This window comes from Nerophis ophidion, linkage group LG17 (genome assembly GCF_033978795.1).
Source record: "Nerophis ophidion isolate RoL-2023_Sa linkage group LG17, RoL_Noph_v1.0, whole genome shotgun sequence".
NCBI classification, from domain to species: domain Eukaryota; kingdom Metazoa; phylum Chordata; class Actinopteri; order Syngnathiformes; family Syngnathidae; genus Nerophis; species Nerophis ophidion.
This window is the reverse complement of record NC_084627.1, coordinates 33,980,839-34,220,583: the sequence shown is the minus strand read 5'-3', so window position 1 is coordinate 34,220,583 and position 239,745 is coordinate 33,980,839. Positions and strand designations below refer to the sequence as shown.

The 239,745-nt window shown below is 40.6% G+C and overlaps 4 protein-coding genes across 6 annotated transcripts; 1 reads left to right on the top strand and 3 right to left on the bottom strand.

The window, feature by feature from the left end:
• Window positions 1-10,656: 10,656 nt before the first annotated feature.
• On the bottom strand, window positions 10,657-33,628 carry skp2 (S-phase kinase-associated protein 2, E3 ubiquitin protein ligase). Its single transcript, XM_061876789.1, has 10 exons — window positions 32,471-33,628; window positions 31,746-31,975; window positions 31,552-31,663; window positions 28,046-28,189; window positions 23,489-23,623; window positions 18,395-18,493; window positions 18,185-18,312; window positions 14,550-14,601; window positions 11,405-11,512; window positions 10,657-11,345 (listed from the first exon to the last, which is right to left on the bottom strand). The coding sequence occupies exons 2-10, from the start codon at window positions 31,972-31,974 to the stop codon at window positions 11,129-11,131; spliced, it is 1,224 nt and encodes a 407-aa protein (XP_061732773.1). The 5' UTR covers window position 31,975; window positions 32,471-33,628; the 3' UTR covers window positions 10,657-11,128.
• A 3,665-nt stretch (window positions 33,629-37,293) lies between these two features.
• On the bottom strand, window positions 37,294-95,482 carry fpgs (folylpolyglutamate synthase). 2 transcript variants are annotated; one of them, XM_061876787.1, is made up of 15 exons: window positions 95,280-95,480; window positions 81,546-81,674; window positions 81,353-81,406; window positions 77,993-78,057; window positions 75,822-75,936; window positions 66,963-67,040; window positions 61,070-61,131; window positions 60,388-60,490; window positions 58,135-58,212; window positions 56,408-56,555; window positions 56,252-56,335; window positions 49,922-50,072; window positions 47,468-47,543; window positions 43,308-43,374; window positions 37,294-41,366 (listed from the first exon to the last, which is right to left on the bottom strand). In XM_061876787.1, exons 1-15 carry the CDS (start codon window positions 95,445-95,447, stop codon window positions 40,993-40,995), a joined length of 1,752 nt encoding a protein of 583 aa, XP_061732771.1. In that variant the 5' UTR covers window positions 95,448-95,480; the 3' UTR covers window positions 37,294-40,992. The 2 variants fall into 2 exon arrangements, with proteins under 2 accessions (XP_061732771.1, XP_061732772.1); XM_061876788.1 differs by lacking the exon at window positions 81,546-81,674 and having other exon boundaries at window positions 95,280-95,482.
• A 4,444-nt stretch (window positions 95,483-99,926) lies between these two features.
• Window positions 99,927-119,799, top strand: cdk9 (cyclin-dependent kinase 9 (CDC2-related kinase)). The gene is made up of 8 exons (XM_061876786.1): window positions 99,927-100,219; window positions 100,344-100,457; window positions 107,148-107,229; window positions 109,587-109,677; window positions 111,481-111,647; window positions 112,696-112,867; window positions 112,990-113,138; window positions 118,776-119,799. Exons 1-8 carry the CDS (start codon window positions 100,077-100,079, stop codon window positions 119,139-119,141), a joined length of 1,284 nt encoding a protein of 427 aa, XP_061732770.1. The 5' UTR covers window positions 99,927-100,076; the 3' UTR covers window positions 119,142-119,799.
• An 86,501-nt stretch (window positions 119,800-206,300) lies between these two features.
• On the bottom strand, window positions 206,301-236,491 carry lmo4a (LIM domain only 4a). Of its 2 annotated transcripts, XM_061876785.1 has the most exons (6): window positions 236,313-236,491; window positions 234,329-234,488; window positions 218,039-218,285; window positions 211,996-212,092; window positions 211,742-211,900; window positions 206,301-206,879 (listed from the first exon to the last, which is right to left on the bottom strand). In XM_061876785.1, the coding sequence occupies exons 3-6, from the start codon at window positions 218,278-218,280 to the stop codon at window positions 206,871-206,873; spliced, it is 507 nt and encodes a 168-aa protein (XP_061732769.1). In that variant the 5' UTR covers window positions 218,281-218,285; window positions 234,329-234,488; window positions 236,313-236,491; the 3' UTR covers window positions 206,301-206,870. The 2 variants fall into 2 exon arrangements, with proteins under 2 accessions (XP_061732769.1, XP_061732768.1); XM_061876784.1 differs by lacking the exon at window positions 234,329-234,488 and having other exon boundaries at window positions 236,313-236,488.
• Between the last annotated feature and the right edge of the window lie 3,254 nt (window positions 236,492-239,745).

The window sequence follows — 239,745 nt, the reverse complement described above, 5'->3', positions numbered from 1 at the left end:
TGCCAAGGCGGGCAGCACGCCAAGGCCGGGACTAGGTGAAAATTTGCCAATGATACTTGAACTTTCTTTATAAATAATATTTTTATTTAAATGAAGCATTTTTCTTCTCTCTTGACAGCAGTGATGATGCTAGGACTTTTCAAAATGGGGTCCCTGGCACCCCATTTTGAAAATTTACATCATGGACTCCTTGATGGGGCCCATCAAGTCATAAAAATGGGGTCCCACGGTAAATTTTTGGGGTCCCACTTTTTTGTAAGCTTTTTGAAAACAAATGATAAAAGTATACATTGTCCTGTTATATCTCACATTATATATTGTGTTTTGGAAAAAGTTTTTCATAAACGTTACTTAATTCATTAAAATAAATTATGTAAAAAGAAGACAAATGTGTATACATATGTAAATGTATTCATTTATAAACATTCATTCACTTTCTTCTTTCCTTCATGGATCTAAACTTTACCGCTGCTGGTAGTTTTTTCTATGTTTTTATTAAATAAGTTGTAGGTGTATTTATTTCAGTATAAAAGTGTTTTGCTATTGGGTCATGAAATGATGATAATGCTGTGCCAGGGCATAAATACATTTTATGTTTAACGTGTAAATCTCTGGAGTCTGCATCAACTTCAGATCAATTCCTCATTTCAAAATGTTTAGTTTTTTATGTTGTTTTTTTGTTTGTTTGGTTTCTGCCCTTTTTTGTCAAACAAAACTACTGTATTTCGTTGACTTGCCGCAGGGCATATAGTATGTGCCCGCCTTGAATTACTGCCGGGTCAAACTCGCTTCCCAAAATAATCAGCGCATGCTTAGTATTACCGACTGGTCAAACTCGTGACACATCCCCTGTCATCATTTTCAAAATGGAGAAGGCTGATTTCGATACCGGTAATTTGAAATCGCATAAAGGGAAGAAGATTAAGAGCTATTCAGTAGGATTCAAGGTCCAAGCTTACATCACACTCAAATGTTTACTGCATACCTTTGGTAAGTGCCGGAGTGAGAAGAGGTTTTAAAATAATTAGTGCATGCTTACTTTTACGGCATGCCTTTGGTAAGCGCAGGATTGAGAAGAGGTTTTAAATTAATTAGCGCCCGGGCGGCAATTCAAGGAAATACGTTATGTTTTTTTTTATAGCAAACACTTTCTTTTTTTTTTATATTCCAAGATGGCGGCGCCCGGACGGGCTGCGCTCTCGAGGAGCTCCTGCTAAAGATGGAACATTTGGCAGAAATACCGGACAATTCCACAAACTTTATGGCTGGCTCACATCGTGGTCACTCCGTGATCACGTACGACCGCCAGACACTTCTGGATGTGGACACATCGGGCCGTTTTGGACCGATAGACACTTGCGTGCTAGACTTGCTAACTAGCATGGGAATACATCGGCGGCTACATCCAGCGGCCTGTGAAGCAGGGGAGTCTAGTAGCAGCGGGGGCCGTCTACGGAGCAGACGCCAACGGTGTGATCGGAAACGCGGATGCCGAGCGGGGCTAAAAACAAAGCAGAAGGCTAATCCCCACAGAACACCACTTTCCTCCATCCCGAAGACGGATTTAGATGGAAAATGCGAGACTACTGGTCTGGGTAAGGAGTCTGTTAAATTAGAACAAGTTTTTTCTGCTCTGAGTGTTTCAGAGTTGGACATGTGTTTTACTGAGGTGGCTAACTATGATGCGTGCAGTTTATCAAAGCAACAAACAAACAATCGGAAAATCCCCGTTACTGAGGTGGCTAACCATGATGCGTGCAGTTTATCAAAGCAACAATCAAACAATCGGAAAATTCCTGTCGTATCAATTCCTAGATATGGTCGTAACTATACTAAATGCACTGGGCATAATAAACACAACATTATTAATATTGCTACTACGGATAATTTGATCAAAAACTCCCTAAAACAGCCCACTACCTATAATATAGGTTTTTTAAACATAAGATCATTGTCTCCTAAAACGTTGTTAGTTAATGATATTATCAGAGACAACAATCTTAACGTCATCGGTCTCAGCGAAACCTGGCTTAAACCAAACGACTTTTTTGCGCTAAATGAGGCATGTCCTCCTAACTTTACACATGCGCATATTGCCCGTCCGCTTAAAAGGGGTGGGGGGGTCGCACTAATATACAACGAAAACTTTAACCTTAGTCCTAACATAAATAATAAATATAAATCGTTTGAGGTGCTTACTATGAGGTCTGTCACACCGCTGCCTCTACACCTGGCTGTTATCTACCGCCCCCCAGGGCCCTATTCGGACTTTATTAATGAATTCTCAGAGTTCGTTGCTGATCTAGTGACACACGCCGATAATATAATCATAATGGGGGACTTTAATATCCATATGAATACCCCATCGGACCCACCGTGCGTAGCGCTCCAGACTGTAATTGATAGCTGTGGTCTCACACAAATAATAAATGAACCCACGCATCGCAACGGTAATACGATAGACCTAGTGCTTGTCAGGGGCATCACCGTTTCCAAAGTTACGATACTCCCGTATACTAAAGTATTGTCTGATCATTACCTTATAAAATTCGAGGTTCAGACGCATGTTCGTCAAACTAATAATAATAATAACATTAATACAGCCACAACGACAACTCTTGCTGACCTACTGCCCTCGGTAATGGCACCATTCCCAAAGTATGTGGGCTCTATTGATAACCTCACTAACAACTTTAACGACGCCCTGCGCGAAACCATTGATAACATAGCACCGCTAAAGTTAAAAAAGGCTCCAAAAAAGCGCACCCCGTGATTTACAGAAGAAACTAGAGCTCAGAAATTATTATGTAGAAAGCTGGAACGCAAATGGCGCACGACTAAACTTGAGGTGCACCATCAAGCATGGAGTGATGGTTTAATAACTTATAAACGCATGCTTACCTTAGCTAAAGCTAAATATTACTCAAATCTCATCCACCGTAATAAAAACGATCCTAAATTTTTGTTTAGTACGGTAGCATCGCTAACCCAACAAGGGACTCCTTCCAGTAGCTCAACCCACTCAGCTGATGACTTTATGCAATTCTTTAGTAAGAAAATTGAAGTCATTAGAAAGGAGATTAAAGACAATGCGTCCCAGCTACAACGGGGTTCTATTAACACTGACACGATTGTATATACGGCGGATACTGCCCTCCAAAATACTTTCTCTCGTTTTGAGGAAATAACATTAGAGGAATTGTTACAACGTGTAAATGGAATAAAACAGACAACATGTTTACTTGACCCTCTTCCTGGGAAACTGATCAAGGAGCTCTTTGTATTATTAGGTCCATCAGTGCTAAATATTATAAACTTATCACTCTCCTCAGGCACTGTTCCCCTAGCATTCAAAAAAGCGGTTATTCATCCTCTTCTTAAAAGACCTAACCTCGATCCTGACCTCATGGTAAATTACCGACCGGTGTCTCACCTTCCCTTTATTTCAAAAATCCTTGAAAAAATTGTTGCGGAGCAGTTAAATGAACACTTAGCGTCTAACAATCTATGTGAAACCTTTCAATCCGGTTTCAGGGCAAATCACTCCACGGAGACAGCCCTCGCAAAAATGACTAATGATCTATTGCTAACGATGGATTCTGATGCGTCATCTATGTTGCTGCTCCTCGATCTTAGCGCTGCTTTCGATACCGTCGATCATAATATTTTATTAGAACGTATCAAAACACGAATTGGTATGTCAGACTTAGCCCTGTCTTGGTTTAACTCTTATCTTACTGATAGGATGCAGTGTGTCTCCCATAACAATATGACCTCGGACTACGTTAAGGTAACGTGTGGAGTTCCCCAGGGTTCGGTCCTTGGCCCTGCACTCTTCAGCATCTACATGCTGCCGCTAGGTGACATCATACGCAAATACGGTATTAGCTTTCACTGTTATGCTGATGACACCCAACTCTACATGCCCCTAAAGCTGACCAACACGCCGGATTGTAGTCAGCTGGAGGCGTGTCTTAATGAAATTAAACAATGGATGTCCGCTAACTTTTTGCAACTCAACGCCAAAAAAACGGAAATGCTGATTATCGGTCCTGCTAGACACCGAACTCTATTTAATAATACAACTCTAACATTTGACAACCAAACAATTAAACAAGGCGACACGGTAAAGAATCTGGGTGTTATCTTCGACCCAACTCTCTCCTTTGAGGCACACATTAAAAGCGTTACTAAAACGGCCTTCTTTCATCTCCGTAATATCGCTAAAATTCGCTCCATTCTGTCCACTAAAGACGCTGAGATCATTATCCATGCGTTTGTTACGTCTCGCCTCGACTACTGTAACGTATTATTTTCGGGTCTCCCCATGTCTAGCATTAAAAGATTACAGTTGGTACAAAATGCGGCTGCTAGACTTTTGACAAGAACAAGAAAGTTTGATCACATTACGCCTGTACTGGCTCACCTGCACTGGCTTCCTGTGCACTTAAGATGTGACTTTAAGGTTTTACTACTTACGTATAAAATACTACACGGTCTAGCTCCATCTTATCTTGCCGATTGTATTGTACCATATGTCCCGGAGAGAAATCTGCGTTCAAAGGACTCCGGCTTATTAGTGATTCCCAAAGCCCAAAAAAAGTCTGCGGGCTATAGAGCATTTTCCGTTCGGGCTCCAGTACTCTGGAATACCCTCCCGGTAACAGTTCGCGATGCCACCTCAGTAGAAACATTTAAGTCTCACCTTAAAACTCATTTGTATACTCTAGCCTTTAAATAGACTCCCTTTTTAGACCAGTTGATCTGCCGTTTCTTTTCTTTTTCTTCTATGTCCCACTCTCCCGTGTGGAGGGGGTCCGGTCCGATCCGGTGGCCATGTACTGCTCGCCTGTGTATCGGCTGGGGACATCTCTGCGCTGCTGGTCCGCCTACGCTTGGGATGGTTTCCTGCTGGCTCCGCTGTGAACGGGACTCTCGCTGCTGTGTCTTGGAGACTGGACTCTCGCGACTGTGTTGGATCCATTGTGGATTGAACTTTCACAGTATCATGTTAGATCCGCTCGACATCCATTGCTTTCCTCCTCTCTAAGGTTCTCATAGTCATCATTGTCACCGACGTCCCACTGGGTCATTATTGTCACCAATGTCCCACCGGGTGTGAGTTTTCCTACCGAGGATGTCGTGGTGGTTTGTGCAGCCCTTTGAGACACTAGTGATTTAGGGCTATATAAGTAAACATTGATTGATTGATTGATTGAAACACACAAAATATGCAAAATCTTCCACCAACAATATTTCTCAAAGTGGAATATTCAATGTGACGTAATCGGGGTTGAGGTGGGGGGTAGGCGGTAGCGGGGGGTGTATATTGTAGCAGCCCGGAAGAGTTAGTGCTGCAAGGGGTTCTGAGTATTTGTTCTGTTGTGTTTATGTTGTGTTACGGTGCGGATGTTCTCCCGAAATGTGTTTGTCATTCTTGTTTGGTGTGGGTTCACAGTGTGGCGCATATTTGTAACAGTGTTAAAGTTCTTTATAAGGCCACCCTCAGTGTGACTTGTATGGCTGTTGACCAAGTATGGCTTGATTGTAAATCTACCTACTACCCCGCTCTCTCTGTCTCTGCCCCTCTCTCACGAATGTTACTGCGCGCCTACACCTTCACAATTTGTTTTGTATTTAACCCCTCTTAAACCTGTACATACATTGAAAATACACGCAACCTTGACACAAAACGCCAGACATTTGAGGCATATAAGAAACCCCGCCCGGACACCCCGGACAGTCCCGCAAAAGAGGACGTATGGTCAGATACAAAAAAGAGGACGTATGGTCAGATACAAAAAAGACAAAGCAAGATCAGCAACAATAAATAGCATTAATGGATTCATCTGCTTTGGAACTTTATTAGACGTCTTGGCTTGTTTGTCAGCTGTCTGCCAAGCTGTATAACCTCAACACGGATCTACTATACACTATGGACCTACTCAGTGGCCTAGTGGTTAGAGTATCCGCCCTGAGATCGGTAGGTTGGGAGTTCAAACCCCGGCCGAGTCATACCAAAGACCATAAAAAAAAAATGGGACCCATTGCCTCCCTGCTTGGCACTCAGCATCAAGGGTTGGAATTGGGGGTTAAATCCCCATAAATGATTCCCGGGCGTGGCACCGCTGCTGCCCACTGCCCCCCTCACTTCCCAGGGGGTGATCAAAGGGATGGGTCAAATGCAGACGACAAATTTCAATCATTGGTACTTTACTACTTTAACACATATAGTGAGGGCAGAACTCACGTAATCTGCAATCTCAAGGCATTGAATCTGCATGATAATTTCTCATCAAATTGAAGAAGTAAGTTTGCCAAACATGTAAAAATATATTATGAACTAAATTAAAGCCATTACGCAAATACGCTGTAATATGGGTGCGCGCGCCCACACTTTCTGTTTGTTGCATGTAATCTTGACGCTTTTTTTTGCCACTCAGCAGAGCAAGGATTGTGACGTAACGATAATTTGTAGCAAAATAAAATTCAGTTTGCATGGATGAAAAAGCAAGCTATTACAGACTAACCAAAAACACATAACTCCGACAAACTCCACCCCACATCAGTCTATGACGACAATGCAATATGAAGTATAAATGATAAAACATGGAATATCAACAGTATGTGAAAATTCGATTCCAACCTTGTTTACTTCCCTGACAACCTCAAATTTTGTAAAGTAAGCCAAATTGCACCAAACATGGGGAAGTGTTGATAAAATGTTTTGCCTAACACCCATTATGCACTGTATTGGATTCATATAGGTGTCATTTTAAATTAAAGGCCTACTGAAATGAGATTTTCTTATTTAAACGGGGATAGCAGGTCCATTCTATGTGTCATACTTGATCATTTCGCAATACTGCCATATTTTTGCTGAAACGATTTAGTACAGAACATCGACGATAAAGTTCGCTAACAGAAAAGCCCTGCCTTTACCGGAAGTCGCAGACGATGACGTCACCCGTTGAGGGCTCCTCACATCCTCACATTGTTTAAATGGGAGCCTCCAACAAAAAGAGCTATTTGGACCGAGAAAACGACAATTTCCCCATTAATTTGAGCGAGGATGAAAGATTTGTGTTTGAGGATATTGATAGCGACGGACTAGAAAAAATTTAATAAATAAATAAATCAAGTTTAAAAAAAAAATGCGATTGCATTGGGACGGATTCAGATGTTTTTAGACACATTTACTAGGATAATTCTGGGAAATCCCTTATATTTCTATTGTGTTGCTAGTGTCTTAGTGAGTTTAATAGTACCTGATAGCCGGAAGGGTGTGTCCACGGGTGTCTTGAGGCCAGTGTCTGATGGAAGTCGACGGCAGCTTTATGGACGGCACAAGCTCAGCTGATCTACGGTAAGTGGCGACTTTTTACCACAATTTTCTCACCGAAAACCGCTGGTTGACATTTGGTCAGGAACCATGTTCGCTTGACCGCTCTGATCCATAGTAAAGTTTCACCTCCGGGAATTTTAAACAAGGAATCACCGTGTGTTTGTGTGGCTAAAGGCTATAGCTTCCCAACTCCATCTTTCTACTTTGACTTCTCCATTATTAATTGAACAAATTGCAAAAGATTCAGCAACACAGATGTCCAGAATACTGTGTAATTATGCCGTTAAAGCAGACGACTTTTAGCTGTGTGTGTGCGCAGCGCTCATATTTCCTAACAGTCCGTAATGTCATGCGAACACGTCAGCATTCCGCAAAGTTTTCAACAAGAAACTCCCGGGAAATTTAAATTTGCAATTTAGTAAACTAAAAAGGCCGTATTGGCATGTGTTGCAATGTTAATATTTCATCATTGATATATAAACTATCAGACTGCGTGGTGGGTTTCAGTAGGCCTTTAAATATACATGTTTTATAATGTCTACGGCAGTGGTCCTCAACCGTTTTGTAGCTGCGGATTGGTCAACACTTGATAATTTGTCCCGCGGCCCGGCGGGGGGGATTTTTTATTTTTTGGGGGGTTGTGCACTAATTGCAAGTGTATCTTGTTTTTTTATGTTGATTTAATAAAAAATAAATAAATAAATAAAATAAAAAGATGTTTATAAAAAATTATTCTGCGGCCCGGTACCAATCGAGCCGCTGCCCGGTGGTTGGGGACCACTGGTCCACAGCATTCAATGAGCAGATGTGTTACGTGTGTTGACTTTGTTAGTTATAGTTCATTTACACGGCGGGGACGGTGTGGCACATTCGGGAGAGTGGCCGTGCCAGCAACCTGAGGGATCACGGTTCGATTCCCACCTACTACCAATCTTGTCACGTCCGTTGTGTCCTTGAGTAACACTTCACCCTTGCTCCTCATTGGTCCTTGCATGGCAGCTCCCGCCATCAGTGTGTGAATGTGGAAATAGTGTCAAAGCGCTTTAAGTACCTTAACAGTAGAAAAGCACTATACAAGTATTACCCATTTACCATTTACACCATGAGTGGTGAAAGTTGGTTGGATTGGGTCATATATATAGATGCTGTGCTCAGATCTCTTTCAAAAAGGAAGTTGTGGTTGTTGACCATCGGTTCTGTTGTTGCCATCTGGAGGGTTATTAAATCACTCCATGGGTCATTCTTCTTGTTGACCTTGGAATGTCTTACGGTCCGCATTTCTTGTACACCTGCAACGCTGTTGCATTTACCCACTTTTTACCTTTTTAAATGGTGAGTTTCAACCATTGGAATTAGTCCCTCCTCTTCGACAACATAGCCCTTTGAAGGGGTCGAGTGTCCACTGTTTTAAGTGTGCAAGTGTAGGTTGGTAAACTTCACTCCCTGATGGTCTATGGTTGACTTTTGGGGCTTTCCCACACTGCAAAAGGTCAGTGTTCAAAAACAAGAAAAACAAAAAAACAAAAATGTGGGGTATTTTATTTGAACTAAGCAAAATTATCTGCCAATTTAACAAGAAAATTTGGCTTTTCAAGACATTCCAAAAGTCAAATTAGCTAACCTCAATGAACCCCAAAAATACCTTAAAATAAGTAAATTCTCACTAGTAACAAGTGCACTTTTCTTGGTTTGAAAAACAAAAGAGACCTTTATGCTCAATATGTTGAAAAATATTGTTAAATTAAATAAATACTTACTAAGGCCTTTAAATTCCCTGAAGAACATAGACCATTGATGAAAGTCCTCCATCCCCTTCGGTCTTGTGCCCTCTGCTGTAGTTGTTGCCATGACAGCCCTTGCGCCTTCATCTCCTGCTCAGTGGTTCTTCTCCAGGTGGCTCTAGTCTAGGCCTTCCTCTCTTCCTCTTGCCTTGCGGGTTCCATGTTAGAGCATGTTTCGTGATTGAGCTATTGTGTCTACGCAGAGTGTGACCAATCCAGTTACATTTTCTCCTACTGATGTGTTTCTATTGTTTTTTGTCTAGTGTGGTCCCTCAGGTTGGCATTGGAGATGTTAAGCCAGTAGATACCTTGGATGCGACGGAGGCAGCGGTTGAAGAATGTCTGTATTTTGTTGAGTGTGTTGACGGTGATCTTCCAGGTTTTGGAACTGTAGATTAAGGTGGATTTGACGTTTGAGTTGAAGATTTGCAGTTTTGTCATGAGTGATATGTTTTTTGCTTTTTAGATTTTATTTAAGATAGTGAATTCGGTCTTTTCTTTTCTAATTCTGGCACTGACATCGTCCTCCGTTCCTCCGTCCACAGCAATAATGCTTCCTAGGTATGTAAAGGTGGCAACCTCGTCGATAAATGAAGTTAATGCCAGTGCCATTATCTTGACATAATGATATGTGCTCGGCTTTACATTTCTTGAAACCAGCAAACTTAAACTAAAAGCTAATTTATTGTTCTTAATGGAAATGCAACAAGGAAACTATAAATCCTAGCCGCTCAGGCAAATCATATGGTCTAAAAAAAGGCAATTTTCCATCGATAACATGAAATCATCACGCCAAGTGTGTGCTCTTTCAGTCAATTAGTGCGCATATATAGAGCCTGACCCCTGGCCAAAATGTTTTCAATTGTAATTATGAGGAATTTATCTGAATGTGCATGAACTATTTCTGTTCAAAATGATTTGAAATGTCAAATGTTTAAATATCAACTGTCAGTTTACTAACTGTATTACTATTTGAGTACATATGTTCTATTGTTCCATTCAAAATAAAACAGCAAAGTCAATTTGGCTGTCATCTGTTTAAATTATGAGACACAATTGTGTCAAAATCATGATTTTTTTTTTCATGCTTGAAATAAGAAATGATTACTTTAAAAAAGTAGTTTTATACTTGTGAATGTTGATGACACAGCCTTGCAAAAGTTGATATTCTAGTTTCAAGCATTTTTTTTACTCAATTTAGGTCATCAAATCTCAGTAACAAGCTGTAATATCTTACTGAGATCATTTAGGACCAAAACCCTTAAAACAAGTAAAACACTACCATAAAATCTGCTTAGTGAGAAGAATTATCTTATCAGACAGAAAATAGGCAAATATCACCCTTATTTGAGATATTTCATCTTACTTCGATTTCAGTTTTTGCAGTGCAGACCCATGCCTGGAAGTTCAAAACTTGTGCAAGTTCCCTGACAGCACAGCATTAAAGAGATATAATTCTAGTTCAAGAGTTCATATAAACAGACGCCTCAGGTTCAGGATTGGTAAAAAAAAAAAAAAGACTGCACACGGTTGTAATGCTCAGTAGTTTACTCGATTGACAAAAGTTGAACCACAAAACAGGACTTGTGTACAAAATCTTGGTTCTAGCATGATAACCACGAGAGAAGTGAACTTGCAGAGATCAAGCTGGTTCTTACCGCACGCTTAGCTGCAATCATTTATTGTAGAAAAATAAAGTCGGGTGAAAACAATCTGGAATGACAAGTTTAGGCCAGGATAAAGCTCCATATCAAAAATATAAACTTTGTCAACACCGATTAAAACATCAGGTTAAAAATCGTCATCTCTTTCCCGTACCAAACACTGCTTGAGTGGAAACATCCCCGGTAGACTCATGAACTGACGTGATAAAAAAAACCTAAACATTCAAGTTAAGTATTTTTAAAAAACAGCTTTCGCTCGATCATAAACACTCAACACTAAATTGACATTTTCTGCTTTGACAGCCTCACTTATTTTTTGGCGTACAATTTAAAATCTCTCATTTAAACCTCAGTCGACTCCTACGGCTCCACATGCCGTGGGCGCCGCCGGCCCCGTCGGAGACGCTTGCGGGCGTGGGTCGGGCGACGGCGGAGAAAGGCCACGAGTTGAGGCAAACGCCAGGGTTTTCCTTCCTCAGCGAGGGCAGGTGGCTGTCGTTCAGCAGGCCGAAGACATCCAGGTAATGCAGCGCTGGGAAGGTTTTCCTGAGGTTGCTGCAAACGAAGTGCGTGTTAGCGTTGTTGAACGAGTGCGACGGGATGCCGGCGCTTACGTGAGGGCGGCGATGTGAATGTGGTAGCAGCGGCTCAAGGACAGGTGCGTCAGGTGGTCCAGCTCCGAGAGGACGGGGAAGCAGTCGGCCATCAGCTGAGTGCTGTCACTGGAACACAGGGAGAACTTTCAGGAACCTTCTAAAATCATCAATACTGACGGTAGCCACGTGTGCAACAATGGCGGACAATCTTGGTGAAAATTCTTTCAGATGCTTTATTGTTAAAACTTTACTGTCGTCGTAGACTTCCTGCGAGAGCTTCGGGGTCTCTGCAGGTTTAAGAACATTTAAGATTGTAAGGCAGTGGTGTCAAAGTCTAGGCCCACAGGGCCGGATAGGATAGGACTTTGCTGTCATAACCTACTCAGTGGCCTCGTGGTTAGAGTGTCCGCCCTGAGATCTGTAGGTTGGGAGTTTAAACCCCGGCTGAGTCATCCAAAGACCATAAAAATGGGACCCATTACCTCCCTGCTTGGAAGTCAGCATCAAGGGCCTGAGATCGGTAGGTTGGGAGTTCAAACCCCGGCCGAGTCATACCAAAGACTATAAAAATGGGACCCATTACCTCCCTGCTTGGCAGTCAGCATCAAGGGTTAGAGGGGGTTAAATCACCACAAATGATTCCCGGGCGCGGCACCGCTGCTGTCCACTGCTCCCCTCACCTCCCAGGGGGTGAACAAGGGGATGGGTCAAATGCAGAGGACAAATTTCGTGTGTGACAATCATTGGCACTTTAACTTTAACAAGTACAACAAAACTATGTTTTCAGCACAAACCCGTTCAAGATTAGACAAACAAGTAGTGTACAGGGTTACAGAACAGGAACGCTGATGGGTCGGCACGTTGCGCTCCGTAAAAGATGGGAAAAAGGTAAAACGCTGGGGAAGAAGATGAGTAACCATCTATCACCCCAAAGGGGAATCAAGCGGTGGTGAAGGCGTAGGGTGGGGGAGTGTGTACAGTATATTACCTACTCAGTGGCCTAGTGGTTAGAGTGTCTGCCCTGAGATCGGTAGGTAATGAGTTCAAACCCTGGCCGAGTCATACTAAAGACTAGAAAAAAGGGGCCCATTACCTCCCTACTAGGCACTCAGCATCAAGGGTTGGAATTGGAGGTTAAATCACCAAAAATTATTCCTGGGCGCAACACCGCTGCTGCCCACTGCTCCCCTCACCTCCAAGGGGGGTAACAGGAGGATGGGTCGAATGCAGAGGACAAATTTCACCACACCTAGTGTGTGTGACAATCATTGGTACTTTAGCTTTTAACTTTATAGGCCCATTGTCTTGGGTTGATGTAGTTTTCATGTAGTGTCCATAGGCCTGGTGCCGTTCAGTATGCAAGCAAAAGTTTGTCTCCAAGTGTTGTTGGGGAGGGAGGGAGGTCAAAAACGTCCACCATTGAGGTGTCCTCAGAGGATGTTTTCAGAACGGCCTGCTCCTGTTGTTGCAGTGTCAAGGCCATTCGAGGGAGTCAGATCATAGATTAGGATTTTTGTTTTCCCGCGAGCAGACATTACAATGACTTGTCTGTTCTATTTGTCCAGGTTGGCTCTCATATCCTATTTTTCCCTTTCAAAGAGTTTTTCCATGATGTCATCCACCTTGTGATTCAGTTCAGAACTCGCCCCAGTCTGTGATCCCACAGCCCAGCCCAAATCTTCCATTGCGATGAACAGACTTTGGACTCCTTGAGTGGCTGCCATCGTCTTACGAATTTGAGGATAAACCAAAGCAATGCCCAGCATAATCAGCAGGTGCCCCGCGATCTCGGTTCCAAATAGGTAGATGTCTTCCACATCCTCGATGGAAAGGACTGAGAGGCACATGATTCTCCATTTATCCCAGGAATCTCACGTACGCCGCAGCAATGGTTCCATCAGGGCAGCCAGGCTCCCCAGAACCTCTTTTCCTCGTCGAAAAGATTTTGTCAATTAAGTCTAGAGATCAGCTGATCATTTCCATGACTGATGTTTAGATTTGGAGGACAGCGCAAAGAAAGAGGCTTCAAAAAGTGTAGACAAGACAAAACAAAGAGAGCAAGCAAGGAGAAGAAGGTAACGGAAAAAATGTGACCGCCCTCACCAGAGGCAAGACAGAAAGATCCGGGCCGAGAATTAATTATCTACGGCTCTCGGAATGAAGTGAAGTGAATTATATTTGTATAGCGCTTTTCTCTAGTGACTCAAAGTACTTTACATAGTGAAACCCAATATCTACGTTATATTTTAAACCAGTGTGGGTGGCACTGGGAGCAGGTGGGTGAAGTGTCATGACCAAGGTCACAATGACAGTGACTAGGATGGTGGAAGCGGGGGTCGAACCTGGAACCCTCAAGTTGCTGGCACGGCCACTCCACCAACCGAGCCACGCCGCCCATGATATTTGATTAGTACTAGAACCGGCCCGCACCAATACTCCATCAGTGTTGGCAATAGGAATTTTCAAAATGGGGTCCCGGGAACCCCATCAAGTCATAAAAATGGGGTCCCACAGTAAATTTTTGGGGTCCCACTTTTTTGCAACCGTTTTGAAAATAAATGTTTTCAATATCATATCAATTCTAGTAGAAGTACAGAGCAGTTGCATCCCCCAGTCATACTTGCCAACATTCCCGATTTCCCCGGGAGACTCCCAAATTTCAGTGGCCCTCCCAAAAATCTCCCGGGGCAACCATTCTTTCGAATTCGTCCCGATTTCCACCCAGACAGCAATATAGGGGGCGTGCCTTAAAGGCACTGCGTTTGCGTGCCGGCCTAAATCACATAATATCTACGGCTTTTCACACATACAAGTGAATGCAAGGCATACTTGGTCAAGAGCCATACAGGTCACACTGAGGGTGGCCGTATAAACAACTTTACCACTGTTACAAATATGCGCCACACTGTGAACCCACACCAAACAAGAATGACAAACACATTTCGGGAGAACATCAGCACCTTAACACAACATAAACACAACAGAACAAATACCCAGAACCCCTTGCAGCACTAACTCTTCCGGGACGCTGCAATACACCGTCAAAGTTAACGCAATGACACGTTAACTATAAATTTCGATAATGGCAATCATTTTTTTATTGAAGAATTATCTTCACTGAGAAAAAAGTGACTGAAATGCTTGATTGTGAAGAGTAACGTACCTGAGATCGAGAGTGAGAATGCCAGGACATCTTGAAACCAACACCTTCAGATCTAGAAATACAAAGCAAGAATTTCGGTCAAGTGCATTAAAGTGCTGCTGGATATCAATGGCAACACAAAACGATGGCTCAGAAGAGCTTGCAAACTTTAACATGACCATGAAAAGCAGAACTGTCAGACTGTTAAAGCCTCACAAGGGAGAAGATACAATACTGCTCTACTTTTAATCTGACTGCCTTACAAAAACATTTGACTTTTTGGGTCTACGACCACACTTTGCAGCTGCCTCGGTTAGCAGATATTTGTGGTACCTGTCCCATAAGACAATGTCAACAATAGATACACACACACACACACACACACACACATACACACATACACACATACACACATGGGCAAAAAAAGTATTTAGTCAGCCACCAATTGTGCAAGTTCTCCCACTTAAAATGATGACAGAGGTCTGTAATTTTCATCATAGGTACACTTCAACTGTGAGACAGAATGTGAAAAAAATATCCAGGAATTCACATTGTAGGAATTTTTAAAAAATTACTTGTAAATTATGGTGGAAAATAAGTATTTGGTCAACCATTCAAAGCTCTCACTGATGGAAGGAGGTTTTGGCTTAAAATCTCACGATACATGGCCCCATTCATTCTTTCCTTAACACGGATTAATCGTCTTGTCCCCTTCGCAGAAAAACAGCCCCATAGCATGATGTTTCCACCCCCATGCTTCACAGTAGGTTTGGTGTTCTTGGGATGCAACTCAGTATTCTTCTTCGTCCAAACACGACGACTTGAGTTTGCGTTAAAAAGTTCTATTTTGGTTTCATCTGACCACATGACATTCTCCCAATCCTCTGCTGTATCATCCATGTATCCATTTTGGTATAAACTCACTAATTCCACGAGAGATTTGATTCGGTACACGCCGTCCGTGTGCTATATATAGGCACTTAAACATGCAAAATGTTTACTTGGCTTGTTAGTGTGTGCTGATTTTACAAATGTACACTTCACTGCACATGTAGAACCATGTTGCTGAACATGTTATAATTGTATGAGTGTTGGGTTTCAGCAGCACAGGCATGCATTCGCTCTTTAATAATGTTCCCAGCGCTCTGTGTGTACATGCAAGCTGGTTTTAAAAAATAATGTAGGTGTCATTGTACATCTAAAGCAAGCCTGGGCAATTATTTTGACTCGGGGGGTCAAATTTAGAGAAAAAAATGTGTCTGGAGGCCGATATATATATATTTTTATGAACACTAATACAAAACCACACAATAATGTCTGATTGAATGCTTAAAACGTTATGACAGACCGCCTTAAAAAACATAATGGAATTTTACATTTTTCTATGAAGGATAAAACACTGAATATTGACAGAATATGAACTTCACACCCCCTTTTGATCGACACATTTTACAATTAAGTGAAACGTAACAAAAATGCAACAAAAAGTGAAATATGAACGCAAAGGGTACAAAATAAACCCACCTACAATCTGATACATCACAAAGCTTTAGAACTTTGTTGTGAAAATCTCCTTCCGCGTCTGTGGAAACGCTCCCTAACCACACTGCTTGGTGCCTTTTCTGAGCTGCTGTGGCCTACATTACCAAAGTAACTAATTAGATGACTATAGTAACTAATTAGATGACCATAGTAACTGGTATATCATCCATAAGGGCAGATTCCAACCATTGAAATACTTTGTATAGTTCGAGACTTATGGTCGTTCGAAAACATGACTGCTCAACATAATGACAGCTACACTTTCCATCTTAAAGGTCTAAAAAAAATATTTGGGAATGTCCAGTGGGCCAGATTGAAAAGCTCAACGGGCCGCATGTGGCCCCCGGGGCTTAATTTGCCCAGGTCTGGTCTGAAGAATATCAAAATAAACACAATAGGAGGTGTAATGCCACAAAGTCAGATATTGCTGCTTTTTTCAGGCATCTGATTGGACAAAATGTGCATGACAGCAGGTGGCTATTTGGAGGAAACTAGAATATAAAACATGGTTTCAGTTTTTTACCTCCCATGTGTTCATTCATAGTTTTGATGCCTCCAGGGACAATCTACAACAGGGGTCACCAACGCGGTGCCCGCGGGCACCAGGTAGCCTGTAAGGACCAGATGAGTCGCCCGCTGGCCTGTTCTAAAAATAGCTGAAATAGCAGCACTTACCAGTGAGCTGCCTCGATTTTTTAAAATTGTAGTTATTTACTAGCAAGCTGGTCTCGCTTTGCTCGACATTTTTCATTCTAAGAGAGACAAAACTCAAATAGAATTTGAAAATCCAAGAAAATATTTGAAAGACTTGGTCTTCACTTGTTTATCCATCCATTTTCTACCGCTTATTCCCTTTTGGGGTCACGGGGGGTGCTGGCGCCTATCTCAGCTACAATCGGGCGGAAGGCGGGGTACACCCTGGACGAGTCGCCACCTCATCGCAGGGCCAACACAGATAGACAGACAACATTCACACTCACATTCACACACTAGGGCCAATTTAGTGTTGCCAATCAACCTATCCCCAGGTGCATGTCTTTGGAAGTGGGAGGAAGCCGGAGTACCTGGAGGGAACCCACGCATTCACGGGGAGGACATGCAAACTCCACACAATAAATTAATTTATTTTTTTACTTTGCTTCTTCTAACTTTCAGAAAGACAATTTTGGAGAAAAAAATACAACCTTAAAAATGATTTTAGGATTTTTAAACACATATCTTTTAAATTCCTTCCTCTTCTTTTCGACAAATTTAAATCAATGTTCAAGTAAATGTATTTTTTTTTATTGTAAAGAATAATAAATACATTTGTATTAAATTCTTCATTTTAGCTTCTGTTTTTTCGACGAAGAATATTTGTGAAATATTTCTTCAAATTTATTATGATTAAAATTAAAAAAAAATATTTGTCTTTGTTAGAATTATAGCTTTGTCCAATTTGTTTATTCTAACAAAGTGCAGATTTGATTTTAACCTATTCAAAACATTTCATCAAAATTTTTAAATTAATCTTAATCAGGAAAAATTACTAATTAGGATCCATTAATTTTTTTTTTTTTTTCAAAAAGATTCGAATTAGCTAGTTTTTATCTTTTTTTTTGGTTGAATTTTTAATTTTAAAAGAGTCTAAATATATTTATAAAAATATTTATCTGTTTTTATGTATATTTATTGTGAGAAATCAATAAGATGATCAGTGTTTCCACTAAGATAAATATCATTAATTATTAATAATAACATAGAGTTAAAGGTAAATTGAGCAAATTAGCTATTTCTGGCAATTCATTTAAGTGTGTATCAAACTGGTAGCCCTTCGCATTAATCAGTACCCAAGAAGTAGCTCTTGGTTTCAAAAAGGTTGGTGACCCCTGATCTACAATGTAAATAGTCATGAAAATAAAGAAAACACATTGAATGAGGAGAAGGTGTGTCCAAAGTTTTAGCCTGTACTGTACATATATACTGTATATACACATAGATAAGTATAGTTACTTTACGGCCACCTGGCCAATTTTTTAAGCCCAATGTGGCCCCCGAGTCAATAAGTCTGGACATCTCTGGTATAAACCAACATTGAGGCAGAAGACCCCAGCCCGCTCCCTCCCCTCACTCACCGTCAAGCGTGAGGCTGTCCCTGTATCCGCTGAGGTTGAGCTGTGTCACACTGGGGGTCACATGATTGACGACACTCTTCACATGATTATTGTCAAAACTGCACCATGATATGTTGAGTTGCTCTATTCTGCACAAGGGAGAGACAAAGTGTGATGCAGATGGAAAACAAGTGGTTGTGGTGAAAGAAAAGGACTTGCATGAAGGCAGACCTTGAGCAGGACTGTAGCATGTGAGCCAGTGGGTTGGCAGAGAAGTCAGAGCATCCACTGAGGTTGAGCTGCAGAAGGCGTGGATTCTTGGCCAGATCGCTGCAAGAGAAGCTGAAGTGTCAACATCCAACTATTCCAAAACATTTACTCAGTCCCTGACGATTCCAGCACCCACAAACTTGGAAATTGCTTCTACAGAGAAAGTATTTCTTGCACTTTTTTTTTTTGTTAACGACGCTCTAAAAATGCCATCACCCTCAGCTTCACCTAATGGCACAACAGTGATAGCACAAAATTGTTTTTTTGCATGCTCCACAGATTGTGATTTAAGAAGCTATTTTAGTGACCTAATGAAAACGTATTTAATGTTTGTCAGGCTTGGAGGGGGCGGTGTTTGGTGGTCTGGGGGGGGGGGTTAGTGCTGGGTGGTTAGTGCTGCAAGGTGTTGTGGGTATTTGTTCTGTTCTGTTATGGTGCAGATGTTCTCCTAAAATGTGTTTGTCATTCTTGTTTGGTGTGGGTTCACAGTTTGGCGCATATTTGTAACAGTGTTCAACTTGTTTATCCGGCCACTCTCAGTGTGACCTGTATGGCTGTTGACCAAGTATGCATTGCATTCACTTAAGTGTGTGTAAAAGTCGCATGTTTGAATGGAGAATAAGCGGACGTGATGACAGGTTGTAGAGGACGCTAAAGGCAGTGTCTTTAAGGCACGCCCACAATATTGTTGTCCGGGCGGAAATCAGGAGAATGGTTGCCCCGGGAGATTTTCGGGAGGGGCACTGAAATTCGGGAGTTGCAAGTTGATGCAGTGTGCAACGTCAACCTGGACAAAACAAGGTGGTAGTTTTGCAGATTGTTTCCAGCAAGTAAAAAGTCAAAGCATTGGTATTTCAGGTCAGGATGAGTGGGATAAATCTTCACAACTCCAAACACTGCCAGACAAAAATTACTCACAGCTTCTGCACCGGCACAAATCCATTCTGTCAGACAATGTGTGAAGGTATTAAAATTATATTTTTAAAAGTATTTGCACAACTGGGAGACTGATGACCAGCCAGAACACCCCGATTGAATAAGGAAAATGTCTACATTTCAATTGATACAGTAAACATTCCCGGTATTTGGGAATCGATACCGGTACTAAAAGATACCAATTTTTGTTACTTTTGTGTGTGTTAATAAATAAGAATCTTTAAAAATGAAGTGATTATGATAACTGTGCTGTTTGGTTGTTATATCTAGTTTTCTTTGTACACTTCTGAATCTAATTTGCTAGTATCAGATACTTTGCATGCACTTGCAATTTCAAGACATTAGTTGGCAGTAGTTTAAAGACTATGGCAAAGGCAACCATAGCTCAAGTTATGAACTTGTTTTTAGAGTTCATTTGGTTCCAAACATGGTGCCCTGAAAGAAACAATTTTAAGCGCTTCAATGATAATTTTGAATAGTGCAAGTTTACAATAGCCGTTACGATCTACTGAATTAAGAAGTGTCTTGCAAGACTTTCATCTGAAAATGGGGTGTGGTTTGTTTTACTCTTTTAATGAGTGTTTATTTGTGTTTGACTATTTATTATTCGTTTTACTGAGATTCAAAGATGGTCTTTTTGTCAAACTTTTGTCTCTTAAATTAAATTTTTTCTGACCGATGTAATATATATGTATATATATATATATATATATAATGTGTGTGGAGAGGCGGAGCCGACGGGCCGATGACGGGGCAGGGCACGCTGGAGCCCTGCCCAAGATGGCGGCAAGGAGGCAGAAAATGCAGCTAAGCGGGGAGGCGGGGCGTGCTGGGAGCGACGCCGCCGCAATCTAATTCAGGTGCGTGGCTCACACACCGGGAAACGATTAACATTTCTCCTTACGCTGCATAAAAGGGGAGAAGGAGGAGCGATCGAGGCAGAAGGAATTGGAGAATCTGAGTACCGAGAGCAACAGAGAGCGAGCCGAAGACAGCGACGACGTGCCCGGCTGAAAGAGAGCGAGGAGCGAGCAGGAGAGAAGGAGCTGAAAAGCGACCCGACCGCAGACAAGCTTGTGTTATTGAAAGAAAAAACAACAGTCAAACCTGCTAAGCAATGTCCTTACTGATTGGTCCATGGAACCCGCATATATATTTATAGTGTCATTTGGTCTGTTAGTTGTGGTACTCCAACAGAACTCTGTTATACACCAAATCAGTCATACACCAACCCGTCTAAGAAGTCCAAACTGAACCCATTGGCACATGATCACATTTGACATTACAAAAATGTAAAAGGGCAACTTTAATTGGACTAAAATAGTCTGTACAGCATCATTTTTCTTTTAACAATCTTGGCGATGTAGCAGACCATTAAAGAGGAATTGCACATTTTTGGGGGTGGGGAATTTGGCCGTATTGCCTAAAAATCATTACAAAAAACATGACGGGTGTATTTTTTTAATGCATTAAAACTCGTAAAGAAATGTAAATAAAAGTCTGCTTACAGCAGAACCAATGAGAGGTCCTGTATTCCACCCATGAAACCCATTAAACAACCATCCAAAAAGTGCAGACTAGGGCTGGGCGATATATCGCAGGTTTGTCTCAGTGTGATATAGAAAACGACTATATCGTGATATTCGAGTATACGTTCTCACGCAGTTGCTTTTAGCTGCGGGCATTACACTAAAGGCTCTTCTCACTCTTTCTTGTCTCCCCTCACAGAGACATAAAACAAGCGCACCTTCTTACATACGTCACATACGTATACGCCCTCGCGGAGCAGAGAGGTGCAGCATGGGTAAAGTTGGCTGTGGTACGAATGGTAATACGAGAGAGAGAAGGTGTGAATCTGGTAAAAAATGAAGGAATGATTCATTCCGAAGAAAAACAGCAGGGGGTCCATCTTCTGGCGGTCGTTTGGCTTCAAGCGGGAATGTGTCAAACAGACAACTGTAATATGTCAAGTGTGGGGCAAAAGCGTTGCTACAAAAAGTAACATTACTGCTAATATGTAGCATCATTTGAAAAGTCACCCACTAGAGAATGAAGAGTGTTTGAAACCCTGCATGTCAACATCTCTGTTCGGTGCCACACCAACAAAATGCAGAGGCAACCATTTCCACACCAACACCGTACGAAAAAAATAGTCAAGAGAAAGAGATAACGTCTTAAGGAACTTACCACATAGCGAAGGACATACACTATTTGATTTGCTATTTGCAGCTCATTTTTATTTGATAGTTACTGAAATATCTTGTGTGACATCATGCACAAAAATGTTATTTGTTTTAAACTATTGTAGTGGCGTTCTGTACAAAAAGTGCACTTTAATTTAGTGTTGTTTTGATAAGTCATCTTAGTGACATCATTCACAAAAGTGCACACATAGCTTGTTTTAAAATGTCTCTGACAATCTTGCACTTTGCACTTGTTTTGAAATGACATAAATGTTTGTGCCACTGCTTAATAACTGTTTAATAAATACAGTTTTGCTAAATTTATTTAGTTGTGATTTCCGTCTGTGCACGAAAGTTTAAAATGAGCATATATTAATGCAGTATGAACAAGAATGTTTTGATTTAGACACATAAAATCATCATATCAAAGAGATATTACAAAAAGGCCATGTTGCCCAGCTCTAGCCCAGACAATACTCCATTTATGTTTTGTGAATGAATATTAACTAAGTATTAATGATATTGGTATAAGCGCTAATGGCCCTGCGATGAGGTGGTGGCTTGTCCAGGGTGTACGCCGCCTTCCGTCCGATTGTAGCTGAGATAGGCACCAGCGCCCCCCGCGACCCCAAAGGGAATAAGCGGTAGAAATGGATGGATGGGTATAAGCGCTAATGCACACAAACTATTTATAACGGCGCCGTGATCACAAGCTTGTGTGCCTATGTTGATAATGCTGACTGATCAGCTGCTTTCTTGGCTACCTGCTCGTGGAAGTTTTTTGAAGATCCTAAATCATGCCTCTCACCTGGATAGTAGAAGGATGAGGATGGAATCTGACTACTTGGTACACTTTGATAGCCAACGTTAACCTGCAAATGGCAAAAACACCCGACAGGAAAAGACAATTGGTTCCACCTCCCTTCGCCAGTATGAGTAATTTTTCATCTAAACGGGAATAGAACAAGATTCTTTGACGGGAGACATTATACAATAAGTGATGTTTTATCATGTTTGTTGGCTCTCATAAGTCGCTCCTGGGTATAAGTCGCACCCCCGGCCAAACTGTGAAAAAAACTGCGACTTATTGTCCGAAAAATACGGTACTTACAGCATGTATAAACAACCTGAATGGTAGTGTTTGGATGTTTTTTAAGGGCTTTATAGGCAGAATAGAGCAACTCCCGGTAGCTCAATTGTAAGCTGACTTTTGATCGCATTTATTTGGTATTTAGAGTGCATTAAAAAAAAAAAAGAAAAACATTACATTAGTATTGTGAATTATAGGCAAAATTACAAACAAGTGCAGTGTCCCTTTAAGGAAGCAATCTGACATGTTTTGTTACGACACAAACAGTAAGTGCATTGATTTAGTAAACCAACTTCCAAGCGAGGAGTTCTGTTAATGATATAGAGACACAAGTTTGCGTCTTTATTGTGGATTAATTGTAATTGTAAATAAGTTGTTCCATTTTTATTCAAATATGATTGTTTGCTTATGCATTGTGTTAGACAAGCTGAAGAGAAACAAAACTTGGAGTTAGATTGAACTTAGGTTGACCTGCCAACCGCATAGAGGAGTTTGCAGATGAGATCTTTTTATATTTGCATGTGTTATGTTCTCACCACAGGTGTTATATCTCCCTCCTCCCTTAGTACAGCTGTGTGTGTGTGTGTGTGTATGTAATGCAGGGCCTTCCGAATGAATTAAAAGGCGAGGAGAGTGGGGGAAAGGTTTCAGAGTGAGTTGGAGCCTGTAACTGACAACACTTTCTCCAGGTCACTCTCCTTGTATGAGAAAAGAAATCACTGGTTTCTCTTCTATTCTGTTTCTGTGTCTATATAATGTCTCATGGTATTTGATCCTGACATCTATGTCATTAACAGAACTCCCCCGCCAGTGGCGTTGGTGGGCTCAGAGAACCTCTGAACTAACCTGATGATGGTGTCAGAGAGTTGCAGACCTTCCAGACTCAGACACTCCAACAGATGACAGCGACTGAGGAGGCTCTCCAGGGTTGAGGTAGAGACAATGCAGCTGGATAGGTCCAGTTCAGCTAACTGCAGTGTGCTATCAGGACAAAAATAAACAGATTCATGTTTGAAAAATGTCAAAGTTTATAATACAGGAGATTTACAAAACAAAAACTAAACAAGAGGGCAAATGAAAATATAAGAAAACCCTGCAGTTTTGGGTCGTGTGAATTGTATAACCAGAGTAACGCTACATTTACTTAAGTAAATTTTTGAATAAATTGCACTTTGCAGAGTACAAACCCCGTTTCAATATGAGTTGAGAAATTGTGTTGAATGTAAAAATAAACGGAATACAATGATTTGCAAAACCTTTACAACCCATATTCAGTTGAATGCACTACAAAGACAAGTTATGAGTTTGATGTTCAAACTCATAAACTTTATTTTTTTTGCAAATAATAATTAACTTAGAATTTCTTGGCTGCAACACGTGCCAAAGTAGTTGGGAAAGGGCATGTTCACCACTGTTACATCACCTTTTCTTTTAAAAACACTCAATAAACGTTTTGGAAACTGAGGAAACTAATTCTTGAAGCTTTGAAAGTGGAATACTTTCCCATTCTTGTTTTATGTAGAGCTTCAGTCTTTCAACAGTCCGGGGTCTCCGCTGTCGTATTTTACGCTTCATAATGTGCCACACATTTTCAATGGGAGACAGGTCTGGACTGCAGGCGGGCCAGGAAAGTACCCACACTCTTTTACTACGAAACCACGCTGTTGCAACACGTGGCTTGGCATTGTCTTGCTGAAATAAGCAGGGGCGTCCATGAAAATGTTGATTGGATGACAACATATGTAGCTCCAAAACCTGTATGGACCTTTCAGCATTAATGGTGCCTTCACAGATGTGTAAGTTACCCATGCCTTGGGCACTAATACCCCCCCATACCATCACAGATGCTGCCTTTTGAACTTTGCGCCTATAACAATCCGGATGGTTATTTTCCTCTTTTTTCTGGAGGAAACCACGTCCACAGTTTCCAAATATAATTTGAAACGTGGACTCGTCAGACCACAGATCACTTTTCCACTTTGCATCAGTTCATCATAGATGATCTCGGGCCCAGCGAAGCCGGCTGTGTTTCTGGGCATTGTTGATAAATGGGTTTTGCTTTGCATAGTAGAGTTTTAACTTGCCCTTACAGATGTAGCAACCAACTGTAGTTACTAACAGTGGTTTTATGAAGTGTTCCTGAGCCCATGTGGTGATATCCTTTACACACTGTCAGTTTTGATGCAGTACCGCCTGAGGAATCAAAGGTCCGTAATGTCATCGCTTACGTGCAGTGATTTCTCCAGATTCTCTGAACATTTTGATGATTTTACGGGCCGTAAATGGTAAAATCCCGATATTCTTGCAATAGCTCGTTGAGAAATGTTGTTCTAAAACTGTTCGACAATTTGTTTACAAATTGGTGACCCTCGCCCCATCCTTGTTTGTGAATTACTTAGCATTTCATGGAAGCTGCTTTTATACCCAATCATGGCACCCACCTGTTCCCAATTAGCCTGCACACCTGTGGGATGTTCCAAATAAGTGTTTGATGAGTATTTCTCAACTTTATCAGTATTTATTGCCACATTTCCCAACTTCTTTGTCACGTGTTGCTGGCATCAAATTATAAAGTTAATGATTATTTGCAAAAAAAAAAATGTTTATCAGTTTGAACATCAAATATGTTGTATTTGTAACATATTCAACTGAATATGGGTTGAAAATGATTTGCAAATCATTGTATTCCGTTTATATTTACATCTAACACAATTTCCCAACTCATATGGAAACGGGGTTTGTAGTTTTAATGCAAAATACTTGTCACTTTTACTGAAGTATTTTTGTGAAGAAGAAACGCTACTTGCATTCGTTACATTGAGTTTCATTACTATCGTTACACATTTATTTACATCATATTGATAATCTTTTGACATGGTCATTTGGCTCGTGTCACATGATGCAGTTTCATCAATCTAACGTAAGCAGCAGTGTAATGTCACTGCATTTATCTAATCAAATGGAGACTTGCATACAGCATTATTTGCAGGAAAACAAGAACAAGCCGGTGGTGGGAGGGATTGACAATGCTCACACCAACAAGCACAAAGTACAGATAAATAAGTCAGTATTTTAAAATATATATGATAAAATATAAACTGACTTGTTTAATAGGTGTCAGAATGTTTTCAAAGAAGACACTTTAATTACATAAGACACCAGCACATCCTGACTGGTGGACATAACCGGTGGACGTAAGTTTAACATACATTTTGACACTGGAACTTTTTTTTGTATACACAATGAAATGAATACAACGTAAAATAAATGTTTTGTTACTAAACAAAAATAAATAGCACACAACATCAAGACAGCATTGGTTTTGATGATTACAATCATCCACATCATTATCATTCTTAATTTGTGATGTAAGTAAACATCCAAAAACAACAAATTGGACACCATCGACTAGTAAACCAGCATTTAAAGGCCTACTGAAATGAGATTTTCTTATTTTAATGGGGATAGCAGGTCCATTCTATGTGTCATACTTGATCATTTTGCGATATTGCCATATTTTTGCTGAAAGGATTTAGTAGAGAACATCGACGATAAAGTTCGCAACTTTTGGTCGCTAATAAAAAAGCCTTGCCTTTACCGGAAGTATGTGCGTGTGACATCACCGGTGTGAGGGCTCCTCACATCCTCACATTGTTTATAATGTGAGACAACAGCAGTAAGAGCAATTCGGACCGAGAAAGCGACAATTTCCCCATTAATTTGAGGGAGGATGAAAGATTCGTGGATGAGGATATTTATGGTGAAGGACTAGAAAAAATAAAATAAAATAAAAAGCGACGGCTCCGGGCGGCGGCAGTGTGAGCGTTTCAGATGTAATTAGACACATTTACTAGGATAATTCTGGAAGATCCCTTATCTGCTTATTGCTTTAATAGTGTTTTAGTGAGATTGTAAAGACATACCTCGAGGTCGGATGTCTTAGAGAGAAGCCGAGGAGCCAAGCTCACAGCTGCCTTTTTTGACAGCTACTGCAGGAGGACGCATAATCCACTGATGTCTCCGGTAAGATATATATCACAATTTTCCCATCCAAAAACATGCTGGTTGACGTAGAGAAACATGTTCGCTTGACCGCTCTGTTAAAGCTTCACAACAAACAAAGAAACACCGGCTGTGTCCCGGTGCTAAAGACAGCTGCAATACACCGCTTTCCACCAACAGCATGGTTCTTTATAGTCTCTATTATTAATTGAACAAATTGCAAAAGACTCAACAACACAGATGTCCAAATTACTGAGTAATTATGCGATGAAAAGAGACGACTTTTAGCCGTAAGTGGTGCTGAGCTAGTATGTCCACTCCAACCAATAACGTCACAAACACGTCATTATTCCGCAACGTTTTCAACAAGAAACTCCGTGGGAAATTCAAAATTGTAATTTAGTAAACGAAACCGGCCGTATTGGCATGTGTTGCAATGTTAATATTCCATCATTGATATATAAACTATTTAACTGCGTGGTCGGTAGTAGTGGGTTTCAGTAGGCCTTTAAAAATAATTAACTGTGTAGTTTGGATTAACATGAAATAGTCAGACAGTTCCCCAAAATAGACACCTTTTTTATACGCCTCGGACGATAATAACCACAAATGTCATTAAAACAATACCAATAATACCAAATAACAGTGCAACGTTGTGGTTATCTGTAAGATCTGGAGCTTGACAGTTACTTATCCAATCCCCTTTCTTTATATAGTACTATTAACAACAAAACGGTTTTGACGGCAGGTGCTGCGCGAGAGTGTTGAAATAAAAAAGTGTTTCTCGCCTCCCTTTCAGTCGTTTTTTTCTTCACACAGAGCTCGTAGCAGCCAGCGTCATCTCACAAGATCTTCAGGTGCCGTAAATGTCAATTCAGTGACGTCATAGTGAAGATTAATGATCGCCAATTTTATGCATATGGAAATATATTCAGTTATAAACATTCATTCACTTTCTTTTTTCCTTCATGGATCTAAACTTTACCGCTGCCTGTATTTTTTTCCCTATATTTTTATTATAATATTCTCAGAATGTGTTTGTTCTATTTTTGGCCAAAGTAAGACAAAGAAAGCAACCTGACGCTGTCTTTAGTTTTAATGCCATGCCATGATTTTAATAGTGCACAGATTTTCCTCCATGCGCCCCCTGCGCTAAAATGAGTTCAATACCCCTGCTCTAAAGCAACAATACTTTTACTTGAGTACAATTTTTGACTACTCAACCCACCTGTGTGTATAACTTAGTGTGAGGCCGTGAATGTGCACCGGCTGTACAAATCACCATGACTGGTGGTAAGGAAAAGGTGAGGAGCAGTCTGCATGTGTGCTTGTAAGAAAGGATGGCTGCATGTTGAGAAGTTTGTGGATGTGGTTTTGGCAGTAACCTGCGCCAACACTCACCATGTGTCCGTTACGTGCAGGTTGTCTATAAAAGAGCGAGGGCAGCGTAGCCTTCGCACGCCTGTCTTCAGCACCTGCTGCAGAGCCAGACCCATGTTGGTCTTCCCCTCCAGGTCGACACTTTGCCACAGGGACTCATCAAACCTGGGAGAGACCAGCACCATTAACACATATGTCAAACCTGTCAACATTAGCATTTTAAAATATAGGATAAAACGGGCAAAATGGTACAAAACCCAAAACCAGTGAAGTTGGCACGTTGTGTAAATCGTAAATAAAAACAGAATACAATGATTTGCAAATCCTTTTCAACTTATTTTCAATTTAATAGACTGCAAAGACAAGATACTTAACATTCGGACTGGAAAATGTTTTTTTCTTGCAAATATTAGCTCATTTGTAATTTGATGCCTGCAACATGTTTTAAAAAACACTGAGAAAAATTGAGGAATGCTCATCAAACACTTATGTGGAACATCCCACAGTTGAACAGGCTAATTGGGAACAGGTGGGTGCCATGATTGGGTATAAGAGCAGCTTCCATGAAATGCTCAGTCATTCACAAACAAGGATGGGGCGAGGGTCCCCACGTTGTGAACAAATGCGTGAGCAAATTGTCAAACAGCTTAAGAACAAAATTTCTGAATGACCTATTGCAAGGAATTTAGGGATTTCACCATCTACGGTCCGTAATATCAACAAAAGGTTCAGAGAATCTGGAATAATCACTGCAAGGCTGAAAAACAACATTGAATGCCCGTGACCTTCGATCCCTCAGGCGGTACTGCATCAAAAACCGACAGTGTGTAAAGGATATCACCACATGAGCTCAGGAACACTTCAGAAATCTACTGTCGGTAACTACAGTTTGTCTCTACATCTGTAAGTGCAAGTTAAAACTCTGCATGTCAACATCTCCATTCTGTGCCACACCATCAAAATGCCAAGGCAAACATTTCCAGATCAACACCGTATGAAAAAAATAGTCAACAAAAGGAGATAACGTTTGCAGTAACTTACCACATAGCGAAGGACATACACGGTTCGATTTCCTATTATGCAGCTCATTTTTATTTGACAGGTATTGAAATATCTTGTGTGACATCATGCACAAAAGTGCACGTTATTTGTTTTAAACTATTGTAGTGGCATTCTTTACAAAAAGTGCACTTTAATTTAGAGTCTTTTTGATATGTCATCTTAGTGACATCATGCACAAAAGTGCACTTTGTTTGTTTTAAACTATTGGAGTGGCATTCTGTACAAAAAGTGCACTTTAATTTAGTGTTGTTTTGATATGTCATCTTAGTGACATCATGCACAAAAGTGCACTAATAACTTGTTTTAAAATGTCTGACAATCTTGCACTTTCTGTTTTGGAAATGACATCCACTGCTTAATAACTGTTTAATAAATACAGTTTTGCTAAATTGACTTAGTTGTGATTTCCTTCTCTGCATGAAAGTTTAAAAGTAGCATATATTAATGCAGTATGAAGAAGAATGTTTTAATGTAGACACATAGAATCATCATACTGCTGTGATTATATGCATCAAGTGTTCATTCAAGGCTAAGGCAAAATATGGAGATATATATCGTGTATCGCGATATGGCCTAAAAATATCAAGATATTTAAAAAAAAAGGCCATATCACCGAGCCGTATACTTATCTATATTAACAAATGTGCTGTTACTGCAATATTGTTCAATTAAGGACACTTATGTATTTCTAGCTACTGTGCTATAGTGTGCTTGGCTGCAGAGTAGCTGTTAGTTCCTAATAGCCTATAACCTACCATGTATCGCGATATGGCCTAAATATATTGAGATATTTAAAAAAAAGGCCATACACCCAGCCCTAGAAGAAAGGCAAAATAAAAACATTTTGCAGGGAAAAGAATAACATTGGTATTAGAAAATGCTGTACGTTATGAGCTTGAAGAAACGTTTTTTCACATTTCAAAATGTTTAATGAGCCTAATGCAGGGCAGCACAGTAGTAGAGGGGTTTGTGCGTCTGCCTCACAATACGAAGGTCCTGAGTAGTCCCGGGCTCGGGATCTTTCTGTGTGGCTTGTATATATGCATTTTCATGAAAAGAACAAAAAGAAATGATGATGATTATGAAATAATTTGAACAAATACAATAATGTAGTTAAAATATATGTTAAAACATTTACATTTGTCGTTATTGGGTGTTATATTATATATTATATATATATTATATATATTATATTATATAATATATATTAAATTAATTACATTTTTATATTATTATTCATATTTTTATAATTGGGGCAGCACGGTAAAGGAGGGGTTAGTGCATCTGCCTCACAATACGAAGGTCCTGAGTAGTCCTGGGTTCAATCCCGGGCGCGGGATCTTTCTGTGTGGAGTTTGCATGTCCTCCCCATGAATGCGTGGGTTCCCTCCGGGTTCTCCGGCTTCCTCCCACCTCCAAAGACATGCACCTGGGGATAGGTTGATTGGCAATACTAAATGTTCCCTAGTGCAGTGGTTCTCAAATGGGGGTACACGTACCCCTGGGGGTACTTGAAGGTATGCCAAGGGGTATGTGAGATTTTTTTTTAAATATTCTTAAAATAGCAACAATTCAAAAATCCTTTATAAATATATTTATTGAAAAATACTTCAACAAAATATGAATGGAAGTTCATAAACTGTGAAAAGAAATGCATCAATGAAATATTTGGTGTTGACAGCAAGATTTTTTTGTGGACATGTTCCATAAATATTGATGTTAAAGATTTCTTTTTTTGTGAATAAATGTTTAGAATTAAGTTGATGAATCCAGATGGATCTCTATTACAATCCCTAAAGAGGTCACTTTAAGTTGATGATTACTTCTATGTGTAGAAATATGTATTTATAATTGAATCACTTGTTTATTTTTAACAAGTTTTTAGTTATTTTTGTATCTTTTTTTCCAAAGAGTTGAAGAAAGACTACTACAAATGAGCAATATTTTGCACTGTTATACAACTTAATAAATCAGAAACTGATGATATAGTGCTGTATTTTACATCTTTATCTCTTTTTTTCAACCAAAAATGCTTTGCTCTGATTAGGGGGTACTTGAATTAAAAAAAAATTCACTGAAAAAAGGTTGAGAACCTCTGCCCTAGTGTGTGAATTTGAGTGTGAATGTTGTCTGTCTATCTGTGTTGGCCCTGTGATGAGGTGGCGACTTGTCCAGGTTGTACCCTGCCTTCCGCCCGATTGTAGCTGAGATAGGCGCCAGCGCCCCCCCGCAACCCCGAAAGGGAATAAGCGGTAGAAAATGGATGGATGTTGTCTGTCTATCTGTGTTGGCACTGTGATGAGGTGGCGACTTGTCCAGGTTGTACTCTGCCTTCCGCCCGATTATAGCTGAGATAGGTTCCAGCGCCCTCCGCCACCCCAAAGGGAATAAGCGGTAGAAAATGGATGGATGGATGTAGCCTAATGCATTGACACACCATAAAAAAAAAAAGAGACAATACTAACGCTAAGCGATGCCATCGTTTGCAGATGACCGCTGTCCTGAGGAGGTCGCGCAGCGGGAGGAAGAGGAGGATCCTGAGAATCAACTCCTCCGGAAGGTTGTTCCATGAAATCCCTGCAGGAAGACATTCTGAATGAAACCCCTGCTAGTTCATTGCAGCTGCGACTGACTGAAGCATCATCCGCTCCTCACATACCTGACAAAGATTCTTTCCTCTTTCTTGACCGCCGGGAGATGACAAAGTGATTGCAGTCGTTCTCTTTGCCTTTACACATGGAGCGTGGCGGTTTGAGTCCCGGTGACCACTGTTGGATGAACTCCGTTGGGGTGCACTCAGTCTCCTCAGTCTCACTCCACTTCCGTTTGTCCCCTTTGGACAGCATGGAACCCTGGACGTCGAGGAAGCAGACATCCTGCAATGGCATACTGCATGCAAAACAAGCATTTTGTGTTGAATTGGTAGAGATGTGCAGCACAGTCGGTGGTTGAAGTGTTGTTTTAACTGAGGAACTATACTGCTGTGGCCGAGTTGGGAGTTCATCCTTGTTCGATCTGCCCGCCATATTAGATCGACCGCGCAAAACTACAAACAGTTTATTTCGTACATTCACTTTCTTAGGAGTTGTATTTTAATACACTTTTAGGTCTTCACATGAGCAAGCAAACGTTTAAGACAAAATAGACATTAATGGATCGCTTCGATATATGCTACATTTCACGGCGAAATGCACCACAATAACATTACAGAATTGATTGATTGAAACTTTTATTAGTAGATTACACAGTTCAGTACATATTCCGTACAATTGACCACTAAATGGTAACACCCGAATACGTTTTCAACTTGTTTAAGTCGGGGTCCACGTTAATCAGTTCAATTTTCTATTCGTTTTAGTAGAAAACAACATTTTTAAAACATACCTGTCTTTTGGATTAAACTCTTTTTCCAGAACAAGATGTCTTATGGGGAGCAGATTGCACGAACTGGAGGTGACTTTCGCCACAATAGCGCTCCAACCAGACTTTTTTTTATTTTTTTTAAATACACCGCCAGTGGTATGGCGCCGAATGCCATGACGTCACCGAGGTAGAGCTGATTCTTCGGCGTCATTCGTTGGATTCGTTCGCGCATGCGCATTTGACTCGGGATTTACCCCGGAAGTTAATTTATATACTGTAGGTCAGTGTTTTTCAACCACTGTGCCGCAGCACACTAGTGTGAGATTGTCTAATTTCACCTTCCATCCATCCATTTTCTACCCTCATTCGTTGGATTCGTCCGCGCATGCGCATTTGACTCGGGATTTAACCCGGATGTTAATTTATATACTGTAGGTCAGTGTTTTTCAACCACTTGAGGGTTGCAGGTTCGATTCCCGCTTCCGCCATCATAGTCACTGCCGTTGTGTCCTTGGGCAAGACACTTTACCCACCTGCTCCCAGTGCCACCCACACTGGTTTAAATGTAACTTAGATATTGGATTTCACTATGTAAAGCGCTTTGAGTCACTAGAGAAAAGCGCTATATAAATATAACTCACTTCACTTCACTATGAGAAACCTTGAAGAGGACCGCATATGTGGGCAACCCCCCCCCCGGGGACCGAAAGCAATGGATGTCGAGCGGGTCTAACATGATACTGTGACAGTTCCAACACAGTAGCAAGAGTCCCGTCCATAGTGAAGCCAACAGGAAACCATCCCAAGCGGAGGCGGATCAGCAGCGCAGAGATGTCCCCAACCGATACACAGGCGAGCGGTCCATCCTGGGTCCCGACTCTGGACGAGCGGTCCATCCTGGGTCCCGACTCTGGACAGCCAGTACTTCATCCATGGCCACAAGGGAGAGTGGGACAGAGGAGGAAAAAAAAAAGAAACGGCAGATCAACTGGTCTAAAAAGGGAGTCTATTTAAAGGCTAGAGTATACAAATGAGTTTTCACCCTTCGCGTTCATATTTCACTGTTTGTTGCATTTTTGTTGCGTTTCACTTGATTGTAAAATATGTCAATGGAAAGGGGTGTGACGTTCATATTTTGTCAATATTCAGTGTTTTATCATTCATAGACAATTTTAAGATTCCATCCATCCATCCATTTTCTACCGCTTATTCCCTTTCGGGGTCGCGGGGGGCGCTGGCGCCTATCTCAGCTACAATCGGGCGGAAGGCGGGGTACACCCTGGACAAGTCGCCACCTCATTGCAGGGTCAACACAGATAGACAGACAACATTCACACTCACATTCACACACTAGGGCCAATCTAGTGTTGCCAATCAACCTATCCCCAGGTGCATGTCTTTGGAGGTGGGAGGAAGCCGGAGTACCCGGAGGGAACCCACGCATTCACGGGGAGAACATGCAAACTCCACACAAAGATCCCGAGCCTGGATTTGAACCCAGGACTGCAGGACCTTCGTATTGTGAGGCAGACGCACTAACCCCTCTGCCACCGTGAAGATTCCATTATGTTTTTTAAAGCAGTCTGTCCTAACATTTTTTAGCATTCAATCAGACATTATTGTGAGGTTTTGTATTAGTGTTCCCAAAAATTAGATATACCGGCTCCCAGACACATTTTTTTCTCTCAATGTGGCCCCGCCAAGTTAAAATAATTGCCCAGGCGTGCTGTAGGTATTTTGTTTTGTGTATGTTGAACTGTTTGTTGTCTTCCATGAAATATAAATCAAGTTTAACCATTAGGGAGCTAAATTAGAATTGGTTGTAAATCCCTCAAATCAAATCAACTTAATTTATAAAGCACATTTAAAATTTACCTGAGGGGTAGCCAAAGTGCTGTACAATGGACAGGTTAAAAGATAATACGAGGACCGAGCCAACAACACAACACAACACAAACAGAACATGATAAAAAAAAACATAAAAACAGGTTCACAGCAGGTGTATAATGGGGCGCCATTGCAGGATGGATATCAGATATCCTGATGTAGCCTGATTCAACACAGTATTTTCCAAATAGTCAATATTACCACGAACTCTGAATCTCATTGCTAGATCTGATTCTCATTCACAATATTCCCCTCTTGCGGTGTTTGAAAATGACATAAGTCCATTGAGTCGTCGCAACTTAATATACAAATACCCAGACCACACTACCATGAATTGATTAACGTGGATTAAGTTGAAAAATGTATTGGGGTGTTACCATTTAGTGGTCAATTGTACGGAATATGTACTGTACTGTGCAATCTACTAATTAAAGTCCAAATAAAAAAAAATAAAAAAAACACAATCAGAAATGATGAGATGGCGACTTTTTCCAGGGGTGTTCCCCGCCTTCCGCCCGATTGTAGCTGAAATAGGCACCAGCGCCCCCTGTGACCCCAAAAGGGAATAAGCGGTAGGAAATGGATGGATGGATGGAATCAGAAAACGCAACACAAAACAATTTCTATTATAATCCTGATGAATTTGACTGACAGAAAGAAAAATGAATAGGGATATGAATTTTACAATAATGAAATAATTGACAATCGTATTAAATAAGAATCAGAATTCAAATGCAAGTCAATTTTTTGGGGCAATAAATTATTGAAGACTGCCTGGAGCAACTTTCATTATGGTTTACAAAAATACTAAACAGTCACATCCATTTCAGTCTGTATTATTGCACGCTTTTGCACAATTCAAATTATTAAATTTCATTTTCTGCGATGAGGTGGCGACTTGTCCAGGGTGTACCCTGCCTTACACCCTGGATTGTAGCTAAGATAGGCTCCAGCGCCCCCCCCCCCCAAAGGAAATAAGCGGTAGAAAATGGATGGATGGAAGTTTTATTTTGCACATGTGTTTCTCTGATCATGAGAAACAACATTTTCTGGTCAGATTGATTGATACTTTTATTAGTAGATTGCACAGTACAGTACATATTCTGTACAATTGACCACTAAAGGGTAAAAGTTGGGGTCCACGTTAATCAATTTATGGATGAGACAGTTTGAACTCTTTGGCGTGAATGCCAGGCGTCATGTTTGAGGACAGCAGGCACCACTCACCACCAGGCCAATAACATCCCTACAGTGAAGTATAGCCGTGGTAGCATCATGCTGTGGGGTTGTCTGTCAGGGGTAAACTGGGAGACTAATAAGATGTGAATGCAACAATTTACAGCGACAGACTGGATGAAAACCTGCACCAGAGCGCTCTTAAACTCAGACTGAGGCGACGGTTCATCTTTCATCAAGACAAACATCTTATGCACACCGCTAAGATATAAAAGCAATGGCTTCAGGACAACTTTATAAATGTCCTCTAGTGGCCCCAGCCAAAGTCCAGACTTCAATCCCATTGAACATCTCTGGGGGGATCTGAATATGGGTGTGCATCGAAACTGCCCAAAGATGGGTGGGCCAAGCTTGTGGCACCATATTCTAAAATACTTTAGGCTGTAATTGCTGTCCAAGGTATATTAACAAGAGTATTGAGCAAAGGCTTTGAAAAATTATGTGTATGTGTTTTTTTTTCCCTTTTTTACATTTGCAAAACAGTTCTAAGAAAATCCCAAAACTTTCAAATGGTTATGGGGTATTGTGTGTAGAATTTTGAGGACAGAAATGATTTTGATCCTTATTTTATAATAAGGATGCAACATAAAAGGGGGGGGAACCAATTTTCCCTCCAATTTTTCATGTGTGAGCAAACGGCAAAACTCCTTGTGGCGCACGTGAGCGACGGAAGACGTGCACACGGTTATGCGCTTATCTTTTTATTCGATTTTGTGCGCGGCCTAGATTTGCCGTGCGCAGAGGACGCGTGAGCAGTGTGCAATTGCACAGGCGCGTACTTTAGAGCAGTGGTCCCCAACCTTTTTGTATCCGGGGAACGGTCAACGCTTAATAATTTGTCCCGCGGCCCGGGAGAGGGGGAACCTTTTTTATTTGTCATGAAAAAGGGACGTTTTTTTGGGGTTGGTGCACTAATTGTAAGTGTATATTGTGTGTTTTATGTTGATTTAATAAAAACTAAACGTTTTTTTTTTTTTTTTTAAATAAAATCGAATTAAAAAATTGTTATGCGGCCCAGTGGTTGGGGACCACTGCTTTAGTGGGAACGTTGGGGGAAACGGCTTTTAATCAAATGCAGATATTTCATCATTTAAAATGGATTTTAAACAGACAAAACCTCCAAAAACATGCACCTGGGGATAGGTTGATTGGCAACAGTAAATGGGCCCTTGTGTGTGAATGTTGTCTATTTGTGTTGGCCCTGTGATGAGGTGGCAACTTGTCCAGGGTGTACCCCAACTACCGCTTAAATGAAGCTGAGATAGGCTCCAGCACCCCCGGAAGGGACCAGCGGTTGGAAATGAATGGATGGATGGATGGAAAACAAAATACCTGCTTTTTCCCCAAACTCTAAATAAAATACTGTAATGCTCATCACACAATACAAATATCTTGGTATTTTAGTTGAGAAATTATCTTTAATACCCCCCCAATTTGAAAATAGGTTTATAGATTAAAACTCAAATTAAGCTTTAATTTCTGTATTAAATCATTTTTTCCTTGAAGAGGGTAAAATAAAAATATAATTTTTTCCCCCATATTTATCAAATATTTCCAGCTTTCAAATGCTATTCAATGCTAAAACTAATTTGTTACTTTTAGCCTTTGTTAAGCTATTTTCAGCTTCAAACCTATTACAAAAATGAAATAAAAGTTTTACACATTTCACTGGGTTGAATATGTGCATTATCAGATTTAGTTGAAAGAATACATTTGACAAATACAAGAAATGGAACACTTTTATTTAACAACAATTTCTTTACTTGTTTGGTAAGACTTCAAATTCACCCAACCACCAGCATGGAGATAAAAGGTGATGACAAAAACATAGGATGAATGTATTTTAGGTAGTTTTATTTTAGTGTTTAACTTGTAGTGACAATATGCCATTACAGGGGGCAGGTTGAACAAGCAGACATGTACTCAGAAGAAAATGGTTACTCATATTATTGACCGCAGGCTTATACATTTCTGATGTCTTTGAGAAAAATGCCTCAAATAATATTGGCTCGTCCATATTACCATGTCACATTACTCGTGGCTGCACAAGCTCAAGCCTGAAGTTCATGTATTATGTTTGACGTAAACCCTGCTTCAATGAATTTGGCTGAGACAAAAGCAACGCTTTCCACTCTCTTTCCTTAAAAATATATATATATATTTTGACTTGGTATTAAGACATTATGGATCAAAACTCACTTCCAAAAACCTTAAAACTCAGTTCTTTATGTGACATACACAAATGTGATTAGAGGGGGAATGGGAAAATAATTAATAGGAAAAGGTTTATTTGATGTCATTGTAGAGGTACCGTATTTTTCAGACTATAAGTCGCAGTTTTTTTTTCATAGTTTGGCCGGGGGTGCAACTTATACTCAGGAGCGACTTGTGTGAAATTATTAACACATTACCGTAAAATATCAAATATTATTCAGCTCATTCCCATAAGAGACTAGACGTATAAGATTTATTGATTAGGAGTGACAGATTGTTTGGTAAACGTATAGCATGTTCTATATGTTATAGTTATTTGAATGACTCTTATCATAATATGTTACGTTAACATACCAGGCACCTTCTTAGTTGGTCATTTATGAGTCATATAACATACACTTATTCAGCCTGTTATTCACTATTATTTATTTATTTTAAATTGCTTTTCAAATGTCTATTCTTGTGGTTTGATTTAATGCATTAAATTTCCCCCCAAAATGCGACTTATACTCCAGTGCGACTTATATGTTTTTTTCCTTCTTTATTATGCATTTTCGGCAGGTACGACTTACACTCCGGAGCGACTTATAGTCCAAAAAATGCGGTATATTAGAACATTTAAATGACAATGTCCCCTCCTAAACATTTGAAGGGGTAACGGACTTACATGAGCTACTTAAGTGAGAACTTCTGTGACATTCATGCATCATTAAAAACTTCCACCTGCAACCATATTGTGTATTACACTCTTATTCTTTAACTGACTTGAGTGGATGTAGAAGTGGATATAAGTTGTGTATTTACAGATACTGTACATATACTGTATTCATGTACGGTGGAACTGGATTTTTCCTATGCCCTGCATTTTATTTAAATGTTTTTCCCATTCTAATTTTCCCCGTTTATCCTCACCATCTCAATTATTGTTCGACTAAACTAGTCTGTTTACCTGCACATAATTCTGTAGAATGGAGTGCCCCCACAAAAAAAATAACCCACCACAAGGGTAAATAAAGTTGTGACAGCACTTGGACAAAGAGTGAAAAATACTATTGAAATGTTAAAAAAAAAAAAAACTTCTAGAAAAGTACGACCGTGTGGTTCCTCCCTCTTTGCTAACAAGAGTCTTCAATTAAGGTAAACGTGACGTTAAAAATATTCATCTATACATCTCATGCATCATTTATTGGTATTCAATTATTTGTCTACATGTAAACTATAAATAATTATTCATAAAAAAAAATTGTGTTCATATTTTTGAGTATTCAGAACAAATTCATTTGATTTATATTGGTTATGGGAAAAATTGCTTCAGTTTTTGTACAATATGGTTTACAAAAAAAACGAGATACCACTGCATGTTTGTATCTATGTATACATTTGTCTAAACCAGACCTGGGCAAATTAAGGCCCGGGGGCCACATGCGGCCCATTGAGCTTTTCAATTTGGCCCGCCGGACATTCCCAAATAATTTTTTTAAATCTTTAAGATGGAGAGTGTAGCTGCCATTATGATGTGCAGTGATCTTTTCTAACAACCGTAAGTCTTCAACTATACAGGCATTTGAATGGTTGGAATCTGCACTTAAGGATGATATACTAGTTACTATGGTAATCTAATTAGTTACCATGGTCATCTAATCAGTTACTATGGTAATGTAAGTCACAGCAGCTCAGACGTGGCATCAAGCAGTGTGGTTGGGGAGCGTTTCCACAGAAGCGGAAGGAGATTCTCACAAAGTTCTAAAGTTTAGTGATATTTCAGATTGTAGGTGGGTTTATTTTGTACTCTTTCTGTTCATATTTCACCGTTTGTTGCATTTTTGTTGCGTTTCACTTGATTGTAAAACGTGTCGATCGAAAGGGGGTGTGACCTTCATATTTTGTCAATATTCAGTGTTTTATCCTTCATAGAATTTTTTTTAATTCCATCATGTTTTTTAAGGTGGTCTGTCATAACATTTTTAGCAGTCAATCAGACATTATTGTGAGGTTTTGTATTAGTGTTTATAAAAATAGATATACCGGCCCTGAGACACATTTTTTTCTCTAAATGTGGCCCCCAAGTCAAAATAATTGCTCAGGCCTGATCTAAACAGACACACAAATATATCTTTTGGAATGGGTGGGTGATGTACAAAAATATTATAATTTAAAACGGAATATACACCCACTGTAAACACACTTTTGACTTCAAGTGGGATGACATGGCACTCCAGTGTTTAAGGCTTCGCGTGAGGCTAGACCGGTGATAAAGCTGCCTTAGATCTAACACCAAAGTACCTGGAGACAGTTTCTCTCCAACATAAATAGATCCCTGCATATTCGCAATTTAGCATTTTTAATGGCGGAAAAATATATTTTTGCCAAGATAAATCTCATTTCTGTGGTTTTAGAAAGCAACCTCCGCAAATATCAGTGATCTACTCTCTAGCTTACACAAAGAGCACGCCCCAATGTTTAGCAACAATTTTTATATAGTACCGCATATCTTCTCAAGGGACTAGAAATGAAACTTAAGACATTCTTTAGAGTAGACAGTGTACAGCTTGTGTACAATACAGCTTAACTATCCACCTAACACAGCAATTATTGTTTAATAACTGGTAACACGCGAGTCTCGCTGCCAGTCAAGCATGATTGCTGACGAAACTGGTGAGCCCACCATGACACCATGAATGAGAGAAAGTGGATTTCAGTATCAAACTATGCCACTCTAATTACTTCCGTGGCTAAATGGATTAAAGGCAGTGCTGGACAGCAATGGTGCTCACAAAATATTGGTTGTGTTTCAAATGGTGTATGTACACTAATTAATTTCTGTGCAAATTTTGTCTCAAATTGGTTACCGTCGTTGACGATCGCATGTTTAACTGCTTCCTCTCCTTTTAATTGGTGAACTGCTACTACTCAAGTTATTCCCTCCCCTTCTGCCATGTAGCCAAGATAACGACTATGGAGAGGTTTCACACACACTTTTGTACAGTCATCTGTGTGTTAAGTACGTTAAATCTTTACTACTTTACAAGGTATACACAGACTACCCTGAAGTTATAACACAGTTTCACTCCCTTGAGAAGATATACTAAAAACAGCTGCTGAACTGTGAAGGGGGCACTCATCCATGTGATTCTGTCCCACTGCCCAGAACAATAGCGGCCATAAATATAACAGCTCCATGCTAATTCTAACAGGAATTCCAGTTCCTAGGCGGATTGAGGAACAAGATGTTTTAGTGCACCTCCTACCAGATGCAGGCTACCAGTGATAAGTATGTGAATCTGGGCTGCATTGCAGAGTGGAGCAGCTTTGGCATTCACACTGGGTTTCAACGGGAACACTTTCTTGGAAGGGTCCGCCAGCACAGGGTCTCTACCCTGTGTGATCCAGTGGAGGGCGCTGAGGATACAGGGGAACACCAGCGTGTCCGCTTTCTTGTCGGGGGCCAAAGACAAGCTGTCCTCAATCAGAAGCGGGTTGCTGTCTGTGTCCCCCGTTCTGTTGTGCAAGCGCCAGCTCCTCTCGTTGTCCAAGCAGCGGGTTAACATATGTTCCACCGACACATTGAAGTTCAGTTGGTCTGAGAAGCAACAGCAGCACAGATGAGTGATGGATACACTAACTGTCAAATGTAAAATACCACACAGAAAATGGGAAATCAGCGCCATTGCTTTCTGTATAGATTAGAGAGCCCCGAAAATATCGGACTGCAGATATTATCGGCCAATAAATGCTTTATAAAATGTAATAACGGAAATTATCAGTATTCGTTTGAAAAAGTAAAATTTATGACTTTTTAAAACACTGCTGTGTACACGGACATAGGGAGATGTATGAAAAGCGCTTCATAAATAAACAATGCAACACAAAGGCTTTTTGAAGACTTAAAAACAGGCCACTGGTATACGCAGCTCACCCACTGCAATCTGTGGGGGACCCACTTTTATGTTAAGAAACAGATAAAATATGTCAATGTGAAATTCTACTCCAAACATATTCCTAGCCTATTCCTGCTCTGTTACTGATAGGAATATAGTGGCATATTTCCCCAAATTTTCTCTTTGTACCTGGTGGCGTGCGGCATTAGTGTTGGGCTGATAAACAACCGCGTTGTGGAAGAGTGGGTGGTGACACAAAAACTGCATTTTCTTAACACTAATGAAAAAAAATGCTAATGGACTCATGTCAAACATGTTTCTTGAGAAATACCTGGAATATAAAAATATTACAACTATTCGTCTTAAATAAACCAGTTATTGAAAAAACGCATTGATTTTAATCATTTCCCCTGTTCAATATGCAGAGGATATGATAACTGAAATATGCCATCCTGGGAGTGCGGCTGTTCGGATCATGGATTCATGCTGCCTATTCCAATCATCCACAAGAGAGATCGGCTGATACCAATACTGATCACATGTCTAGATTGTAATTTTTTTAACTCATCTATAGTGAATGCTGTAGGCAGTTTAACAATATCAGCACAATATTTTAACTACTTCCTTAATCTCTTTTAATCAAATCAAATTGCTTAGCAAAACTAAACGATTCCTAATCAAAAACTATTAATTACTTTTTAAAATAAGTTTGGCCTTTAAAGTCCTCCTGTGTCCAGGGAATTATTCTCTGAAATTGCAAATATTCACAAAAACTATTTAAAAAAAAAAAAAAAAAAAAAAAAAACCAAACAATAGAGCTGTGGTTCTTAACCTGGGTTCGATCGAACCCTAGGGGTTCGGTGAGTCGGCCTTAGGGGTTGGGCGGAGGTCAAAACATCCGACTAATCGTGTAAATAAAAACTTCTCCTTATCAGCGTATTACGGATACGGCAACAGCAGAAGTCACACTGATTTGCAGGTGTGTAATTCGTTGTGAGTTTATGCACTGTGTTGGTTTTGTTGTTCGAACAAGGTGACGTTCATGTACAGTTCATTTTGTGCACCAGTAAAAAAAACATGGTAACACTTTAGTATGGGGAACACATTCACCATTAATTAGTTGCTTATTAATATACAAATTAGTAACATATTGACTCTTAACTAGTCATCAAGTACTTATTAATGTCTTATTCTCGGCATGGCCTTATAACCCTAACCCTCTAACCCTGACCCTAACCAAATAACTTTAAATTAAGTCTCTGTTACTTAGAATATGTTCCCCATACTAAAGTGTTACCAAAAACATAACTTGTATACCTGTCCTGAATTGGAAAAAAAAAAAAAAAAAATTCACTAAAGAAGGATTCGGTGAATGCGCATATGAAACTAATAGGGTTCGGTACCTCCGACAAGGTTAAGAACCACTGCGATAGAGACAACGAAAATTTACATTTACATTTATACTACCAACCAAAGTGACCATTTCATGTATTTTCGAGTAAGCAATACATTTAGTATGAACTAACACAACTCTAGCAGAAAATGTCCAAAGAAAGTGGTGCAAACTGATTAATGGCAGACGACCAAAAATAAATAAATGTTTGGGAAACACTGACATAAATATATGGACTAAGTGAGCTCACCTGCATTACAGGAAGTGATGGTCTCAGTGATGTTAGGGCAGAAGACAGCAAAATCAAAATGGCAAGGCTGAAACAGAAACCAAACTATTAAACTCAGTTAAACTGCTTTGGAAAAGCATGGAGGGCTACAACTTATTTGTGTGTGGCTGGGTCATGGAAATTGGTATAAAAAGTCTCCTGGTAAAATATTACATAGGTTTTGCTCGGGTAAGGTTGCGTTTCATGATTTAATTTCACGTCTACTGATGTTTGTTGCTGTTGCACGCGCCGTTTACGAGTAGTGTGTTTTTCCCCATCAAAATATAACGACAGATGCAGTGTTCGAATTTACGACCGCCCTTGTCACTGCCATAATGCCCTAAACAATTTACCAGCATCAGCGGGAAGAAAATGTCGTGACCGCTCTTGACTTTTTACTTGTTAATGGATTAGGGATGTAACGGTTAACGGTATGAAGAAATTTTGCGATAAAATTCTTGACGGTTAGTAATACTGTCTAATTTTTCATCTATTAATGCATTTTAGACAACCCGAAGACAGGCGCATGCACACAAGCGTCGTTTGGATTGATTATCATGGCGGACAAACTACATAGACTTTGCTCTGGAGATTTCCCCTCGTAGTAAACGGAGCCAAGCGCTTGGTTTAATGTCATTTTCCCCCGCTTCTTGGCGTGCGCTCAAGAGCGCACTGCTGTGTTTAGATGGTGACAAGTGTGGACAAGATTGTCCCCAAACTAAAAGTATACAGCGAAGTACAAAACTATTTGATGTTGCTTTTATTTTCTCAATACAGCGTCCATCAGCTGTAGTGACAGAGTTAATGACATGAGGAAACATGCAGCAGGCAACGTGTCGAGAACAATGTCACAACTTATTTATAAAGTCTCTTTTTTTTTTTACTTGGATTCTCCCTCCCTTATTTAACTGCAAACTGTATCAATGTTTAAATAACACAGTGGTTCTTAACCTTGTTGGAGGTATCGAACCCCACTAGTTTCATATACGCATTCACCGAACCCTTCTTTAGTGAAAAATCAAATGTTTTTTTCAAATTCATGACAAAATTATATGTTTTTGGTAACACTTTACTATGGGGAACATATTCTAAGTAACAAAGACTTAATTTACAGGTATTTGGACACTATGAGAAAAGATATTAAGTAACAAAGACTCAATTTAGAGTTATTAGGACAGTAGGGGAACTCATTTTAAGGAACAAAGACTCAATTTACAGTTATTTGGACACTAGGAGAAAATATTCTAAGTAAAAAAGACTTAATTTTGAATTATTTGGACACTAGGAGAACGTATTCTAAGTAATAAAGACTTAATTTAGAGTTATTAGGACACTAGGGGAACATATTCTTAGTAATAAAGACTTAATTTTGAGTTATTTGGCTAGGGTTAGGCTTATAATAAGGCCATGCAGAATAAGGCATTAATAAGCACTTAAACATGACTAGTTAAGATCCAATATGTTACTAATTTGCATGTTAATAAGCAACTAATTAATGCTGAATATGTTCCCTATGAACATCACCTTGTTCAAACAACAAAACCAACAGTGAATAAACTCACAACAAATTACACACCTGCAAATCAGTCAGCCGGATCCGTAAAACGCAGATAGGGAGAAGTTTGTATTTACACAATGACTTGGGTGTGTTTGGACCTCGGCCGAACCCCTGAGGCCGACTCACCGAACCCACTCAGGTTAAGAACCACTAAAATAACATCAATACTGGCTAAAATATTGTCATCTCATCAAACTGAACGCAGACTGTGAAGATTGTGTATTCGATGTGAGAGGTATCATTCCTCTTTTTGTTGGCCAAACTGTTGTATTGAACCACTATCTAGGAGGCGTTGGAGAAGAACAAAGCTTATTTATTAGAGTTAATCTTTATTAGCCAAACTGCTTTGTTTTATATAGATAACAAAAAGTAAACACCGAAACTTTGTTTTTTCATGTCACAAAATATTACTTCAAAAACCGCACCGTGTAAATAAAAACTTCTCTCTATCGGCGTATTACGGATACGGCAACAGCAGAAGTCACACTGATTTGCAGGTGTGTAATTTGTTGTAAGTTTATGCACTGTGTTGGTTTTGTTGTTTGAACAAGGTGACATTCATGTACAGTTCATTTTGTGCACCAGTAAAAAAAACATGGTAACACTTTAGTATGGGGAACATATTCACCATTAATTAGTTCCTTATTAACATACAATTTAGTAACATATTGGCTCTTAACTACTCATCAAGTACTGATTAATGTCTTATTCTCGGCATGGGCTTATAACCCTAACCCTGACCCTAACCAAATAACTTTAAATTAAGTCTCTGTTACTCAGAAAATGTTCCCCATACTAAAGTGTTACCGAAAACATAACTTCCATACTTGTCTTGAATTTGAAAAAATAAAAATGTTTCACTAAAGAAGGGTTCGGTGAATGCGCATATGAAACTGGTGGGGTTCGATACCTCTGACAAGGTTAAGAACCACCGCGATAGAGACAATGAAAATGCAAATCTAATCATTCTCGATTATTACTTACGTGTCGCAAACTGACTGTGACAATGCGGACACAACAGTTGCAGTTGTATTATCTTCTCTCTAATCATATCTTTTTGTTAGTAGCTGCTTACAATCTGCTGCAATGTGGTTCAAGCTACACTTTTTAAACTTTATGAAGCACTTATTTCTTCTGTTGTATCTAGCTAGTTCGGCTATTAGCATGCCTGTGCCTGATTGCTCTGGTGTGTAACATGTTTAGCCTCATCCTAATACTTGATAATAATACTTAAGATATTAAGAAATGCAATTTATTTGTGGTAATTAAGGTGATTATGAGGCAAGCGGTTCCACACTGTATATGGAGATAAACAAATAGCTACTAGAATGTCAGCTAGGGGACTAAAAATAAATACAATATTAGCCACAGACAATGAAAATCCAATCAGAAGGGTGGGGGTGTGCAGTCAAACCCTAAGGTTCCTGGGGAACACCAAAACTTTGTTTTTTCATGTCACAAAATAGTACTTCAAAAACCATTCATGTGACAACATTTTATAACAGTTTTATTGTCTATAGTTAATTCCTATACAACATATTTCTGCTCAAAATCTTAATGGATCCGTACAGATACAGCATCTACATGTACATTACTTTAAAAAAAAATACCTCCCTCTATCCAAATGTAGATAGAGATAAAGACATCATGTAATGACAAAAAGCTGACAAGTTGAAATAATTAAAGAACAAAAAAAAACAAATTCTGGTCTTCAGATGTATGGATGTTTATCTACAGCCTTTCTTTCAGACATTACTGGACAACAGCTTGCCCTCCATAGTTCCATGCCCAGGCCATGCAGATCTACTGGACTCCCCCTTTTTGGATCTACCCCATCGTCTCGAGACGGAAGGTTGCCGACAACGATAGCAAATTACATGATGGTATTACCATGACACCCCAACACTGCTTTACCTACCAATCAGAAATCATAATTTCAATATCGATAACAATAATCCTAATCTCATACATGAACAATATTTTTATCTACATTGACAAAAAGTACAGTTCCATCTTATGACCATCAGGTGCCATATTTCAAAACACAAGTTTGATTGATTGATTGAAACTTTTATTAGTAGATTGCACAGTTCAGTACATATTCCGTACAATTGACCACTAAATGGTAACACCCGAATAAGTTTTCTAACTTGTTTAAGTCGGGGTCCACGTAAATCAATAAAAACATGCACACACGTCATGAATTGATTTACATGGACCCCGACTTAAAAAGGTTGAAAAACTTATTCGGGTGTTATCATTTAGTGGTCAATTGTACGGAATATGTACTTTACTGTGCAATCTATTAATAAAAGTTTAAATCAATCAATCAATCGAAAAACGCACACATATACGCATGCATATTATATATATATATATATATATATATATATATATATATATATTATATATTCCTGCATTTTTTTTAATTTGAGAATTCTATTTACTAGTTAACTAACTGTCAGCCTGTTGTTGTCTAAGTTTCTTTTGAAAAATCAATAAAGTTCAAAAGGTATCTATACCATTGTATCCCAAACTCATTAATTGTGCTGACTGTGGAAAAATTCTGTGACAGTCTACTCACCATCAGAAGTTTCAGCATGGCTGCGCAGTCTCTCTCTCCTGTAGCGTTAAAGAGCAAGATTCTGGCTACAGGTCCACTACAACACAACACAACATAATACTTCTTTCAAACAAATATCAGGATAGTACAGAAACCAGTGAAACAATGGACGCCCGGATGCCTGTATATAGGGCATGTAAGATTCATCGGCATGGCTTAACCAGAGAATTTTTTGGAAACTGCACTTTTTTGGGAGTTGTGCCTATCATTAACAATCCTTAAATAAGACTAATATTTAGAATGCTTAAAAAAAATGTTTTTTTTTATGCATTCTAAATATTAAACAAATGCGATCAAAAGTCTGCTTACAACAGGGCCTATGGAAGTCGCTCTATTCTGCCAACAAAAGCCCTTAAAAAACATCCGGATACTTCCATCAAGATTTATATACATGCTGTAAGTATATATGTAATGTTGTAACAGGTACATTTGAATAACATTTTTTATATTTACGTATTTTGCTTTTTAAGCATATGTGGCGCGTTAATTAAAATAACACGTCGCTTTTTTCCCCTCAGTATATCACTGATTACTACTCACTGTGGACTTCATGAGAGCTTATATTTCCTAATAAAACATCCCTTACTGCACAAGGTCTGCTGTCATTAGGATGCCGACTGCTATGATGCTCATGTTCGAACATTTAGAAGAAAAGGGAAGTGTAACCAAGCGTCTTTTCGTGTCATTCACGTCTAAATTTGCGTTCAAAGTGTATCAACTTGTCAGATTATATTTTTGTTCTTATAAATCATGCCTCTCACCTGCAGGCGAGGCGTGATTTATGATCTACTATAAAGTTTGATGAGCAAAGTCGGCGAGGAAACAGCTTATCACTCGATGTCAATATAGGCACACGCTAGTGATCACTACGCTGCTATAAAGAATTTGTCTGCATTAGCGCGTATGATTAAAATATCACTAATAAATGGTTAATATTCAAGTCAAGAACTTTGTTATTGGGTTTTATGGGCGGAATAGAGTACCTTCATTGGCACAGCTGTAGGCAGACTTATTTAAGAGTTAAAATGAATTTTAAAAATGCATCCGTCGTCATGTCTTTCATAATGATTGTGAATGATTCAATCCCAAAAAAGTTCCCCTTTATGAAACCCAAAACGATGAAACCTAATAAAATTGATTCACTACAACCAATGATATGGTTTAATAGTTTAATACCATTAATTCATTCTGGCTAATTAGTTAATGGTGGGGATTTGCAATGGGTCAAAACAGATCCAGCAGTCTTGTTTCTCAAAAGCATTACTTGACATCAATTGGACAAGAAAAAGAAATGTGTCTCTTACTGAGCCTAAAGTCTAGTTTTCAGGTGAACGGTTAAGTTAACCTAAAACTGGCACTGTAACTGTTGTTTCAAAAGGGGGCAAAGTTTAAATATTAAAGCTAATTAAAATTTAGAATTTTAAAAAAAGTCTTAAATGTGTCCAAGTTTTGTCATTCACTACCAAAAAAAAAAAAAAAACTACAAAAAAAAACAACTTTGCTCTTGACCCTTTCTGAGCCAGAAAGCAAAGCTCTCGATTTAACAGTAGTGCTTCTTCTCTACTCTGACCTTTGGTCTTGAGCTTTGGGTAGAGACCAAATGCCAAATGCCTCTGGGGCAGACCTAGGGATTATGTCTTCACATCTGGACCGGGAAGGACTATCCCCCAGTGGAATTAGAGAAGGGGAAAGGTAAGCCTGTGCTTCTCTGCAAAGACTGCTACTGCCGTTGTGACCCAGACACTGATCAGCAAATGAAAATGAATGGATATATGGATGGGTGACCTCAGAAGACTTTTGAACAACCAATAAAATTAGACCCTTGATGGGCAATATTTATTCAAATATGAAGTGATATCTGACCACATTTACCAAAATACCCCATCCGTCCACCCATCCATTTTCTAATGCGGATACTGTTTTGCAATGAGTTGGACCCTATCCCAGCTGACTTGGAGCAAAACGCAAAATAGCCACAAACAAATTTTTGTTTTTTTTTAATGACCAGAAAACACTTTTTAAATTTACTTTCAACAAAGTTTGGATTGTCAATGGCAATTCTGCGACATTAGGCTCGTTCCACAGAACAAATGAAATGGTTTAAAATCTCCTCAAACAAATCTGGTCTTAGAGGACAGAGTCAGATATGTTTGATCATGTGAATGCCAACTGCTGTACTTGATGACGACAACTGAAAACCAATCAAATCCCACCTTATGTAAGTAGTTGGCAGAATACCTGTGCCAACATATCCAAGTCCAAACCGGAGTGAGTGTCAAAAATATACATTAAGATGTAAAAAATGCTCCGAAGCAAGTACAATTGAAATGACATTTAAAAAGTAAAATAAATTAAATGCATTTTACAAAGTAATTATTTGAGTGTCAATGTTGTGTGCATGTCACCAATAGTCACCATGAATTCCTTTCATGCTCTGCTGCAGTCTCTCGGAACCAGTCCACACAAGCTTGCATACTGCGCATGGTGTGAGCACCATCCAAAAAGTATGTGACTTCTCCATGTTTAATTGTTTGATTCCTTCCAGGCCATTCAGTGTTGGCAAGTCCTAACACCAAAAGTAAAAAATATAAATTACATCCAGTGGGTGTTGTCACACTCGTCCTGCGTTGTATTAAAGAATACAAGAAAAATAAGTATTTGAAAGACTGCTGGTTTTGAATGTCAACACCCTTACAATAGACACAAATAGTCCAGAGAGAAAGATTGTAAAACAAATACAGATTGAATAAAAGGTTATGAATAAATGTGTATTTGATTGAGCACTTGGCGTAGAAAGACTTGTTAAGCACAGCGGCCAGAAATTTATTGTAGTTGCTCAGCAAGGTTGCACACATAGATAGATAGCTAGATAGAGAGATAGTACTTTTATTCCTCAGGATATTTGTTATAAAAACCAGGTGTTAATTATCAATTGTGTAGTCTATTCCAGTGTTGCGCAGGTCTACAATCTAGTCCCCAAGGTGTTTAGAAAGCTCTTTGGTCTTACCCATGGTGGTTGTGGAGGGGTTTAAATTGAAGTGACTGTTTCTGCGACTGGTGTTTTTTTAAATTGACATAAGATGTTGAGATTAAGAGCACAGTCTTCTCTCAGTTTTAAGTAGTGTACCACAGTCTACAAGCCACTATTTTCCCCCCAGATGTTGAACCCTGCGCTTTATTCAACAATGAGACGAATTTTATGGATTTTTTTTCGTGTTGACAAGCTTCACATATTTAACTTTGTCACATCAGACCAATGAAATTGAGGGTTGCGGTGGACCAATGATAATGTTAACATTAAATCAAATCCATTGTGCACTCACCCATATCTTGAGGAAGATGCAATGGAATGCTCATGACCCGCTAAAAGTGACAGACCTGGTCATCGAAAAAGGAAACACCCGCAACATAAAACGAAAAATCCCCAAACAAAAGTTTGGACCGCCGCATGCAGAAGAAGAAGGCACAAGCCCAGAGGAGAGACACCGCAAAATGAAAGTCTCGCCGTGGGATGGAGCAACCCCAAGTCCTCTTATCTCAAACATGGAAGAACGCGGCACCAGCGCGCAGGAGGAAGAAGAATAGGACGACGACAAGGACAGCGCTTGCCGATTGGCTGCAAGTTTGTTTGAGGCTCGGTGCTTTAACGGTTAAATGTGTACACAAGCGCCTTTCTAAACCGTTATGTTTCAATGTGCAGACCTGTTCAGTGGCCTTCTGCTTAGAGTGTCCGCCCTGAGATCGTAGGTTGTGAGTTCAAACCCCGGCCGAGTCATACCAAAGACTATAAAAATGGGACCCATTACCTCCCTGGTTTGGCACTCTACATCAAGGGTTTGAACTGGAGGTTAAATCACCAAAAATGGTTACCGGGCACGGCCACCGCTGCTGCTCACTGCTCCCCTCACCTCCCAGGGGGTGAACAAGGGTGATAGGTCAAATGCAGAGAATAATTTCGCCACACTTACTGTGTGTTTGTGACAATCATTGGTACTTTAACTAACTTTAATAGACGTGTGCGCTTAATACATGCACAAAATACAATTGTCCAAAAATTAGGTGGGTGCATCTTAAAACAGGTGTGCTATATGGCCTGGAAATGATTGTATTTACTTTTTTAACTTAAACAGAAAGTGGTTTGGTGCCACTATTTGCAGAAAACCAAAGGGCTGCTGCCAAAAAATCCATTAAATGGCTGTCACATGTCAATTCACGCAATATTTTCAAACAGAAAGACACTTTGACAAGAAGTGATTACCTTCTTTAGGAACTATACTGTTTACCATTTGCCTTTGTTTCTTTAAGTTGGGGTACTTGAATCTTGTGTCATCAGACAGAATTCAGACAGCAAATCTCACCTCCACTGTGCACACCCCTCACAGTCTCGTCTTTAGAAGTGCACAAAATCTTGCACGAGAGCCGTACGTGCACACATAGGTTTTTACAGTCTGATGTTGCATCGTAGGATCCCCTAGTACGTATTTTGTTGCAGAAAATAAATGACCATCACACACACAAAGTTAATCCAAGACTGGTCCGCAATGCCCTCCATCTTGAATATGCCGGACTAATATTCATTCAAGTTTTGGCTTTTCTTTGGTTTTTTAGACATACAGCGTCTTTCTTTTCTTCCTCGGATTTCTTCTTTTGTTTTGTTTTTTAGCAGTATATGCTGTAACAGCAATTGCAGGTAGGGTGGGTGTTTTACTGCAAACAAGTTTGCACCTTGCACACGCTTCACTATATAGCGCGTCAGCCAATGAGAAGGCTCCTAAAAAGGTTTATTTTTTATTTGATCAAAAACGAGTAGTTTGAAATGACACTGCATACACTGCATCTTACTCTGCAAAATTCTAATTTGAATAATGTTCTTTGAAAATTATTCCATAAAAATGACAGCCTATACCTGATCTAAAAACAATTTAATTGAAAACATTTTCTCGTAAGGAATATTTCTGTCTTGAATAAAATACTCCTGTAAATGAAATGTAGTATCGTGCAATGTATGCAAATTAATCTACAAAAACATTGAAAAGACTATAGATTCAGTAAGTCAAATAGATAAACGCAGGCTTTTTCATTCACACATGTTGGAGATGTGCAGAGCAACTCCTTTAGTAGTCGTCCTCCACTGTGCTTCTTTCTCATCATACAGTTCAGAAAAAGTAATTTATAATTACTTGTTACTTTACCAAAAAAGTAATTGACTTATTAATAGACTTATTATTTAATTAATATATTGGCCCTGCGATGAGGTAGCAACTTGTCCAAGGTATACACCGCCTTTCGCCCGATTGTAGCAGAGATAGGCACAAGCGCCCCCCGCGACCCCAAAATGGGAATAAGCAGTAGAAAAACGGATGGATGGATGGATTTAATTAATATAATTACTAGGGAAAGAAAATTGTGGTAGTTAAAAAATAAATAAAGAAAATCAAATATCTGGTTTATGCAGTTGAGACGTTTTATATGAGAGCAATGTGTGTGCCTTTAAAAGGCGGTGCTTGAAGCTAAGTGACGTGTGACGTCAGCGCCCAGACGTTAGCTCATTTGTGTTTGTTATCTAAGCAATGGCAGTTTGTCAGCAGTTAAAGCAGCTCTGTTGAATGTTTTCACTGGATAGTGTTACTGCTGGTTAATAACATTAAATGTGCTTTAATGGCTGTCAGATTTTCTTTTCCACAAATGGGGTATTGTTTGGATTGCAAGCTGAAGCCTGTCACTTTAATTGACTTGTTTCCTCGTTGTTAGTAGTGTGTATGTGTTGTGTATTGTTGCCTCTTTCTATTTGATATCAAGTTAATTGTCATGTGAAGTGCTGGTTATTGCTTTCATTGGTTAAAAGAGTATTTCCTGCATTGAGTTAGCTGCACTTCTGACGCTGACATGTTAACATAAAACCACATCAAACGTAGCGTGCTACATTACACTAGAACAATTATCATCATACATACTTTGTGTAAATGATTCCGCCAAAATAAGTAGTTTTTTAGCCGCAGTTTGTTTGTTGTTATGGTCTTGTCGTGAAGAATATAATTTCCTGTTCTTGTCTGTAGGCTTTGGTTTCAGATGCATTAATAGGTTTGTTTTGCTGCTGCCTTTTTCAAACAAAGTTTGCAGCATGCAATCATCTGAGCCACGCCTGTTGGCGCAAAAACCAAAGGACTGACAACTCCTTTCTTTCCTTTGGAACGCCTTGCTTTCGTTAGCATTAGCAATATTTTGCTAAGTGTGCTGCCAAGGAAATAAGGTGGCCGGCAATCTAATCTGCAGCTAATCTGCAAAAGAGCAACATGTACACATACCATACAGTTAATGACATGGATTGGCTGCGTATGAACCGAATCAGTTAGTTTGTGTGTGGTTTTGGAGTTGTCTGACTGTTTTTGTAGCCGCAAACGCAACACCAAATGAGCCACCAGTGTGTGTCTTTTGGCGCAAATGAAGAAAGCGTGGAAACTGCCAATACTAAATATAATTTGTTTGTGTGATTCCAGCAGAAAGTAACCCATTTAGCTAGATAGTAGTTTTGTCTCTGATGTTTTGGTAACAACAACAGTAATCAGTTTTGCTCGTTAAAATAATTATTGAAGCGGACCAGTGCCACCTTTATCCTTTTAAAAGCTGCTGTCAATCTGTTGTGACCACTTGTTGAAAATGATCTAATAAATTGTTTTGTGTTTAAAGTTTCGGTTAGATTTTGGATTTAGATTTCGTGCAGTGCATTGTTTTTCCATGTGGGGAGGACATGAGAGCAGTGCGCAATTGCACACCTTAGAGGCAACAACACATGGTCCATCTATGGGGGTCAGAATAAATATACAGTGTTACTTCAACTTTAAGAGTATTTTGAGATACGAGCCATCCTTCAAATTTTTGTTATGCTTTTAGTTGCGAGCGTACTTTGAGTTAAGAGCATTTTTACAGTCGGTTGAGGTACTTTAGAGTGTCAAAGTGTTGTGCTGTTTGAGCAATAAAGAGTTAATATATCATTACATATTGTTTGATTCATTTGACCAGGAAACTAACAAGGTTTCATTGGACAGTTGATCTGCATGTTTTAGGGCCTCACAGAGATCACCATCTTGCACTCCGATAGTCAGAACTAATAACGTTAGAGCAAAGGAGACAACCAAATCAGAGAAACAAACTATTAAAAATATTTTACCTGTTAGCAGCCTACCAGAATAAATTAACCAGACTGTAGAATTGTCAGTTCCTATCACAAGAAGCTGCAGCAAGCCTCTTTGGCATTCTGTCACGCACATCCAAATAATGAACATTTATCCATAAAAAGCTTCAGATTGTGTTTAACATTTCAATTTATTCTGTCTAAGCCTGACTCAACAAACTGGATGGTTGAATAGCGTTGGTACACAGATACACACATTGCTTGTTTACCACTGACTTTCCCGGTCATTCTCTCAAAGACGTACCAGATGACTCAAGAGAAACACCCAAACACCTCTCTGAAAACAAGTCGGTCCAGCAGCACTAGACGAAGAATCAGCCAAAGGAGAAACCACACGGTCTCTAGGGTAAATGCTGTACAATACTATTACATAGAACTACTGTAATTGTATGTAGTAGCTGTATTAATTTTCAAACAGCATTTCATACCTAAAAATTATTTTTTCTTTTCAAAAAAGGTATGTTACATGTGTTGTGGGAGAGCCGGGCACGGAATAAATAGATTTTTTTAGGTTGTCTTAGAATAGTCAACTATTGGATTTGACAATGAACCTTGAAGGCAAGCCGTCAAGACATTTAACCTTTTCAGTCCTCTGGAGGAGAGTTAAAAAACAGAGGCCTCAAACACCCTCTCAACACAGTGGTTGTTTTGAAAGGACATGCCTAAATGGGGGACGGGATGCATTGCCGCCAGACAGGAGTCAGACACATAGCATGCCGTCTGTGGAAAGTTGAAGCGTGCCAACTGCCCAAGTGAGACTCGCTGAAAAACTGGACAAGGTGTGTGCTTTGACCAGTTCACTCAGTTAGGTAGCCTCCCTTACTGCTCCTCTCTGGCAACCGCAATAATCCTTCGGTTGGTTCACGCACGGAAGTCTTGTAACGACATATAGTTCCTCGTTATAATCAAATTTGATAGTCAGGCCAATCCAAGGACCTTGCTAAACTATTCAATCTATACTGTGTTCATCACAGTGTTTTTCTTTAAGGTGGAAAGTGTCTCTAATAAGAGTAGTTTATATGTGGGGTTCCCCATTAGCTGTGCTCTTGCTAGCATACAACAAATGTTAAATGTTTTGACAAAATCCAAACAAATTAGACTATGAGAATCCTTAGTCGAAAAAAGTCCTTCACATTTCTAACCTTATGAACTGTTCATATCTGTGTAAGGGGGCAAATTTAGAAAATACTTATTTTCCCCACAGTATATAAGCACGAACAAGATAAAACATATACATAACTGAATACAGTACTCAAAATGTTGAACTTTAGTTACAGAGAAACAAAGTAATAAAAAGTTGCTGGCGAGATCAGGGGTGGCCACACTTTCAGCAGGCGAGCTACTTTTCAAATGACCAAGTCGAGAGACACACACACACACACACACACACACACACACACACACACACAAAAATCAGTGAAGATTTATCTTTTTTTTTTTTTTTATGCCTGCCTGGCAATTGACTGATACACCTCCGTGTTTGACTGGTAGCTCTCGATCTAAATAATGGCCACCCCTGGGCTCAATCAACACTGGTGTATAATAAAATGTACCTTTCTTCATGTTGGGTGAAGGTGTAAAGGGAGGTGCTTCAGATATAGTTGTCGTCTTAAGTCTGGTGGACAAATACTTTTCTTCTGTAAAGAAACAGTGCGCAAAATGTTTTCTTTCTTACCAGGTATGTAAAAAAACATTCATAAATGCATTACCTGGTAGACATCTCCTTTGTAACCAAGTGTGACTCAACTGTAGGGCAAGAGAGGCATTGGTACGCTGGTGTTGCCCTGCCAAGCCCAGACTCAGAGGTCCACAGTTTGCCTGGTACTGCTCAAAGTCTGGACACACCCAGAGGGGACACTACAAACAAAGGGTCAGGTGAAGTTACAGTGAAACCGTAAAGTACTCACAGTGCTTCACTTTTGCCACATTTTATTATGTTAAAGCCTCATTCCAAAAATAGATTACATTCATTTTCAGCATTAGAAAAACAATACCCTGTAATGACAATGTGAAATAGTGGTTTATGGTTTTATTTTATATTTTTTTAGAAATAAATAAAATAAAAATAAAATGTGCATTAGTATTCATAGCTTTTGCATGAAGCTCAAATGTAAGCTCAGGAGCATTCAGTTTTAACTAAACATCCTTGAGATGTTCCTTTGGCTTAATTGAACCCCACCTGTGGTAAATTGAGTTGGTGAAACATGATTTGGAGAGGCACACACCTGTCTATAAAAAGCTCCCACACATAACAGTGTATGGCAGAGCAAAAACCAAGAATGAATTCGAGAGAATTGTCTGTAGAGCCGCGAGACCGGATTTTCTTAAGGAACAAATCCGGGGAAGGGCACAGAAAAATATCTGCTGCCTTTAAAAAGGTCTCAATGGAAGAAGACATTTGGAACCACCAGGACTCTTCATAGGGCTGGCCGTCTAAACTGAGCGATCGAGGGAGAAGGGCCCTAGTCAGGGAGGTGACGCAGAACCCGATGGTCAGAGCTACAGCATTCCTGTGTGAGAATCTTACAGAAGGACAACCATCTCCGCAGCAATCCAACAATCAGTCCTGTATGGTAGAGTGGCCAGACGGAAGCCCTTCACACATAAAAGGTTGCTAAACTGTGCGGACACTTTCAGACCATGAAAAACAAAATGATGTAATCTGATGAGACAAAGACTGAGCTTGATGTTTGGAGAAAAGCAGGGACCGCTCATCACTAGGCAAAGACCGTCCCTACAGTGAAGCATGGTGGTGGCAGCATCATGCCGTGGGGATGTTTTTCATTAGCAGGAACTTGAAGACTAGTCAGGATAGAGGGAATGATGGATGCAGCAAGGTACAGAGCACCCTGGATGAAAACCTACTCCAATGCACTCTAAGTGCAACTGAAGCGACAATCTTTCAGCAGGAAAACCACCCTAAGCGCACAGCCAAGATATCAAACAAATGGCATCAGAACAACTCTATAAATGTCCTAAAGTGGTGCAGTCAGAGTCCAGACTTGAATCCAATTGAACATCTCTGGAGATATCTGAAAATGGCTGCGCACCAAAGCTTCCTATAGAACATGATGGAGCTTGAGAGATGCTGCAAAGAAGAATGGGTGCTGCTTAAAGATAGGTGTGCTAAGCTTGTGGCATCATATTCAAAAATACTTAAGGCTGTAATTGTTGCCACAGGTGCATCTACAAAGTATTGAGCAAAGGCTGTGAATACTCATGTACATGCATTTTTTTTTCAATATAATGTGCAAACATCTCTAAAAATATCTGTCACATCGTCATTATGGCGTATTGGGTGTAAAATCCAGAGGACACAAATGAATATCTTCTATTTTGGAACAAGGTTGTAAGATAACAAAATGTGGAACAAGAAGCACTGTATTTACAAAAAGGTAACTAAAACTCAATCATTGTTTGGTTGGTCTAAACTTACGCAGATTTCTTTGGCCCTGCTCCTTAGCACAGACATTGCCTCTTCTGGCTGTTTGACTGTGAAAGCAGGGACTCCTGGCTATAAAGCAAGCATTGGGGAATCAGCATGTTACTTGGCAGAAGAGAATTGGAAAAACAATCTCATTCTGTTAACTACTTTTTAAAACGACGTGCTGAGTAATGTCACATTTGATACCAGGCAGAGTTCATTGTGCCCATTTTCTAATGAACAACTAGGTACAAATGGCTCCCCTCCCACAGACAACAGGAGCTAACAATGCCAGGGGCCTAAATTACAGTATTAACTGTGTTTACGCACAAATGTGTGTGTAGTGGGTATGTGAGAACATTCCCACGCAAAGTATGAAATTGGAAAAACTTTTACCCTGCATTCCAACAACAAAACTCCAAATTGAAATGGCCAAGTCAAGTGCAAACGGTGGCACTTTAATTTATTAACCTGACAAAGTATGCCACATTATTTTGGCTTGATGTGGTCTTCACAAATTCTGCAGTTTGATTACCCTGCCTCTAATATCACTGCAATTTAAATAAGAGGAAAGTCTGCCTGTTAACTAGCTTATTGAGAAATTTAAGACAGAACTAGGTGTAGGAAACTCGGTCAATATTTCTAAGTTTATGTATTCATGATTTTTTTTATTTTTCATGTCTATTTGGCAAACTGTGCCATTGACTCATTGATCTGCAGTAAAAGTAATGGTTGCAATATTTTTATGTTTGTTATTTGATCCTTTAAATAATTTATGGATTAGGCTGTGCTTTGGTTTTGCAGCACATAACCTTCTAAATCGATAATTTGATTCGACCTGCACTTACAGTAAACACTGAACATGTCTTTAGTCTGTTACAAAATATATATGTACGAAATGGTTTTTTTCTTTTCCCGTGTTAACTTGTAAATTGGACAGACTAAACTTGAACTGTGAACAAGATGTCTCAAAAGGCAATTTTGAAATAAGGAATTGTAAGTAAAAGTGTACTTGTCCTGCAAAATTTCATTACTGCAAATTGCATTAAGGTATTGTTTCTTGAAGTACAAAAAAACAGTACATTTCTAAGATATTTCTCTCAGACCCTTGTTTTAGTAGCATAATCAGACAGGATATATAACACATAGCGATTTCATCGTGAAGGCTGGAATGTGCTTTTATTTTTTCTAGCACACTTGACAGTTCTGTGTTAGTGTGCAGGGAGACGAAGAAGTAAACAGTAGGATCTCCTGAGGTACAGCTTTCTTCATAGTGAGCTTGCACCACAATGACAGTTATTTTACAAAACGCTGTTAAAAATATAGTAAATAAAGTTTCAGTCAGATGTTGACGTTGTATGACTAATGCTGAGCACCTAAAAGACCTGCTTGAAGACAATGAGTGTGGGGATATATCTTTGCCAACCAAAGTTGATAAGGCCTCTTATTACTGTATTTTCATTGTCCACAGAGAATAAGGTGGTAGCTAGTAAACTCCTTAGGTTTTGTTTTGCTCCGGAGAGCTTTTTAAAGTCAATATAAGATTACATTAGCATAGTGTGAGGTGCCACTGCTAGACCAACAAGACTCTCCAGTGGTGGGAGGCGGGGAATCAATATAATCAGTATTGCAAAATGTAAATGATATCGATCAAGTTATTATTATTTTTTTACCAAGTCGAGTGGAATGGCTTAGTCAAGTTGGCAAGCACGATTTTGAGAAAAATATAATTGCGAATTTTCTGGCAAAAACCGCAATTGATTTGCGGTCATTTTGGTATTATAAATTTGAACGCAAAAACTGCTAACTTGATGAGTGAAGGAAGTCATGTAACATTAAGGCTGTCAAACAAATATTTTAAGCTGCCACACATTGTAGCAATATTCAATAATAGATCAATTGCATTGATCATGTCTTTTTAAAATATAGGTTTATAATTATTGTGTGCAGACAGAAGTGTTTGAGTAAGAGATGTGTCTTATCTGCTGACAGCCTTTTTTAGACACCAGGAAGCTATGACAGCTCTGTTGAAGGCTGAAGTGTCAGCAGGTGAGAGACATCTCTTCCTCAAAAACCTTTGTCTGCGTACAAGTATGCTGTACCAAAATGCAATCTACGTCCAAGGATGTTTGGGTGTCTGTAAATAGTGCCTTATTCTGGATTATTGAAAGTCTGCTCTGTGAATGTGTTGTGCTTTATGATGTGGTGAAAATCTAACAAATAGACAAGGACATACCATGTCATGTGTGTGATCCCAATACTGACCTTAAAGATGCCACCTTTTTGCCAGGCAATCTTTTCCAAGGTGTCTCCAAGAATCTGAGTGTGGTCTATTCCTAGAGATGAGATACCACATACCCAAGGTCTCCTGCAGAGGTGGAGAATCAGTACCGTATTGACCCAAATATAAGAACATCATTTTTCTGTGATTGAATATATTCCAAACGTCTAACAAATGTATACAAAACAAAATTTGACATGGTTTTATTTTTGTAAACTTTGTTTAGTTTTTATTCGGGCGTGTGCACACACACACAATATAATGCAACAAGAAAAATATACTAACACTAATAACAGATTTGTCTTTGAGATATGCGCATACAACACCCCCAAGTCCCCGCCGCCATATACAGATTGCCAATATGAGGGGAAACACTGTTGGGGATAATGTTAATTTTTTTCTTCTATATAACACCAGATCACACAGATAATTTTCGTGCAGAAGAAGTCTTTACACTTTGTCCTTTGCTCTAAGAAACTAAATCATTCAGAAGCAACAAAGCTATGGTAACTGTCTTGTATTCAAATTGAAAAAATACGGAAAGTATTATAGTAAACAGTAATTGCGACGTGTCATAATTGCAATGCATCAAAAAAAATGGCCAACTGTCAAGTCCAAAATATGATCTCTAAATACTGTAACTTTTTATTTGAGTGAAAACGCTACCTTACAACGTTGGTGCAGTCATACGCTCCGCCAATCCCAACTTCAATTACAGCCAAATCCACCTGAATAAAATAACACAATTTAACATCCCCAAGCATTGGAGGGCAATACCTCAAATCCTCCCCAAATTAATCATCTCAATAGCTTGGGTATTCTAGTGCAGTCAAACCTTGGCTTTCACACGCCCGCTTTTCATGATTTGTGTTTTGCCGCAAATGTGATTTTGCAGTGCATTGTGGGGGATGTGTAGACATACTTGTTGGATTAAGGCTTTGTTTGCAATGCAAAGCGCAAGAAACAAACTGGAATAAAATGGATCGTACAATATAAAAAAAAAACAAGGACTGTATTGAGACAAACTGTACCCTAATCCAAAAGGATCACTACCTGAAAAATAAATACAAAAAATGGTGAGATTGAACGTCTGATGGACGGGAAATTTGAAACGAGAAAAAGTGTCACTAAACGTGTCTACATTATGGCAAGGGAATCAGTTTTAATACCAGGTGAAGAATTTCAGAATGCAAAGCCTGTTAAGGGATAGTCCTTTGTTCAAATTGTGCATAATCTATGGCTTTAATCCCTTATGTTTCCAAGATGCGTGAGGTTCCCCGGCCTTGTTTCATAAGCAGGGTTCCCCTGAATTTTTTTTCCGACTTTGAAATACTTTGAACACTGTGCTACCCTCTGTGAAAATACTTTTGTTTGCTTCCCCACAATTAAAAAGTACAGACAACGTGCTTTTTTCCAAAGAACTGTAAGCCGTTTGTGGCCCGCAGCTAGCGTGCCTAACGTATAACCCAACTAAATGCTAGGTGTGTTACTGAATAAAATAGGCCTTGATTCAAACTTACCAGTCTGAAAATGTCATGAACACCAACACGTACCAGGTGATGATGGCATGTAAAGTCATGTCTGTTAGTCTCACGGCTGCTAACAGACTATTTGCCGTCTCTTGATTAGCTTCATAACCAGACTTCCTGCAGCTTTGCTTTCACACTGGAATTGAGAAGAATCTCACAAAATCCTTTGGTTTCCTAATGTGATCATTACCACAATTGTGGCTGTTAATGATACTGCACATTCACGCAATGTTTTGAACTTGTTCAAGAAAAAAACTTAGGCAGAGTCAAGCATTCACTTATGTAAATAAGCGATTCAGAGTCCAGCAAGACCCGCAATGCATTTCCTAGTCACACTTTCAAGACCTATACTGTCTTGGTTATTGTACAGTCCATCCGGAATGTATTCACACCACTTCACTTTTACCACATTTTGTTAAGTTACAGCCATTACAAGTATGTAATGTCTTAATGGGGAAAGACGTTAATGTCTCATTTTCATTTTAGTATTTAAGCTTGTGAGCTGGCGTCAGTCCGTAAGTTTATCAAAGTGTAGTTAATCAGTTTTTAAAAATGTTTTTATTTAAAAAACAGTAATACTAACCATAGGGCGTTTTACCAGACATCATTAATATCATATATTGTTACATCCCTACTCAATATAGTGAGTTACTAAACATGACACAGACCACCAACAAAGGTTTTGAAAAGTCTATTATCTCTCCTCAAGCTCCACTAACCACTCTCACCTCTCCACCAAGAAGTCTTCAATAAAAAGGTAAAAGTTATGTTAGAAGTAAATGTTTTAATTTTATCATTCAATTATATGTATTTAACTTTTTTCTGTATGTAAAACTACAAATATATACTATAAAATGTGTTTTGGCGCCCGGACGGGCTGCGACACTGCGGAGCTCTTGCTAAAGATGGAACATTTGACGGAAATGCCGGACAGTTCTGCAGACTTCATGGCTGGCTCGCATCGTGGTCACTCCGTGATCACGTACGACCGCCAGACACTTCTGGATATGGACATATCGGGCCGTTTTGGACTGATAGACGCGTGCTTGTTCGACGTGCTAACTAGCATGGGAATACTTCGGCGGCTACATCCAGCGGCCTGTGAAGCAGGGGAGTATAGTAGCAGCGGGGGCCGTCTACGGAGCAGACGCCAGCGGTGTGATCGGAAACGGGGATGCCGAGCGGGGCTAAAAACAAAGCAGAAAGCTAATCCCCACAGAACACCACTTCCCTCCATCCTGCAGCCGGATTTAAATAAAGGATGCGAGACTACTGGTCTGGGTAAGGAGTCAGTTAAATTAGAACAAGTTTTTTCTGCTTTGAGTGTTTCAGAGTTGGACATGTGTTTTACCGAGGTGGCTAACTATGATGCGTGCAGTTTATCAAAGCAACAAACAAACAATCGGAAAATCCCCGTTACTGAGGTGGCTAACCATGATGCGTGCAGTTTATCAAAGCAACAATCAAACAATCGGAAAATTCCCGTCGTATCAATTCCTAGATATGGTCGTAATTATACTAAATGCACTGGGCATAATAAACACAACATTATTAATATTGCTACTACGGATAATTTGATCAAAAATTCCCTAAAACAGCCGACTACCTATAATATAGGTTTTTTAAACATAAGATCATTGTCTCCCAAAACGTTGTTAGTTAATGATATTATCAGAGACAATAATCTTAACGTCATCGGTCTCAGCGAAACCTGGCTTACACCAAACGACTTTTTTGCGCTAAATGAGGCAGGTCCTCCTAACTTTACACATGCGCATATTGCCCGTCCGCTTAAAAGGGGTGGGGGGGTCGCACTAATATACAACGAAAACTTTAACCTTAGTCCTAACATAAATAATAAATATAAATCGTTTGAGGTGCTTACTATGAAGTCTGTCACACCGCTCCCTCTACACCTGGCTGTTATCTACCGCCCCCCAGGGCCCTATTCGGACTTTATCAATGAATTCTCAGAGTTCGTTGCTGATCTAGTGACACACGCCGATAATATAATCATAATGGGGGACTTTAATATCCATATGAATACCCCATCGGACCCACCGTGCGTAGCGCTCCAGACTATAATTGATAGCTGTGGTCTCACACAAATAACAAATGAACCCACGCATCGCAACGGTAATACGATAGACCTAGTGCTTGTCAGGGGTATCACCGTTTCCAAAGTTACGATACTCCCGTATACTAAAGTATTGTCCGATCATTACCTTATAAAATTCGAGGTTCAGACGCATGTTCGTCAAACTAATAATAATAATAACTGCTATAGCAACCGCCACATTAATACGGCCACAACGACAACTCTTGCTGACCTACTGCCCTCGGTAATGGCACCATTCCCAAAGTATGTGGGCTCTATTGATAACCTCACTAACAACTTTAACGACGCCCTGTGCGAAACCATTGATAACATAGCACCGCTAAAGTTAAAAAAGGCTCCAAAAAAGCGCACCCCGTGGTTTACAGAAGAAACTAGAGCTCAGAAATTATTATGCAGAAAGCTGGAACGCAAATGGCGCAAGACTAAACTTGAGGTGCACCATCAAGCATGGAGTGATGGTTTAATAACTTATAAACGCATGCTTACCTTAGCTAAAGCTAAATATTACTCAAATCTCATCCACCGTAATAAAAACGATCCTAAATTTTTGTTTAGTACGGTAGCATCGCTAACCCAACAAGGGACTCCTTCCAGTAGCTCCACCCACTCCGCTGATGACTTTATGCAATTCTTTAGTAAGAAAATTGAAGTCATTAGAAAGGAGATTAAAGACAATGCGTCCCAGCTACAACGGGGTTCTATTAACACTGACACGATTGTATATACGGCGGATACTGCCCTCCAAAATAGTTTCTCTCGTTTTGAGGAAATAACATTAGAGGAATTGTTACAACGTGTAAATGGAATAAAACAAACAACATGTTTACTTGACCCTCTTCCTTGGAAACTGATCAAGGAGCTCTTTGTATTATTAGGTCCAGCAGTGCTAAATATTATAAACTTATCACTTTCCTCGGGCACTGTTCCCCTAGCATTCAAAAAAGCAGTTATTCATCCTCTTCTTAAAAGACCTAACCTCGATCCTGACCTCATGGTAAACTACCGACCGGTGTCTCACCTTCCTTTTATTTCAAAAATCCTCGAAAAAATTGTTGAGGAGCAGTTAAATGAACACTTAGCGTCTAACAATCTATGTGAAACCTTTCAATCCGGTTTCAGGGCAAATCACTCCACGGAGACAGCCCTCGCAAAAATGACTAATGATCTATTGCTAACGATGGATTCTGATGCGTCATCTATGTTGCTGCTCCTCGATCTTAGCGCTGCTTTCGATACTGTCGATCATAATATTTTATTAGAACGTATCAAAACACGAATTGGTATGTCAGACTTAGCCCTGTCTTGGTTTAACTCTTATCTTACTGATAGGATGCAGTGTGTCTCCCATAACAATGTGACCTCGGACTACGTTAAGGTAACGTGTGGAGTTCCCCAGGGTTCGGTCCTTGGCCCTGCACTCTTCAGCATCTACATGCTGCCGCTAGGTGACATCATACGCAAATACGGTGTTAGCTTTCACTGTTATGCTGATGACACCCAACTCTACATGCCCCTAAAGCTCACCAACATGCCGGATTGTAGTCAGCTGGAGGCGTGTCTTAATGAAATTAAACAATGGATGTCCGCTAACTTTTTGCAACTCAACGCCAAAAAAACGGAAATGCTGATTATCGGTCCTGCTAGACACCAAACTCTATTTAATAATACAACTCTAACATTTGACAACCAAACAATTAAACAAGGCGACACGGTAAAGAATCTGGGTATTATCTTCGACCCAACTCTCTCCTTTGAGGCACACATTAAAAGCGTTACTAAAACGGCCTTCTTTCATCTCCGCAATATCGCTAAAATTCGCTCCATTCTGTCCACTAAAGACGCTGAGATCATTATCCATGCGTTTGTTACGTCTCGCCTCGACTACTGTAACGTATTATTTTCGGGTCTCCCCATGTCTAGCATTAAAAGATTACAGTTGGTACAAAATGCGGCTGCTAGACTTTTGACAAGAACAAGAAAGTTTGATCACATTACGCCTGTACTGGCTCACCTGCACTGGCTTCCTGTGCACTTAAGATGTGACTTTAAGGTTTTACTACTTACGTATAAAATACTACACGGTCTAGCTCCATCCTATCTTGCCGATTGTATTGTACCATATGTCCCGGCAAGAAATCTGCGTTCAAAGGACTCCGGCTTATTAGTGATTCCCAAAGCCCAAAAAAAGTCTGCGGGCTGTAGAGCTTTTTCATTTCGGGCTCCAGTACTCTGGAATGCCCTCCCGGTAACAGTTCGAGATGCCACCTCAGTAGAAGCATTTAAGTCTCACCTTAAAACTCATTTGTATACTCTAGCCTTTAAATAGACTCCCTTTTTAGACCAGTTGATCTGCCGTTTCTTTTCTTTTTCCTCTATGTCCCACTCTCCTTTGTGGAGGGGGTCCGGTCCGATCCGGTGGCCATGTACTGCTCGCCTGTGTATCGGCTGGGGACATCTCTGCGCTGCTGATCCGCCTCCGCTTGGGATGGTTTCCTGCTGGCTCCGCTGTGAACGGGACTCTCGCTGCTGTGTTGGATCCGCTTTGGACTGGACTCTCGCGACTGTGCGCCGATGTCCCACTGGGTGTGAGTTTTCCTTGCCCTTATGTGGGCCTACCGAGGATGTCGTAGTGGTTTGTGCAGCCCTTTGAGACACTAGTGATTTAGGGCTATATAAGTAAACATTGATTGATTGATTGATTTGTGGGTGTCTGGGAGAAGATCATTTGGATTGGAAAAATAGCCTCAGTTTTTGCACAATTTGGTTTTTATCTGACAAATTATGAACGAAAACCAAAGTTTGACTGTATAACCTAGTGCAGAATACTTTCAAGAACAGGAGTATTATGATGACAGGCACTGTGAACCAACCACTAACTTAAAAGCATTGGTGTCCTACATTGACTGCCTACCTTCTCCTGAAGGAAGACATGGAAGGCTAAGATGGTGAGGAAACGAAAGTATGCAGGCATTGTCCCATCATTGGCTTCCTAAAAGTTGAAAAGGAAATTATTTTGCATTCAATAAATTGCATTCTCATGAGTGTCTTAAATAATTATACATAATCAACTCATTTTATAATAAATAATTACCAAAATTTAATGTAGTTACAATATTCACTTGCTTTTGAATTGATTGTAAATTCAGGGTTTCCCACACATGCATTTATTTATGGCGGCCCCCCACGAAAGAATTACGGCCGCCACAAATAATATAAATATTTTTTTTTTTTTCCGGCTTTTGACTCGCTCGACCGCTCATAAAAGCAATGGGACTCTGTCTGTGAATGGAACTTGTAGTTACATATTATATAAATATTATATAAACATGTATATAAATATGTACATAAAGTGTTGTAATTATATTTTCCAACTCCGCGTTCTTCTTGGTCATCGTCCCCGCTGCCTCAAGCACCCCCCCGCACGACCACACCACCACAAATAGATGCCTGACCTGTGGGAAACAATGAAATTACATTTATTTAAAAAGAATATATTAAAAATGTTCAATAATTGACTTAAGAGGGACCATTTGGTAATATATTATTTGTTAGTTTTGCTTTTAAAGAAGTTATCCACTTAATTGCGTATTAACCAGTTTTATGATCCAGTGTTGTGCTCAAGCACTTGTACTGTATGTACTACTTAGAGGACCCCTGCTAGAACCCATTGTCCTTTTTCTGTTATTAGGGGTGTAATTGTATGGCGTTACATTTGTGTTAATGTTGAGGTTGCACAGGCAGATTTGGAGGACAAAACAATTTTTTGCAAGCACAAACATATTTTGAAAATAAATTTAACTCAGGCAAAACATAGAGCAAATACAAAATGTATTTTGTGCACAATAAAAGTGTTTGCTTGTTTCCTATTATCAATATTAACGCTCACAATTTGGGCTGTCAGCAGTCAGAAGGCTGCGCTCTGTGGCGCCTCCTCTCTTCCGTTGTCTTAACCTCACCCTTTTGCTCATTCAACTTGTTTTTCTGCACTTGCTTAGATTTCTGCTCTGCGCTTGCGCAAGTTTAGACACACAGTGTTATTTATATTTTTGTAAAAATGGCAACCAATCAGAGAACTGGATAATGTACTTTGATTGGCTGCTTGGTCTCAAATGAGATTGCTCTGAAAAACGATTTTCCACATGGCAATGCTGCCTGTATGAAATGTATGTAGGTATAGCTTTATTTATTTATAACAACTAAAAGCAGACATGTAAAGCTGAGGTGACAGTAGTGACACGTTAAAATAAGACCTCAACCATCAGAATTTCGCTCCTTTTTGCCCTGAGAGAGAGACCTTCATATTCAACCATTGCAGACAGCTTTGTGCAGGGATCTTTTTTCAACATTTAGAAGTAAAAGCCGTACATCTTTTTCTTTGGATTTTTACACCTAAATAGCATGATTCATGTCTTATGTGTCTTCATAATGTGTGAGTAATAGTTGATCTTTTGGAACTATATTTACAACTTAAATCATATTAGTTGTTCTCAAACGCTATTTACATTTTTATTTCACTGGAAAATGTTAACATTTATATGTTTAAACAATTGCTATGATTTTGTGTTTAGGACAATCAAGGAGGAAATTGACTCTCGACAAATTACACGACAACAGAGCAAAAAGAAATGCAACTATTCCAAAAAAGGGGAACATATTCAGTTATTACAATGAAATCCCCTTAGTATTTACACGTACAGTTCAAAGTACAAACCTTTCAACAGGATTTAAAAAATATATCAACTGCTTTATAATAGAGCCATATTTAAACATTAAAAAAAAGGTCTGGTCTTTTTCAGAATAAATTTATATTTTCTATTATTTAAAAAAAATGTATTAATCCATTTTCTATCTGTTTGTGCCTCTCAGGGGGTGGCTGAAAACTATCCCAGCTGCACTGATGCGGAAGGCAAGGTTCACCATGGACAAGTCGCCACCTCATCACAGGGCCAACACAGACAACCTTTACACGTTAGGGACAATTTTGTGTGTTTAAAATAAGATCTACGTAGTACTATGCAATGTTACTGTATGGATTCCAACAAGAAAGACCACAAAGACTTCTGTTTGGAACATCATCTGGATTGTGTCCATTTTGAGGTTACACATATATCCAACTACCTCAAGTGAGTTTGCTAAACTGATTGTTGTATTAACTATTACAATTTCATCAAAAAAACGAGCTAGTCAAGCAATCATCATATAATATTTCTCCATAAACTAATCAATAAGTATTTGCTTTATAAAGACAATCATGGTACCTCGATCCAGTTAATAAAAATTAATGCATAAATAATGCTAAATTTAATGCATTGCATGTAGATATCCGAACAACCTTATTGCTGAAATAGCTGTATTAGGTATTACAATTGTATCGAAAAACAAACTAATCAAGCAATCGTCATATAATATTTCTCCATAAACTACTCAATAACTATTTGCTTTATAAAGACAATCACGGTACCTCGATCCAGTTAAAAAAAAATGAACTAATGCATAAATAATACAAAATGTAACGCATAACATGTAGATATCCAAAAACCCTCTTATTGTTGAAATTCACTGCATATTTAAAGCAGATTTTAAAAATAAAGTTGATCCGGGTGCTCTACAAATTACGTTAAAGTAGAAAGTAGTCCACCAAGTTCAAAAATTTAAGATTTCTCTATGAGCAGGAGATAAATCTACCGACAGCATACACAAGATAAAATATACAACTTTAATTCAAACCTATATTTAATATTTTGTTAGGTTTCTTTCTCTTCTTTTATTCACTGCAAGCCGGAGGATGTCAACACTTTACACAACCAGGAAGTGTTGCAAATTGCGAAGGCTCGTCCATCACGAATAAAATCGCTCCAGTTGCAACTGGAGGACATAGTTGCTGAAAAAATATTTTTCAAGTGAGTTTAATTTTTTTTTTTTTTTTTTTTAAATAGGTTTGTGCTTGCAAAAAATATTTTCTGGATTCAAATACTGTGTTTGCGACCTCAACATTAAGACACAGGTACAAAACATTTGGGTTTGGCCCTGAGGCATACCGATTTCCCACACTCACGTTATGAGTCAACTCAACAAAAATGCAGTAAACAAATACAGTTCAGCCCAGCCTTCGGCAAACGGGAGTCATTAGACATAAAAAAAAAAAAAAAAAACATTTCTAAAAACAGATTGGATTGTATGTCTGGTTTAGTGATGAATCATTTTGCAACATAACCACATTACATAGCAACAAACATCTGTTTTTTGACGGTCTGTGGAATTGTGGTTTCCACACGCCCCCACTTTTTGTAAAATTCAGACTGACCATGTATATATAGTCCAAAACTTTGTGCATATTTCACTCATATCATTTCATGTAATGGAGTGCACAAAAAAAAAAATAATCCCACACATTGGTGACTCAATCGCTGCGCTTTTCTCTGGACCATTTTGATTGAGAAAGTGGGACAATGTACAAACCCTGTTTCCATATGAGTTGGGAAATGGTGTTAGATGTAAATATAAACAGAATACAATGATTTGCAAATCCTTTTCAACCCATATTCAGTGGAATGCACTACGACAAGATATTTGATGTTAAAACTCAAGCTTTATTTTTTTTGCAAATAATAATTAACTTAGAATTCCATGGCTGCAACACGTGCCAAAGTAGTTGGGAAAGGGCATGTTCACTACTGTGTTACATCACCTTTTCTTTTAACAACAGTCAATAAACGTTTGGGAACTGAGGAAACTAATTGTTGAAGCTTTAAAAGTGGATTTCTTTCCAATTCTTGTTTTATGTAAAGCTTCATTCGTTCAACAGTCCGGAGTCTCCGCTGTCATATTTTACACTTCATAATGCGCCACACATTTTCGATGGGAGACAGGTCTGGACTGCAGGGGGGCCAGGAAAGTACCCGCACTCTTTTACTACAAAACCACGCTGCTGTAACACATGGCTTGGCATGGTTTTGCTGAAATAAGCAGGGGCGTCCCATGATAACGTTGCTTGGATGACAAAATATGTTGCACCAAAACCTGTATGGAGCATTCAGCATTAAATGGTGCCTTCACAGATGTGTAAGTTACCCATGCCTTGGGCACTAATACACTTCCATACCATCACAGATGCTGGCTTTTGAACTTTGCGCCTATAACAATCCAGATGGTTATTTTCCTCTTTGTTCCGGAGGACACCACATCCACAGTTTCCAAATATAATTTGAAATGTGGACTCGTCAGACCACAGAACAATTTTCCACTTTGCATCAGTCCATCTTGGATGAGCTCGGGCCCAGTTAAGCCAGCGGCGTTCCTGGGTGTTGTTGATAAATGGGTTTTGCTTAGCAGAGTTTTAACTTGCACTTACAGATGTAGCGACAACTGTAGTTACTGACAATTGTTTTATGAAGTGTTCCTGAGCCCATTAGGTGATATCCTTTACACACTGATGTCAGTTTTTGATGCACTACCGCCTGAGGGATCAAAAATCTGTAATATCATTGCTTACGTACAGTGATTTCTCCATATTCTCTGAACCTTTTGATGATTTTACGGTCCGTAGATGGTAAAATCCCTAAATTCCTTGCAATAGCTCGTTGAGAAGTGTTGTTCTAAAACTGTTAAACAATTTGCTTACAAATTGGTGACCCTTACCCCATCCCTGTTTGTGAATTACTTAGCATTTCATGGAAGCTGCTTTTATACCCAATCATGGCACCCACCGGTTCCCAATTAACCTGCACACCTGTGGGATGTTCCAAATAAGTGTTTGATGAGCATTTCTAAACTTTATCAGTATTTATTGCCATCTTTCCCAACTTCTTTGTCATGTGTTGCTGGCATCAAATTCTAAAGGTAATGATTTAAACAAAAAAAATGTTTATCAGTTTGAACATTAAATATGTTGTCTTTGTAGCCTATTCAACTGAATATGGGTTGAAAATGATTTGCAAATCATAGCATTCCGCTTATATTTACATCTAACACAATTTCCCAACTCAAAAGGAAACAGGGTTTGTATATTAAAAGATTAACTCCTCCCTCCTCTCTGCCACCTTGGCCAATTAGTTTCTTCAATAACAGGTAAAATTGATGGTAATTGTTAATGTATTAATTTAATTTCTTGTTTTTTGCAAGAAAACCGTAATCATAAATGTGTTGTGTTATTGAGTCTCTGAACGGATTACCAGTAATTGGAATTGCATTATTTTTCATTGAGGAAAATGTCAGTTTTTCTAACATTTGTATATTGTCGGACCTTTTACAATGGATTACTAACCCATTCTGAGGAAACACAGAATGGTGTTGACAGTGACAAAGAAGCATCTTACTTTTAAAGTCACGAGACATGCATTAGGTTTGCCATTTTGAAGGTTTCACAATGCAAAACATGGAACTTTGCTGAAGGAAATAGTTTGATTTTACAGGCAATGAATACACTTAATGAGAGTAATGTGACCTAACAGAATGGTCACATGCAAGTCATTTTGTACCAGACATGAGTTCACTCAAAACAACACTTACAAGGGGAACTGCCCTTTTCTGGGGGGGATTTTGCCTTTCATTTACAAACCCTATGAGAAATAAGAACACTTTTTATTTTTATTTTAATAATCTGCAACTTTCTGTGTGTAGTAATGCTACTATTGGGAGCAATCCATTCTGCCTCTAAAGCAATATTAAAATACATTAAAAAAAACAAAACAATAGTACTTGAATTAAGTTCCCTAACTTGTATAATAAGCAAACTGTAGCCACATTGTTATTGTAAGAGCAAACAATGAGGAACTATTTGTGTAGCTTCGCCTTGCAATAGCATGCTACACCATTAGCTATAACCTTCCCCTCTTGGCTTCCATCTGCTCCAACCTTTCACCCTCTCTTTGTGCTGACTAAACTTCTATAACCAGCAGTTCATCCTACATATATTCAACTTTAAAAAGATAAGGTTGTGAACCACTATGTTCAAAAGTAGTCATCTTCGTCGTCTATTACAAAGTCTGCCATGCTGAGAAAATGTGTTTGATGTTGAAAGTCGACACACAATTGTTGCCAAAAGTCAAACCACTGAAATACCGTATTTTTCGGATTATAAATCGCTCCGGAGTATACGTCGCACCGGCCGAAAATGCATAATAAAGAAGGAAAAAAACAAATAAACGTCGCACTGGAGTATAAGTTACATTTTTGGGGAAAATTTGATAAAATCCAACACCAAGAATAGACATTTGAAAGGCAATTTAAAATAAATAAAGAATAGAGAACAACAAGCTGAATAAGTGTACGTTATATGACGCATAAATAACCAACTGAGAACGTGCCTTGTATGTTAACGTAACATATTATGGTAGGAGTCGTTCAAATAACTATAACATATAGAACATGCTATACGTTTACCAAACAATCCGTCACTCCTAATTGATAAATCCGATGAAATCTTCTTCCTCGATGTCGCTTTAAAACAACTCTGCCAACTCCAAAGGTATGCGCCGCTTCCTCTTGTCGTTTTCTGCAGCATATTTCACTACGTCCACCTTGTAATCTGCAGTACATGATCTCCTTTTTGGGGCCATTTTAGTTCAGCCCTTCTCAGTTTTTATAAGTTACCACCAACAATGAAATTATCCATTTTAATAGCTACGGCAGTAGCATATAGAATATGGCAGTTAGCATTCTATGACCCACAATGTACCTCTGCCATGGCCCTCCCCCGCCAAATTCTTATTGGTTGATGTGTGTGACGATTGCTGACATTTTCTTCCTGTCTTCCGCGAATGAGATAAATAATATTTGTTGATATTTTACGGTAACGTGATAATTTCACACATAAGTCGTTCCGAGGTATATTACGCACCCCCGGCCAAACTGAAAAAAACTGCAAATCATAGTCCAAAAAATACAGTAAATGCACCCAGGAAATAAGTTCTGGTAATGCTTAAAATAACCAAAATACAGTAAATATTGTACATTGTACATATTGTTATGAACGGTACTACGTATATGCATATGCACATACACATATATACATACTAGGGTTGTCTTGATTCCAAATCATTTGGTACCAGCACCAAAATGTTGGATCATTTTCAAATTAAGGGGAACTAAAAAAAATGTCAATATTGGATTTATTTTAACAGTCAATCTTACAATACAATAAACATGTTTTTATTGCACTCAAAGAACAATTTTAGAAGGTTAAAATATAAATTAAAGGGCACTAAACACATTCGACTTTTGTTGTTGAACTCCAACAAGTGACAATTTTCCGTATTAAATATAGTCTGCCATTAACAAGAATTAGGTTAAATTATAATGAAGTTTTATTTACATTATATTAAATGCTTCATGGTTTTATGGTTGCCACTCCCTGTCTGTGCTTTAAAAAAATACAATTATTAGTAAGTACTAAAAACAAACTATGGATACATATTTTCACAGATAAGCCATGCAGCAGGTCAAACACACATTTGTTAAATATAAAACACAAACTGTAGCAACTTGTTACAAAATACAGTCATTTCACTTGCATTAGTTGACTGCTAATTGGCCAGTTTAAACTCGGCTAATATTTGGCATCAAGCCAAGCAGCTGTGTACGCGTCTACATATCTACATGTGCACAGCATGAGAGTATTGTGGGTGTTTAAGAGAATGGCAACGTGTTGTCTGAGTGACGTCAGTGAGTGAGTGGGCGAGCAAAGAGAGACAGAGGTAGCGCTGCACTGCGCGGTATAAGGATGGACAAGTCCGATCGTGTCCTGCAAAACTAACAATAAAAGCAGCCAGATCACAAATCGGCAGCCTTCGTCAATCTGACCTGAAAGGAGAGCTTAGCAGACCCATTGACAGGTAAAGTGAAGTGTGTTAACCCCGAAGAAAACATCCACCCTGAAGGGAACGTCTGCCCTGTGCTCCTTGACGACAATTTGCACTGGAGCAGAACAGGTGCAACAACTACGTCATTACCTGTCGCTCTATAAACTCCTTGTGCAGATCTGAATGCTTATTTAAATGTCACGTGACTTTAAACTTGACAACTCGTTGGCTGGTTCTGAAACAGGCAAAATTGTTTTAGTCTTAATTTACCTGAAGTGAGTCTTGCTTTTTGAAGCAATACATTTTCTTTTACACTGAAGTTTTTAATACATTGAATGTTTATACAATGAATTTTAAAACACACATTTCGCTGACAAATTTTATTTTAAATGAAATGTCGGCATACTTTGGTGTGAAAAAAATGTGTTCTCAAAATTCAGTGTCAAAAAAAGCTTTCATAATAAAAGGCACAATTTAATCTCCATAGCTTTTGTCTTACATATACAACAACTCACCACAACTTTGACTTATCACCCGCACAACGTAATAATATCCATCAATAATTTAAACTTTACGATAATGATTAATCATTGATGAATAATGTCAGAGGTGACAATTGAAAAATAGGTTTATGTATATTCATATTGTTCCTCTTATATAGCTAAGTGAGCAAACCAACATAAGAAACAATTCTCCGTATTCATTTAACATTATGTTGGTATAATACTTATCGACTTTTTGATACAGCTCCAATAAGAGTCATATGATAATGTTGAGAGAGGAAACATGTGTTGGAGGTAATTATGCATGTGTAATTATTTGATTTGGCCTACTGAAAATATGATTATCATACATTTATTTAATAAAATAAAAAGGAATAACATGCATCTTTCAGGTGTTTAATTAGTTATGTTCAAGTAAAACATGCATGCGTATGACAGCGTGCTCTTGCCTCTTGTTACAAAACCCACCTTTGTTTCATCGAGGCGTCCGTAAACCTGCCAGAAGTATTTTGTAAAGAGATCTTTCCCAATAGGTTGTCCGTTGATTCGAATCCTCTCCCTTACTTCGACCAAATGTGGTGAACTATAAAAAAAGAACATAAAAAAAACAAAAACATAACTACAAACATAACTAAACCACATGACCAAAAAATCATCCCAACAAAAACTCTAAAAATGGTGATTAATAAGGCATTATAAATACCATGGTATTTTGGTTTCAAAGTCTACAATACAAGACGCTGCTTCCCATTATGTAAAGGTTGAGAGACACCAAACAGTATTATATTATTTTACACACTGAATGTTTTCATTGTTACTTTAAAGTCATCAACTAAGTTACATCCATCCATTTTCTACCGCTTGTCCCTTTCGAGGTTACGGGGGGGTGCTGGAGCCTATCTCAGCTGGATTCGGGAGGAAGGCTGCGTACACCCTGGACAATTCGCCACCTCATCGCAGGGCCAACACAAAGAGACAACATTCACACTCACATTAGGGCCAATTTTACCACTGCCAATCGACCTAGTTATTCTTTTAAATATGTGCTTAAAACAGTAGATGTTCCTGCGCAATTATTTTCACTTAGAAATACTTGTTTGTAGTAAAGAAATATGATTAGAACATTTTAGCATTACATTTGTGTTCAATTACAGTAAATGTGTTTATCCTAATAATTTTATGAACACTATAGCATTTTCACCAAGCTTCTTCTTTTTTGACATAAACTGCAATAGTATCGCACCACAGCCTTAACACCGTGATATCGTATCGTAAGAGTTTGATACCGTTGCTTCCCAAGTGATTAACCATTTGTATTTGGTTAAGGGAAGTATTTAATCCCTGACCAACCAACAAGTAATCTGACGCCAAGTGTCCATGAAACACAAATGAGACCTTTTGAAAATGTTGTCTTTTGGACTCCTAATTTCAAGTGTATTTAATTCAAACTACAAGCTATCACACAAACAAACATGTTAGGCATGAGCATAAAAATTAAGGATGCACAATATTTTTCCCCAGGAGGATACAGTTATTGATACATTTTTGATATATATTATTTTTTTTAATATAGATTAATCTGTAGTTAGTGCAAAAATTTCTTGCCGACTGGCTTTTGGGGCAGCTTATTTGGCAGCGCAGGCATCTTTTTAGGCTTTTTAAAACACCCTTGTAGTGTTTCGAGCGTTTGAGGTAGCTGATAAGGTTTGATGTGTTAAAAATTATGTTTTTTCTTTCCCTCCTTGCGGATTGTTTTATAGATCATTTGGCGATATCTTCCTCTGAAACAGTGAAAAAGTCCCCCATGATTGACCACGTCTGTTAACACTAAACTCAAGAGAAGTTTACAATAGGCTGTTTACAGCATCTGCGATGAGGTGGAAACTTGTCCAGGGTGTACCCCGCCTTCCGCCCAATTGTAGCTGAGATAGGCACCAGCGCCCCCCACAACCCCAAAGGGAATAAGTGGGAGAAAAATGGATGGATGTTTACTGCATTAGGGGAAAAAGGAGCGCTTGATTTGCTGACCCTACACACCTATAGCACAGTACGGATAATCTTTTTTTATTATAGCTTTTCTTTGGTATTGCTTATTTTTATCAAACTTATCGGTATGACATAATTTCTCATTTTAAAGAGATAATTATCTAAACATCCATCCATCCATTTTCTACCACTCGTCCCTTTTGGGTCATGAGGGTGGTGGAGCCTATTTCATGAGTTAAGCAATTGTTGGTTAGGAATTCTGTCAATAGCGTAAGCAACTGATATGGAAGTTCAGAACATTGGGAGATGTTCCCCATTTTATCCAAACTACTCATTTTAAACTACTATTAAATTGATCAATAAACTTCCATAAAGAAAACATATATTCAGTATTTTTTGGTTGAGTTGACATTTTGTAAATGTTGCTAAATAGTTCTTATCAAAACTACATAGTTATCAATTATTAATTCTTATCAAATAAAAAAAAAAAGCTACTTTCTCAGCAGTATGAACATCCATCCATCGATTTCCTACCGCTTGTCCCTTTTGGGGTCGCTGGCACCTATCTCAGCTGCCTTCGGGCGGAAGGCAGGGTAAACCGCCTCATCGCAAGAACATATCTATGAATATTTCCTCAAACATTGAATGTTTACCTGTAAAATCCTGTCCGGAAGCCGTAAGATCTTAAAATCTGTTCAGTAAATGCACATGTTGAGCCCTGAAAGATGAAAAAAAAAAAATAATTACCATGTTTATACATCTTTCCGTCTCCTTAAAGGGGAACATTATCACCAGACCTATGTAAACTTCAATATATATATCAGGGGTAGGGAACCTATGGCTCGAGAGCCAGATATGGCTCTTTTGATGACTGAATCTGGCTCTCAGATAAATCTTAGCGGACATTGCTTATTACGGTAAGTAATGAATAATTCCTCTGGTAATCACAGTGTCAAAAATAACGTTCAAAATCTAAAACATTCTCATGCATTTTAATCCATCCATCCGGTTTCTACCACACCTGTTCAAAAAGTCGCATTAATGGTAAGAAGTTTTTTATTTATTGTTGGCTAGCTTCAGAATAACAATGTTATTAAAAAGAATAAGAGACTTCTTATACTCTAAAAATGTTGGTCTTACTTAAAAATGCACGCATTTAGTTGTATTCAGTCTTGAAAAAAAATATGTCTCTCATGGAAATACTTTTAAAAATATTTCGCTTGTATGGCTCTCTCAGCCAAAAAGGTTCCCGACCCCTGATATACATTGATGTTGCAGAAAAAAGACCATATATTTTTTTAACCGATTTCCGAACTCTAAATGGGTTAATTTTGGCCAATTAAATGTCTTTCTGTTTAGCCCTCTTGAAGCGATGACGTCAGTACGTGACGTTGCCTAGGTAAGAAAGCTGCCATTTTCATTTTCTCAAACACTGAGTCGCAGCTCTGTTATTTTCCGTTTTTTCGACTATTTTTTGGAACCTTGGAGACATCATGCCTCGTCGGTGTGTTGTCGGAGGGTGTAACAACACGAACAGGGAGGGATTCAAGTTGCACCACTGGCCCGAAGATGCGAAAGTGGCAAGAAATCTGCCGCTAGACCCCCATTGAATGTGCTGGAGTGTCTGCACATTTTACTGGCGAAGACAGACATGGCACAGAGAAGTATGGATAACCTGCAGATGCATTTGCAACGATAAAGTCAACGAAATCACAAAGGTGAGTTTTGTTGATGTTGTTGACTTATGTGCTAATCAGACATATTTGGCCGCGGCGTGACTGCCAGCTAATCGATGCTAACATGCTATTTAGGCTATAGCTGTAGGTACATTTGAAACTATATTACGTTTCCTTCCACCCACATTTCTTGCGAAACAAACACTTACCAATCGACGGATTTAAGTTGCTCCAGCGTCACAAGATGCGAATGTCCTGATCGTTTGGTCGGCACATTTTACCGGTGATGCTAAGGCAGCTATTCGGCCATGCTACGGCTATGAATAGCGTCAATTGCTATTCGCTCAATAGCTTCAGTTTCTTCTTCAATTCTTTCATACTCCAACCATCCGTTTCAATACATGCATAATCTGTTGAATCGCTTAAGCCGCTGAAATCCAAGTCTGAATCCGAGCTTATGTCGCTATATCTTGCTGTGCTATTCGCCATTGTTTGTTTACATTGGCAACACTGTATGACGTCACAGGAAAATGAACAGTGGCTTCGAGAGAGCGAAAATAAGACACTTTAAAGCTTTGAGGGATATTCCAGGCCCGGTAAAATTTTGAAAAAAACTTCAAAAAATACAACACGCCACTGGGAACTGATTTTTATTGTTTTTAACCCTTTTGAAATTGTGATAATGTTCCCCTTTAAAGCAGTGGTCTCAAACATGCGGCCCGCGAGACGTTGTTTTGCGGCCCGCGCTTACATATGAAGATTTCATGTATTTGCGGCCCGCGAGTTTGATATGAACAGAACTTGACAGCGTCAATTTACCCATTAATCTCGATTTTCACGAGAGTCCCCATAGAATCAAGTCCAGTTTTTACACAATCACACTATTCATGGAGTGCTGTAACGGTACTTGTCTTGACAACCTCTGTATACTGTACAGGAAGTGTGCAAGCCTAATTGTTTGTTACCTTTGTCTTAGCAGTACACATGTGTGATGTTGCAAGACATATTTGGTCAACAGCTACACAAATTACACTGAGGGTGGCCGTAAAAAAAACTAACACTGTTACAAATATGTGCCAGACCGTTAACCCACACCAAACAAAAATGACAAACACATTTCAGGAGAACATCCGCACTGTAATACAACAAACTCAACAGAACAAATACCCACAATTCCATACACTATACACACACCCACGCTACCACCCATCTAACACCCCACCCTTTCTACTTGCGTCGGTTGAGGTGGTGTATGTAGCCCGGGAGAGATGGGGCTGCAAGGTCTTCTGGGTATTTGTTCTTTTGTGTTTAAGTTGTGTTAGGGTGCGTAAATTCTCCCAAAATATGTTGGTCATTCTTGTTTGATGTCGGTTCACAGTGTGGCGCATATTTGTAACAGTATTAAAGTTGTTTATACGGCCACTCTCAGTGTGGCCTGTATGGCTGTTGAACAAGTAAGTTTTGCGGCCGCATACGTTGGTCTGTACAAGACTCATACAACATGTTACAGAGCCGGCACGTCGATTGCGAAAGCGTGCGCGATGACATGTAGTAGAGCAGTAGTCCTCTAGAAGGGGGTGCGCTAAGAAAGGTTTACAATTAAGTTGTATTACAGTGCGAATCCCGTAAGAGGGCACTTTAAGTTGATGATTACTTCTATGTGTAGAAATCTTTATTTATAAATGAATCACTTCTTCTGTTGTTTATTTTTCAACAAGTTTTTTTTGTTATTTTTGTATCTTTTTTCCCCAGATAGTTCAAGAGAGACCACTACAAATTAGCAATATAGTTATACAATTTCATAAATTAGAAACTGATGACATAGTGCTGTATTTTACTTCTTTATCTCTTTTTTTCAACCAAAAATGCTTTGTTCTGATTAGGGGGTACTTGAATTAAAAAAATGTTCACAGTGAAAAAAGGGTTGAGAACCACTGTTGTAGAGGACGTTAAAGGCAGTGCAGTCACGGCAGCCCTTAATAATGTCGGCCGGTTGAAAATTGGGAAAAATTCGGGAGAATGGTTGCACTAGTAGATTGTTGGGAGGTGCACTGAAATTCAGGAGTCTCACGGAAAAATCGTGAGGGTTGGCAAGTATGTTGCTAGGGCGGGGAAGCCATTCATAGAAGGTGAATTCATTAAAAAGTGCATGTTAGATTTTTTAAGACATATTTTCTTGCGGCCCAGCCTCACCCAGTTTCTGCATCCAGTGGCCCCCAGGTAAATTGAGTTTGAGATCCCTGCCTTAAAGCCTGTTTTATACAATATAGATCTGTCTAGACACAGATTATACATGCACACAAAGACACACATGCAGGTTGAGTAGGGTCAGCTCACCTTGCCCTTTGTTCCTGTCACATGAATGATATTTAGGTGGTCTAGTTCCTTCACCTTTAAAAACAAAAAACAAACAAGATAAGCAATTAGGCAATAACTTGTAACTACTGAACCAATAACAATAGTGTTTTTGCAATCATTATGGCATCAGAATGTGCCCCTTTGCCCTACATGAGCGCAATTATGCACTCACTGTGAGGCCAGCCCGTTCCAGGAAACCTTTCATGGCCTGGAGCTGCAACTCAGGGTGGTTTCGCACCCGCCGTACCTCGTCCAGAGCACTGGCATTGGTCTGAAGTGTGTTAAGAGTGCAAACGGCATCCTACAACAAAAGTGGTAAACTATTAAGAACACCTATTATTCAAGGACCTCAGTTTCGTTGTACAAGAATCCTGAGGCCTTTCTGCTTAGAATAATATAATGGTGGGTACACCACTGACTTTGTGGCGGACATTCATAATGCCATCCATTTTCTACCGCTGGAGCCTATCCCAGCTGCACTTGGGCAGAATCCAGGGAACACCCTGGACAAGGTGCCACTAGGGATGATGTTTGAAAAGAAATTATCGAATTCGAGCCTATTATCGAATCCTCTTATCGAACCGATTCCTTATCGATTCTCTTATCGAGTCCAGATAGGTTGTTGTACATGGATTAAAAAACAATATTTGGTTTAACAAAAGGTCACTTTAATTTTTATATATATATATATATATATATATATATATATATATATATATATATATATATATATATATATATATAAAAAAATTCTCATAAATATTGACTGTTACCCCCCTAAAAAAATAAAATAAATAAATATTGACTGTTGTTACCCAAAGTATATTAAGTGGTATTTTTCAGAAAAACAAATATATACAGTAACACAAAAACAACCTGTCTCTGTGATCACTATAAGTGTATAAATAATAATATAGTGTTAAATAAAATCAGTCCCTTGGGCACAAAACTGAAAATAATTCAGCTCTCCAAAAAGTGCACTTCTGCTACTATTTGACATAACTTTGTTATGGTGCTTTGACATTTTTGCACTTTATTTCTTTATTGAAAGAAAATTCTATGAAGAGAAAAGTTGTTTGCAAATGTGGTTACAATGCTAAAATATGAAAGTTAAAGCTAAAAAAAGAAATACACTTTATTGAGTTAAAAATATTTCTTTATGAGCTAGGGAATATAACGACTATACTACCCAGCATGCAAGGGGAGTGACGAACATGCGCGGTAGCCCCGAAAAGTGTTGTTGGATGTCGTCACTCGGCAGTAAACGTCAAGAACTCAGCAAACACCCCTCGTCTGCATTATTTATAATTAGACTGAAAACACATATAGTGTGATTTTGCTTTGTTTACAAGAAAAGAAAAACAAAAAGTTAAAAAAGGGGGATATGTTGTATTTATATATGTATGTGCTGCGGTTGCTTTAAGAACGTTGCGACAGCTGCCGTAAAAGAGGTGCGTTGCTAACCTGGTTGCTATGTTTCCCGTTGGTCATAAAAGTGTTGGTCATGTGTTTGTACCCTGCTCAAATCTCTCAGTAAAGTTATTCATTGGATTATGTCTTTTGTTTTGAACTTTATTACACCTTGGAGCGCTTTTTCCCGTCTGTTGTTTTCCTGCTTTCGCTATCTGCGCCTAATGACTGAGCTACGAGACGTCCTTTCTTGTGATGTCTCACGGAGCATTTCTGGTCGGGACGGGTTCGAATAAAGAACCAACTCTTTATTTACTATAGTGGTCTTGATAACAGGTACCGGTTAGCCAAAAGGGGTTCGAGTCCGAGGACTCTGTTCTTTTCTTATCGAACAACCGGGAAAACCGGTTTCGAGTATCATCCCTAGGTGCCACCTCATTGTAGAGCCAACACAGACATTCACACTCACACACTAGAGCCAATTTAGTGTTTCCAAACAAACTATCCCCAGGTGCATATCTTTGGAAGTAGCAGGAAGGCCGAGTACTCAGAGGGAACACACGCAGTCACAGGTAGAACATGCAAACTACACACAGAAAGACCCCTAGCCCGGGGACTCAAACCCAGCACATTTTTATTTTTATTGTGATGCAGAAGCACTGACAATGCACTAACGTGCTACCCAGACATTGATAGTGTTTTTTTCAAAACACTAATAATTCTAGTGAAAGATGTGTGATTTTTCATACATATGTCTGTTTTCCATAGATTTATCTATTTGTGTTCATTTATTTCTGCTCTATTTACATACAGGTCCAGTCAAAGTGTGCCTCGCACAATAATCTGGCCCCAGCTTGCCCGTGAACCAATTTAGGGTGATTCCATCCTAATGTCTGTTGTGCTGTCAGAAGTCTTTTCTTTATATTTTAATTAGACATGTAACGGTTAATTTATTAAAATTGAATAAATTGTTCAGAAAAAGTTTTGATTTATGTTCAGTTACTACAAATTATATTTTAATGAGTATCCATCCATTAATTTTCTATTGCTTATTCCCTTCGGGGTTGCGGGGGGCGCTGGTGCCTATCTCAGCTACAATAAGGCGGAAGGCAGGGTACACCCTGGACAAGTCGCCACCTCATCGCAGATTTTAATGAGCATACTTAATAAATATCGATAAAAAACAGACTGCATTGAGTGCACATGAGCATGGTGGTGTGTGAGTGCCTTGATCTGTGTGGTAATTTGTAAATTAGCATAGTTTAGATTTCATTTGACCAACAGGTTATGTAAGCAATATTAACAGGGACCCAAATTGTCAGGAGGATTATTGCAACCGAACTAAGTTTTATTACTCGGCCACTAACATTAGAATTTTTAAATATTGGCTGCAATATGAAGCATTTGATCCCACTTTGTTACAGCTGTTTATGGAAGCTAACCCAACTAAACCAGTATGTTTTAGGGCTTTGGTTAACTTCCATCCACTCTTCTACTTACGCTTTTACAAAAAATCCAATTGTAAAAACCTCAATTAGAATTTCGGTTCAGTACAAGCACTATTTTGGCTTTCATAGTATTTCTAGTCTTGCACCAATCACTGCTAATCATGCATTCCCTCCTTCTCCTGTCAAGTCTGGGGATCAACATTAAAGATTTGTACATTAACAACAATTGTGCCCCTTTCCAGCTACTTTGTGATAGATTTTCACTCCCTAATCAACACTTTTTAGATAGCTACAGATCCGCAGTTTTGTTCATGATACTTTTCCCAGGTTTCCAAACTTACCGACTAAGACAGTTTGATGCTTTGTTTGACACCACTTCCGATTTTAAAAGCATCAATTACAATTTTATCTATGCCCCAAGTCTCTGAATTCAATTAAGTATCATTGTGAGGGTGACTTAGGAGTGACCCTACCTGAGAGCTGGACACAGATTTTAAGTAGAATTCCTTGGGCTTTTATTTGTGCTCAACAGTCTTTTTCAATGCATTGTACCTTTTAGACCAAGGTTCAGCTGGCTAAAATGTATGAAGGAATATTGTTATGTGATTGGTGTAAACAGTCTCCAGCTAACTTAATATGTTTTGTCTCTGGCCCATCCCTGTGCAGTTATTAGACTGATATGTTTAATACTTTGGCAATTGGCAAAAGCAGACTATTTGGGGTAGCCCCTCCGTCGTCTTCTCTTAGTAAATCAAAAAAGAACTTGGTAGCATTTACTACTTTGTTGGCGAGACAGCTGATTGTGCCAAGTATGAAGGCTGCGACGCCTTTCTGCCACATCCAGTATTTGAAATATTCTGGAGACAAGTGGTAGGAAATGGATGGATGGATGTACAGTATTTCCTTGAATTTGAGAAAAGGCTGACACTGAATGGTTGTTTTGTGAAGTTTCAGGGACTATGGGGTCCTAAAATGTTTAAAAAAAAAAAAGGAGTACTTGCAAAGTTAACCCCGCTTGAAAAGTATTTGAAAGGTAAATAATTAAAGTGTTTTTCATATGCGTTTGAGTATTGCTGCACCGTGTTGGGGAAATTCAGGAGTGCAGTTGTCTGTGGCTTCATGTCAATATTGGCCTGTACTTATTTGACTAATGTATGTAGGGAGGATGTTCGAAAAACGGTTCTCCTGATTGTTCGATAAGAAAAGAACCGATTTCATGGATTCGAATTCCTTTTTGAGAAACGGTTCACGTTATCGAAGCCACTGTGGTAAAGAAAAAGATTTGGTTCTTTATTCGAATCCCTGGGAATGAATCCTGTGGCACAGGAACTGTTTAATGAATACAGTTTTGGTAACTTGACTTAGTTGTGATTTCCCTCTCTGCATGAAAGTTTAAAATGAGCTTATATTAATGCAGTATGAACAAGAATGTTTTAATGTAGACACATAGAATCCTCATACTGCTGTGATTTTATGTATCAAGTGTTAATTGAAGGCTAAGGCAAAATATCGAGATATATATCGTGTATCGTGACATGGCAAAATTTACAAATCAGTCCATTCATTTCTTCCCCCATCTCATACGGATCTTTATCGCCAATATCCTTCGATTACTGTACATAACTGGCTTTGCAAACCCCATCTAACGTCTGTCTGCAGGAAACTTTCACGTCCTCTTTCAAATTTCCCGAAGTCGACGACATTGTCGAAGCAAAAGTGCGAAAAATATTTAGAAAAACTGCTGCAGTTATAAAGTTATGACACACAAGATAACGGCTGTTGTGAGGATTACCCATAATCCTTCGCCAACAGGAACTCATGTATACTTATGCATTAGTAAAATACTTCTGGAAAGAAAACATTTTCATTTTACATTGCATGCAAATTAATAAGAAATTCAAACATTGAGCTTAATGAAGTGCAAACTGCTGTAGATATGAATGTACACCCTTAGGTTGTACGGTATACCGGTATTCGTATAGTACTTACAAACAGACAATGTGTGTAAACAGAAAAGGGAGAACAACACATCCATCCATCCATTTTTTACCGCTTATTCCCAACACATTTTGGCTTGAAAACTAACCATAAAAGTGAAGTTATAACACTGAAACACCCACTGGAGGAGGTGCTTTAAAACATGGCTAGCAAGCTAGCGGTTAAAGTCCAACCACTGTGCAGTGTTTTAGCTACTTCTAAATCACTAATCCTCGCCTCCATGGTGACAAAAAAAGTATGTTTCTTACAACTATTATCCCTGCAGGACGAGCAATAGCTAAACATGCTTCACTACACACCATAGCTCACCGACATCAAAATGTAAACAAACACTATTGGTGGATCTACATCTGACATCTACTGTCGGTACTACTATGATTACGTCGATATTTTTTGTCATCACAACATCTTTCGGGTTTTTTTAAAATGCATTTTAGGTTTATAAACTCAGAAAACATATCCCTGGACACATGACTTTGAACACGACCATTGTATGATCCTGTAACGAATCGGTGTCTGATTTAAACCCAAATGTGTGGTACCATCCAAAACTAACGTAAAGCATCCAAACAGAAGAATAAGTGATTATTACATTTTAATTTAATTATTAAGAGAGAAAGTAAGCAACACTGATGCATTAGGAGCAAAACCCAGTGTTGGTGCGCATACCGCTTTTAGAAAGTCATGTGACTGATCATGAGCTGTTTCGGTCACGTGACCGATACGCGAACTGTGTCTAACTGACGCCTGCTTGCCAAACTGTGTTTATAAGGAAGCGCATCTGTCAATGAGATGCTGTCGCCAACAGAATCGGTGCACTTCTGTTGTTGGTCATTTGTAATTTATCTTCGTCGGAGATCATGGAGCAGCCTCAGGCAAAAAGAAATATTTCCACCGTGAAAGAATAACTAAGAAGAGAAATTGTCTAAAATGTAATATGTTAGAAAAACTGTTTATTTCGAATAAAAATGTGTACAAAAAAAATAAAAATTCCCAGTCCACAAGCATCCTCATTCACAACATATTCTCTAAGATTTCCATGTTGATATATGTTCACATGAATTATTGACTGTATCTAAAAAAGATAAAAATCTATTTTTATTTAAATGAAGATATGAAATAATCCTAAATGAAATACAATGACTTGGCTTATATTATTGTATATACTAGGTCAGGGGTCGGCAACCCGCGGCACTGGAGTCGCATGCCGCTCTTTAGCGCCGCCCTAGTGGCTTTCTGTAGCTTTTTCAAAACTATATGAAAAATGGAAATGATGAGGGGAGAAAAACATTTATTTTGGTTTTAATATGGTTTCGGCAGGAGGACAAACATGACACAACCCTCCCTAATTGCTAAAAAGCACACTGTTTATATTAAATATGCTTCACTGATTTGAGTATTTAGCGAGCGCCGTTTTGTCCTACTAATTTTGGCGGTCCTTGAACTCACCGAAGTTTGTTTACATGTATAACTTTGTCCGACTTTCTAAGACGTGTTTTACGCCACTTCTTTTTCTGTCTCATTTTGTCCACCAAACTTATAACGCTGTGCATGAATGCACAAAGGTGAGTTTTGTTGATGTTATTGACTTGTGTGGAGTGCTAGTCAGACATATTTGGTCACTGCATGACTGCAAGCTAATCGATGCTAACATGCTATTTACGCTAGCTATATGTACATATTGCATCATTATGCCTCATTTGTTGGTATATTTGAGCTCATTTAGTTTCCTTTAAGTCCTCTTATTTCAATTTATGTCTCATGATACACTATCTGCATGTAATATGGCTTTTAATTTTTTGTGGCTCCAGACGGATTTGTTTTTGTATTTTTGGTCCAATATGGCTCTTTCAACATTTTGAGTTGCCGACCCTTGTACTAGGTCATTAATCAGTGTCAGTTGAGTCGGTCCATTGGTTGCATTTAGGGATTTTTAATGTCCAGCTGATGTCAGTATTTAGTGACACAGTATTAATACAGTTTAGCAATGTGTCATAACGCTTCATGACGCCTCATCAACCCATCCCTAGTAAGCAGATATTAACAGTAAATGAACAAATAGATAAATACTTTATTTTCTACCACTTCCATCCATCCATTTTCTACTGCTTGTCTCTCACTTGCCCTTAATAATTTTGACAAAATAATAGAGTGGAAAATGACCCAATATGTTACTTCATACGTCAGTTGACGTATGCAGTTAGGAGCCTTTGTTTGTTTACTTACTACTAAAAGACAAGTTATCTAATATGTTCACCATTTTATTTCAGGACAAACTTGCAATAATAAACATATGTTTAATGTACCCTAAGAATTTTTGTTCAAATAAAGGCAATGCAATTTTATGTGGTCCCCTGCATTTATAAAAAGTATCAAAATAATTTTAGTACAGGTAACAAAATATAGGTATCGTTAAAACAATAGAACGCCCCCATTTTTAAACACTTGCCTTAGTTTTATAGGAATATAACAAAAGCCAATAAAAAAAACGAACAAGAGGCCACGAATGGCCCGTGGGCCACACTTTGGTCACGACTGGTGGAACCGAATCTAAGTTTTGCCACAACATACGATGGAGGACTCGGCGAGTCTCAACGTTTGATTGATTGAAACGTCTTTTTTTTCTTTTCTTAGTTTATTTGGAACATGAGCACATTTACAACACAATACATTAGTCAATTCATATCCCCTCACATCACGTCATGTCCGAAAAGGAGTAGGAAGAAGCAAAGCTTATTTAATCCTACCCCCTTCCACGTCAGAGCGTCCACAAATATATACATTCATTTACTGACTCTTTTTACAGCAAAAGAGTAAAATGACTTCCGTGAATGAGTAATACAATAGTTCTGTAACATGTAATTAATTCAGTCATTACCATCATACTGAGATGAAGAATATGTTATTTTCAATAAGGTTGAAAGTGTTTCTCATAATTTTTCTTCTTTGTACTTTGTAAGCACTATTAATTTGAACAGCCTCTTAAACTGGATCATATCAGTACAATGTTTAACTTCTTTACTTAATCCATTCCATAATTTAACTCCACATACTAATATGCTAAAGGTTTTAAAGGCCTACTGAAACCCACTACTACCGACCACGCAGTCTGATAGTTTATATATCAATGATGAAATCTTAACATTGCAACACATGCCAATACGGCCGGTTTAGATTACTAAATTGCAATTTTATATTTCCTGCGAAGTTTCCTGTTGAAAACGTTGCGGAATGATGACGCGTGCTTGTGACGTTTGCCCTTGTGTCCTACTGCAGCAGCTGTCAAAAAGGCAGCTGCGACTTCCTTGGCTCCTCTATGGCTTCCATCAGAGACACTGGCGGTCACCAAACCCCTCCGACTTTCAGGTATGACTTAATAATCTCACTAAAACACTAGTAACACAATAATCAGATAAGGGATTTTCCAGAATTATCCTATGTCTAATAACATCTGAATCGCTCTCACTGCCCTCGCCTTTTTTTTGTTCTCCCCCAAGTGCTTCACTCTAACTTTCCTCATCCACAAATCTTTGTTCCTCGCTCAAATTAAATGGGGAAATCAGCGCTTTCTCGGTCCGAATAGCTCTTGCTTCTGTAGGCTATGATTATAAACAATGTGAGGAGCCCTACAACCAGTGACGTCACGCGCACATCGTCTGCTACTTCCGGTAAAGGTAAGGCTTTTTTTATTAGCGACCAAAAGTTATCGTCGATGATCTCTACTAAATTCTTTCAGCAAAAATATGGCAATATCGCGAAATTATCAAGTATGACACATAGAATGGACTTGCCATCCACGTTTAAATAAGAAAATCTCATTTCAGTAGGCTTTTAATATTTTTGACTCAATAAATAAAGGTTTTGTATGTTCTCTATATCCAACATTATGTATCATTCTAATTTATCTTTTTTGTAACTTTTATTAGTAGATTGCACAGTTCAGTTCATATTCCGTAAAATTGACCACTAAATGGTAACAACCGAATAAGTTTTTCAACCAGTTTAAGTCGGGGTCCACGTTAATCAATTCATGGCGTCTGTCATACTTAAGACATAGGGAACTTTGCCAAGGAAAACATTAAAATGTGGCCATTTCTTAAAGGCCTACTGAAACCCTTTACTACCAACCACGCAGTCTGATAGTTTATAAATCAATGATGAAATATTAACATTGCAATACATGCCAATACGGCCTTTTTAGTTTACTAAATTGCAATTTTAAAATTTCCCGCGGGTTTCTTGTTGAAAACGTCGCGGAATGATGACACGTAACGTCACGGACTGTTTGGAAATATTAGCACTGCACCACTAGCAGTTAAAAGTCGTCTGCTTTAATCGCATAATTACACAGTATTTTGGACGTCTGTGTAGCTGAATCTTTTGCAATTTGTTCATTTATAATGAAGACTATAGAGAACAATGCTGTTGGTGGGAAGCAGTGGATTGCAGCTGTCTTTAGCATCGAGACACAGCCGGTGTTTCTTTGTTTGTTGTGAAGCAGAGCGGTCAAGCGAACATGTTTTCTCTACGTCAACCAGCATGTTTTTGGATGGGGAAATTGTGATATATATCTTACCGGAGACATCAATCAACCAGCATGTTTTTGGATGGGGAAATTGTGATATATATCTTACCGGAGACATCAGTGGATTATTTGTCATCCTGCAGCAGCTGTCAAAAAAGGCAGCTGTGAGCTTGGCTCCACAGCTTCTCTCTGAGACACTGCGTGTTCACCGCAGCCATCCGACCTCGAGGTATGTCTTATCAATCTTTAAAATCTCACTAAAACACTATTAAAACAATAAGCAGATAAGGGATCTTCCAGAATTATCCTACTAAATGTGCCTAATTACATCTGAAACGCTCACACTGCCAATGCCCGGGGCCGTCACGTTTTCTTCTTCTAGTTTTCACTATCAATACCCTAATTCACAAATCTTTCATCCTCGCTCAAATTAATGGGGATATTGTCGCTTTCTCGGTCCGAATTGCTCTAACTACTGGTGGCTCCCATTATAAACAATGTGAATATGTGTGGAGACCTGCAACCAGTGACGTCACGCGCACATATTTCCGATAAAGGCAAGGATTTTTTATTAGCGACCGAAAGTTGCAAACTTTATCGTCGATGTTCTCTACTAAATCCAATCAGCAAAAATGTGGCATTACCGCAAAATGATCAAGTATGACACATAGAATGGACCTGCTATCCCCGTTTAAAAAAGAAAATCTCATTTCAGTAGGGCTATAATATTTTTGACTCAATAAATAAAGGGTTTGTATGTTCTCTATATCCAACATTATGTATTATTCTAATTGATTTTTTTTTGTAACTTTTATTAGTAGATTACACAGTACAGACAAAATGAACTCAGATTTCCCTCGCCCGGACGCGGGTCACCGGGGCCCCGCTCTGGAGCCAGGCCCGGAGTTGGGGTACGATGGCGAGCGCCTGGTGCCGGGCCTGTCCCCATGGGGCCCGGCCGGGCACAGCCCGAAGCGGCAACGTGGGTCATCCCTCCAATGGGCTCACCACTCATAGGAGGGGCCATAGAGGTCGGGTGCATTGTGAGCTGGGCGGCAGCCGAAGGCAGGGCACTTGGCGGTCCGATCCTCGGCTACAGAAGCTAGCTCTTGGGACATGGAACGTCACCTCACTGGGGGGGAAGGAGCCTGAGCTAGTCCGCGAGGTAGAGAAGTTCCGGCTGGATATAGTCGGACTCACCTCGACGCACAGCAAGGGCTCTGGAACCAGTTCTCTCGAGAGGGACTGGACCCTCTTCCACTCTGGCGTTGCCGGCAGTGAGAGGCGACGGGCTGGGGTGGCAATTCTCATTGCCCCCTGGCTCAAAGCCTGCACGTTTGAGTTCAACCCAGTGGACGAGAGGGTAGCTTCCCTTCGCCTTCGGGTGGGGGGACGGGTCCTGACTGTTGTTTGTGCTTACGCACCAAAACAGCAGTTCAGAATACCCACCCTTTTTGGGCACACTCGAGGGAGTACTGGAAAGTGCTCCCCCAGGTGATTCCCTTGTCCTACTGGGGGACTTCAACGCTCATGTTGGCAACGACAGTGAAACCTGGAGAGGCGTGATTGGGAAGAATGGTCACCCGGATCTAAACCCGAGTGGTGTTTTGTTATTGGACTTTTGTGCTCGTCACGGATTGTCCATAACAAACACCATGTTCAAACATAAGGGTGTCCATATGTGCACTTGGCACCAGGACACCCTAGGCCGCAGTTCAATGATCGACTTTGTAGTTGTGTCATCGGATTTGCGGCCTTATGTTTTGGACACTCGGGTGAAGAGAGGGGCGGAGCTTTCTACCGATCACCACCTGGTGGTGAGTTGGCTGCGATGGTGGGGGAGGATGCCGGACAGACCTGGCAGGCCCAAACGCATTGTGAGGGTCTGCTGGGAACGTCTGGCAGAGGCTCCTGTCAGAGAGAGTTTCAATTCACACCTCCGGGAGAACTTTGAACATGTCACGAGGGAGGTGCGGGACATTGAGTCCGAGTGGACCATGTTCCGAACCTCTATTGTCGAGGCGGCTGATTGGAGCTGTGGCCGCAAGGTTGTTGGTGCCTGTCGTGGCGGTAATCCCAGAACCCGTTGGTGGACACCAGCAGTGAGGGATGCCGTCAAGCTGAAGAAGGAGTCCTATCGGGTTCTTTTGGCTCATAGGACTCCGGAGGCAGTGGACGGGTACCGACGGGCCAAGCGGTGTGCAGCTTTAGCGGTCGCGGAGGCAAAAACTCGGACATGGGAAGAGTTCGGGGAAGCCATGGAAAACGACTTCCGGACGGCTTCGAAGCGATTCTGGACCACCATACGCCGCCTCAGGAAGGGGAAGCAGTGCACTATCAACACCGTGTATGGTGCGGATGGTGTTCTGCTGACTTCGACTGTGGATGTTGTGGATCGGTGGAGGGAATACTTCGAAGACCTCCTCAATCCCACCAACACGTCTTCCTTTGAGGAAGCGGTGCCTGGGGAAGCTGCAGTGGACTCTCCTATTTCTGGGGCTGAGGTCGCTGAGGTAGTTAAAAAGCTCCTTGGCGGCAAGGCCCCGGGGGTGGATGAGATCCGCCCGGAGTTCCTTAAGGCTCTGGATGCTGTGGGGCTGTCTTGGTTGACAAGACTCTGCAGCATCGCGTGGACATCGGGGGTGGTACCTCTGGATTGGCAGACCGGGGTGGTGGTCCCTCTCTTTAAGAAGGGGGACCGGAGGGTGTGTTCCAACTATCGTGGGATCACACTCCTCAGCCTTCCCGGTAAGGTTTATTCAGGTGTACTGGAGAGGAGGCTTCGCCGGATAGTCGAACCTCGGATTCAGGAGGAACAGTGTGGTTTTCGTCCTGGTCGTGGAACTGTGGACCAGCTCTATACTCTCGGCAGGGTTCTTGAGGGTGCATGGGAGTTTGCCCAACCAGTCTACATGTGCTTTGTGGACTTGGAGAAGGCATTCGACCGTGTCCCTCGGGGAGTCCTGTGGGGAGTGCTCAGAGAGTATGGGGTACCGGACTGTCTTATTGTGGCAGTCCGCTCCCTGTACGATCAGTGTCAGAGCTTGGTCCGCATTGCTGGCAGTAAGTCGGACACGTTTCCAGTGAGGGTTGGACTCCGCCAAGGCTGTCCTTTGTCACCGATTCTGTTCATAACTTTTATGGACAGAATTTCTAGGCGCAGCCAAGGCGTTGAGGGGATCCGGTTTGGTGGCCACGGGATTAGGTCTCTGCTTTTTGCAGATGATGTAGTCCTGATGGCTTCATCTGACCGGGATCTTCAGCTCTCACTGGATCGGTTCGCAGCCGAGTGTGAAGCGACCGGAATGAGAATCAGCACCTCCAAGTCCGAGTCCATGGTTCTCGCCCGGAAAAGGGTGGAGTGCCATCTCCGGGTTGGGGAGGAGACCCTGCCCCAAGTGGAGGAGTTCAAGTACCTAGGAGTCTTGTTCACGAGTGGGGGAAGAGTGGATCGTGAGATCGACAGGCGATCGGTGCGGCGTCTTCAGTAATGCGGACGTTGTATCGATCCGTTGTGGTGAAGAAGGAGCTGAGCCGGAAGGCAAAGCTCTCAATTTACCGGTCGATCTACGTTCCCATCCTCACCTATGGTCATGAGCTTTGGGTCATGACCGAAAGGATAAGATCACGGGTACAAGCGACCGAAATGAGTTTCCTCCGCCGGGTGGCGGGGCTCTCCCTTAGAGATAGGGTGAGAAGCTCTGCCATCCGGGAGGAACTCAAAGTAAAGCCGCTGCTCCTTCACATCGAGAGGAGCCAGATGAGGTGGTTCGGGCATCTGGTCAGGATGCCACCCGAACGCCTCCCTAGGGAGGTGTTTAGGGCACGTCCAGCTGGTAGGAGGCCACGGGGAAGACCCAGGACACGTTGGGAAGACTGTGTCTCCCGGCTGGCCTGGGAACGCCTCGGGATCCCCCGGGAAGAGCTAGACGAAGTGGCTGGAGATAGGGAAGTCTGGGCTTCCCTGCTTAGGCTGCTGCCCCCGCGACCCGACCTCGGATAAGCGGAAGATGATGGATAGATGGATGGATACACAGTACAGTACATATTCCGTACAATTGACCACTAAATGGTAACACCCGAATAAGTTTTTCAACTTGTTAAAGTCGGGGTCTACGTTAATCAATTCATGGCGTCTGTCATACTTAAGACATGGGGAACTTTGCCAAGGATAATAACAGTAAAATGTGGCCATTACTTAACGTGGGGCATATTGGGAATGATAAAAAGCAGACCACGTGTTATGCTACTAGCTATCTACTTGCAATTGAACGTTAAGTAACTATCGTTACGCCCCGGCAGTGACTTCCTGCATAGTCGTATTTCTAGAATAACCCATGAAGCTGCGCTGACAACGCCGACAAACGCCCACTCTTCTTCATCATTTCCCGTCAACCACGTTGAAGTCCAGCAGAACATGTTTCTAGAAGCCGCCGTTACTACGTGTCTTCTTCTTTGACTAGCTAGCTCGCTAGCGAGCGTGAGCAGCGTACAGTTGGCCGGTATGGAAATAAAAAATGCTCACCTGGTACTCCATCCCCGGTATGTGAGGAGCTGCCTCGGTGCTATAGTGCTGGACGGAAAGGCCCACTCGGCTGCAAGACCAAACCCGCTTTCCGAGCCGCGCTGCGAGCACGGAGCCCGGCTGCCACAAGCGCGACATGCACACCATCATCCCGCGCCGACCTGTCATAGGAAGTTGCAACCAAATATGGTGACACCGGCAGGAAGCCGCAACCAAATATGGTGACACCGGCAGGAAGCCGCAACCAAATATGGTGTTTATGTCGTCCCTGCAAATTTTTTTTAAACTCTTAAGAAAAATGAAATACAAAATCATTATTTCGTGTAATTTGGCTTGTCATAAAAGCATGGATTTAGGTTTCATGTTTAATTACTTAAATGCCTACTGAAATTAGATTTTCTTATTTAAACGAGGATAGCAGGTCCATTCTATGTGTCATACTTGATCATTTTGCGATGTTGCCATATTTTTGCTGAAAGGATTTAGTAGAGAACATCCACGATAACTTTTGGTCGCTAATAAAAAAAGCCTTACCTTACCTTTTCCGGTAATAACTGACTTTTTAACCACAATTTTCTAACCGAAACCTGCTGGTTGACATTCGGTAGGGATCCATGTTGGCTTGGCCGCGCTCTGATCCATAGTAAAGTTTCACCTCCAGGAATTTTAAACAAGGAATCACCATGTGTTTGTGTGGCTAAAGGCTAAAGCATCCCAACTCCATCTTTCTACTGTGACTCCTCCAATATTAATTGAACAAATTGCAAAAGATTCAGCAACACAGATGTCCAAAATACTGTATAATTATGCCGTTAAAGCAGACGACATTTAGCTGTGTGTGCGTGCAGCGCTCATACTTCCTAACAGCCCGTGACGTCTTGTGTACACGTCATCATTACACGACTTTTTCAACAAGAAACTCCCAGGAAATTTTAAATTGCAATTTAGTAAACTAAAAAGGCCGTATTGGCATGTGTTGCAATGTTAATATTTCATCATTGATATATAAACTATCAGACTGCGTGGTCGGTAGTAGTGGGTTTCAGTAGGCCTTTAAATACTACAAGTGACCTTTCATTTTTAAACACAATTGAACTTACACGATCCCTGCATGAGTCGCACACAAAAGTGCATACGGTATATTTCAAAATGATAAAAATATGAATAATAATATAAAAACGTAATTAATTTAATATCAATAATATAACATCCAATAAAGAAAAATGTAACTGTTCTAATATATATTTTAACTATATTATTGTATTTGTTCAAATTATTTAATAATCATCATTGATTGATTGATTGATTGATTGATTGATTGATTGATTGATTGATACTTTTATTAGTAGATTACACCGTTCAGTACATATTCCGTACAATTGACCCTGCCGGTAACAGTTCGAGATGCTATCTCAGTAGAAGCATTTAAGTCTCACCTTAAAACTCATTTGTATACTCTAGCCTTTAAATAGATCTCCTTTTTAGACCAGTTGATCTGCCACTTCTTCTTTTTTTCTCCTCTGTCCCCCCCTCCCTTGTGGAGGGGGTCCGGTCTGATGGCCATGGATGAAGTACTGGCTGTCCAGAGTTGTGACCCAGGATGGACCGCTCGTCGGGACCAAGGATGGACCGCTCGCCTGTGTATCGGTTGGGGGGGGTTGCCCACATATGTGGTACTCTCCAAGGTTCTCATAGTCATCATTGTCACCGACGTCCCATTGGGTGTGAGTTCTCCTGAATTTTCCTTGCCCTTATGTGGGTTCTTCCGAGGATGTCGTAGTGGTTTGTGCAGCCCTTTGACACACTTGTGATTTATCCATCCAACCATTTTCTGCCCCTTATTCCCTTTTTGGGGACACGGGGGGCGCTGGTGCCTATCTCAGCTACAATCGGGCGGAAGGCGGGGTAAGCCCTGGACAAGTCGCCACCTCATCACAGCACCCTTGATTTAGGGCTATATAAATAGACATTGATTGATTGATTGATTGATTGATTGATAAATGTTAACACCCGAATAAGTTTTTCAAATGGTTTAAGTCGGGGTCCACGTTAATTAATTCATGGTACAAATATATACTACCAGCATAATACAGTCATCACACAGGTTAATCATCATAGTATATACATTGAATTATTTACATTATTTAGAATCCGGGGGGTGGGATGAGGAGCTTTGGTTGATATCAGTACTTCAGTCATCAACAATTGCATCAACAGAGAAATGGACATTGAAACAGTGTAGGTCTTATTTAGTAGGATATGTACAGCCAGCAGAGAACATAGTGAGTTCAGATAGCATAAGAGCAAGTAAATACATAAGAAGTACATTTGATTATTTACATTAGGTTATTTATAATTTGGGGAGATGGGATGTGAATGGAGGAGGGTATTAGTAAAGGGTTGAAGTTGCCCGGAGGTGTTGTTTTAGAGTGGTTTTGAAGTGGTTTTTTTCATGAAAATGCATATATACAAGCCACGTACAGTTCACACTTTCATAGTTTTTTATTTTGTTTGTTTCTTATACATTTCCAGGATCAGAAAGGAGCAGATGGAAGAATATTTTTTTATATTTATCTGCCCGTTGATAATAAACACATTAATAATATATTTCAAATGTATTATACAATTCAGTTGTCAGTAATTATTTTTTACATTAGATCATATGTTTACTATATCAACAAATCAGAATATTGTAAGACTAAATTATACTGTAACGCACCTTTACCACCACTGTATGTACTATATTTAAGGCATGGTCCTGTCAAATCCAAACCATCCATCCATCCATCCATTTTTTACCGCTTGTCCCCTTTGGGGTCACGGGGGGTGCTGGTGCCTATCTCAGCTACAATCGGGCAGAAGGCGGCGTACACCCCGGACAGGTCGCTACCTCATCGCAGTGCCAACACAGATAGACAGACTACATTCACACTCACATTCACAATCAACCTATCCCCAGGTGCATGTCTTTGGAAGTGGGAGGAAGTCGGAGTACCCGGAGGGAACCCACGCAGTCACAGGGAGAACATGTAAACTCCGCACAGAAAGATCCCGAACCCGGGATTGAACCCAGGACTACTCAGGAACTTCGTATTGTGAGGCAGATGCACTAACCCCTCTTCCACCGTGCTGCCCCAATCCTAAAAATATGAATAATAATATAAAAACGTAATTATTTCAATATAATAATATAACATCCAATAAAGACAAATGTAACTGTTTTAATATATATTTTGACTATATTATTGTATTTGTTCAAATTATTTAATAATCATCATCATCATCATCATTTCTTTTTATTCCTTTCATGAAAATGCATTTATAGAAGCCACGTACAGTTCACACTTTCATTGGTTTTTTGTTTGTTTCTTATACATTTCCATGATTAGAAGGGAGCTGATGGAATAATATTTTCTGATATTTATCTGCCCTTTAATAATAAAAACATTATTAATATATTTCAAATGTATTATGTAAGTTGGTTGTCAGTAATTATTTTTTCACATTAGATCATCATCCATCCATCCATTTCTACCGCTTGTCCCTTTTGGGGTAGCGGTGGGTCGCTGGAGTGGGTTGTACTTCTATAGCGCTTTTCTACCCCTTTTTAAGGAGCCTAAAGCGCTTTGACGGTATTTCCACATTCACCCATTCACACACTGATGGCAGAGCTGCCATAAGGCGCTAACCAAGGCCCATCAGGAGCAAGGGTGAAGTGTCTTGCCCAAGGACACAATGGACGTGACTAGGATGGTAGAAGGTGGGGATTGAACCGGTAACCCTCAGATTGCTGGCACAGCGACTCTACCAACTTCGCCATGCCGCCCTCCTACACCCTGGACAAGTCGCCACCTCATCACAGACATTAGATCATATGTGTACTATATCAACAAATCCTAATATTATATAATATAACCATGAATTCATTAACGTGGACCCCGACTTAAACAAGCTGAAAATATTTATTCGGGTGTTACCATTTAGTGGTCAATTGTACGGAATATGTACTCTACTGTGCAATCTACTAATACAAGTTTCAATAAATCAAAAAAAATAAGAGTAAATTATACTGTAACACACCTTTACCACCACCATCCATCCATCTTCTTCCGCTTATCCAAGGTTGGGTCGCGGGAGCAGCAGCCTAAGCAGGGAAGCCCAGTCTTTCCTCTCCCGAGCCGCTTCGTCCAGCTCTTCCTGGGGGACCCCGAGGCGTTCCCAGGCCAGCTAGGAGACATAGTCTTACCAACGTGTCCTGGGTCTTCCCTACTAGTATAGGTCATCGTCATCACCCAATAGATCAGTAATGATGTGCCACAGATACTTAGTTTTATCACACACACTCAGCACCTGTCCTGACAGATAGAATTAATTAAGGAAAAGAAAGATCCTTGTCTTCTCTTGTTCTACATATCATGATGACACTCTTCTTTGCATTATATTTCACATCATATTTCAAACCATAATCTGTACATATATTCAATTAGGCGACATTCACATTAATTAAAGATGACCATAAGCAATATTTATTAAAACATATTTACAATGCGACATTCCCGCGTGGTGGTATTCCTCCGAGTTACCAGGGGGCGCATTCTGTTTTAGACACTTGATTTGATGCCTTCACGTACCTACTTTTAGTCAGTTATTATAGTTTCGGGTATTTCATGAGGCGGTAGACGGGTTAAAGTAATCACGCCAATGTTGTGTTGGTATATATTGATTATTACATTTAACATAATCGTTTTGGTTTAAATTACTACTTGTAGCAACAACATTATTCGATGGACCGCTTAGATGACAACCGCCGTTAAAATACAAGAATACTTGTGGTTTTTAAAATTCCTGGTAATCCTAAACGTATCCTGGGTCCTGCGTGTTGGAGTCGACACAGCAAAGATGCAGCGAGAAAAAACAAATAACTCAGGCGGGGCTGAAAAGTAACTATACGTTGTTTTGTACATTTTACTTATAATTGCATTTTATTTATTCACTATAAACCTTTTGGGCTTGTTCTGCGAGTGTATTGTTACCCAAATAACGAGTAAAATGTCTTCTCTTCAGGCCTGACCGGGAGGCTGCCATCATGTCCAAGTACTACGATGGAGTTGAATTTCCTTTTTGCGACGAATTCTCCAAATATGAAAAACTGGCAAAAATAGGACAAGGAACGTTTGGGTAAGTAAATTAACTCGTGTAAATATTTTATATTTAAAAATTTCGTGTGCGCCAGAACTGACAACAATGTGTTGTGTTCGTGTGACTCACACTGCTAACTGCTAACTAGATGGAAACAAATAGCGGTTAGCTTTGTCCACATCTGGAGAATTAAACAATAATACATTATTAATATTTTTTTATCAGGTATGAAATATATTTATTTATTAAATATTAACCATAGGGCTGGGCGATATTGGCTTTTAATAATATCGCGATATTTCTCTGCCATATTGCGATATACGCTATATATAACGATATTTTGGGGCTTCACGGTGGCAGAGGGGTTAGTGCGTCTGCCTCACAATACGAAGGTCCTGCAGTCCTGGGCTCAAATCCAGGTTCGGGATCTTTCTGTGTGGAGTTTGCATGTTCTCCCCGTGAATGCGTGGGGTCCCTCCGGGTACTCCGGCCTCCTCCCACTTACAAACACATGCACCTGGGGATAGGTTGATTGGCAACACTAAAATTGGCCCTAGTGTGTGAATGTGAGTGTGAATGTTGTCTGTCTATCTGTGTTGGTCCTGCGATGAGGTGGCGACTTGTCCAGGGTGTACCCTGCCTTCCGGCCGATTGTAGCTGTGATAGGCGCCAGCGCCCCCCGCCACCCCATAAAAGGGAATAAGCGGTAGAAAATGGATGGATGGATGGATAACGATATTTTGCCTTGGCCTTGAATGAACACTTGATGCATATAATCACAGCAGTATGATGATTCTATGTGTCTTCATTAAAACATTCTTCTTCATACTGCATTAATATATGCTACTTTTAAACTTTCATGCAGAGAGGGAAATCAGAACTAAGTCAATTGACCAAACCTGTATTCATTAAATACTCTTCATTCTCTAACGGGTGACTTTTTAAATGAAAGAACAAATTAATAGTGTTGCTACTTTTTTTTAGTAACACTTTTGCTGCATACCTTGCATTGATTGATTGATACTTTAATTAGTAGATTGCACTGTACAGTACATATTCCGTACAATTGACCACTAAATGGTAACACCAGAATACATTTTTCAACTTGTTTAAGTCGGGCTCCACGTTAATCAATTCATGGTACAAATATATTCTATCAGCATAATACAGTCATCACACAGGTTAATCATCAGAGTATATACTTTGAACAGCATATTGCTGTTGTCTGCCGAATATCTTCCCACTTGAAGCCAAACCACTGCCAGATGATGGACCCCCTGCTCTTTATGTTGGGCATTTGTTGTTCTTCCTCCATTTGTGATCAGTTTCACACAATCTCTCTCTTGTATTGTCACAAGCTCCGCTCTGCTCGACTTGCCTAAGCTAACTTTAGCCATGCTGCTACCTCTCTGATCGGCGAGAACTATGACGCTAGACTCGCGAGAGTATGTGACGTATGTAAGAAGGCGGGCTTGTTTTCTGTATCTGTCAGAATGAGAGATGAGGAGCACTGAGAAACGCCTGTTGTGTAATGCACGCAGCTTAATGCCATGCTAACGTTAGCTCTCGGCGAGAGCGTGTGGCGCTACATGCGTGACTGTATGTGACGTATGTAAGAAGGCAGGCTTGTTTTACGTCTCTGTGAGAAGGGAAGACGAGAAGGAGTGAGACACGCCAGTAATGTAATGCACGCAGCTTAAAGCAACAGTGTGAGAACATATAATCGAATATTACGATATAGTCATTTTCTATATCGCACAGAGACAAACCTGCGATATATCGTATATATCGATATATCGCCCAGCCCTAATTAGCCACTTAGAAAACAATATACACATTGGTTTGTCTAGCTCGTACTTGGAGGGGGGTAATACTACAATTTTGGATCAATCCTAGGTCCAGTATTGCCGATAACGAGTATTTTTTTTAGTAATGTGGTACTTGAGTCTAGACCTAAACTAAAATACCGTCCACTTCATCGTATTTGATTGTTGTTGTTTTTTTTTTATATTCCACTGTTGTACCAACTCATATATCACTAAAAGCTACCAAAATATACTCACAAAGACTGCCACGATGCAAGCTGAGCATAGAGACTAATACCATCCATCCATTTTCTACCGCTTATTCCCTTTGGGGTCACTATCTCAGCTACAATCAGGCGGAAGGCGGTGTACACCCTGGACAAGTCGCCACCTCATTTTCTATAATGTGTTCAAGGGGCTTGCGATATGGCCTTTTATTAATATCTCTATTTTTAGGCCATGTCATGATACACCATATATATCTCGATATTTTGCCTTTGCTTTGAATAAACACTTGATGCATATAATCACAGCAGTATGATAATTCTATGTGTCTACATTAAAACATTATTTTTCATTTTGAATTAATATATGCTCATTTTAAACTATAATGCAGAGAAAGAAATCACAACTAAGTCAATTGACCAAAACTGTATTTATAAAACATTTATTAAGCAGTCGCACAAACATTCATGACATTTCAAAACAGAAAGCGCAAGATTGTCAGACATTTTAAAACAAGCTATTAATGCACTTTGGTGCATGATGTTACTCAGATGATATATCAAAACAACACTGGATTAAAGTGCATTTTTTACAGAATGCCACTACAATATTTTAAAACAAATAAAGTGCACTTTAGTGCATGATGTCACACAAGATATTTAAAAAACTTTAAAATAAAAATTAGCCTTATAGTAGGAATTTAAATAGTGTATGTCCTTCGCTATGTGGTAGGTTCCTGCGGACGCTATGTCTTTCTACTGTTGACTATTTTTTGTTGATGTGGAAATGTAAGACGTCAGGCAGAATTGGGTCAGTGCTGGTTGATTCGGCATTTTGTTGGGAGATGTTGACATGCACAGTTTTAAGCACTCTTCACTCTCTAGCGGGTGACTTTTCAAATGATGCTTCAAATTAGTAGTGCTGCTACTTCTTCTAGTAACGCTTTTGCCGCATACTTGACATAATGCGGTTGTATGTTCAACAAGTTTACAAGTTTACAAGTTTATTCACAATACCATATAGCAATTACAATAATGGTGGATGTCATCATTTAAAGATGTTGGTACGTGAAAGGGTCCCCCAAATAAGATAGAAGAAGCTTTTAACAGGGGGTCCAAAGGACAATATATACATGGAAAGATTAAACATGGTAGCAAGCACAACAACAAAAAACAAAAATAAAACAACAACGCTATTTGATAAACACAAGATAATAGTACAATAGCAGGCATACACATACATACATACATACATTCATTCAACCATGCAAAACCCAACAGTAGTCTACCCCACATGAGGCATTAAAGATAGGTGGTTAATAGGTAAGTTTTCAGTTTCTTTTTGAAGTTGGAGAATGGATACAGCATATTGAGGCTCTCATTAAGCTGGTTCCAAATCTTTGGTCCCCTGCATACGACACTGCGAGCGGTACAAGCCAGTAAACGATGTTTACCTGTTATCAGATCTAAGTTACGAGTGTTGTGGGCATGCTGGGGATGGTAGATAGGAAACCAAGCTACAGAGCCTAAGATTCAGCCTGTAAATGACTTGATAGGTTAAACAAGCATTTTGATAAATATTGAACTCTGTCAGACAGTCTTAAGAGATGATATTTATGAAATAGATGACGAGTGGGGGCATTAAACTTGGACCATGACAGGGCCCGTATAATTTTCTTTTGCATGGATTCTAATTTGTGAAGGTAGGTAGGAAAGGTGTTACACCAGATGATATTACAGTAGTTTAGATGTGGTTCAAAGAGAGTTTTGTATAAGGTAATTAGAGCATAAAGAGGAAGATAATGACGAAGGTGAAAGAACAGGCCAACATCTTCCCGCTTAAAGCCAAACCGCCGCCAGACGATGGACCCGCTGCTGTTTTTCTTGGGAATTATTTATTCCTCCATTTGTTACCAGATTCGTATTTCCCTCTCTTGTAATACCACTCGCACAGCTCCGCTTACACCACCTGCCACAGCTAACTTTACCCATGCCGCTACCTCTCTGCTCCGCGAGGGCGTATGACGTTGCATTCGCAACATTATGTGATGTATGTAAGAAGGTGTGCTTTTTATGTCTCAGTGAGGAGAGACAAGAAAGAGTGAGAAAAGCCTGAAGTGTAAAACCCGCACCTAAAAGCAACTGCGTGAGAACATATACTCGAATAGTCATGATACAGATATTTTCTATATCGCACAGAGACAAATCCGCGATATATCAAGTATATTCGATATATCGCTCAGCCCTAATGTGTTCATACTTTCTATATGCTCTTTGGTGTCATTTTAATGCTGGTGTCTCTGGTCTAGCAATATATATTTAAATGAACCGATCCACACCACTTAAAGGGAACTGCACTTTATTTGGAATTTTGCCTATGGTTTACAATCATTATGAACGACATGACGACGGATGTATTTTTCTTTAATGCATTCTAAATATTGAATAAATGTGATCAAAAGTCCGCTTACAAGGAGCATATGGACGCCGCTCTATGCTGCCTATAAAGCTCTTAAAAACATTCAAACACCTCCATTAAGGTTTTATATACATGAAGTAAGTATATATGTAATGTAGTAACAGGCACATTTATAATAAAAATTAATATTTCTGTATTTTGCAAATTTTGTGCATTGCGGCACATTAATAAAAAAAAAATGCAGCACAAATAATCACTGATTATTACTTATAGACGGTAAGAGAGCCAACAAACATAGGAAAACATCACTTACTGTATAAGGTTTGCTGTCATTAGGATGCCGACTGCTAGGATGTTTATATAGTGCCATGTAGATGAAGAATGACTCCTAATCCTTGGTGGTAGCGGGGGTGTATATTGTAGCGTCCCAGAAGAGTTAGTGCTGCAAGGGGTTCTGGGTAATTGTTCTGTTGTGTTACGGTGCAGATGTTCTCCCGAAATGTGTTTGTCATTCTTGTTTGGTGTGGGTTCACAGTGTGGTGCATATTTATAACAGTCTTTAAAGTTGTTTATACGGCTACCCTCAGTGTGACCTGTATGGCTGTTGATCAAGTATGCGTTGCATTCACTTGTGTGTGTTTAAAAGCCGCATATATCATGTGACTGGGCCGGCACGCTGTTAGTATGGATGAAAAGCAGACGTGACAACAGATTGTAGAGGACGCTAAAGGCAGTGCCTTTCAAGGCATGACCCCAATGTTGTTGTTTGGTTGGAAATCGGGAGAAAATCAGGGGAATGTTTGCACCGGGAGATTTTTGGGAGGGGAACTGAAATTTGGGAGTCTCCCGGAAAAATCTGGAGGGTTGGCAAATTTGGGTGTGTGTTGCTGTAGAGGACATTTGGTATTGCACATACGCCAGTCTCAACGCGGGATACAACCCGGGAGCAGATATCATCCAATAAAAACATAGCAACAATTGTCATGAAGAGGACATTTTATTTGCTTCACAATTTAAAAGAACAGAACATTTTGAAGTGTGTCGATTGTAGAAAAAAAACAGATTTATTTAAAAAGGTAGCTCAGGAAAATGTAAAATCCTACTTAATTTGGACTCCCAAACAAAATACGAATATGATGAAAGATAGATGAAGCAGGTTTATTAAACACAAATAGTAAAGCGTACACAAACCTCATGCTGTATTTGTGCACTCCCAACTGACTGGCAATAACTCGACGTGTTCTCCACAACCTGCAAGATAGTCCAGAACAATAGCAAACTTAATCTGAAAGAGAATCAGTCTTTTTCTTCGGGTTTAAAACTCCTTCCATCAGTCGACAAAGCCTTATGAATGAACTCTTAAGACATAAAAAGTTTTGCTTCCATGATTCCTCGTCCAAAAAAACTATTTTCTTTGCTTCTGACCTGCGTCCGTCCTGATACATGGTTGGTAGTAGCATCATGTTAGTAGCACAATACAAGATACTTTCTTGATGCTGTCTGCTATTTAACATCAACATAGCCATAACAGACGTAAAATGGTAAATGGCTGTACTTGTATAGCGCTTTTCTACCCATTTTCAAGGAGCCTAAAGCGCTTTGACAGTATTTCCACATTCACCCATTCACACACACATCCACACACTGATGGCGGGAGCTGCCATGCAAGGCGCTAACCAGGGCCCATCAGGAGCAACGGTGAAGTGTCTTGCTCAAGGACACAACGGACGGTGAAGGTAGAAGGTGGGGATTGAACCAGTAACCCTCAGATTGCTGGCACGGTCACTCTCCCAGCTTCGCCATGCCGTCCCACGTAATAAGTGTAATCTGTGCCAGTATTAAAGCGGAGATCAATTAAAACGATTTGTAAGGCTCACCAGATGGCGAGTGTGGCGTCATCGGGCAACCGGAAAATACATTAATTTACCTTTTCCCATCTTTTAAGGGCCTTGTGGCGACCCATCAGCGTTCCTGTTGTCTAACCCTGTACACTGTTTGTTTGTCTAATATTGAACGGGTTTGTGATGAAAACAAAGGTTCGTTGTACTTGTGCAATGACAATAGATAGATAGTACTTTATTAAAGAATAAAGACCTATCCTATCCTAGTTCAATTCGTTTTTTAGGGAAATACAATGTAAATGGAATTAATTACTTTTTTAAAGTAATTTTTATAACAATTTTCATAAATATGTGACACTACGGTATGATGGCAGTGCCTCGCAATGGCCCCCACCTCAGTTTTGTGAATGTGTATTCATATATTCTCTTGTCTTTCATAGGGAAGTGTTCAAAGCCAAACACAGACAAACTGGAAAGAAGGTTGCCCTGAAGAAGGTTTTAATGGAAAATGAAAAAGAAGGGGTAAGATGTTTGAGTTTGAGTTTATTTCGAACATGCAAGCATACAACATCCAGATTCTCTTTTCAACATGTTCGTGTCAACGAGTGCTTTCTCTCTTTGTTTGTTTTATCGTCGGTTGTAGTGCAAAAGCAATCTGAACCTAATCCAATCCAGTTTGTCATTACACACACCACGGCTATTGTGTGAAGAGTTTGACATGTTCAGTATATGATTAGCCAGTTCTGTTATAGCAGTATCATCTTCGTTTTCAAGAGTCCCACTTCATACCCAGAGTCGAGCAAACTCTGCCATGAATGTCCGCAGTCAATCAGATCTTCTGAATTTGAGCACACTGACGCTTTGTGTCGTTTACATTTTTATGTCACTGATTATGAAATAAAGGAGCTCTGTAAAGCAGAAAAATAAAGAGGCGGTGGTACGTATGCCCACTTAATGCCAGAGACATGGAAGTGTAGTATGCCGTGCTGGAAAAGGAGATGATATATCTTAAAAAAAATGTCATCAGAAAAATGCAATGGTCTAGTTCGGCGCCTAGCCCCACTATTTTTGCACTCTAGAATCCCCCGTCAGCGCTGCACGAGGACGACAGTGTTGATGTGAAAAATGCATGCCTGCGTTGTGTGACACCAGGGCATGGAGCACAGTCTGTGCGTTAGGAATGGGAATTAATATGATTTTTCCGATTCCACTTTTGAGTCTACTTAACGATTCGGTTCTTTATTGATTCCCTTATCGATTCTTATTTGGCAAAAAAGAGAACAAAAGGGTGTATTAGCATCATGTTGTTTATTTTATTACCTTGCAAAGCCAACAGTGAGATCTTAAGAGGTACATAGTACAGACAAATAAATATAACAAATATTTTTCTGTAGAATTTAACAAAATAAAAAACATTTTTGGAAATTACTTAAAGTAACATTTAGTAACATTTTAAAAACTTTTAAGGATCATTGTCATCTCCCGAGACTAAAAAACACAATATCAGTGCAGTGATCCAATGTGTTGTGACCTCTAGTGGAGAAGTTGATAAACTGGTGGAGTTTTGGGATATTTTTCCAGAGGTCACAGTGATTAAAATCCTCTGAAATAATAAAAACAGCATCAGGGTATAAGTTCTAATGTCCAGAGATCATGTTAAGCTGTTCTTTGAGTGCCTTGACTCGTTCGTATCGTCAATAGAATACACTGCAGTTCCTTGGGTATATAAGATGGTCTGCACTTTATGGTAATAAACTCCACGTGTTCACAACTGCGATATTACCTTGTTGTTAGTCCTCCCATTTTTTTTGGACCAAAATCGCTGTCCCTCCCCCGCGGGTCTTTCCGCAGTGCGCAGACTTGAGGTCGGCTCTGAAGAGCGTGTAGCATGCCAGTGTTATATCTTCATTGGGAGTCCTTTCTCCGAGCCACAGCACATAGCCTCTGCGTAGCCATCATACTGAGAAGGTTGTCCACTTTATTTCCAAGCGACTGGACGTTGGCAAAATATTTGCTAACCTGGTGTCAGAGTCTTTGCTCAGCGCCTCCTGCCTGCAACGCCTCCGTGTCGGTCTCGGGGCGCCAAGCAAATCCCTGGCTGCAGCCCAGCCCTGTGTAGTTCCGGCCTGAAGATGTAGTTCCAGAAAGGAATCGAACAGTTTGGTATTAAAATGTCCTTTGTGACTCATCTGACTAAGCAGTATCAGTGTAGCCCGATCGTACTTGACGTTACCCCTAACTTACCAGACATAAATGAAAGAAAACAATAACAGGAATACTAGAAAAAACCTGACTCGAAGAAAAAAGAAAAAAATCTCTACAAAATTGCATTTGGAAGTAAATCGTTTATTTTTTTTAGCAAATTTTATTTATGTAAGCAAATAACCTGTGATTAATCATGATTTATCATTTAAGAGTGATTTTAAATAATCGCAGCCCTATTAGAAATACAAATGATCTTTCTTCTGTTTCTTGTTTTTGTGTTTTTTTATGTCACGAGCACAACTATGTTTTTAGACGGAGGGGGCGACTCGAGTCGCACATAAAACACATAATTATTACACATCAGAAATTATCATCTTGCCTTGTATTCCTACTTAAACAAGGTGAAGTGACAAACATTACCCCCTATTGTTTGTGAGTTAGACAGCATTTTGCCAAATACCAAATTCAAGCAATGGCATGTAAACAAAAATTTCTATAAGTGTGGAGAGACCCAACTATTTTAACTCTGAAATGCAACTGTTTGAGTGCATGTAAACATATTGAGTGTGAGTGCAGAAGGGGGCTAGAGGAAGTCAATCCCAACAATGATCTTGAATGCAAAATATTCTATTTTGGGCGTTTACTTAACAATTTTGCTCTCTTTGCTTTTACAGTTTCCAATCACTGCGCTCAGGGAGATAAAGATCTTGCAGCTGCTCAAACACGAGAATGTGGTAAACTTGATTGAGATCTGCAGAACCAAAGGTTGGTGACATCCAGCTCTGTGTATGGTGCTTTTTAGTACACCAATGATTGTGTGTGCAAGTTACTAATGAAAGTACACATTAGAGGAATCAAGAAAGTATTGAAGACATGAAATGGGACCAAATTTAGTACCTGAGGTCCCAGATTTAGCCCAATGAGTACCACCAGAACCATAGTACTGTATGAACATAATACTTTAAATAGATTACCTTATAAATAACATTGTTGTTCTATGTTCATGTTGTTCCAAAGAGCATGGATACATATTCTTTATATATTGTTATATTAGTTTTGGACATTATACTTTTTTGGTGTTGAACTTCAATATATATATATATATATATATATATATATGTATATATACATGCATACATGCATGCATACATGCATGCATACATGCATGCATACATGCATACATGCATGCATACATGCATGCATACATGCATACATGCATACATGCATGCATACATGCATACATGCATACATGCATACATGCATGCACACACACACTCACACACACCTACTCAGTGGCCAGAGTGTCCGCCCTGAGATAGGTAGGTCCGGCCGAGTCATACCAAAGACTATAAAAATGGAATCCATTACCTCCCTGCTTGGCACTCAGCATAAAGGGTTGGAATTGGGGGTTAAATCACCATAAATGATTCCCGGGCGCAGCACCGCTGCTGCCCACTGCTCCCCACTGCTCCCCTCACCTCCCAGGGGGTGATCAAGGGTGATGGGTCAAATGCAGAGAATAATTTCGCCACATGTGTGTGACAATCATTGGTAATTTAATTTTTAATTAATATAATTATTTTGATATATCAGGTGTACAATACCATGTTCATTATCTTCAGTGCACTTACACAGAGCCCTAGGAACATTATAAACACTTGTGGAATTATAAATCAGCATCATGGTGATATATTACATATGAGGTGAAGTGTCCATTATTTCATATAGCGCACACTAACAAGGAAACAAGGGAAGCTCTTTAATAGTTAAGTGCTTAAGCGCACGGACATGCGTGTGCCACTGCAAAACTTTTTCGAATGGCTATAAATTGCACTTTGTATAGAGTCATTTAACAAAAACAAAAACACTTTCTTTTGGGATTGCACATTATACAAATAAGTAAAATCCAGCAATGAGAGCAGTTTATAGTTTTAGTAATTGGACAAACATAGGGTTTTCCTCTCTATGGGCATTACACCTTTAGCGCTGTGCAGTCTGACCGCTCTAGTGATCGTTCTCCATCCTGTTCCTTTCAAAGCATACTTGATACCTTATGTAAGTGATTCCAACACAGTAAGCTGTTTTTTAGTGAGAGTTTGTTTGGTTTTGCAGTCCCGTTCGCCTCGTAATGATTCAGATGCTGGGAAAGGTTTATGGTGCTATTACTTTTTTTTTTTTAAACAAACTTTGTAACATGCAGTCATTTGTCCATCCACCCATCCATCCATTTTATACCGGTTCTCCCTTTTGGGGTAGCGGGGGTGCTGGAGCCTATTCCAGCTGCACTTGGACGGAAGGCTGAGTCCCCCCTAGACAAGTTGCCACCTCATTGCAGGGCCAACACAGATAGACAGATAGCCCGGAGATCGAACCCAGGACCTCTTTATTGTGAGGCACACACACTAACCCCTGTTTCATGTCTGTCGCCGCAAAACCACTCATCTGGCGACACCCTTCTTTTAAACAACATTTTCGCTTTCATTCGCGTTGGCCATGTTGTTGCTATGTGTGTGAATCTCAGCCTATATGTGCTTGGTTGATTTTTTTTTTGTCTCCTTTTTCTTGAAGCAACTCAGTATAATCGCTACAAAGGCAGCATCTACCTGGTGTTTGACTTTTGTGAGCACGACCTGGCCGGGCTGCTGAGCAACACCAATGTAAAGTTCACCCTGTCAGAGATCAAGAAGGTCATGCAAATGTTGCTCAATGGATTGTACTACATCCACAGAAACAAGGTAAGGCAAATTTAACCACTGTATCTTAGTCTTAAACAGGGTATCTTATAAACTCTTACATCCAACAATAAGGTCTTATATCCAACAATTTCAATTTAAGGCCTTAAAATGTGTGAGTCTCCTAAAAGCTCATAAAAGGTCTTAAAAATCTATTAACATTACTTTTATGTAAAACATGGTGTGGAAGTTGCCCTTTAGTGGGTTCTTTGGTCTACCACACACTGCCAGGAGAGCCGGAATTCAGGGTATTAAATTGTTTTCCATGTTTTCATAAATAGTGCGAGTGTTTTGCTTGCGTCTTGTGTCCCTCTCACCCTCTCTGGCTCTCACTCCACCTCCAAAAACGTGTCTCGTTCCGGCTGCTGCTAATAAAGGTGACTGATGATTAGATAACAAGGCCCACCTGGCCCATCCACTCACTTGTCGCTGTCTTCGAGGCCGGTCCTGGCACACCCCATTCCTCGGCAGGTCCACCGTCCACGCCCCCCTCCACATACCTCCACCGCCAGACTCAGGCCGGGAAGCCGTCCGGCCGGGCCCGCTCCCCCCTCACCCCCTCCTCCTGTGAAGGAGCGGGAGAGGAAGTCAGGCCCGGCCATCTGCGCTCCCGGTCTGAGGATCACTCTAAAGTTGGGGCGGTCAAAGCCCCCCACCTGCTGGGACAAAAAGCCCTCTGCCCGATGCGTCAGCCTGCAGGCAAAACGGGAGAGAAAAATCAGGCATGTGCAGAGGGCCTTCTTGACCCTCTCAAACGCCTGCTGGCACTGCTCCGTCCATTGGACCAGATCTGGAGAACTCTTTCGGGTTAGGCCAGAGTTATTATTCAGTAATCTGAACAGAGATGTCAGTTCTTTTACCGAACTTGCAGAAATGTGTTGAAGATTAACTAATAGAAATGATTTGACTGAAATGCCAGAATAAGCTTGTGTGGTTGGATTCTCAAAAATGGTTTACAGTAATTCAACTTGTACTGGAAAACACCACAGGGAATACTTTCATTAAGACTTCCTCATACCGATTGACCATTTGGTTTCATCTTTTATATCAGATCCTTCACAGAGACATGAAGGCAGCCAACGTGCTCATCACCAGAGACGGGGTACTCAAGCTAGCTGACTTTGGTTTGGCTCGAGCTTTTAGCCTGGCCAAAAACAGCCAGGGAAACCGCTACACCAACCGCGTGGTCACATTGTGGTACAGACCTCCCGAGCTGCTGCTTGGTAAGAAGTGCCAATAGGCCGAAAACTTAACAGATATTTGGAAATAGCACAGACATTCTACAAGTTGGTGGTGTTCAACAGAGATGATAAAGCAATCACCTTGTTGTTTCTGTGGGCTCTAGGTGAGCGAGATTACGGCCCCCCTATCGACTTGTGGGGAGCGGGTTGCATCATGGCAGAAATGTGGACAAGAAGTCCCATCATGCAAGGAAACACAGAGCAGCACCAGCTAACTCTCATTAGTCAGCTTTGTGGCTCCATCACTGCTGAGGTATGTATTGTCCTCCTCATTAGATATAATCAATATTTCATCATGTCTCCTCAAGGTGGTTATGTTCAAATCTATTGAAAGAATGGAGCGGCTTACTTTCAATGCTTTGACATACAACTAAAGCTTTTCAGTAGACTTTTTATCCTATCAGGTTTCACAAATGCAGGAAAACCATGTCAACAAACTGTTGTTGGTTCAAAAATTAATCATCATTTTGTCTTGGAGAGTCACAAGTTACACTATTTTATAATTCTACATTTCCATGCACTAAATTAGATGTTTCAAATAGTTATTTTTTGTATGTCAACACCTACTTGTGAAATTCCAGTGTCCATGCATCTACACTGGGGCGCGCTAATTTCTTTTAGCACAGATAAATTAATTACTTTTCCAGTTGACCTATGACATCACACCAAAACAAGGAATTTTTGCAGCTCCTCACACATCACTCTTTAACGGGGGACCGAGGCGAAGACTGTTGGGAGAGAGAGTTGTTTTGGAGTTTTTTAAGTACGAAGGAAAATACTTTTTGTGCCTCCTGTAGTAGGGTTGCAAATGACACCAGATTCGTTTTTCTTCTTTGCGGCTTAATAAACACGATGGCCAAGCCTCTAGACTATAGCGTTAAAACAAGAGAGAGTGAGTGTCGAGTTTGATCAGAAAATGCTGTATTGCTGTTCTGTTCTTGGGTGTTACAGTCGTTCAAATAGAGAGATGGGAAATAGTTTTCATAGAGTCCCGAAAGAAGTGGCTCATAAAGTCAAGAAAAAACGAAAATGCGTCTAAGGAAATGGCTCTTTAAATATCACTGTCATCATCTTTTGGAATACAGTCGGACCGCTTGTATCTGCCGTGATCCCTTTGTAAAATGATTGTTTGAACATTTGATTTGTCTGGGAAACTTTCTGTGATGCAGTCGAGTTATATTAGTAGTGTTTGATAGCAGAACTAAACGTAAATAAATGACAATAGATCACATTAGTAATTTGTTATTTTGTGTTTGCTACGTCCAAATATAACTGCGAAAACCTGGCTATGCAAATAAACTAACATCATGTTCTAAGTCTTAGTAACAAATATAGCTATTGTTGGTCCAATCACCTGTATTTTCATTGACGATTTTCATAAAAAAACTAAAAGCTTAGTTGTTGTTGTGCAGGAGAGCCAAGTGCTTTATTTGACACGGGTGACCACATTATAGCGTCTTTGGTAAATATTTGTTCGTATCACGAAAATATCCTTAATAGTATTAACAAACTAGATGAATAAATCTCTCGTAGGCTCAACAGCATATACTAAATCTTGTATCGCTACCAAACATCGCTGAAAAACAGGGACATCTCTAGCTACATAATGAGATTAAATATGAACTTCACAGCAAAGAAACAACAGCATACATGAATTGTAGATGAGGCTAATTTTTGTAGAAGGAAACCAAATTCAAACAAACTTATCCTTTGTCTCATTAATCATCACGATCACAGCAGCACGGCACTTGTTATGTCAATTAAATACGATACTTAGCAACGTACAAATAACTCCAACTTTGTCTTTCAAGGATTAATACTTAATTTGTGGAACCTCAGATGTAAATACATGATGTGCCGCCGGTCTTTTCCTCCCTAAATACCATGTCAAGTGAACTGAGGTATGGTTTAAATGTTTTTTAAAAATATTTTTGTTAAGAGTGTAAAAATCCACTACATCCCATTTTAAATATTTTTTCATGATCGCTTTAATATTTGCCTTTAATATATTTTGACACCAGCGGCCGCATGGAGGAAAAGCTATTCCCACGAATAGAATTCCACAACTTCAAATTGTTTTACTTCGGCCCAAAACCGAACAAGCACATTCTGAACATGTACATATTACAAATAATCCTCCTGACAGAACACATCAAGTCAGTTGAAAATTGTGAGGAAAAAAATCTGTGCCGTTTCAAAAACATCATGAAGAGCACAATTAATTTAGACTTAATGTAAGTGTATCTATAGAGCAATTAATCTTTTAAGTCACAGCCCATCTAGGATTGAACAAAACACAAAATAAAGCATAAATAAAAACTTTTATGTAACTACCTCATTTGTCATTTCCACATATTAATCCTGTACTAAGTCAACAAACCATACAGACTGAGGTAGAAACTATTCAAGAGAGTTGAGTCACTCCCTTCCTTCAAGGCATCACTGTGTATTGGTAGAGAAATAAAAGCTGTGCAATGTGTGAACAATATCAATAAACCAACAGTATTGTAGTAAATCACACACTGTTCACTTGATTTAAATTTGCACACAAGACAATTTTCCCAGAACTATATCAATGTTCAGTGGCTCATGCATCAATTTAATTGGAATTACCAATTTGTATTTTACTCCTGTTTTACGTTGGGTCGAGGCGGAGGAGTCGAGCCCTGCTTTAGCTTGCTTGTTATACTTGCTCGCCCTTTTAAACTATTTGCCTACCTACAGAATTACTATTGGGACATCAAGTGGACACATTTAGAACAGCAGTTTCTTTCATTTAAAAATGCAGCCCAATTTTACACTTTGCAAACTTGTCTTGCGGGCTGCTTTGAACATGTCGCATGTTTGATATTCATGTGCTAAACCTTTCAAAATGAGCCTAAATCTGCACGAATGCAGGTAAATAAATAGTAGCCCAGTGGGGCTTAGACCATCGCCTGAAACCCAGAAGTGCCCAGATGTGCCTCAAGTTCACGTGATTGCAACCCAACTATACTCTTTCATTTGAGGTTCACTGTTGTTTTGTGTACAAGTGCAATGTGAAGAGGTTTTTGTACGCCTTCTTTTTTGCCTTGTAATATGATTGCTTCATTCTTTTCCATCTCACTCGTATTTGTTCTAATGTCCAAATGAAACTGGCATTCTCCATTACCTCAGCTACCTTCTTAAGTAATTCTGTGTTTCCTTTGTCCCCCATCGATGCACTTAAAAATATTCTGTTCTTTTCAATTTTAAAGCAAATATACATTCTCTTCTTTATTGCAGTTGTTACCTAAGTTTTGATTGAATGGGATCCGCTTCCGGGTTTTGTGCCACGCATTGAGGCTGGCGTATGCGCGACACAAAGGCTCCCCTCTGACGGCGCACACCCATTCAATACAAATGGTTTCACATAATCTAGATGTGTTAAACCAACTTCTCAAAGTCAAATATGTTCACATTAAGGTGTTTCCATTGCTTGTTGAATGCTTATTATGAGCCAAATTATTTGACAAAACAGACTGATTCAGTGCATAAAAACGTAGTCACTGTTAACCGCTTATGTTGATGTGAGTCAGGCAATTTGATGGATACCGACTTAAACGGGTTCCAATGTAAGACTGAAATGAACCTTGGATATACTTTAAGTTAGTCTGTGAACAGCTTGTGTAGCAGTCTAGATTTAATACCCACTGAAAATTACTTAGCACACCGGTTATTATCCATCAGCAAGCAACATGCGGGAGCACGACCCTTATGATATGCATAATTAAAACATGTTAAACACCCTTTCGTCATGTTCATGTATTCGCCTGCTTGACTGTACCATGTAAATTTGCATAACATAATGATTAGATTTGTTAGATTTAGTGCTGTGGGTACAACAACTTTCTAATACTGGTTCCTGGATGTTCAACATTGCACCAAATGGAAAAGGATCTCTTCGGGAGTTTGAGTAATTGAAGTGGTTTTCACTACCTAGATGCCCAACATAGGCGTAAATAGGGAGCAGTAGTTTCATTTAGGTGTGTCCCAGTCTGTTATTGATATGGAATATCGTAGGGCTGGGTGATATATCGATCTACTCGATATATCGCAGGTTTGTCTCTGTGCGACATAGAAAATGGCTATATCGTGATATTCGAGTATAAGTGAGAATAAGTGCACTTTTGTGCATGATGTCACCAAGATGACTTATCAAAACACTAAATTAAAGTGCACTTTCTGTACAGAATGCCAATACAATAGTTTAAAACAAGTAAAGTGGATTTTTGTGCATAATGTCACACAAGATATTTCAATAACTGTCAAATATAAATGAGCTGGATAATAGGAAATCAAATATGTCCTTCGCTATGTGGTAGGTTCCTTCGGACGTTATCCCCTTCTGTTGTTGACTATTTGTTTCATACAGTGTCAATCTGGAAATAGTTGCTTCGGCATTTTGTTGGTGTGGCACCCAACAGAGATGTTGACATGCACAGTTTCAAGCACTCTTCATTCTCTAGCGCGTGACTTTTCAAATGATGCTATATTTGCAGTAGGTTCTACTTTTTGCAGCAACGCTTTTGCCGCATAATTGTTCAACATATTACCGCTTGAAGCCAAACCACCGGCAGACAATGCACCCCGTGCTGTTTTTCTTGGAAATGAATTCTTCCTCCATTTGTTACCAGATTCGCAATTTCTCTCTCTCGTATTACCACTCGCACCGCAACGTTAGCATCACAGCTAACGTTACCATGTCGCTACCTCTCTGCTCCGCGGGAGCGTATGATGTTGCAGTATGTAAGAAGGTGCGCTCGTTTAAAGTCTCTTTGAGGAGAGACAAGAAAGAGTAGGAAAAACATGTAGTGTAATGCCCGCACCTATTAGCAACTGCGTGAGAACGTATACTCGAATATCACAATATAGTCATTTTCTATATCGCACAGAGACAAACCTGTGATATATCGAGTACATCGATTTATCGCCCAGTCCTAGATAAGAATCAAACAATTGTAACTCAGACAATGTCTTCAAGGCAGAAGCATATTACAAAATATCCATTAAGGAATGTGTTTGCATCATTCAACTTACCGCGAAATTAGCTTAATTTATTGATATATTGTGACAACTTGGTGTTGCCAAGAAACTAATTGCCACGCTGCCTAAATTTAAAGACATCATAAGCCAGTTCCAGATGGTTAATAATAAATAGGTTAGTGTTTTTCATACCCATCATTGTTCTCTGTTTGACTAGTTACACTTGATCAAAACTTTTCTAACATTCCACTCTACCAAATAATACAAGTATTTATAATTCATGGTGATATCGTATCGGATCAATATCTGTTTTTGAACAACACTAAAGGCTCCAAAATCAGTATCTTATCGTAAATTTAAAAGTTGTCTCAGGGTCACCTCAGTTAAATTTGGTTTCCTTGTCACACTCTCGTACTGGCCACTGAAAGTCCAAGCGGAAAGTGAGCTGCAGCACGGTGGACAAGAAGATCATACAACGCTTAAATAGGAAAGACCTCCCAATGAGTCTTATCGATGTTGTGTGTGCAAAATAGTCGCATGAGGGCTGCCAGCATTGCTGCAGTTTTAACCAGTGTGAAGCTGAAAGTATAAGCGATGAACTGGACAAGGATGTCTCCAGACCTAAACACTACTTGACAGTTGTGGGGCATTAAACGGTCTCTAACATCCTCCTGCTCCATCTTGGTGGAGTGGCAAACTATTCAGTAACCACCTGTTTGTAGCAAATTTCAAGCCCAAAAGAGTAGAGTGCTGGAAAATGTAACATTGTAAGTATTCATACTGTTTTCATTTAAGAGTGTACTCACTCGTTTGTAACTGTTTATGTGGTGTTTTTATCCAATACTACTTTGTAGTTTATTGATCTTTTTTGGGTTTCCCTCCAAAGGTGTGGCCAGGCGTGGACAAAAAATATGAGCTGTACCAGAAAATGGAGTTGCCCAAAGGCCAAAAGAGGAAAGTGAAGGATCGTCTCAAAGCTTACGTCAAAGACGCCTACGCTCTGGACCTTATTGACAAGCTGCTGGTCCTGGACCCTGCCCAGCGCACAGATAGTGATGACGCCCTCAACCATGACTTTTTCTGGTCTGACCCGATGCCGTCGGACCTGAAGACTATGTTGTCAACACACAACACATCCATGTTTGAATATCTGGCCCCTCCTCGGCGGAGAAGTCATATGCCCCAACAGCAGCCCAACCAGAACAGAAACCCCGCCACCACCAGTCAGACTGAGTTTGATAGAGTCTTTTGAGAAACAGACATTTTCTGTAAAAAAAAGTGCACCACTGATTTATACACCGTTTTATATCCTTATGTAATGCTCTGTCTGTGGGTGAAAAGAGAGACTTCAACTGACAGTAGCCATGCCAAGAGGTTTAATATTTAGTTTTACATGTATCAGTTTTGCTTTTCAATGATTTTTGAGTGTCTCACGTGTCTGCTCATAGCCGTGAAAATTGTGGGGTAAACCTATTCCAAATTTTACACATCGGCAACTCTGACACTCCTAAAATCCAAAACAAAAACATTGTTCCTTCTTAATTTGAATAAAAGCAAAACCCAAGCCACCAAAATCCTGAAATATGTTTGTATGGTAAGACCCCCAAACCCCTATCGCTTTTGTGCAATATTCTTCAACCAAATTTTAAGACATATTCGAGATATGACGGAATATCGAGGTTTCCGCTGGGCATTAAAAAGCATTTAATGTAGAGATGTCCAATAATGGCTTTTTTACCGATATTCCGATATTGTCCAACTCTTAATTACCGATACCGATATATACAGTTCTGGAATTAATACATTATTGTGCCTAATTTTGTTGTGCTGCCCCGCTGTATGCATCAAACAATGTAACAAGGTTTTCCAAAATAAATCAACTCAAGCGATGGAAAAAATTGTCAACATGACACTGCCATATTTATTATTGAAGTCACAAAGTGCATTATTTTTTTTAACATGCCTCAAAACAGCAGCTTGGAATTTGGGACATGCTCTCCCTGAGAGAGCATGAGGAGGTTGAGGTGGGCGGGGCTGTATATTGCAGCGTCCCGGAAGAGTTAATGCTGCAAGGGGTTCTGGGTAATTTTTCTGTTGTGTTTATGTTGTCTTACGGTGCGGATGTTCTCCCGAAATGTGTTTGTTATTTTGTTTGGTGTGGGTTCAAAGTGTGGCGCATGTTTGTAACAGTGTTAAAGTTGTTTATACGGCCACCCTCAGTGTGACCTGTATGGCTGTTGACCAAGTATGCTGTGCATTCACTTGTGAGTGTGAAAAGCCGTAGATGTTACGTGACTAGGCCGGGTCTCAAAGGCAGTACCTTTTAAAGTTTATTGGTGCTCTGTACTTCTCCCTACGTCCGGTTACACAGCAGCGTTTTAAAAAGTTCTAAGTTCACAATACGAAGTTCCTGCAGTCTTGGGTTCAAATCCAGGCTCGGGATCTTTCTGTGTGGAGTTTGCATGTTCTCCCCGTGAATGCGTGGGTTCCCTCCGGGTACTTCGGCTTCCTCCCACTTCCAAAGACATGCACCTGGGGATAGGTTGATTGGCAACACTAAATTGGCCCTAGTGTGTGAATGTGAGTGTGAATGTTGTTTGTCTATCTGTGTTGGCCCTGCGATGAGGTGGCGACTTGTCCAGGGTGTACCCCGCCTTCCGCCCGATTGTAGCTGAGATAGGCGCCAGCGCCCCCCGCGACCCCAAAAGGGAATAAGCGGTAGAAAATGGATGGATGGATGGATGGATGGAAGTTTTACTTTTTGAAACCGATACCGATAATTTCGGATATTACATTTTAAAGCATTTATCGGCCGATAATATCGGCAGTCCGATATTATCGAACATCTCTAATTTAAAGTCATTATAATAGATTTTGAGAAAATTAAGACCTTAAATGACAATATAAAGCATTGAATAAATGTAATAGAATAGGACTGGGCCTATAGTCAATACGTTAATAAATGAAGCAATAAACGAAAATGAACTTAACGAGTCGGTCATCGATAAATTGCTACATCTGTCTCTGTTTCTTTTCTTTGTCTCTAGCTTTCAAACTGTATACGTACAAGAGGTCTTGTAAGCAAGGCCTGAAAGCGTGAAAAGTGCTGCCTCTAAAGACATAAAATCGAACGGCTTTGCTATTCTCTTGTCAATGTAGGCTTGTAGTCATAGGAGCTTTTTGCAAATTCCTCTTAGTAACATTTTTTAAAGCAAAAGATAAGGATTCCACTGGCTATCTTATGTTACCATTGCTGGGTTAACAGAACGTTTGACAATTGTCTATATTTTTTCACATTTACAAATTTTATGAAATAACACTTTTTACTGTTCCTAATAAAATAATTGGTGTTTACGGGTGTCAATCACCCAGTCTCGTTAACACGTACGCGCAGGGAGCGCATGCACACATACAAAAGCAGTCCAAGCGAAGCAGCAGACAATTTACATTCATGTTGTTAAGATGGATTAGACATTCAATAACAGCTAACGCTAGCTATCCAAATCGCTATTATTTTACCACATCTGTTGCAAATGCATGTGTTACGTACGTACATAATTATGTCATTACGTATGTACGGTACAGGTCAAAAGTTCACACCTCATTTCAATGCAATTTCTTTATTTTCATAGCTAGATTGTCAGTGAAGGCATCAAAACAATGACACACGTGAAGTGAAAGCCAATTCAGGTGACTACCTCTTGAAGCTCATTGAGAGAATGCCAAGAGTGTGCAAAGCAGTAATCAGAGCAAACAGTGGCTATTTTGAAGAAACTAGAATATAAACCTTGTGTCAGGCTCAATCACTGATGAAATCTATTAAACAAGACAAGAAGCAAGGAATTAAATAGAGACAGAATTAAATTTAGCTCAATTGAGAAGAAAACGTCCAGGCTGTAGTCTTGTACAGTGTCCCACCACGCTCTGACGAAAGACTGTACGCCTCCTCTTTTATTTGGACAGTCCTTTATTACATGGCAACAGCTGTTTCTAAAGGGAGGGGGTGTCGTAAAAGGCATCGCCTGTAGTTACAACACCTTTAGTTACAAAACAGTTAAAAGAAAATGTCGTAAACAGCCGTTGCCCTCGGTCACAAAACAGTTCAAAGAAAATGTGCCTAGAGGGGAGTCAGGCCCTGCTTCCTCTATGCTTTGTAGATCTCGGGTCAAGACAAAATCTTCCTGTGGATTACAATACATCAAAGAAACACACACCTTCATGTTGCTTCCCATCCTACACAGTGGAGTTTTACAAGCCTTTTGATTGGTAAGATCAAAGACAACTCTTGTCTGCTCGCAGTGAACTCATTGAAACACAACGTTTTGTGATATTTTGTTTTCAGTTAGCCCTGCGATGAGGTGGCGACTTGTCCAGGGTGTACCCTGCCTTCTGCCCGATTGTAGCTGAGATAGGCGCCAGTGCCCCCCGCGACCCTGAAAGGGAATAAGCGGTAGAAATGGATGGATGGATGTTTTCAGTTATTTCACCTTTTTTTGTTATGTACATAAATCCACGTGTTCATTCATAGTTTTGATGCCTTCAGTGACAATCTACAATGTAAATAGTCATGAAAATAAAGAAAAATGCATTGAATAGAAGGTGTGTCCAAACTTTATGCCTGTACTGTACATAATTATGTCACTACGTAGGAGAAGCCGTAAGAAGGCGGGATATACTGCGTAAAACAGGACAATTCTAAGCTCAGCTTGTTTCATACATGACTCCTTAATTTTAGTCGTTTCCAGTTCAACACACATGAGCTAAAACTTGACTAACATCAGCAGCTTTTGTGACGCCTCATGTGGCCTAAGATGGTCAAACCAGGCAATTCTCACAACAGACCACAACTCGTTCTCTGACATTCCCACAGCAAATAAAGAAGAGTTCTTTCAGCTGCCTGACACTTTATGCATAACTTGCTATTTATAGTACCCATTCTAAAAAAACTGAGGGTGTAAAATACAATTTATTCAAGATGTTAAATTGACTCAGCCTATTTCTAAAGCGTCTAAAGGGCTTATTGGCATTTTTTCCAAATATTCTATGACATGTCTTTTTTATTAAGTGTTCAAATCAATCATCCATCCATTCATTTTCTACCACTTGTCCCTTTCGGAGTTGCGGAGGTCGCCATTTCCAAATACATAACTTATTTGCATTCATAGTGTGATGCTAGTTAATTGTTCCATAAAACCTTTGATCTTTAAAAAAAAAAAGGTATCTTGATCTAAAAAAACGTATTCTCCACTTTGTGGCTATGAGGCATATTTTCAGAGAACATGCATTTTACAGCATGTTTTATACATATATATATATATATATATATATATATATATATAAATATATATATATATGTATATATGTATGTAAATGGCTTCCATGTTTGAGTCCATGGTTCTCACCCGGAAAAGGGTGGAGTGCCATCTCCGGGTTGGGGAGGAGACCCTGCCCCAAGTGGAGGAGTTCAAGTGCCTAGGAGTCTTGTTTATGAGTGATGGAAGAGTGGATCGTGAGATCGACTGGCGGATCGGTATGGCGTCTTCAGTAATGCGGACACCATAGTGATCCGTTGTGGTGAAGAAGGAGCTGAGCCGTAAGGCATGGCTCAGGAACACTTCAGAAAACCACTGTCAGTAACTACAGTTTGTCACTACATCTGTAAGTGCAAGTTAAAACTCTACTATGCAAAGCCAAAGCCATTTATCGACAACACCCAGAAGCGCTGCCGGTTTCGCTCATCTTTGCAAAGTGGAAAAGTGTTCTGTGTTCTTATGTTGTGTTACGGCGCGGATGTTCTCCCAAAATGTGTTTGTCATTCTTGTTTGGTGTGGGTTCACAGTTTGGTGCATATGTGTAACAGTGTTAAAGTTGTTTATATGGCCACCCTCAGTGTGACTTGTATGGCTGTTGACCAAGTATGCATTGCATTCACTTGTGTGTGTGAAAAGCCGTAGATATTACAGTATGTGATTGGGCCGGAATGCAAAGGCAGTGCCTTTAAGGTTTATTGCCGCTCTGTACTTTTCTCCCTTCATCTGTGTACAAATCCGTACAGCAGCGTTTTAAAAAGTCATAAATTGTACTTTTTGGAAACTGATACCGATAATTTCCGATATGAAATTTTAAAGCATTTATTGGCATCTCTAATTATTACTATATATTAATCTCCTTATCGCAGCAGCACTGTCTAAAAGTCGAACTAAGATTATGGATTGCTTTCAATTGCAGAGCACATGGATTAAGGGAAAAGAGTGTGTTGACAGCAATGACAACAACTAACATAAATTATACAGTCCTGCATGGACAGATGGCGCTTGCCTGTATCTTCCTGCACGCATGACTAGGATCCAAGTCTTTTTCATGTCATCACGCTTTTTTTTATCAGCATGATGCTCTCAAACGTGCCAGGATTTGTGTTGTTTCAAATTGCAGAATAGATGTGATGATTTCATATTTATTGTATTAAAAAAATGGTAAATGGGTTATACTTGTATAGCGCTTTTCAACCTTCAAGGTACTCAAAGCGCTTTGACACTACTTCCACATTCACCCATTCACACACTGATGGCGGGAGCTACCAAGCAAAGCCCTAACCACAACCCATCAGGAGGAAGGGTGAAGTGTCTTGCTCAAGGACACAACGGACATGACGAGGTTGGTAGAAGTTCAGGATCGAACCAGGAACCCTTAGCTTGCTGGCACGGCCACTCTCCCAACGGCGCCACGCCGTCTTCCTCATAGACACTTAATATAACATTGTAACTTTGGAAGGAGTTGTTGGACTAAACCAGCATGCCTTGACTGTATAGAGTCATAATTTATCAGTGTAATGTAACTGCGTGGATTAACACACCTAGATTATGCCACTGAAAACCAGTTCTCTCAAGAGTGAGTGTGTGCTGCCTCGCCCCCAAAGAGGCAGAAGAAGCTTCAAAGAATTTTTGAAGCTTTTTAGATGAAATTCTTTCCCATTCTTGCTTGATGTACAGCTTAAGTTGTTCAACAGTTCGGGGTCTCCGTTGTGGTATTTTAGCCTTCAAATTGCACCACACATTTTCAATGGGAGACAGGTCTAAACTACAGGTCGGCCAGTCTAGTACCTGCACTCTTTTACTATAAAGCCACGCTGTTGTAATATGTGGCTTGGCATTCTCTTGCTGAAATAAGCAGGGGAGTCCATGATAACGTTGCTTGGATGGTAACATATGTGTTCCAAAGCCTGTATGTACCTTTCAGCATTAATGGTGCCTTCACAGATGTGTAAGGTACCCATGCCTTGGGCACTAATGCACCCCCATACAGATGCTGGCTTTTGAACTTTGCGCCTATAAAATTCTGTATGGTTCTTTTCCTCTTTGGTCCGGAGGACACAACGTCCACAGTTTCCAAAAACAATTTGAAATGTGGACTCGCCAGATCCGGAAACACTTTTACACTTTGCATCAGTCCATCTTGGATGAGCTCGGGCCCAGTGGAGCTGGCGGCTTTTCTGGGTGTTGTTGACAAATTGCTTTGGCTTTGCATAGTAGAGTTTAACTTACACTTCCAGATGTAGTGACAAACTGTAGTTACTGACAGTGGTTTTCCGAAGTGTTCCTGAGCCCATGTAGTGATATCCTTTACACACTGATGTCGCTTTTTGATGCAGTACCACCTGAGGGAACGAAGGTCACGGGAATTCAATATGGGTTTTCAGCCTTGCTGCTTTTGTGCAGTGATTTCTCCAGATTTGTTGAACCTTTTGATGATATTACGGACCGTAGATGGTGAAATCCCTAAATTCCTTGCAATATAACTGGTTGAGAAATGTTGTTCTTGAACAATTTGCTCATGCATTTGTTCACAAAGTGGTGACCCTCGCCCCATCCTTGTTTGTGAATGACTGAGCATTTCATGGAAGCTGCTTTTATACCCAATCATGGCACCCACCTGTTCCCAATTAGCTTGTTCACCTGTGGGATGTTCCAAATAAGTGTTTGATGAGCATTCCTAAACTATTTAAGTCTTTTTTGCCACTTGTGCCAGCTTTTTCAAAACATGTTGCAGGCATCAAACTCCGAAATGAGCAAGTATTTGCAAAAAATAACAAAGTTTTCCAGGTTGAATGTTTATTAGTTTGTATTTGCAGTCAATTCAATTGAATATAGCTTGAAAAGATTTGCAAGTCATTGTATTCTGTTTTTATTTACGATTCACACAACGTGCCAACTTCACTGGTTTTGGGTTTTTTACATGAGTACATCTAAATGGTTGAAATTGGAAGTGTAAAAAAGCTTCAGTCATCTTTAGCAAGGATGAGGTGGCCCAAACAAATAAGGACAGTGTTGTTGCATGGAAAAGCTATCAGGCAACTTGCAAATATGGAAATGTTGCACAGATGATAACAATGTAAACAAACTTACACAGCACTACAAAGTTGACCAGAAAACAGAGAAGATTCTGGTGGAAATACATTTTCTTGCCTGGAAAACAGGAGCTGGATGTCCACCCAAATATTTGTTGTCCGTGCACAACCTCTTTGATTCCGAATGTTTGCATTCATAAGATTGTTTTGCTTACAACTTGTTGTTACTTTATTAGAATTACACAGCAAATATTGAAGAAATCGAAATGATTGAAAAAGAAATATTGTTAGTTTCCTTGTCACGGACGGGTTTACGCAGCGTGCTGCGAGGTTTGTTACCCCAGGATGCAAACGTCTTGCAGGTAAAAACATGATTTAATTATCCAACTATCGTCCAACTTACAAAACCAAGGCAAGCGTGCCTATCGCACGTGGAAGCTAAGACAAAAACTTAGGGCAGGAAACATGGAACTATAGACATGAAACCTGACAAAACTGTGGAATGAAATTGAACAAGACTTAGGTAGACAAGGGTGTGTGAAGCAAATACTTAGCATAAACTATGGACATGGAATACTCAGGGAACTGTGGCATTAAACTGACACGACTTACATGGCAAAGCATGAGGCAAACAAACTGTGGTGTGAAATCAATAATGACGCCAGGCCGACTGACACGCAAAGGCAGGCTTAAATAATCGTCTCTTGATTAGAGCCTGGTGAGCGTCCTGAACACAAGAGGCAAGGTGAAACTAATACGCATCCATCCATCCATCCATCTTCTTCCACTGATCCGAGGTCAGGTCGCGGGGGCAGCAGCATAAGCAGGGAAGCCCAAACTTTCCTCTCCCCAGCCACTTCGTCCAGCTCTTCCCGGGGGATCACGAGGCGTTCCCAAGCCAGCCGGGAGACATAGTCTTCCCAACGTGTCCTGATTCTTCCCCGTGGCCTCCTACCGGTTAGACGTGCCCTAAAAACCTCCCTAGGGAGGCGTTCGGCTGGCATCCTGACCAAATGCCCGAACCACCTCATCTGGTTCCTTTGGATGTGGAGGAGCAGCGGCTTTACTTTGAGCTGCCCCCGGATGACAGAGCTTCTCACCCTATCTCTAAGGGAGAGCCCCGCCACCCGGCGGAGGAAACTCATTTCAGCCGCTTGTACCCGTGATCTTGTCCTTTCGGTCATAACCCAAAGCTCATGACCATAGGTGAGGATGGGAACGTAGATCAATCAGTAAATTGAGAGCTTTGCCTTTCGGCTCAGCTCCTTCTTCACCACAACGGATCGATACAGCGTCTGCATTACTGAAGACGCTGCACCGATCCGCCTGTCGATCTCACGATCCACTTCCCTCACTCGTGAACAAGACTCCGAGGTACCTGAACTCCTCCACTTGGGGCAGGGTCTCCTCCCCAACCCGGATACGCAAGCATGGCAACCGAAACAAACAAGAGTGCATAAAAAACAGGAACCAATGGAGTCAAACTAACGGAACATAACGAAAACACGATCCGGACCACGGATCATGACATTCCTGTTATTACTGTAATAGTAAATTAAGGCATTCCAAGATGGCGGCGCCCGGACGGGCTGCGCTCTCGAGGAGCTCCTGCTAAAGATGGAACATTTGGCAGAAATACCGGACAATTCCACAAACTTTATGGCTGGCTCACATCGTGGTCACTCCGTGATCACGTACGACCGCCAGACACTTCTGGATGTGGACGAATCGGGCCGTTTTGGACTGATAGACACTTGCGTGCTAGACTTGCTAACTAGCATGGAAATTCATCGGCGGCTACATCCAGCGGCCTGTGAAGCAGCGGAGTCTAGTAGCAGCGGGGGCCGTCTACGGAGCAGACGCCAGCGGTGTGATCGGAAACGCGGATGCCGAGCGGGGCTAAAAACAAAGCAGAAGGCTAATCCCCACAGAACACCACTTCCCTCCATCCCGAAGACGGATTTAGATGGAAAATGCGAGACTACTGGTCTGGGTAAGGAGTCTGTTAAATTAGAACAAGTTTTTTCTGCTCTGAGTGTTTCAGAGTTGGACATGTGTTTTACTGAGGTGGCTAACTATGATGCGTGCAGTTTATCAAAGCAACAAACAAACAATCGGAAAATCCCCGTTACTGAGGTGGCTAACCATGATGCGTGCAGTTTATCAAAGCAACAATCAAACAATCGGAAAATTCCTGTCGTATCAATTCCTAGATATGGTCGTAACTATACTAAATGCACTGGGCATAATAAACACAACATTATTAATATTGCTACTACGGATAATTTGATCAAAAACTCCCTAAAACAGCCCACTACCTATAATATAGGTTTTTTAAACATAAGATCATTGTCTCCTAAAACGTTGTTAGTTAATGATATTATCAGAGACAACAATCTTAACGTCATCGGTCTCAGCGAAACCTGGCTTAAACCAAACGACTTTTTTGCGCTAAATGAGGCATGTCCTCCTAACTTTACACATGCGCATATTGCCCGTCCGCTCAAAAGGGGTGGGGGGGTCGCACTAATATACAACGAAAACTTTAACCTTAGTCCTAACATAAATAATAAATATAAATCGTTTGAGGTGCTTACTATGAGGTCTGTCACACCGCTGCCTCTACACCTGGCTGTTATCTACCGCCCCCCAGGGCCCTATTCGGACTTTATTAAGGAATTCTCAGAGTTCGTTGCTGATCTAGTGACACACGCCGATAATATAATCATAATGGGGGACTTTAATATCCATATGAATACCCCATCGGACCCACCGTGCGTAGCGCTCCAGACTGTAATTGATAGCTGTGGTCTCACACAAATAATAAATGAACCCACGCATCGCAACGGTAATACGATAGACCTAGTGCTTGTCAGGGGCATCACCGTTTCCAAAGTTACGATACTCCCGTATACTAAAGTATTGTCCGATCATTACCTTATAAAATTCGAGGTTCAGACGCATGATCGTCAAACTAATAATAATAATACCTGCTATAGCAGCCGCAACATTAAAACAGCCACAACGACAACTCTTGCTGACCTACTGCCCTCGGTAATGGCACCATTCCCAAAGTATGTGGGCTCTATTGATAACCTCGCTAACAACTTTAACGACGCCCTGCGCGAAACCATTGATAACATAGCACCGCTAAAGTTAAAAAAGGCTCCAAAAAAGCGCACCCCGTGGTTTACAGAAGAAACTAGAGCTCAGAAATTATTATGTAGAAAGCTGGAACGCAAATGGCGCACGACTAAACTTGAGGTGCACCATCAAGCATGGAGTGATGGTTTAATAACTTATAAACGCATGCTTACCTTAGCTAAAGCTAAATATTACTCAAATCTCATCCACCGTAATAAAAACGATCCTAAATTTTTGTTTAGTACGGTAGCATCGCTAACCCAACAAGGGACCCCTTCCAGTAGCTCAACCCACTCAGCTGATGACTTTATGCAATTCTTTAGTAAGAAAATTGAAGTAATTAGAAAGGAGATTAAAGACAATGCGTCCCAGCTACAACGGGGTTCTATTAACACTGACACGATGGTATATAAGGCGGATACCACCCTCCAAAATAGTTTCTCCCGTTTTGAGGAAATAACATTAGAGGAATTGTTACAACGTGTAAATGGAATAAAACAGACAACATGTTTACTTGACCCTCTTCCTGGGAAACTGATCAAGGAGCTCTTTGAATTATTAGGTCCACCAGTGCTAAATATTATAAACTTATCACTCTCCTCGGGCACTGTTCCCCTAGCATTCAAAAAAGCGGTTATTCATCCTCTTCTTAAAAGACCTAACCTCGATCCTGACCTCATGGTAAATTACCGACCGGTGTCTCACCTTCCCTTTATTTCAAAAATCCTTGAAAAAATTGTTGCGGAGCAGTTAAATGAACACTTAGCGTCTAACAATCTATGTGAAACCTTTCAATCCGGTTTCAGGGCAAATCACTCCACGGAGACAGCCCTCGCAAAAATGACTAATGATCTATTGCTAACGATGGATTCTGATGCGTCATCTATGTTGCTGCTCCTCGATCTTAGCGCTGCTTTCGATACCGTCGATCATAATATTTTATTAGAACGTATCAAAACACGAATTGGTATGTCAGACTTAGCCCTGTCTTGGTTTAACTCTTATCTTACTGATAGGATCTAGTGTGTCTCCCATAACAATGTGACCTCGGACTACGTTAAGGTAACGTGTGGAGTTCCCCAGGGTTCGGTCCTTGGCCCTGCACTCTTCAGCATCTACATGCTGCCGCTAGGTGACATCATACGCAAATACGGTATTAGCTTTCACTGTTATGCTGATGACACCCAACTCTACATGCCCCTAAAGCTGACCAACACGCCGGATTGTAGTCAGCTGGAGGCGTGTCTTAATGAAATTAAACAATGGATGTCCGCTAACTTTTTGCAACTCAACGCCAAAAAAACGGAAATGCTGATTATCGGTCCTGCTAGACACCGAACTCTATTTAATAATACAACTCTAACATTTGACAACCAAACAATTAAACAAGGCGACACGGTAAAGAATCTGGGTATTATCTTCGACCCAACTCTCTCCTTTGAGGCACACATTAAAAGCGTTACTAAAACGGCCTTCTTTCATCTCCGTAACATCGCTAAAATTCGCTCCATTCTGTCCACTAAAGACGCTGAGATCATTATCCATGCGTTTGTTACGTCTCGCCTCGACTACTGTAACGTATTATTTTCGGGTCTCCCCATGTCTAGCATTAAAAGATTACAGTTGGTACAAAATGCGGCTGCTAGACTTTTGACAAGAACAAGAAAGTTTGATCACATTACGCCTGTACTGGCTCACCTGCACTGGCTTCCTGTGCACTTAAGATGTGACTTTAAGGTTTTACTACTTACGTATAAAATACTACACGGTCTAGCTCCATCTTATCTTGCCGATTGTATTGTACCATATGTCCCGGCAAGAAATCTGCGTTCAAAGGACTCCGGCTTATTAGTGATTCCCAAAGCCCAAAAAAAGTCTGCGGGCTATAGAGCATTTTCCGTTCGGGCTCCAGTACTCTGGAATACCCTCCCGGTAACAGTTCGTGATGCCACCTCAGTAGAAGCATTTAAGTCTCACCTTAAAACTCATTTGTATACTCTAGCCTTTAAATAGACTCCCTTTTTAGACCAGTTGATCTGCCGTTTCTTTTCTTTTTCTTCTATGTCCCACTCTCCCGTGTGGAGGGGGTCCGGTCCGATCCGGTGGCCATGTACTGCTCGCCTGTGTATCGGCTGGGGACATCTCTGCGCTGCTGGTCCGCCTACGCTTGGGATGGTTTCCTGCTGGCTCCGCTGTGAACGGGACTCTCGCTGCTGTGTCTTGGATCCTCTTTGGACTGGACTCTCGCGACTGTGTTGTATCCATTGTGGATTGAACTTTCACAGTATCATGTTAGATCCGCTCGACATCCATTGCTTTCCTCCTCTCTAAGGTTCTCATAGTCATCATTGTCACTGACGTCCCACTGGGTCATTATTGTCACCAATGTCCCACTGGGTGTGAGTTTTCCTTGCCCTTATGTGGGCCTACCGAGGATGTCGTGGTGGTTTGTGCAGCCCTTTGAGACACTAGTGATTTAGGGCTATATAAGTAAACATTGATTGATTGATTTAGGCCATGGTGTAAAATTCCGAGCCCAACAGGGACGGGTGATATGGACTATCATAATAACCTGACTTTTATGGTGAAAACGATAAAACTAAAGATAAAAAAAACAACAACATAAAACTCCACCTTTTTGACTATGAGTCCGTCAGTGCATCCAGTCTTCAGAGCCCCCAAAGCACTACCCTAAAATAACACTAAGGCTATTAAACTATCAATTAAGTTGAAGTAGCACACCTATACTGCAAAGCTGTAGCAGTTTGATTTGCTTACCAAACGGTATGGAAATTATTTTTCTGTCAGCAATATTATTGATAATATTATTATGAGGTTTTTTTTTTTATTACAATTCAAACAGATTATGATGTGACCTCAGTGTGAACTCTCCCGTGCTCCGATCACATAATGATGACGCTTAAGCGTCATTATTCACCAAAATAGACGGTTACACAATAAATAGTTATTAGCAAATGAGCAAAAACAAGCAATAGTAATGTTTTAGGAACTCACGTCAATCAATGTTCCACCACTGATTGCCAACACGCAAATGTGCCCAAAACAGCAGGAGACATATTCTTTCATAATCTTCTCCACGGTTCAGAAAATGTAGACTTTTATCTCACAGAAGCCTTGACATTGCCACAAACGCACCAGTACTGAAGCATGTCTATTGCGGGTTTACTTTGCCTTTATCTGGCTTTAATATTTATTTTAAATTGCGTACCATGTACAAAATGAGGGGGAAACAAACACAGGAAACAAATTAAGCAAAAGGCACTGAAAAATAATGATAAAAACCATAATATATACTCTAATATGGACTTTTTAGCATAGGATGAATTACTGTTTTAACAGAAACCACAGTGGCAAATGACAATAACCTGGCCAAAAGGAACACATTTGTCTCACAAAAGAGACATTAGAGGGACTTTGGAATTTAGCTAATTCCCAATCAGTAAGAAGACATCAGAAAGCAAAGCAGTTGCTAAACACTGTTCCCTGAAGTAAGGAAATACCAAAGACAGCCACTGTCTAAAAACAACTCTTAAAAAGGAACATTATCACAATTTCAGAAGGGTTAAAACCAATAAAAATCAGTTCCGATTGGCTTATTTTATTTTTCAAAGTTTTTTTCCAAATTTCACCCATCACACAATATCCCAAAAAACTGCTTCAAAATGCCTGATTTTCACCATCGCTATATCCACCCGTCCATTTTCCTGTGACATCACTGCGTGATGCCAATACAAACAAACATGGCGGATAGAACAGAAAGATATAGCGACATTAGCTCGGATTCAGACTCGGATTTCAGCGGCTTAAGCGATTCAACAGATTACGCATGTATTGAAACGGATGGTTGGAGTGTGGAGGCAGATAGCGAAAACGAATTTGAGGAAGAAACTGAAGCTATTGAGCCATATCACGACCGACAACGGCAACGAGGACGAATTCGGCAATCGCCTTCTAACCAACGATTGCATCTTTTGACCACTGGTGCAACTTGAATCTGTCGATTGGTATGTGTTTGTTTGGCATTAAATGTGGGTGGAGGGAAAGGCTGGATGCAAATATAGCTACAAATGAGGCCTAATGATGCAATATGCATATACAGCTAGCCTAAATAGCATGTTAGCATCGATTAGCTTGCAGTCATGCCGTGAGCAAATATGTCTGATTAGCACATAAGTCAATAACATCAACAAAACTCACCTTTGTGATTTTGTTGACTTTATTGTTGGAAATGCATCTGCTTTGAGTGTCGCAGGATATCCACACATCTCTGTTGTAGCATCGCTATCGTCGGTAGCGATACTACGACAGAACAGAACAAACGAGGGACTTTCGCATCTTCGACCACTGGTGCAACTTGAATCCGTCGATTGGTATGTGTTTGTTTGACATTAAATGCGGGTTGAGGGAAAGGCTGCATGCAAATATAGCTACAAATGAGGCATAATGATGCAATATGTACAGACAGCTAGCCTAAATAGCATGTTAGCATCGATTAGCATGCCGTGACAATTGATATGTCTGATTAGCACACTCCAGGTAAGTCAACTTGAATCCGTCCCTGATTGTGTTGTTACACCCTCCGACAACACACTAACGAGGCATGATGTCTCCAAGGTACGGAAAACAGTCGAAAAAAACGAAAATAACAGCTGATTTGATTTAGTGTGTGTAATGTGTTTGACAAAAATGGCGGATTGCTTCCTGTTGTGACATCACGGGTGAAAGGTCATTGCTCCGACAGCGAACAATTGAAAGGCGTTTCAATCGCCAAATTCACTCTTTTAGAGTTCGGAAATCGGTTTAAAAAACACATGGTCTTTTTTCTGCAACATCAAGGTATATATTGACGCTTACATAGGTCTGGTGATAATGTTCCCCTTCAACTTCATGGGTGACACGATTAACAAAGGATATGCTGTAAAGACGAGCTTTGCCGCAATGATGGAATGGTACGTTTTTTTCCTCAGCACAGTGTCTATCACCGGCGGAAACAGAAAACACAGGTGGTATTCGACTATGCTGCTTCATATCAAGGAGCCACTCTCTACGAACAACTACTAAAGGGGCCAGATGTGATAGGAGTCCTAACCAGATTCTGCCAAGAACCTTAAGCTAATATTGGTTGATGTGGAATCCATGTTTCTTAGACTTTGCTGATCTTCTCAGGTTCTTATGGTGGCTAGATGGTGATGTCTCTGAAGAACTTTAGGAGTACAGGATGACAGTGCCTTTGTTTGGTGCCAATTCTTCCCCAAGCTTTGACAGTTATGCCTTGAGACGATGTGACGCAGCCATAGTGGATAAAGTCTTGCAGAATGTTTATGTCAGTGACTCTTTGAGATCAGTTGCATCAGCAAAGGAAGCAGTAGACCTCTGCAATGACCCAAAGGCTATCTGTCTGATTGGAGGGTTTAAGTTAATGGATGACTAAGAACTTGGAAATATTAGCCAACATTCCACTAACGATCAGGCAACTGACGTCAACAATCTTGACCTTGAACAAGACTGACTTCCTGCAATGGTCTGTTATTATCAGGTTAAAGTTTGTGTAAATGTTCCACAGAAGCTCCTCACAAGATGAGGAATCTTGTCTATGACCCTATCTGAATGTTGTCACCAGTCATACTGCCTGCCAGAAACAGCCTCCAAAATGTATGCAAACTGAAGACAAACTGAGATGACAGTGCCAGAACATCTTGCCCACAACGGTGAATGTGGATAGAAGAGTTACATAAAATTACTGAATTTAAAGTAGTTTCAAGCCACCATGATTTGGAGAATCAGTTCTAGCTCAGGGCAGCACGGTGGGACAAGGGTTAGTGCGTCTGCCTCACAATACGAAGGTCCTGAGTAGTCCTGGGTTCAATCCCGGGCTCGGGATCTTTCTGTGTGGAGTTTGCATGTTCTTCCCGTGACTGCGTGGGTTCCCTCCAGGTACTCCAGCTTCTTCACATCTCCAAAGACACGCACCTGGGGATAGGTTGATTGGCAACACTAAATTGGCCCTAGTGTTGTAACGAGTTGGGCGCATGGTGATGCGGGTTTCGTTCTCCCAAGGATGCAGTCCGGCTTCGGACACAGCGTGAAGGTAAGAACCAAAGATTTATTTAAAAATAAATCAGATTATAAAAAATAAAAACTTGCTCAGAGTACAAAAGGCAAAACCAAAGAGCTAGCATGGGAGCTAGAAGAATAACAGGCCTAGAGCGGAAGCTAGCAAGTCCAGAACAGGGAACAAAGTCGTTACTGTTGTGTGAACACAAACTAGGAAGCAAGACCGAATGAACGAAGAAGGAAGGCTTAAATCGAGACATTAATCACAACACAGGTGCACGTTCGGAACAGGCGGCACGTGAAAATAATAAGTTACCATGGAAACAAACAGAGGAGCACAAACCGGAACCGAATGAGTCCAAAACTAACAGAACATAATACAAAAAGACTCAAAAACCTAAACATAATATGATCCGGGCAGCGGATCATAACAAGTGTGTGAATGTGAGTGTGAATGTTGCCTGTCTACCTGTGTTGGCCCAGCGATGAGGTGGCGACTTGTCCAGGGTGTACTCCACCTTCCACCCGATTGTAGCTGAGATAGGCACCAGCGCCCCCCGTGACCCTAAAGGGAATAAGCGGTAGAAATGGATAGCGGGATGGAGTTCTAGCTCAGTTGCGTAATTTCTGCCATTTTTACCATTAATTGATTAACCTGGACCCCGATTTAAACAAGTTGAAAAACTTATCGGGGTGTTACCATTTAGTGGTCAATTGTACGCAATATGTACTGAACTGTGTAATCTATTAATAATGGGACGGCGTGGCGAAGTTGGTAGAGTGGCTGTGCCAGCAATCTGAGGGTTACTGGTTCAATCCCCACCTTCTACCATCCTAGTCACGTCGGTTGTGTCCTTGGGCAAGACACTTCACCCTTGCTCCTGATGGGTCCTGGTGAGCGCCTTGCATGTCAGCTCCTGCCGTCAGTGTGTGAATGTGTGTGTGAATGGGGGAATGTGGAAATACTGTCGAAGCGCTTTGGGCTCATTAAAAAGGGGTAAAAAATACAAGTACAACCCATTTACCATTCAATAAAAGCTTCAATCAATCAATCAATCAATCTGCGATGCAAGCTAAATAAGATATGGCATCGTCTCTTACCTCTTCCAGCGTAATAGCAATACGGCGGATTGATTTTTTTAATTTTTTTTATTCTATGGGCTGGACTCTCACATTATTATGTTAGATCCACTATGGACTGGACTCTCACAATATTATGCTAGATCCACTTGATGTCCATTGCACCAGTCACCCAGGAGGAGGGGTGTTCTCCACATCTGCGGTCCCCTCCAAGGTTTCTCATTGTCATCCCATTGGGTTGAGTTTTTCCTTGCCCTGATGTGGAATCTGGGCCGAGGATGTCATTGTGGCTTGTGCAGCCCTTTGAGACACTCGTGATTTAGGGCTGTATAACTAAACTTTGATTGATTGATTGATTGATTGACATAATTTTCAAGAAGTTCAATAAGTTTGTCACAATTCTTCCTTGTACTTTGTGAACTTTTTTTCAAGTGAATCATATTAGTGCATTGTTTGAGATATTTGCTTAATGTATAAGAAACAAAGTTATGTAGAGAAAACGGCTCATAATTATACATCTTTATTTTTGTATTGTTTTGTCTTCATGACCTGTGACTTTCCACAGTAGAGGGACAATACTTGCACTGTTTGGAATGGCTTAAGTTAGATCCAAACTAAGTAACAATTGTATTGTAAATCGTGGTGTTTTTTTTTTTTTAAACTATGAACCACAGGGTAATCTCAAAGTGTTCGCTGTTTGCAGGTCACATGCTGTGCGTAGGGCCCTGTTTTGCATGAAGAAGGTCATGTAAAATGTCAATGAATGAATGACAGGGAACGTCATATACATTTTACCGCGGACATATTCCTAACCCTTTTCTGCTCCGTCACTGATTATAACAAAATGGCAAATTTTCAACAAATAAATCAACAAATGTAGTTTTGGTCCTGGTCCTGGGTTTGATTCCCAGTCAAAAAGGTTAGCAAAAGTAATGTTTTAAATATGTTAAATGTGTTATTTGGCTCAAAAACCTATTATTTAACAGTTTCTTTCCCATTATTTTTTTAAGTACAAAACATGCATTGGATTTCATTCAAGTTTGATTAAAAAAGTATAAAAATCTCCTTGGTGTCATGTCTTTGTGATCATGTTTTTTTTAGTTGTGTTAGATTACTTCAAGACTCCATATTAGTTCCTGTTTTTTTACTCCATTGTTTTGTTTCCATGCCTATCAATCAGTTCACCTATCCTCACGACTCACGCACCTGATTCATTTGAACTCACGCACCTGTTTTCAAGCACCACAGCAGGCAGTCAGGCTGGCGACATCATGCTCTACACACCCTTGCTCCATGCTGATGATCAATGCACTTTTCCCTGTAAGTTTTGTAATTCATGCCATAGTGTGCAAGTCTTGTTTTATGTCCATAGTGTCAGGCTTGCAACTGACAGTTTGTTTGTGTTTTAGTTTTTCCTCTGTGTGTGTTTAGTATTTCCTGTTTTTAGTTCCTGTCAGTGCTCTTATTTTGTCTGTTTCCTGTTTTTTTCCCCCCTGTTTTCCCCTCACATGCGGCTGATTGGCACCTGGCCACAACTGGTGTCAATCAGCCCGCTCCTATTTGTACCTGCTTTGTCTTCCAGTCAGGGCTAGATTATTGTATTGTCACTTCTTGTCGCTCTTGTCGTTGCGGTAAGCTATATCCGTTAGATGTTTGTAGCTTGTTCCCTACATCCAGTTTGTTTTGGACTACACGTTACGACTTCTGTTTTCCTGCTTGCTACCCACAAGCTTCCACGCTAGACCCTTTTTGTTTTTGCTAGCTTCCATGTTAAGCTCCTTCTATTTTGTAGCTCCCATGCTAGCTCCCTTAGTTTATTAACTGCCTCGTGCGTGCTTTTGGTTGTACCCCTTTGGTTTGTTCTTGTTCTAATATTTTAATTAAATCATATTTTCCTGTTCAATGCCAGCCTATGTCTCTACATCTTGGGGTTCGTCACAAACTAACTTTGACACATAGTTTATGTTGTAGTAATAGTTTTGTTTCATAGCCAAGTTTTTGCACCTCCTCTGTGAGCGCCTTTCGTTTGTTCCTTTTTTGAGTTAAGATTAAAGTATGTCGTTACCTTCACATCGTGTCCGATACAGTCGCTTTGCACCTCGGGAAAACAAACCACACCATAGTCCAAGTCAGGACACTTGGCTAGTGATAGTGCCAAAGAGAAACCTGTCAGTTTTGAACTCTTGGCTTTCCCGATGAAATACATAAACAAAAACAAGTATCAAACACCAAAGCAGTGTGCCGCCATTGTTCAGTAGAGATGAGCAACTACACTAAAAACATTAATCTTGCACTTCAACTTATAAACGCTTTATGAATCAGTCTTCCTACTCTTACTGTTGTACTTGTCTGCATCATTGAACTTTATTTTAATAAAAAGAAACATTTTTAAACTGGGGTATCTAAAATGTTAGGTCCACAGCTTGTTGTACATATGTCCCTTGTCATATAAAAAAAAAATAGAATCATCTGATCATTAAAATTATAAACTAATAATGACATGTACGTTTACATGCTATATATACACCAGAAGTCGTGCTCGACGTTGAAATTCATGTATCTCTGCATGCTTATTAATCCAGGGTATGTGGAATTGTAATAGTGCATTGAAAAAATCTTATATGCGAGCACAATTGTTAATAACGCTATCTTTTTTTATTTTATAATATAATTAACTGTATATTTTTCCCATTGCAAAAAAAGTATTATTTATTCGGTCAAACCAAAAGTGCTCCCAGCATGCCTTGCGGCACATCACATTATGATTTTTTTTTACATATAAAACCATTCCTTGTAGTGTATGAAACGTTTTTTGGATTAGCTTTTGTGGAGAATGCATTCATTTTTAAGAGTTCTTTCTTTATTTATAGTCTTGTTTAAAGCAGCTACTATTTTCCCAATGCGTACACTTTGTGCTTCTTTCTTTTTGTTCGCTAGTAAACTCTGTGCCTTACCTTGAAGGCGCTGGAATGTCGGGAGTATGATATACTCCCTTTTTACCTTATCTGTATTAGAATAATGAGGCTGAGCAGGGTGGGGGCTGTTTTCGTATTCAATAAGCTGTCTCTTCCCGTTTGATTTTCAGACCGCTTCTAGATGCTGCTATAAACGCACTGTAAGACTGGTCTCCTAAAGGTTTAGTAAACTTGACAATATTCCTATTCTGTCTTGACGGTCCTTCTTACTCAACATATATGTCATTCGAAAGAACTTGGGATTCACCAGTGATTCTTATTCCCTGAGAGGAAGTCTGATCCGACGGAACACTTTGTGTTACAATTTTGCAGTTGAGTAGTGAACAAAGGTAATGGAACATTTTGCTTCCCAGTCATTTTTCAACCCCTTTTTATGGTCATCAATACTGTTGCCGATAAATTATGGAGCCAAAACACTACACTGCAAAAAGTAATTGTTCAAAAACAAGAAAAAAAAAAAATACAAAAATTAGGGGTGTTTTACTTTTTTTTTGCTAAAAAGTTCTATTTTGGTTTCATCTGACCACATGACATTCTCCCAATCCTCTGCTGTATCATCCATGTATCCATTTTGGTACAAACTCAACTTGTCGTGTTTGGAGGAAGAAGAATATTGAGTTGCATCCCAAGAACACCATACCTACTGTGAAGCATGGGGGTAGAAACATCATGCTTTGGGGCTGTTTTTCTGCTAAGGGGACAGGACGATTGATCCGTGTTAAGGAAAGAATGAATGGGGCCATGTATCGTGAGATTTTGAGCCAAAACCTCCTTCCATCAGTGAGAGCTTTGAATGGTTGACCAAATACTTATTTTCCACCATAATTTACAAATAAATTCTTTAAAATACCTACAATGTGAATTGCTGGATTTTTTTTCTTCACATTCTGTCTCTCACAGTTGAAGTGTACCTATGATAAAAAAAAATTACAGACCTCTGTCATCATTTTAAGTGGGAGAACTTGCACAATCGATGGCTGACTAAATACTTTTTGGCCCCACTGTAACAGTAAAGACTTATCCTACCTTTTTTTTGTGTTTCCTCATTGTGCATTGTGTGAAGCAGAGGGGAAGACCTCTGTCTATTCCCTCTTTGTCCAAAACACAGTAAAGACAACCATGTCACCGCTACAAAACCCTGTGAAAAGAGGCATCAAAAACTGTATACAAGTTCACACAAAAATGCATGAAATTTATGATTTGATATGTTGACATTGTTCAACACCATTATCCAACTTTGTAACAAAATGCTAAAATCAGAAAAGACAAATTTCATCATAGGTCCCCTTTACATGACAACATTTAAAAAAAGTGTATCATTATTTACAGTAACGATGGTACTAAAATTACCTCAATGCGCAATTGCATTTCCACATTAGTTTGATTCAGGTTTATCATTAAATCCAATCCTGTCATGAAGTGGTGGTGACGAACCCCAAGATGCAGTGATGGCAGGCTTGGTACAAGAAAACATGGTTTTGATGTTCAAAAAATCCAAGGAAAACACAAACCAGAAACCAGGAAACAGCAAAAAGGGACAATAGTCAGGATCCAGGAAATAGCTCACAGCAGACAAGAAACAGGCAGTCCACAGTCGACAGGAAACAATACTCCAGCCCTGACTGGAGGGCAAGGCAGGTATAAATAGCAGCCGACTGATTGACACCAGGTGTGACCAGGTGCCAATCAGTCGCAGCTGAGGGGAACAGCCCTATGGGAGGCAAGCAGGAAACTGAACAAAAATAAGAGCGCTGATAGGAAATAAAACAAACAGAGGGAAAACTAAAACATAACCAAAACTGTCAGTGACAAGCCTGACAGATCCAATCCAATCCACTTTATCTGTATAGCATATTTAAACAACACAAATGTTTCCAAAGTGCTGCACAACAATATTAAAAACAATATTCAAATATTATTCTTAGCTCCAACAATGACTCAATAAAAAAAAAAAATCTAAAACCAATATAAAAATAAATATGATTAAAACGTTTTTAAAGGGTAAAACCAATCAAAACAATAAATGAAAATCAAAATTTAAAAACACAGAGGACTACACAACTCACGTAGTGTTAAAAGCCAGAAAATAAAAGTGTGTCTTAAGACGAGACTTAAAACCCTCCACTGTGGGAGCAGTTCTAACATGAAGGGGCAGACTGTTCCAGAGCTTAGGGCCGACCACAGAGAAGGCCCTGTGTCCCCTGGTTTTAAATCTGGTCTCGGGCACCACGAGCTGGAGCTGGACCTCGGACCTCAGATCGCACGAAGGAGTGTAAATTTGGATGAGGTGCCGGTTCATGCAAAGCTTTAAAAGCAAAAAAAGCAAGATTTCAAAATCAATTCTAAAAGAAACAGGGAGCCAGTGAAAAGTCTCGAGAATTGGGGATATATGCTCACGTTTCCTGGCCCCTGTTAAAAGTCGTGCTGCCGCTGTCATGATCTGTGGTCTCGATCATATTTGGTTTAGTTATGTTCGGTTACTTTTGGACTCCCTTAGTTCCTGTTTTTGTGCACCCTGGTTTGTTTTAGTTTCCATGACAACTCATAAGTTTCACCTGCCTCATTTGTTTGGATTCACGCACCTGTCTTAATCAGGAGAGACTATTTATAAGCCTGTCATTTTCAGTTAGTCTGCCTGGCGACATCACTCTGTTTTTGCTCTGTCCATGCCATAGTTCATGCTGATGTTCATAGTTCATGCTGCTCTGCTTATGACATAGTAAGTGTCGTTTGTTTTATGTTCATAGTTTACTGTGACAGTCTCTTGCTGTCGTGCGAGTTCTCAGGACTATTTAAGCCTGTCATTTTCAGTTAGTCTGCCTGGTGACATCACTCTGTTTTTGCTCTGTCCATGCCATAGTTCATGCTGATGTTTAGTTCATCCTGCTCTGCTCATGTCATAGTAAGTGTTGTTTGTTTTATGTTCATAGTTTACTGTGACAGTCTCTATCTGTCGTGCGGGTTCTCAGGACCACCAAGGAAGGACATTGTTGCGCAGGTTAGACTTTCGTTTATTTTTCAATAACAAAAAGTCTCTACGGGTTGCTTTTCAGGGTTGCCGTGTCCTGCTTCCTCTGCCGCTCCACCTTTCAGTTGCATGCGTCTTCGTCTTCCTGTGGCTGTCTCTCGCTCTCATTCAGCATCGGCTTCCTTTTGACTCCTTCTCTCTCCCCCGGCGTTTACGGCCGCTGACCTTTTATACAGTGCGAGAAGAGATTTAAATTGTGCCCAGCTGGGCGACCCACGCACCTGATAATATTTGCGAAGTTGATTCCGGCGCGCCAGGCTTCGCTTCTTGCTCGCAGTCCACGCCTCCTTGCCGCCATCTTGGGCCGGACTCCGACGTGCCCCGCCTCACTGTCGACTGCCGGCCACGCCTCCTCGCCGCCATCTTGGGCTGGGCTACAGTGTGCCCTGCCTCGCTGTTGGACTGCCGGCTCCGCCTCTCTACATTTACTTTGAAGTATTAGTTTTGTTTCCTGCGCCAAGTTTGTGTCTCCGCCTTGTGACCGCCTTCAGTTTGTACTTTTATAGTCTAGATGAAATCATGTTTTCACCTTCAAGCCATGTCTGGTGTAGTCCGTTTGCATCACAAAAGAAAAAATCCCGCAGCAAGCTGCGAAAACCTCCTCGTCACGACAGCCACGTTCTGGACTAGCTGCGACCGGGATGGAGCTTTCTGGATAATGCATTAAAGGCAAAAATTCATATTGGCACAATCTCTTTTACATTGTTCAAATCTAATGTTGGCAAAGCCAAACGACCGCCTCTGTGTCGCCAAAATATCCACAGCCCGTAGAAATGTGTGTGAAACATTAAGTTGGCGTGAGGCAGTGTACATTTTCAAGTCAAAGTCAGTCTTGATGTATGTCAACTTTGCTGTGAAAAAGGGTGTATGTGTGTATGCAAGCTTAATACATGAGGCCCCAAGCCGGGTTTATTTCAACCCCCAAACCATCAAATGTTATCAGCTTTCACCTTCATTTCACCCCGTGTCTGACTTGTCGACTTAGAAATGTGGCGTACCGTGTTTATTGTGACTTTATTCATGTCACTTTGTTTTTGAGAGCCAGTCGAGTTGAAAAATATCACTCTTTTCCTCGCTCCATCATTTTTCTTTTCTTTGGCTCTCTCTCCCGCCAGTCCTTTAGGTGTCAGCCAGCGGCGCTCACAGGAGGCGGATGGCATCCGGCGTGCAGGGCAGCGCGCATGAAAGCCGCCCTGTCACTCAATTTGAGACAACCATATGTGTGCCTGCATGAGATCTGTGCCAGCAGCAGGCTTCCTCCGCCAGAAGACATTAGGGAACCAGCACGGTGTCATTAAGGCGGCGCAATGATTGATTAGCCGTATCTTGACCGTGGGACCTACCATTCTCGGTTTCTAACTCCTCCTTCACGCCACATGCGTACCCACCCACACACACACACACCCACACCCCCCCACACACACACTACTCTCAGTAACATTGCAGTGGGCCGAAGCTGAGCAGGGAGAAACTGAGGGGGCCCCCTGCTGATGCAAGGGTGTAATTGCATTAGCTGCCCAGTGGGGGGACGATGAGCTTGGCTTGCTCTGAAATGAAACAGCCAGGGGCCACATTAAGTCGTGAGGAGCACTCGGGTCCCCCGCTTCGCTTCTGAGGCGCTTTACAGGCGCAGCTTTACCGCAGCGATTCACAGAGCCGTGGCGAGATCATGACAGCTCGCACTTCCTCCAAATACACCAAAATGTCTTTGGGCAGACTTAAATGTCACACTTTTTTTTTTGGAAACGCATGTTTGAATCCCACAAAAAAAAAAAATGAACAATGACTTTTCTATGAGACTGTTGTAGCCAGAGTATTTGGCATGAAGTCCGATGTGAAATATATCTATATTCACTATAGGATAAAGAGTAAATAAAGATGTTTGTTCAATAAGTTTTAGAGGTAGGGAAATATACTTATATATATAAGAGCCATATTGGACCAAGCGATCTGTAGTCAGTGCACCTGGGACTGATGAAGGTGAGCAGTATAAGGACCAGCGGACCCGAAGATCCTATTCAGTAAGCTATTGCACTTCTGGCTCCCCTCCCTCATACTTGCTCTCTCTCTGTGTCTTCCCAGTTCCTGTGTCTTATGTCCCTTGTGTTTCCCGCAGTACTTCCTGTGTCTCCCGTGATCTAGCTGTGTGCCTCGACTTTCCTGTTGGATTCCGGACTCCCTCCCTCGATCCTCGACCCCTGCTTGGATGCTGACCTCGTTGCTTCTCTCCAGCCCCCGATAGCTTGCTTGCCCACAGACTGCCTTCTTGCCTTGCCCCTATGGTCTGACGAAGGATTTGCTCAACACTCACAGTAACACACAACAGTTAATTCCACGCTTATTCCCACGCCATACACACTCTATGCCCTTGTTGTTTATTATTATTATTATTGTTTGGTTTATATATATATATATATATATATATATATATATATATATATTTATATATATATATATATATATATATATATATACATATATCCATCCATCCATTTTCTACCGCTTATTCCCTTTTATATATGAAAAACAAAGCTACTATGCCCCCCCCCCCGTCTACACACTCCTTCTAAACATAACAGTACGTTCCGGCCAAAACAAAGCTACTACGCCCCCTTGTGGTCTGTGCCGTCTACACTATCCTCCTAAACATAACAGTACGTTCCGGTCAATTTATTAGGGACCCGGATCCCAGTGGATTTTTTTTTCTTTTCACTGTCTTTTATTTTTTCACTTCACTTTTGAAGATTTTTATTTGCCCTCCTCAACAGGCTCTAAATGGACTGTTTAGTGTACCTAGAGAGGAGGACAATAACAATAACAATAACTTAGCTTTATATCGCGCTTTTCTAAACACTCAAAGCGCTCACAGAGAAGTGGGACTCAACATTCATTCACACCTGTTGGTGGTAAGCTACATCAGTAGCCACAGCTGCCCTGGAGTAGACTGACGGACAAATCTTTGTTGACAGAAATGTTGAAATGTAATTTTTTTTTTTACACAATTTTACAACATTAGTAAATCAGAGACTACTCAGAAGGTGAGATAACTCTTGGAAATGACTGGCTTTTAAAGGCCAAATGTATAGAGTAGATGTGTGTGTCCAAGTTAAAGGACGAGGCAGGCTGTCTTCTTTTAATGGATTTAAAACAATCTTTGGCAAGCTACGTAATATTTGCTGTGGTCTGGAACAACATGGAACACAAACAACTATCTGAAATGCAGCCAATATTACATACAGATAATGTGTCATTAGACATGCAAAATTAAATTATATACAAACCCCGTTTCCACATGAGTTGGGAAATTGTGTTAGATGTAAATATAAACGGATTTGCAAATCATTTTCAACCCATATTCAGTTCAATATGCTACAAAGAAAACATATTTGATGTTAAAACTGATAAACGTTTTTTTGTGTGTTTTTTTTCAAATAATCATTAACTTTAGAATTTGATGCCAGCAACACGTGAGAAAGAAGTTGGGAAAGGTGGCAATAAATACTAATTAAGTTGAGGAATGCTCATCAAACACTTATTTGGAACATCCCACAGGTGTGCAGGCTAATTGGGAACAGGTGGGTGCCGTGATTGGGTATATAAGCAGCTTCCATGAAATGCTAAGTAATTCACAAACAAGGATGGGGCGAGGGTCACCACTTTGTAAGCAAATTGTCGAACAGTTTTAGAACAACATTTCTCAACGAGCTATTGCAAGGAATTTAGGGATTTTGCCATCTACGGTCCGTAAAATCATCAGAAGGTTCAGGGAATCTGGAGAAATCACTGCACGTAAGCGATGATATTACGGACCTTTGATACCTCAGGCGGCACTGCATCAAAAACCGACATCAGTGTGTAAAGGATATCACCACATGGGCTCAGGAACACTTCATAAAACCACTGTCAGTAACTACAGTTGGTCGCTACATCTGTAAGTGCAAGTTAAAACTCTACTATGCAAAGCCAAAGCCATTCATCAACAACACCAAGGAACGCCGCCGACTTCGCTGGGCCCGAGCTCATCTAAGATGGACTGATGCAAAGTGGAAAAGTGTTCTGTGGTCTGATGAGTCCACATTTCAAATTATATTTGGAAACTGTGGACATGGTGTCCTCCGGAACAAAGAGGAAAATAACTATTCGGATTGTTATAGGCGCAAAGTTCAAAAGCCAGCATCTGTGATGGTATGGGGGTGTATTAGTGACCAAGGCATGGGTAACTTACACCTCTGTGAAGGCACCATTAATGCTGAAAGGTCCATACAGGTTTTGGAGCAACATATGTTGTCATCCAAGCAACGTTATCATGGACGCTCCTGCTTATTTTAGCAAAACAATGCCAAGCCACATGTTACAACAGCGTGGCTTCGTTGTAAAAGAGTGCGGGTACTTTCCCGGCCCGCTTGCAGTGCAGACATGTCTCCCATCGAAAATGTGTGGCGCATTATGAAGCGTAAAATACGACAAGAAGACCCCGGACTGTTGAACAACTTAAGATGTACATCAAGCAAGAATGGTCAAGAATTCCACTTTCAAATCTTCAACAATTAGTTTCCTCAGTTCCCAAATGTTTATTGAGTGTTGTTAAAAGAAAATGTGATGTAACACAGTGGTGAACATGCCCTTTCCCAACTACTTTGGCACGTGTTGCAGCCATGAAATTCTAAATTAATTATCATTTGCAAAAAAAAACAAAGTTTATGAGTTTGAACATCAAATATCTTGTCTTTGTAGTGCATTCAATTGAATACGGGTTAGAAAGGGTTTGCCAATCATTTTATTCCGTTTATATTTACATCTAACAAAATTTCCCAACTCATATGGAAACGGTGTTTATACAAAGAGGATAAAAGTAAAGGATATTAAATGAGCTCAAATATACCTACAAACAAGGCATAATGATGCAATATGTACATACAGCCAGTCTAAATAGCATGTTAGCATTGATTAGCTTGCAGTCATGCACTGACCAAATATGCCTGATTAGCAGTCCAACAAGTCAATAACACCAACAAAGCACACCTTCGTGCGGGAGACATTTGGTCGACAAAACGAGACAAAGATGAAGTGGAAGATTTTGCATGTACACAAACTCTTGCATCACAGTCTACACTATGGTGAGTTCAAGAACCGCAGAAATTAGTAGGACAAGACGATGTTTACCAAATTCTCTCATCAGTGAAGCATACACACAAACATACTAAACAATCGGCTTTCTAATGATTGGGAAGGTTTGTGTCATGTTTGTCCTCAAACAAAAGACATACTAAAACAAAAAAAGATTTTCCCCTATCTTTTTTCCGTTTTCAATCCTTTCATAAAATTGCTCTAGGGCGGCACTGGCCGCGGGTTGCTGACCCCCGATATAGGCTAAGTGTTGCGTTGGGGTTGCATGGATTTGCCATGGTCGTTTCCCCAAGATGCAAAAGGACATCAGGAAGCAGCATTCAGGCAAGAGGATGATTTGTTCCAATAATATGGCCATTCTCCCGAATTTCAGTGTCTCTCCCGAAAATCTCCCGGGACAACCAGTCTCCCGAATTTCGCCCGATTTCCAGCCGGACCTGAGTGAGGACAGCCTGTTGTCACGTCCACTTTTCCTCCATATAAACAGTGTCACGTTAAAACATCTACGGCTTTTGGAGCTCAGTGCGCAACTGCACACACAACACGAAGGAGACTATTATATATGTCTCCGTTTTCCATAGGTTTATCAATAACCCATAAAGTAGGCAGGCACAGCGCTATTTCTCAGCGTGTGTTTATTCCAGCCGGCACGTTCATACACTCACACACAACATCCGGATTCCCATCATGCATTGCTTCAAAACTACGGCAAGTAGTAATGTCCAAAAAAGATAGTGACAGAGAGTAGAACGAGGATGGACAATTCAACCCTAAACTCACTCCTTTCCTGCAGATTAAATGTCACAGATGCTGCCCATACCTATGCTCCTTCAAATGCTTGGCTACTGGCTGCAAAGCATTGCATTTTCAAATACAACAATGAAATAGCGTAGAAAGTCACATGCAGGGAAAGCACACAAAAAACTTGAGGCTAACTTAGCTTAGCAAAATAGAGACAATAGAAGACAATAGTCGTAGCATGAAGTCAACACATACAGTCGGGTGAAGCGAACAAGACTGCCAGAACGAGTGCAGCACGAGGCAGGTATGAATAGCTCTCTGATGAGTGATCAGGAGCAAGTGACCACTAATCAGCGGCAGGTGCAGAGAATCAGTGCCCATGGAAACTAACACAACTATAGAGGCTGCTGAAAACAGAAACATACAATAAATTAAGGATATTGTAAAACAGGGGTCTCAAACTCAATATACCTGCGGGCCACTGGATGCAGAGTCTGGGTGAGGCTGGGCCGCAAGAAAAGAGTTCTTTAAAAAAATGTTGCATACTCCTCAGGATGTCTAGTTGTATAATGATGTTTCAAATTGTATTCCTTGTGCACCGCAACTTTCTCTGCAAATTAGACAAGTTGGGGTACCCCTGTGGTCAACAAAGAAATATTGCATCTCCCACTTTTCCCGGAATTGTCTTTGCTTATCACTAACCTTGCTCTTCAATGCAGGCTTTGAAAAAGACATGTTTGGGGTTGTGGAATATATTTGTATTTAGCCGACGCACGGAGAAAAATGTTATTCCGCAATGTGTGTCGTTCCGCTTTTCGTCCCTACAGCAACACGGCGGTTGGCGGATGATAGCCTGGAAAGTACCGGGATAAAGAGTGCAAAAAAAATGAGGGCTCCCGGAGTGTTATCTGGCATCATATAGAAATATTTGTAGTGTTCATCGTGTGAGGCAATGCAAATTAAACAATAAAAATAACAAATAAAGGTTTGCATTGGTCCAGGCTATCGGGGACTGTTATTACTGATGGACAGGTGTCGCGGCGTGACTGCAGCCAGGCATGTAAGAAAACCCTCGTCTCCATGGCAACGTCTCTGTCGCTTTCACTCATTTGCCGCTTTTCCACTAACGCTGGGGTAGGCAACCCAGAACGTTGAAAGAGCCATTCTGGACCCAAATAACACAACACTGTCAAGCGCCATTCATATAAAACTTGCGGGCCACACTAACATTAAACATTCATATTAAGGTGGGGGCCAGAAAATAACGTCTTGTGGGCCGCAATTGACCCGGGGGCCGTGTGTCTGAGACCCTTGCTGTAAACTAAACATAAAATGACCCGGGCAAAGGATCATGTCACTAAGTAGTGTTAGCTTTCACATGCTTGTTTTCTTTTATGAAATTATTTATGATAGCGGAGCATGCAGAACTCCTCTCTATTGAACTGTTTTAAAGGGGAACATTATCACCAGACCTATGTAAGTGTCAATATATACCTTGATGGTGCAGAAAAAAGACCATGTGTTTTTTTAACCGATTTCCGAACTCTAAAAGGGTGAATTTGGCGATTGAAACGCCTTTCAATTGCTCGCTGTCGGAACAATGACCTTTCATCCGAGACGTCACAACAGGAAGCAATCCGCCATTTTCTCAAACACATTACACACACCAAGTCAAATCAGCGCTGTTATTTTCCGTTTTTTCGACTGTTTTCCGTACCTTGGAGACATCATGCCTCGTTGGTGTGTTGTCGGAGGGTGTTACAACACGAACAAAGACGGATTCAAGTTGACTTATGTGGAGTGTGCTAATCAGACATTTAAATGGTCACGGCATGCTAATCGATGCTAACATGCTATTTAGGCTAGCTGTATGTACATATTGCATCATTATGCCTCATTTGTAGCTATATTTTCATCCAGCCTTTTCCTCCACCCACATTTAATGCCAAACAAACACATACCAATGGACGGATTCAAGTTGCACCAGTGGTCAAAAGATGCGAAAATGCCTCATTTGTTCGGCACACTTTACCGACGATAGCGATGCTACGACAGAGATGGCACAGAGATGTGTGGATATCCTGCGACACTCAAAGCAGATGCATTTACAATGATAAAGTCAATGAAATCACAAAGGTCAGTTTTGTTGATGTTATTGACTTATGTGCAAATCAGACATTTTTGGTCATGGCATGACCGCAAGCTAATCAATGGTAACATGCTATTTAGTCTAGCTGTATGTACATATTGCATAAATATGCCTCTTTTGTAGCTATATTTGCATCGAGCCTTTCCTTCCACCCACATTTAATGCCAAACAAACACATACCAATCGACGGATTCAAGTTGCACCAGTGGTCAAAAGATGCAATCGTTGGTTAGAAGGCGATTGCCGAATTCGTCCTCGTTGCCGCTGTCTGTCGTGATATGGCTCAATAGCTTCAGTTTCTTCTTAAATTCAGTTTTCGCTATCTGCCTCCACACTCCAACCATCCGTTTCAATACATGCGTAATCTGTTGAATTGCTTAAGCCGCGGAAATCCGAGTCTGAATCCGAGCTAATGTCGCTATATCTTTCTGTTCTATCCGCCATGTTTGTTTGTATTGGCATCACGCAGTGACGTCACAGGAAAATGGACAGGTGGATATAGCGATGGTGAAAATCAGGCACTTTGAAGCTTTTTTTTCCGGACATTGTGGGATGGGTAAAATTTTGAAAAAAATTTCGAAAAATAAAAAAAGCCACTGGGAACTGATTTTTATTGGTTTTAACCCTTCTGAAATTGTGATAATGTTCCCCTTTAACAAATATTTCTTCAACTAAACTCTGTGTGCGTAGGTGTGTTGACCTCTTCTCTCACTGTAACACAAGATGTGCCTCAGGGATCCGTCGTAGAACCAATATTGTTCCTAATGTATATGATAATAATAATAATTCATGAATTACATTTGTTAAAATCTCAACGTGCTACAAAGTATAAAAATGATTAAAAAGAAAAAAAAAATGTTAGAATGTATAATAAAAAATGTAAATAGAAATGAAATCATGAAAAACACTAGATAAACACTAGACAAAACAGAAACATAGATAACAATAGAAATAAAAGCATGAAAGAGCTTGATAAAACAGATAAGCAAGCAGTGTATTTAAAAACAAGAATGCAGAAAAATTAGAATACAGATGTGCTAAAAAGGTGGGTTTTAGGTCCCTTCTTAAAACGGTCGACCAACAGTGGTGCTCTAAGATGGTCGGATAGAGCGTTCCAGAGTTCAGGAGCCGTCGAGCCCATGGATTGTAACTTTATGAATGATCTATGTCATTGCATCCACAATGTATCATCAAGTCTATGATAACAATACTTTGTTATATTGATCAGCTTCTCCGCTACACTCTCACAGAACTCCTATTGACCTAATTGCTTTTACAACACAATCTCACAACTAATGACTTTTATGCCTATTAAAGCTTCAAAAACTACTGCAGGGGTGTCAAACTCATTTTAGCTCAGGGCCCTCATGGAGGAAAATATGTACACACGCGGGCCGGACTATGAAAATCATGGCATTAAAACTAAAAAACAAAGACAACACCCTCATCTGTGCGCTCTGCAGATTGCACCTCCGGGCGGCAGCTGTAGTCAAACACCGGCAATCAGCACACCTGAAGTTGATCAGAGGTCCAGCCTTTATAAGCCTGCTCAACCTGCTATCCCGGGCCAGAACGTAATCTTCTTTTCCCATACAGTAAGCCACGTCTAGCTCAATGTCATCAGCGGTCACTCGAACGAGTATGACGTTCCACCCGGTAGGGGCGTATCCCTTTAGGGAGGATGCCTGTGTGTGACTTTGTTTAACATGGGGAGACTGGTGCACAGACAGTCACCACACGATCCTTGACAGGCATTGGGTTAGGGTCCAGTGGCATGGAGTCTGAGACGACTGGGGACCCTTTTCTGCTGCAGCCTTCCTCTGCCATTGCAGCCGTTGTGGGAGTTCTTAAATCTACCGTCTTCCGCCTGCTCCGCCGTTGAGGTCTTCACCGTATCCCTGGCTAGGGGGCAGTCAGGTACTAGGCCTTTGCCAAGGGCCACCTGCGGTAACAGTAGTAAAGGGGTTAACCTCCTAGTACCCCAAGACCCCATAAAGGAGCCTCTACTGCTGGATGCACTTTAACATCATGCCCAGGACACTAGCTCTAGCTCTATGTAACCCTGCTCTCTCTCTGTGTGTTCCCCACCGTCGTGTTTGATTGGTCTCGTGTCTTCCTTGTCGTCCTTCCTGCAGTCTGCCTTCATTCTTCGTGACGAGCTGTGCGTCTCGTCTTCATTGTGGTTTATCAGTTGCAGCGGTACAACAGAGCAAGTGTCCCAGTGTACAGTGCATCCAGAATGTATTCACAGGGTGAAAATGTTTTTTTGTGTTTGTTTGCAAATTAATTTTTATTTACGATGAAAAACGAAAAAATCAAATGCGCATACAGCCTTTGCTCAATACTTTACATCAATTACATCCTCAAGTCTTTTTGAATACAATGCCACAAACTTGCCACACCTATGGCACATCTATCTTTTCGCCCACCAGGTTGGATGGGAAGCGTTGGCTTCCATCTAGGATGTCTCTGTACTTTGCAGCATTCATATTTCCTTCTATCCTGACTAGTTTCCCTGCTTTTGGTATTGGCCTGGTGATGAGCGGTGCCTTGTGAACTCCAAACATGACACCTAGCATTCACGCCAAAGACTTCAAACTTTGTCTCATCAGACCAGAGAATTGTGTTTCTCACGGTCTGAGAGTCCTTCAGGTGCATGTTGGCAAACTTTTTACCCAAAAATGGCTTCCACATGGCCACTTTACCAAAAAAAAGGCCTAATCGGTGGATTGCTGCAGAGATGGTTGTCCGTCTGGATGGTTCTCCTCTATCTACAGAGGAAAGATGTAGCTCTGACTGAGTGACCATCACCACATTGACAAGACTAAGATGAATGCAGCAATGTACGGAGACATGCTGGATACTAACTAACTTTCACACATATCTAAATATGTACATATATGTATATATATATATATATATATACTGTTTGTATATATATATATATATATATATATATATATATATATATATATATACAAACCCCGTTTCCATATGAGTTGGGAAATTGTGTTAAATGTAAATATAAACAGAATACAATGATTTGCAAATACTTTTCAACCCATATTCAGTTGAATGCACTACAAAGACAAGATATTTGATGTTCAAACTCATAAACTTTATTTTTTTTTTTTTTGCAAATAATAATTAACTTAGAATTTCATGACTGCAACACGTGCCAAAGTAGTTGGGAAAGGGCATGTTCACCACTGTGTTACATCACCTTTTCTTTTAACAACACTCAATAAACGTTTGGGAACTGAGGAAACTAATTATTGCAGCTTTGAAAGTGGAATTCTTTCCCATTCTTGCTTTATGTAGAGCTTCAGTCGTTCAACAGTCCAAGGTCTTCGCTGTCGTATTTTACGCTTCATAATGCGCCACACATTTTCGATGGGAGACAGGTCTGGACTGCAGGCGGGCCAGGAAAGTACCCGCACTCTTTTTTTACGAAGTCACGCTGTTGTAACACGTGCTGAATGTGGCCTGGCATTGTCCTGCTGAAATAAGCAGGGGCGTCCATGAAAAAAACCTGTATGGACCTTTCAGCATTAATGGTGCCTTCACAGATGTGTAAGTTACCCATGCCTTGGGCACTAATACACCCCCATACCATCATAGATGCTGGCTTTTGAACTTTGCGTCGATAACAGTTTGGATGGTTCGCTCCCCCTTTGGTCCGTATGACACAATGTCGAATATTTCCGAAAACAATTTCAAATGTGGACTTGTCAGACCACAGAACACTTTTACACTTTGCATCAGTCCATTTTAGATGATCTCGGGCCCAGATATGCCGGCGGGGTTTCTGGATGTTGTTGATAAATGGCTTTCACTTTGCATAGTATAGATTTAACTTGCACTTACAGATGTAGCGACCAACTGTATTTAGTGACAGTGGTTTTCTGAAGTGTTCCTGAGCCCATGTGGTGATATCCTTTGGAGATTGATTTCGGTTTTTGATACAGTGCCGTCTGAGGGATCGAAGGTCACGGTCATTCAATGTTGGTTTCCGGCCATGCCGCTTACGTGGTGTGATTTCTCCAGAATCTCTGAACCTTTTGATGATATTATGGACCGTAGATGTTGAAATCCCTAAATTTCTTGCAATTGCACTTCGAGAAATGTTGTTCTTAAACTGTTTGACTATTTGCTCACGCGGTTGTGGACAAAGGGGTGTACCTCCCCCCATCCTTTCTGTTCCCAATTAGCCTGCAAACCTGTGGGATGTTCCAAATAAGTGTTTGATGAGCATTCCTTAACTTTATCAGTATTTATTGCCACATTTCCCAACTTCTTTGTCACGTGTTGCTGGCATCAAATTCTAAAGTTAATGATTATTTGCAAAACATTTTTTTTTTAATCAGTTGGAACATCAAATATTTTGTCTTTGTAGCATATTCAACTGAATATGGGTTGAAAATGATTTGCAAATCATTGTATTCTGTTTATATTTACATCTAACACAATTTCCCAACTCATATGGAAACGGGGTTTGTATAATAATGTATAAATATATGTACCGGCACATAACTTTACTAGGTAACTGGCCTATTAACTAACCAACTTTCACATTTATAAGTCAACAAAAGCAAAAACTAACATTGGTAATCATTTCCTTCATTTCCCTTTTTGCCCCCAAACCCTCCTGTGTCCAAGAATGTACTTCCTGCTTTTATAGACAACCATCAACAAACAACAATATGAACAACCCAACAAAAAAATCACAGACGTGTGAAAATAATCATCGAAGAAAACTGAAAACTATCCATCTCATAAATGATCCACTACTTATCAGTGATAATATTGATAGTTAATTGATCCTCTATCCCTGCTGTTCTACTGAAGTGTTTGCTGCCTTCATTTTTTGTTGATATAAACACAACTGACTGAAACATTTACTAATTATCATTTCATCATTGTATCTTTTTTTAAGGGATTGTCGATTCATCCATTTTTTTTATCTTACAAAGTCCAAATACATTGATTTAAATGACAGGCACCACAGGATATGCACAAATCCCTCAGCAGCACGAGCAGAACATAGCCTGGTGTCTTTAATTTCCTCCCCCATCTCCTGCATACGCTGGAGTCATGCCGAGCCTCAGAGAAATGAGTGATGAAATCATCCAGGAGGGAGTTAGCAGCGGGACCACTCTGGCTAATGTTTCCTTTGGTATTAACATGCACGAGGCTCTTTAACTCCCACTGGCTTGTACAAAAAACGTTTGCAGTGGGGTTCATCCATCAAATGGCGCGCACGCAGGAGCTGTCAAAATCCTGGGGCGCTTTCTATGCTCTCAATAATACATCCTTCAAAGAAAACAACGCTATTGTTCAGAAGACACTAGCCAGTAAAACTTGAAACATGTGCATTTATTCTCTCTTGCTTGAGGCCTTTATGTCATAAAACACTTCACGTCAAACTATAGACAATTACTATATGTATATGGGTCATTCCGTTGAATTGGTGCTATTTGTTTGTTCCAACGCTTGAAATAGACTTCAATTGTGGTCTTTTTTCAACTCTAAATATGCAAAACCAGTCAAGTCGTCAATAAAAACAGAATACACTGATTTGCGAATTCTTTTCAACCTATATTCAATTGAATACGCTGCAAAGTAAAATATTGCAAACATTAGCTCATTTGGAATTTGATGGCTACAACATGTTTCAAGAAAGCTGGCACAAGTGGCAAAAAAGGCTGAGAAAGTTGAGGAATACTCATCAAACACTTATTTGGGACATCCCGCAGCTGGACAGGATAATTAAGAACCGATGGGTGCCATGATTAGGAATAAAAGCAGCTTCCATGAAATGGTCAGTCATTCACGAACAAGGATGGGGCGAGGGTCGCCATTTTCTACATGTGTAGAATGTGCAGAATATATGCCAATCATTAGCACACCAACAGTAATGGGAGGAGAAGATCCAAATATAATTATTTAGCACAAGCAGAGTGATCTATCTATCCATCTATCTATCTATCTATCTATCTATCTATCTATCTATCTATCTATCTATCTATCTATCTATCTATCTATCTATCTATCTATCTATCTATCTATCTATCTTTCTATCTATCTATCTATCTATCTATCTATCTATCTATCTATCTATCTATCTATCTATCTATCTATCTATCTTTAAACTGCGAGCCCTATTTAGCACATCTAAAAGGTATGTGCAAACTGATGCAGTTACACACTGATTGCACTGCAGCTAGACCTATTGTCTATTCAGCAATAACATTTTATAATTATTAAAGGGGAACATTATCGCGATTTCTGAAGGGTTAAAACCAATAAAAATCAGTTCCCAGTGGCTTATTTTATTTTTTGAAGTTTTTCTCAAAATTTGACCCATCCCACAATATTCCGAAAAACGGCTTCAAAGTGCCTGATTTACACCATCGCTATATCCACCCGTCTATTGTCCTGTGACGTCACTGCGTGAAGCCACCAGAAACAAACATGGCGGATAGCACAGAAAGGTATAGCATAGTAGCTCGGATTCAGACTCGGATTTCAGCGACGTAACCGATTCAACAGATTACGCATGTATTGAAACGGATGGTTGGAGTGCGGAGGCAGGTACCGAAAACTAAATTAAAGAAGAAACAGAAGCTTTTGAGCCATATCACGACAGACAGCGGCACGGGAGGAAACGGGGAAGAATTTGGCGATCGCCTTCTAACTAATGATTGATATGTGTTTGTTTGGCATTAAATTTGGGTGGAGGGAAAGGCTGGATGCAAATATAGCTACAAATGAGCCATAATGATAAAATATGTACATACAGCTAGCCTAAATAGCATGTTAGCATTGATTAGCTTGCAGTCATGTCGTGACCAAGTATGTCTAATTAGCACTCCACATAAGTCAATAACATCAACAAAACTCACCTTTGTGATTTCGTTGACTTTATCGTTGGAAATGCATCTGCTTTGAGTGTCGCAGGATATCCACACATTCTTGCCATCTCTGTGCCATCTCTGTCGTAGCATAGCTCGCATCTTTTGACCACTGTTGCAACTTGAATCTGTCTCTGTTCGTGTTGTTACACCCTCCGACAACACACCAACAAGGCATGATGTCTCCAAGGTACCGGAAAACAGTCGAAAAAACGGAAAATAACTGAGCTGATTTGACTTGGTGTGTGTAATGTGTTTTAGAAAATGGCGGGTCGCTTCACGATGTGACGTCACGGGTGAAAGGTCATTGCTCCGACAGGCGAACAATTGAAAGGCGTTTAAATCGCCAAATTCACCCTTTTAGAGTTTGGAAATCGGTCAAAAAACATATGGTCTTTTTTCTGCAACATCAAGGTATATATTGACACTTACATAGGTCTAGTGATAATGTTCCCCTTTAAAGTAAAAACAAAAAAACCAAACAAACAAAAAAAATGATCCTAACCTGAGCTGCCACCTAATCTTGTTTTAAGGTTGTCTGGGGCTTCTATGCCCCCTGGTAAGGTGTCCCAAGACAAACAGGTCCAAGGTAAGGGATCACACAAGGAGTAGTTCAAAGACCTCTATGGAAAGACGCAATCAAGGACCCAGATTTCCATCGCCAGTGCGCGGGTAAAAGGGGCCCCTCTCTGAAGCCAGTCCTGGAGGTGGGGCTTGATTGGTTTCAATGGGGCCCGGGCGGGCACAGCCCAAAGATGTACCGCGTGTCCGCCCTCCAATATGCTCACCACTCATAGGATAAAGGTTGGGTGCAATGTGAACTGTAGAGAGGGTCCTTGGTGGTTCGATCCTCGGCTACTGGGACGCGGAAAATCACCTCGCTGGGGGGGTTGGGGATGATGGGAGGAGACTGAGCTTTTGCACAAGATGGAGAAGTTCCGTCTGGATCTTGTCAAATTCACTTCGACACACAGCAAAAGCTCTGGAACCAGTCCTCTCGAGAGGGGATGGACTCTCTTCACTCTGACGTTGCAAACTGTGAGAGACAACGAGCGGGTGTGCCAGTACGAGTTTAATTAACCACCCTCCGCTTCCAGGTCCTGACTGTTGTTTATGCTTACGTACCAAACAACAGTTCAGAGTACTCGCCCTTTTTAGATTCACTAGAGGAAGAACTGGAGAGTCCCCCGCCAGGTGATTCCCCTGTTCTGCAGGGGGACTTCAACACTCACAATGGCAACAGTAGTGAAACCGGGAGAGGCATGATTGGGAGAAACAGCTGCCCGGATCTAAACACGAGTGGTGTTTTGTTGTTGGACTTTTGTGCTCTTCACAACAAACACTATGTTCAAACATAAGGGTGTCCATATGTGCACTTGGCACCAAAACACCATAGGCCGCAGTTCTATGATCGAGGAAGCAGTGCACTGTCAACACCCTGTATGGTTGGGATGGTGTACCACTGACCTCGCCTCGGCATGTTTTGGATCGGTGGAAGGAATACCTCAAAGACCTCCTCAATCCCACCTACACATCTTCCCATATGAAAGCAGTTCCTGAGGAATCTGTGTTGGACTCTCCTATTTCTGGGGATGAGGTTGCCGAGGTAGTTAAAAGGCTCTTGGGTGGCAGAGCACCGGGGATGAATGAGATCCGCTCAGAGTTCCTTAAGGCTCTGGATGCTGCCGGGCTGTCTTGGTTGACAAGACTCTGCAGCATTGCGTGGACATCAGAGGCTGTGCCTCTAGATTGGCAGACTGCAGTGGTGGTTCCTCTCTTTAAGAAGTGGAACCGGAGAGTGTTTTCCAACTATCGTGGGATCACACTCCTCAGCCTTTCCGGTAAGGCATCAGCATTGATGCAGAACCTGTATCAATCTGTCGTGGTGAAGCCATAAGGCAAAGCCCTCAATTTACCGGTCGATCCATGTTTGCATCCTCACCTATGATCACAAACTTTGGGTTGTGACTGAAAGGACAAGATCACGAGTACAAGCGTCCAAAATCCGTTTCCTCCGTTGGATAGTGGGGCTCTACCTCAGAGGTAGGAGATAGGGTGAGGTGCTTTGTTATTCAGTAGTCGCTGTTTAGCTGCTTCTCCACATCAAAAGACGCCAGGTGAGCTGGTTTGCGCATCTGGTCAGGATGCCCCTCGAACATCTCCCCTGAGAGGTGTTTAGCGCTCGTCCGACCAGTAGGAGACCAAGAGGAAGACCCAGGATACGTTGGGGAGACTATGTCTCCCAGCTGGCTTGGGAGTGCCTTGGGATCCCTTGGGAGGAGCTGGATGAGGTGGCTGGGGAGAGGGGAGTCTGTGATTTTCTGCTAAGGCTGCTGCCCCCTCAATCCAACCTCGTATATGCGGAAAAGTGATATTATATCAGATTGTAGGTGTTTTTTACCTTTTGCGTTCATATTTAGCTGTGTTTGTTGCATTTTTGTTTGTAGGAGAAGAAGTTGTTAATATTCAGTTTTAATCGTTTCTATATATTTGTAAAATACAGCTAATGGGTGTTGACTATTGTACCCATAAAGCCCTCTAAAAACATTCCAGAAACGCCAACAATACTCCATTCACATGTCGTGACCTGACTATTAACCAAGCATTAGTGATATTGTTATTATAAGCGCTAACAAGGAGGAGGTAATTTTAGCGGCGCCGTGATCACAGAGAGGGAACTAGTTAACCTCAACCAATGGCTGGGTTGAAGATCCATTATGCTCCCTGTGCTCAACACCAGCTACACTCAGACACATCCTCACTGGGTGTAAAGCGAGCGTCTCCCAAGGACGATACACCTGGAGACACAACAAAGTACTCAAATGCTTGGCAGCAACCCTGGAAAGCAGGAGAAAAACCAACAACTCCTTGCCACCCAGGACACCCAACCTAAATAGGCCAGTTGCCTTTGTTAGAGAGGGGGAACAAAGGCAACAAAAGACACCATCAAGGCTCAGGTTAGGACAGCTGGAGGTAGCCCGGGACTGGCAGATGCTGGTGGACGTGTATAAGAAACTCATCGTTCCACCAGAGAAAGCAATTACTAACTTGCGGCCTGACCTAGTCCTGTGGTCCAACTCCCAGCACATCGTGTACTTCGTAGAACTCACAGTCCCTTGGGAGGATGCGGTGGAGGAAGCTTTTGAGCGGAAAAAGCTCCGGTATGCAGTGGCTGAACGGCGAGGCTGCTGGAGAACACAAGATTGCCCTGTAGAAGTTGGATGTCGGGGCATTGTGGCAACATCAACAATATGGCTGATGAGGGACCTGGAAGTTGGCGGTCAAGCTCTACGTTAGGCCATAAAGGAAACATCGGGGGTGGCAGAGCGGAGCAGCCAGTGGCTCTGGCTGAAGAGGAAAGACCCCAACTGGTCTCCAAAATAAATCATTACTCATGCTGAGGCTGGGCAGATGCTGAAGGGGGTGCTTCTGGGACGCCAGAATGCACTGCTGAACCTACTTGAGGCGTCGTGGGGCCCAGTCAGCAAAACGTCCATGAGAGTAGGAGCCCACTTGAAAACCCTAATGATGTGTCCGTCCAGCCTTCAGCAACATAGCAAATAACTCTTGTACTCGGGAGGTAAGAGGTGGCACTCTGGATTTTAACATCCTGTCCTGTGTATTTGGAAAGAGCTACTGACATACTGAGCTGATGAGCAGCTGCATTGCCTCAGAGTAGGCAAAAGTTAATTCTATATACAAAATCCAGGCTCTCACTTGTAAAACAGAATGTTTTGGCCATAAATCGAGAAGCTGGTCAACTTAGACCAGGGTATCAGTGACTTGAAAAGACGCTTGTTTGCGCTACACCTCCTTTTTGTTTTAACTGATTGAGGACGATGATTACTTCTTCATCCAAACGGGAAGATATAAACATCCCAACAGTTGGCATCCCACTCAGTATGTGTCCATGCACCAAAGTAGTCCGATTTCTCAAATATTTTAGGAGGCTCTATATAAGCCTCCTACAACCCTTTGAAAAACTTTAATCCGATTGTGTTCGGTTTTTGAAAAGTCGGACTGGACCATACGATTGAAAACTATACGATCTCTCGAGGGGGTTGGAGACCACACTTTGTATTGCGCTTGTGCCAGTCTCCCCGTGTGGGATATTACCCAGAAGCACATACCATACAATAAAAACATAGCAACAATTGGAATAAAGAGGACCCTATTTTTTTTGCTTCACACATTGAAATACAACATTTTAAAGTGCATCGATGGTAGAAAAAACCTCACAGATTTATTTAAGAAGGTAGCTAAGGAAATGTAAAATGCCGGCTTAATTCGGACTCCCAAACAAAATATGTGGCAAGAATGTCGTTGTGTCTTGTCCAGCCCTTTGAGACATTTGTGATTAAGGGCTATATGTGACGATCTGTCACTTCATTTCTGTTTATTTCCTGTCAGCACTCCCATTTTGTTACATTTCCTGCATGTCTCCCTGAGCGCTGTTATTCCTCACCTGCTGCTAATTGGCAGCCTGGCCACACCTGGTGCTAATCAGCAGGCTGCTACTTATCCCTGCCTCGCCTGCTCCTCAGCGGTCGAGGATTGACTATACGTTAAGAACCGTTTAAGTATATTAAAAATCATCTTACCTGATCGCCGCTCGCCTGGTTCCTGCATCTTGGGGTCAGTACAACCGCAGCCATGCCTGTACCTCACCTTATATAAGTACACTTTGATTGATTGATTGATTGATTGATTGATTGATTGATTGATTGATTGATTGATGAATGAGATGAAAGAGAATTAAGCAGGTACAGTATATTAAAGGCAAATAACAACACGTACACAAACCTCTTCATGCTGTATTTGTGCACACCAATTGATTAACAAAACATCTGTATTCCACACAACTTGCAATAACAAGCTTCTGAAAGAATATTAGTCGGGGCAGAACGGTCTTTTACCTTCAGATTTAAAACTCCTACCAGTGTCAGAGTGAGTTTGTGATGAACCCCAAGATGCAGAGAAGGCGGCAGACATTGTGTAAGAAAACATTATTTAATTTAACACTAACACAAAACCAAACAAAAGGGTACAAACAAAAGGCGCGCACAAGGCGGAGAACAAACTTGGCTTTGGGCAAAAACCCTTACTGTGACACGAAGGAACCATAGTTCCTTCCAGCATGAGCAGAGTGAACAAAAGTAGACATAGCTACAACGATAAGTAATAATGACGTTAACAGGTAGTGGTGACAATAATCCAGCACTGACTGGATGGAAAGGCAGCTTTAAATAGTAATTGGCTGATTGACACCAGGTGTGGCCAGGTGCCAATCAGCCACAGCTGGGGAGACACAGCACTTAGGGAGACAAACAGGAAACAGACAAAATAAGAGCGCTGACAGGAAACAAAGACAAACGTAGAAGAAAAACTAAATTACAACCAAACTGTCAGGAGCAAGCCTGACAACCAGCAGCCTTTGCTGCCTTTTGAATGAAATACGAGACATTCAAAAGTTTCGTTTCCATGATCTCAGTCAGAAAATTATTTAGAAAAAACTCTTCCACCAATCTTTCTTTGCTTCGGACCTGCATGTGCCCCCTTAAATTTTTGGTAGTAGCGTCATGTTCGTAACGCAATCTAGATAATTTCTTGATACTGTCAGCTATTTAACAACAGCATAGCCGTTAGACACGTAATACAGAAAAGCAGTCATTAAAGGCCTACTGAAATGAGATTTTCTTATTTGAATGGGGATAGCAGGTCCATTCTATGTGTCATACTTGATAATTTTGCGATATTACCATATTTTTGCAAAAAGGATTTAGTAGAGAACATCAACGATAAATTTCGCAACTTTTGGTTGCTAATGAAAAAGTCTTGCCTTTACCGGAAGTATGTGCGCGTGACGTCAACGGTGTGAAGGCTCCTCACATTGTTTATAATGTGAGACACCAGCAGTAAGAGCAATTCGGACCGAGAAAGCGACAATTTCCCCATTAATTTGAGCGAGGATGAAAGATTCGTGGATGAGGATATTGATAGTGAAGGACTAGAAAAAAATAAAAATAAAGTAAAATAAAAAGCGACGGCTCCGGGCGGCGGCAGTGTGAGCGTTTCAGATGTAATTAGACACATTTACTAGGATAATTCTGGAAGATCCCTTATCTGCTTATTGTTTTAATAGTGTTTTAGTGAGATTGTAAAGACATACCTCAAAGTCGGATGGCTGCGGTGAACACTCCAGTGTCTCAGAGAGAAGCCGAGGAGCCAAGCTCACAGCTGCCTTTTTTGACAGCTACTGCAGGAGGACGCATAATCCACTGATGTCTCCGGTAAGATATAGATCACAATTTTCCTATCCAAAAACATGCTGGTTGACATAAAGAAACATGTTCGCTTGACCGCTCTGTGTTAAAGCTTCACAACAAACAAAGAAACACCGGTTGTGTCTCGGTGCTAAAGACAGCTGCAATCCACTGCTTTCCACCAACAACATTCTTCTTTATAGTCTCCATTATTAATTGAACAAATTGCAAAAGATTCAGCAACACAGTAGTCCAGAATACTGTGTAATTATGCGATGAAAAGAGGCGACTATTAGCCTTAAGTGGTGCTGAGCTAATATGTCCGCTACAACCCGAGACGTCACAAACACGCGTCATCATTACGCAACGTTTTCAACAAGAAACTCTGCGGGAAATTTAAAATTGTAATTTAGTAAACTAAACCGGCCGTATTGGCATGTGTTGCAATGTTAATATTTCATCATTGATGTAGCTGAGATAGGCGCCAGCACCCCCCGCGACCCCACAAGGGAATAAGCGGTAGGAAATGGATGGATGGATGTATAAACTATCAGACTGCGTGGTGGGTAGTAGTGGGTTTCAGTAGGCCTTTAATACGTGCTAAAAGGAAATAAGCGCCCCCCAGTGTATGGGAGGCACAGGGCGTATGGCTATCCATCCATCCATTCTGTACCGCTTATTCCCTTTGGGTTCGCGGGGGGCGCTGGAGCCCATCTCAGCTACAAGGAAGGCAGTGTACACCCTGGACAAGTCGCCACCTCATCGCAGGACCAACACAGATAGACAGACAACATTCACACTCACATTCACACACTAGGGCCAATTTAGTGTTGCCAATCAACCTATCCCCAGGTGCATGTCTTTGGAGGTGGGAGGAAGCCGGAGTACCCGGAGGAAACCCACACAGTCACGGGAGGACATGCAAACTCCACACAGAAATATCCCGAGCCCGGGATTGAACCCAGGACTACTCAGGACCTTCGTATTGTGAGGCACATGCACTAACCCATTGTCCACCGTGCTGGGCGTATGGCTAATATTTGTGCATTAGAGTGACTGCAGAGACACTTGGATTTGAAAATACGACAACAACCGCACTATTAGAGAAATCAGACTAACTTAGTGCATGTAAACAGTGACTGAGAACAGACATTGTAAAGGAGGGGCTGATTTACTAAGATCCAAATACCACGCGCTGGACATCGTGCGCAAAATATTTAATTGTTTGTTCTATTAGTGGACGTGTTGCGTGTGATCTACTAACACCGCGCGTGCAATTGACAAGTGGTGCAGACCGCCAGAAACATATGCACACACGCTGACACTTAATTATGTGCGCGAGACCGTGGATCGCATCACCAGCCATTTTGTGGGTCTGGAATGACTCAAAGGCAAGAAAATGCATGATAAAAGACGTCTTTACATGTAGAAGGTTTACAAACCCCGCTTCCATATGAGTTGTGAATTTGTGTTAGATGTAAATATAAAGGGAATACAATGATTTGCAAATCCTTTTCAACCCATATTCAGTTGAATGCACTACAAAGACAAGATATTTGATGTTCAAACTCATTACTTAAATTTTTTTGCCAATAATAATTAACTTAGAATTACATGGCTGCAACAATTGCCAAAGTAGTTGGGAAAGGACATGTTCACCACTGTGTTACATCACCTTTTCTTTTAACAACACTCACTAAACGTTTTGGAACTGAGGAAACTAATTGTTAAAGCTTCGAAAGTGGAATTCTTTCCCATTCTTGTTTTATGTAGAGCTTCAGTCGTTCAACAGTCTGGGGTTTCCGCTGTCGTATTTTACGCTTCATAATGCGCCATTAATTTTTGATAGGAGACAGGTCTGGACTGCAGGCGGGCACTCTTTTACTACAAAGCCACGCTGTTGTAACACGTGGCTTGGCATTGTCTTGCTGAAATAAGCAGGGACGTCCATGATAACGTTGCTTGCATGACTCCAAAACCTGTATGGACCATTCAGCATTAATGGTGCCTTCACAGATGTGTAAGTTACCCATGCCTTGGGCACTAATGCACCCCCATACCATCACAGATGCTGGCTTTTGAACTTTGCGCTTATAACAATCCGGATTGTTATTTTTCTCTTTGTTCCGAAGGACACCACGTCCACAGTTTCCAAATATAACTTGAAATGTGGACTCGTCAGACCACAGAACACTTGACCACTTTGAATCTGTCTATCTTAGATGAGCTCGGGCCCAGCGAAGCCGGCGGCGTTCCTTGGCTTTGTTGATAAATGGCTTTCGCTATGCATAGTAGAGTTTTAACTTGCACTTACAGATGTAGCAACCAACTGTAGTTACTGACAGTGGCTTTATGAAGTGTTCCTGAGCCCATGTGTTGATATCCTTTACACACTGATGTCGGTTTTTAATGCAGTACCGGCTGAGGGATCAAAGGTCAATAATATAATCGCATACGTGCAGTAATTTCTCCAGATTCTCTGAACCTTTTGATGATTTTACGGACCGTAGATGGTAAAATCCCTAAATTCCTTGCAATAGCTCGTTGAGAAATGTTGTTCTAAAACTGTTCGAGAATTTGCTTACAAATTGGTGACCCTCGCCCCATCCTTGTTCCCAATTAGCCTGCACACCTGTGGGATGTTCCAAATAAGTGTTTGATGAGCATTCTTCAACTTTATAAGTATTTATTGCCACCTTTTCAGACTTCTTTGTCACGTGTTGCTGGCATCGAATTCCAAAGTTAATGATTATTTGCTAAAAAAAAATGTTTATCAGTTTTAACTTCAAATATGTTGTCTTTGTAGCATATTCAATTAAATATGGGTTGAAAATGATATGCAAATCATTGTATTCCGTTTATATTAACATCCAACACAATTTCTCAACTCAAATAGAAACGGGGTTACTATATATGTGAGGGGTGGAAGGAGACGAAACCACGAAGGAATTCAGGTTACCAGGTTTATTGTAACCATGATGATTGTGTGGGAGGTGTATGCTACTCTATGTTTTGGTTGGAGGACTAAGTCTGAAATTAACCATGTAAATAATACAAGAGCACGTTGTACATGCGTGATGGATGAAATATTCGTCAGACCAAGAGGGTAGGCAAAAGGGAAGTCCGGGGACAGGCAGGAGGTCGAGGGCAGGAGAGAAGGGACAAGGTCCGAGTCCAAGCAAGGGGTCAAGGATCGAGGGAGGCAGTCCAATATCCGAATGGAGGTTAAGGTACAGCGCTTGGGCACATGGAACAAGGCGGGCACTGCGAGGAAGACAAGGGACATAAGTCAACAAGACAAATGGACACGGAGAACAAGGAGGCGAGGACAAGAGGGAAGCCAGAGACGTAACGTTTAATACAGCGAGTTAACTACGTTCCGGCGTAGGTTCCAAGAAGTGACTGCTCTTTATGCTGTCCTCCTGATATCTACCCAGTGCGCAGATTGCTGACAGCCTGCAGCCGCGGCGAAGTGTGGGCGTGAGGCGCTCGGTACGTGCGGGGCCATGTCCTGGCATGCTGTCAGACAGAAGATCTTGGGATCGAAGCCGCGCCGTGACACCCTTAGTTCTTATTTGTGCACCTCTGGATTTGTTTTAGTTTCCATGGGGATTAATTGGGTTCACCTGCCTCTGGTTAATGGTTGGCACACTCAGCTGCTGTCAACCACTAATCAGAGAGCTTTTTATTCACTTTGCTCGCCACGCTCAGTCTGGCTTCCTTGTTTGCTGTATGCAACAGTCATGATGGTATTCCTGTTTTCTGCTGTTTGTAATGTGTAGGATTTATGACAATAAATCATATTCCTACCTTCATGCTTTCGTCCAGAGTTGTCCGTCTGCATTCCTGGGAGAACGACTCTGCATAAGATGTGACCCCAATGTGATACATAGCTGTTGTGTCCTTGGGGAAGACACTTCACCCACCTGCCTCCAGTTCTACCCACACTGGCTTAAAAGGCCTACTGAAACCCACTACTACCGACCACGCAGTCTGATAGTTTATACATCAATGATGAAATATTAACATTGCAACACATGCCAATACGGCCGGGTTAGTTTACTAAATTGCAATTTTTAATTTTGCGCCGAAGTATCCTGCTGAAACGTCGCGGTATGATGATGCGTGCGCGTGACATCACGCATTGTAGAGGACATTTTGTTCCAGCACCGTTCCCAGCTATAAGTCCCCTGTTTTCATTGCATAGTTCCACAGTATTCTGGACATCTGTGTTGCTGAATCTTTTGCAATTTGTTCAATGAATAATGGAGACGTCAAAGAAGAAAGCTGTAAGTGGGAAGCGGTGTATTGCGGCCGCCTTTAGCAACACAAACACAGCCGGTCTTTCATTGTTTACATTCCTGAAAGATGACAGTGAAGGTTTACTATGGAACAGAGCGGTCAAGCGAACACGGTTGGATTGGACCACACACACAAAGGACAGTGTATTATGCAGCGATCCGTTCGAAAGATCGTGTTTCGAAGAGGGTCCTTTGCGAAGGGCAGAGATGGGCATCGCCACCACCCGTCAACTGGTGCTGAAAAAAGGTGCGAGGCCCACCTTCAGGTTGTACAGGTACGACCATATAATCTCACTAAAACAATTGTAATACAATAAGCAAATAAGGGATTTTCCGGAATTATCCTAGTAAATTTGTCTAATAACATCTGAATCGCTCCCACTGTATAGTCTTTTTTTTCTAATCCAATCCAATCCACTTTATTTATATAGCACATTTAAACAACAATAACGTTTTCAAAGTGCTGCACAGCCATGTTAAAGACAATATTAAAAAAACAATATTATGCTCCACCAATGACTGAATAAAAACAAAAAAATTAATAAATATAAAACCAATAAGGGCTTCACGGTGGCAGAGGGGTTAGTGCGTCTGCCTCACAATACGAAGTTCCTGCAGTCCTGGGTTCAAATCCAGGCTCGGGATCTTTCTGTGTGGAGTTTGCATGTTCTCCCCGTGACTGCGTGGGTTCCCTCCGGGTACTCCGGCTTCCTCCCACCTCCAAAGACATGCACCTGGGGATAGGTTAATTGGCAACACTAAATTGGCCCTAGTGTGTGAATGTGAGTGTGAATGTTGTCAGTCTATCTGTGTTGGCCCTGCGATGAGGTGGCGACTTGTCCAGGGTATACCCCGCCTTACGCCCGATTGTAGCTGAGATGGGCGCCAGCGCCCCCCGCGACCCCAAAAGGGAATAACCGGTAGAAAATGGATGGATGGATGGATAAAACCAATATAAAAAAAAACAATATGAAAACAAATATGATTAAAAACTATTTTAAAGGGGAAAATCAATTAAAACAGTAAAATAGAAATCAAAGTGTATAAAAAACACAGAGGACAACAGAGGACCACACAACTCAAGTAGTGTTAAAGGCCAACGAATAAAAGTGGGTCTTAAGACGAGACTTAAAACACTCCACTGTGGAAGCAGTTTGAACATGGAGGGGCAGAGTGTTCCAGAGCTTAGGGCCGACAACAGAGAAGGCCCTGTCTCCCCTGGTCTTAAGTCTGGTCTTGGGCAACACGAGCTGGAACTGGCTCTCGGACCTCAGAGCGCGCGCAGCAATGTAAATTTGGATGATGTCTGAGATATACTGAGGTGCCAGTCCATGTAAAGATTTAAAACAAACAGCAATGTTTTAAAATCAATTCTAAAATGAACAGGGAGCCAAAGAAGAATTGGAGTTATATGCTGGCGTTTCCTGGCCCCTGTTAAAAGTCGTGCTGCCGCGTTCTGGACTAACTGCAACCGGGAGAGAGCTTTTTGGCTAATGCCAGCATAAAGTGCATTGCAGTAGTCCAGGCGACTTGAAATAAAAGCATGCACGACTTGTTCAAAAAGGTTAAAAGATAAAAACGGTTTAACCTTTACTAAAAGACGAAGGTGATAAAAACACAATTTTAAAACGCCATTGACTTGTTTGTCTAGTTTAAAATCGCTGTCTATAGTGACGCCAAGGCTGGTGACTTTGGGACGCACATCATTTTGCAATGGTCCCAAGTCAGTGAGGGCCGGACCAAAAACAAAAATTTCCGTTTTTCCCTCATTCATTATTAAAAAATTCTGGGCTAACCAAGCCTTGACGTCGCATAGACAGTTGAGAATGGGGGTCAGGGGGCTGTGGCCTTTTTAAATTGGCATATAAATTTGGTAGTCGTCTGCATAAAAGTGATAAAACACTCCATGTTTCTTGAAAATATCTCCAAGAGGGAGGAGATGAAGAGCGAACAGGATGGGGCCTAAAATAGATCCCTGGGGGACATCACAGTAAAGCGGGGCAGAAGAAGAGGTGGCGTCCCCCAGCCTGACAGAGAAGGACCTCTCAGACAGGTAAGATCTGAACCACTCTAACGCAGTCCCCCTGACACCCACACAGTCTCTCAGGCCTTCTAGTCCTTCACTCTCACTTTCCTCATCCACGAATCTTTCATCCTCGCTCAAATTAATGGGGAAATCGTCGCTTTCTCGGTCCGAATCGCTCTCGCTGCTGGTGGCCATGATTGTAAACAATGTTCAGATGTGAGGAGCTCCACAACCCGTGACGTCACGCGCACACCGCCTGTTACTTCCGGTACAGGCAAGGCTTTTTTATCAGCACCAAAAGTTGCAAACTTTATCGTGGATGTTCTCTACTAAATCCTTTCAGCAAAAATATGGCAATATCGCAAAATTATCAAGTATCACACATAGAATGGACCTGCTATCCCCGTTTAAATAAGAAAATCTCATATCAGTAGGCCTTTAAATGTGCGTTTGTTTTCTTCATCTCTCGCTTTCAAACAGGGTTCACTCGGTTCATCACTCTCAGCACCTGAGCGTGTTTATTCAATAGTAGAAATAAATGAATGAAATGACCCCTCTTGTCAGTCATCCACAATCTTTGTCACTGGTGGCCTCGGTAGTGGCCAGTGAGAGACACCACAAGGTAAACATTTGGATGGAAAGGGATAATTGCAAAACCATATCTTCCATCCATCTTCTATTGCTTGTCCCTCTCGAGGTTTGTGGGAGGTACTGAAGCCTATCCGAAATGCATTTGGGCCAAAGGCGGAGTACACCCTGGACAAGTCGCCACCTCATCGCAGGGCCAATTCAGATAGACAGACAACATTCACACACTAGGGCTAATTTAGTGTTGCCAATCAACCTATCCCCAGGTGTATGTCTTTGGAGGTGGGAGGAAGCCGGAGTACCCATAGGGCAGTGGTCTTCAACCTTTTTTCAGTGATGTACCCCCTGTGAACATTTTTTTAATTCAAATACCCCCTAATCAGAGCAAAGCATTTTTGGTGAAAAAAAAAAGAGATAAAGAATTAAAATACAGCACTATGTCATCAGTTTCTGATTTTTTTAATTGTATAACAGTGCAAAATATTGCTCATTTGTAGTAGTCTTTCTTGAACTATTTGGAAAAAAAGATATAAAAATAAATATAAACTTGTTGAAAAATAAACAAGTGATTCAATTATGAATACAGATTTCTACACATAGAAGTAATCATCAACTTAAAGTGCCCTCTTTGGGGATTGTAATAGAGATCCATCTGGATTCATCAACTTCATTCTAAACATTTCTTCACAAAAAAACAAATCTTTAACATCAATATTTATGGAACATGTCCACAAAAATTTTAGCTGTCAACACTGAATATTGCATTGTTGCATTTCTTTTCACAGTTTATGAACTTAAACTCATATTTTGTTGAAGTATTATTCAATAAATATATTTATAAAGGATTTTTAAAATTGTTTCTATTTTTAAAATTGTTTTGAAAAAAATAGCACGTACCCTTTTGCATACCTTCAAGTACCCCCAGGGGTACGCATACCCCCATCTGAGAACCACTGCCATAGGGAACCCACACAGTCACGGGGAGAACATGCAAACTCCGAGCACAGGGATCGAACCCAGGACCTCTTTATTGTGAGGCACACACACAAACCCCTGTTCCACCTTTCTGCCCAAATGGGAAATATTTTGCTTTAAAGTCAACGTGAGCTCGAACAAGCAGCTACGACAAATGTGTCGGAGAGTCGAACAACAGAACAAACCACACGTCCCAGTTTTTCCAACATGGGGAAAAAAAAATTGCATTTCAAGACGTTTTTTTTAAGTGTAATTTCAGAGATTGAGAGTCCATTTGATTTTTATTGTTTGCTCACTTATTTTGGATGAATAAACGTGATCGACTTTCCAATTACAATGGTTAAATAAAACCTAATAAGTGTGGAAGAGGGGTTAGTGCGTCTGCCTCACAATACAAAGGTCCTGAGTAGTCAGGGTTCAATCCCGAGCTCGGGATCTTTCTGTGTGGAGTTTTCATGTTCTCCCCGTGAATGCGTGGGTTCCCTCCGGGTACTCCGGCTTCCTCCCACCTCCAAAGACATGCACCTCGGGATAGGTTGATTGGCAACACTAAATGGTCCCTAGTGTGTGAATGTGAGTTTGAATGTTGTCTGTCAATCTGTTTTGACCCTGCGATGAGGTGGTGACTTGTCCAGAATGTACGCCGCCTTCCGCCCGATTGTAGCTCAGATAGGCACTGGCGCCCCCCGTAACCTCAAAGGGAATAAGCGGTAGAAAATGAATGGATGGATAAATGTTTATTGCGTTTGAATGGAATACTTGCGTCATCAATTACATACAGGTATATTATGATTACATTAGTCGCCAAACTAAGGCCCATGGAGTAAAAAAAAAAATAAAAAAAAATAATATATATATATATATATATATATATATATGTATATATAGAAGCATTTAAGTCTCACCTTAAAACCTTTTTAGACCAGTTGATCTGCCGTTTCTTTTCTTTTTCTTCTATGTCCCACTCTCCCTTGTGGAGGGGGTCCGGTCCCATGTACTGCTTGCCTGTGTATCGGCTGGGGACATCTCTGCGATGCTGATCCGCCTCCGCTTGGGATGGTTTCCTGCTGGCTCCGCTGTGAACGGGACTCTCGCTGCTGTGTTGGATCCGCTTTGGACTGGACTCTCGCGACTGTGTTGGATCCATTGTGGATTGAACTTTCACAGTATCATGTTAGACCCGCTCGACATCCATTGCTTTCCTCCTCTCTAAGGTTCTCATAGTCATCATTGTCACCGACGTCCCACTGGGTCATTATTGTCACCGATGTCCCACTGGGTGTGAGTTTTCCTTGCCCTTATGTGGGCCTACCGAGGATGTCGTGGTGGTTTGTGCAGCCCTTTGAGACACTAGTGATTTAGGGCTATATAAGTAAACATTGATTGATTGATTGATATATATATATATATATATATAATGGAGGGAGAGTGTGACCAGCGCAACCGCAGGAGCAAAGGTCACCGCCTCTCCCAATGGTTTTGAGGGCGGAGCACCATCTAATCACAGCTGGCAGGAGATTAGATTTCACAGGTGGTAGGTGGTAATCTAGTCATCTGTTGTCTTTAACAGTGAGCAGCCGGGAGCAGACAGAGAGAGAGGATACGGACGGGACTGATAGGTCACCTTCTGCGAACCAAAAAGACTTTGTTAAAACAATTGTCGATTAAAACCTTGTTAAAACCTGCACGCTTGGCTCTTGTGCCGTGTCTACAGTGGAGCTGCTAGGGAGCCACTTCCACACCTATATATATGATTTTATTTTTTGTATTTAAAAAAAAAAATCTTTCCTTTCTAAGCCATTTTCTACCGCTTGTTACTCTCGGTGTCTCCTAGCCGCTCAGGCAAATAAAACTGTCTAAAAAAGCATTTTCCATCTAAAATGTTTATATATATATATATATATATATATATATATATATATATATATATATATATATATATATATATATATATATATATATATATATATATATATATATATATTAAGGCTGTGAATCTTTGGGTGTCCCATGATTCGATTCAATATGGATTCTTAGGGTCACGATTCGATAATATATCGATTTTTTTCGATTCGATTCGATTCTCGATTCAAAAACGATATTTTTCCGATTCAAAACGATTCTGTATTCATTCAATACATAAGATTTCAGCAGCATCTACCCCAGTCTGCTGACATGCTAGCAGAGTAGTAGATTTAAAAAAAAAAAAAAGCTTTTATAATTGTAAAAGACAATGTTTTATCAACTGATTGCAATAATGTAAATTTGTTTGAACTATTAAACGAACTAAAAATATGACTTATTTTTATCTTTGTGAGAATATTGGACACAGTGTGTTGTCAAGCTTATGAGATGCAATGCAAGTGTAAGCTACTGTGACACTATTGTTCTTTTTTATTATTTTTATAAATGTCTAATGATAATGTCAGTGAGGGATTTTTAATCACTGCTATGCTGAAATTATAACTAATATTGATACTTTTGTTGATAATATTCATTTTTGTTTCACTACTTTTGGTTTGTTCTGTGTCGTGTTTGTGTGACCTCTCAATTGCTTTGTTTATTGCAGTTCTGAGTGTTGCTGGGTCAGGTTTGGTTTTGGAATTGGATTGCAATGTTATGGTATTGCTGTGTAGTGTTTTGTTGGATTGATTTAAAAAAAAATAATAATAAAAATGCGGTCCTTGATTCAAGAAGTTTGGGGACCCCTGCATTAGTGCATAATTTGTCTCAAAAATAACAATAACATTCTTTGTCTGCAATAATTTTGGGGCAACATATCATCCAGCAAAGTGTATTATCAACCCAAGCCTATTTGAGGTATTTGACTTTTCCAAGCGAATGATTATTTATTATGGCATTGTGTGTGCTTGTATTGCAGAATCTTTCTCCCAAATGTAGGCTTTAGAAACAGTTTCTCATATTTTTCTTCAATACGATTACCTCAAGAGCCTGCCTTAATTCCTATCAAAGAGAGCAATATCACTGGACCTTTTAAAATGCTTCCCGTAATGTCAGTCCTGGACTCTTTCAGATAGAAAGAAGAGGGAAATGTCAGTACAGATGTTTATCAGCCAAGCCAGTAAAGAGGGTCCCCTTGGGGGCCACCTGTGTTTGCCAACAGGACAACTGCCTCTTTGTTGTTTGTATTAGTGGCTTTTAGCAAGGATTCAGAAATTTGAACATGTCACCCAATGGAAAATATATTCAAGCCACACCAGAGGTGTCACTAGGTTTGAAAACCTGGGGGGGGGGCTTAGCATTTTTGCACTTGCAAGATTTTTTCGCTCGCAACATTTTGGCACTGTATTAGAATTTCACAACAAACACTGAATACATCTAAATTAGAGATGTCGGCCGATAAATGCTTCAAAATGTAATTTTGGAAATTATCGGTATCGGTTTCAAAAAGTAATTTTTGAAACCTCCGAAGCAGAACCTCCAGGTTCTGAAACAGCTTCTTCCCTCTGGCCGTAAGACTCTTGAACGCATCATAATTATCCCCTCAATTCCCCCCAAAATAAATTAACTCGCTGGAATAAAAAGACAATATAACATACATCCATAAACGTGGCTGCATATGAAAAACTGCAATATATTTATCTGGACAGTAATCTATTTATTTATTCATGCACCTTATTGCTCTTTTATCCTGCACTACCATGAGCTAATGCAACGGAATATTGTTCTTATCTGTACTGTAAAGTTAGAATTTGAATGACAATAAAAAAGGAAGGGCTTCACGGTGGAAGAGGGGGTTAGTGCGTCTGCCTCACAATACGAAGGTCCTGCAGTCCTGGGTTCAAATCCAGGCTCGGGATCTTTCTGTGTGGAGTTTGCATGTCCTCCCCGTGAATGCGTGGGTTCCCTCCGGGTACTCCGGCTTCCTCCCACTTCCAAAGACATGCACCTGGGGATAGGTTGATTGGCAACACTAAATTGACCCTAGTGTGTGAATGTGAGTGTGAATGTTGTCTGTCTATCTGTGTTGGCCCTGCGATGAGGTGGCGACTTGTCCAGGGTGTACCCCGCCTTCCGCTCGATTGTAGCTGAGATAGGCGCCAGCGCCCCCCGCGACCCCACAAGGGAATAAGCGGTAGAAAATGGATGGAATAAAAAGGAAGTCTAAGTCTAAGTCTAAATCATATAGTTGATGTCGATACTCATATCGGCTATTCATATTGAGCCCAGTTTATAATTGTTATACAGTATGCCAGGCAGTCCTGCACAAAAATGAGGACTATTGTTTACTTTATTACTCTAGTATACTCTGGACTGAAGCTGTGTGCCTCCATTGTTTTTGTAGCTGTTGATTTGAGGCATGTTTAGAATAAAAAAAAACTAATGCACTTTGTGATAGTCAAAGTAAAGTATATTCCCATAGTTGAAATTATTTTTTATGAGTTTTATATTACAAATCAATCAGATAGTGTTATTATGTTATTAGTTGTTGTGTCTTGACTAAGGGAGGTGACGGCAAACAGACACCAGAGGTTTGTAATGTTCGATAATGTATCATATATATAGTCAATATATATAATAAGAATAATAAACAATACTAACTAATAAACTAAGGAAATGAAGTGTGACAAAACTCAAGAGTGTGTATGCTGTAAGACTATGTGTAGAATTTAACTGAAGTGTGTGTTACCAAAGTGTTGAACGAGATACGAGGAACGAGGCAGTCCATGGGTCAGGCAGGTGATCCGGGGCGGGAGAGAGGCGTCAGAGTTCAGGGGCGAGCGAGGAGTCGAGGAACGAGGGAGGCAGTCGAGATCCATGGCAGCGGAAGGAAAACACTAGGTACACCATGAAAAACTAAGTTCCCGCCCCGATCCCTGGGTCCACTGTTTTTTTATTTAGCCCGCCCTTATCAGTGACAGGTGTGCAGATCGTCTGATCGTCTGGAGCCTTGTAGCTGCGTGGGTGTGCTGCTCCCAGCGCGAGCAGGGGCGTGTCCGAACGCACTGTCAGCGGCTCCTCGGGGTGCCTCCATTGAAGTGGGAGACGCAGACTGTGCCGCAACATTAGTGTGAACTTTCCTGCGCTCTGGTTCCATAATGGCAAAAAATGATGGCGCTTATCACCGTACTTGCCAACCCTCCCGGATTTTCCGGTAGACTCCCGAAATTCAATGCCTTTCTCGAAAATCTCCCAAAATTCAGGCGGAGCTGGAGGCCACGCCCCCTCCAGCTCCATGCGGACCTGTGTGACGTGTCAACACCCTGTTTTCACATCCGCTTTACCACAATATAAACAGCGTGCCTGCCCAATGACGTTATAACTGTAGAATGATTGAGGGCGAGTTCTTGGTTTTTTATGTGGGTTTAGTGTTAGGCAGTTTCATTAACGTTCTCCCAGCGCAGTAACAACACACAACAACAGCAGTCACGTTTTCGTCTACCTTAAAGCAGTTGGTCTGCCGTAAACAGCAATGTTGTGACACTCTTAAACAGGACAATAATGCCATCTACTTTACATGCATATGTGACAATAACATCTACGGCTTTTAGAGAGTGCAGTGCATAACTGCGTACACAACAAGGAGACAAAGCAGAACAATGAGGAAGATACAACCATGGCGACGCCGACGACGAGTAAGATGAAGAAATACTCTTGTAAGTTCCAAGCCGCAGCTGCGATTGGACCTGGATAGCCTCCGGGAAGAAGTAGTGGACTACCAAGTGCTTGGCAGCGAAGATCTTCCTCAGGAATCAAAGATTGACCGGTTTTGGGCCATGCTAGGGAGAGATGGAAGATTCCAGACTCTAGTGCATTTGATGAAAGCACTTCTGTGCGTGCCACACAGCAATGCATCATCAGAGAGGGACAATTAAACCCTTAACTCAACAATGAGTAGATGAGTGTTATGTGTGTAAATGTGTAAATAAATGAACACTGAAATTCAAGTATTTCTCTTTTATATATATATATATATATATATATATATATATATATATATATATATATAATATATATGTATATATATATATATATATATATATACACAAATATATATATTTATACATATGACTTTCAGTGAATTCTAGCTATATATATATATATATATATATATATATATATATATATATATATATATATATATATGTGTGTGTGTGTATAGCTAGAATTCACCAAAAGTCAAGTATGTCTTATATATATATATATATATGTATATATATATATATATAAATAAATACTTGACTTGGTGAATTCCAGCTGTATATATACTCCTCCCCTCTTAACCACGCCCCCCACCTCCCGAAATTGGAGGTCTCAAGGTTGGTAAGTATGCTTATCACAAACGTCACCATTATTCACCAGAATAAAAAATAAAGAGTTGACAAATGATCAGAAACAAGCAAAAATAATGTTTTAGGAACTCACGTCAATCAATGTTCCAGTACTGATGGCCTTCACGCTCTTCAGAGCAGACATTGAGGCAAATGTCCCCAAAACTGCGGGAGACAATGTGAACAACTACATAAAAAGATCAGATTTGACAAAAAAAAAAAATCTAAATTGGACATCCTGCCCTGCAATCTTGTTAACGCACTGACGTAGCCTTAATGCTGCTGCGGTCTGGCTCGACCTGGCTAAGGCAACAATGAAAATATGGACTGGATTTTCAGTTTAATAACGAGGGCCTTACTAATGTAACGGTTTGGTTTGGATAATAAGAGCTAACAAAGGATCTTCATATGAAATATAATCATAGCGACAGTTTTTTTTTTTTTTTTTTTTACTCATATTCTTGCATATTTACATTTAATTATTCTGCAATTTGTTTGTAACCAAAATTATTTGGAGGGTTTAAGAATATTTTAGAGGGGTGTAGGGGGCTTAATGATGCTTATGAGCAACACAAAAATCCCTTATGGACTGTTACAACACTTTAAACTTCATATTTGGTATATACAGCCGCGGTCACTTCCATCCATCCATCCATTTTCTACCGCTCATTCTCTTTGGGATCGCAGGGGGCGCTGGTGCCTATCTCAGCTACTATCAGGCGGAAAGCGGCGTACACCATGGACAAGTCGCCGCCTCATCGCAGGGCCCACGGTCACTTGTAAAGAACAAAATGTCATGGCTGTCTTGAGTTTCCAATACTTTCTACAACTCTTTTTTTTTTGATAGAGTGATTGGAGCACATAAAAACATTCATGAAGTTTGGTTCTCTTATGAATTTATTATGGGTCTACTGAAAATGTGACCAAACCTGCTGGGTCCAAAGTATACATACAGCAATGTTAATATTTGGTTACATGTCCCTTGGCAAGTGTCACTGCATTAAGGCACTTTTGGTAGTGATCCACAAGCTTCTGGTTGAATTTTTGACCACTCCTCTCGACAAAATTGGTGCAGTTTAGCTACACTTCTTGGATTTCTGACATGGACTTGTTTCTTCAGCACTGTCCACACATTTCAGACAGGACTTTGGAAAGGCCATTCTAAAATCTTAATTCTAGCCTTATTTAGCCATTCCTTTACCACTTTTGACGTGTGTTTGGGGTCATTGTCCTGTTGGAACACCCAACCGCGCCCAAGACGCACTGACCAAAGAACTATCCTGCAGAAGGTCTTTTTTTGGTCCATGTGATGTCAGATAAAACATAAATTAAGCTGTTTGGCCACAATACCCACCAATATGTTTGGAGGAGAAAAGGTGAGGCTTTTAATCCCAGGAACACCACGCCTTCCATCAAGCATGGTAGTGGTAGTATTATGCTCTGGACCTGTTTTGTTGCCAATGGAACTGGTGCTTTACAGAGAGTAAATACGACAGTAAAAAAAGGAGGATTACCTCCAAATTCAGGACAACCTAAAATCATCAGCCCGGAAGTTGGGTTTTGGGCGCAGTTGTGTGTTCCAACAGGACGATGACCACCAAACACACATCAAAAGTGGTAAAGGAATGGCTAAATTCGACTAGAATGAAGGTTTTAGAATGGCCTTCCCAAAGTCCTGACTTAAATGTGTGGACAATGCTGAAGAAACAAGTCCATGTCAGAAAACAACAAATTTAGCTGAACTGCACCAATTTTTTCAAGAAGGGTGATCAAAAATTCAACCATAAGCTTGTGGATGGCTACCAAAAGTGCCTTATTGCAGTGAAACTTGCCAAGGGACATGTAACCAAATATAAATTGCTGTATGTATACTTTTGACCCAGCAGATTTGGTCACATTTTCAGTAGACCCATAATAAATTCATAAAAGAACCAAACTTCATGAATGTTTTTTGTGACCAACAAGTATGTGCTCCAATCACTCTATCACAAAAAAATAAGAGTTGCAGAAATTATTGGAAACTCAAGACAGCCATGACATTATGTTCTTTACAAGTGTATGTAAACTTTTGACCACGACTGTATGTAATATTTTTCTTTTTGGTTGGATCCCAGGTGAAGACATGGAGGTCCTCATTTCACCTTCAGAATTTGAAAGGAATAATTTAAATATTATAAATACATTTATAAAGTAAAAAAAGATATTAGATAAAAAAATATAAAAATAAAAGAATTTGAAAGGAAGAAACAACAGTCTCAAAATACATTTAGAAAATTGGGTGTTGGGCTGCCGCACAAAAATAGTCATCAATTGTCTAAACTCTTGAAATATTTCTTGAGCCAATGAGGGATAATGAGAACACAATGAGAAACTACCACCTGCAGTCAACAAGAGGTTTATAAGGCTTGGCCTTGTAAAGATAAAAGACACCCAGAACAGTGGTTCTCAACCTTTTTTCAGTGATGTACCCCCTGTGAACATTTTTTTAATTCATGTACCCCCTAATCAGAGTAAAGCAGTTTTGGTTGAAAAAAAGAGATAAAGAAGTAAAATACAGCACTATGTCATCAGTTTCTGATTTATTAAATTGTATAACAGTGCAAAATATTGCTCATTTGTAGTGGTCTTTCTTGAACTATTTGGAAAAAAAGATATAACAATAATTAAAAGCTTGTTGAAAAATAAACAAGTGATTCAATTATAAATAAAGATTTCTACACATAGAAGTAATCATCAACTTAAAGTGCCCTCTTTGGGGATTGTAATAGAGATCCATCTGGATTCATCAACTTCATTCTAAACATTTCTTCACAAAAAAATAAATCTTTAACATCAATATTTATAAAACATGTCCACAAAAAATCTAGCTGTCAACACTGAATATTGCATTGTTGCATTTCTTTTCACAGTTTATGAACCTACATTCATATTTTGTTGAATTATTATTCAATAAATATATTTTCTAAAGGATTTTTGAATTGTTGCTATTTTTAGAATATTTAAAAAAATAATCTCTCATACCGCTTGGCATACCTTCAAGTACCACCAGGGGTACGCGTACCCCCCTTTGAGAATCACTGCTCATCCGGTCCGCCAAAGCTTTTCATTTTGCACGCCCAAACCCCTCAAATAGGCTTGATGAAATCATTAAAACTAGGGTTGCTCGTGTATGCAGTAGTCCCATCACCCCACAGGGGGAAACAGTGAGGCATATGTGTCACAATGAAGCAGCACTGGAGTGAGAAGAAGAAGAAGACTTCCCATTAAATCCTGAACAAAATCTAAATAAATTGCCAAAATCAGACTTTTACCAACAACTGGACAACAAAATATGAATGTTCTGTTTCCTTTTGGACCTTTTAAGCAACACAGTGTTCTAAACAAGCAGCAACAACGATAGAAAAATCCACATGTCTAAGCTATGTCACGAAACTTGGTCAAATCCTTGTAAGTAGATATTGTGCATAAAGATGTTTCGTTTGTTTTGTGTTGAAATTGCGGACTTTGTCATGTCTTTTGTATTTCGTGGTCGTGTTTTTTGTCTGAGATTAACCCTGGCGATCACAGCTCATTTGATACATATACAACTAAATTTGACCAGTAAAGGGCGATAAGAGCTACACTTGGTTTAATTGTGATGAGTCACAGACGCATACATTGTGTACAATGTTTGATGTGGATGTTGTTTAATTTCTATAAGCGTAAACATCTGTAGTTTATTGTCTGAATGTATTAACACTGTACATTGTATATTTTTTTTATGCAAAATACATCCATCCATCCATTTTCTACCATTTGTCCCTTTTGGGGTCACGGGGGTTGCTGGAGCCCATCTCAGCTGCATTCGGGCAGGAGGCGGTGTACACCCTGGACAAGTCGCCATCTCATAATTGACATAATACTTTTGTAATGTTTATTTTATGCTTATATTTTTAGTCATACAAACCTAAATGAAGGACGCGTAAAGAAATGCAACTGAGGAAGGAACATCAATCCTCAACAAAACTTCTGGAGCTTCTGTTTCTTCATGCTGTCATTAAGCTGCACACGCTGGAAAACCAGTAGCGAGGCCAGAATAATTAATTATTGACAGTGCAGTGTGAAAGCCGACGTGTTTACTTTGTAATTAAATACAAGCAGTCTCAAAGAAACATAACCTGCAAAGGCACTTTCTGACAAAATATCCAAATTTCGATGTCCGGCAGCATGGTGGAAGAGGGGTTAGTGCATGCGCCTCACAATACGAAGGTCCTGAGCAGTCCTGGGTTCAATCCCGGGCTCGGGATCTTTCTGTGTGGAGTTTGCATGTTCTCCCCGTGACTGCGTGGGTTCCCTCCGGGTACTCCGGCTTCCTCCCACCTCCAAAGACATGCACCTGGGGATAGGTTGATTGGCAACACTAAATTGTCCCTGGTGTGTGAATGTGAGTGTGAATGTTGTCTGTCTATCTGTGTTGGCCCTGTGATGAGTTGGCGACTTGTCCAGGGTGTACACCGCCTTCCGCCCGAATGCAGCTGAGATAGGGACAAGCGGTAAAAATGGATGGATGGATGTCCGGCCCCTGAGCTTTTGAAACAGTGGCCCTATTCATTATGTAGTTGAACAGCCCTGCTATTGGACCTTAAGCACCACTTAGTATATACTGTATATTACAGACTATGCACCCAATATCTTGTTTTTAAAAATAATTTCAGATAAACGTTATATAATTATGCCACCATGGAAAAAAAAAATGCTTGGCCAAAAGAAGTATGAATGTGAGTGTGAATGGAAGTTGGATCCAGCACCTACAGGCAGGCAGATGTACCTGCAAAAACAGGTGCAGTAAGGAGACAATAACTGAATATGACTTAAATTTCACACCCTACTGATCATGTGCAACAAAGACATAATCAAAATGGAGCGCTCTTTACGCGCTGCTCATCTGGTCAATCGTCTGTTTGCTCTTGAAATGCTTCAATCGAGTTGGATGCCCTGAAGAAACAGATGACAATGGCGTCAAGTTGATTGAAACACATTACCCAACTGCCATCGAAGAGATTTAATTACTCCTAATGATTGCGTTATCCTTTGCAAATGGGAAATGTGCCTTTCTGGATCATCCGGGTTCGCTCTAATAATTCATAAATGGGTCCCTTGTCCTTAGATCAAGTCAATCCGGCAACCTCCTGGAGGTTAAACATCAGCAGTTTTGATTAACACATTGTCCATGTCCAGGTGCGTGAGGACAGAACAGATTGCATCCCTTGCTGACTGTTTGGCTCTGGATGCGAACTGGTAATGAGTTTTAAAATGGGACATGACCGGGTTTTTGGAACCCTTGAGGTTGATGAGGTCAGTGAAATATTCAAACAATAGGACTGACTATTTGGCACAGGGATCTGAAAGTTTATCATCCAAGTGTTTTAAGTAGGAATGTAACGGTATACAATCTTGGTCAGTAACTCAGGTTGAAGGTTTTACACCAATTCAATTTGGGTAAAATTCAAAACAAAAACCTGATTTATTAGATAAAACATAAAGGACTGTAAACTTCAGGTAATTCTCAAATGAATACAATCCTCAATAAATAAAAATATCCATATAACATACAGGGCAGCACGGTGGAAGAGGGGTTAGTGCGTCTGCCTCACAATACAAAAGTCCTGAGTAGTCCTGGGTTCAATCCCGGGCTCTGGATCTTGCTGTGTGGAGATTGCATGTCCTGCATGGGTTCCCTCGGGTACTCCGGCTTCCTCCCACCTCCAAAGACATGCACCTGGGGACAGGTTGATTGGCAACACTAAATTGTCCCTCGTGTGTGAATGTGAGTGTGAATGTTGTCTGTCTATCTGTGTTGGCCCTGCGATGAGGTAGCGACTTGTCCAGGGTGTACCCCGCCTTCCGCACTATTGTAGCTGAGATAGGCGCCAGCTCCCCCCGCGACCCCAAAGGGAATAAGTGGTAGGAAATGGATGGATGGATGGAGTATAACATACAGAAAAACTGACAGATGGGGTGGTCACTTTCAGGTCAATATTAGCTAAACCTATCTGAACTCAACATCAGGATTCTTAGTGTTCAGGTTATGGTAATCAGCAACGCTTGAATGGAGGCAACTGGAATCTTACTGCTTGTTCATTTAAAAGGCTTCTTCAGTTCTAAATTTTAGGTTGAGTAGTTTGTTTTATGTGCTTCTCTGGAGGTGGTCACCCTAGGGTTGTTCTTGCTGTTGTTCTTGCTGTTGTCCTGCATACCAATGGTCTGTTTGAATTCCTGGTGGCAAAACAACTTGTTATTGACCACTCTGCCGGTGGAATGAGACAATCTTTGGGGGTTAGACGTCAGAACATGTTTGTAGGCCAGTGGCAGCTCCTGGCATTTCAAGGAGGAGAACCTCATCATTACATAATATGTCCATTTATTCATACGTAAACTCTACCCTCCGTTTGCTGGCTTGCTGGGGCTGCAGTGCGAAGCTAGCGTGACCGACTGTGAGAGCTTTGGGACAATGGAGGGGCTTGCGTGCTGCACAACCTGCCTGTTGGGGACAGTAACTCCAGAGCAACAGAATTCAGTCTCAGACACTAGTACAGTCTCCAATAACACCATAAGAAGATGATGTATTTGTTGCCAGTTGGTTTTGACAAAGATTGGAAAGCTTAGAACAATGGAATTAATGTTGAAAAATACTACAATGGTGGGTTATATTTCAAGATTTCTGAATCTCTCATTTTGTTTTGATTCACCCTGTGACAGATCAGCCAATTATTATGCAGAAGCCCTGCCGCCAGGCCGGCCCACTGCCTCATCGACCCCCCCGGAGACATTCAACGTCGTTGGGCGGGTCAAAACTGAGCATTTCGTCTGGCAGTGTTCCAGGTCACGGCCAGCCATTTTCATTTTAGCGTAGTTCCTGTGTGAACAAGGGAGCATGTCTTTGGAGGCTGAGCTTCAACACTGTTGATTGCACGGGAATGAATTAAAAGAAAGTTTTGTCAGTGACCTGTGAAAAGTAGCTGAATCTGTATAAAAGTTGAACACAGTCAAGCCCATTTATAGTCATGTAAACACAACACTACATATTTTAGCACTTGTTTTTTGACATTTTTTGGAAAGCTGAGCTTTCCCTGAAGTCAGAGAGCAATCAACACTGTTGTAGGAAGGCAACTTTTTTTCAGAGGGCCTATTTGGTTCAATAATAAAACTGGTGTCATGAGCGTACTTGCCAACTTTGAGACCTCCGAATTCGGGAGATGGGGGTGGGGGGGTGTTTGAGTGGGGTGGGGTGGGGGGGTTGAGGTGGGCGGGGTTTGGTGTTAGCGTGGGTGTATATTGTAGCATCCTGGAAGAGTTAGCGCTACAAGGGGTTCCAGGTATTTGTTATGTTCTGTTGATGTTGTGTTGCGGTGCGGATGTTCTCCCGAAATGTCTTTGTCATTCTTGTTTGGTGTGGGTTCACAATGTGGCGCATATTTGTAACAGTGTTAAAGTTGTTTATACGGCCACCCTCAGTGTGACCTGTATGGCTGTTGACTAAGTATGCCTTGCTTTCATTTATGAGTGTCTGATTAAGCCACATGGATTATGTGACTGAGCTGACACACGGTTTGTACGGAGGAAAAGCAGACGTGACAACAGGTGAGAGAGGACGCTAAAGGCAGGACGCCAAAGGCAGTGCCTTTAAGGCACGCCCCCTGTTTTTGTTGACCGGGTGGAAATCGGGAGAAATTTGGGAGAATGGTTGACCCGGAAGATATTTGGAAGGGGCACTGAAATTCGGGAGTCTCCTGAAAAAATCGTGAGGGTTGGCAAGTATGGTCATGAGGGCAGTTCTCCTGCTTTTTTTCCTCGTTTTCCTACTCCCCTCCCCTCTTGTGTCTGTAAGTCTCCTACCCTGTCATTGGTTGCAGGTGCGTTGCTAGTCATCTGAGCCCACCTGTTGCTAATCAACCACCAGAATTAAATCCCGGATCTCCACTTAGCTGGTGCCAGTTAGTCCGTTGCCTGCGGTAGAATCTAGCCCTGAGCTCACTCACTCTGACCTTTGTCCTGAACCTTTTGTAATTCCTGTTTTTTTGTATTTTATCCGATGGAGGACAAATTTTTGACCCGGTTCTCCTGAAGCTGATCTTTTGTTACAACTGATTTATTTTCTCCAGCGATTTTTTTTTGTTATTAAATAGAGATTTGTTACGGATCTGCATTTGGATTCTTTTTGTTTTTTGACGCCACAACAACTGGACTACATTTATACAACGCTTCTCTCGACAATCAAGCACTTTACAGTGAGACTCAAAAAACCATCAATAAATTGCTCTACATTCTTGGTGGCAAGCTACGTCTGTAGCTACGATTGCCCTGAGCTAGACTGATGGAAACGTGGCTACCAATTTGCGCTTACGGCCTCTCCAATCACTACCATGAATTCACATTTATAAACCAGTGTGAGTGGCACTGGGAGCAAGGTAGGTAAAGTGTCTTGCCCAAGAACACAACAGCAGTGACAAGGATCGTGAAAGCTGGATTCCTAAAAAGAACCCTCAAGTTTCTGAATGGTTGGTTTATCATCTGAGGCACGCTGACCCGAGAGAGAGCCTTTTTAGTTCGACATAAATGGCTTATTCAACTCCTCTTTCAAACCAGAGATCCTGATATCGAAAATGTTATCATTGTTCTCCTCAAAGGACTGTCCTTTTCTTTTTAGATGCAAAAGAACTGCTGACTCTGGGCCCAAAGAAAGTAACCTTAGTGTTGTGCTATGCGTTTGCACATGGTTTTGTTTGGTCTGTTTGGTCATTGTACTCCTCAATACTCTGTACTTCATCAACAACATTAATGATCATCTGGTGAAGAAACTAAATCTTAAATTGGGTTTTTTCTTCCGTAATAAGAAATGTTTTTCTTTCGGTGTAAAAAAACACCTTGTCTATGCCACATTTTTAACTTTGCTAGATTATGGTGATATTTTTTATATGAATTCTACTCATTCCTGTCTTAGATTGTGGATTTACCATGCTTTTTTGAGGTTCATCACAAACTGTAGAGCCATGACACACCACTGTGACTTGTACTCTCAGTTGGGATGGCCTTATCTGTCCAATAAGAGACAGTGTCATTGGTACACTTTTATTTACAAGGCTCTTCTGGGATTATTGCCCGATTATAGAGATGTCCATTAATATCGGACTATTATCGGCCAATAAATGCTTTAAAATGTAATATCGGAAATTATCGGTTTCGGTCTCAAAAAATAAAATTAATGACTTTATAAAACGCCACGGATGTAGGGAGAACTACAGAACGCCAATAAACCTTAAAGGCACTTCCTTGGCCTGCTGGCCTAGTCACATAATAACCACAGCTTTTCACACACACAAGTGAATGCAAGCATACTTGGTCAACAGCCATACAGGTCACACTGAGGGTGGCCGTATAAACAACTTTAATACTGTTACAAATATGTGCCACACTGTGAACCCACACCAAACAAGAATGACAAAGACATTTCGGGAGCACATCCGCACCATAACACAACACAAACAGAACAGAACAAATACCTAGAATCCCTTGCAGCACTAACTCTACCGGGACACTACAATATACACCCCCGCTACTTCCCCTAAACCCTAACCCCCCCCCCAACCCCGCCTACCTCAACCTCCCCATGCTCTCTCAGGGAGAGCATGTCCCAAATTCCAAGCTGCTGTTTTGAGGCATGTTAAAAAAATAATGCACTTTGTGACTTCAATAATAAATATGGCTGTGCCATGTTAGCATTTTTTTCCATAACTTGAGTTGATTTATTTTGGAAAACCTTTTTACATTGTTTAATGCATCCAGCGGGGGATCACAAAAAAATTAGTCATAATAATGTATTACTTCCACGACTGTATATATCGGTATCGGTTGATATCGGTATCGGTAATTAAGAATTGGACAATATCCGAATATCGGATATGGGCAAAAAAGCCATTATCGGACATCTCTACCCTACCCGATTATATTTGTGCATTGACTTCAAAGAGAAGTACGAACTCTTTAGAAATGAGATCCAACGATCAGCTGTTGCTCTTTGCCTTTTGCTCGCACTGGGCTGGGGGAAAAAAAGCTTTTGTATATGCAGCTCCTTGTGCTGGGAACATGTTAGAGTACAAAGACACTGTAAGCTGACTGACTTTTTATCTTAAAATGTTTTAAAATCCATCCTGTCAGTTTTTTGTGTAATGTGGATGTTATTTTATGTGTAGCATTGCTGCCTCTTGGCGAGGATTTCCTTGAAAAAGAGGTTCTTAATCTCAACGGGATTTTTCCTTGTTAAATAAACGTTAGATAAACAAAAAAAAAAAAAACACTGCTGTTTAGGGACACAGGGAAACTCCACCCCTTAAGTTTAAAACCGAAGAAGACTCCAGGGCTAGTCCAGTGGTGTCATGTCTTGGTGACCATGTTCTGTTTGGTTTTTGGATTTGGTCAGTTCTTGTTTTTTCACTCCCTGTTTTGTTTCCATGACAACCCATTAGTTTCCACCTGTCCTCATGTCACGCACTTGATTCATTTGGACTCACGCACCTGTTGTTAAGCATATCACCATTATTTAAGCCTGTAGTTGCCAGGCAGTCAGCCTGGCGACATCACATTTATGCTCTGCACTCTTGACACTCTGAGTACTCTGTCCAGGTCAAAGTTCGCCGCTCTTTTCTTGCCACGTCAGTTTTTTTGTTTATTCAAGTCACAGTTTAGTGAGTTTTATAGTTCATGTTTTCATGTCCATAGTTTACGTTATAGTAATAGTTTTTGTTTTCTTAGCCAAGTTTTGTACCTCCACAGTGAGCGCCTTAGGTTTTCACTTTTTGATAAAATAATCAAAAGATGTCATTACCAACGTTCTCTCTAAGGTGCGCGCCTGCGCAATTGCGCACTGATCACGCGTCCTCTGCGCACAGCAAATTAATGCCGCGTAGAAAATCAAAAATCCCATCGGAACTTCAAACAAAATAAACACATTACAATTTATTCTGTATGATTTTGCAATGCAACTCTATGAGTGATAAGTGACAACAAGAGTGGCCCCGATGAATAAAACCATCTTTGTCAACTCAGTTCAATTATCGTCTGTCGAGACACTTTACGGACAGGAATTCCATCAATCACTTTATTGAGCAAAACTGTTTGTAAACACACCAAAAACACGAGTAAAAAAAACTTGTATCTATAAAAACTGGTAATTTTCTGCCGTACAAACCAGGCTTAGACCAACTTTGTCATCCGTCGTTTCAATAGAAGCCGCTCGCTCTCTCACTTGCACCAACACAAGCACGCATGGCACTTAGCCAGTGTTGCGTTTATGGCCACACAAAAAGTCGGACAACCCCAACGCCACACAATGTGTAAATGCAAGGTTGTAACACTCTGACTCCTCAATCAGATGTGTGCTTATTTTAATGCCATTTATTAAGAATGTTAATCTAAGGATGTTATTCATGAAATATTGTCACTAGATTTCATAAATGCTAATAAAAAGATGTATTTTACAGACAGAAAGTTACAGGAACTAAATGTAATCTCTGAAAGGGGTCACATTTCTTTTAAAGGTCGGACCCGCAGCCAGACATACAACACTAGCACATAGTTCATGAAAAACATGTTTTTTTTGTTATTGTCATTGTAAGAGGGCAACATCACTTATATCAGAAAATTATTTTAATAGAACATTTAAATTGTTATGATGTCAGGTTTGGGACAGGTGTGACGCTGGTGTGGCCACAGTGTGCACGTCTGATGTTGCTCACATGTGCTCCACTGAATGCTCAGGGAGTTTGTGCGTTTGCTCACACACATGAAAAATTAGAGGGAACATTGGTCATTACCTTCACGTCGTGTTCGGTTCAATCGTTTTGCACCACGGGATTTGCACCATGGGAAAACAAACCTCACCAAAGACCACGTCATGACAAGTTGCCTCCATTCAACTTTTGTGCAAATAATAGTAGTAGTTAAAAGAATGTGAATAATATTTTTTTTTGTAAATTTGATAAGTTAAAGTTTAATGAACAATGTGTAACTGAACAATGGGAGCAAACTGCTTTCATCTTATCCATCCATCCATCCATCCATCCATTTCCAACCGCTTGCCAATCTTCTTTGTTTACACATTTCACCGGGAAGGCCAAGTGTTCAACATGAAACTTAAACACCTGAAGAGGGTTTTTTAAGCTTTGGCTTGTCTTTGGCTCTATCACTAGCCGTGACTTCTGCTAGTCAAAGTCTACAGTTTATCTATTTACAGAGTAAATGCATGATGATAGGAACACCTCCTGGGAAATTGAGAAACCTCTGTACCGAACCTAAGTTAACAATCAGACTCCAAATGAGGAGTGAAGGTGCAAAAAAAATTATAAGCCGGTTTGAGCTGTCAGTATCACACAATAGTTTACACCGTTCTCTACCAGGAATATATTTAGCAATTTTCTTACAAGCGCTATGCTCACTTTGTGGCACAAACAGACAAATCCATCAGACCGAACAATAGGGTTGGGTATCGAGTATCGAGTATCGATTGGAACCGGGACCAACTTTCCGATTCTCCCGGAATCGTTCAGAAGTTTAAATTTCGATTCCTAGTTTCCATACCCAGTCCGCCGACCAAAAACAAAGAATAAGTCCGCCGACCGGAAGAAGAAGCCGCTGAACACCAACGAAGAAGCGCCCACCGCCGAAAGTGTTAGCATAGCCGAGCGAGTCAGTCAAGCATGGATAGCGGGCGTCGGCGGTCGAAAGTGTGGCTTTATTTTACTAAAAAAAATGAAATATCGGCGAAATGTAACACGTGCGACAGGACTGTTTTGTGCTTAGGAGGGTGCACGTCGAACATGATGAAGCACCTCCGAGTTCATGGAGTACAAATAAACGCGTGTCCCGTCTTCGACGCGCTGCGCCGACCGTCCTCCTCTGCCTCTTCCTCTGGATCCGGCTCCGACGCCCAGCCTGGCACCTTGGTGACTGCGCTCCAGTTCGAATCCGGTAAGTAAAACAATATATATGCGATAAATATAGTGTTTTGCGCCAACGTTGAGGCAGCTAACAAATTAGCCCGCGTATTTTTTCATAGACAATTTACAACTTGCCAACCAGGCTCCGCGATGTGCTCAGCGTACTCCGTTCACCGTAGCGGCAATGGGGAAGATGTCGGTGCCACAGACGGAAGAGTGCCACAGAAAGGTCACTGCACATAGTCAAAAAACTGCATCCCTTTTCAGAGGTGGAATCTCCAACATTGAGGTTAGTTAAGCAATAACGTTAGAGTTAAGCTAATTGATACTGGGCTAAACAGTAACAGCAACATTACAATATGTTTGTTTATGTTTGCAGGGGATGTGGTGAAAACTCTCAACCCAAAATACATACCATTTTCCAGGGACTACCTGTCAAACACATGGTACAAGAAGAATCAGAATCGAGAATCGTCAGGAATCGGAATCGAAACAAAGAATCGGAATCAGAATCGTTCGAATTCAAACAATACCGAACCCTACCCAACAATGCATTGAAATTTGATGACATTATCCAGCATCAACACCTTGCTTCGTCTGTTTTGCAGGGATTGAAACTAAATGGACGCACCAATAATGAGTAACATTGATTAAATCAGTGAGCGTCCGGTGCCCTCAGCTACTGGCCGCAAAAAGGCACGCTGCCAAGTAAACCTGAGCAGTCTATGAGGGCAAGAAAGGTCTACCACCTGTGTATATTATGTACAGGATCCATGTGGAATGTGAGAATGACATATGTTCAAGAGTTCTTTGTAATTCATAGTCATGTTTAAAGCAGCTAGTATTTTCCCATGGTGTGTCTTCTTGTGATCTCCGTGCTTGTCCAAAACCCGTTTCCGTATGAGTTGGGAAATTGTGTTTTTATGTAAATATAAACAGAATACAATGATTTGCAAATCCTTTTCAACCCATATTCAGTTGAGTGCACTACAAAGACAAGATATTTGATGTTCAAACTCCTAAACTTTATTTTTTTCTTGCAAATGACAATTAACTTAGAATTTCATGGCTGCAACACGTGCCAAAGTAGTTGGGAAAGGGCATGTTCACCACTGTGTTATATCACCTTTTCTTTTAACAACACTCAATAAACGTTTGGGAACTGAGGAAACTAATTGTTGAAGCTTTGAAAGTGGAATTCTTTCCCATTCTTGTTTTATGAGAGCTTCAGTCATTGAACAATCAGGGGTCTCTGCTGTCGTATTTTACGCTTCATAATGCACCACACATTTTCGATGGTAGACAGGTCTGGACTGCAGGCGGCCCAGGAAAGTACCCGCATTTTTTTTTTACGAAGCCACGCTGTTGTAACACGTGCTGAATGTGGCTTGACATTGTCTTGCTGCAATAAGCAGGGGCGTCCATGAAAAAGACGGCGCTTAGATGGCAGCATATGTTGTTCCAAAACCTGTATGTACCTTTCAGCATTAATGGTGCCTTCACAGATGCTTAAGTTACCCATGCCTTGGGCACTAATGCACCCCCATACCATCACAGATGCTAGCTTTTGAATATTGCGTCGATAACAGTCTGGATGGTTCGCTTCCCATTTGGTCTGGATGACACGACGTCGAATATTTCCAAAAACAATTTGAAATGTGGACTCGTCAGACCACAGAACACCTTTCCACTTTGCATCAGTCCATCTTAGATGATCAAGGGCCCAGAGAAGCCGGCGGCGTTTCTGAATGTTGTTGATAAATGGCTTTCGCTTTGTGTAGTAGAGCTTTAACTTGCACTTACAGATGTAGCGACAAACTGTATTTAGGTGACAGTGGTTTTCTGAAGTGTTCCTGAGCCCATGTGGTGATATCCTTTAGAGATTGATGTCGGTTTTTGATACAGTGCCGTCTGAGGGATCGAAGGTCACGGTCATTCAATGTTGGTTTCCGGCCATGCCGCTTACGTGGAGTGATTTCTCCAGATTCTCTGAACCTTTTGATGATATTATGGACCGTAGATGTTGAATTTTCTTGCAATTGCACTCTGAGAAACGTTCTTAAACTGTATGACTATTTGCTCACGCGGTTGTGGACAAAGGGGTGTACCTCGCCCCATCCTTTCTTGTGAAAGGAAATCATTGTATTCCATTTATATTTACAGCCGACACAATTTCCCAACTCATATGGAAACGGGGTTTGTATCTTATGTCCGCCAGTAAACTCTGTGTTTCACCTTGAAGGCGCTGGAATGTCTATTAGGCAGTGGCGGGCCGTGCGTTTCCCACCGAGGCCTTCAGTGATATCCGACTTCAATGATTACCTCTCAAAATACCATAATTTCTGTCACCACATGACCATTGCTGGAGAAATACTATATAGCAGGCCTGGGCAATTATTTTGACTCAGGGACCAAATTTATAGAAAAAAATTTGTCTGGGTGCCGATATATCTACAGAACCTCACAATAAGGTCTGAATGAATGCTAAAAAACATTACGACAGACCACCTTAAAAAACAGAATAGAATTTAAGTATTTTTTGTTTTACTGAATAAGATATCCAGGATGTACATGCTGCCGCTGGGTGACGTCATACGCAAATACGGTATTAGCTTTCACTGCTATGCTGATGACACCCAACTCTACATGCCCCTAAAACTGACCAACACGCCGGACTGTAGTCAGTTGGAAGCGTGTCTTAATGAAATTAAACAATGGATGTCCGCTAACTTTTTCCAACTTAACGCCAAAAAAACGGAAATGCTGATTATCGGTCCTGCTAGACACCGACCTCTATTTAATAATACAACTTTAACATTTGACAACCAAATAATAAAAGAAGGTGACTCGGTAAAAAATCTGGGTATTATGTTCGACCCAACTCTCTCCTTTGAGTCACACATTAAAAGCGTTACTAAAACGGCCCTCTTTCATCTCCGTAATATCGCTAAAATTCGCTCCATTTTGTCCACTAAAGACGCCGAGATCATTATCCATGCGTTTGTTACGTCTCGTCTCGATTACTGTAACGTGTTATTTTCGGGTCTCCCCATGTCCAGCATTAAAAGATTACAGTTGGTACAAAATGCGGCTGCTAGACTTTTGACAAGAACAAGAAAGTTTGATCATATTACGCCTGTACTGGCTCACCTGCACTGGCTTCCTGTGCACTTAAGATGTGACTTTAAGGTTTTACTAATTACGTATAAAATACAACACGGTCTAGCTCCAGCCTATCTTGCCGATTGTATTGTACCATATGTCCCGGCAAGAAATCTACGTTCAAAAGACTCCGGCTTATTAGTGATTTCTAGAGCCCCAAAAAAGTCTGCGGGCTATAGAGCATTTTCCGTTCGGGCTCCAGTACTCTGGAATGCCCTTCCGGTAACAGTTCGAGATGCTACCTCAGTAGAAGCATTTAAGTCTCACCTTAAAACTCATCTGTATACTTTAGCCTTTAAATTGACCTCCTTTTTAGACCAGTTGATCTGCCGCTTCTTTTCTTTCTCCTATGTCCCCCCCTCCCTTGTGGAGGGGGTCCGGTCCGATGACCATGGATGAAGTACTGGCTGTCCAGAGTCGAGACCCAGGATAGACCGCTCGTCGGGACCCAGGATGTACCGCTCGCCTGTATCGGTTGGGGACATCTCTACGCTGCTGATCCGCCTCCGCTTGAGATGGTCTCCTGTTGACGGGACTCTCGCTGCTGTCTTGGATCCGCTTGAACTGAACTCTCGCGGCTGTGTTGCAGCCACTATGGATTGAACTTTCACAGTATCATGTTAGACCCGCTCGACATCCATTGCTTTCGGTCCCCTAGAGAGGGGGGGTTGCCCACATCTGACTCTCCAAGGTTTCTCATAGTCAGCATTGTCACTGGCGTCCCACTGGATGTGAAAGCTCCCTGCCCACTGGGTGTGAGTTTTCCTTGCCCTTTTGTGGGTTCTTCCGAGGATGTTGTAGTCGTAATGATTTGTGCAGTCCTTTGAGACATTTGTGATTTGGGGCGATATAAATAAAAATTGACTGATTGATGTACATGAAAATAAAGAATGTGGGATTTACAATATTAACTATGACCGATAAAACACTGAATATTAACACATGAACGTCACACCCCCTCTCCATCGACAATCAAGCAAAACACAACAAAAATGCAACAAACTCAGCAAAAAACAAAAAAACCCATCAACAATCTGTTATATCTGAGATATCACCAAGCTTTAGAACTTTGTAGTGAAAATATTCACACTGCTTGGTGCCTCGTCTGAGCTGCTGTGACCTAGATTACCATATTAAGTAATTATATTACCATAGTAACTAGTATATCATGCAAAAGCGCAGATTCCAACCATTGAAATAATTTGTATAGTTCAAGACTTACAGTCATTCTGAAACATCACTGCACATTATAATGGCAGCTACACTTTCCATCTTAAAGATCTAAAAAAAATATTTGGGTATGTCCGGCGGGCCACATTGAAAAGCTTATTTATTCGCTCGGGTTCAGCAGACCACCAAGGAAGGACATCTCTTTAGCAGGTTTGACTTCTTTATTTTGCAATAAAGCTTGGCTGCGTGCCACACACCTGATTTAGATTGTGGATGCATTGACCCCAGCAAGCCCCGCCTCTCCGCTCCACCGCATCCTCCAACTCCTTGCCGCCATCTTGGGCAGGGCACCCTGCCGTTGGCCCGTTGGCTCCGCCTCTCCACAGGTATTTTTTGGGTTCATTGAGGTTAGCTAATTTTACAAACGTTCTTGTTTTAGTGGCAGATAATTTTGTTTAGCTCAAATAAAATACCCCTATTTTTTTTTTCCTTGTATTTGAACACTGACTTTTTGCAGTGTACTGAATGGTGTGTATTCTCTGCTGTTGTTGTCTTGTCATGCAGCCGTCAATATGATGATGTCACGATGCAGCCGTCAACAGGATGGCTGTTTAACGAAAAGCTTCAGAAAAAAAAAAAACAAGAAAAAATGGAAATATCTGTTTTTGCGTCTGAACCTTTTGAACACACAGGACAGTACATGTTGCATCCTTAGTTTTATGTAAACACAACCAAGGGCCCTCAATTTTGCAAATTAATTTACAGATTTAATTAGATGGATGAAGCTGTTATTAAAACAGGTAGAGGAGGGATTGTTGCCAGCACAACATGACTTTTTAATTACATCTCCACATCCCCATTTGCTGGTGTCTGAGGGACCAGTTAATTAAAATCCTCATTATTTTACTTTTAATTAGTTCCCCTCTCTTTTTGTTTTCTTGCACCATATGGCAGTGGTGCGTAGTCAAATCAACGTAATGAAGCTAATTAAGTTGATCAGTTTAATTATTCCAAGTAGTCTGATTGGATGAAATATGTACCTCCCCAACCCACTGAATAAGACAGAAGACAAGTTAACCTGCAGTTTCTAAAATCTATTTTACTAGTTCTTTGCATGATATATATAAGTTATATTTGATCTAAAATGCTGGATATTGGCTTTCTTACCAATATCTGATATTCCAAATCATTCAGCACTTTATTTCTGATATCGATACCAAGCAATACCAGTAAATGCGACAGCTTTTCTCTCACTAACGTCAGCTGACATGTGTTGTCCTGAATGACATTGTCATGAAATGATGTGTCTTTTACTGAAATTCATTTAAATGCCTACTGAAACCCACTACTACCGACCACGCAGTCTGATAGTTTATATATCAATGATGAAATATTAACATTGCAACACATGCCAAAACGGCCTTTTTAGTTTACTAAATTGCAATTTTAAGTTTCCCGCGAAGTGTCCTGTTGAAAACGTCGCGGAAAGCTGACATGTACGCGTGACGTCACGGACTGTTAGGAAATATTAGCGCTGTGCACACACACAGCTAAAAGTCGTCTGCTTTAATGGCATAACTACACAGTATTTTGGATATCTGTGTCACTGAATCTTTTGCAATTTGTTCAATTAATAATGGAGAAATCAAAGTAGAAAGATGGAGTTGGGAAGCTTTAGCCTTTAGCCACACAAACACACGGTGATTCCTTGTTTAAAATTGCCGGAGGTGAAACTTTACTATGGATCAGAGCGGTCAAGCGAACATGGATCACGACCAAATGTCAACCAGCAGTTTTCGGTGAGAAAATTGTGGTAAAAAGTCACCACTCACCGGAGATCAGCTGACTGAGACATGGCCTCAAGACACCCGTGGATACACCCTTCCGACTATCAGGTACTATTAAACTCACTAAAACACTTGCAACACAATAGAAAGATAAGGGATTTCCCAGAATTATCCTAGTAAATGTGTCTAAAAGCATCTGAATCCGTCCCAATGCAATCGCGTTTTTTTTAAACCTTTTTTTTTTTTTTTTTTTTTTTCTAGTCCGTCGCTATCAATATCCTCAAACACAAATCTTTCATCCTCACTCAAATTAATGGGGAAATTGTCGTTTTCTCGGTCCGAATAGCTGTTTTTGTTGGAGGCTCCCATTATAAACAATGTGAGGATGTGAGGAGCCATCAACGGGGGACATCATCGTCTGTGACTTCCGGTAAAGGCAAGGCTTTTCTGTTAGCGACCAAAAGTTGCGAACTTTATCATGGATGTTCTCTACTAAATCCTTTCAGCAAAAATATGGCAATATCGCGAAATGATCAAGTATGACACATAGAATGGACCTGCTATCCCCGTTTGAATAAGAAAATCTCATTTCAGGAGGCCTTTAACAAATAAACACTGTTTGTGCAAAATAAGACAAATGCTGCAAACATTTTTTTAAAAAAGGGCTATATTTAATTTCAACATATTTTCTCAACAAAAAGTCCTAAAAAAGATTCAACAAAATTGTGTTTATTGCAACAAATTTGTTATCCTTCCAGTTGGTGTCATGTCTTGTGATCATGTTTTGTTTAGTTATGTTCTGTTTTGTTTAAGACTTCTTTAGTTCCTGTTTGTGCACCTCCCTGAGTTTGTTTTGGTTGCGAATTATGTTCACCTGTCTCTGATTAGTGTTCGCCCGCTCACCTGCTACCCGAGCACTAATCAGAGGCAGTATTTAAGCCTGCCATTGTCGGTCAGTCGGCCTGCAATGTTCTTTTCATACTCTGTTCATGCTAGTTTTTTTTTCACTTCATAGTTCATGCTGCTCGTTTCACACACAGTAAGTGTTTTTTTTTCCTGTCAAGATGGGATGGGGGAGTGGGGGTTGGGGGAGGTATGGGTCGCAGCTGGCTGCGAGGTCGTTCTTCAAGGAAGGCAAACAGACTACTCGGGACATGGCGTGCAGGTATAAACATGATACTAACAAAGTACAAACAAAAAGCGCGCAAAAGGCGGACACACAAACTTAGCATATGGAGGGAAAAAAAAAACTTAGACAGACATGAAACCACAAAATACACTTAGTGTGACGTGAAACGAGGAGCATGAACTATCAGGTGAAAAAAATTTGCATGAACAGAGCATGAAAAGAACAATGATGCCACACTGCAAAAACTAAAATCTAAGTAAAATGAAATATCTCAAATAAGGGTGATATTTGCTTATTTTCTGTCTGATAAGATCATTCTTTTCACAAAGCAGATTTTATGTTATACTGTTTTACTTGTTTTAAGGGTTTTGGTCCTAAATGATCTCAGTAAGATATTACAGCTTGTTGTTAAGATTTGAAGACCTGTATTGAGTGAAACATGCTTGAAACTAGAATATCAACTGTTGCAAAGCTGTGTCATCAACACTCAAAAGTATAAAACTACTTTTTAAAAGTAATTTCTTTGAGCATGAAAAAATAATAATCATGATATATGCTTATCATTATGTCAAGATGATGTCACTATCATTTACTTAATTTAAGAATATTTTTCAACATATTGATCAAAAAGGTCTCTTTTTAATTTCTACCAAGAAAAGTGCATCTGTTATTCGTGAGTATATACTTATTTTAAGGTATTTTTGGGTTCATTGAGGTTAGCTAATTTTACTTGTTTTGGAAAGTCTTGACAAGCCGAATTTTCTTGTTTTATTGGCAGATAATTTTGCTTAGTTCAAGTAAAGTACCCCTCATTTTTATATATTTTTTTCTTGTTTTTGAACACTGACTTTTTGGAGTGCAGGCCGACTGACCGGCAATGGCAGGGTTAAAGGGGAACATTATCACCAGACCTATGTAAGCGTCAATATATACCTTGATGTTGCAGAAAAAAGACCATATGTTTTTTCAACCCATTTCCGAACTCTAAAAGGCTGAATTTGGCGATTTAAACACCTTTAAATTGTTCGCTGTCGAAGCGATGACCTTTCACCCGTGACGTTACAATGGAATCCACCATTTTCTCAAACACATTACACACACAAGTCAAATCAGCTCTGTTATTTTCTGTTTTTTCGACTGTTTTCCGTACCTTGGAGACATCATGCCTCGTCGGTGTGTTGTCGGAGGGTGTAACAACACGATCAGGGACGGATTAGAGTTGTCTTACGTGGAGTGTGCATCGATTAGCACGGCATGCTAATCGATGCTAACATGGCAAAAATGGCGAGAATGTATTTCCAACGATAAAGTCAACGAAATCACAAAGGTGAGTTTTGTTAATGTTATTGACTTATGTGCTAATCAGACATATTTGGTCACGGCAGGACTGTCAGCTAATCGATGCTAACATGCTATTCAGGCAAGCTGTATGTACATTTGTAGCTATATTGGCATCTAGCCTTTCCCTCCACCTACATTTAATGCCAAACAAACACTTACCAATCGACGGTTTTAAGTTGCTCCAGTAGTCAAAAGATGCAATCGTTGGTTAGGCGATCGCCGAATAGCTTCAGTTTCTTCTTCAATTTCGTTTCCGCTATCTGCCTCCTCACTCCAACCATCCGTTTCAATACATGCGTAATCTGTTGAATCGCTTAAACCGCTGAAATCCAAGTCTGAATCCGAGCTAATGTCGCTATATCGTACTGTTCTATCCGCCCTGTTGTTTGTATTGGCGTCAATATGTGACGTCACAGCAAAATGGACGGGTGGATTTACAGACAGCGAAAATCAGGCACTTTAAAGCCTTTTTCCGGGATATTCCATGATGGGTAAAATTTTGAAAAAAACTTCGAAAAATAAAATAAGCCACTGGGAACTGATTTTTATTGGTTTTAACCCTTTTGAGCTGAGATAGGTGCCAGCGCCCCCCGCGACCCCACAAGGGAATATGCGGTAGAAAATGGATGGATGGATGGAAATTATGATAATGTTCCCCTTTAAATATTGCCTCTGATTAGTGCTCGGGTAGCAGGTGTCACTAATCAGAGACAGGTGAACATAATTTGCAACCATGGCAACCAAAACAAACTCACGGAGGTGCACAAACAGGAATTAAAGGAGTCTTAAACAAAACAGAACATAACTAAACAAAACATGATCACAAGACATGACAGTTGGGGTGTCCAAACTAAGGCCTGCAGTTTTTTTTTTTAAATTAACCAAGCTGCACATTCTAAAAACAAGCAAAACAAAAACAAAATTAAATGCTGAAGAGAGCACGTAATGTATGCGACATAATGTAATAATAGAATAAAATAAAATAGAATAAAATGCGTTGTCACCTTTAACACAAAGCTGACACATGTCTATTTTTTCATAATACAGTTTATTCACAGCGCTTCTCTTTTTCCAAATGTTATGTTACAGCCTTATCATTCCAAAATGGAATTAATAATTTTTGTCCTTTAAATTCTACACACGTACCCCATAATGACAATCTGAAAAGTTTTTTTCCCTTTTTTTTTGTGCAAATTTCTTAAGAATAAAAACAAAAATATCATATGTACATGAATATTCACAGCCTTTGTTCAAGACAGAGAGTAATTTATTGATTCCTTCAGGAAAATTAAAATACTTTTGTCATGCACTTTTTGCAGCTTTTTGAATACGATGCTATTCCATTCTTCTCTGCAGCACCTCCTCAAGCTCCATCAGGTCGGATGGGAAGCGTTGGTTTTCATCCATGATGTCTCTGTACCTTGCTGCATTCATCATTCCCTCTATCCTGACTAGTCTCCCTAGTTCCTGCCGCAGAAAACCATCCCCACAGCATGATGCTGCCACCCACATGCATCACTGTGAAGATGGTTTTGTCCTGGTGATGAGTGGTGCCCGGTTTCCTCCGAATATGACACCTGGCATTCACGCCAAAGAGTTCAAGCTTTCGCTCATCAGATAATTATGTTTCTCATATTCTGAGAGTACTTCCGGTGCATTTAAGCAAACTTTTAACGAAGGCGAAATTGGCCAAAGATAGGTGTGCCAAGCTTATGGCATCAGTGGGGCGGTATATCTCGGTTGGTAGAGCGGCCATGCCAGCAACTTGAGGGTTGCAGGTTCGATCCCTGCTTTCGCCATCATAGTCACTGCCGTTGTGTCCTTGGGCAAGACACATTACCCACCTCTCCTGTCCAAAGGCAAAACCTAGTAACTCACTTCAAGCTGATTTTGAGAAAACAAAGGAAAACCAATCCATCTTGATGCTGTCTTACAAAGATCTACAAAGTCATCAAACGTATAGATGTTTTCTTGAGCTTTCATTTTCTTGCCGATTGAGCCATGGATTGAATCTGCTCTCATGAACGTGTGCCCTTTCACCAGATATTTTATCACAATCTCGGGTGGGCCTCATTCTCCGTTTGCACATTGGGCAAGAGCCGTGTACAGCGTCCAGTTTTTATTTTGACCTCCATAGCCCAAAAGAGTATGCAAGGGGAAGAATCAAGAACAATACATTTAATGAAGGTGCTTGCAACGTCCTGGGCCAATCTTCCAAATATCCCCTCGTGCCATAATATCACATAATCAGGTTGACCGTCGGCCCCCATTCGTGCAAATGTCTCATTAAAGACAATAAGGCGACTCACAAAGAAGCTCCGATTGGTCCCTTGAGATACTAGGATTGTCTGTTGTATCTACGCAGTTATGTGGTAGTTGCTAGGTCCTGCTATGCGCGCAACAGCTTACTCAGGAACAAATTACAATATCGCATACACTAATGTAAAGCATATCACCTAGGAACTCCAAAATTATTATCAGCTCAGTTTTGACCAAAATTGAGTTACTGGGTTTTGCCTTTGGACGGGAGACCTGCTCCCAGTGCCCCCCACACTGGTTTAAATGTAAAAATTAGATTTTGGGTTTCACTTTGTAAAGTGCTTTGACTCACTAGATAAAAAGTGCTATATAAATATAATTCACTTCACTGCATATTCAAAAATACTTGAGGCTGTAGAAGCATTTAAGTCCCATCTTAAAACTATTTTTTATACTCTAGCCCTTGGTTCTTAAATGGGGGTACGTGTACCCCTGGGGGTACTTGAAGGTATGCCAAGGGGTATGTGTGATTTTTTTTTTTAATTCTAAAAAAAGAAACAATTCACAAATTATTTATAAATATGTTTATTGAATAATACTTCACCAAAATATGAATTTAAGTTCATAAACTAGAAAAAAATACAACAATGCAATATTCAGTGTATTTCTTGTGGACACGTTCCATAAATATTGATGTTAAAGATTTATTTTTTTGTGAAGAAATGTTTAGAATTAAGTTGATGAATCCAGATGGATCTCTATTACAATCCCCAAAGAGGGCACTTTAAGTTGATGATTACTTCTATGTGTAGAAATCTTTATTTATGATTGAATCACTTGTTTATTTTTCAACAGTTTTTTAGTTATTTTTATATCTTTTTTTCCAAATAGTTCAAGAAAGACCACTACAAATGAGCAATATTTTGCACTGTTATACAATTTAATAAATCAGAAACTGATGACATAGTGCTGTATTTTATTTCTTTATCTCTTTTTTTCAACCAAAAATGCTTTGCTCTGATTTGGGGGTACTTGAATTCGAAAAATGTTCACAGGGGGTACATCACAGAAAAAAGGTTGAGAACCACTGCTCTAGCCTTTAGACCAGTTGATCTGCCGTTTCCTTTCTACTCTACTCCCCTTTCCTTCGTGGAGGGGGTGGGGGGTATAGATTCGGTGGCCACTGATGAAGCAGTGGTCTTCCAAAGTCGGGACCAGGGGTGGACCGCTCGTCTGTGCAACGGTTGGGGACGTCTCTGCGCTGCTGACCTGGCTCCGCTCGGGATGGTCTCCTGCTGGCCCCACTATGGACTGGACTCTCACTATTATGTTCGATCCACTATGGACTGGACTCTCACTATATTATGCTAGATCCACTCGACGGTCATTGCACCATTCAAGGTTTCTCATTGTCCCATTGGGTTGAGTTTTTCCTTGCCCTGTTATGGGATCTGAGTAGAGGATGTTGTTGTGGCTTGTGCAGCCCTTTGAGACACTTGTGATTTAGGGCTATATAAGTAAACATTGATTGATTGATTGACTGTGATCTCTGCCAAAGGTTCGTATGTTTTTTTCAATGCTGATCACTGTCACACTCTATTGTGAGACTAATTTCCATTCACTTGTTTGTCACCTTTTGTTTGGGCGAAAAGACCATTTCCGTGTTCAGTTGTTGGAGCAGTTAATTGGTTTTTTCCTTTCGCATCTTGTGTTTCTCTGTGTTGCCGCCCCTTTGTTTTGTGTTACAGACCGAACCACTCCCTGAGCGTGATTGCTGCAGGTGTGCATAATTAACAGTTCTATTTCATCACACCTGTACGGGCAGGAAGACACTGGCTGATTACTCCCCATGGACATAATATTTCGGATTCATGCTTTGGAGTCTTCGCCTCGATTCCAGTTCTTGTAAGACATTTTGCCTTCCTCCCTTGTTCATACTCCTGCCTGTGTTTTCCTCTTGGGATCCGCTCGCCTCTTAGAGAGTATCACCAAGCGTGACAGATGACAAAGACAAATCCCCCCAGGCTGTCACTGTATTTACAAGCGGCTAGCGGCTAATTATCTTTCCCCATACACAGTGCAGAGCCGCTCTACTAAACTCATTACAGCAAATAAACTCTTTCTTAGTAACTTAAAGGCCTACTGAAACCCACTACTACCGACCACACAGTCCGATAGTTTATATATCAATGATGAAATATTAACATTGCAACACATGCCAATACAGCCTTTTTAGTTTACTTAATTACAATTTTAAATTTCCCGCGGAGTTTCTTGTTGAAAACGTCGCGGAATGTTTACGCGTGTTTGTGACGCTATTGGTTGAGCGGACATTTTTAGCCCCGCACCACTTACGGCTAAAAGTCGTCTCTTTTCATCGCATAATTACACAGTATTTTGGACATCTGTGTTGCTGAATCTTTTGCAATTTGTTCAATTAATAATAGAGACTATAAAGAAGAATGCTGTTGGTGGAAAGCGGTAGATTGCAGCTGCCTTTAGCAACCGAAACACAGCCGGTGTTTCTTTGTTTGTTGTGAAGCTTTAGCGAACATGTTTCTCTACCACATGTCAACCAGCAAGTTTTTGGATGATAAAATTGTGATATTAAGTCGGCTCTTACCGGAGACTTGTGCGGAGTTAGCGTCCTTCTGCAGCAGCTGACATCTTGGCTCCTCCATTGGCTTCTCTCAGAGACACTAGCGGTCACCGCAGCCCTCCGACTTTCAGGTATGACTTTATAATCATTGTCGATGTTCTCTACTAAATCCTTTCAGCAAAAATATGGCGATATCGCGAAATGATCAAGTATGACACATAGAATGGAACTGCTGTCCCCGTTTAAATAAGAAAATCTCATTTTAGTAGGCCTTTAAGTACATTATCACTGGATGACGATGCTAAACATGTTACACACCGAGAGCAAGCCAAGGACATGCATGCTCATAGCTAAGTTAACCACTAAGATAGCTTTAAACAATACCAATAATTAACTGCTTAGTAAAATAACAGCTTTTAACAGGAAATTAACGAGTACATTAATAAGAATCTATAAAGAGGAAAAAATAGCGTAAATGTTGGTGTGTCCCATTGTCCCACCCAGCACACAACACATAAGAGGGCCGATAGATCCATAATTTGATGATCGATACTTGAGTGATTAGGTCAACATTTTTCTTTTCTCAAAATAATTTTTGGGGTTAATTTTTAAAAGTTCAAGGAATAAATCCACAAGGAAAAAACCAAATGATCTAAATGAGTAGCAGATAGCCGTTGTTGCTCCTGTTTATTTAGTGTGTAGCGTATTTTTTGGACCAAAAGTCAAAGTTTTTTTCATTGTTTGGCCAGGAGTGTGACTTATACTCAGGAGCGACTTATGTGTGAAATTATTAACACATTACTGTAAAATATCCAAAAATATTATTTAGTTCATTGATGTAAGGGACTAGACGTATAAGATTTCATGGGATTTAGCAATTAGGAGTGACAGATTGTTTGGTGAACGTATAGCATGTTCTATATGTTATAGTTGAATGACTCTTACCATAATATGTTACGTTAACATACCAGGCACCTTCTCAGTTGGTTATTTATGCCTCATGTAATGTACACTTTGGGGCGGTATAGCTCAGTTGGTATAGTGACCGTACCAGCAACTTGAGGGTTGCAGGTTCGATCCCCGCTTCCGCCATCCTAGTCACTGCCGTTGTGTCTTTGGGCAGGACACTTTACCCACCTGCTCCCAGTGCCACCCACACTGGCTTAAATGTAATTTAGATATTGGGTTTCACTTTGTAAAGTGCTTTGAGTCACCAGAGAAAAAGCGCTATATAAATAATAATTCACTTCTTCACACTTCACTTATTCAGCCTGTTGTTCACTATTCTTTATTTATTTTAAATTGCCTTTCTAATGTCTATTCTTGGTGTTGGGTTTTATCAAATGTATTTCCCCCCAAAATGCGACTTATATATGTTTTTTTCCTTCTTTATTATGCATTTTCAGCAGGTGCGACTTATACTCCGAAAAATACGGTACTTTTGTTTTGCTCAAACAATACTATCAATAAAAAGAGAATAAGGAACTATGGTTTAAATATTGTGTTGATGTGTTGAAAAATGAATATGTGATAGATATTGGCTGATTCCACTCATGGATGATAGGGATCGGAACATCCCTTGTGAAAATCACAATGATTGGTCAAAATTTAGGGGCAGCACGGTGGATTAGGGGTTGGTACGTCTGCTTCACAATACGAAGGTCCTGGGTTCGATCCTGCACTCAGGATCTTTCTGTGTGGAGTTTGCATGTCTTGCATGGGTTCCCTCCGGGTACTCCGGCTTCCTCCCACCTCCAAAGACATGCACCTGGGGATAGATTGATTGGCAACACTAAATTGGCCCTAGTGTGTGAATTTGAGTGTGAATGTTGTCTGTCTATCTGTGTTGGCCCAGTGATGAAGTGGCAACATGTCCAGGGTGTACGCTGCCTTCCGCCCGATTGCAGCTGAGACCTCCAAAAGGGATAAGCGGCAGTGCATGAGTATGGACAAAGTTGCAAAGATGTGAATAATTCTTGGAGATTGTTTGAATTTTGCATGAATTGGTTACATGGGCAAAAGTAAAGAACCAGTTTTTCTATTTTCATAGCAATCTGTTCAAACTGAAACTGCCCAACAGTGAAAAGGATAAAGGTCAGAAAACTGAATTGTTGTGTCTGGTGTTAACAGAAATAGAAATCAGATTAAAGCTTGAATGTTGTTTGTAATGTGAAAAGACACCACTTTACCCCAAACATTAAAGACGAACACTTGGCCAAAGTCCATGTTTGTATGTTAAGTTGGGCTCAAGAAGAAGAAAACAATTCAGTCACATATACAATTTTCTTCCCCCCCAAAAAAGTTTCACTGCTGCCATTTCAGAAATAGAATTTAGGTGTTGTCGCCATACTTATGACCCAAAACAAGGCATGATGATTTCATTGTGATCACTCTAATGAAATGTTAGTTTTTGTCTTTTTACTGCCAGTTCTTGAAAGGTGGCAGCCTTGTGGTCCAACCATCCAGAATGAAGCCCATTCCCTCCTTCTGAGGTGAGGGCTATAGGGAGAAGGCACACTTCTTTCCTTCCTTCCTCTTCCTCAGCAAACCTGGAAATGTTTATAAATAGAGTTACAAACTTGAAATCAAGAACTACAGGCATGTACTGTACATACAGTCAAATGCATGCAAACTGCACATCCAAATGTAATAAGATTGTTTTGTTTGGGGTGCAGTCCCAAGTGTGTGTGTGTAAGTAAGTGTGTGTGCGCGTTGCGCCAATGAACACCGACACAAACATGTATTTTTATCGCTCTTCTACAATAACATCTGACAAGCTTTCTTAAAAGGAAGCAATAGACAGACTACAATATAATTCATACATCAACATAAAGAAATCTCATTTATTTAATTAATGTGATCGCTCCTCCAGAAATTAATCTTAGACTTAGACAAATGTTATTGAGCCACAAAGGGAAATTGTTCCACACAGAAACTCAGTTTCAAAGGATGGAAAGGGTAAGGATGGAAAGGATAATGCAGTTATTAGGTCGAATAGAATTTAATATTTAAATTTTATACATACAGTATATGATATATACTGATATATTATTATTGTGGTGGGCGTGGCCTGCTGACCTGCAGCGAAGCGGGGTGTGGCAGAACCGGCTTTGAGATTAGCGACAGGTGTGTAGATGACACAGCTGAGAGTGTTTGTCTAATCACCTGTCGCTCTGTTAAAGGCAGCAGTCGGGAAGTAGAGGAGGAGTTGTTGATGGCGGTTGGCGAAGCACGAAGGAAGCGAGAGCAAGACAGACGACTCTTTAGGAAACCATTCATGTGCTCGATCGAGGAAAGACAATTGCTGGAAAGCACATAAAGACTTTGCCCGATCTGGCGTTTATTGTAAAATAAGCATTATTGTTGACCCTGAAAAGGAGTGGTGATGTCGGTGACTGGTGGCCCAAAGAACCTGGAAGGAAGCGACTTTCACAATTATACTATACCGTATTTTTCGGACTATTAGTCACAGTTTTTTTCATAGTTTGGCCAGGGGTGCGACTTATACTCAGGAGCGACTTATGTGTGAAATTATTAACACATTACCGTAAAATATCAAATGATATTATTTATCTCATTCACGTAAGAGACTTGACGTATAAGATTTCATGGGATTTAGCGATTAGGAGTGACAGATTGTTTGGTATAGCATGTTCTACATGTTATAGTTATTTGAATGACTCTTACCAAAATATGTTACGTTATCATACCAGGCACCTTCTCAGTTGGTTATTTATGCGTCATATAACATACACTTATTCAGCCTGTTGTTCACTATTCTTTATTTATTTTAAATGGCCTTTCTACTGTCTATTCTTGGTGTTGGGTTTTATCAAATACATTTCCCCCCAAAAATGTGACTTATACTCCAGTGCGACTTATATATGTTTTTTTTCTTCTTTATTATGCATTTTCGCCAGGTGCGACTTATACTCCGGAGTGATTTATACTCCGAAAAATGCGGTATTTTTATATAATATATACAATATATAAGAAATCCCAATTACCATTGTAATGTAAATAATACATAATAATAAATGAGGTATCGTTTACAGGAGGAGGCATTATCAAAGTGCTGGAACTCGCAACTTTCTTTGGATCCAAGGTGGATTTTTTAGCAGTCGAACACGGAAAAAATAAATTAAGAAAAAGAGTACAAAGACTGAATCACCAATGCGTGGGATTCTATGTTTGGACACTGAATCCCGAAAAAATTATATGTGGGAAATTGGTTTACTTTGCTACATAGTATTTGGCCGAACGATAACAGAATGGGTATTGTTTCCATTTGAACCGATACTAATACCAAATCTGTAATTTGAAAAACTATGCCCATTGTCAAGCGGTGCCTAAACCAGTACCGTATTTTTCGGACTATAAGTCGCAGTTTATGTCATAGTTTGGCCGGGGGTGCGACATATACTCCGGAGCGACTTATGTGTGAAATGATTAACACATTACCATAAAATATCAAATTATATTATTTATCTTATTCGCGGAAGAGACGAAGAAAATGTCAGCAATCGTCAACCAATAAGAAGTCGGCGGGGGAGGGTCATGGCAGAAGTGCATTGTGGGTCATGGAATGCTAACTGCTATATGCCACTGCCGTAGCTATTAAAATGGATAATTTCATCGTTGGGGTTAACTTATAAAAATTGAGAAGGGTTGCACAAAAATTGGACCGAAAAGGAAATCATGTACTGCAGATTACAAGCTGGACGTAGTGAAATATGCAGCAGAAAACGACAAGAGGAAGCGGTGCATACCATTGGAGTTGGCAGAGTTGTTTAGAAGCAACAACGAGGAAGAAGTTTTCATGGGATTTATCGATTAGGAGTGACAGAGTGTTTGGTAAACGTATAGCATGTTCTATATGTTATAGTTATCTGAATGACTCTTACCATAATATGTTACGTTAACATACCAGACACCTTCTCAGTTGGTTATTTATGCGTCATATAACGTACACTTATTCAGCCTGTTGTTCACTATTCTTTATTTATTTTAAATTGCCTTTCAAATGTCTATCTTGGTGTTGGATTTTATCAAATTCATTTCCCCCCAAAATCAATCAATCAATCAATGTTTACTTATATAGCCCTAAATCACTAGTGTCTCAAAGGGCTGCACAAACCACTACGACATCCTCGGTAGGCCCACATAAGGGCAAGGAAAACTCACACCCAGTGGGACATCGGTGACAATAATGACCCAGTGGGACGTCGGTGACAATGCGACTTATACTCCAGTGCGACGTACATATGTTATTTTCCTTCTTTGTAATTCATTTTTGGCTGGTGCAACGTGTACTTCAGAGTGATTTATAATCCGAAAAATACGGTATTTAAAAAAACAAAAAACAATGCCCTTTTATATTTATAAAATTGTGTGACATTCAAGTGGAACACACTAGTAATTACAATACTTTACTGTTAATTTCAGAAGTAGGAAAATAAAATCCACAACAAATTGTCATAACTATTACAGCACTATAGAACGTGCAAAAAACAACTTGCTTGTCAGTGTTAACAATACCAGGGGGTTTGTGAACCTCGCTCATTGGTGCATATTGCATACTGGTGCTATGCTGGAACTGCAGTGTTATGACAGCTGTTGTTGTGTTAAGGTTGTCAGTAAAATTTCAAAATAGTGTCAGACTATGTGTGCTTCTGTCTCAATGCTATATTGCTTACTTCACTTGCACAATATCACCACCAAGCACTCACAGGTGGCTGAGTCAGAATTAATTTAGCAACAAAATAGGGTTCTGATAATACTGACTTTTTTTGAGTTTTGGATCCGGGTTCTGGTGCACCTCACTAAAGCTATCCGAGACTGCCAACTTGGGTCAAAATGTTTGCCCATAACTCTATCCATCCATCCATTTTCTACCGCTTGTCCCTTTCGGGGTCGCAGGGGGTGCTGGAGCCTATCTCAGCTGCTTTTGGGCGGAAGGCGGAGTACACCCTGGACAAGCCGCCACCTCATCGCAGGGCCAACACAGATAGACAAGACAACATTCACAATCACATTCACACACTAGGGCCAATTTAGTGTTGCCAATCAACCTATCCCCAGGTGCATGTCTTTGGAGGTGGGAGGAAGCCGGAATACCCGGAGGGAACCAACGCAGTCACGGGGAGAACATGCAAACTCCACACAGAAAGATCCCGAGCCCGGGATCGGACCCAGGACTACTCAGGCCATTCGTATTGTCAGGCACATGCACTAACCCCTTTTCCACCGTGCTGCCCATAACTGAAACACACAAAAAGTGTGCCGAACGAAAACAAAGGCACTACTGTCATTAAAGACCGCAGCCACCTTCCACAATAGAAATGAACAAAAATATTCTACAAAATCAGGGAAATACAACAAAATAATTGTCAAAGTTTGTTGTTGACGAACCCCAAGATGCAGAGAAGGAGGCAGGCATAGAGTGAAGAAACATAGTTTTAATATAAACAACTAGAACAAAACCAAACAAAGGGTTCGAACCAAAGGCGCGCACGTGGGCGGATAACAGTGAGGTGAGGTGATTTATATTTATATAGCGCTTTTGTCTAGTGACTCAAAGCTCTTTACATAGTGAAACCCAATATCTAAGTTACATTTAAACCAGTGTGGGTGGCACTGGGAGCAGGTGGGTAAAGTGTCTTGCCCAAGGACACAACGGCATTGACTAGGATGGGGGAAGTGGGATTCGAACCTGCAACCCTCAAGTTGCTGGCACGGCCGCTCTACCAACCGAGCTAAACCGCCCGCGAATAAGACAGACAGATACCAATAATCAAACAAACAAAAATCCTAGCGTGAAAAGTGTGGGCGGATAACAAACAAAAAGCCTAGCGTGAAAACTAACAGGTATCTAACAGGAAACAGAAAAACTGGAAACAGCTAATGGCTAACAAGAAATCACAAAACCAAAAAGCTAGGAGAAAACAAAGTACAAATAGCTAACAGGAACAGCTTACTGCTACGACGACAAGGACAAATAGTAGCACAACAGATAGTAGCTGTAATAATGACAGGTAGCAACGACACAAGAGCGACAATAATCCAGCCCTAACTGGACGAACAAAGGAGGTAAAATAGGAGCTGGCTGATTGACATCAGGTGTGGCCAGGTGCCAATCAGCCACAGCTGAGGGGAAGCAAAGCACTCAGGGAGACAAACAGGAAGCTGAACCAAAATAAGAGTGCTGACAGGAACTAAGGACAGGAAATACTAAACAAACAAAGGAGAAACTAAAACACAAACAAACTGTCAGGGGCAAGCCTGACAGTAATGGCACAAACTGGAACACAATATTGTCGCTATCAACAAGCATGTATCTGCAAATGCAACAGTAAAATTGTTTTCCTATTTTGCTTACGCGTCTGCCTAAAAGTGCAAACTTGCAATTTACCTTTTGGTCGGACATCAGACTGTTAGCTTGCAGTTGAGTGGCGTGTCCGTTAAGCAGTCCATCTCCTGGCCGATCGTGCTCACAAAAGATGGTTCCGTTGATGTAGTGAAAGCGATCCCCGGGGACCAGGCGGTTCCGACAAGTTGCACAAATAAAACACTGATACATAAAATAGTTTTTGTTTTTTTTAGTCGTTTTGTCTGCAGAGCATAACCATGAATAAATGTTATGCGTCAAGACTGAGAGGTACTCACCTTGAGGTGATAAACGTTTCCTTGTGCCCGCATCACCATTTCACTAGCGGGGATTGATTGTCCACATGCACTGCAAGCTCCGCTGTGTCCAAACAGCCTGCACAGACACATTTTGCAAACCACAACATAATTTATTCATCAGTTTCACCTGACGTTGTTATGAAAATTGAAGATAAAAAACAGACTTTTTTACAACGATCAGAGCCGCAGGAAATATTTATTATGACAATTGTCCAGTCTTTCCCTCAATTCAAGGCTTACACTTTATTTATTTGCTGCCAGAATGATAATAATAATAATAATAATAATAATAATAAATAGCTTTATTGTCTCCGAGGAGAAATTGTTCTTGGACATCAAGACGCAGCGTTTTACATACATACATACATACCATCCATCCATCCATCATCTTCCGCTTATCCGAGGTCGGGTTGCGGGGGCAGCAGCCTAAGCAGGGAAGCCCGGACTTCCCTCTCCCCAGCCACTTCGTCCAGCTCTTCCCGGGGGATCCTGAGACGTTCCCAGGCCAGCCGGGAGACATAGTCTTCCCAACGTGTCCTGGGTCTTCCCCGTGGCCTCCTACCGGTTGGACATGCCCTAAACACCTCCATAGGGAGGCGTTCGGGTGGCATCCTGACCATACATACCGTTCATCCGAAAATACAGTGACGAAAGTGCGCAGGTATATCAGTTAGTTATGAGATCACACATTACACTCCCCCCGTATTGCACTCCTGCCGTATTGCCATTCTTGCCAACCATGAAACCTCTGATTTCGGAAGATGGTCAAGAGTCCATGGTTCTCATCCGGAAAAGGGTGGCGTGCCATCTCCGGGTTGGGGAGGAGATCTTGCCCCAAGTGGAGGAGTTCAAGTACCTCAGAGTCTTGTTCACGAGTGAGGGAAGAGTGGATCGTGAGATCGACAGGCGGATCGTTGCGGCGTCTTCAGTAATGCGGACGCTGTATCGATCCGTTGTGGTGAAGAAGGAGCTGAGCCGGAAGGCAATGCTCTCAATTTACCAGTGTCGATCTACGTTCCCATCCTCACTTATGGTCATGAGCTTTGGGTTATGACCGAAAGGACAAGATCACGGGTACAGCCGCTGCTCCTCCACATCAAGAGGAGCCAGATGAGGTGGTTTGGGTATCTGGTCAGGATGCCACCTGAACGCCTCCCTAGGGAGGTGTTCGGGGCACGTCCGACTCGACCTCGGATAAGCGGAAGAAGATGGATGGATGGATAATGGATTAGAACCAGATAAAAGACCCACTGAGATCAAGACCTCTTTTACAAGGGTGACCTGGCTAGGAGAAGCAGCATCACACGTCGGAGCAAATAAGACACACAGATACCAATAACTAAACAAACCTGAAAAAATTAGGCGGGAGTATATTTGATAAATTAAATGGAGGAGTTATTTTCCAGAAACAATTTAAGAACACAGATGCTGTTCGAAGAATTTACATTATCTGTTTCTTTAGTTAGAGCCCAGGGTGGGCCAGGGTTGAGGTTGAAGGGGGTGGGGGGTAGCGTCGATTGGGGATAGGGGGATGTATATTGTAGTGTCTCGGAAGAGTTAGTGCTGCAAGGCGTTCTGGGTATTTGTTCTGTCGTGTTACGGCGCGGCTGTTCTACCGAAATGTGTTTGTCATTCTTGTTTGGTGTGGGTTCACAGTTTGGCGCATATTTGTAACTGTTAAAGTTGTTTATACGGCCACCCTCAGTGTATCCTGTATGGCTGTTGACCAAGTATGCGTTACATACACTTGTGTGTGTGTGTGTGTGTGTGTGTGTAAAACCGTAGATGTTATGTGACTGCGCCGGCACGCTGTTTGTATGGAGGAAAAGCGGACGTGACGGCAGGCTGTCCTCACTCAGGTCCACATGTTAAGGGGTGAAGGTTTCAGGTGAGAGAGAGGACTTTTAATGCACGCCCCCTAAATATTGTTGTTTGGGTGGAAATCGAGAGAAATTCGGGAGAATGGTTGCCCCGGGAGATTTTCAGGAGGGTCACTGAAATTCGGAAGTCACCCGGGAAAATGGGGAGGGTTGGCAAGGATGCGTATTGCCCTGTCCCAATACTGCACTCTTTATTATTGGATGGCTGACTCAGTGAGTGAATTGTAATAAAGGAATTTGCTGTTGGTTAATGAGCAGAGGTAACCAAAAGTTGTACTCAAGAGTACCGTTATAACTCAAGTAAAAGTAAAAAGTAGTCATTAAAATAATTGAGTAAGAGTACGTACTCTGTGAAAAAAACTCCTCAAGCGTCGATTGATTTGTGAATAACTTTTGATTTATTTAGTTGCTATTTTTGAATGGTTCTTAAACTACAATTACAGTCTATGTGAGCGTACGTGAGTCAAATATAAAACTCATATGCGATACACTGAAGCATGTTTTCCCTAGTAGGAAGTGGAATTCTTGTAGGGTGAAACGTGGACATTTTTACTGACACAGATGACCGCACATGATATAAATGTTGTTACATGTTGTGTTTTGCCACACTGCCTGGTTGCCCCTCTCTCTCTCCAGACATTCTCAGGCTGGCTGGAGGCGTGGCTTCGAGACGCACCTGAGGCAGATTGCCTCATCAGCCTCTTACATTGAGCAGTTTGCAACTGGGAGTCAGTCTTTTCTCTAGTGCCGTCCACCCTTGCACGTAGACAACACTACCTTCCTGTTGCTGTTTCCCACATCAGCTGCACTGGCTCCTTTATAACCTTAGTTGTTTCTCTTCGATTTAATTTCGTTCTTTCAGTAGGTACTGAGGCGTTATCTTTCCAATGTGTTGTAAGTGAGAGGACTGGTGGGCATGGTAATGCCGGGTTTGTCCCTCCGTGGATGCGATGACGTGAACACAACAAAAGGTAGGATCTTAAAATATTTATTTAACAAAAAGAGAGCTCTGAACAGAAATGCTGGAGCTAATAAAAAGGCAAACCAAAAACGCTAGTATGAAAACTAGGAAATACAAACAGAAAACTAAACTTGGCATGAAAGCACAAACGAGAAAACAAATCATCAGTATGAAAACTGGAATAATCAAGTGGCATAGCGTGAGAGCTAGCGAGAATAAAAGTAGAAAAAGTAGCAGTCGTCACTAGTTGCATGAGAGCAATTTATGAACCCAGGAAGAAAAGAACAAAGAGGCTGTCTTAAATAGGAGGGTGATTAGACATAACAGGTGTGTGTGGACCGGGATTGGCAGGTGGACTGATGAGTTACCATGGTGACAGGCTAAACAGGAAATAAACAGTCACTTGACGGAGAGTGATACCAGAAAGGAAAAATAACTAATATGTCTAGATACGAGCAGCGGATCGCAACAGTAAGCATTATATTCCACCCTCTTAAAACTTTCAACACTCAAAGATGTAACTACGCCCGCACAAAACACAATGGCATTAGCTTTGTGTGATAGTGATCTGAATAGCTAATATTAGCTTTGATTGATTGATTGAAACTTTTATTAATAGATTGTCAAAACGGGAGGGTCGCAGCTTGTTGCGGGGTCTGTTCTCCCGGGATGCAAATGGACTATTCCGGACCAGTCGTGAAATTAGGAACATATTTAATTATTCTAGACTCAAGGCAAACTCCTTCTTTTTAGCGTTTTGTAAACACATCACAGGGGCCATTTTGCCAATGACTTAGTAAAAATGTACGATAATATTGTCCTCAGTTAATGTCCATGTTGTGCTGGTCAAGTGGTGACTGCGTAAGACTGTTACTTTTAAAGTTAAAGTACGAATGATTGTCACACACACACTAGGTGTGGTGAAATTTGTCTTCTGCGTTTGACCCATCCCTTTTTCACCCCCTGGGAGGTGAGGGGGGCAGTGGGCAGCAGTGGTGCCACGCCCGGGAATAATTTTTGGGGATTTAACCCACAATTCAAACTCTTGATGCTGAGTGCCAAGCAGGGAGGTAATAAGTCCCATTTTTATAGTTTTTGGTGTAACTCGTCCGGAATTGGAACTCACGACCTACCGATCAGGTCGATTGTTTGCGCCACGGATTGATCTGGAGGGGTTTCCCACATATGCGGTCCTCTCCAAGGTTTCTCATAGTCATCATAGTCACTGTGACCGACGTCCCACTGGGGTGAGTTTTCCCTTGCCCTTATGTGGGCTTTGTACCGAGGATGTTGTTGTGGTTTGTGCACCCCTTTGAGACACTTGTGCTTTAGGGCTATATAAACATTGATTGATTGATTGATTGATTTTTTTTTTCCAATACTATTTAATTAGGTATAACATGTTTTACATTTTGCGATGAGGTGGCGACTTGTCCAGGGTGTACACCGCCTTTCGCCTGATTGTAGCTGAGATAGGCACCAGCGCCCCCTGCTACCCCAAAGGGAATACGCGGTAAAAAATGGATGGATGGATAAATAAACATTCATTGATTTTTAATGATTTTTTTCAAAACTATTTAATTAGGTATAACGTGTTTTACGCCCGATTGTAGCTGAGATAGGCGCCAGCGCCCCCCGCGACCCCGAAAGGGAATAAGCGGTAGAAAATGGATGGATGGATGGTGTTTTACAGTCTGTGATGAGGTGGCAACTTGTACAGGGTGTCCCCCGCCTTCCGCCCAAATGCAGTTGAGATAGGCTCCAGCGACCCCCCGCGACTCCGAAAGGGACAGGCGGTAGAAAATGGATGGATGGATAGATTTAAGTATACAAACAAAAGGGCGCACAAGGCGAAGGCACAACTTAATGCATGATACAAAAACTAATACTTAGACAGAACTATGGACAAGAAACAAAACTCGCTACTCTGTGGCATGAATAAACAAAACTTACTTGGCAGAGCATGAGTCTATAGCAATAACAGAGCAAATACAGAGTAAATTCGCCAGGATGACTAACTGGCAAAACGGGCTTAAATAGTAGTCTCTGATTAAAGCAGGTGCGTGAACCGAACACATGAGGCAGGTGAAACTAATGAGTCGTCATGGAAACTAAAACAAACAAGGGTGCACAAAAACAGGAACTAATGGAGTCCAAAACTAACAGAAGATAACTAAACAAAACATGATCTAGACCACAGATCATGACATATATTGCAAAGCAGAGTACATATTCCGTACAATTGACCACTAAATGGTAACACCCGAATACGTTTTTCAACTTGTTTAAGTAGGGGTCCACGTTAATCAATTCACGCTATCATTGAATATATACTCTATTACAACAACAACAAGGCTGCAAAATCTCAGTTGCTGCTTTTGTGTATGTGCGCACGCTCTCTGGGTATCCCCCAATATTGGCCAATACTCAAGGCTCTCACATCGGTATCGTATCAGAAGTGAAACAATTTTGTGTTGTTGTCTGTTATAGTGTTACACTAGCAAATGACGTCACTGTCATTACGGTTAATACAGTGGTTCTTAAAACTGGGTTCGATCGAACCCTAGGGGTTCGGTGAGTCGGCCTCAGGGGTTCGGCAGAGCCACATTAATCATGAATTGATTAATATGGACCCCGACTTAATTAAACAAGTTGAAAAACTTATTCGAGTGTTACCATTTAGTGGTCAGTTGTACGGAATGTGTACTGTGCAATCTACTAATAAAAGTCTCAGTCAATCAATCAATCAATCGTGTAAATAAAAACTTCTCCCTATTGGCGTATCTGTACTGTAAAGTTGAAACTTGAATGACAATAAAAAGGAAGTCTAAGTATAATTGATACCACCAAACAATGTTACCTCTAATTTTCCATCTGATTTGCAAGTGTGTAATGTGTTGTGAGTTCATGCACTGTGTTGGATTTTTTCTTTGAACAAGGTGACGTTCATACACGGTTCATGTTGTGCACTTGTAAAAACAACAACATAATACTTTGTCTTAAATTTGAAAAAAAAAATAAAATATATATATATATATATATATTTTTTTTTTCACTAAAGAAGGATTTGGTGAATGTGCATATGAAACTGGTGGGGTTCGGTACCTCCAACAAAGTTAAGAACCACTGGGTTAATACTATAAATGTTTCTTGTGTTCCACAGAGTGGGAGCTATGCTGACCTGATGTAATCGTTTCTGCAGAGGATCATGCCACCTTTGCTGAAACAGGTGCTGCTGTATTCGCCCAGCTGAGCGTGACAGCAGGAGCACTTGAGGCAGCGCGTGTGCCAGTACTGCTCCATGGTGAAGAGGAGGAAGCGCTCCACGATTCGACCTCCGCATCCTGCGCACGACCTGCCTGCTGTCGCCCCGCCGCTGCCCATCACTGCCACTGAGGGCGCCTCCACCCTGCTGTTCACCATAACAACTAAAACCAGGACAGGACAAGAGAAGAAAAAGTAAAGGTAGTCGTGTTAGTTTTATGTTTTTCATATTTGCATATGTTTTTTGCGTGGCTTTTTTAAATAAATATAGTCACTTAGAGTTCAGAGGTGCGGAGCCCCTAAAGCAGGGTTCTCAGACACGCGGCCCGCTAGACGTTATTTTGCGGCCCCCACCTTAACATGAATGTTTAATGTTAGTGCGGCCCGCGAGTTTTATATGAATGGCGCTTGACAGTGTTGTGTTATTTGGGTCCAAAATGGGGGCTTCACGGTGGAAGAGGGGTTAGTGCGTCTGCCTCACAATACGAAGGTCCTGCAGTCGTGGGTTCAAATCCAGGCTCGGGATCTTTCTGTGTGGAGTTTGCATGTCCTCCCCGTGAATGCGTGGGTTCCCTCCGGGTACTCCGGCTTCCTCCCACTTCCAAAGACATGCACCTGGGGATAGGTTCATTGGCAACACTAAAATTGGCCCTAGTGTGTGAATGTGAGTGTGAATGTTGTCTGTCTATCTGTGTTGGCCCTGCGATGAGGTGGCGACTTGTCCAGGGTGTACCCCGCCTTCCGCCCGATTATAGCTGAGATATGCGCCAACGCCCCCCGCGACCCCGAAAGGGAATAAGCGGTAGAAAATGGATGGATGGGTCCAAAATGGCTCTTTCAACATTCTGGGTTGCCTACCCCTGCGTCAGTGGAAAAGCGGCAAATGAAAGAAAGTGACAGAGACGTTGCCATGGAGACCAGGTTTTTCTTAGGTGCCTGGCTGCAGTCACACCGCGACAACTGTCCGTCAGTAATAATAGTCCCCGATAACCTTGACCAATTCAAACCGTTATTTGTGTTTTTTATTGTTTAATTTGCATTGCCTCACACGATCAACACTACATATATTTCTATATGACGCCGGATAACACTCCGGGAGCCGTCACTTTTTTGCGCTCGATATCCAGGTACTATTATTCGCCGACCGACGTGTTGCTGTAGGGAGGAAAAGCGGAACGACACACATTGCGGAAATAACATTATTCTCCGTGTGTCGGCTAAATACAAATATATTCCACAACCCCAAACATGTATTTTTCAAAGCCTGCATTGAAGGGCAAGGTTAGTGATGAGCAAAGAAAATTCCACGAAAAGTGGCAGATGCAATATTTCTTTGTTGAGCACAGGGGCAACCCGACGTGTCTTATTTTGCACAGAGAAAGTTGCGGTGCACGAGGGATACAATTTGAAACGTCATTATACAACTACACATGCTGAGGAGTATGCAAAAAAAATTTTAAGAAATCTTTTCTTGCGGCCCAGCCTCTCCCGGACTCTGCATCCAGTGGCCCCCAGGTGAATTGAGTTTGCTCTAAAGGGACATAGGGGGAAATTTTTTTTGGGGGGGGATATTTATTTATTTTTTTGTTTTAGATATGCATCTCGTGCGCACGAGAAACTATCTTAGAAAAAAAAAAAAAATATATATATATATATATATATATATATATATATACAGTATATGTATAAAATTCCCCCCCAATTTTTTCTTTTTCCCCATGTCCCTTTAGGGGCTCTGTACAGAGGTCTGACTGAACACTTTTGGTTCAAATTAGGGGTGTAAAAGTTCAGGAAATTAATTCTACAATAATCTTGCATTAATCATGTATAAACACGGATTAGTCACACACTTTATTTTAAGCGCGTATGCTCCTTTACTTTATCAGCACTGGTTGTTACGGTCAGTGATCAGGTCACTCTTTTACTTCATAATTCATCCCGACTGGTCTTTAGATAAAACTGTTACCAAGTTTCAAACAAATAAATAACATGCATCTGACTCATACTTGCCAACCCTCCCAAATTTTCAGGGAGACCCCTGAATTTCAGTGCCTCTCCCGAAAATCTCCCGGGACAACCATTCTCCCGAATCTCTACTGATTTCCTGCAGGATAACAAAACACGCCCCCTCCAGGTCCATGCGGACCTGAGTGAGGACAGCCTTTCGTCACGTCTGCTTTTCTTCCATATAAACAGTGTGCCGGCCCAGTCACGTTATAACATCTACGGCTTTTGGAGAGTGCACATGTGCACACAAGACAAGAGGGAGACAAAGCAGAAGAAAAAAGAAGAGACAGTCATGACGACGACGAGTAAGACGAAGAAGTACGCTTGCACATCATCAGAGAGGGTGTTGAGCATGGTTAGAAAGATAGTGACAGAGAATAGAACGAGGATGGACAATTCAACCCTAAACTCACTCCTTTCCTGCAAATTAAATTTCACAGATGCTGCCCATACCTATGCTCCTTCAAAGGCTGTGTTACTTGTTGCAAAACATTGCCTTTTCAAATACAACAATGAGTAGAGGAGTGTTATGTGTGTGTATGTGTAACTAAATGAACACTGAAATTAAAGTATTTATTATATATATATATATATATATGTATTGGTAAACGTATGTATTGGTAAATGTATGTATTTACATGCTTAACAATGCATGTGATCAAGTACTATGAATTTGACAGAGACTTTCATGCAATTTCATAAAACACATGACTACACGTGGTTAAAAAAGCCAGAATTAGCCAGAAGGCTAGTTTTCGTCTCTAGTCCACTGGTGATGATGTAAAACAGGCAGTAAAATTACAATTTAAAAGAAAAAGAAAAGAAATGGAGAGAAAAAGAAAGAAAAGCACACACGTTAATCAATACATGGTAGTGTTGGTCCTCTTACCTTAAAATGGTAATTAATTACAGAATTAGTTACTCAGCAAGGTAACTGTGATACTATTTTTCATTTATTTTACAAACCCCGTTTCCATATGTGTTGGGAAATTGTGTTAGACGTAAATATAAACGGAATACAATGATTTGCAAATCATTTTCAACCCATATTCAGTTGAATATGCTACAAAGACAACAATTTGATGTCCAAACTGATAAACATTTTTTTTTTGTTGCAAATAATCATTAAGTTTAGAATTTGATGCCAGCAACACGTGACAAAGAAGTTGGGAAAGGTGGCAATAAGTACTGATAAAGATGAGGAATGCTCATCAAATACTTATTTGGAACATCCCACAGGTGTGCAGGCTAATTGGGAACAGGTGGGTGCCATGATTGGGTATAAAAGCAGCTTCAATGAAATGCTAAGTAATTCACAAACAAGGATGGGGCGAGGGTCACCAATTTGTAAGCAAATTGTCGAACAGTTTTAGAACAACATTTCTCAACGAGCTATTGCAAGGAATTTAGGGATTTTACCATCTACGGTCTGTAAAATCATCAGAAGGTTCAGGGAATCTGGAGAAATCACTGCACGTAAGCGATGATATTACGGACCTTTGATACCTCAGGCGGCACTGCATCAAAAACCGACATCAGTGTGTAAAGGATATCACCACATGGGCTCAGGAACACTTCATAAAACCACTGTCAGTAACTACAGTTGGTCACTACATCTGTAAGTGCAAGTTAAAACTCTGCTATGCAAAGCAAAACCCATTTATCAATGGCACGCAGAAACGCCGCCGGCTTGGCTGGGCCTGAGCTCATCTAAAATGGACTGATGCAAAGTGGAAAAGTGTTCTGTGGTCTGACAAGTCCACATTTCAAATTATATTTGGAAACTGTGGATGTGGTGTCCTCCAGAACAAAGAGGAAAATAACCATCCGGATTGTTAGAGGCGCAAAGTTCAAAAGCCAGCATCTGTGATGGTATGGGGGTGCATTAGTGCCCAAGGCATACCATCTTGGTAACTTGAACCTGTTGCAGCCTCTTGGTCAGTTTGGAACAAGGCTGCATGGTGGCAAGGACTTTGCCAGCCCACATAATTTAGTTTATGAGTTTGAACATCAAATATCTTGTCTTTGTAGTGCATTCAACTGCAATATGATGGTAGTAAAAAAAATCCTCCTTTTTCATTGTCCCTTTCACTCTCTGTAAAGAACAGTTTCATTGGCAGCAAAACAGGCCCAGAGCATAATACTACCACCACCATGCTTGACGATGGGCATGGTGTTTCTGGGATTAAAGGCCTCATCTTTTCTCCTCTAAACATATTGCGGGGTATTGTGGCCAAACAGCTCAATTAATGGTGCCAGTAGATGGCACCATTAATGCTGGAAGGTACATACAGGTTTTAGAGCAACATACGTTGTCATCCAAGCAACGTTATCATGGATGCCCCTGCTTATTTCAGCAAGACAATGCCAAGCCACATGTTACAACAGCGTAGCTTTGTAGTAAAAGAGTGCGGGTACTTTCCTGGCCAGCCTGCAGTCCAGACCTGTCCCCCATCGAAAATGTGTGGCGCATTATGAAGCGTAAAATACGACAGCGGAGACTCCGGATTGTTGAACGACTGAAGCTCTACATAAAACAAGAATGGGAAAGAATTCCACTTTTAAAGCTTCAACAATTAGTTTCCTCAGTTCCCAAACGTTTATTGAGTGTTGTTAAAAGAAAAGGTGATGTAACACGGTGGTGAACATGCCCTTTCCCAACTACTTTGGCACGTGTTGCAGCCATGAAATTCTAAGTTAATTATTATTTGCAAAAAAAAACAAAGTTTATGAGTTTGAACATCAAATATCTTGTCTTTGTAGTGCATTCCACTGAATATGGGTTGAAAAGGATTTGCAAATCATTGTATTCTGTTTATATTTATCTCTAACACAATTTCCCAACTCATATGGAAACGGTGGTTTGAATATGCTATTGCGTTTGATATGTTTATATCAACCGATTAAAGAACAAAAACACTATAAACAGTATTTTACAACTCAATATGAGCCTCAAGATATGCAAAGAAATTCAAATGCATCTAAAGAGTACAAAATTCCGTAAAGTAACAATATTAAATATTGAAAGTACAAAACCCAATACGGTACCAAAACATTTTAACTTTGGTAGAAAGACACAAAGGAACATTTGTCTTTTGATTAGTGCAATTCCCTGCACCTGTATACTGAAATACTGTCACACCGCGTTGAGGGATGTCTTGTCTTGTTTTTTTTTGTCTTGTGAATTGCATGTTTTATTTTGAAAAGCAACTCCTCTTGTTTCAGATCACTGGCCCTTCCTCTTGTGTCACCAGTCTGACATCATCCCCGACCCCTGATTGTTTCCACCTGTTTCCCATTACCCTCATGTGTCATATAAGCCCATGCCTCCCCTTTTTGTCTGCCAGATTGTCTCGAGCTTTCGTGCCTGTCTTGCTTCCATGTCTATGTCTATGCCTTGCCTCGTCCCACGCTTATTGTCTTGGATCCTGAATTCCCACGCTGTTATTTTGAGTTTGACTTCTCCTCAGAGTGAATTTTGTTATTTAGCTTTTGTTCAACCTAAGTGGTTAGTTATTATTTTTTCCTACTAATCTTTCCTTCCTCAAATTTCTTGAGTGATTTTTTGTTTACCTTTATTAGATTAAGATTAAGAGTAGAACATATAGTCATTTTTGTCTTCCTCCTGTTGGAGCGTTTTATGTTAAGTTTCATAGCAGATACGACGCAAATTATAATTTTTTGTCTTTGTTTTTGTATTTTCCTCCTTTTAGGAGTGATTTTCGATTATTCCTTTTTTTGGAACCTTTTTTGATGACCGTTTTTGTTATTCATAGATTTTGTATTACTCTGACTCTGGAGGTGAAAGAGCTGTCAAAATAAAAGCCCTACTAAGAATCCCTATTCTGCAGTTCATTCCTTAGTCCAAGCCTGACAAATACAGCCTGAAACAACTTTAGATAAAACTGTCAGCAAATCTGATGCAAACAAAAACATCCATCCATCCATTTTCTACGGCTTGTCCCTTTTGGGGTCGCGGGAGGTGCTGGAGCCTATCTCAGCTGCATTCGGGCGGAAGGCAGGGTACACCCTGGACAAGTTACCACCTCATCGCAGGGCCAACACAGATAGACAGACAACATTCAACAACTCCTTAAAAGACCTAACCTCGATCCTGACCTCATGGTAAACTACCGACCGGTGTCTCACCTTCCCTTTATTTCGAAAATCCTCGAAAAAATTGTTGCAGAGCAGCTAAATGAACACTTAGCGTTTAACAATCTATGTGAAACCTTTCAATCCGGTTTCAGGGCAAATCACTCGACTGAGACAGCCCTCGCAAAATTGACTAATGATCTATTGCTAACGATGGACTCTGATGCGTCATCTATATTGCTGCTCCTAGATCTTAGCGCTGCTTTCGATACCGTCGATCATAATATTTTATTAGAGCGTATCAAAACACGAATTGGTATGTCAGACTCAGCCCTGTCTTGGTTTAACTCTTATCTTACTTATAGGATGCAGTGCGTCTCCCATAACAGTGTGACCTCGGACTATGTTAAGGTAACGTGTGGAGTTCCCCAGGGTTCGGTCCTTGGCCCTGTACTCTTCAGCATCTACATGCTGCCGCTGGGTGACGTCATACGCAAATACGGTGTTAGCTTTCACTGTTATGCTGATGACACCCAACTCTACATGCCCCTAAAGCTGACCAACACGCCAGACTGTAGTCAGTTGGAAGTGTGTCTTAATGAAATTAAACAATGGATGTCCGCTAACTTTTTGCAACTTAACGCCAAAAAAACGGAAAGGCTGAATATCGGTCCTGCTAGACACCGACCTCTATTTAATAATACAACATTAACATTTGAAAACCAAATAATAAAACAAGGTGACTCGGTAAAAAATCTGGGTATTATCTTCGACCCTACTCTCTCCTTTGAGTCATACATTAAAAGCGTTACTAAAACGGCCTTCTTTCATCTCCGTAATATCGCTAAAATTCGCTCCATTTTGTCCAATAAAGACGCCGAGATCATTATCCATGCGTTTGTTACGTCTCGCCTCGACTACTGTAACGTATGATTTTCGGGTCTCCCCATGTCTAGCATTAAAAGATTACAGTTGGTACAAAATGCGGCTGCTAGACTTTTGACAAGAACAAGAAAGTTTGATCACATTACGCCTGTACTGGCTCACCTGCACTGGCTTCCTGTGCACTTAAGATGTGACTTTAAGGTTTTACTAATTACGTATAAAATACTACACGGTCTAGCTCCAGCCTATCTTGCCGATTGTATTGTACCATATGTCCCGGCAAGAAATCTGCGTTCAAAAGACTCCGGCTTATTAGTGATTCCTAGAGCCCAAAAAAAGTCTGCGTGCTATAGAGCGTTTTCCGTTCGGGCTCCAGTACTCTGGAATGCCCTCCCGGTAACAGTTCGAGATGCTACCTCAGTAGAAGCATTTAAGTCTCACCTTAAAACTCATCTGTATACTCTAGCCTTTAAATAGGCCTCCTTTTTAGACCAGTTGATCTGCCGCTTCTTTTCTTTCTCCTATGTCCCCCCCTCCCTTGTGGAGGGGGTCCGGTCCGATGACCATGGATGAAGTACTGGCTGTCCAGAGTCGAGACCCAGGATGGACCGCTCGTCGGGACCCAGGATGGACCGCTCGCCTGTATCGGTTGGGGATATCTCTACGCTGCTGATCCGCCTCCGCTTGAGATGGTCTCCTGTGGACGGGACTCTCGCTGCTGTCTTGGATCCGCTTGAACTGAACTCTCGCGGCTGTGTTGGAGCCACTATGGATTGAACTTTCACAGTATCATGTTAGACCCGCTCGGCATCACTTGCTTTTGGTCCCCTAGAGGGGGGGGTTGCCCACATCTGAGGTCCTCTCCAAGGTTTCTCATAGTCAGCATTGTCACTGGCATCCCACTGGATGTGAATTCTCCCTGCCCACTGGGTGTGAGTTTTCCTTGCCCTTTTGTGGGTTCTTCCGAGGATGTTGTAGTCGTAATGATTTGTGCAGTCCTTTGAGACATTTGTGATTTGGGGCTATATAAATAAACATTGATTGATTGATTGATTGATTGATTCACACTCACATTCACACACTAGGGACCATTTAGTGTTGCCAATCAACCTATCCCCAGGTGCATTTCTTTGGAGGTGGGAGGAAGCCGGAGTACCCGGAGGGAACCCACGCAGTCATGGGGAGAACATGCAAACTCCACACAGAAAGAACCCGAGCCCGGGATTGAACTTCGTATTTTGAGGCACATGAACTAGCCCCTGCCGCAAATAAAAACATGCATTTAGATCAGTGGTTCTTAACCAGGGTTCGATCGAACCCTAGGGGTTCGGTGAGTCGGCATCAGGGGTTCGGCGTAGGTCAAGACACACCCGATTCATCGTGTCAATAAAAACTTCTACCAATCGGTGTATTACGGATACGGCAACAGCAGAAGTCACACTGATTTGCAGGTGTGTAATTTGTTGTGCGTTTATGCACTGTGTTGGTTTTTTTCTTTGAACAAGGTGATGTTCATACACGGTTCATTTTGTGCACCAGTAAAAAAACATGGTAACACTTTAGTATGGGAACATATTCACCATTAATTAGTTGCTTATTCAAATGCAAATTAGTAACTTATTGGCTCTTAACTAGTCATTATCCGGCCATCCATCCATTTCCTACCGCTTTTAACGCCTAATTCGGCATGGCCTCATTATAACCCTAACACTCTAACCCTGGCCCTAACCCTCTAACACAGATCTGGGCAAATTAAGGCCCAGGGGCCACACGCGGCCCGTTAAGCTTTTCAATCTGGCCCGCCGGACATTCCCAAATTATTTTTTTTAGATCTTAAAGATGGAAACTGTAGCTGCCATTATGATGTGCAGTGATGTTTTCAAATGACCATAAGTCTTGAACTATACAACATATTTAAATGGTTGGAATATGCGCTTTTGCATGATATCTTAGTGACTAGTGTTGTCCTGATACCAATATTATTTCGATACTTTTCGATAGTTTTCTAAACAAAGGGGACCAGAAAAAAATGCATTATTGGCTTTGTTTTAACAAAAAATCTTAGGGTGTGGCGGACCGGTACTTTTCAGAAGCGGTATGGTACCGAATATGATTCATTAGTATGGCGGTACTATACTAACAGCCATATACCGTACAACCCTACTCGATACTATAGTAATCTAAGTCACAGCAGGTCAAGACGAGGCACCAAACAGTGTGGGTGGGGAGCGTTTCCACAGAGTGTTTCCAGAGCGGCCAGCCTGAAATGCGGGTGTCAGGGACAGACGTGGAAGGAGATTTTTACAACAAATTTCCAAAGCTTAGTGATATATATCACTAAGCTTATATATCGCATATATCAGATTGTAGATGTTTTTTGTTATTTTACCCTTCACGTTCATATTTCTTTGTGTTATTTGCATTTGGCTTGATTGTAAAATATGTCGATTGAGAGGGGGTGTGGCGTTCATATGTTCTCAATATTCAGGGTTTTATCACTAATAGAAAAAAGTTAAAATCCATTCCGTTTTTAAGGCGGTCTGTCATAACATTTTTAAAATTCAATCAGACTTTATTGTGTGGTTTTGTATTGGTTTTCTTAAAAATAGATATACCGGCCCTCAGACACGTTTTTTTCTCAAAATTTGGCCCCCTAGTCAAAATAATTGCCCAGGCCTGCTCTAACACAAACCCTAACCCTAACCAAATAACTCTAAATGAAGTCTTTGTTACTTAGAATATGTTCCCCTAGTGTCCAAAAACCTCTAAATTAAGTCTTTGTTACTTAGAATATGTTCTCCATACTAAAGTGTTACCAAAAACACATAACTTTGTCTTGAATTGAATGTTTTCTTTTTTTTTTTTTTACATTTCTCACTAAGAAGGGTTCGGTGAATGCGCATAAGAAACTAATGGGGTTCAGTACCTCCAACAAGGTTAAGAACCACTGATTTAGGTAAAAGGTTTAAAAACGTTCCCGGTTGACATTCTGACAATAAAATTGCATTTGTGTAGAAATATTGGGGTCTTTTATTCAGCTGATTTTAATTGTGCCAGCGAATAATCATCTGTGATTAATCGTAATTAATCCAAATTCCAAAATTAGAAAGCAACAATTAAATTTCCCTGACTCCAGCAGCCGGGGTGTGCAGGGAGAGTGCGTGAGCAGAGCATGATCCGCCCACCCAGCCAATCATCATCATCACATTTTCAATGGCGTCATCATTCCCACCACTTCTCTCTGCATGCAGCCCATGTTAAGGCAACATATAACACCTTGTGCTTCATCCAACCAATTGTTAGGAACGAAAAATGTCACATTCTCAGTAACGGCAATGGCGTTGCAACGATGGGAACAGTAATTATTTAGATTTCTCGTTACCGGAAAAAATAATGCAGCTCGTAACGCTGTTGTATTTAATGCCGTTATTACAAACACTGCTTAAGATGCTAAAAAAGTCCTCATTATTTACCCTATTTTTCGGACTGTAAGCCGCACTTAAAATCCTTTCATTTTCTCAAAAATCAACACTGCGCCTTATAACCCGGTGCGCCTAATGTACGGCATAATTCTGGTTGGGCTTACTGACCTCAAAGCAATTTTATTCGGTACATGGTGTAATGACAACTGTGACCAGTAGATGGCAGTCATACATAAGAGATACATGAAGACTGCCATATGATGGCAGTAAACACCACCAAAACTTTAAATGCTCCATTGAGTATATAGAACATTACACACGGCGCTCAAAAATCTGTCAAAATGTTTTTAGTACGACTTTGGTAAGTTAGATGGATTGTGGGCGCATCAAACATACGAGTATTATTAGGGGACGGCGTGGCGAAGGTTGGGAGAGTGACTGTGCCAGCAACCTGAGGGTTCCTGGTTCAATCCCCACCTTCTACCAACCTAGTCACGTCCATTGTGTCCTTGAGCAAAACACTTCACCCCTGCTCCTGATGTGTCGTGGTTAGAGCCTTGCATGGCAGCTCCCGCCATCAGTGTGTTTGTGTGAATGTGGAAATAATGTCAAAGCGCTTTGAGTTCCTTAAAAACGGTAGAAAAGCGCTATGCAAGTATTGACCATTTACCATTTTATTATGGTGTGTGAATAAGAATGATAATAACTCTTATTTGTTTGTGATAGAGTGATTGGAGCACATACTTGTTGGTCACAAAAAACATTCATGAACTTTAGTTCTTTTATGAATTTATTATGGGTCCACTGAAAATGTGACCAAATCTGCTGGGTAAAAAGTATACATACAACAATGTTAATATTTGCTTCACATGTCCCTTGGCAAGTTTCACTGCAATAAGGCACTTTTGGTAGCCATTCACGAGCTTCTGGTTGAATTTTTGACCACTCCTCTTGACTAAATTGGTGCAGGTCAGCTAAATTTGTTGGTTTTCTGACATGGACTTGTTTTTTGAGGATTGTCCACACATTTAAGTAGGACTTTGGGAAGACCATTCTAAAATCTTAATTCTCGCCTTATTTAGCCATTCCTTTACCACTTTCGACGTGCGTTTGGGGTCATTGTCCTGTTAGAATACCCAACTGCGCCCAAGACTCAACCACCGAGCTGATGATTTTTCCTGAAGAATTTGGAGGTAATCTTCCTTTTTCATTGTCCCATTCACTCTCTGTAAAGAACAGTTTCATTGGCAGCAAAACAGGGCCAGAGCATAATACTACCACCACCATGTTTGACGATATGAATGGTGTTCCTGGGATTAAAGGCCTCATATTTTCTCCTCTAAACATATTGCCGGGTATTGTGGCCAAACAGCTAAATTTTTGTTTAATCTGAAATCACATGGACAAAGATAAGTCCTTCTGGAGGAAAGTTTTGTGGTCAGATAAAACAACATTTTAGCTCTTTGGGCACAATACCCAGCAATATGTTTGGAGGAGAAAAGATGAGGCCTTTAATCGCAGGAAAACCATCCCTACCGTCAAGTATGGTGGTGGTAGTATAATGCTCTTTTTGTTTCACTAAAAAAAGCGTTTATCACTTGCAACATTTAAAAACAGTGCATTTGTAATAAAAAGTAGTTAAATTAATTTCCATTACATTTATTATTTTACATTAAATGTGTGCAAAACTGGAATATAAGTGCCCCATAATAAAGGAGCTGGTCTAACCTCTCAGTGAGGTGTCTCGCTGCAGTCAGGCAAATTTTAGAAACTGTCTGCATTTCATGATTCACAATAAATAAATCGATTATTGGCGTTTACTAATCGATTTTAGAATTGTCCATGTCAGAATTGTGGTTAATTTAAACATCAATTATTTCCCCCAACTCTACCTAATATACTCTATATGTACTGTACACTTACAGTACTATAAAAACGATTAGTAAACGCCAATAATCTATTTATTCATTATTTACCGATATATACAGTCATGGAATTAACACATTATTATGCCTAATTATGTAGGGATGCCCTGCTGGATGCATGAAACAATTTAACAAGGTTTTCCAAAATAAATAAACTCAAGTTGTGGAAAAAAAAGGCCAACATGGCACTGCCATATTTATTATTGAGGTCACGAAGTGCATTATTCTTTTTAACATGCCTGCAAACAGCAGCTTGGAATGTGGGACATGCCCTCCCTGAGAGAGCATGAGGAGGTTGAGGTGGGGGAGGGGTGTGTATATTGTAGCGTCCCGGGGGAGTTAGTGCTGCAAGGGGTTCTGGGTATTTTTTTTGTTGTGTTTATGTTGTGTTACGGTGCGCATGTTCTCCCGAAATGTGTTTGTCATTCTTGTTTGGTGTGGGTTCACGGTGTGGCGCATGTTTGTAACAGCGTTAAAGTTGTTTATACGGCCACCCTCAGTGTGACCTGTATGGCTGTTGACCAAATATGCCTTGCATTCACTTGTGTTTGCGAAAAGCCGCATATGTTATGTGACTAGGCTGGCACGCAAAGGCAGTGCCTTTTAGGCTTAATGGCGCTCTGTACTTTTCCCTACGTCCGTGTACACAGCAGCGTTTTAAAAAGTCATAAATTCAACATTTTGAAACAGATACCGATAATTTTGAAACCAATACCTAATTTCCGATATTACATTTTAAAGCATTTATCGGCGGATAATATCAGCAGTCCGATATTATCAAACAACCCTAATATTGAGTATCAGAATTTTTGGGTACCAGTTCCAACTAAAATTGGGTCAGGCTGCCGGGAAGACCATTGAGATTCTGGACAAATGATATGGCTATCGTTTTTTTTTTTTTCCCCAGCTGACCGTCATTATGACACGCTGTCACATTTCTCCCAGGCGCCGTTGCTACGTATCAAAAAAGACATTGGTAGGAGGTGAAAATCAGCTTAGAGTAATCACAAATAAGGAAGCAACACCCCATAAAAGTTAGTAACACAACCATATTTCCTCCTCAAAAGTCTCTCAAAGTCTCTCATATTAATAATAGTTAGTGTCAGTCTAAAGAGTTTACCTATGGCCGCTGCTATCGCGCTCCATCAACCGTCCTGCTAACGATCAAGTAATCCACATGCCAATATTATTCCAGTAAATTAATAGATAGAATAGAATGAATAGAAAAAATTAATAGATTGTGATCATTTAGTGAAAAAAGAAGGTTAAACAATGACAGCAAACCAAACCAAATAAGCACAGTTTAGCGCAGACGAGATACGAGAGCAAGTTAAAGGAGACCTTTGATGAAATGTCATCTTTTCTGACTTATGCATCTTGTCAACAATGTTGGATAAAGTCCACACAAGGGTGTATAGAGGGTGATGTCGCCAGGCTGACTGCCTGGCAACTACAGGCTTAAACAGTGATGTGGTGATTGACAACGGGTGCATGAGTCCAAATGAATCAGGTACGTGACATGAGGACAGGTGAAAACTAATGGTTTGTCATGGAAACAAAGCAGGGAGTGAAAAAACAGGAACTGACAAAATCCAAAAACGAAACAGAACATAGCCAAACTAAACATGATCACCAGGACATGACAAAAACAAATGCCAAGAGTGAATTGGTGATTGCTTATGGGGTACTCTATCAATGCCAGTTAGTGCTGGTATGACAAAGAATATGGAACAGAATTGGTGATCTAAATAGGATGGCTGAACCTTGGCAGATGTCTACAGGCGCCATCCAAATTTTAGGGACACACTGTATTACTATGACTATTACCCAACATACGTTTTGTTTATTCTCAGTTGCTAAAAAAGTTTAAAAAAAAATTGCAATACGCTAGTTCATGTGTAACCGGTGGTCTTTTCCTCTGCCTTGTGTGTAATGTGTCACGTCTATGGGATCATGTTTTGTTTTTGTCATGTTTGGTTTTATTTTTTGGACAATCAGTTCCTGTTCCTGCCCTTCCTTGTTTGTTTTATTACCATAGCAACTCATTAGTTTTCACCTTGTCCTCACGACACTGTCTTCATGTCTCACACCTGTTTGCACTTATCATAGCTATTATTTAAACCTGTAGTTACCAGGTGGTCAGCCTGGCGACTTTACACATACTTCCTTCATGCAATGCCATGCTGTTTAATCCCTCCTGCCCATGCCACGTAAGTTTTTGGTTTGTTTAGTTCTGCCTTTGTATCTTGTAGGTTTTCATAGTCTAGTTTTGTACCGCCATTGTGCGCGCCTTTTGTTTGCCTTTTTTGTAGTCTATTAGTGTATAAATAAAGTTGTACCTTCATTCACGCCCTGCTCGTGCCAACTTTCCTTTGCATCGGAAAAACAAACTATCCCATAGTCCAAGTCCTGATAGAATTTATTGAACAGGACTGACACCATGGGTTGCTCAGCTGCACTTTACTGATAATACACAGAATACAATTGTCGTGAATAACTTTTGCCACCGTCGAGCCCCTCTCCCGTTATCGTAAACAAAAGGGCAAGTTACATACAACAGTAAAATATAAACATACGTGATAATACACACAATACAATTGTTGTCAATAACTTTTTGCCATCGTAGAGCCCCTACACAAATATAATAATGAACAAGAAAGTGAACTTAAATGTTTAACAAGACAATACATTTTCTGTCGTCGCATGGACGTCTACCTCTCCCGTTATCGTAGACAAAAGGGAAGTTGGAAGGCGCGTCCAACGCATATAAAAAGACAGGTGTTACAGTAATTATTGCAGTAGGAGGAACAACGAGACAATGGTTCCACATTGACAAAACATCAAACAATATTCAGGTATTTACATGTAACTTACATATTTTGTGTAATTATAACAATAATACAATACTATAAAATACATTATTTACAATACGTAATTGACCCTGTTACACATGTAGACAAAGAATTATTGTACGCCAGAAAATACAGAGAATAAAGTAGGCATCGCAGTATACAACATGACTGAAGAGAAGCACATTGTGTTTCTGAAATCTTCACAGACCATTACAAGCGAGCCAATATTGCCTTATCTTCTGGTGTACGAAACACCTGTAATTATTTGTCTTTTGGACTTGAAAACATTTGCTTTTGATTGATATTTGCCAGTAAAGGGGAATTGCACTTTTTTGGGGAATTTTGCCTCTCGTTCACAATCACTAACAAAAAAACATGACGGCGGATGGATTTTTTCAATTCATTCTAAATATTAAAGAAACGTAAATAAAAGTCCGCTTACAGCGGAGCCAATGGGAGCTCTACTATTGTGGCCATAAAATCAGATAAGTAACCATTCCAAATCACTCAAAAAGTGCCAACAATAATCCATTTACATTTTGTGACTTGAATATTAACCAAATATTAGTGATATTGTTATTACAAACGCTAACGCAGACAAACTATTTATAGCGGCTGTCATGTCTTTGTGATCATGTTTTGTTTGGTTATGTTCTGTTAGTTTTTGGACTCTTTAAACACTCTTGTTTTGTCACCATGACAACCATTAGTTTCACCTGTCATGTGTTCGGACTCACACACCTGTTGTCAATTGTGACATATCTATTTAAGCCTGGTTTTTCAGTTGGTCGTTCTGGCGTCATTGATCGTTTCATGCTCGGTTCACTCAGTTTCATGCCATGTTTACTGCTTCATGCAATTTTCATAGTTCATGCTGCTCTGCTCTCGTCACCGTAAGTGTTTTTGTATTATGTCCATATTTCTGCTTTAGTGTTAGTTTTGTTCCTCAGTCAAGTTTTTTTGCTTCCGCTGTGAGCGCCTTTGTTTGCACTTTTATGGTACAATTAAAACATGTGTTTACCTTCACGCCATGTCCCGTCACCTTCTTTTGCATCTCGGAAAAACTATCCACGCCGAAAATGGCACCATAGTCCCCTTTTTGACAGCGGCGTCGTGATCACTTCTTGTGTCCCTCCGTTTACATCATCGACTGATCAGCTGCTTTGTCGTTTCCCTGCTCCCTGTAAGTTTATCGTAGATCCTAAATCATGCCTTCATCTGATATAATTTAATATTTAAAATGCATTTTTTTTAAATCCACCCGTTGTAATGTCTTTCATAATGATTGTGAACAATACAAAACAATAACGAAAAAAAAGTGCAGTTTCCCTTAAAGCATCTCATTTAATTCTAATTACTATTTTGTTATGAAAACCCCACAAAGTACAGCAGTCATTGTTTTCTAAAAGAGGTATATGTCCCTTATGTCCCTAAAGTTTGGACATCTAATATACGTACATTGCACAAAAAGGTTAATTTATTCAATTATATACGATATAGATATATACATTTCTTTTACAAATGATTAAAAAAATAAATGCATGTATTAATAATGCTGTATCGTATATATATATATATATATATATATATACTGTATGTGTATGTATGTATATATATATATATATATATATATATATATATATATATATATATATATATAAATAACTCTACAAGGTATGCATTTTATGCCTCTAGAATCAGACTTTACGGGAGACCCGGGCAAATTAAGGACCGGGGGTCGCATGCGGCCCATTAAGCTTTTCAATCTGGCCCGCCGGACATTCCCAAATAATGTTTTTACATCTTTAGGATTGAATCTGTAACTGCCATTATGTTGTGCAAGGATGTTTTACAAATTACCGTAAGTCTTGAACTACGGGGATGGCGTGGCAAAGTTGGTAGAGTGGCCGTGCCAGCAATCTGAGGGTTATCGGTTCAATCCCCACCTTCTACCATCCTAGTATCATCCGTTGTGTCCTTGGGCAAGACACTTCACCCTTGCTCCTGATGGGTCCTGGTGAGCGCCTTGCATGGCAGCTCCCGCCGTCAGTGTGTGAATGTGTGTGTGAATGGGCGAATGTGGAAATACTGTCAAAGTGCTGTGGGCTCCTTAAAAAGGGGTAGAAAAGTGCTATACAACTACAACCCATTTACCACTTACCATTTAACTATACAAAGTATTTCAATGGTTGGAGTCTGCACTTTAGCATGATATACTAATTACTACGGTAATCTAAGTAGTTACTATGGTAATCTAAGTAGTTACTATGGTAATCTAAGTCACAACAGCTCAGACGAGGCACCAAGCAGTGTGGGTGGGGAACGTTTCCACAGAGTGTTTCCAGAGCGGCCAGCCTGAAATGCGGGTGTCAGAGACAGACGCGGAAGGACATTTTTACAACAAATTTCTGAAGCTTAATGATATATCATTTTTTCCCTTTCGCATTCATGTTTTTGTTGCGTTTCGCTTGATGGCAAAATATGTAGATGGAGAGGGGGTGTGACTATCATATGTTGTCAATATTCAATGTTTTATCGTTCATAATTAATATTGTAAATTCCACATTCTTTATTTTCATGTACATTCTGGGTGTCTCATACAGTAAAAAGTAAAATTCCAGTCCGTCTGTCATAACGTTTTTAGCATTCAATCAGACATTATTGTGAGGTTTTGTATTAGTCTTCCTAAAAATAGATACACCGGCCCCCGGACACGTGTTTTTCTCTAAATTTGGCCCCCGAGTCAAAATAATTGCCCTGGCCTGCTTTATGGACATCCTATACAGTAGTCCCGGACTTTATTCAGGTCTACCACAGCATCCTCTGCTGGTGGCCAGCCTCCAGTCACCAGCATTAAGCATCAGTTGCATCTCAAAAGGAAATATATTGACTGGTTTTCTTTCTTTCTTTTTCTTAATTTTTTTTTAACATATTTCTATATTAAATTTAACAAAGTTATTGTTGCAATTAATACATTAAATAAAACAAGCCGGGTGTTTACTCACGTCACTGAATTCAGGAATTCGACGAAGCAAAGGATAAAACTGCTGAAGTCCACAAAACTTTTCAGTCCAGCTGGTGTGTGACAGTCACCGAGCAGCTGAGTTGACAGACATTCACTTTCACTTTCTTTTACTTTCCCTGCTGCCAAGCGCGTGCTCTGCAATATAAATGCGTCCTTATTCGGTCCGCCTCCTCCAGGGGAAGAGGCGTGGCTCTTGCTTGGATTCTTTCCTGGCGCATCAATGCTGGATGCCCATATAAGGAGTGTTTTAAAGAAAAAAATGTCAGCATATTTCGAGTGTTCATATTTCTAAAATACAAGGCTTTCACTGTCTACTGACTTTGTAATGGTATTTAATTTACAATGCAAATAAAACACTATATATATATATATATATATATATATATACATATATATATATATATATATATATATATATATATATATATATATATATATATATAGATTAGATTAGATTAGATAGTACTTTATTTATTCCGTCAGGAGAGTTCCTTCAGGAAAATTAAAATTTTCAGCACAATCCCATTCAAGTTTAGACAAACATTACAGGGAGACAGAACAGGATCGCTGACGGGTCTGCCGGCTTCCAGCGCCCCTTACAAAAAAGATGAGATAAAGGTAAACAAAGGGGGTGAGGGGGGGAGAAAAAAATAGAAGATTAAAATAAAATTTAAAAAATCGGTCTTTGCCTGGGCCCTGGAGAGGAGGTGCAGACTGAGGCCAAGGGAAAAAAACATATAAATAAAAAAAAATCAAAAAACAACTCATAACCATGGTACACATCCCTCTTCCATGTGTGTAAGAGGGAAACATCAAACATCAAAGAACACAGAGGACATTAAAGACATTAAAGCAGCAGATACAACCAGACACTTCTACATACAGCTATGAATAAAAAGTAAAATAAACATATCCACTGTGGTGGCCTCTGCGGTGTTCCACGCCATCGTCTGCTGGGGAGGAGGGAGCATGGTCAGAGACAGAAGCAGACCCAACAAAGCAACCAAGACAGCCGACTCCACTCTCGGCCAGTGTCCAGTCCGAATGGATGAGCGAGGATACGTCCAAGGTGACTGAGGTGTCCGACACCTGCTCACCCAGTCAAGACACCGCCAAGCCTCTCCGTCCCAGCGCTCAGTGCTAGCTCCGCAGCCCTGTCCCTTCATCCGCATCTCCTCCAGTACATCCAAACATACTCTGGTGTAGCAGACACCCAGCAGCTGTTCTCCATAGCCAAAAGGCTCTCGGGAGGCAGATCCAGAAGTCCACAAAAAAAAGCACCACAGAGGTCACGAAAGTGCCATCCCTTGTCACACAGTCCCAAAGGGTCCCGGACCAAAAGGCAAAAAAATATAATAAGACATGAAAACAAGAGGGAAACACAAAAGGATGACACAAGAGCACAGAGCTCCTGCCTACAGCAGCCACTACAGCAGCGCCATCTTGAAAAAAAAAAAAAAAATATATATATATATATATACACAATATATATATATATATATATATATATATACACAACCAAACTACAGACCAGCATACTTTAGAACAAATGATAAATGATGCACATAGAGCGGCGGTCAGCAATCCGCGGCTCTCGAGCAGCATGCGCAAAAGCGCCGATCTACATTTCTGCCAGTGGGTGATCAGTGTGTGTGATTGATTGACTGATTGAAACTTGTATTAGTAGATTGCTCAGTACAGCACAAATTACGTACAATTGACCACTAAATGGTAACACCCGAATAACTTTTTTAACTTGTTTAAAGGCCTACTGAAACCCACTACTACCCACCACGCAGTCTGATAGTTTATATATCAATGATGAAATATTAACATTGCAACACATGCCAATACGGCCTTTTTAGTTTAGTAAATTGCAATTTTAATTTTCCCGGGACTTTTTTCTTGAAAACGTCGCGTAATGATGATGTGTACGCGTGACGTCACGGGCTGTTATGAATATGAGCTCTGCACACACACACAGCTAAAAGTCGTCTGCTTTAACGGTGTAATTACACAGTATTTTGGAGATCTGTGTTGCTGAATCTTTTGCAATTTGTTCAGTTAATATTGGAGAAGTCAAAGTAGAACAATGGAGTTGGGAAGCTTTAGCCTTTAGCCACACAAACACACGGTGATTCCTTGTTTAAAATTCACAGAGTTGAAACTTTACTATTGATCACAGCGGACATGGATCCCGACCACTTGTCAACCAGCAGGTTTCGGTGAGAAAATTGTGGTTATAAAGTCTCCACTTATCGAATATCAGCTGAGATTGCGCCTCCCGTACAGCTGCCGTCAACCCCCGGCCGTGGACGTACACTTCCGACTATCAGGTACTGTTAAACTCACTAAAACACTACCAACACAATAGAAAGATAAGGGATTTCCCATAATTGTCCTAGCAAATGTCTCTAAAAACATATGAATCTGTCTCAATGCAACGCGATTGCAATTGCGTTTTTTTTTTTTTTCTAGTCCATCGCTATCAATATCCTCAAACACAAATCTTTCATCCTCGCTCAAATTAATGGGGAAATTGTCGTTTTCTTGGTCTGAATAGCTGTTTTTGTTGGAGGCTCCCATTAAAATCAATGTGAATATATGAGGAGCCATCAACATGTGACGTCATCTTCTGCGACTTCCGGTAGAGGCAGGACTTTTCTCCAGTTGCTAACTTTATCGTGGATTTTCTCTACTAAATCCTTTCAGCAAAAATATGGCAATATCGCGAAATGATCAAGTATGACACATAGAATGGACCTGCTATCCCTGTTTAAATAAGAAAATCTAATTTCCGTAGGCCTTTAAGTCGGGGTCCACGTTAATCAATTCATGGTAGTGGTGTATTAGTGTTGTCCCGATATTAAAATGTTGGTACCGATACCGGTACCAAAAGTATTTCGGTACTTTTCGGGTCTTTGCTAAATAAAAGGGACCACAAAAAAATCATTATTGGCTTTATTTTAACACAAAATATTATGGTACATTAAACATGTGTTTCTTATTGCAATTTTGTCCTTGAATAAAATAGTGAACATACAAGACAACTTGTCTTTTATTAGTAAGTAAACAAATGAAGGCTAATTTAGCTGCTGACGTATGCAGTAACATATTGTGTCATTTATCATTTCATTATTTTGTCAAAATTATTAAGGACAAGTGGTAGAAAATGAATTAGTAATCTACGTGTTCATTTATGGTTAATATCTGGTTATTTTCTGTTAAAACATGTTCTATCTACTCTTCTGTTAAAATGTAATAATCTATTATTCTTCTATTGTTTGATACTTAACATTAGTTTTGGATGATACCACAAATTTGGGTGTCACTCCAATACCAAGTCGTTACAGGATCATACAATGTACGATGATTGAATATGATCAATGTATGACATACAACATATGGTCATA

Coding starts and splice junctions, on each gene's coding strand:
- lmo4a (XM_061876785.1), bottom strand. CDS start 218,280: ATGGTGAACAGCAGGGTGGAGGCGCCCTCAGTGGCAGTGATGGGCAGC. Junction 212,093..218,038: donor TGCAGAAACGATTACATCAG/GTCAGCATAGCT, acceptor GTGTCTGTGCAG/GCTGTTTGGACACAGCGGAG. Junction 211,901..211,995: donor GAAACGTTTATCACCTCAAG/GTGAGTACCTCT, acceptor TTTATGTATCAG/TGTTTTATTTGTGCAACTTG.
- fpgs (XM_061876787.1), bottom strand. CDS start 95,447: ATGACAGGTCGGCGCGGGATGATGGTGTGCATGTCGCGCTTGTGGCAG. Junction 81,675..95,279: donor TACCGGGGATGGAGTACCAG/GTGAGCATTTTT, acceptor CTTTTGTTGTAG/GATGCCGTTTGCACTCTTAA. Junction 56,556..58,134: donor GCAGGGCCAAAGAAATCTGC/GTAAGTTTAGAC, acceptor CTTTGTTTGTAG/TGTCCCCTCTGGGTGTGTCC.
- skp2 (XM_061876789.1), bottom strand. CDS start 31,974: ATGCCATTGCAGGATGTCTGCTTCCTCGACGTCCAGGGTTCCATGCTG. Junction 23,624..28,045: donor CTGCACGTAACGGACACATG/GTGAGTGTTGGC, acceptor TTGTCCTGATAG/CACACTGCAGTTAGCTGAAC. Junction 11,346..11,404: donor ATTCACATCGCCGCCCTCAC/GTAAGCGCCGGC, acceptor CTTCGTTTGCAG/CAACCTCAGGAAAACCTTCC.
- cdk9 (XM_061876786.1), top strand. CDS start 100,077: ATGACAACCGCCGTTAAAATACAAGAATACTTGTGGTTTTTAAAATTC. Junction 100,220..100,343: donor AACTCAGGCGGGGCTGAAAA/GTAACTATACGT, acceptor TCTTCTCTTCAG/GCCTGACCGGGAGGCTGCCA. Junction 107,230..109,586: donor TGGAAAATGAAAAAGAAGGG/GTAAGATGTTTG, acceptor TTGCTTTTACAG/TTTCCAATCACTGCGCTCAG.